Here is a 288,358-nt window from a genome sequence, read left to right as displayed (position 1 = left end):
AATAAAATGGGATTCCTGTGAAACACCACTGGTCACAGGCTTCCAGACCCAAAAAAACCACTCTTGGTCTCCTACTCTCAAACCAATTTAATATCCAATCCTATGTGATCTATCTTTACTAATCGATCTCCAGGCAGAACCTTGTCAAAGGCTTTATCAAAGACCATGTAGACAATATCTATTGTTCTGCTCTCTATCTTTTTAGTTACGTTCTCAAAAAACTCGATCAACTTTGTAAGATACATTTCCCATGCCCAAAGCCATACTGACTATCCCTAATCAGTACTTGCCTTTCCAAATAGATGTAAATCCTATCTCTCAGAATCCCCTCCAATAACTTACCCACCACTGATGTCAAATTCACAAGTCTATAGTTCCCAGCTTCTCCTTATAGCCTTTCTTACATATAGGCACATTAGTCACCCTCCAGTCCACTGGCACCTCACCCATGGCTGTAGATGATACAAATATTTCTGCTAGGGGCTCCCCAATTTCTTCCCTAACTTCCCACAACATCCTGTGATAAATCTTCAGGACATGATCCAGTGTATCAACTTTTTTAAGACCTCCAGCATTTCTTCACCCGTAATGTGGACTGTTTACAAGATATTAATATTTATTTCCCCAAGTTCCCTAGCCTCCACTTTTTTCTCCAGAGTAAAAACTGATGCAAAATATTTGTTTAATACCTTCCCCATCTCCTGTGGTTCCACATATAGACTACCTTGTTAATATTGAAGTGACTCTTTAATTCTCACCCTGGTTGCTTTTGTGCTCTTACTGTATTTGTAGAATCTCTTTTTGGATTTTCCTTATCTGACGAGGCTCTCACATTTTTGTCCTCCTGATTTCTCTTAAGAATGTCCCAACAGCACTTGTATTCTTCAAGAGATTAACTTGAACCCAGTTGTCTTTACCAAATATATGCCTCCTTCTTATTCTTGACCAGAGCCTCAATATCTTTATTCATTCATTGTTCCAATCTTACCTGACTTACCCTTCATTCTAATAGGAACGTAATGCCTCTGAACTCTGGCTATCTCACTTTTGAAAGCCTCCCACTTGTCAGTCTTCCCTTTACCTGTGAATAGTCTACTCCAATCAACTCTTGAAAATTCCTGTCTCATTTGGCTTACACCATTTAAGAATATTAACAACTTAAAGAAGGCCTATCCTTTTCCATAACATGAATTTTGAGAAGCTTTGTAGCTCTGGTTGAGGTTCTGGATGTAGGTTTGCTCACTGAGCTGAAAGTTCATTTCCAGACAGTTCGTCACACCACTAGGTAACATCTTCACTGGGCCTCCAGGCACTGATGATTCCTGCTGTCTATTTATTTGTATGGGTTTCTTTGGGTTGGTGACGTCATTTTCTGTTGTGATGTCATTTCCTGTTCTTTTTCTCATGGTGTGGTAGAGGGGATCTAACTCTATGTGTTTGTTGCTAGAGTCCAGTTGGATAATTGTTTTAAAACTAATGGTTACTATGATCACTAGTCCCACTACAATTTCAGTAATGTGCCCTGCCTTATTACCCAAGAGAAGGTCAAGTTTTGCTCCTTCTTTATTGATAAAGAACACCTATATACTGATAAAGAAAATGTTCTTGAATGCATTGAACAAAATGCCTCACCATCCAGCTATGGCAGTCTATTTTGGAAAGTTACAATTCCCTACTATTAGAATTGTATTTTTCTTACATATATCTGAGATCTCTGTACTCATTTGCTCCTCAGTTTCCCTTTGACTCTTCTGGGGCCTATAGTACAATCCCATCTAGGTGATCATCCCATTCTTATTTCTGAGTACCACCCATGTAGCTTTATTGGATGACCCCTTAGGAATATCTATGTACAACGTAATATTTTACTTAATCGACTTTCATTACTCTGTACTTAAGATTGTTCTGTACTCAGCAAAGGTTATCCCTCTGCGTCCCCACCTTAATGAATTTTGGGCACAAAATAACATTGAACTTGCCACCACCTTCCCCCCCGTGGCAATTTCTTTGGAGAAGTGTCATCTCCTTGTCCCACAGAAACCTTCACGACTGCTAACATTCTCCTTTCACCTGAATCCTCTCTCTGACCTTTTACCTGCACTCAACCTCTTCATCAAGAATTGTCCATGTGACCACAATGGTCACGAACCTTATTTCATCTGGTAATGTCCCCTCCACTACCTACAAGCTGATAGCCCCTGAACCCCTCACAGCTTGCTTCTACCACCTTCCCAAAATTCACAAACAGGACTGTCCAGGCAAACCCATTGTTTCCGCCTGCTCCTGCCCCACAGAACTCATCTCTTGCTAACTTGACTGTGTTTTTCTTGCCTTGTCAAGTTCCTTCTCACCTACATTTGCGATTTCTCTGATGCTTTACACAGTTTCAGAATTTCCATTTAACGGGCTCCAGACACCTTTTCTTTATCATGGAGGTGCAATTCCTTTACATGTTAACCCTCATCAGGATGGTCTAAGGAGTCTCCGCTTCTTCCTGGAAAAAAGTCTGAACAATCTCCATTTGCCCCCTCCCTCCTCTGCTTGGCAAACTTTGTCCTCAGGCTGAATAACTTGCTTTTTAACTCCTCACACTTTCTTCAAGTCAAAGGGGTGACCATGGGTAACTTTATGGGCCTCAGTTATGCCTGTCTCTTTGTGGGATACATGAAACATTCTTTCTTCCATTCCTACTCAAGCCCCCACCCACAAATCTTAGTCCAATATATCAATGACATCATCAGTGCTGTTTCCCTCTTTTTTTTTCTGGCATTGGAAAAGTTTATGTATTTTCCTACCAATTTCTACCCTATTCTCACTTTCGCCTGGTCCACCTTTACCTTCTCCTTTCCCTTCCTCGCTATTTGTTTCCATTTTTGAGGACAGGTTGGCCATCATTATCCCTACTAACCCACTGACTCTCATAGTTACCTTGATGATACATCCTCATACCCTATTTCCCACAAAGACTCCATTTCATTATCCCAGTTCTTCTATCTCCCTCGCAACTGTTCTGACGATGCCAACTTCATCCAAAATGTTCACCATCTTCCTCAAACTAAGATTCTCCTAGTTGACAGGGCCCTCAGCTGGATCTGACCCATCTCCCGCATTTTGTCCCCCACCACCCTCTCATCCCTCCTCCAACAGCAACAGAGTCCATTTCATTCTCACATGCCACCCCACCAGTATCCACATCTAGAGGATCATTAACTGCCATTTCCACCACCTCCAGTGCGATGTCACTACTAGACACGTATTCCCCTTCCTTGATAGCCTTCTTAAAGGACCGGTCCTTCAGAGACACGCTGGTCCACTCCTCCTTCATTCCCAACATATCCCTTCGGCACCTTCCCCACAACTGCAGAAGATGTAACACCTACACCTCACTCAGTCTAGTCTACTACAGTTGCTGCTCACAATGCAATCTCCTCTACATTGGGGAAACAAAGCACAGACTGGGTGACCGCTTCACAGAAACGCTTCACCGCTTCCTGTCCACAAAAAAAACCCAGAGCTTCCTGTTGCCTGCCATTTCAAAAGATGAGAGTGTTCCCTGGTCAACATCCCTCTCGCTCTCTCAGGCTTGCAGCAGTGCTCTAGTGAAGCTCAGTGTAAGTTGGAAGAACAGCACCTCATTTTCTACTTGGGAACACTACAGCCTTCTTTAGGGCTTGAACACCTTTGCCCTGCTTTCCCAAACCCTCACATACCAGGCCTTGTCATCACATAGGCTGCTAACCCACACCACTCATTGTCAGCCACCAATTACCCCATTAGCAGCTATTCAGTCACCCAGAATGACCTTTAACAACACTCTTCTGTGTTACTAACTTTCTTTCTCTTTGGGCTCTATCCCAACCTATCATTTACTGTCCTCGCATGCCATCTTCTGCATAAAACACATTCTTTTCTTGCTACATAAATAAAAACCGAAAGATTTGCAGATGCTGGAATTCAGAAACAAAAACAGAAATTGCTGAAAAGTCACAGCCTGTCTGGGAGCATCTGTGGAGAGAAATCAGAGTTAACAGTTCAGGGCAGGTGGCTCAGCGAGTCAACGGAGAGTACTGCTGCCTCACAACAGCAGGGAGCTGGGTTCGATTCCCGTCTCGGGCGACTATCTGTGTGGGTTTCCTCCAGGTGCTCCGGTTTCCTCCCCCCAATCCAAAGATGTGCGGGTCAGGTGAATTGGCCATGCTAAATTATCCATTGTGTTAGGTGCATTAGTCAGGGGTAAATGTAGGGTAGGGGAATGGGTCTGGGTGGTTTACTCTTCGGTGGGTCTGTGTGGACCTGCTGGGCCAGTTTCCATACTGTAGGGAATCTAATCTAATGGAATCTCGTACCAGTGACCCTTCCTCAGAAGTGGTCCTAGATACCATCAGCCCTGAAAAAGGACAGTGCTAGCCCCAGTGTCTCTGAAGGACCGGTCCTTCTAGAAGGCTCTCAAGGAAGGGGAATATGTGTCTGGTAGTGACATCTCACTGGAGGTTGCAGAAATGGCAGTTAATGATCCTCTGGATGTGGATGCTGGTGGGGTGGCATGTGAGAATGAAAGGGACTCTGTTGCTGTTGTAAGAGGGATGAGAGGGTGGTGGGGGGCAAAGTGCGGGAGACGGGTCAGATCCAGCTGAAGGCCCTGTCAACCAGGGTGCTGGGGAATCTTAGTTTGAGGAAGATGGTGAACATTTTGGAGGCCCCTTTGATGAAGTTGGTATCATCAGAACAGTTGCGAGGGAGATAGAAGAACTGGGATAATGGAATGGAGTCTTTGCAGGAGGTAGGGTGTGAGGATGTATCATCAAGGTAACTATGAAAGTCAGTGGGTTAGTAGGGATAATGATGGACCAGGTGAAAGTGAGAATAGGGTAGAAATTGGTAGCAAAATACATAAACTTTTCCAATCTCAGAAAAAAAGGAGAAAAAAAGCACTGATGATGTCACTGATATATTGGACAAAGATTTGTGGGTGGGGGCTGGAGTAGGAATGGAAGAAAGGATGTGTCATGTATCCCACAGAGACAGGCATAACTGGGGCCCATATGGGTACACATGGTCACCCCATTGACTTGAAGAATGTGAAAGGAGTTAAAAAAGCAAGTTATTCAGCCTGAGGACAAGGTTTGCCGGGCAGAGGAGGGAGGGGGCTGATGGAGATGGTTCAGACTTGAAACAAAGCACAGACTGGGTGACCGCTTCACAGAACCGCTTCACCGCTTCCTGTCCACAAAAAAAAACCCTGAGCTTCCTGTTGCCTGCCATTTCAAAAGATGAGAGTGTTCCCTGGTCAACATCTCTCTCTCTCTCTCAGCCTTGCAGCAGTGCTCTAGTGAAGCTCAGTGTAAGTTGGAAGAACAGCACCTCATTTTCTACTTGGGAACACTACAGCCTTCTTTAGGGCTTGAGCACCTTTGCCCTGCTTTCCCAAACCCTCACATACCAGGCCTTGTCATCACATAGGCTGCTAACCCACACCACTCATTGTCAGCCACCAATTACCGCATTAGCAGCTATTCAGTCACCCAGAATGACCTTTAACAACACTCTTCTGTGTTACTAACTTTCTTTCTCTTTGGGCTCTATCCCAACCTATCATTTACTATCCTCGCATGCCATCTTCTGCATAAAACACATTCTTTTCTCGCTACATAAATAAAAACCGAAAGATTTGCAGATGCTGGAATTCAGAAACAAAAACAGAAATTGCTGAAAAATCACAGCCTGTCTGGGAGCATCTGCGGAGAGAAGTCAGAGTTTACAGTTCAGGGCAGGTGGCTCAGTGAGTCAACGGAGAGTACTGCTGCCTCACAACAGCAGGGAGCTGGGTTCGATTCCCGTCTTGGGCGACTATCTGTGTGGGTTTCCTCCAGGTGCTCCGGTTTCCTCCCACAATTCTCGGAGGGTTGGTGTGGACCTGCTGGGCCAAAGGGCCTGTTTCCAAACTGTAGGGAATCTAATCTAATGGAATCTTGTACCAGTGACCCTTCCTCAGAAGTGCTCCTAGATACCAGCAGCCCTGAAAAATGACAGTGTTAGCCCTGCCCCAGCCCGATAATGACAGGCAGTGCTACGCTCACTCCCTCCGGCTAATTGACAAGATGTATTAGCCACACCCCCAACCCACTGTGTGACAAACCGTAATTAGCCATGCCCCTCCACGCCCTACCCCTACCCTGATAAAAGTGTTAATTCTGCCCACTCCTGCTAATTGGCAAAGAATTTTAGCCCTGCCTCCTCTCACAAATTGACAGGGCATGTTAAGCCAATAGGTGCAGGAGTAGGCCATTCTGCCCTTCGAGCCTGCACCACCATTCAATATGATCATGGCTGATCATCCCTGATCAGTATCCTGTTCCTGCATTATCCCCATAACCCTTGATTCCAATATCCTTAAGAGCTCTATCCAACTCTTTCCTGAATAAATCGGGAACTGGCCGTGTGTACTAGCTCCGTCCATTCCTGTTAATGGACTTTTGGCCGGAACATCGATTTTCCTGCTGCCCTTTTCCAGCACCACTCTAACCTGGGCCCTTCTCGCTCCTTGGCGGTTTGTGTTAGCCCGGCCCTCTGCCCGATAATTGACATCGATTAGCCCCACCCTCAGCCCGCTGATTGACGGGAGTGTTAGTCCCGCCTATAGCCGGTTAATTGACGGGTGATTGCTAGCCCCGCCCCCAGACCGATGATTGACTATTTGCCGCAGCCTTCGCCCGCTTTTTGACGGGGAGTGTTAGCGCCTGCGTACGGGTGTTTGCTAGCCCCGCCCCCAGACCGATGATTGACTATTTGCCGCAGCCTTCGCCCGCTTTTTGACGGGGAGTGTTAGCGCCTGCGTACGGGTGATTGCTAGCTCTAACCCCCCGCCCCCCGGTAGTGAGTTGACGAGCAGCGTGGGTTAACCTGGTCCCCGTCCTGGGAGGTTTGGTCGGCGTTTGAGGGTGAGGGAGTGGTAGGCCGGTGTAGGCCGGGCAAGTCTGGGAGGGTTAGAGTGGCAGCTTCCGGTGAATCGTGCTATTTCTGGGAGAGGACCATGTCAAGAAAGGAGCCGCTTCTCGGCGCCTTGAAGGGTGAGTGCAGTATTGATGGAGTTTGGGGCAACAAGGGGCTAGCAGGAGGGGTTGGGGACCTGGGGAGGGACTGAAGGGTCTGAGATAGTGGATGGTACCAGGAATTGGGGAAGAGGAAAACTGGTCTGGGCTGAATTGTTGTGCCAGGATCGGGGAATAGGTAAAGGGGAGGGACTAGGAACCAGATGCGATGCTATAGAGCCTAGGGAGGAGGGTAAGATCTGGGGTGGATGGAGGGTGCCCTTGGAAAGGGGAAGAAATGTCTGGTATAGACATTGCAAGAGGGACTAGGGGCCTGGTGTATGCTTGGTAGGGTAATGCGATTTGGGTGTTTTAAGTCTGGTAGTGAGTAGGTCCTTTACAAATCACTTTTTTTTGGGGGGGTATCTGTGCCCACCTTAGGGCATTTATATTTGCAGTATGATGCCTGAATTGGGAGAGAATAACTATATAATTACTGTTGCTGGCAAAAGGGAACAGTGAGATGATGGGTAATTTTAGGATTGGGTAAAAAATGAGGTCTGCAGATGCTGGAGATCACAGCTGAAAATGTGTTGCTGGTCAAAGCACAGCAGGCCAGGCAGCATCCTCCAGCAGATATTTATATATACTGTATACCAGCTGTAAGGGAGATTTAGGGAAGATGGTTGAAAGGAGGAAAAAGATTGAATTGCATTTGTATTGTGCTCTCTGTAATTGCTAAACTCCTTGAATGTAATGTTGGAAACAGACAGTTTGAGCTCAGCACACTCTCTCAAAAAGCAACATGATATTATGATGTTGATTCAAGGATAAATGTTAGCCAGGACACTTGAGGATATCTACCCTGATTTTGTTTGAAATAGTGCTATGGGATGTTTTATATCTGCCAGAACAGGAAGATGGGACTTCCTTTTCATGTCTTGCTGTCTTTCAAGCTCAGTAGTTGTGGAAAGCATTATATTGTACTGAGGGAGTGCTATACTGTATGTCCACACTTGAATCATAAACACTTTCCTTATTTGTAGTGGGCGGCACGGTGGCACAGTGGTTAGCACTGCTGCCTCACAGCGCCTGAGACCCGGGTTCAATTCCCAACTCAGGCGACTGACTGACTGTGTGGAGTTTGCACGTTCTCCCCGTGTCTGCGTGGGTTTCCTCTGGGTGCTCCGGTTTCCTCCCACAATCACAAAGATGATGTGCGGGTCAGGTGAATTGGCCATGCTAAATTGCCCGTAGTGTTGGGTAAGGGGTAAATGTAGGGGTATGGGTGGGTTGCGCTTCGGGTCGGTGTGGACTTGTTGGGCCGAAGGGCCTGTTTCCACACTGTAAGTAATCTAATCTAAAATTTGTATCTTAGTTTTAAAGTTCATTGTGAGATGTGTGCATCTCTGGTTAAGCTAGCAATTATTGTCCATCCTTAATTACCTTGGAGAAAATAGCCTTAACTGCTGCAGTCCCCACAGTACAAGGACAGTCAGTGCTACAATGCTGTTCAAAGAAAATCCTAATTAGCTCTTGTTTCATTGTTACCCAAAAAACTTTTAAAATAATATAAAATATAGCTTTTTGGATATTAGGAGATTCAGCATGTAACTTTAATATATCAAGATGCTTCTGTGAGAAAATATAAAGCTAGAGCAATAGACTGTACAGTGTTTGGAATATCCTGTGAATGATACTGAATGGGTGTCAATGGTTAGGTTAGTATTTGTTGCCCAGGGGGCAATTAAGAGTCAAAATATTGCTGTCTAGTGTGTGAATGTAGGCCAGTCTAGGTAAAGACATTAGTGAACCAGATGGGTTTTTCTGGCACCACCCAGAAATGACTCCCTCTAGTGGGAGAATCTAGAATAGGGTAGCATAGTGTTGGTGTTAGTCTCCTTGGGTTTGAAGTCAGGAAGCACTTTCTCAGTAATGCATAGTGAAAATCTAGAACTTTGTCTTCTGTGTGGTATGGATATTGGTGAATAATTGTGATTTCTAAATTTGAAAATGGTGGATTTTTGTTGAATGAGGGTGCCAAGGGGCATAGACAAAACAGGAAAATATTTGGAGGGACATAGTATTGCTGAAGCAGGGAGGCTGAGATCCACCAGAATATTTGATACACTGGTGAAATAGGTTAAAGGGATTAAACAACCTTTTTCCAGACCAGTCTTAATTGGCTGTAACTATTGAATAAAGACCAAGCATTGCTACTAGACAAACAAACTAAAGGAAGCAATTACAAATAAAGTTCTGTTTTTTAACAACCTGATAGTTCAGTCAAAATCAAGAAGGGTGGGGTTACCAGAACAGTCAGTGTTTTAAACAAACAGTGTGCATACATTTAGGAGGGGTGGACTGGGAAGTCTCAGAATTATCCCTGCAGCATGCTGACAGTGCAGAGGCAGGGATGGGAGATGTTTGGTGGTGATCTGCTGGAGGTGGTGTAAATACTGGGAGATGATCCTTTTGAATTAAGAAAGTACTGGGGTGGGGGGGGGGATGAATAAAGAGAAAAGAAGTTTAAAGGAGAAATTGTTCTAAGTGCAAAATAGCACATCAGGCTGGAGATGGATTGCAATTCTGTGGTAGAGGTGGCTGGGGTCACAACTGAAAATTATGGAACTGATGTAAAGTTTAAGAAGAATCATGAATATAATTGGCAAAAGACTGAACAACGGGAACAATAGTCAAGACAGCAACTATAATTCTATTAGTATTAAAATAGTGATGGAAAAGGATAGTTGAAGTTCTAAATTGGAGGAAGGCTAATTTTGACAGTATTAGGCAAGAACTTTCAAAAGCTGATTGGGCATAGATGTTTGACTGCTGGAAAATGGAAAACCTTCAGAAATGAGGTAATGAGTCCAGAGACAGTATATTCCTGTTAGGGTGAAAGGAAAGGCTGGTAGGTGTAGGGAATGCTGGATGACTGAAGAAATTAAGGTTTTGGTTAAGAAAAAGAAGGAAGCATATGTCAGGTATAGACAGGATGCATTGAGGGAATCCGTATAAAGGCAGTACTTAAGAGAAATCAGGAGGGTAAAAAGGGGACATGAGAGAGCTTTGGCAAATAGAGTTAAGGAGAATCCAAAGGGTTTTGACAAATACATTAAGGACAAAATGGTAACTGGAGAGAATAGGGCCCCTCAAAGATCAGCAAGGCGACCTTAGTGTGGAGCCGCAGAAGATGGGGAGACACGAAACAAATATTTTGCATCTGTTTACTGTGGAAAAGGACATAGAAAATATAGAATGTAGGGAAATGGATGGCGACGTCTTGAAAAATGTCCATATTACAAAGGAGGAAATGCTGGATGTCTTGAAACACAAAAGTGGATAAATCCCCAGCACCTGATCAGGTGTACCCTAGAGCTCTGTGGGAAGCTAGGGAAGTGATTGCTGGGTCCCTGCTGAGATATTTGTCATTGATAATCACGGGTGAGGTATCAGAAGACTGAAGGCTGGCTAATGTGTTACCACTATATTTTAAGAAAGGTGGTAAGGACAAGGCAGTGAACTGTAGACTGGTGTGCCTGATGTCGATGGTGGGCAAGTTGTTGAAGGGAATCCTGAGGGACAGGACGTACATCTATTTAGAAAGGCAAGGACTGGTTAGGGCTAGTCAATATGGCTTTGTGTGGGAAATCATGTCTCTCAAACTTGATTGAGTTTTTTTGAAGAAGGATTGGGGGCAGAACGGTGGACATGGTCTATATGGACTTCAGTCAGACATTTGACATGGTACCCCAGCAAGGTTGGATCTCATGGAATACAGGGAGAACGAGCCATTTGGATACAGAACTGGCTCATAGGTAGAAGACAAAGGGTGGTGGTGGAGGGTTGTTATTCAGACTGGAGGCCTGTGACCAGTGGAGTGCCACAAGGATCAGTGCTGGGGCCACTACTTTTCATTTTTATATAAATGATTTGGATGTAAGCATGAGGTATAGGTAGTAAGTTTGCAGATGACCCCAAAATTGGAGGTGGAGTGGACAGCGAAGAGCTACCTCATTATAATGGGATCTTGATCAGATGGGCCAATGGGCTGAGAAGTGGCAGATAGAGTTTAATTTAGACAAATGCGAGGTGCTGTATTTTGGGAAAGCAAATCTTAGCAGGACTTACACATTTAATGGTAAGGTCCTAGAGAGTGTTGCTGAACAAAGATCTTGGAGTGCGGGTTCATAGCTCCTTGAAAGTGGAATCATAGATAATTAGGATAGTGAAGAAGGTGTTTGATATGCATTGGTCATAGCATTGAGTACAGGAGTTCAGAGATCACGTTGCAGCTGGGCAGGACATTGGTTCAGCCACTGTTGGAATATTGAATGAGCTGCCAGAGGAAGTGGTGGAGGCTTTTGGATGGGTATATGAATAGGAAGGGTTTGGTGGGATATGGGCCACGTGCTGGCAGATGGGACTAGATTGGGTTGAGATACCTGGTCAGCATGGATGGGTTGGACCGTACATCTCTATGACTAAGTTCAGCCTTAATTTGGAATGAGTGGGTATCACATTTTTATGGCTCAACTAGATATGATGTGAAATTTCACATTTACTATGGCTTTTTAAAAATCCTGACGTTGACACTGATGTCACAATATTAACAGTTAATGTTGCTTGCATAAAATACAGTACATATGCTGAGTACTCAAAGAATAGTCTGATTTATTTAATAATAGTGGTGTTGGTCAGTTCTAAATTATGAACATTTGATGAACAGTTATAATGGAAACAGTGCTGTGGGTGCGTGTGCTATAGTGCTGGTCACTCTGTCAAATGTGTGTGGCTCAATCACTGGTGCACAAGCAGCCTGGGTGCCGTCGGTGTAGCCCTGAATAGTTATTGGTGAGTCATTTTTATCTGTTACATTAGCTCTGGAACACCTTAATAAATTATTTGCCTTGTCCATAGACTACTTAACATTTGGCACTGCACCTTTAGTCACATCAACATCATACACCTTCTCATTAAATATATGCTCATTAGTACTCCATTTTCTCATTGTACTGTAGTTAACCCTGTCTAGTGTTCCATTATCTCTGGCATTCTTCTTTCTCACTTGTTCATCTTTCATGTCATTTCTAGCATATTCACTATTGATGTAACTCACTACTGAATGCCATTTCTGATTGATCAAATTGACTTTTTTCCTGGTTATCCATTATTCAACCCTGTCCACTTGTGTTGGATCTTCCAATCTACTCTCCTTCAGATCCTGCCCATCTAAAATGCTGATAATCTATAGTCTGAGAGGAGCGCAATGAATATAATTCAGTAAGATTGGGAGGCAAGGCTAAGTGGAGTTGAATTTCCTGATTTGAAAATACAGAAATTCAAATTTTCAAGATTATGAAGAAAAATTGAACTTCTAGTCAAAATACACTCAGCATCAAGATGGAACACATACATTAGAAATGTTGTGACAGAATATCTTTGTAACAGGAGCAAATCAGACAGCAATGTCTTTACTGTGTTTGGTTGATGCCAAACTAATCAGTATGAGTTTACACCATCAGTGATATGGCAGAGACCCTGCCTGATCGGCCATTAGAATGCCATGGCTGAGCAAATTTCTTAATAGATTGTCACAAAATAAACTCACTCCTAAATGGTTCAATGACATGTACAATGTACAGTAGGCACCTCAGTGGTGGAGCTGATAATATGTTGCTGGAAAATCGACGTTTCGGGCATGAGCCCTTCTTCAGGAATGAGGAAAGTGTGTCCAGCAGGCTAAGATAAAAGGTAGGGAGGAGGGACTTGGGGGAGGGGCATTGGAAATGCGACAGGTGAAAGGAAGTGAAGGTGATAGGCCGGAGTGAGGGTGGGGGCAGAGAGGTTAGGAAGGAGGTACTGAGTTCGAGGGATTTGACTGAGACAAGGTTGGGGTGAGGGGAAATGTGGAAACTGGAGAAATCTGAGTTCATCCCTTGTGATTGGAGGGTTCCTAGGCAGACGATGAGGCGCTCTTCCTCCAACTGTCGTGTTGCTATGGAGGCGATGGAGGAGTCCAAGGGCCTGCATGTGGGAGTGGGAGGGGGAGTTGAAGTGTTGAGCCACGGGGTGGTTGGGTTGGTTGTTCCTGGTGTCCCAGAGGTGTTCCCTGAAACATTCCGCAACTAGGTGGCCTGTCTCCCCAATATAGAGGAGGCCACATCAGGTGCAGCGGATGCAGTAAATGGTGTGTGGAGGTGCAGGTGAATTTGTGGCGGATATGGAAGGATCCCTTGGGGCCTTGGAGGGAAGTAAGGGGGGAGGTGTGGGTGCAAGTTTTGTATTTCTTGCGGTTGCAGGGGAAGGTACCGGGAGTGGAGGTTGGGTTGGTGGGGGGTGTGGACCTGACAAGGGAGTCACAGAGGGAGTGGTCTTTTCAGAACGCTGATAGGGGAGGGAAATATACCTCTGGTGGGGTCTATTTGGAGGTGGCGGAAATGATGATGGATGACACGATGTATGTGGAGGTTAGTGGGGTGATGGGTGAGGACCAGTGGGGTTCTGTCCTGGTGGTGATTGGAGGGGCAGGGCTCAAGGGCGGAGGAGCGGGAAGTGGAGGAGATGCGGTGGAGGGCATTGTCAATCACGTCTGGGGGGAAATTGCAGTCTTTGAAGGAGGCCATTTGGGTTGTACAGTATTGGAACTGGTCCTCTGGGAGCAAATGTGGCAGTGCCAAAGGAATTGGGAGTATGGGATGGCGTTTTTACAGGGGGCAGGGTGGGAGAAGGTGTAGTCTAGGCAGCTGTGGGAGACTGTCGGTTTGTAGTAAATGTCCGTGTTGATTCGATCGCCCGAGATAGAAATGGAAAAGTCTAGGAAGGAGAGGGAGGAGTCTGAGATGGTCCAGGTAGATTTGAGGTCAGGGTAGAAGGTGTTGGTAAAGTGGATGAACTGTTCAACCTCCTCATGGAAGCACCAGGCAGTGCCAATACAGTCATCGATGTAGCGGAGGAAAAGGTGGGGGGTGGTGCCAGTGTAGCTGCAGAAGATGGACTGTTTCACGTATCTTACGGTGGCACAGTGGTTAGCACTGCTGCCTCAGCGCCAGAGACCCGGGTTCAATTCCCGCCTCAGGCGACTGACTGACTGTGGAGTTTGCACATTCTCCCCGTGTCTGCGTGGGTTTCCTCCGGGTGCTCCGGTTTCCTCCCACAGTCCAGAGATGTGTGGGTCAAGTGAATTGGCCATGCTAAATTGCCCATAGTGTTCGGTAAGGGGTAAATGTAGGGATATGGTGGGTTGTGCTTCGGCGGGTCGGTGTGGACTTGTTGGGCCGAAGGGCCTGTTTCCACACTGTAAGTAATCTTAAAAAAAAAAGAGGCAGGCGTAGCTGGGGCCCATGCGGGTGCCCATGGCTACTCCTTTTGGTTTGGAGGAAGTGGGGGGATTGGAAAGAGAAGTTGTTCAGGGTGAGGGCCAGTTCAGTCAGTCGAAGGAAGGTGTCAGTGAAAGGGTACTGGTTGGTATGGCGGGAAAAGAAGAAGCGGAGGGCTTTGAGTCCTTCATGATGGGGGATGGAGGTGTACAGGGACTGGATGTCCATGGTGAAGTTAAGGCGTTAGGGACCGGGGAAGCGAAAATCATAGAGGAGGTGGAGGGCGTGGGTGGTGTACTGAACGTAGGTGGGGAGTTCTTGGACTAAGGGGGACAGGACCGTGTCGAGGTATGCAGAGATGAGTTCTGTGGGGCAGGAGCAGGCTGAGACAATGGGTCGGCCGGGGCAGGCAGGTTTGTGGATTTTGGACAGGAGGTAGAAACGGGCGGTGCGGGGTAGTGGGACTGAGGTTGGAGGCCACAGAACTCACCTCCAAACAGACCCCACCATCAGATATATTTATTTCCCTCCCCTATCAGCGTTCCGAAAAGATGACTCCATCACCAGACCACAGCAACATGACAGCTGGAGGAAGAGCACTTCATCTTCCGCGTAGGAACTCTTCAACCACAAGGGATGAACTCCGATTTCCCCAGTTTCCTCATTTTCCCCCCCCCCACCCTCCTTGTCTCAGTCAAATCCCTCGAACTCAGCACCACCTTCCTAACCTGCAATCTTCTTCCTGACCTCTCCGCCCCCACCCCCACCCCGGCCTATCACCCTCACCTTGACCTCCTTCCACCTATCGCATTTCCAACACCTCTCCCTGAAGTCCCTCCTCCCTACCTTTTTTATCTTAGCCTGCTGGACACACTTTCCTCATTCCTGAAGAAGGGCTCATACCTGAAACGTCAATTCTCCTGCTGTTTGGACGCTGCCTGACCTGCTGTGCTTTTCCAGCAACACATTTTCAGCTCTGATCTCCAGCATCTGCAGTCCTCACTTTCACCTCAGTGATGGAGACTTCCTAAGCAAAATTCTGCTAATGGCATGCCCATGTCATTTGGCTCAGGCCAACATCTTTTGCATCAAAGCTAACATTTGCTCTGTTAGCTACTCCATATCATTTGTGTCTGGCAAAACTCCAAGTCAAGTGCTTTACTTGGAGCTTTGGTAAGGGAAGTGGTCCTCCAGGAGGAGAAGGGAAGTAATACTTTCAGGACAATCTACATTTCCTTAAATGTACAATGTTTGCATTGACACCGGGGAAACTCTGACACAAGACTGTGCCTAAAGTAGAGGCAAAACATGTGTACGCTTAGAATCTCATCAGAGCTAAAGTCGTGCATGGCAATCCAGGCATCGCATTCTCCCATTTTCTCCAACCACCAACTGCTTCTCCTGTGACAGAGATACAATGGACTCCTTAGTCATTGAGAACTCATTTCGACTGACATCAAGTCACCCTTGAGTTTGATTTATTTTCCCTTCTTCTTTAGCAGTCTCAAAGTTGAAACAAATCAGAACATCAAAAACTAAGTACAAAAATCTTTTATTTACCCACCTCCATAACCGCCACTCCTCAAACATTCCAGAAGAGACCCTGGCCTCTGGAACTGCTCGGATGCCACTAGTTATGCAGCTGGTGCAGCTGCCATCCCAGCGCTGATTGATGTCACTTCTGCCTCATCATGGCAACTCCTGCAACCACTTCCGCCCCTCACAATTCCTCCTGCATTGCACATGACATCACTTCTGCCCCTCATATCATTGCTGATGTCACATGCTCAATGACTTCCACCACCCTGACTGTCTGCCAACGCCATTCACCTGCATTCTGCAGATGAGACCCCTACAGACCCCACTGTCATCATTCCCGGCCCCCAGAACCCTGAGGGGAACACCTCCCCTGCTCATGGCTCCACACCCATTCCCCCCTACCATCACACCTACTCCAGTTACTGGCTCTACCCCCATTCCCAGCTCCACACCCACGCCAGCTCCCAGCCCTGCAGAGTTTTCACCATCCCTCCAGACCTTCCCCTCACTGAGGACGAACGATCAGTCCTCAGCAAAGGACTCCCCTTCATCCCCCTCCATCCACCCATCAAATAATACACACTTCGAAGAAGTGACGTCGAACACTTCTTCCACCTCTGACCTTACTTTCACAATTGGGAGTCCTGCCCACCTCGAACACACTGCATCCACCTGGACATCCTGCGCTGGCCTATTACCCGCCCTCGACCTCTTCATTTCCAACTGCCGCCGGGACATTAACCGCCTCAACCTGTCTACCTCCCCACTCCAATCTCTCGCCCTCTCAACGTGCAGCCCTCCAATCCCAACCTCACCAAGCCAGCAGCTAAAGGGGGTGCAGTGGTAGTCTGGCGCACTGACCTCTACACCGCTGAAGCCAAATGCCAACTCGAGGACACCTCTTCCCACTGCCCTCTCAACCATGACCCCATCCCCCATCACCAAACCATCATCTCCCAGACCATACAGAACCTCATCACCTCAGGAGATCTCCCACCCACAGCTTCCAACCTCATAGTCTGGGAACCCCGCACTGCCCGGTTCTACCTCCTTCCCAAGATCCACAATCCTGACCACCCTGGCCGACCCATGTCTCAGCATGCTCCTGCCCCACAGAACTCCTCTCTACCTACCTCGACACTGTCCTATTCCCCCCCCCCCCCCCCCCCCGCACTCCAGGAACTCCCCATAAACGTTCAATACACCACCCACGCCCTCTACCTCCTCCAAGACTTCCGTTTCCCCGGCCCCCAACGCCTCATCTTCACCATGGCTATCCAATCCCTCTATGCCTCCATCTGCCATGACCAGGGCCTCCAAGCCCTCCATTTGTTTCCTCTCCAGACGTCCCCAATAGTACCCTTCCACCCAAACACTCATTCGTTTGGCCGAACTGGTCCTCACCCTTAACAATTTCTCATTTGAATCCTCCCGCTTCCTCCAGACCAAAGAAGTAGCCATGGGCACATGTTTGGGCCCCAGCTATGCCTGTCTCTTTGGTTGCATAGAACAGTTGATCTTCCTTAATTACAATGGCACCACTCCCCACCTCTTCCTCCGCCACAATGATGACTGCATTGGTGCCACCTTGTGCTCCCGCAAGGAGGTTAAGCAATTCATCAACTTCACCAACACATTCCACCCTGACCTTAAATTTACCTGGACCTTCTCTGACACCTCCCTTCCCTTCCTGGACCTCTCCATCTCCATTAATGATGACCGACTTGACGCTGATATTTTTTACAAACCCACCGACTCCCACAGCTACCTGGATTACACCTCTTCCTACCCTACCTCTTGCAAAAATGCCATCCTGTATTCCCAATTCCTCCATCTCTGCCGTATATGCTCCCAGGAGGACCAGTTCCACTACAGAACACACCAGATGGCTCCTTTTAGAGACTGCAATTTCCCTTCCCACGTGGTTAAAGATGCCCTCCAATGCATCTCGTCCAAATCCTGCAACTCCGCCCTCAGACTCCACCCCTCCAACTGTAACAAGGACAATGCCCCTGGTGGGCACCTTCCACCCTGCCAACCTTTGCATAAACCAAATCATTCGCCAACATTTCTGCCACCTCCAAACGGACCCCACCACCAGGGAAATATTTCCCTCCCACCCCTTTCTGCCTTCCGCAAAGACTACCTGGTCAGGTCCACGCCCACCCTCCCACCCTGGCACCTTCCCCTGCCACCGCAGGAACTGTAAAACCTGCACCCACATCACCTCCCTTGTCTCCATCCAAGGCCCTAAAGGAGCCTTCCACATCCATCAAAGTTTTACCTGCACATCCACTAATCTCAATTATTGTGTCCGTTGCTTCCGATGCGGTCACCTCTACATTGGGGAGACTGGACGCCTCCTAGCAGAGCGCTTTAGGGAGCATCTCTGGGACACCCGCACCAATCAACCACACCGCCCTGTGGCCCAACATTTCAACTCCCCCTCCCACTCTGCTGAGGACATGGAGGTCCTGGGCCTCCTTCACTGCCACTCCCTCACCACCAGATGCCTGGAGGAAGAACGCTTCATCTTCTGCCTCGGAACACTTCAACACTTTCCTCATTTCCCCTTCCCCTACCTCACCCTAGTTCCAAACTTCCAGCTCAGCACTGTCCCCATGACTTGTCCTACCTGCCTATCTTCTTTTCCACTTATCCACTCCACCCTCCCCCTGCCCCCAACCTATCGCCTTCATCCCCTCCCCCACTCACCCATTGTACTCTATTTTCTCCCCATTCCCACCCTCCTCTAGCTTATCTCTCCACGCTTCAGGTTCTCTGCCTTTATTCCTGATGAAGGGTTTTTGTCCAAAACGTTGATTTTTACGGCTCCTCGGATGCTGCCTGAACTGCTGTGCTCTTCCAGCACCACTGATCCAGAAAACAATCAGAATCCGTTTGTCTTATTGTTGATTTACCAAAATAAAAACAAGAAATACTGGAAATACATAGCAGGTTTGGCAGGAAGGTGTTGCCTTGTTATCAGTTCTATTTTGTTTTGCTTTTGTGTTCATTCTCTGAAGTTTGGATTCAAACCACATTCTCCTTGTAAGAGTTGGATCCCCAAGTTCTCCTTTGTAACTGCCTCGAACAGGGTCAATATTTGCTCATCAGGGTCTAAAATTTGCAACCTGCACTAAGTCTTGTTCTCCCATCACCACTGATTCAGATCTGGCCACACTGCCAGAGAATCCCTACAGTGTGGAAACAGGCCACTTAGGCCAATGGGTTGAAACTGAAGCCTGCGCTATGCTTGTCACCATGCATTTCCCATGGCCAGTCCATCTAGTCTGTACATCCCTGGACACTATGGGGCAATTTAGCATAGCTAGTCTACCTAACCTGCAGATATTTAGACTGTGGGAGGAAACGCTAGCACCTGGAGGAAACCCATGCAGACAGTGGGAGAATGTGGAAACTCCACACAGACAGTCACCTGAGGCTGGAATCAAACCTGGGTCACTGGCACTGAGTGCTAACCACTGAGCCATCGTGCTTTCAAGTCTCTTAATTAACATTCAAATCCCTTCATAGTCTTTCCCCTTGCTGTCTCTAAAAAATTGGTCTCAGCTCCACAACCCCTCTGGGAACTCTGCATTCGTTCAGCATCTTGTGCATCTGTAATTTCCATTGCTCCACCATTGGTGTCCATGTCTTAAGCTGGTTAAGCTCATAACCTTAGAATTGTCTTCATAAACATCTTGTATATCTGAAAATAGTTAATAAAATCTTTTTTGGCCTTTCAGCAAATGTCAGGATAAAATTTCTTTGGGAGCTGACTAGAAAGCAGTTTTGGATGAAGGAATTTGAGAATTTTTATCTTTGAAAGTCAGAATCTGTCCCTTCTGTTGAAGTTACAATTCCCAACTCTGTCACTTTGAAGAATTGAGCTACTCATGGATTGACTTTCACACCTTCCTGAGCTAATTCATCTAATGGAAATAAATGTTCATTCACAGTTTTGGGTTTCCAAAATGATTGAGTTGTGATATTATGAAGCATTCAAGTCCAGAAAGTTTCTCAATGGCTGCCATTCATTTGTGAAGTATCATAACATAGAATCCTTGTAGCCAGCACATTCTAGTGTATCTTTGATTTTCAAATGGAAAGCAAATTGATGCTAATCTGCTTCTGGGAATGGTCCAAAATTCATTAGCCATACTTACGGTGGAAGAATGCTCGGAAGCAGTTGGGATTTTTTGACAGAAGAGTGGGTGTTTCATCAACATTTGCTTTTAGAGGATGCCCTTTTTCTCTTGTATTTGTTGCAATACTGTGAAAATATATTCACTCATGCTTTCATGAGATTTTATTTCCCAGAGAGTTATTACACCAGTTACTAGTTTCTGTACATCTATTGTATAGGATGTTGTTTTCTTTTCCTTTATGGACTTTATTGGCTGGCCAGCATTTTATTGTCCATCTCTAGTTGCCCTAGGGAGCTGCTTCTTTGAACCCAATTGTTGTGGGTTGACTCACAATGCACCTGGAGCAGGAATTCTAGGTTTTGACCCAGCGACAGTGAAGGACTGATGATACACTTCCAAGACAGAATGCTGAATGGTTTTGAGGGGAACTTGCAGGTGGTAGTGTACACACATCTGCCCTTGTCCTTCTAGATGGTAGTGATTGTGGCTGTCTAAGGATTTTTGGTGAATTTCTGCAGTGCATCCACACACTGGTGCTACTGAGCATCAGAGGTGGAGGGAGTGGATGCTTGTGAATGTGGTGCCAATCAAGTGGGCTCATTCTCCTGGATGGTGTCCAGCTTCTTGTGATGTTGAAGCTGCAGCTATCCAGGCAAGTGGGGGTTATTTCACTGCACTCCTGACTTGTGCCGGGCTTTGGGAAGTCAAGGAGGTGAATTATTTGCTGCAGTATTCCTAATTAATAATCACTTTGTGATGAGTCTGCTTGAGTTTCTGGTCAGTGGTAACCCCACGGATGTTGATAGTGAGGAATAGAGTGATGGTAACGCCATTGAATTTCAAGGAGTGATGATGAGATTGTCTCTTATTGGAGATAGTCATTGTCTGGCACAAATGTTAATTGCCACTTGTCAGCCCAAGCTTGATACTGTTCAAATCTTGTTGCATTTGAACATGGATTGCTTTAGTATATGAGGAATTGCAAATGGTGCTGAACATTGTGCAATCATTGGTGAACATCCCCACTTCTGATCTTATGGAAGGAAGAAGCAGCTGAAGATGTTTGGGCCTCTGATTCCGAGGAACTTGTGCAGAGATGGCCGAGAGTTGAGATGATTGACACCTAGCCACCACAACAATCTTTCGATGTGCAAAGTATAACTCCAAGCAACAGAAAATTTGCCTCCTGATTCTCATTGATTCCAGTTTTGCTATGACTCCTTATTACAACACTTGTTTGAATAAGGCTTTGATGAGGGCTGTCATTCTCTTCTCGCTAATGTCACTTTGCATTTTTGATGGAATCTGAGATCTTCTGATACCACCCAAACCAGTGTTTCACCTGCATATGACTTTCAAGTTAATGGATAAACTTTTCCACTGAAAGATAAAAATATGAAACTAGCTGTATTAATATATTAGAAGGATTGACACTTTTAATGTTTTCATGTTTGGATTGACTAAGTGACTTAAACGTCAGTAAGCACATCGCAAGATTTTATTTTTAAGATGTTTTTAGGGCAATTAAAACATCTTGTATTGATCACAAGTAATTCATCATGATAGTCAACTTCAATATGTGAAATCCAATTTGAGTGATGATCCAGTTCACCTGACTATAAAGCTTCACAATGTTCTGTCTCTTTAAATATAAAACCATCTTCCTGTGGGAACATGGTATAGTTATCTAGGATGGAAATATTCTCCTAATAAGATTATTGATTTAAAGTTACTGCAGATTTACTTTGCTTTTACCCAAATCAATATATTTAAAAGCCCCTCAAAGGAAACTCCCAATTTTAAATTCTATTTTAATTTCAGTAGTAGAGAGGTCAATATATATTATAAAAGTAGAGTCATAGAGATGTACAGCACAGAAGCAGACCCTTCAGTCTAAGTCATCCATGCTGACCAGATATCCTAACCTAATCTAGTCCCGTTTGCACTCCTTGGCCCACATCCTTCCAAACCCTTCCTATTCATATACCCATCCAGATGCCTTTTAAATGCTGTAATTGTACCAGCCTCCACTGCTTTCTCTGGCAGCTCATTCCATACGCACATCACCCTCTGTGAACAAGTTGCCCCTTGGGTCCCTTTTTAAATGTTTCCCTTCTCACCATCTTATACGTTCTACTTTTATTCTACCAGTAAAACATTTCAATGTAATTTTAAATTGACACTACCACTTGGCAGGACAAAGGCAGCAGACACACGGGAGCACCATTGCTTGCAAGTTCTCTGCCAAGTCACGCACCACCTTCCTTACTTGCAACTGTATAGCCATTTCTTTATTGTCACAGGAGCTCCCTCCCTAACAATAGTGTGTGTGTGCCTATATCACACTGACTGACTGGTGGTTCAAGAAGATAGCTCATGAGGGCAACTAGAAATGGGCACCTAATACTGGTCTAGCCAGACATGCTGACATTCCATGAAAGAATAAATAATGGGTGTTTGTTTTATTTCTTTCTTCGGTGGCTTTAGAAATGCAACAGTTTTTGAAATGTTTCTCCCTGATCTACACTGTCTTGACTAATGTATCCAAAAAAAAGACTTTCACGATTACTTTTCCACTCTGAAGTTGACACCAGTATCTTTAATGCCTTATACTTTTCAAAATCCTGAACAAGCCTTGCTTTAGCTTAAAAGTCCCAGATGGAAGTACTTTTTCTGTCTGAAGCTACCTTTTGTAACAATGTTGGTTATTTCAGAATAAACTCTCTTCAACAATTCATTTTTGTTTTGTCTTTTTCATTAGTTTAACCTCAAATTTATCAATTGGTAGCTGGCAAAACTTCATGAGGGGAATTCAGTTTCTTTTTCTGTTTCATTATCTAATCTATTCCAGCTACAGCCTCTGTCTGCAGTCTTCTGTTAGTTGGGATGAGTACTGAGAGAGCACCCTTTCTTGCTCAATAGGAGGGCCTTTGCCTAGTATATGATTGTTTTCTGAAATAAGTTATTGCGGGCCCACTTCATGGATTGTGCTGCCTTTCTCAACTCTTTCACCTCCTGCCAATCCATGAGCTCCTTTCTTGGCCATTGTCCTGTAAAACAGTGATTGCCAAACTGAGTCATGAATCCCATTCGCGCTCAACCCAATGGTTTGGGTCACGAGCTCCAAGCAAAGGCTATCATGGTGATCTGACTAACTTTTGACTTCTCCCTTTTTTGAATAGCAAGCATGAATTAATTAGCTGCTCTTTGAAGCCTGATTCCTTTTATGAAAAGCTCGCCGGAGCAATACGCTGTTTTTACTTTAAAACTCTACAGCCCAAATAGACAATGCCCACTCTCAAAGATATCTTCCCTTTTGCTGAATTTCTCTCCTGCCAGTTTCTGGCTCTCTTTGATCTCTAAGCTTCCTTTACTGTCTCCCAGGCCTCTTCCTCGTAACGTCATAGTTCTGAGCCTTTGGCAAATTTGAAGCATCAAAATGGTAATACAATGCAAAAGAAAATTGGGTAGTACAGCTGTCAAAATTCAATCAAAATTGAAATACATGTCCCATATTTATTGTATCCCTTAATTGTTAGAATATGTATGACAGATGGCCAGTGGTTATGCATATGCATTATCATTGCTCAATACCACAATCCATTCATTGGTCTACTGTGTTATGTTCCTCAGGACCTTCATGACAAAATACTATGAGCAACTGCCTTGTTTCCTTATCTCAGAATCTGAGATTTTAAGCAATTTCAATTAATCATCAGGCATAAATCCAAACAGTTTACCATGCTAATTTTTTAAACAATCATGACCTATTTATTGCCTTTGTCTTTCCATTGCCTTTCACGAATTTATAAAATGCTAAATCACCTGAATTAATTTCAGTCTCAGCTAGTTGTATACAATGCCTCAAAGTCTTCCACTGTTTTCTTTGCAGGATCTTAACTATAATTGAAGCCCATCTCCCTAAATGTAAATAATTCTGGACCAGGAGGTGCAAGATCAAGTCCCACCTACTCCAGAGACACGTAATAACATCTCTGAACAGGTTGATTAGAAAATATTTACAAAGTGTTAAAAATGGAAATACATAGTACTTCCTAGAGCAGGAAGTCTATCATACAGCAAGTACAGTAAGTTGGGATTTTAGAGTCATACAGCATGGATGGACTGATCCCTGAGGAACACGACTGGTCACAGGTCTTCAGTCCAACCAGTCCACGCTGACCATAATTCCAAACTAAACAAGTCCCACCTGCCTGTGCTTAGCCCATACCCCTTCAGACATTTCTTATTCATGTATTTATCCAAATGTCTTTTAAACATTGTAACTGGACCCACATCCATCACTTCCTCTGGAAATTCATTTCTCGCACAAACCACTGTTTTTATTTCCATGTCGTCTTTAATCCTACTCCTTAAAAATATGTTCCCTAGTCTTGAAATCCCTCACGGTAGAGAAAAGACAACTGCCATTCACACTATCTGTACACCTCATGATCTTATAAACCTCTATAAGGTCACCCCTCAACCTCCTGCTACAGTGAAAAAAGTTCCAGCCTCTACTTAAAGCGCAAACTTTCCTGATAAACTTGTTCTGAACACTGTGGTTTAATTTCCTTCCTGTAACAGGACAGCCAGGACTGGAACCAGCACTCTGGAAGAGGCCTCACCAAAGCCTTCTGCAACCGCAATGTAACATTCTATACTCAAAGATCTGAGTAATGAAGGCAAATGTGATGAATGTCTTCTTAACCATCCTGTTTATATGTGATGCAAGTTTCATAGAATTATGTTCCTCTGTTCTACAACATACCCAAGGCCCAATGTAAGTTCTGGCCTTATTTATTTACTAAAATGTGGTGTCTGACATTTATCCATTTGCCAGTCCTCCGCCCAATTGATCAAGATTTCTTTGTAATCTTAAATAACCTTCTTCCCTTTCCACTATGCCACCAATTTTGGTGTCATCTACAAACTTGCTAAAGATGCTTTCTATATTCTATCTAAATAGTTTATATAAATGACAAACAAAGGTAGACCCAGCACCAGCAATGGTCACAGGCCTGCAGTCCAAAAAAAAACCCTTTGCCATCACTCTGGCTTAATGGTAGAAGACCATTTTGTATCTAATGGCAAGCTCACCCTGAATCCCATGTGATCTAACTTTAGTAATCAGTCTACTCTGCGGAACCTTGTCAAAAGGTTCACTAAAGTCCAAGTAATGTCTACTGCTCTTCCCTGATCAATCTTCTTGGTTATTTCCTCATAAAACTCAATCAAGTTTGTGAGACATGATCTCCCTTTCCCCAAAACCACGCTGACTATTCCTAATCATTCATTTTTGGCGCTAATTGATTAAGCACTTTATTATTGAAACATCTTGCATGAAATGTCCATCTTTGAGTGACTATCAGTTTATAATCTATCTGACCTGAAATTTATGCAGCACTTCATCAATCACCACACAGTTGCTTTCACAGTTCACTGAAAAGCCTTTTGGTTGTGCTGTTCACGACTATGATGTTCACACATGTTTTCACGTAACTTTGAAATTGCCCTTTAAAATACATGGGGTAGGATGGAGTGTTCAGGAGAAGGTAATGTAGGCTTACAAACCAAAAGGATATAACAGCTTTTCAGGGCAGCTCTTTCTGTAATGATACCTGTAGTGGGATAGGGCGGCTACAGACTCCACTAGCATAGAAAAATAATACCAAATATCAAAGGGGGAAAATTTGTAAAATGGCAAAACTAATGGGTCTTTTCTTAAATGCACTTGGCACTCAGAATAAAATAAATAGATTAACAGTGCTAATAGAAGTTAATGAGTAAGATATTCTAGCCATAACATAGATGTATTTACAAGTCCATCAAAGTTGGGAACTAAATGTTCAGGAGTATGAGGGTGTTTGTGAGGATACGATGAAATAAGTGTGATAACAATAAATGATCTTCAATTGGAAGACATAGAATCCAAATAGGTGCAGGTAAGAAATGACAAGTGAGGAAGACACTGATGGGATAGTCTATGGGTCCCTTAATTGTCTATCTTACAGCATAGTAACAATCAAGAGCTAATGAAAGCATGTTAAAAAATGTATGTTAATCAAGCATGACTTTAGTCTTCATATAAATTGGGAAGAAGAATTCGTAGAATGAGTTTAGGAGAGTTTCCTGGAACAATTTGTGGATGCAACCACTGATGGGCTGTTATGGCACTAGTAACCCGATATGAAGATGGTTTAATAAATGATCTTGGAGTCAAAGATCCCTTCTTGATCAGTGACTATAATATGGTAGAATTTAGTATTCAGTTTGGGAGGAAGAAACTTAGGTCGGAAAAAAACTATGTCCTATCTAAATAAGGGTATGTACAAAAGTATGAGAACAGATTTAGCTGGAGTGGACAGAGGAAGGAGTTTAGCAGAAGAATTGGTTGCTGAGAAAAGCAGATATTTTAGAAAATAGTTCACAACACACAAGAAAGAAATACCTCCGCGAGGAGAAAGGATTCCACTAATAGAATAAACTGACTGTGGTTAACTGAGGAAGTTAGTGATCAAATTGAAAACAATAAACAAACATACAATATGATAATATTAGGGATAAGCCAGATGCTTGGGAAAATTTTTAAAACCAAGAAAAGATGACCGAAAATAAAAGAGGGAAAAATAAACTTTGCAGGTGAACTAGCGAGTACTATAAATAAGGATAGTTAGAGCTTCTTTAAAAATATAAGGAAGGAAGGAGAAGCCAAAGTGAACACAGGTCCCTCAGGAAATGAGGCTGGGGAAATAAGGAATGGGAGGTAGGAAATGGCAGAGGAGTTAAATAGTACTTTGCATCAGTCTCTGCAATAGAAGACACAAACAACATTCAAAAGATACTAAATAATCAAGGGGCAGAAGTGGAGATGCAAAAATGTAATAACTATCACAAGAGAAGTAGTACTAGGGAAATTAATGGGGCTAAAGGCCAGTGAGACCCAAGATCTAATTAGCTGCATCCTAGGCTGGTGAAGGAATGACCAGTGAGTGCACTTTGTTCTGTTTCCAAACATAATCTCAAACTAAACTAAACTAGTCCTGCGTGCCTGCTCCTGGCCCTCCATATTCAAGTTCAGCAGGTAATAGTGAAGGCAAATGGAATATTGACTTATTTCAACAGAAATGGATTTTAAATAAGGAAAGATTTGTTAGAAATATGCAAGGCACTAGTCAGACAATATCTGCAATACCATGAATAGTTTGGTCCCTTTTGAGTTTAGAAGAATGAGAGATGTTATTGAAACTTTATAAGATTCTTAGAGGCTTGACAAGGTAGATGTTGTCAAGTTGTTTCCCTTGTGGGAGAAGTAGGTGATTTTCTGTCTGTTTAAAACAGATTAGGAGGAATTTCTCCTTTGAAAGGGTAATGGATCTACAGAATACTTTGCCTCAGAGGCTGGGTCATTAGGTATAATCAGGCTGATGTAGACAAATTTTAATCAGCACAGGAATCGAGGGTTATGGGGAAAAGGCAGGATAGTGAATTTGAGGATGATCAAATTAGCCATGGTCTCATTGAATGGCAGAGAATACTCAATGAGCCAAATGGCTTATTTCTGCTAGTGCATGTTATGGTCATTGACAGGTTTCTTTCCATTATCTCATACCTTTTAGGTTGATAACAATAGTATCTGATTAAAGTCATGTGCCAATAGAGGGCCTACAATTGATATGGTGGTACTTTAGCAGAATTTTTAACTTGCCAAATCAGATGAGCAAATTGACTATGTAATGAACAAGACAACTTGCCTTTCTCCCCTCTGATTTTTATATCCTGATGCCATTAATGTTTGTCTACATTCTGATTTTCTTAAGGAGATAATAGAGGAATACAAGAAATAGGAACAGGAGTTGACCATTCAGCTAGTTGAGCCAGCTGCACCATTAATATAATTGTGGCTGATCTTAGGTTTCAACTCCACTTTTCTGCGCACTCTACCTTTCCCTTGATTCTCTGAAAATCAAAAATCTGTTTCTCTCAGCCATTAGCATATTCATGATGGAACATTCTTAACCCTCTGGGATAGAGAAATTCACAGACTTACAACCTTTTGAGTGATCAATCCCTCAGCTCAAAACTTGCCATTTGTGTTTTAGATTCTCCGACCTGGGAAAGCAGTCTGTCAAAGAAACAATGTGTTAAATAGGATTTCCCCCGAGTAAAACCATGTTGATTTGTTCTAATCATGTTTTGATATTCCAAGTGCATTGTTAAGGCTTCCTTAATAACAGATTTTGCAATTTTCCTGACAGTGGTGTTGGGTTAATTGGCCTGTTTTTTTCTCCTATCTTGAAAAGCAGTCTAATATTTAGTAATTTCTAATCTGTCCTTGACTCTGAGAAATTTTGTGAAATCATAGCTGGTATCTCTACTATTCCTGATGAAGGGCTTATGCCCAAGACGTTGACTCTCCTGTTCCTCAGATGCTGCCTGATCTGCTGTGCTTTTCCAGCATCACACTCATTGACTCTGATCTCCAGCATCTGCAGTCCTCGCTTTCTGTACTATTTCTGCCACTTTTAGAATTCTTGTCAGAGCGCCAGGGACCTGGGTTCAATTCCCGCCTCAGGCGACTGACTGTGTGGAGTTTGCACGTTCTCCCCGTGTCTGCGTGGGTTTCTTCCGGGTGCTCCGGTTTCCTCCCACAGTCCAAAGATGTGCGGGTCAGGTGAATTGGCCATGCTAAATTGCCCGTAGTGTTAGGTAAGGGGTATATGTACGGTGGGTTGCGCTTCGGCGGGTCGGTGTGGACTTGTTGGGCCGAAGGGCCTGTTTCCACACTGTAAATAATCTAATCTAATCTCAGTCTCCTAAGTTTTCTCTGATATTAGTTTTCTTAATTATACTTATAAAAATCTTATCAGTTTCATATTTCTGCCTAGCTCAGTCTCATTTTATTTTTCCTTCATAGACCTTTGCTGGTTTCTAAATTACTGTCAGCATTCATACCTGTTATTCTTTGCAATATTCTAAGCTTCATCTTTAAATCTAATGCTACATTCCTGAGTAAACCAGGGCTGGATCAACATTACTACTATTAGGGACCTATAAACTACGCTCACCAGCTCTTCTTCTTTACTACCCACGGGAGTTTAAAACATGATTTTCTAAGACTAGATCCTTTCTCACTGATATCATTTTATCATCCTTTACTATCCACACTACTTCTCTTCCTTTTCCATTCTGTCTGTCTTTCCAAAATATTATGTATCCTTGATTTATCTTCCAGCATTGATCACTTTATGAACATATGTCTGTAATGCCAAATAGATTTGAATAGTTTATCTCTATTTGTGCTATTAGTTAATCTGTCCTATTACAGATGCTTTATCCATTTAAGTAAAGAATCTTTAGTTTATCTTTAAAATTTTTTAATCACTGCAATGACTTTGTACCTTAGTTACGCTTCTAAAAGGTGATGTATGGTTTTTGTTACATTCTCTGTGCTGTGGATCCTATTCTGTTTAACCTTGTCCACCGCTGTACACTGTTCCAGTGCCTCAACCTTTTTATTTAGATTCCTGAATCTCTCTTCACCTGAACACTGCTCCATCCCTTCACACCTGTTAGTTTGAAGTCCAACCTTATATGAATTGGCCAGGACACTTATAGCCTGATTGAGATGGAATCCATCTTGATAGAATAGATTATTTTCCCTCGCATGTTATTGCATCATGAACCAAAACCCTTTTTTTATACATCACTCTTTATGCCATGCATTTAATTCTGTTTTTTCCATTTCCGATTGGTGTATGATTTGATGTTCTGCATCTTAATGTGGACTTCAAATCCTAACATTTTGTTAGCAGATCATCATTCTTGGTTCTTCCTCTATTGTTGGTTCCCATGTGATTCATGGCTTCTTGTTATCCCACTTCAAGTTCCTGTCCAGTTGCGAGGAGATGTCCTTAACTCTGCACCTGGCAGGCAAAACAACCTTGGCAACTCCTGGTCGTGACTGAGTAAGACGTTTTTTACTCCTGACTCTACTTTCTCCTATCACTACACATTCCGTTTTACTCACTCCATTAATGGCATCCTACATCATGGTGCCTTGGTCTATTCACTCCTCCATCTTGCAATCCTTTTCATCTATACAAGTAACAAACACCTTGGAGGTATTAGACAGTGTCATGGCTGAGGTTCCTCCATCACTCAATGCTCATTCCTCTGCATCAGTTGGACTGTCAGGTAAACTCCTGACCCCAACTATTGACATTTTAAAAAGATTCTGCTCATCAAAGGGGTATGAGTGCCTCCTGAATTAAAGTTTTCAGCAAAGCATTTGATAAAGTGCCTTTCATAAAGTCAGGAAGTATGGGATTCAGGGAGGTTTGGCTACCTGGATTCAGAATTGGCTGGCTTACAGAAGGCAGAGAGTGGTTGTAGATGGAAAGTATTCTGTTGAGTGGGCTCCTACAGGGCTCTGTTCTTGAGCCTCTGCTCCTTGTAGTTTTTATAAATGACTTGGATGAGGAGGTCGAGGGTGAATTAGTAAATTTGCAGATGACACAAAGGTTGGAGGTGTCGTCGATAGTATAGAGGGCTACTGCAGGCTGCAATACAACCTAGACAGAATGCAGAGCTGGGCTGAGAAATGGCAGATAGAGTTCAACCTGGATAAATGCAAAGTGATTCATTTTGTAAGGTCAAACTCGAATGCTGAATACAAGAGTAAAGACAGGACTCTTGATAGTGTGGAGGAACAGAGGATCTGGGTGTGGAAGTACATAGATTCTTCAAAATTGCCACTGAGTAGATTGGGTTATTAAGAAAGCATATGGTGTTTTGGCTTTCACTAACAGGGGGATCGAGTTTAAAAGCTGTGAGTTTTGCTACAGCTCTATAAGTCCCTGGTGAGACCACACTTGGAATGTTGTGTCCTGTTCTTGTCGCCCTACTATAAGAAAGATAGAGGCTTTGGAGAGGGTGCAAAGAAGGTTTACCAGGATGCTGCCTGGACTGGAGGGCTTGCATTATGAAGAACGGTTGAAAAAGTCCGGACTTTCTTCTCTGGAGAGAAGGAGGAAGAGAGGAGACCTGATTGAGGTATACAAGATAATGAGAGGAATAGATAGTCAATAGCCAGAGACTTTTCCCCAGGGCAGGATTGACGAGTACGAGGGGTCATAGTTTTAAGATATTAAGGGAAAGGTATAGAGGAGATGTCAGAAGTTGGATCTTTACGCAGAGAGTTGTGAATGCATGGAATGCGTTGCCAGCGGTGGTGGTGGAAGCAGAGTCATTAGGGATATTTAAGCTATTGCTGGACAGGCACATGGAGAGCAGTGAGTTGAGGGGTGCGTAGGTTAAGTTATTATTTTTTACATTAGGATTAAACCTCGGCACAACATCGTGGGCCAAAGGTCCTGTTCTGTGCTGTACTTTTCTATGTTCTATAACTTTGACACTCACTGATGTGCCAGAGAGTCTGCAGTTCAGCCTTGAGTTGTGTCTGAGCCAAGCACCTCAAACCTCCTATGTTTAATACAGATTTTTTTGTTTTTCCTTACACTAATGTTCAGAAGTTTCTATATTCTGCAGTTGTAGCCCATCATCTGCCCTGCAATCTTTATTATGTGATGGTTAATTTTTAAAAAATTATAATTAATTTATAATAAATTTATAATTAATCAATCATACTAATCGTAATTAATGTAATGATTGCTAGAAACCTTACAATTACTAATGTTATCTGAATTTTGAAAAGTAAAGGAGCATGATAATCACCAACCTACCATTTACATGCTTTCCTGTAAAGTCAAATTTAGATTTTTTTTCAGAATGTGGTCAGTCCACAAACTTGGGAATCTACCCTTTTAAATTGGGCCCTGCTTTTCTCACCTTATAAACTGGTTTTTGCTTCCTCCACCTTTTAAACTGATCCTCGGCTCTCCATGCCTTTTAAACAGGCCGCAGCTCTCTATGCCTTTTAAACAGGCCGCAGCTCTCTATGCCTTTTAAACTTGTCCCCCTCCTCCACATCCTTTAAATTGGCCCCATACTCCGTTAAGCTGATGGTGAAGTGATAATGTCAATGGGTTAGTAATTCGGAGCCTATTTAATACTATGTGAGCAATGGGTTCAAATTGCAGTAAGGGAATTGATAATACAGTACTTAAGTTCAAGTAATAGAGCAGCCTGGTGGCTCAGTGGTTAGCGCATAGCGCCACATAGTGCCAGGGACCCAGGTTCAATTCCAGCCTCGGGCAACTGTCTGTCTGGAGTTTGCACGTACTCCACGTATCTGTGTGGGTTTCCTCCGGCGCTGCAGTTTCCTTCCACAATCCAAAGATGTGCAGATTAGGTGAATAAGCCCATAGTGTTCAGTGATGTGTAGGTTAGGTGTAAATGTAGAGTAATAGGGTAGGGGATTGGATCTGGGTGGGCTACTGTTCAGAGGGTCAGTGTGGACTTGTTGGGCCAATTAGCCTGTTTTCACACTGTAGGGATTCTATGATTCTATAATAAATCTGGAATTGAAGACTTGTCCAATTGTTGCTTTAAACAACCATCTGATTCATCAGTATCATATCGGGAAGGAAATCTGTCATCCTCACCTGATTTGGTCAAAATGTGACTCCAAACCCACAACAATGTAGTTAACCCTTTAGTGCCTTCTGAAATAACCCAGCAAGAACTGGGCTAGCCATGTCAATGCTGGAAACAAAAGCAAGTCTAAGGCAATGAATCTTCAATGGAACAACTCACCTCCTTACTTCCGAGAGGTACAAGTCAGGAATGTGATGAAATACTCCCATCGTGCCTGGATGGATGCAGTTCCAACAACACTCAAGAAGCTTGAAAACATCCAGTATAGAGCTTGATTGGTACCAATCCGTAAGCATTCATTCCCTCCACCACTGATGCTCGGTAGCAGCAGTATGAAATATACAGGGATATACGAGATGCAGTGTTAAGCTCTTTTCAGAGAAGTGGATTTACAGGAATGCTGCCATTTGCAAGTTCAGTAAGAAAGGGCTGAAAATGTGTTGCTGGAAAAGCGCAGCAGGTCAGGCAGCATCCAAGGAGCAAGAGAAACTTTCCTCATTCCTGAAGAAGGGCTCATGCCCAAAACGTCGATTCTCCTGCTGCCTGACCTGTTGTGCTTTTCCAGCAACACATTTTCAGCTCTGATCTCCACCATCTGCAGTCCTCACTTTCTTCCAGTAAGAAAGGGCCTTCATTTTAAAGTGAAAGGCAGGAGATTCAGAGGGCATTTGAGGAAACCATTTTTCACCCAGAGGGTAATAGGGGTTTGGAATGCACTGCCTGAGGTAGGAAAACTCATAGTACTTTTTAAAGACTTGGATGAGCACTTGAAGTGTCATAACTTTCGAGGCTATGGATCTAGTGGTCAAAAAGGCATATGACATGCTTTCCTTCATTTAGACCAGGCATTGAGTACAGGATTTGGCAGTCATGTTACATTTGTATAGGACTTTGGTTCGGCCACATTCGGAATACTGCCTTCAGTTCTGGTCGCCACATTACCAAAAAGATGTGGATGTTTTGAGAGGGTGCAGTGGAGGTTCGCTGGGATGTTGCCTGGTATGGAGGATGCTAGCTATGGAGAGAGGTTGAGTAGATTAGGAATATTTTTATTAGAAAGGTGGAGGTTGAGAGGGGACCTGATTTGAGGTCGACAAAATCATGAGACGTATAGGCAGGGTGGATAGCAAGAAACCTTGTCCTAGATTAGGGGACTCAATTACCAGGGGTCACAAGTTCAAAGTGAGAGGGGAAAAGTTTAAGGGAGGTATGTGTGGAAAGTTCTATATGCAGAGGGTGGTGGGTTCTTGTAATGTGTTGTCAGTAGAGGCAGGCACGATAGTGTCATTTAAGATGAATCTGGACAGATACATGAATGGGCAGGGAGCAGAGGCATACAGATCCTAAATAGGCGACAGGTTTAGATAGAGGAACTGGATCGAAACAGGCTTGGAGGGTCAAAGGACCTGTTTTTGTGCTGTAATTTTCTTTGTTCTTTGTTTTTGTTCTATTGTGGGAGTATGGGAAAGTGGGCCATTGTAGACAGTAGTATATTCTTAGTGGTACAGACTTGATGAGCCAGAGGGCCTCTTCTGGACTGTATCATTTTATGATTCCCTTCCAAGCCATTCATCCAGAGTTCAAACTTTTTCACTATTACTTTGGTTATAGAGGTAATTATCATGAAAACAGACCTTTGTGGTGCAACTCAACCATGTTGACCAGATATCCCATTTTCCTGCATTTAGCCCATATCCCTCAACCTTCCTATTCATATACCCATCCAGATGTTTTTTAAATGTTGCAATTGTACCAGCCTCCACCTCTTCTTCTGGCAGCTCATTCTATACATGTACCACCCTCTGGGTGAAAACATTGCCCCTTAGGTCCCTTTTAAATCTTTCCCTTCTCATCTTACACCTATGCCGTCTAGTTTTGGACTCTCCCTCTCTGGGGAAAAAACCTTGTCTATTTACCCTATCCCTGCCCCACATGATTTTAACTTCTATATGGTCACCCCTCAGCCTCCAATGCTTCAGGGAAAATAGCCCCAGTTTGTTCAGTCTTCCCCTATAGCTCAAACCCTCCAACCCTGGCAACATCCTCATAAATCTTTTCTGAACCCTTTCAAGTTTCACAGCATCCTCCCTGTAGGAAGGCGACCAGAATTGCACACAATACTCTAAGTACACAATGTCCTGTACAGCCACAACGTGACCTCCCTACTCCTATACTCAATGCACTTGCCAATAAAGGCAAGCATACCAAACACTTTCTTCACTATCCTATCCAACTGCGACTTCCACTTCCAAGGAACTATGAACCTACACTCCAGGGTATAGTTGTTCAGCAACATTCCCCAGGACCTTTCCATTAAATGTATAAGTCCTGCCCTGATTTGCCTTTCCATAATGCAGCACCTCACATATATCTAAATTAAATTCCATCTGCCACTCCTCAGCCATTGGCCCATCTGATCAAGATCCCATTGTACTCTGAGGTAACCCTCTTTGCTGTCCACTACACCGAAACTTTGTGTCATCTGCAAACTTATTAACCATACCTGCTGTGTTCATATTCAAATCATTTATATAAAATGACAAAACGTAGTGGACCCAGCACCGATGCTTGCAGCACACTACTGGTCACAGGCCTCCAGTCTGAAAAGCAACCCTCCACCACCACCCTGTGTCTTCTACTTTCGAGCTAGTTATGTATCAAAATAGTTAGTTCTCCCTGTATTCTGTGTGATCTAACCTTGCTAACCAGTCTATCATGAGGAACCTTGTTGAACGCCTTACTGAAGTCCATATATATCACATCCACCTCTCTCTTTGGTACTTCTCAATCAAAATCCTTGAATCCCTTTCCTCACTGCATTGTCGATGTCCCTAGGCCAAATGGGCTGCTGCAGTCAAGACGACAGCTGCCAACCACCTCCTCCAAAGACAACTAGGGTTGAGAAATAAACCACATTCACATCCCATTAACGAACAAAAAAAAGCTCAGTTCAAAATCAATTAGGGCAACACCCACATCCCATGAAAGAAAGTTATCCAGGAACTCTGGTGAAAAGTCTGAATCTTCTTCATTATACTGCTAACAGCTTTCATCTGACAAAGTGCTTCAGTATTGATTTTACTTCTTGCAGAGAGTAACAAATCCATATCTTGTTTCTTTTTTGGAGGGAGCTTACCCATGACCACGTATTCATTTCATTCTTTTACTAGTCATATGCTTCATACTTAAAACACATTGGAGCATATTCATACCCCAACAGTTTACAATGCTTTGTGTCATTTTTCACAATGGCCAGTGAGAGTATAGTTTTTGATCTGGAATTGTTTGTTCTTATTTTCTGATCAACATCTTGAGGCAGTTTCCTCCAACACCATGCTATATTCCAGAAAGCCAGTTGATGAAGCATAAACTAGACACAATTATACTCATAGAAGCATTTATTTATATATTAACTAGCAACTGGAATTTCAGTCTCTTTATTTATGGGGGCAGAACTGAATTCTCAATATATTAATTACCTGCACATAAATTAATGAAAAATCTAAAATTCACAGCCTACGGTGAAGAAATGGAGATTGAGGTATACAAGAGGCCAGAATTGGTGGATCGCCAATCCTAAAAATTTCGAGGAGGATGTTCCAAAGTCATACAGGGAGTTGGAAACAAGGTTTAAAAATTGAGCATTGCTGTGACAGTGAACAAAGTATCCCAATAGACATAGGGGTGATGGTGCAAGTTAGCAGGGGATAGTAGAGTTTCAGATAGATGTTCCAGTTTATAACCAGCTACCTTGGAGATACAGTAATTCCCTAACTCATCTCTGACTGGCAGCCACACTCGGAACCATTTATGTGGTGCATTTTGCCCTCAGGCCGAGGTTGATTTTTTTATCCACTGTAACCATCTCTGCTAATGTAATAGGAATCATTCTGTTCATTTAACAGCATGTATCCTAAGCCTCCAAGCAGACAAGGATCCCATCACAGATCGTAATGTTCATCTCACCTCCTTGTGTGATATTCTGGAGATTATCCTACGAAAGGGAATCAGGCGTGAGTAACAGTCAACAAACTCTAACATTGCATTTTGCATTTCAGAATGCTTCATTTCTTCGCCAGACTTGACTTTTAATGTTCTCAACGGGTTAGTTGAATAATGTAAAAAGAAAAAGATGCTTTCACTTTTGTAGTGACTTTCATAACCTTAAGATGACCTAAAATTCTTTGCATCAAATGAAATATTATTAAAATATAATCATGGTTGTTGATTTAATGAAACTTGACAGCCACATAGCAAGCTTCCACAAACGGCAGTATGCTAAGTAGTCAAATGATAATATTTTTAGTGATATGGTTGAGGACATATAAGCCAACACAGTAGTGACAACTCCTTATTCTTTTTGAGTAGTGCCATGACATTGTGTATTCAGCTGAGAGGTCAGTCACGGTTTGATGTCCATGCAAAGGGCACCACCTCCAACTGACAATCAGGAGATCCTGTGGTGATCACAGATCTGTGCTGGATTAGCTCATTTCATGAGTGTAGAGCTGCTATAATTGCAGCATCCTCCCATCCCTCATCATCCCAGACCCCAACCCCCATCCATCCTATGCTACCTTATTTCTGGTCCCAATTGCTTTGCAGTAGTCAAAGTACTGATCCATGTGATCAGTGGATATGAATTAGATTGGGCTATGTCATGATTCTTCTGCAGTTGAATGGCACATTGAAGTCTTCCTGGGTTGTGCTGTCTGAGACTTTTCAAGCCTCTGGAACTGGACCCTAGTGGCAGTCAGCACTAGACGATGAAGAACCAAGGGTAAAATCCAAGTGTGTTGAAGGCACCCATCAGTTCAAGGGAAAGCTATTAGTGGTATACCTCTGTGTGGGGCTTATTCTAATTTAATGAAAATATTCATATTTATGATGTATGCCATTTTTGGACCATCCCAAATTGCTTTTAAAGACAGCAACATTAATGAAGTATACTCATCATTACTGTGTAGGTAAACAAATGTTGAAGACCCATTTTATTACATGCTATTGTGTTTTTTTTTAACTGCTATGTTGGACTCCAGTTTCTGCACCTCTGTTCATGTGACCATGAAAGTGGTGAATGAGTGGCTTTTGTGTTTTGTGCAAATATTTTACCTCTAAGCAAATTTAACCTTTTCTGAGGTCTGAGATGCACACAGCAAGCTAGGAGATAGCATGTCAGTGGTGAGAAATAGGCCTTTAGTGTTCAGGAGTAATGAGCATGGACAATTGTCAGATATGACAGCATTAACGAGGGCTTTTGAGTTTCTGGAGCATGGATTAGTTCTCTAATTTGGAGTACAGAGTGCAGGGGTAGAGTGCGATATTTGTTTATGTGAACATTCTTGGGTTTGAGAGTATTTCAAGATAATCCTCAGACATAATTGTACTGCAGAGCTGGGCTCTAGGTTCAATCAGCATAAGGCATAAATATCGCCTGTCTCTGTACTAGTAGGTAGAAAGTCACAGGGAGTAGCAACATATAGGAAATAGGGAAATCCCAGCCTGTTAAAATGTATGCTCGGGACTGCGGAGGTAAGAATGTGTTGGCAATAGGTGGAGAGGATGCAGAAATGCTAGGCTTGGTAAAATTAAAATGTCTGCAATTGTCCAGAAGAATTGGAATCCTTTGCAGGAAGCGATGAATGAAATGGCTGCAGAAACATGTTTTACTGTGGGAAAGGGGTGCAATAGGAGAATGGCAGGATCAGAATGAAAGTTCCCAGCTTTCATTCAGTAAAGCTGCTGTCACTCTTACCTGCCTACAGTCAGTTTGTCTAGTGAGCATGTACTTCTGAAGCAGTCAGTATGTACAGTGTCAGCATGCACAGTTAGCTTGCAGCATAGATTGTCATTTTAGAGTTTACATGTCATCAGTGTTCAGTCAGCATACAGACCTGTATATGTTGTTCTGCCAGAACCCTCAAGAATGTCTTGGGTAGTTTCTATCCATTCATCCTTCTTTTTGATTTTTGTCAATGCTACTGATACCATGTGGGGAAGGATGGCCATATGACATCTTAGACAGAAGATAGGTTCAATCTTAATGAACAGTTAGTAGGTTTATTACACAGTACTTAACTAATTATATTAAACTGAGATAAATGGTCCTGTGAGACATCAGGCTCAACTCCAGAGTAAGAACAAATTACTTTCAACTACATTGTTTTAACACTGAGAAGAGTCAGTGACGCACAGGTCAGCTCTTTCCCTTGATGAGTGGAACTTATGTTGTGGTATCAGTTATTCCTTTCAGATGCAAATACCTTACATGACAGCATCCAGTCAAGACATGGTTAATATGTACAGTCAGCATACGCATTATTTCCATATTAAAAGCATGTTCTAGGTCAGGTTTTGAGCAGACTACATTGGACCCCATTTGGACAGGGTGGAACCTAATAGGCGGGGCTCGGGAGGGAGGCCATTGCGAAGGACCAACAACCGGGATTTTGTGAGAGGAAGGTCTGTTAACTGACTGACTTGTGCTCTGTCTTTCTTATTCTTTCTGTCTCGACCTCGGTCTTTTGCTCTCTTTCTCAATTGCTTGTGCTCGTTCTCTCTCTTTCTCTCTTCCTCACTCTCCAAGCCACCCCCTCTCCCGTCTCTATCTTTCTCTTCTTTCCTATTCTCTCACACATTCAAACAATGTTCCCTCTGAGTTGTGTGCCTTCACAACATTTAATTCATCATTCAGGCTGCAAGCAAGTTAATCCTTTAGGTTATCACTTGTGTGCACTTCCATGATAAAAAGTATAAGGGCTGGGCACACAAATAAATATTAGAGGGAACATTGCACTCAGATATTCTCTGTTACTATATCTCTTTCAACTAGAACTATACATGTATGTTTTTTTTTCTTACTGTTTGACTGTGTGTTTCTCATTTCTCTCAAAGAGGTTGCAGAGATTGGTTGGAATGAGGTCGTGGAGTGAATTGAAGATGATGAGGAAGATTTTGAACTAAATATACCAAGGGACAGGTAACCAATGTAGGGTATAAGACATAGATGACTAGGATAGGAACTGTAGTTCTGGAACAGTTAAATATTATGTAAGGTGGAGCTGAAGTAAAGGAGAGGGAGAGAGAGAAAAAACAAAAGTAAATTCAACTTCTGTTTCTGATGGTGCTGTGGTCTTGTTACAGAGCCAGTCATAGGCCTGAGAAGGAGAGACTACTGGCACTGGTTGGAGCAACTTCCACAGCTGGATCCCTGTAGCGGGTAATACATGGTTTATTTTCATGGAGTTTTACTGTACAGCAGGAGACCATTCAGCCAATATGTCTCTGCCAGTTCTTAGGAAGAGTCCAATTAATCTCTTTCGCCTACTCTTTTCCCTTATCCAATTCCCTTTTGCAGCTGTTTTTGAATCTTCTTTCTGGTACATATGCATTAGTTCACATGGAATACAAGCTTGCGCAGTACATTCTGTGCTACTACATGTTGCAGTCAGGAACGTGGTGAGGAATGTTGGATGTAGCTCGTGGTTTGTCAGATCATCCAGTAACATAAGCCGCATGGTAACAGCCTTGAATAAAGTTGGAAAGAAGCAGAGAATGGCCAAATAGGACATGAGCTGCTTGTAAGTGATATTAGTCAAACCAGTTACAAACTTAAAAGAAAAGAGTGGTAATGCTGCTTTGGTTGTACATTTTAATGGAAGATTGGTGAATTGACTGTCTGTGATTTTGGTTAGCCCATGCCTGCAGAAAATAAGTAAACGACTCCCATTTTTATGACCTCAGCATGTTACAGTGTTAATATAGCCAGTTGATTACTTTTGTTGTTATTGGGCCATATCTGGCTGTGGCAGGACATTGAATGTTATCTGCTGCATATTAGATTCTCCCTTAAACGCATTTTTAAAAGTCCGAGCTAGGAAACAGAACAATAAGACTGAAGTGAAAAAAGCAAGTAACCTATCAATCAGATTGAAGGGTTATAAAGCAACAGCAAAAAATGGAGGAAGGTTAGATTGAAAGAGAGAAGAAAGGCAAAGTCTTATTTTTTTAAAAGCTGCATTTACAATTTGAAAATCTCCAAAAAGACTTTGCAATATTAATTTTGCTAAAGAGACTGACAAGCTATAGAATCATAGAGCTATACAGCACGGAAAGACCCTTCGGTGCAACTCATCCATACTGACCAGATATCTTAAATTAATCTGATCCCGTTTGCCAGCACTTGGCCCACAACCCTCTCATTTATCATGTAGATAGACTAAACTAATAAACCTCAAGTTTCTATGTTATGTTTGGTTTAATATCTGCAAAGCAAGTGCAATAAATTTATGCCATTCAGAGAATTTTAGTCTTAAAGCAGGTAGCAACATACTATTTCTGCAAAGCATTACTGTGGAGCAACATAACATGGACAGCAATTTTTGGATATTTGAGTTTAGTCACATACCTGCCTTTGCCTGTAGTTGCTGTAGTTAATATAAGTGTGTACTCTTTCTATTCTGTCAGGTTGATTCAGATATCAACGGCCTTGGAGAAAACTATTGCCTGCAAAAAGCTGCTGACAGCACAAGGCCGGGGGAGGCATTTCATCCGACTAGCCCTGAATCAAAAGATCCTGGCAGTTATAATACAGCATCTTCGCCACACACCAAGATTAATAGAGGTAACTGTGCCCATTCACTCTTTACTGCGTGCCGCCTTGCACATCTCTCCACGAAATCTGTGTAAACCCCTCCTCACAAATGTTTAGTGCTTTCTTCAGGTATTGTTCCATTGCTTCCACATATATCTTTTTATTCTGCCTTCACAAATGCCCTCTAACCCCAGTCCACCAGTGTTAAATATCACTCAGTTCTGACCCAGAGAGTTCAAGGTCTAATCCAAGAGTTAGGCACATAAATCAAAGGTAATGCTTCTGTGCTGTACTCAGGGTGTATTTTCCTGTCAGAGGTGCCATCTTTCAGCTGGGAGAACTTTATCATTGTGGTCATGTTAGTGGATATTTTTCTCCAGAGGACACCACTGATCCTCTGAAGGCATGGGTTCAAACCTCACCATGGCAGCCTGGGGATATTTAAATTTAATTAATGAATCCAAAATTATTTATTGAAACATCATGCCAGTTATCATAATCATGAAATTATCAGAATGTTGTAACAACCTGTTGGATTTCCACTAATATTCACTAGGGAAACAACTGTTTGTTTAAACCAACTGATTCATCAGCCTACCCTACCTTCAGCTCAGTGAGCAAACCTACATCCAGAACCTCAACCTGTGCAAAACTTGAAAGGATTCAGAAAAGATTTACGAGGATGCTGCCAGGGTTGGAGGATTTGAGCTATATGGAGAGGTTGAATTGGATGGAGCTGTTTTCCCTGGAGCAGCAGAAGCTGAGGGGTGACCTTATAGAGGTTTATAAAATCATGAGGGGCATGGATAGGATAAGTGAACAGTCTTTTCCCTGGGATTGGGGAGTGCAGAAGTAGAGGACATAGGTTTAGTGTGTGAGGGGAAAGATGCAAAAGAGACCTAAGGGGTAGTTTTTCACGCAGAGGATGGTACATATATGGAATGAGCTGCCTGAGGAAGTGGTGGAGGCCGACCCAATTGCAGCATTTAAAAAGCATCTAGATGAGTATTTGAATAGGAAGTGTTTGGAGGGATATGGGCCAGGTGCTAGCAGGTGATGCTAGGTTGGATTGGGATATTTGGTCGGCATGTGCAAGTTGGACCGAAGGGTATGTTTCAATGTTGTACATCTCTATGACTCTAAGTCTGCCACTGCTACCCTGTCTGTCATGACTCATACCCACGTGGTATACTTGACACTTAACTGCTTTCTGAAATGGCCGAGCAAGGCTCTCGATTGTACTAAAAGCAATGAGAGAGCCAAAGAAGAATTAAATATGATGGACTATTTTGATCTAGGCAGCAGAAACGATAAAGATACAACCTATTCAGTTGTCTCCTTGCTAACATGTGGGATCCAGTGCCAAAATGGAGAAATCAGTCCAACAAATGAGTCAATCAACAGCCGAATTATATTCAACCCACAATCTGCAACCTCATAGTACCTCACAATACAATCCAACTCTAAACATTGCCATCAAGTCAGGAGAGCAACCCTAGTTCAACAAAGCAACTTTGGTTCAATGGAAGTCTAAGGCAGGATGCCAGGAACAACACTGGGCAGACCCAAAAAAACTTAGGTAAAATTTGGACTTGCGCTACAATCAATTTGAACAGTGGAAGACATAGACAAAAATAAATAATATCTTAATCAACAGATCAGATCAAAACTCTGCCATCCTGCCTCATCCAGTCATGAATGGTAGTGGACAATTGAAAACCTAAGAGGAAGAGGCTTCATGTACATCTTCATCCTTAGTGATGGAGGAATCTCACAGGTCAGATTCAGCCAGTAGTGACAATTGGATGATTCATCTTAGCCTCACTCTGGCCCCAGCATCTCAAAAACTAGTTTGATTCACTTCACATGTTGAGGGTATTTGAGACATTGTAAAGTATGATGTAGTAAATATAACTATGTCTGGCTGTTCCCTGAATAGTCTATGAGACACTGTCCTGTTTTACTGTTCTTTGATTTTTCTGTAGTAGTTTAATACAATTGAGTGTGTTGCTAGACCATTTCAAGGGCAGTTGCCTTCGGCCTGGAGACCAGGTAAGGTCGTGGGCACCATCCTTGAAACTAGCTTTTTATTCCAGATTCATTGAATTTAAGTTCCCCCCAACTGCTCTGATGAGATTTGAACTTGTGTCTACAGAGCACTACTCTAGACTTCTGGATTACTAGTTCAGTAGCATTACTGCGATTCTCATAGTACTGAGAGAAACTGTATCAAAAAAAAGCAAGATTTTGATGGCTGCATTTAAGTGTTTATGGGGGAAGTCTCGAGATCTTGAGTTTGCAAATGAAAGAGCAGCTAGTAATCCTTTAGAAATTCACTTGGCCTGGGGTGAATTGATCTGAGGGCGATTGTTCATTCGAACTATGAGTATGAGTAGACACTTCAGCCCCTTGAACCTACTCCACCATTTAATGTGGTTATGGCTGACCTCACTCAGCCTTAACTCCACTTTACTGCCTTATCCACAAAGCCCTTTAACCTGTTGGTCATTAAAAATCTATCTCCTCCTCAGGTTTATGCAGTGTTGGCATTCACTGCTCTCAAGGTAATGAATTCCTTTGAGAGAAGTAATTCCCCTTCTCATCTCTGTTTTAAATCTAACACCCTTTAACATAAAACTGTGATTCTAGTTTTAGATTGCCCACAAGGATAAAAATTCACTCAAAGCTGTTCTGTGCCTAATCCCTCCCTTTTCTTGTTCCAGTGGTATGACCCTGAGAGTTCTATCCTTGCTATTGAATGCTTTGCAGGTAAGTCATCTAGCTGTCTGGAATTCTTTGGAAGCAGGATTTTCTGGGGTTAGGAGAAGGGTGATTAATAGATGGAGTGAGATGTTTATGGGAGGCAGTGAAGGGTTTGAGGAATGGATGATGAGAGGAATTTATGGGACAAGGTGATCATGGGTTGATGGTAAAACATGCCTTGAAAGAACAGTCATTACTTTTATTTTCCTTCAAAGGCAATGAAAGTCCAAGGAACTTTTAAGGAGAGGTTAATTAAATAATTTAAATAATTAAGATTATTAAAAAGCTGCCCTCCAGAATATTGATTCTTGGTTTGTGTGAAACATAGATGATATGAGCTGCTGCTTGTTGAATCTGTGCTGTCACTGATTGATTGGAGAAATTTATGAACATCCCTGTATGTAATGATTGCAAAAGCCTATCCTACGAATTATACATTCCTTACTCAAGAATTTTAATTGTAATCTTCCTACTAGGGAAGTTTATCTAATATTAAATGCCTCCAGTTCTGAGTCAAAGACTCCAGTACTAGGTCTGATCCAGTACAGTTTAATTTCCACTTTTTTTCCTGTTTTTTTTTCCTCACAGAGCCATTCCTTTCACTGCTGCTGGTCTTGTCACAGATGAACTTCACCCTTGACTTGCAGGTTAGTATCTATTTTCCACTTCTTCTTGAGTTCACTGTTCAAAGGCAAATCTGACCCACAGTACCATGACCTCCATCAGAGGTAGGACAAGGAGCTGGGTCTCCTTAACAGAAGACAGAAGTAGAGTAGTTGTTTAATTGCTCTGCCATTTCCTTTCTCCATATTTATCAATTTTCCCATTTCAGACAGTAAGGAACCTACATTTGCACTCTTTTTTTACTTACAGAAGTATTACAGTCTGCTGTTACGTTATCCACAAGTTTACTGTCTCATTCTATTTTTCCCCTTTTAATCAATCTGCTGGTCTTCCTTTGCTGAACACTAAGCCACTATCAGTTCTCAACCTTGCTACTTTTTCTAGCAACTTCCCTTTGGATCTAATACCACCCTTATTTTATTATTAGCCACAATTGAACAGTTTTCCTGTTGTGTTCTTTCACCCAAAAGAAATATATAATTGATGTATTAGTTCCTTAAACATAGCTACAATCATGTACTTTAATGAAGTTAGTGAGTCCATTGCAGCCAACTGACTCTCATGCCTTCGTTGTTTCCTTCACTTTCTACTCCATTGAAGAATTCATCGTGTTATGATTACTTTTCCTAACTTATCTCTTGCAACAGGGTTATTAATTAACGCCATTGTTAAAAATCTTATATACTCCAAGAATTCATTCACCACAGTATTATTGCTTGCGCAGTCTACATGTAGACTAAACTCACCCATGATAACTGTGGCAGCCTTGTTGCATTCACTTCTAATTTCCTGTTTAATGCCACCTCCTACCTCTCTGCTATTGTTCAGAGGTCTATACAGGCAGTCTCTGGTTACAAGTGGGTTCCATTCCAGAGTATGTTTGCAAGTCTATTTATATACCAGTTGGAACATAACACAGCAAAATGTAAAATTGTCATTTGTAAGTACAAGTGACTATTTGTATGTTGGATTCTGAAAGTTGTTATTAATATGGGAACTTGTTTGTGAGTACAAGCATCCAAAAATTGCACGATCTCCCCGTGTCTGCGTGGGTTTCCTCCGGGTGCTCCGGTTTCCTCCCACAGTCCAAAGATGTGCGGGTCAGGTGAATTGGCCATGCTAAATTGCCCGTAGTGTTAGGTAAGAGGTAAAATGTAGGGGTATGGGTGGGTTGCGCTTCAGCGGGTCGGTGTGGACTTGTTGGGCCGAAGGGCCTGTTTCCACACTGTAAGTAATCTAATCTAATCTAAAAAAAAATTGGGGACAGTGTGTAGTTAACTCTCACAAATGTTTCTGGTCCTTATTGCTTCTTGGCTCCACCCTGACTGATTCCAGCATTGACATCCTTGCTCACTACTGCATTGATTTAGTCTTTCACAAACAATGCCACCAAACCACCATTACCTTTTTGCCTCTTCTGTGCTCACCATAGAGGATAAGAAAACATGTTAGCTATAACTTTATGACTCTAAATCAGGATGTGGAATGAAGAGGGGAACTTGGTGAAATAACAATCACCAGGGAAATGAGAGTAAGGAAACTTATGATTCCGTGAACCAGGACCCAGATACAGACGGACTTTGAGTCGTAGAGATCTACAGCACAGAAAAAGGCCCTTTGGCTCTTCGCATTCCCGTCAGTTAAAATGGAATTCTAATCCCAGTTCCCAGCACTTGGCCCATAGTCCTGTATGGCTTAACATCTTTCATGTGCATCTAAATATATCTTAAATATAGTGAGAGTTTCTTAAAGGCAATGAGCTCCATATTTTCACCACCCTCTGGGTGAAAATATTTTTGCTCATAATTTTGTACACCTGAAACATCTCCCTTCTTAATCTCCTCTGCTCTAAGTAAAACAAACTCAGTCTGTCCAAATCTGACTTAATAACACAATCTCCCCAGACCAAGTAGCATTTTGATAAATCTCCTCTGCATCCTCTCCAGTGCTATCATTTCCCTCCTGTAATATGGATTCCAGAACTGCACACAATACTGTAAGCATGGCCTAACCAATGTTTTCTACAGTTCCAGCATAACATCCCTACTCTTAAACTCTATGCCTTGGCTAATAAAGGGAAGCATTCCATATACCACCTTGACCACTTTATCATCCTGTTCTGATACTTTAAAGTAAGAGTGGACATGTGCACCAAAGTCCCTTTGATTGTTGGTGCTTCCCATGGACCTACTGTTCATCATGTATTCCCTTGGCTTGTTTGTCCTGCCCACGTGCATCACATTTGTCCTTGAGTTTTAAAAGAGATTGCTAATGAGGTAGTAGCAGAGTTGGTATTAACATAGAACATAGAAAAATACAGCACAGTACAGGCCCTTCGGACCTCGATGTTGCGCCAATCCAAGCCACCTAACCTACACTAGCCCACTTTCCTCCATATGCCTATCCAATGCCTGTTTAAATGCCCATAAAGAGGGAGAGTCCACCACTGCTACTGGCAGGGCATTCTATGAACTCACGACTCGCTGAGTAAAGAATTTACCCCTAACATCTGTCCTATACCTACCTCCCCTTAATTTAAAGCTATGCACCCTCATAATAGCTGACTCCATACGTGGAAAACGTTTCTCATTGTCAACCCTATCTAAACCCCTAATCATCTTGTACACCTCTATCAAGTCACCCCTAAACCTTCTTTTCTCAATGAAAACAACTCCAAGTGCCTCAGCCTTTCCTCATACGATCTTCCTACCATACCAGGCAACATCCTGGTAAACTTCCTCTGCACCCGTTCCAGTGCCTCCACATCCTTCCTATAGTATGGTGACCAAAACTGCACACAATACTCCAGATGCGGCCGCACCAGAGTCTTATACAACTGCAACATGACCTCAGGACTGCGGAACTCAATTCCTCTACCAATAAAAGCCAGTACACCATATGCCTTCTTCACAGCACTATTTACCTGGGTGGCAAGTTTCAGAGATCTGTGTACATGGACACCAAGATCCCTCTGCTCATCCACACTACCAAGTATCCGACCATTAGCCCAGTACTCCATCTTCTTGTTACTCTTACCAAAGTGAATCACTTCACACTTAGCTACATTGAACTCCATTTGCCACTTTTCTGCCCAGCTCTGCAGCTTATCTATATCCCGCTGTAACCTGCCACATCCTTCCTCACTGTCAACAACTCCACCCCGACTTTCGTATCATCTGCAAACTTGCTCACCCAACCTTCTAGATTGCTGCAAATGCTTCAGCCTCATCTTTTGCACTGATATGCTTGGCTTTTCCATCATTGAGTATGAGGATATTTGTGGAGCCACCTCCTCCAGTGAGTTGTTTAATTGTCCACTACCATTCACAACTGGATGTTGCAGGACTGCAGAGTTAAATCTGGTCCATTGGTCTTGGGATCACTTAGTTCTGTCTATCACTTGCTCTTTTGCACACACGTAGTCCTATTTGCTAGCTTCACCAGGTTGACACCTCATTTTTAGGTATGTCTGGTGCTGTCCCTGACATGCCCTCCTGCACTGTCCAATGAACCAGGGTTGATACCCTGGCTTGATGGTAATGGCTGAGTGGGGGTTTGCTGGGCATGAGGTTACACGTTGTCAATTTTGCCCCCAGCATGCCTCATGAATGACTCTTCAGTTGCTGGGTCTGTTTTAAGTCTTGTCCCATTTAGCGCAGTGATAGTGCCAAACAACATGATGGAGGGTATTTGCAAAGTGAAGGTGGGACTTCGTCTCCAGACAGGATATGCGGTGGACAATCTTACTGATACTGTCATGAACAGATGCATCTGCAGCAGGCAGTTTGGTGAGGATGAGACCAAGTATGTTTCTCTCTCTTGTTGGTTCCCTTACCATCTTTAGGACCTAACCAGCTCGATCAGTAGGGCTGCTGCAAAGGACATCAAAATCCTCCGCCCAGAATATATTTTATGCTCTTGCCACTGTCAGTGCTTTCATCAAGTGTTGTTCAACATTGAGGAGTATTGATTCATCAGCTGAGAGAGGACAGTACATGGTAGTTAGCAGAAAGTTTACTTGCTCCCATGTTTAGCCTGAAGCCATGAGATCCAGAGTCAAAGCTGAGGGCTCCCAGGGCAACTCCATCCTGACCATTTCTGTTGGGTGTGTCCTGCCAGTGGGATGATGTCTGGTACATTGTCTGTCAGCTATATGAGTATTCCATGAGTATGACTATGTCAGTCTGTTGCTTGACAAATTTGCATTTATAAGACAGCAAAGAGATTGCATGGGGAGTGTAGCTGAGGCACTGGGAACACGAAGGCATGAGTTTTTATTCAAATAGGCTGAAGCCACTTAAAGCAAAAATTTTGCCTTCAGCGTTTCATTCAGGTGATTTTCCAACAGAAGCTTCCTGCATTGGTGGTGAAAATGTGCTCCCTCAATATTCAGCATAAAACACTCCTGGGTCAGATATGACTCCGTATAGATCTAAGTCAGTTTGTTCTACCTCCACTAACATTTGTCAGTCTCCAAATTGCCCTTTTCCAACCTCTGCAGTGGTTTCATTTTCTAAGTGAGCTCTCAAGCTTGGTGCTACTTGGTGCCAACTAGGCCTGTCAGACTTATTTTAATTTAAATGCCTAATGCTTAAAGCATATTTGCTTCAGTGCATGTAGAGGGTTCGTCACACTGTTATATTTCTGCTTGGGTTCTTTTTCAGAACAGCAGTTTCTTGGATGAGAGCTGGCTGCTTCCAGTAAGTGTTTTTTTTCTTTTAATATGAAATTGGAGGGAGTGGCAGTAACCTGATACTTTCTTGCTGGAAGGAGATTATTTACATAGAATCTATGTTGAATGTATGGAACACAAACAGGCCATTCAGCCTAACAGGCCTATAATAACGTTTATGCTGTGTACATGTTTCTTTCAAATTCAGTTAACAAATCCATTTTTTTTATTATCGTGTGTTTATCTAGCTTAACTGGAAATTAACCTGTGCTTTTCATCTCAAACTTATACTCTCTGGTTAGTTTTTCTCCTAAATTTTCCACTAGTGACTATCTTCTATTCATTTGCTCTGCTTTAACCTGCGGTGGCAATGTGTATTTTACATCTACCCTATCAAACCTGTTCAAATATTTGAAAAGCTGATCATTCTGCCATAACATGTGTTTCATCAACGTGAATTGTCTATAACATGATTGATGAATTGTGGATATTGTTTGGATAATGTGAACTTTCTACTGAACAGGTATAACGATTTTCTATTCGCGATCTTCACCAGCATGATTTTCTGGAGTGGTTTTCCATAGCACAATTTTCAAAAGCGTGAGATTGTTGGGGAACACAATTGTCGCGTTATAGCAGAATGACCTGCACCTCTATCAGGTCACCCTTCTCTCCTGGGGAAGAAGTCCCAGTCTGCTCACCCTCCTGCTATTGATAAAATCTGAGCTCTGGTATCATCATTGTAATTTTTTTTAAGTTATGGTGACCAGAACTGTTCTTCATATCCTGATGCAGTAGTTTTGCAGTTCCAAATATTCTCTTTCCTGCATCCTGGGTTTTCAAGACCACAATCACCAGTGCAGTCCAGGTTGCTTCTGTGCACCTGGAAGCTGAGACAGTGAAAGCAGCGGCCTGTTCAACCATAGAGGTTAACTAGGCCTAGCCTGACCCTGTCTAAAAGCAGTATTCAAACATTTGCACTTTCTAGCAACAACTGATAGAATTGATAACCCTGGCTGATTGACCTAGAGCCCAAAGTCAATTGTGACACCACAAAAAAGATCAACTAATTGTACTGAGCAGGATTTAAACTGATACTTCTATGTTACGGATGTATAGTGACTCTATTACTTTAAAGACAGTACAAGCTCCATTGTTCAGTTATGCATTAACTCGAGTGTTAGGAGATCAAGCATAATTCATGGCTCCCTGGGTTGATCATTTTTCTAGGCTTCATGCTTATGCACTGAATAAGGAATTTGATTCTTATAAAGGACTGTAACACCTATGGTGCTTCACAGATTTTACACTGAATCCGTAAATGCAAATGATTGGTCAATAATATAGGTTTTAAGAAGTGTCTTTAAAAAAGATTAAACAGTCCTCACTTTCTCCTAAGCATGTTTAGGGCCTACATTAAAGTAAAGAACTGCAGATGCTGGAGATCTTGTCCAAATAGCTAAAAATACATCCAATAGGAGTGGCACCAGGCTACTATGGGTCTAGAATGGGAGTGTAGATACCTCTGGGTTGTGGAGCTGGAGAAAATGACTGATATGTTGGGTGACAAAGCCAATGGAATAAAAAGGATGATAATTTTAAAATTTAAGGCATTGTTTAAGCAGGAGCCAATGTAGATCAGCAAAATCAGGGTGATAGGTGAATGAAACTTGGTGTGAGCTAAGAAATTGGCTGTAGAATTTTGAATGGCCTTATGTTACTTGTGAGAAATGTGGGAAGCCAACTTCACATTGATCAAGTCTCGAGATAACACAATTAGAAATAAAGCTTTCAGCAAAAAACACAAAGTTGGAGAAACTCCACAAGTCTAGTAGGATCTGTGGAGAGATGAACGGAGTTAAGTTTTTGAGTCCAGGATAACTACTTATGAACTTTCAGCAGTAGCTGAGCTGAGGCTGAGGCAGAGTCTAATTATGTTAGGGAGGAATAAAAAATAGTCAAAATCAGCTTTGCAATGGAAAATTAATCCCACCTCCAATGGATCAAGTAGGTAATTGGAATAGAAGTTTAATTAAAAATCTAACGTTTAAAATGTTTAAGTTCTGCTCTATCTGCTGTGCATTTCTCTTTCAATTCTCTCTATCCTATCTGTTTAATTATACTTTATTTTAATGTTACTGATCAGACAGTATAGAAGGCAATTAGATAAAGGGATTCAAAGTCAGGGTGAGCTGAGAGGACATTTGTTGGACATAGTACTTCATTTCCCATTACTTCAGATATTTATATCATTGTCTTTTCTATAACTTTATGTTCAGGTGTCTTTCTTATTTGTTCACTTAAATGGTTCTGAATGCACAATAACTTTCAAAGCTCAGTCATGGTGTCATAGAGATATACAACATGGAAACATATCCAACTCGTCCATGCCGACCAGATATCCCAACCCAACCTAGTTGGCACTTGGCTCATATCCCTCTAAACCCTTCCTATTCCTATACCTATCCAAACGGCTTTTAAATGCTGTGATTGTACCAGCCTCCACCACTTCCTGTGGCAGCTCATTCCATATGTGCACCAACGTCTGCATGAAAATGTTGCCCCTTAGGTCTCTCTTATTATCTTTACCCTCTCACCCTGAACCTATGCCCTCTAGTTCTGGGCTTCCCACCCCAGGGAAAAGACACCTCACACTGTGGTAGCTCTTTCTGACCCAGTGAGGGTCCTGTTCTCACAGTGAGACAATAAATGCTTCTTTTAACCCAGGTGTGTGAGACATATGACACAGTGCCCTGCCGGGAGCTGGGAATGGTGCTCAGGTAAGATCCAATTGCCTCATGTTAGAAACAACTGGTGCAAGTGTAAAGTGCTTGGCTTGGATATTTTCTAAAGAACTATCTGAAGTGTGAATCCCTGCAGCCATCACAACAAGGTCAATGGTCGAAAGGCCCAAATAGAAGTAAATGATTATTGCCGAAACATGGCTGTAGGGTGATCAGGGCTGGGAACACAAATTGCAAGGATATTCAATATTTGAGAAGGCAGACAAGAAAGAAAACTAGTAAGATGAGAGAGGATCAGTACATTAGTAAAGACAGATCTCAGATCAGAAGAACAATGTATCAAATTGTTTTGGTGAAATTAAGAAAGAGCAAGGGTCAGCAGACATTGGCTGGAGTTATTGATAGCCACCAAAAACTAGTGGTAGTGTGCGACATGGAGATCAGAGAATCAAGAGATAAAAGAATATGGGCAGGTTGGGTGACTTCATCTGCGTATAGGTTGGTAAACCAACTGAACACTCAAGCTATGGAGGGCAGGTTTCTGGAATGTCTTAGTGATGGCTTTCTAGGGCAGTATGTTGAAGAATCAATTAGAGGACAGGCAGTTTTGGATCTAATAATATGAAATAGAAAGGGCTGCTTAGTAATCTTGCTGTAAAAGAACCTTTAGGGATGCGTAAGCAGAATATGAAAGAGTTTTACATTATATTTGAAAGTGGATGCAGTTCAGTCTGAAGCAAGGGTGATAAACTTGAAAAAGGGAAATTATGAAAATGTGAGATGCAAGTTGGCTGAGCTGGTTTGGCAAAGTACATTAAAACATATGGCTGTACATAGGCAAGGGACAGTCTTTAAAGAACACGGTGGTTCAGTCATTAGAACTGCTCTCAGCTCCAGAGACCCGGGTTTGGTTCCAACCTCGGGCAATGGCTGTGTGGAATTTTCACATTCCCCCCCCACAAACCCATTCTGCTTGGGTTTCCGCTGGTGCTCTGGTTTCTTCTCTCAGTCCAAAGATATGTAGGATTGGTGGATTGGCCATGCTAAATTGCCATAGTGTCCAGGCTAGGTACAATTACAGCAGAGTAGGTGGATTCGTAATGGGAAATGCAGGGATAGGAAGGGGGTTGGGTCTGGGTGAGATGCTCTTTGGAGTGTCAGTGTGGACCAAATGGCCTGCTTCCGCCCTGTAGGGATTCTATGATGAACTGTTACATGGCTCACAGCAACAATACATTCTTTCAAGATGCAAACGGTCAGTCAACTGTGGCTGACGAAAAAAGTTAAGCATTGTATAAGATTAAAACATTTAAAGTAGTCAGAAATAGTAATAAATCTGAGGATGGGAAGATTTTAGAATTTAACAAAGAAAGACCAAGAAATTAAAAATGACAGGAAGTAAAGAACATAAATGCAATCTAGTTTAAAAAAAATGCTTCTGTATGTACTTAAGAAATGTTTGGCTTAAATGTATGTAGGTCCATTCAGCAGAATGAGGAGAATTAATAATGAGAAATAGAGACATTACAGAAACTAAGTGATCACTTTGTATCCCACTCCACCCTACCCCAATCCCTACCAATGAACCCAACCCAACTCCCTGTCGTTACCAGAATCCCTGACATCATGTTTACCCAGATCCGAATTCTACCCATGCCAACCTACTCTCAACACTGCATCAACTTACCATACATCCTGGCACCTTCTTCCTTTCCCACTTGTTGTTTGACTCACCTGCTACCCCAACTTACCTGGTCCTATACCCCCTACTGCGTCATCAATTGCATCAATATTCAGCTGACTCTCTAGCAAGGCCCCACCCCTTCCCAGATAGCATCCTACCCACATGGTACCCTACATTATCAGGCAGCCTAACCCCTCTTCCTATCTGACATCCTACCTTCCCAGTACACAAAACCTCAAACCCCTTCACAATAACCAGTGGCGTGAGATTTCAAACACTGTATGGTTAAAAAATATTGAAGGGTTTGATCAGCCATGATTGTATTAAATGGCAGAGTAGGCTCAGTGGTTTGAATGGCCTATTCCAGTTTCTGTATTAATGTGTCAGTGTATCAATGCTTGCTTCCATTTCTCCTGCAGGTGCCAATTTTTCTCTTTTGTTGGGATATCTTTCCACAGGCTGTGTCAGTGTTTGAAACCTCCCGCCACTAGTTATTGTGAAGGGGTTTGAGGGTTTGTTCTCCCTGAGAATACTTTGCCTGTCTACAGAATGCTCCATACTCTGTACAGCGCCTTTCCTAGAAATGGGATTCTGTAGTACTGAGAATTGACAGCACCAACAAAGACCATTCAGCCTCATTAGCCTATGTCAGTGTTTAGGCTGCACACAATCCTTCTCTCACTCCTCTTCATCTAATCATTTCAGTGTAACCTATTCTTTTCATCCTCATGTATTTATTTACTTTTCCCTTAAATATAGCAATGCTATTTAACTCACTCACTAAATATTCTACCCACACCCTGCATAAAGTTTCTTTGAATTTGTTACTGGATTTATTAGTGACTGTCTTCATTCACTTTTGCACTCCCTTACAAATGGAAACTTTTTTTTACATCTTCACAATTAAGATTTCTATGCAGTCGCTCCACTGCCTTCACCTTTCTCGAGAAAAGAGCCACAGCTTGCCAGAGTTTTTGATGGCAGAAATTTACGTTTCCTTTCACATTCAACAGAAATTTACCTGTACCTCCACAAATGTCACCTACTGTATCCATTGCACCCGATGTGGTCTCCTCTACATTGGGGAGAAGGACATCACCTTGTGGATCATTTCAGAGAACATCTCTGGGTCATTTGCACCAACCAACCCCACTGCCTCGTGACTGAACACTTCAACTTCCCCTCTCACTCCACCAAGGACATAGAGTCATAGAGTTATTTGCAAGTCCTGGTCCGCCTCTACCACCAAGCCCTAACCACCCAACGCCTTCTGTGGGGAAGAACGCCTCATCTTCTACCTTGAGACCCTGCAACCACATGGGATTAATGTGGATTTCACCGGTTTCCTCATTTCCCCTCCACCCATATTATCCCAGTTCCAAGCCTCCAACTCGGCACTGCCCTCTTGACCTGTCCATCGCCTTTCCCATCTATCTGCTGCACCCTCCTCTCTGACCTAGCACCTTCTCCCCCACCTTCATCTACCTATTCCACTCCCAGCTACCTTCAATGCCTTCAGAATTCCTAATATATAGTTGGAGGAAATGTCTGCTCCTCCAAGCAATAAACTCTGTAGTGATATGGATATTTCCAAAGGGATCTATGATTGGACATCAGGCTTCAAATTACAGGCTTACTGACAGAGAACCGTATGACCCAGAGATGTTCCCTTTTCTTTCAGATACACTGACAGGCGTGTTTTTGTATCAGAGGTGATTGCGGGAAGTCAAGCTGAAGCAGATGAATGTGTCTATGTTGGGGACATTATTGATGGAATCAATGGGATTTCATTGCGAAATGCTCAGAGAGGAGAGGTAAAATACCGGTGTACTCACTGGCAATACATAGTCAGACCTTGAGTCTACCACAGCCTTTACTTATTATCATAGAATCCCCACAGTGTGGAAACAGGCCATTTGGCCCAATAAGTCTACGCTGACCACCTAAGAGTATCCCACTCAGCTATGTAAGGTCGGACCATTGGACTTAGCAGGAGTAGGCCATTCAGCCTTTCAGCCTGCTGTGCCAGCCAGTAAGGACATTGGTCTGATTGTAACCTCAACCCTCACTGTTCCTTGACTCCCTTTCCTAATAGGAGTATATTTAATTCTCCCTTGAATAATTATAAGAGCCCAGCCTCCACTATTTTCTAGAGAAGAGAATTCCATAAACTAACATTCCACAGAGAGAGAAAATTGCTCCTTCTGTCTTAAAAGGGAGACTTTTTGTTCTTAAACCATGCCTCCAATTCCAGTCTCCCATACAAGAGGAAACATCTTCCCAGATTCACTCTATCCTGTGCACTCCGAATTTTTGTTTAAGTATAATCACCTTTTATTCTTCTAAGATCCAAAGGCATAGAATCATAGAATCCCTCCAGAATGGAAGCAGGCCATTCGGCCCATCAAGTCCACAGCGAACCTCTGAAGAGTGTCCCACCTAGACCCACTCCCATGTCCTAACCCTGTTACCCTGCATTTCCCATGGCTAATCCACCTAGGCAGCATATCCTTGGCACTGTGGGCAATTTAGAATGGCCATTCCACTTAATCTGAGGAAACTGGAGCACCCAGAGGAAACCCACATAGACACCCGCAGAATATGCAAACTCCACACAGTCACCTGAGGCTGGAATCTAACCTGGGTCTCTGGTGATGTGAGGTAGCAATGCTCATCACTGAGTCACTATGCCAACCTATGGGCCTAACCTGTTCAACATTTCTTTATAGGATAACCTCCTCATCCCAGGAATAAAGTCGAGTGAATCTTCCCTTTGAATGCATCTGTATCCTCTTTTATAAGAAAGATCCAAAATGTATATGATACTTCAGATGTGGTCTAACCAGAGTTTCAGTAAAATTTCCCTATTTTGATATTCCATTACCTTTGCAATAATGCCAACATACTATTTGTCTCACCATAATGTGCTGTACCTGCATGTAGCTTTTTGCTGATTCATGTACCAACATGCCCAGATACTTTGCACCTCATTTGTGTAATCTCTCTCCTTTTTTTAAATTAAGTTCTGTTTTTCTACTCTTCCTGCCAAAGTGAACAAGTTACATTTTCCCACATTGCACTCAATCTATCTATATCTCTTTGCAAACTCTTTAGCTCCTCTTGACAATTTACCTTCTAACTTGTCGTCATCAGTAAATTTAGCTGTCACACATTTAGATGTCCATTCATGTCACTGATATAGTTTATAAATTGTTAAGGTTTCAACTAGTTAACAGCTTGGCTAACTTAAAAAACATCCAAAATAGAAATTGCTGCAGAAACTCCACAGGGCTGGCAGCATCTGTGGAAAGGAAAGAGTTAACATTTGACATTGGTGACCCTTCTTCAAGTTCAGTTGATCGTTCAGTGAAATGTGAGTGAAAAGTGTCCTCGTTTTCTCACCACAGACTTCTCACCTCCTGTTCTGTGTTTGGCTCCAGGCACAAACAGTTTTACAGAAACTTCGAGGAAAGCCTTTAAGTTTCGAGATGATTCGCTGGAAGTGGCACGATGGTACAGTGTATGGACCCATGCTGCCTCATCTGCAACTGATGCAAAAAGAGATCCCTAACTTCCAGCTCCAATGCGATAACAAATCAAACAAAGTAATGAAAGAAGATGGTTTGCGGGAAGACAGGTGAGAACATTACAGACTCTCACCCCAGCCTTCATGTCAGCCACGATGTGAGTCACTGGTTGCAAGCTGTGTCATACCTGGGTTTGCATGCAGCCTGATTAACCATCCTCTAATCCCACTACATCTGATTTGAACATCTGAATTAACATGTATTATTAAGGTATTATTGTTCCCCTCTTTCATCCTGACGGCCATCTTTGTGTGTAGCTGCATCAAGCTTTGTGTGTGGATCCTTAGCTTTGGTCATATTGCCATGGAATGCTTCTGTTTTCTCATGCGATCTTCTCAAGGCTCTGTGGGAAGAGAAGATGGTAGATCCTGTCAGGTGGTTCCCTGAACAAAGTATCAAAGTCGTTTGGTAGAATGCCTCATGACCAGCACCAAGAGGTTTCCAGGCTGATGGTGGGAAGGCGACTCCCTGTCAGATTGTTTACGCTTGGCCAGATTCTGTGCGTCACCATGCGCTGCCCTCAAGACAGCTGAGGTGGTGAAGAGACCGTTGCACACCTCCCTTGGAATGTGTCTTTATAGAGAAGGTCTGGAGGTAAATGCAGTGGTAGGAGGTCATTCTGAGGAACTTGATGACTGCGTGCTCTATAGGCTGTTCCCAGGGACACTCAGCAAGGCAAGCATCCACTGTACCTGGAGGACCATCGACTCAATGAAACACACTCTTTGGTCTCTCCGAAACCTGCTGGTTTTCTAGTGAAATGAGTTGTCCGTGACGGACGCACTCCAATGTTCAGAACAATGTGCTGAGGATTGCACCAGAGTTTGGAGCAGCCAGTGTAAAAGTTCATTGGAGAAAGGTCACTGTCTAAGATCTTTCAGTCATGGTAAACCAAGGGCTTGGTATCTTATTGGACTGGTATCGTCTTGCGCTGTATGCCTGTCACTGAATGTATATTGTTAATGTCACATTTATAACAATTGAATTAAGGCAGCTCAGAGTGTAACATGCTCAATAGAGGAGTTTTATTTTGCTGCATTTTAGATAATGTACAATTTGAAATGTTTTGGAGTGTAATTTTAAATATTTTACAAGTAACTATCTTTTTGCAAAGAAAACATGATCGCCTTTCCCTGTCCAGTACCACCTCCTGTTCCAGAGTCATCCTGGAGAGCAAGGAAAAGGCTAGCTCCTTTGCTTAGCAGAATGCCAGCCCCATCTTCTCTAACTGTGAGCAACTTACATCATCCCCCCATGACATTGAAATCATCCACTCACTTTCTGTCTACCTCAAACTAGCCCATGACCCTCTGTACAGATTCCCTCTAAATAATTAGGATAAGCACTGGCCTGAATATAAATGCAAAACAAATCAGGTTACAGTAATTAGAAAGAAGCATGACTCTCTGTTTGCTAGCTTGAATATGTTTATTAGTTTTAGTTGCTGAATAATGAGAGTGATCAGCAATTACCAGAAACAAAATTGTAAACATTCACATGACTAAACACAATTAAATAGTTTTAAGTTTGATGCTACAACCATAAATATCTCTCTTGTCCAACAGGCTGCTGTATTCACTCCGATTCTTGGGCAAGGTGAACATCGGAATGGTAAACATAGTTTTCCTGATTCCACCCTGGTAATGTTGTGAATGTGATACTGAGCGAAGGAGAGCAAATGCATGTTCAAACTTACATTTGTTCGTTTTCTTTGATCCACACATTTAGGGCAACACTGAGAGTTTTCGCTTGGCTTTATGAACCAAATAAATGAAGATTATCTCAACAAATCTGAGCTGCATCAAGAAATGGCAGGATAGTAGAAGGAGCTTTTCCAAACTGCCCTCAAACTTCAGTACCTCATCCCTGCAACCATTCCTGCAAACCTCTTCTGCACTCTATCCAATGTGTTCACATTCTTTCTAAATGTGTCACCCAGAACTGTACACAGTACACTAAATGAGGTCTAACAGGTGTCCTATATAAGTTCATCCTAATTTCAAGGACTTAACTTGTTAAAAGTTTTATTTAAGGGCACCATGCCCTAATTTACCTGCCTTTCAGACCAAGGTTGCCAGAAAGCAGGAATCAGGTTTCTGCACAAAACACAAATGATCATTTATTGTTCGTAATTAGACTGTAGCTCCAGTTAAAGAGATATAAACCATTGGCATTTAACACTACTAACTAAAAGTTGTAACTATGTTATAAACACCCCCCTCCCACCCCCCCACCACACCCATCCAAGTCAATTCAAAGACCTTTGCTTCTCAATTCTGATATTAAGTTGATCCATCTTCAGCTAGCCAAGCCCTTAGTGTTCAGTTAACTTTTTTTTTAGATTAGATTACTTACAGTGAGGAAACAGGCCCTTCGGCCCAACGAGTCCACACCGACCCGCCGAAGCGCAACCCACCTATACCCCTACATATACCCCTTACCTAACACTACGGGCAATTTAGCATGGCCAATTCACCTGACCCGCACATCTTTGTGACTGTGGGAGGAAACTGGAGCACCCAGAGGAAACCCACGCAGACACGGGGAGAACGTGCAAACTCCACACAGTCAGTCGCCTGAGGCGGGAATTGAACCCAGGTCCCTGACGCTGTGAGGCAGAAATGCTAACCACTGTGCCACCGTGCCGTCCCGTAATGTAACTTTATGTAGAAGCTGCTGGTTTGTTAAAAGTACAAAGTGACTGATTCCCTTGGCAAGTGTCTCTGATTTATCAATTCAAAAGTCAGCTCATGGCAATTGCTGCAGGAAAGGTATACTTTTCTTCCAGGTGTACTGCAGAGAACAGGCAGCTTCTGCTGGGGAGGGTGACTGCAAATACTTCAGTGTCTTTCTCTCTCTCTGTGTCTGTGTCTCTGCAACTTGTTTCCAGTTCCAACCATCTCAGTTATCTGAGAACTAATTAGCTTCTCTTGTGAATAAATCCTACGCCCCCAACAATCTCCATTTTGCAGGAACCATACTCTCAAAAACAGACTTCACAGTAGGTTTACAGTCAATTTCCTTGCTGTGAAATTATACAGCCATCCCTGGGAAATCCCAGTTTTTTACCAACATTTTTTTCTTCTTGCAGTCCATAGTTTTTAAAGATACAAAAACAAAAACACCCATTTCTTACAACTGATTAAGGTGCAAAATCATAGGCAGCAATTTAACACAAAGCATGAAGCAATTTGTTCAGATCAGGCACACAGGAAATTAGCTCTTCAGCCATGTCCTGAAACAGACTCGCTACCACAGCCACATTTATTTCCTCATTTCCCCTTCCCCCACCTCACCCCAGGTCCAGCCTTCCAGCTCAGCACCGTCCCCATGACCTGTCCTACCTGCCTATCTTCCTTTCCACCTATCCACTCCACCTTCCTCTCTTACCTATCACCTTCATCCCCACCCCCATTCACCCATTGTACTCTTTGCTACCTTCCCCCACCCTTCTCTCTGACCTATCACTCCATTCCCACCCCCATTCACTATTATACTCTCTCCCCACCCCTCATTTATCTCTCCACTCTGCAGGCACCCTGCCTCTATTCCTGATGAAGGGCTTTTGCCCGAAATGTCGATTATCCTGCTCCTTAGATGCTGCCTGACCTGCTGTGTTTTTCCAGCACCACTCTAATCTACACACAGGAAATTAGGCCCACATGGTCTCAGTATTACTATAAGAATATTAAATACTATGAAGGCTATGCATGTTATTCTATATTTAAGTTTTGTTTAGGTTAACTATGTACCCCACTATAATGCATGAAAAGTGTTGTATAATGGTAGTGTAGATGGCTCTCTGAAGTTTGATAAATTAAAACAAAACATCAGTACTTCAATGCTAGACATCTGAAACTCATAAAAACAGAAATTGCTGGAGAGACGCAGTTCTGAAGAAGGGTCGCTGGATTCAAAGCATCAACTTTATTTTGTCTCCACAGATGCTGCAAGATCTGCTGAATTTCTCCAGCAGTTTGTTTGTCTTAGATGTTTAACATTATTAATCTAACTTCACCTTAACTGATCTCTGTTTTCAAAAAACGGGGTGTAATGACTCCAAATGCTGTTTTTGTTTTGTCTGTATAAAAGAGATTGAGGGTTGAGGGACAGAGTGCAGAAATAACTGACTAATTTGTTTTTGCAGTATGGTGGAAAGGAAGTGCTGGATGTGGGCATTGAGAGAGTCCTGCAGCAAAATCTGCCACCACAGGTGAGGTTACACAGGGGTTCATGCTTCCATCATACAAGGTACAGGATTGGTAGCACACCCATCCTCTGCCAGACTCAACAGTATAACATTTTAGCGGATTTGAAGCATAAAGGTAGCAAGTGCATGGAAACATCTTCACCACATCATTTCCTACCAATTTGCACAATCGTGGCTTGGAAATGTAACATTACTCCTTCCATGTTGCTACATTAAAATGCTGGAGCTCCCTCCCAAGCCCTGTGAATGTTCCCTACATTATGTGGTTTGTAGTGATTCCAGAACAATCACCACCACTTTCTCAAGAGCAACCAAGAATGCTGATGCCCATATTATGTGCAAGATGCAATTTTTTAAATGGCCACGGTGCTTCACAGCACGGGGGATAAAGTGAAGGGTGTCAGTAGATTGTGAGTAGCTGTAGAGGAGGTGTGGGAGGTAACTGAAGGTGGGGGCAAAGTGGATTTGGAAAAGGATGCCAGGAGTGATGTCAGCAGAGGGCTGAAATGGTTCTGCTGCTATTTAGAGGATTGGATGGTCAGAATTGTGCAGCTGGCCAGAGACAGCAGTGGTTTGTAGAGTGATAGCTATGGAATTAGGGTAGGGCGATTCATTTAAGAAGTTTTAAGTTAGGACAGACACAAGAGAAACCTATGGAGAACAGTAGAAAGATGGAACAGCTGGATTTTTGGACATGGTTGGAATTTGTGTTGTGGAACTTGGTATGCTCACTGCAGAGTCACATAATATTAATGTCACATCAGTGTCAGATAATGACCATCCTAAACAAGGGCAAAAGCGAGTAATCTCTGCTGACCTCACTGCCAACATCACTAGGCTCCTCACTATCACATTGCTGGGTATCACCATGACTAAAAGTGAAGGCAGTGGCATCTACCTGACAATGTGTGGTATTGGTCAGCTATATCCAGACTGCGGGACAAATCCAGTCCAGTTAATTGCACTGTGTTATTCTCATCTTACTTGTCAGTAATGGAAAAGATTGGCACTTGCTTAGCAATAACTTAATCACTGATACTCAGCTTGGGTTCTTCAAGGGCCACGCAGCTCCAAATATCACTGGAGCTTTCGTTCAAATGTGGAAATTAGCTGAATTCCAGAGCCAAAATGAGAATGACTGCCCTTGCCACCAGATTGCATTTGACCATAGATTTAGGAGCCCCCACAAACTGGAATAAATGGAAATCAGGAGGACAGCTCCCCTGTGGTCGGTGTCATTTCTGGAATACAAGAAGATGGTTGTGGAATTTGGAGGGCAATTATCTCAGCTCCAGGACATCTCTGCGGGAATTCCTCAGGGTAGTGTCCTAGATCCAATCCTCTTCAGCTGCTTCATCAGTGACCTTCCTTCTGTCATAAGGTCAGATGGGTATGTTCAGCACAAAGAAAATCTAATCATATTGTGGGTGTACCTACACCAAGTGGACTTTAGCATTTCAAGAAGGCAGCTGTCCACCACCTTCTCAAGGGCAGCTAGGGAGAAATGTTGGCTTAGCCAGCAATGCCTACATTTCATGAACAAATATAAAGACAAAATCCCCTTGACATTCAAATTTGTTGAATCCCCCACAATCAACCTCCTGGGAATTATAGAAAGTGACAGAATTCCCCGTCAAGCTACAAATCATCCTGACCTGGTACTAAAATTAACATTTTTTTTTCTCTGTTGCTGGGTCAAAATCCTGGAAGTCCCTCCCACTGTTGGTGTTCTTACATATGGACTGCAGTAGTTTGAAAAGGCAGCTCACTAACACCAGGACAATTAGCAATAGGCACAAAGTTCTAGCTTAGCCACCAATACTCACATCTGGTGAATGAATATTTTTAGAAGACCCATTCCTCTCTTAATTGTCAATCATTGGAATCCTTTCCCTACAGTACCATGGAATGAAAAGCTTAAACGTAAGGAACATTTGAGGACCTTGGGTTTATAATTGATGGAGTTCAGAAGCATGAGGGGGGTATCTAATTGCAACATATAGAATACTGAATGGCCTGGACAGAGTAAATGTAGGGAAGATGTTTCCATTGGTGGGACATATGAGGATCCAGGAGAAACTTCTTAAGCTAGAGAGTGGTGAATCTATGGAATTCATTGTCACAGAAGGCTGTAGAGACCAGGTCATTGAGTATACTTAAGACTGAGATAGATAGTTCTTGAGTATTAAGGGTTACAGGGAGAATGGGGTTGAAAAACATATTAGCTATAATTGAATGGCAGAGCAAACTCGATGGGCTGAATGGCCTAATTTCTGCTCCTATGTCTGATGTAAGCACGCCCAGGACAATGCTCCAAAGAAATGGCTTTACATTGCTCTTTCAGGGCAACTTGTGATGGATAGCAAAGGATGTCTTGACAAAGTTGGCCATAAATTTTATAAATTGCATCGTTTGAAGAGCTAGGTGAATTCAATAAACTTCCCAAACCAGATGTGTTCAGCATGTGTAAGATTGTTTAATTGAGGGAGTCTGTTGTTGTAGTGGTCGCGTCCTTTGTTCAGAAGGTGCAGGTTCAGGTTCCACATCAAGAAATGATGGCCAGGGAAATGTGTCATCGGTTGATTAAAACGTTTATGCATTACCATGGTGGGATGCTTGTGTGTAGATCAGCTTTTTGAAGCATATCCAGCCAAACAAAACAACTCAATTAGAACCTATTTCCACACATTAAACCTATCCTGACCCAGCCCAAACCTACCTTTCGCAAACCAACCTGACCTCACTGTCTGCAGTTCAGCTCAACCCAACTCATTCAGCAGCATGATGGCTCAGTGGTTAGCACTGCTGCCTCACAGCACCAGGGACCCAAGTTCAATTCCAGCCTCAGGCGACTGTCTGTGTGGAGTTTGCACATTCTCTCCGATTCTGTATGGGTTTCCTTCCACAGTTCAAAGATGCGCAGGTTAGGTGAATTGCTAAATTGCCCATAGTATTCAGGGATGTGTAGGTTAGGCGCATTTGTCAGAGGAAATGTAGAGTAATAGGAGTTGGGGAATGCATCTGAGGGTCGGTGAGGACCTGTTGGGCCAAATGGCCTGTTTCCATTCTGTAGGCATACTATGAACTTGATCCAGAACATTGAACTTGGTCCAACTCAATTCAACTAAACTTATTCCAATTCAACACGGTCCGTTCTAATCTAAACTGTTCATTTAAGACAACCCTCTTTGACAGGTTGAATGGACAGTGTTCTTTTTATTATTTAACAACAAAATGGCAAAGTTTCAGTTACCTTTAGATATTAAAACCACAATGAATTAGACTTTTCCACACAGATAAGTGTACTCTCAGCAATGATATGCCATTCTTACAGAAGACAATGGAACAACCGTTTAAACAAAAACCAGAAACTTTAAATTTTTATTTAAATAAATCTTGAAAATGTTAAAAACTTCTGAATACACTTTATCCTACTGTAGCAGGTTATATTAATACTGAATTAGTTCAACTTTGTCCATCCCATTTGCCTTTGTTAGGAGGTGTTGTTCGATGTCAAAGAAACCGAAGTGATCTGCTTAAAATACAACTCGACACAGGTAATTGCTGCACTATCAAAATGTTGTTGTTTAAGATAAAATGTCAATTAGGCGCACAATAGGGTGAGGAAAGTTATAATAGTGAGCATCACATATTCCTAGTACAGGTAAAACAAAGGTTATGACTATCCCTCTGCAATGTCCCATTAAACATTGAGTGAGCTACAGCACAGGTTAAATACTTTCCCAGACAGGCACACTCTTTCTTTCTCTTACACACTCTCTCCTTTAGTCACTTTCTCTCTTTTTCTCTTTCACACACAGACAGACCCTCCTCTCTCTCACTGTCACATTTGCACATACTCTTGTACACTAGCTCTCATATATACACACACTGTCTCACACAAACTCCCCTCTATCTCACTCATATGTACACACTCTTCGCTTGCAAATATATACCCTTTCTCAAAATAATGCACAAACGTTCATTCAGAATCTGCTGCTGAAGGTTGTATTCCACCGATTACAGAAATTTCATGTCACTTTGAGCCAGCTGTACAAATGCAGACAATGTTTGTCTATTGCTTTGTTTATTTCCAGTAAGACAATTACAACAATCTCAACAAACTTGGTGATGATATTGTTTCTTTTACAGGTCCTTTTTCATCATCACTTCCCTGAGATCTCTTCAGTGGGACACCGGTTAAACAGGAGGACCCTCTTTGCTTACTGTGTGGCGTAAGTAGAACAAATTGCACCAATACATGGCCAAAGGTAGACTTGATCCTTGGCCTGGCCATTGAGACTATTATAGTGTTGGCAGGCAGTTGCTTTCTGTACTATGAAGTGTGAGGTCTGCACCTCACCTGAAGAATGCAAGGGGTGAGGGGGTTGGTGATGGAATCTGGACACAAACTTTCACTCAGATTATTACCATCCCCGGTTAGCAGGTCGTTACGCTCCCCCGGTTAGCAGGTCGTTACGCTCCCCCGGTTAGCAGGTCGTTACGCTCCCCCGGTTAGCCACTGTTCTGTAAAGTGGCCGTCATGGCTATGCACAACATGGTTCACATTTGAAACAGGATGAAGCAGGGAAAGTTCTTTTTAAAAAAAGACAATGGTATTCCTTCTTCCTACATTACTGTCACTGCCCCGGAATTGGGTACATAGCAAAGAATAGGCCTCCTCTGGTAGCTGTGGCTCAGTGGGTGTTAACACTTTGACATGTGGATTAAAACCTCATACCTTAAGTCTTAAGCACATAATTCATGCTCAGAATCTGGCAGTAAATCTTGAATAACTTAAATATAGTTTGATTATTCCAGGAAGTAATAGCAAAGTATTAAGTATTAGACCACCTCCAGTGGTCTCCAGCAACACAAATTCCTGTCTTTAGCCAATTCGATTCATTCCACATGATATCAAGAAACATTTGGCAGCACTGGATACTGCAAAGTCTGTGGGCCATGACAACATTCTGGCAATAATCCTAAAGAATTTTGCTTCAGAGCTTGCCACTTCTGCAGCCAAGATGTTCTAGTTCAGCTAACATACTTGCATTTACCTGACAATATGGAAGATTGCCGAGGTATTCCCTGTACACAAAATGCAGGATAAATCCAATCCATCCAACTGACACCCCAAAAGTCTACTCTCGATCATCAGTAAAGTGATGGAAGGTATTAGCAGCAGTGTATCAGGCAGCACCTGTTTAGCAACAATTCTGGGTAATGTGGAACTTTGGAGGAAAAAAGGTTAAAACACCAGTTTTAAAAAGGAAGAGGTCCAGAGAAAGAAAGTACATGGTGAGGTCAGAGCAGGACAGAAAGAAAGAAACTGACAGGAGGGTGGGGGGACCCAGGGAGATAGTGAGGAAAGAGATCGATCTGAGACTGGTACAGTTGAGAACAGAAGCGAGTCAGGGCAGGCAGGGTCAAGGTAGGACTAATAAATTAAACTGCATTTATTTCAATACAAGAGGCCTAACAGGGAAGGCAGATGAACTCAGGTGCAAATGTGTTGCTGGTCAAAGCACAGCAGGTTAGGCAGCATCTCAGGAATAGAGAATTCGACGTTTCGAGCATAAGCCCTTCATCAGGAAGGGCTTATGCTCGAAACGTCGAATTCTCTATTCCTGAGATGCTGCCTAACCTGCTGTGCTTTGACCAGCAACACATTTGCAGCTGTGATCTCCAGCATCTGCAGACCTCATTTTTTACTCGAAGATGAACTCAGGGCATGGTTAGGAACATGGGACTGGGATATCATAGCAATTACAGAAACATGGCTCAGGGATGGGCAGGACTGGCAGCTTAATGTTCCAGGATACAAATGCTACAGGAAGGATAGAAAGGGAGGCAAGAGAGGAGGGGGAGTGATGTTTTTGATAAGGGATAGAATGTCCTCCCTGTGCTGAGGGAGGATATTCCTCTGGGAAGTTATTTGGGTGGAACTGAGAAATATGAAAGGGATGATCACCTTATTGGGATTGTCACATAAATGCCAGGTAATAACCATGTTCAACAAGCTACAATCTAGCCATCATCCCTCAACATTCAACAGCATTACCATCACTGAACTCCCCCACTTCCAATGTCCTGAGCATTACCATTAACCAGTAATTGAACTAGACCAGCCATATAAGCACAGAGGCTATAAGAGCAGGTCAGAGGCGAGGAATAATCCAGTGAGTAACTTGCCTCTTGACTCCCCAGAACCTGTTCACCATCTACAAGGCACAAGTCAGTAGTATGGTGAAATACTCCCCAAATGGATGGATGCAGCATCAACAACACTCAAGAAGCTTGACACCATCCAGGACAAATGGAACCAGTTCAGTTTAGGAAATTGTTTGATATGGATGAGTTGAGTCGAGAAGCCTGTTTCTGTGCTTTATGATTCTGTCAAATTAGCCCACTTGACTGGCCTCCACAAGCATTCATTCCCTCCACCATCAACACTCCATAGCATAAGTGTGTTCCATCCACAAGATGCACTGCAGAAATGCACCAAAGCTTAGACAGCACCCTCCAAACCTACAATCATTTCTATCTAGAAGGATGAAGGCAGAAGATATGAGCCGCTCACCATCCTGACTTGGAAATGTATTGTTGTTCCTTTAGTGTTACTGGGTCAAAGTTTTGTATCTCCCTCAGAGGTTCAAGAAAGCAGCTCACCATCACTTTCTCAAGGGCAACTAGGAACAGTCAGCGAACGCTGGTTCAGTCAATGTAAATAAAAAAAAACACATGGAACCCGGGAACATTTCTTAATCTCAAATAATGTTAAACATGATTCAATGTTGTACTTCAACTCACTGTAGTATTTGAAATCCTTGTGAGAGCTTCTTATGTTAAGAGGGGATTGCTTCATTTCAGGAACTCCCCAGAAACACCTCAGACAACATCTTTCGACTGTTTGGTGTATGAGTCCAACTTTGTTGAGGAGGCCAATGAAATTATTCTGAGGATAGGTAAGTGTTTTGAGGATATGTGCCCATACAGTAGAAAGAAATCATCTTCATTCTTCACAGATGGAGCAAACAACATTTGATCTTAGTAAAACCAGTTGCCCAGAATGTTGGTGAAGAGTGTATGCTTACAGAATGCTGAAGTTGGGAATTTGGTTGAAGTGGGAATTCACTTCGAATATTTGTAGTAGATGCTTGAGGCAGTCAGTACATGACATGTTTGTGTTTCCTGCTGCAAGTTGAGTTGTTGCAAAAGAAAAGAAAACAAAGTAAAACTTGTAAAGATCATTAATTAGACTGAGAGCAGGTCATAAGAGTTTTTGACAGGAAAACTGTCCTGAGCAAAGTCGGTGTTTCCATCTGGAATTTCATTGGCTCAGAAGTCTTTGACTGGAGTGTGAGATGAAGACAGTCAGACACATAAGATGTGGGGAAGACCGCCTGGAACGTTTGCTGCAGACTTCAGTCCATCTTGTGGTTCCAAATGATGGAATCACGATAGTGTACAGGGTAAGGTGAACCCAGAAGAAATGGGGAATGAGGAAACTAATCCTCATCTGGCAAATACAATGTGCTTGCTATCAATCAGAATAAAATGTTAATCTATCAGAAGGACAGTCAGAAATTGGTTCAAAGCTCTTTGGAGCAGGATGCAGGAAGCTGTCCAAAATAGAGAGATGGAATAGGAGGAGGAAAACAGAAGCACAAGCACAATGTGGTAATTGTATAAAAACAAAATTAAGAGTGTGGTTAGTATGTTTTCTTTGCAAGAGTCCCAAACATTTTGTATGCTACCTGATGTCAGAGTGAAACATTTGTCAAACCGTTTGCAAGATGATTGGAGAGGGGAGAGGGAGATTCACTCATTGTGAGATCAGTAAATAGGCAAGAGCAGACAATGGATCTTATTCAGATAGTACATTAACTCTGAGCTATATGACAGAACAGGGATTCTAATTCTGGATCATTTAACCAAGCCTTGTGCAAATCAGTACAGGGATAATCCGAGTAGGGGAGAGGGTTGAAGTGAAAGAGAGAGTCCATTTCAAGGAAAATGACACCATCATACAAACAAGGAAGTTTACCACTGTGATGGTCTCCATGAGGGATCTGGGTCCTGGCAGAATGAATCATTCTGGTGGTTCTTTCCTGGAACAGGTTTCTGAGCTGTCACAGAACAGGGTGTTTATAAGGAATCTGAATAGTAAGTGGTGAAGATGATTGTGTGGGGAAAGAACTCAACTGGAAAAAATAGTTTAGATGATTGTTTCAGAAAACATAGATACACAGAAAAATAGAGCAGGAGGCTGCCATTTGGACCATTTGAGCCTGCTCCACCATTCATTATGATCATGGCTGATGATCCAATTCAGTAGCCCGTTCCTGTTTTCCCTCCACATCCTTTGATCCCTTTAGCACCTTTAGATATAGTAATGAGCCAGATTTAGCTAACAGCACATAAACACCTGTTTAATAGTGGTCATAATATGATTGAGTTCAATGTTGTGTTTGAAAGACGGAAGTGCAGCACACTTATGAAGATTTTAAATTTAAATAAGGCAATCTTAATTGGAACAAGACACAGACAGTAAACTGGGCAACTCTTAATGGGTAATCAGAGGAAAGTGTTCAGAAAGGCATTTGCCATCACATGGAACCATTGATACCCCAAAAGACAAGGATTCTACTGACCCAAAAGTACAGCCAGGGACAGTTAAGATGTAAGAGACAACATAGGACTAAAAATAACATGCAAAAATACAAAAACAGGAAAGGGAGTATCAAAGAATCTTGCAAACGTATCAGAATCAACAAAATTATTACAAAATAATGTAATAATAGGAACAAATGATGAGAAGCAAGTGTGCCCTTGAAAATTGATAATGGTGAAATTGTCAGTGATCAAGAAATGGCAGTCATGATGAATAAATACTTTGTGTCATATTTACAGGATAGTTGATAGTTAACACTCACTGTGCCAGTCATACCAAGGAAACGAATGTTGAATCAAATTCACAAAGTTAGGCAGGAATGCAAGTTGTGCAGGGGACACCAAGAGTCTGCAAAGGGATGTAGTCAGGTAAAGTGAGTGGGCAAATACAGGTACACAATCCTTTATCTGAAATGCTCAGGACCAGCTGGTTTTCAGAATTCAGAGTTTTTTTCGAATTTTGGAAGAAGTGACAGTTCCATGATGAAATTTTTAAAAAGCCTTACCGAGCAGCAGACTCACTGTGAGTACCACGCTCTGAGACAGAGAATTACGGCCTGCCAGTGCTGGGCCACCCCCCCCACATCACATCTGAGGGACAGGCATCGAGTGGATGTGGAGTTGGTTTATCTGTTTGCACACCAAGCAGCCTTGTTAATGCAATAAAAACTTCACAAAAAACTTTTTGGGATTTTGGAACTTTTCGGATTTTGGTATTTCGGATAAAGGGTTGTCTACCTGTACTTGGCAGATGTAGTATATTGGAAGTATAAGCTTGACCTCTTAGGGAGGAAGAATAGGAAAACAGTATATTTTCAGTAAGAGACGGCAGACATCTGTAGTGCTGAAGGATCTGAGTATAGTATGCATGAATAAATCAAGTTTTTACAAAGGTATAGTATGTGATTTGGAAGGCAAATGTCTTGTTGATTTTTATTGCAAGGAGAATGAAGTACTAAAATAAGGAATTGTTTCAAGTCTACAAAGTCTTAATGAGATTGCAACTGATGTATTGTGTACAGTTCTGATTTCCATATTTATAGAAGGATGTAACGGCATTATAAACAGTTTGGAGAAGGTTCACGGGACTGATGCCTGTGTTAAGGATGTAATTTTGTGAGAAAAGCTTAAGCCATTGGACTTAAAGTTATAGGAGCTTAGAGGAATGGGATGAATCTTACTGGAAACTGGGGGAATGTGACTGGGTGAACATTGAGAGGATGTTTCCCTATAAGGACATAGTTTAAAAGAAAATGTCTCCCATATAAGATGGAGATGCGTAGAATTTTTTTTTCTGTCAGATTATTTAGTTTTCAGGATTTGCTTCTCCAGAGAGGAGCGGAGGCTGAGTCTATGAATATATTCAAGCCTGAGTTAGACAACTTATTGATCTTCAAGGGAGTTGAGAATCATGAGGGCAGGAAGGAAAGTCGGAGTTGAAGCTATAATTGGATTGGCCATGATCTTTTGGAATACCGAGCAGGCTTGAAAGGCAGTATGGTCTATTCCCGCTCCTGATTTGAATGACCTTGTGAAACAAAATGAACAGAAGCTTGGTATTGCTACTGGAGTAGTTACTGGCACTAAACAGCAGTGCATCCCCAGATAGTTTCTATCCATGAATAACACAACCACTAAGCTGCTGTCTGGAGCAGTAAGATGTGGAGGTGGAGGGGGCAAAAATTCTGCTGCCTTTTTGAGAAAATTGGTCCTGAAAACCTGCCTTTTAAACAAATCATTGCATAAATCATCGTCATCACAAACAAAAGGAAAGCAGCTTCCACTGAAATGAGGCATCGCCACGTTGTTTCACCACATCCAGTGAAGCGTGCCAAATTAAAGTATCCTTAGACCCGAAAGAGAAAAAGCTAGGACACCAATTGGCTGGGATTTTGGAGTGCTGTGAAGTGATATGCGGGGTTTGAATTTCGTTAATAAATTGAGCATGAGCAGCCAATGTTAGCCTGAGTTTGATGGGGACAAGCATGGAGTTTTGGTCATTTCTGATTGAGTCAGTGATTTGTTTTTCAGGTTAAAAGGCTCACATAAGCCTCCAGTGTTACAGTCAATAACGGAAATAAACATAACTACATCTGAATAAAATTTATTATGGTTAGGGTAAGCAATATCAAACACTTAATGTGTACACTGATATAACTCGTGGTGATAGTGACCACAGTTCAACATCGTTCACCAACGTTGTGTAGGTGCTAGACTACACCTTACCAGTACAAGCAGTGTGTTGTTCATTGTAAACATTTTGTTTCTGTGGGTGGTTCCCTGGTAAGATTTGACATCGCAATATCTATCATTTCAATTTTATTCAAATGTAATGAATAATTTGAACATTTTTCATCATTTTAAAGTAAATATTATTTTGCTTCTAATTATGTTTATTATTTGTAAATGGGACGTGGGTATTGCTTTCTGGGCCAGCATTTACTGCCCTTACCTAACCACCCCATTCTCCATTGCTTTGTCCTGCCTGATGGAAGTGACTCTAGACTTACACTGCCTGTTTGAAAAGTTAAGCAAAGGAATTATGGAACAGTTAGCCTATTGTATTGCCTGAAATTGTTGTTGCTCTATCATTAGAGACAGAGTAGCTGATCACCTTGACTTTCAGCTGGTGAGAGAAAATCAGCATGAATTTGTAAAGGAGAGGTCATGCCTGATAAATCTGATTGAATTCATTTGAAGAGGTAATTAAAATACCAGACAGAGGGATATTTTTGGTTTGCTGAAGAGATTTAATAGAGTTCCTCATAACAGATCGTTTGCTAAAGTTAAACCTCTTGGAATTAAATGGTAATTATTGACCTGGTTTAGACTCGAACTGAATAACAGAAACCAGAGATTACAGATAATAGGCACATTTCCTAATTGGCAGGATGTGATATGGTGTCCCACAAGGATTCGTGTTGTAACCTCAACTATTCACTGCATTTACTAACAGTTTAGATGATGGGTTAGAAAATTACATGACCAAATTTGTTGGTGTCAGCATAAAATTACAAAGTTATCAATAAATAGGCAAAAATGGAGATCAATGTAAGCAATTGTGAGATGATCACTTTGGACCGAAAACTAGAAAGCAAGGGTCGCTTGAAACAGTCACCTGATCTGTGTCTGGTCTCCCCAGTGTAGAGAAGACCACATTGTACTCATTGTTCACAATGCAATCTCCTCTACATTGAGGAGATCAAATGCAGATTGGGCAAGTCCTCCATGTCAGGCCCACGCTCCCTAACAAGCCACCCTCCCCTTCTGGCACCTTCCCCTGCCACAGCATTTGCAAAACCTGTGCCCAGACCTCCCCTCTCACCTCCGTACAAGGCCCCAAAGGAGTCTTCCACATCCGTCAGAGTTTTGCCTGCACTCCCACGCGTCATTTACTGTATCTGTTGCTCCCGATGCGGTCTCCTTTATATCTGGGAGACTGGACGCCTTCTCGCAGAGCACTTCAGAGAACATCTCCGGGACACCCATACCAAGCAACCCCACTGCCCCGTGGCCAAACATTTCAACCCCCCACCACTCTGCCTGGGCCTCCTTATTGCCACCCCGATGCGTGGAGGAAGAACAATCTTTTGCCTCTGAACCCTTCAACCCCAAAGCATCAATGTGGACTTCACCAATTTCCTCATTTCCTCTCCCCTCCACCTTACCCCAACCTTCCAACTCAGCACCATCCTCATGACCCATGTCTTCTGTCAATCTTCCTTCCCACCTATTCACTCCATCCTCCCATCTGACCTATCACTTTACTCCCACCTCCATCCATCTATTTCACTCTCAGCTATCTTCCCCCTCCGCCTCCCCACTTTCCCTATCATTTTTCCTATCATTTAATTTTTGTCTTGTATTGACGTTGATACCTCTGTCCTTGGTCTCCTGCATTGTTCCAGTCAATATCATGCAGTAGCAGCTCATCTTTCAGTCGAGTATTTTACAGCCTTCCACACTCAACTTGGAGTTTAACGATTCCAGATCATAAACTTTGACCCCAAAATTGTTGGCTTTTTTCCCTTGTATTTTTTTTTTATTTTTCTTGCAGCTCAATAGACACACCTTTTGTTTCTAGCCTATCTCCATTCCCTTTGAATAAAAACACAGCCCAGTGACCCTCCTTTGGACCTTACTCCGAAGGAGGTTTCTGGGAAGAAGTTAATTGCATATCAATAGACTTGGTCTTTCCTTGATTAAACTCCTGTCCTTCTGACCTTTCAGCTGCAGGATTCCGACATACTGAGTGGTTCGTGTGACACCATAATGGAAGTTGTCAGCTGACTTTGTCACCTTGTTGTATAGTTAACTCGTCTGATTGGGTATATATGCTGCAAAGACTGTCCGGAAATGCTGTGGTAAGACAGACTCCTCAAAATCAACACCGAACATCACCAACAAAGGCTGCATCTGACACGGAGGACCCACTAATGTGCAGCAAGTGTGAATATGATAGAGAGAAGGGTAGGACTCAGGAGGGTCTCTACGTGTTTCTAAGTACAATGGAGCCATTACTGCTGATGTGACGGGATCCTCTGAGTAAGGAGAAATAGCTGCAGATTTGAAACACAAAGTAGAAGGTTATTAAAACTGTTTCTTGCAGCCAGTGGAGTACATGCATTGAAATTACTGGGACACTGTTCTCTTTCTCTACCTCAGGATAGTGGCTGGGAAATGAATTTGCACTATTCCCACCTCCATTCTTACTGCCAAGATCACCTATTCTATTTGCACTGTCATGTGATGTTCTTAATCTGTCTCCTCATTGGACCAATAACACATGTAGCTGCCAGTAGTGCCTCCAATTGTAACACAATATGGTCTGCCATCTGATGCCCCTTGTGGCAGAGTCGGTGGTATTTGGTTTTTAGTCACATTTTACTTGGGCAGAGTATAAAAACTTCACATACCGACTGGAACAAGCTGCACAATGATTGACATTTACAGGTAGGGTGTGGGGCCTAGTTCTGATGTTTCACTGTTTGGGTGGGGGTTAGTTATAATGTTTTATTGTTTTTGGGCGGGGACTTTGAAGGGTATTTAGAATGTTTCACCATTTCTTTTGGAGGGTAGGGGTGTTACATAAAACAATGTTTGGGGGAAGCGTGGGGATTATAAGGAAAGGTAGTGTTTCACGCCCCTGTATCGAAACCCGAGTGGGCCTCTCCAAAGTGAAGAGAATGTGGCAATGATGCACAAAAAGAGCCTGTATTCCCTGCATCTTTCTTCAGCGCATAGGGACAATGGCAACAGCTGAACCCATGAAACAAATTAACATAGAAAGTAATCAAGGTGTAGTGGTGGAGCCTTACCCCTGGATTAGGATAAAGTCAGAAGTCAATAAACCTGTTGGGTTTATTCCAACAGGTTTATTTGAAACCACACAAGCTTTCAGAATGCTGCAGCAAGAGGCAGCTAACAAAGTGGCTGCATTCTGAAAGCTTGTGTGATTTCAAATAAACCTGTTGGACTATAATCTGGTGTCGTGTGACTTCTGACGTGTTTCACCCCAGTCCAACACTGGCACTTTCACACCCTGGAATAGGAGGTCTGGGTTCAAGTCCCACATGCTCCACAGGTGTGTGATGGCAGTTGAGTAGGAAACTACATTATATTTTTAAAATGTATTCAAGGGGCTCTCTTGTGGTACAGCTGGGCATAGGGATTCCTGATGAAGGGCTTTTGCCTGAAACGTCAAGTTTCCTGCTTCTCGGATGATGCCTGAACTGCTGTGCTTTTCCAGCAACACTATAATCTCATCAGGATAGCTTGCTTGAGTGTAGGAGGTCACAGGATGTGATCTAATTGAAATGTCTAAGATGATTAAAGAATTTTATATGGTAGCTTTAAAAACTACTCCTGATGGTGAAGGAATTCAAAATAAGGAACTTAATCTAAACTCAGAGCCAGGTCATTTAGAGCTGATATCAAGAAGCACTTATTGATACAAAGGGAAATCTGGAACACACCTTTTTTTTTTAAAATAACGCTACTGAGACTGAGGATCAATTTAAAATGTCAGAAATAAAATGGATAGATCTTGTTGGGCAATGTGTTACAGAAACAAAGGCAGATAAATGGATTTGGACACATTTGAGGTTCCTGGCTGAGAGAGAGGTTCTTGGGATTTAGAAACAGCTACAGACAAACAATTGACTGTTTTTATTTACAAATACTTTTTTTCTGCTTCTTATTGCACTATCACCTACAGCTACAAGTGAACAACAATAAACTGCTATTTCAAAAGGCTGTGTTTGTGACCAATGTCACCACTAGGTGGAACACTACATACACAGTGTCACATCCCCCAGTGCTGCTGTGGCTGGTGTAGAAGGCTGCTGCAAGAAGTGCCTCATTTGGAATATTCTCAATGATCTCACTTGCTTTAATGGAGTGTCTAGATTGAAAACTTGGCGCACACTGGGAATATTGAAATAAATAATTGATTTTTAGTTTGAGTAAGACATAATAAATGTCAAATGTAACCAAATCTTATGGCACCAGCTGTAAAATGTACCATACAATATCAGAAAAGGCCACCTTTGATTGTTGTAACTTGTATGTTAGTATTTGTGGTGTCTCTGGTACACTTAAAGAAGCAGGATTTAATCTGTCACCGAGGTTGCTTGTGCATGCTCATGAAACGGCACAGGCACAGATGGGCGATCTCAAGTGGGAAAACACACTCCAATTCCAAAGTAACATTCTCCCATGTCTGCATGGATTTCGTCTGGGTGCTGCAGTGTCCTCCCACAGTCCAAAGATGTGCAGACTAGGTGGATTAGCCACAGGAAATGCAGGTTTGCAGGGAAAGATTAGGAGGTAGGTCTGGATGGTTCAGAGGGTCTGTGTGGACTCGATGGCTCAAATGGCCATACTGTAGGGATTCTATAATTCAATTATTCTCTATTATTCAATGATTCTAATACTACAGGACAGATCCTGTCATGATCTGATTGAATGATGGATAGGGACAAAGGGCTGATATTCTGTTCTTGATTAGGCTTTGTGCATGATGATAAAAGGATCCTGCTCAGCTGTGATGCATTATGTGGTTAAATAATAAGTCTTCTGTACATTTCTGTTTGTAACACAGGCTTGGGTGTAATTGCAGACTGCAGTCATTGACTGTGAAACTGTCTTCTGCTATGTGTTTGCACATGGTGTGAAGGGGAGAAAATTGGCACTGAGCATCCATGCCAGCTTGCAATGCAGTTCTTTTGAATGTCAATGAACAAATTTCCCTTCTGTCTGTAAAGGCTGAGGAGGTGGTGCGGCAAAGATCATTTTGTGTAATAAATATGTTTATTTATGTGCTTCTCTGGGTAAGGGAAAATAAGAGAGAATTCAAAAGAAAATTAAGTATTTAACAGAAGAGCAAAAAACTTTGAAAGTTTACAAGGAAAGGTGGGGAAGTAGGACTAGGTGAGTTGGTGTTAGAAAGAGGTAACACACACGAGACAAGCTGAATGAGGTTATTTGTTGTTACAGTTCTATGATTCTAAGTATGAAGACTTTGGGTATTGCATTATGTACAGTTATGTATTGTAATTGTAGGCAACCAGCCAGCCTTCAATAAATGATGGAGAAAGGAAAAAATGTGTTGTATTTAATAATATCTTGTATTCATGATCCCACACACAACCTCAGCAGCAATGCATTATGCAGCTATTGATATACTTTTAAAGAGTCATCATTGTCATAGTGCGTTCAAGACAAGAAAGTGTGTCACAGCAATGCTCCCACAGGCAACAAGAAGATAATGTGCTTTAGTGATGTTAGTCATGGGATAAATATAGGCCAAGACACCACAATAACACACTGATCTTTGAAACTATATCACGGAACCTTTTGCATCAATCTGGGAGGGTAGACAGGGCTTAATTTAACACTGGCTTGTCCAGCTACTGCATGGAATCAGAATCTGGCCCACCCTGGATGTTTATCCATGTTGTGAACTCACTGTTAAAAGGCGTGTCACCAAAAAGTGACTGACAAATCCAGAGGGCACTGTTTCTCCAATCATAGGCTGTTTCTCTCCCTGTTTGATGCTGATAGGCTTGCTAATAGCAGCAGCAAAAACAGAAACTGTTTGCTTAATGTCTATCAATTGGGAAATGTTGGAGTACATTAAAAAGGATGTAAATTGACATTTAGAAATACATAACATATTTGTGGGCGGCACGGTGGCACAGTGGTTAGCACTGCTGCCTCACAGTGCCAGAGACCCGGGTTCAATTCCCGCCTCAGGCGACTGTGTGGAGTTTGCACATTCTCCCCGTGTCTGCGTGAGTTTCCTCCGGGTGCTCCGGTTTCCTCCCACAGTCCAAAAATATGCAGGTAGGTGAATTGGCCATGCTAAATTGCCTGTAGTGTTAGGTACAGGGGTAAATGTATGGGAATGGGTCTGGATGGGTGCGCTTCAGCGGGTCGGTGTAGATTTGTTGGGCCGAAGGGCCTGTTTCCACACTGTAAGTAATCTAAACATAACATGACCTTTCATGAAGGGGGAATTGCTTCGAGTTCTTAAAGGAAGTAAACAATCAGGATAAATAAAGGGGAAACAGCAGATGTAATATATTTGAATTTCCATAAAACAATAAGGTAATGCACATAAGATAACCCATGGTATTGAAGGTAGTCAATCTGTGCATTAGCACAGATAGAAGATTGACTAATTAAAGACAGTTTGAATAAAGGGAACATGTTCAGAATGGCAATTTGTAACAAGTGGAGTGCCACAGGAATCAGTGCTGGGGCCACAATTATTATAAAATGTATTTTATGATTTGGACGAGAAAATGTGGTATAGCGAAGTTTATGGATCACACAAAATAAAGTGGGAAGGTAAATGGTGAAGATGACAAAAATAGTCTGCAGAGGGATATAGCGGATAAATGAGTGAGCAAAACCTTGGTGCATGGGATATAATGTGGGAAAACGATGTGGGTAAAGTCTTTTAGCAGAAAATGAGCTGAATATCATTTAAATTGGGAGAGCTCGCAGAAAACTTGGAGGTCCTTGTGCATGAAACACACATGTTCAGCATATCCAAGTTCAGCAGTAATGTGAAAGATGCTGAAGAGTCATTTAGAGTCAAACATTGGCTTGCTCTCTCTCCACCAATGTGCATGACCTGCTGTGATTTCCAGCATTTATTTTTGTTCTTAGTTCAAATCCTTCTCCACAGCTTTACTCAATCTCCTGCAATAGATTGTAGACAGTACTATTGAGACACAGCAAATTTGAATGAGTTCCTCATGCCTCAGAATTGGTCTCACTCTCTCACTAACATGAAGTGATACTCCTGCACCATTTCATCAGCCAGACATTACCTTTTTAATCCTCCTATTCCTATATTCACTAGAATGTGGCACTAAGACTAAATATAGTCACTGTTAACTTGCCTTCCCTGCTCTGGTTACTTAAATTCCTGACTGCAGGAACATAAACCCTTTCTCCTTCCTGTTTTATTAGTACTTGGGAGGTGCATAGCTTCTGACTATTCCTTCTTCAAAAGCCATATACCTTGGATACTTGTTCCCACAATACAAAACACCTGGAGATGTAAGATAATGTGGTAGTATTGACATCAACACTATTAATGTTCACTGTTGTGAAACTGACCGCCTTTTCTGGAGTCTACAGCGCAGTGCAGAAATCCAAAGGATGCTACTGAAGGATCCTATACTTGCCCATACTTCTCTGTTTATAATCCACAAAAACATTGCGCTGACAAGAATTTTCCATTTTAATGCTGCAATATTATGTCTATAACGTGTGACTATTTCAGGCATTTTTGATGTGTAAGTACGTTTATGACAGTGTCCTGTATTTTGATGACTGATGCAGGCTCTTTGACTCCGGAATTTTATTTTGTGTGAAATATCAAATGTTCCCATTATGACAAAAAGAATCCAATTTTTGAAAAATGTAACAAAACAATTGCCATGATACTTGTTCAAATAGATTTTCTATGAAGAGTTTGAAATGGCAATCATCATTATTACAGGAAAGCTCAAGCAGGTATGACAAACACTCGATGGCTGGATATGGTGGATCATGTATTTAACCAGCCAACTCTGCAGTACCATGACTGATTATAATTCAGACTTGTATATTCCACTGAGAGTAATGGATAACTGCTGCTGTCCTGGAAGAAAGCTGTCTAACATTCTCTGTCATGGATTTCCTCTTCTCTAATGTTAATTTGAATCTGAAGCAAAATCAAGAGATCTCCAGGCATCCTGCGGCTGTGATGTGATTTAAGCTGTGATGGTAAACAGCCAAGCCAATTGAAGAATCTCACATGGCAAAACCAGAAAGTAAATATCCTATATTTTTCAAAAATTCAACTGAGTAGGTAAAGATGATGCTGTTGTGTAATTTTTTTAAAAACTGCATATTCAGTTTCTCCTGCAAAGAATAAGTGTTAGGTGCATTTGATTGTTTTGATTCATAACCTCCACCATATTCTGTATGCCTCGTTCAGGAGTAAGTTCTCAAGATTTCATTTTGTTTAGCATTAACAGCTTTTGAACATTTAGTTGCCTCCTTTATCCAAAGACAGACCTGGTTCTTCAGCCAGAGAGTGGTGGGCCTGTGGAATTCATTGCCACAGAGTGCAGTGGAGGCCGGGACACTAAATGTCTTCAAGGCAGAGATTGATAGATTCTTGTTGTCTCGAGGAATTAAGGGCTGCGGGGAGAATGTGGGTAAGTGGAGTTGAAATGCCCATCAGCCATGATTGAATGGCGGACTGGATTCGATGGGCCGAATGGCCTTACTTCCATTCCTATGTCTTATGGTCTTAACCTTTCAGAATCTCTCCCCACCCCCAGCCACCGCCAACCATCCCAATGTAATTTAGTGTAATACATTACCTACCACACCGAATTGACAGAAGACAGCTAAACTCACCCCAGTTTGAGCTCAACTATCATTACAGGGTTCACAGCTTTCAAGAAATTACTGGTCTGAAACAGGATCTTGGCATGTTGGCTCAGAACAGAAAGTTTAGCAATAAGTCAAAGTGTTGGTGGAATAATTCATTAGTCACCTACCAGTCAAATCATTGACCAAGAAAAGATTTGCAGTTTGCAGCAAAGTGACTAATAATTGTGTAGGTTTTAAAAATATTTGTTTTAACTAATCAATCCAATTAGCAAAGATGGTTTTGAAGAATGTTTTTGTGAGACCTTCCTGGAAAAATACATTGCGCAAGCAGTTAGGCATAAAACCAATTTAGATCTCGAATTGCACAAGGGTGCATTGCAAATCTGTAATCGTAAAGTAAAAGATAATCAGGGGACAGGGGATCTTAATGCAATGAAGTTCAAAAACAACATATTCCAGGCCACAAGATGTTAAAATTAAACAATGTCAGAAGAGCATGTGAAAAGAGGATGCAGTCAGCATCAAATAAAAAGTGAGGTCTGCAGATGCTGGAGATCAGAGCTGAAAATGTGTTGCTGGTTAAAGCGCAGCAGGTCAGGCAGCATCCAAGGAACAGGAAATTTGACGTTTCGGGCATAAGCCCTTCATCAGGAATGGGCTTATGCCCGAAACGTTGAATTTCCTGTTCCTTGGATGCTGCCTGACCTGCTGCGCTTTAACCAGCAACACATTTTCAGCTGCAGTCAGCATCAGTCAGGCAAGTGGATGAAAGGGTGATGCAGAGGCAGTTCATGCCTGATAGGAGACTGGGAGAAAGGAGGACAATAAGCAATTGCAAATACCTAAATTAATTAAGCATCTATGTTAATTATTTTGTAATATTGTTAATTAACTCATTAAATTGGTTAGTGAATATCACTGCTTAGCGATTATGTTAAACTCCTGGGAGTTTCAAAAGACAAAGTAACTGTAATACATTGTGAAAAGTGAGCAGTTACTGTGTCTTGTGATTTGCAAAAATAGGTAGTCAGTATTGGCAAGGTTTGTTGGTCATAAGGACTATGGTTTTGGAAAAGCTTTGTTGGCAGAGGTAACATTAGAAGCAGTAAGTTTAATTAGTCATAAGAAGGTTATTAATTATAAATGGAAAAGTCAGGTTGTTCCAACCTTGGGCGTTCATATCCTATCTGAGCGCCCGAGATGTCCATTTGTGCAGAAAATGTCAGTTGCAGCAGCTTGACCTCATTTTCAAAACCTGAGCAGCAGTTGGTGCCACAGTGGTGCATCAATGACACTGACAGCTACGGATCTAACATTTTTATTGAAGCTGCTACCTCTGTAAATGTCGAGAGAGAGGGAATGGGTGCCCAGTATAGAATTCATGGTGTGGAAGTAGGCCATTTGGCCCATCAAGTCCACACTAACCCTCCGAAGAACATCCCACACAGACCCACCCATCCCTGCATTTTCCATTTGAAATCACCTAACCTACACATCCCTAGTCAGTATGGACAATTTAGCATGGCTAGTCCATCTAATCATCATACCTTTCAACTGTGGGAGGGAACTGGAGCACCCGGAGGAAACCCCCTCCATTCACTGAGAGTGCAGACAGAGCCAATCCTTTGGAATTGCCGGTCAATATTTGGACTCTCATAGCTTTAGAGGATCTCACAACAAAGGCTAGAAAAGCCATAGATAGGATATTCACTAGTTAGGGAACTAGATGTTTTTGTTGCTACAAACTTGAATCAAAGGTGGTGTTTTGCCTCCCTGGAGACCAGGTCAAGGATGTCGCTGAGGGGCTGCAGAGTTTCCAAGTTGAGAGAATGAAACTGTCATTTTCATACAAAAGATGGAGCGGTATGGTCCAGCAGGTTGGGTAGGGACTTAACATGAAATTACATTCTTGATGAAGGGCTTGGTTGATTCTCCTCCTCGGATGCTGCCTGATCTGTGCATTTCCTGCGCCATGTTTTTCATCTCTTGACTCTCCAGCATCTGCAGGCCTCACTTTCTCCCAATTAACATGATCAGCCTCCGGATTAGTCATCACTAGAAAACTCAAAGGAAAATCAGGTTTGGTTAGCTTAACTAATCTTTTGGAATTCTATGAAGACATTGCAAGCAAGGTGGACAGCGGCAAACCAGTGGATGTGGTGTACCCAGATTTCCAAAAGGCCTTTGACGCGGTGCCGCATAACAGGCTGCTGCATAAGATATAGATGCGTAACGTTACAAAGAAAGTATTAGCATAGATAGAAGATCGGATGACTAATAGGAAGCAAAGAGTGGGGCATAATGATGTGCCTCAGGAATCAGTGTTGGGACCACAATTATTCACAATTTATAGAGATGACTTGGAGTTGGGGACCGTGTGTCAAAGTTTGCAGATGACACTAAGATGAGTAGCAGAGCAAAGCACGCAGAGGACTGTGAAACTTTGCAGAGGAATTTTTGTTCAAGGAGGGTTGAGGAGGGTTTTCTGACACAGTATGTAGACAGTCCAACAAGAGGTGATGCCATGTTGGATTTGGTACTGGGGAATCAATCCAGCCAGGTATTAGATTTGGAGGTAGGAGAGCACTTTGGTGATAGTGACCATAATTCTGCTTTGTTTACAATAGCAGTGGGCAGGGATCAGTATATACCACAGGGAAAGAGGTATAACTGGAGGAAAGGCAATTATGATGCAATTAAGCAAGATTTAGGATGCATAGAATGGGGAAGGAAACTGCAGGGGATGGACACACTTGAAATGTGGAGCTTATTCAAGGAACAGCTACTGTGGGTCCTTGGTAAGTATATACCTATCAGGCAGGGAGGTAACTGTCGAGAGAGGGAACCATGGCGCCATGGTTTAGTAAAGACGTTGAAGTTCTTGTCAAGAGGAAGAAGAAGGCTTATGTGAGGATGAGGCGTGAAGGCTCAGTTAGGGAGAAAAGATCTAAAGAGAGAGCTAAGAAGAGTCAGGAGGGGACGTGCGAAGCTCTTGGTGGATGGGGTCAAGGGAAAACCCTTAGACCTTCTAAAGGTATATCAGGAATAGAAGAATGACTGGAGTAAGATTAGGGCCAATCAAAGATAGTAAGGGAAAATTGTGTGTGGAATCTGAGGATATAGGGGAAGCGCTTAATGAAAACTTTTCATCAGTATTCACATTGGAAAAGGGCAATGTTAGTGAGAATACGAAGATACAGGCTACGGGATGAGATGGGATTGAAGTTGACAAAGAGAAGGTTTTAGCAATTTTGGAAGATCTGAAAATAGATAAGACCCTGGGGCCGGATGGGATTTATCTTGGATTCTCTGGGAAGCCAGAGAGGAGAATTAAGAGCCTTTGGCTTTGATCTTTGTCATTGTCGACAGTAGTGCCAAAAAACTGGAGGATAGCAAATGCTGTTCCCTTGTTTAAGAAAGGGAGTTGGGACAACTCTGGTAATTATAGGTCAGTGGACCTTACTTTGGTTGTGGTAAGGTGTCAGAAAAGGTTATAAAAGATAGGATTTTTAATCATCTGGAAAGGAATCATTTGATTTGGGATAGTCAACACAGTTTTGTGAAGGGTGACAAAAACAAGTGAATGAAGGTAAAACAGTTGATGTGGTGTATATGGACTTTAATAAGGTGTTTGATAAGGTTCTACACGGTAGGCTATTGCACAAAATATGTAATTTTGGCATTGAAGGTGATTTAACGGTTTGGATCAGAAATTGGCTAGCTGAATGAAGACAGAGATTGGTGGTTGATGGGAAATGTTCATCCTGGAGCTCACTTACCAATGGTGTGCCGCAAGGATCTGTTTTGGGACTGCTGGCGTTTGTCATTTTTATCAATGATCTGGAGGTGGGCGTAGACGGATGGGTTAGTAAATTTGCAGCTGACACTAAAGTAGGCAGAGTTGTGGCTAGTGCTGAATGATGCTGTGGGTTACATTGGGACACAGATAAGACGCAGAGCTGGGCTGAGAAGTGGAAATGGAGTTTAATGCAGAAAAGTGTAAGGTAGTTCACTTTGAAAGAAATATCAGGAATGCAGAGTGTTGGGCCAATGGTAAAATTCTTGGCAGTGTAAATGTTACATAAATCCCTGAAAGTTGCCACGCAGATTGATGGAGTTTTATAAAGGCATTATATTAATTGCAATTTAGCATGGGAGGGGGGTGCGGGCGGAAATCTTATAGAAACATAAAAAATTATGAAGGGAAAAGATGTGTTGGCATTTATTGATAAGGGGATTGGGTTTCGGAGCTACGGGGTCATGTTTCAGCTGTACAAGACACTGGTAAGGCCACACCTGGAGTATTGCATGCAGTTCTGGTCATTGCATTATAGGAAGGATTGAAAGCTTTGGAAAGGGTTCAGAGGAGATTTACTAGGATATTGCCTGGTATGGAAGGAAGGTCTTACGAGGAAAGGCTGAGGGAACTGAGGCTATTTTCTGTTGGAGAGAAGAAGGTTGAGAGGTGGCTTAATCAGAGGGTTAGATAGGATGGACAGTGAGAGCCTTTTTCCTCAGATGATGAAGGCTAACATGACTGGACATAGCATTAAGTTGAGGTGTAATAAATTTAGGACAGTTATTAAGGGTAATTTCTTCACTCAGAGTAGTAGGGGCATGGAACGGCCTGCCTGCAACAGTAGTTGACTCGCAATGGACATACATGTGGATAATAACGGAATGGTGTAGGTTAGATGGGCATCAGATTATTTTCACAGGTCAGCGCAACATCGAGGGCTGAAGGGCCTGTACTGTGCTGTAATATTCCATGTTCTATGGATATCGATACTTCAAGTGAGCAGGCAAACGTCTAGCAGATGGAAAACAATGTTAATAAATGTGAAGTCATCCAGTTTGGTAGGAGTAACAGTAAAAAGGATTATTACTTCAATGGTAAAAAGTTGCAGAATGCTGCTAAGCAGAGGGATCTGGGTGCCCTTGTGCATGACTCTTAGAGGGTTGGTCTGCAGGTACAACAGGTAATTAGGAGGGCAGATATAATTTTGTCCTTCATTGCTAAAAGGATTGCGTTTAAAAGCAGGGAGGTTATGTTGCAGCTGTACAAAGTACGGGTGAGACCACAGCTGGAGTATTGCGTTTTGGTCTCAAGAAAAGGTTGTACTGGCATGAGAGGGTGTGCAGAGGAAGTTCACTCGGTTGATTACAGAGTTGAGAGAGTTGGCATGTGAGGAAAGACTGAGTAAATTGGGATTATGTTTATTGCAATTTAGAAAAATGAGGGGCAATTTTATAGAAACATAAAAAATTATGAAGGGAATAGAGAGGATGTTGCCACTGGCAGGTGAAAGACAAGAGGGCATAGTCTCAAAATTAGAGGGAGCAGATTTAGGAATGAATTGGAGGAGAAAGTGCGGACTGCAGATGCTGGAGATCAGAATGGTGAGTGTGGTGCTAGAAAAGCATAGCAGTCAGGCAGCATCCAAGGAGCAGGAGAATCGATGTTTCAGGCATAGGTTCTTTATCAGGAATGAGGCTTGTGGGCTGGGAGGCTGAGAGATAAATGGGAGGGGGTTGAGTTGGGGGGAGTTGGTTGAGAAAGCAATACATGGATGAAGGTGAGGGAGAAGGTGATAGGTTAGAGGGGCAGTGACGGAAGGGTCTGGAGGGCAGTGCCGAGTTGGAGACTTGGGACTGGGATAACGTGGGGGAAGGGGAAATGAGGCTGTTAAAATCCACATTTATCCCGTGTGGCTGCAGGGTCCCAAGACAGAATGAGGCATTCCTCGTCCAAGCGTTGGGTGGTAACAGTTTGACAGTGGAGGCAGCCCAGGACCAGCATTTCGTTGACGAAGTGGAAGGGGTCGGTGGGTGCAGGTGTCCCAGAGATGTTCTCTGAAATGATCTGCAAGAAGGCGTTCTGTCTCGCAGATGTAGAGGGGACCACACCAGGTGTAACAGAGGCAGTAGATGACATTGGCAGAGGTGCAGGTGAATTTCTGATGGATGCGGAAGGATTCCTTGGGGCCTTGGACAGAGGTGAGGGGAATGGAGTGGGCGCAAGTTTTGCATTTCCTGCAGTGGCAGGGAAAGGTGCCAGGAGTTGGGTGTGGGCTGGTGGGGGGCGTGGACCTGATGAATAGTCATTTTGGAATGTTGATAGGGGTGGGGAGGGAAATGTATCTCTGGTAGTGGGGTCCGTTTGAAGATGGCAGAAGTGGTGGAGGACGAAGTGTTGTATGCGGAGATTGGTGGAGTGGAAGGTGAGGACTGGGGGTTCTGTCCTTGTTGTGTTGGGAGGGATGGGGTTCAAGGGCAGTGGTGCGTGAAGTGGAGGAGATGCACTGGACAGCATTCATCAACTACGTAGGAAGGGAAGTTGCAATCGTGGAGGAAGGCTACCTGGGACTTTCTGAGGTGGAATTGGTCATCCTGGGAACAGAAATGGTGGAGGTGGAGGAATTGGGAATAAGGGATGGCATTTTTACAGGAGATAGGGTGGGAAGAGGTGTAGTTTAGGTAGCTGTGGGAGTCATTGGGCTTGTAGTAGATGTCTGTGGTTAGTTAGTTGCCAGAGATGGTGATGGAGAAGTCCAGGAAGGGGAGGGAAGTTGCTGAGATGGTCCAGGTGAATTTGAGGTCGGGGTGGAAGGTGTTGGTAAAATTGATTAACTGTTCAACCTCCTCATGGGAGAACGAGGTAGCGCTGATGTCATTGATGTAGCGGAGGAACAGGTGGGGAGTGGTGACAGTGTAACTGTGGAAAATGGACTGTTCCACATATCTGACAAACAGGCAGGCATAGCTGGGTTCCATGGCTATCCCTTTGGTTTGGAGGAAATGGGAGGTTTGGAAGGAGATGTTGCCGAGGTTGAGGACCAATTCAGCCAGGCGGATGGGGGTGTCAGTGGAAGGGTACTGGATGGGATGGCGTGAGAGGAAGAAACAGAGGGCTTGGAGACCTTCGTCATGGCACATCGATGTGTACAGCGACTGGATGTCCATGGTGAAGGTGAGGCACTGGGGGCTGTGGAAATGAAAATATTGGAGGAGGTGAAGGGCATGGAGGTGGTGTCAAGAACGTGGGTGGGGAGTTCCTGGACTAGGGAACTGGACTATGTCGATGCAGGAAGAGATGAGTTCAGTGGGACAGGCACAGGCAAAGACAATGGGTCGACAGGGGCAGTCAGGTTTGTGAATATTAGGAAGGAAGTAGAATCAGCCAGTGCTGGGTTCACGGATAATTAGACTGGAGGCTATAGATGGGAGATCCCCAGTGGTGTTGATGTTGTGGAATATGAGGTGTTCCTCCTCCAGGTGTCAGGTGCTAATGGTTTGTCTGTGGAGGAGGCCCATGACTTGCATGTCCTTGACGGAGTGGGACAGGGAATTGAAATGTTCATCCACGGGCCGGTGGGGTTGGTGGATGCGGGTGTCCCAGATATGTTCTCTGAAACAATCTGCAAGAAGACATCCTGTCTCCCCGATGTAGAGGAGACTACACCGGGTGCAACGGATGCAGTAGGTAACTTCTTCACTCAAGAGGATTGTCAATCTATGGAATTCCCTGCCCAGTGAAGTAGTTGACACTACTTCAGTAAATGTTTTTAAAGCTAAGATAGACTTTTTTTAACAATAAAGGAGTTAAGGGATACAGTGAGAGCGTGACTAAGTAGAGCTGAGTCCACAAAAAGATCAGCCATAATCTTATTGAATGGTGGAGCAGGCTCAAAGGGTCCAAACAGCCTATTCCTGTTCCGAGTTCTAATGTTGACTAACTTGGGAGATGTTTGAAAAGGTAATGGGGGTTGGTCAGGGCAATAATGCTCATAAAGTATACAGGGGCCTCCAAAAGGCAATTGCTACTACATAACAGACTTACAAAGGTAAAGCTTATGGAATAAAAGTAGCATGGCTGCCAAATTTTGCTGTGACAGGAAATAATAAAAGGGTTTCTTTCCAGCTGAGTACCAATTTGGTAGTTACTGAGGATTATCAGTGAGATCCTTATTTTTCCCCATAAATTAGAGCTATAGATCTTGGTGTACAGAGTGCAATTTTAAAAAATGTAGAGGCTACAAAACATAGAAGTACTGTAAACTGAGCATGGTGTCGCAATTAAAAGGATAGGTATGTTGACTGGCTGGTTGGATAGCAGGCACAATGTGTGAGGGAAGAACAGAAGACAGCAAAAAGGGTATAACTAATGTGAGGGGAATAAGGCTTCATAGGATTTGACAACGAAGGCTAGAAAAGCCATAGTTAGGAGATTCAACAGCTCTTAAAGCAGTGTAGGAGCAGTCAGCTCTGCGTGTCTTGTGTAAAAGGACAAGGTGCAGAGGTTGAGAGGAGTCATTAAGACCATAAGAAATAGGAACACTAGGGTAAATCAACCCATCAAGCCTGATCCATCATTCAATAGAATAATGGTTGATTTGGTATTCATGCCAACTTTGCTGTCCTTTCCCCTGAACCCTATCTCACGACAAGGTCTTCACTCTGTCGTGAGGAGTTTCAAAGACTCTCAATCCTCATTGCATCAATCAGACTACCTTCGCATTTGTTTTCCCTGGTTTTATCTATTTAATAAATCATTGTCTTGTTTCAGATACAAAACTGGTGTTGAGAAATTAATTATTCACAAAATCCATTCATTATTGGTCATCCAAAAGTCTGGTTAGGAACTACTTGGAGGTTGGACTCTGACTAATTTTCCTGTGTTGCAAGTACAGAGGGAGAAAGGTTGATCTTGTTTGGCTGTCTTCCTTTTGAGTCCCAGAGTTGAGTGTGATGCTGGAAAAGCACAAGTCAGGCAGCATCTTGTGGACTTCTGATTCCTGATGAAGGGCTTATACCCAAAATGTAATTCATACTGTGTAGATTTGAATTTATAAAGCTCAGTTCCCTCATCTTGACTGTCCTGGAATGGGAAATGTCTCATGACCCTTACAGGCTAGGAGAACACAAGCTGAGAGTGGCATAGTAAGGAAATTCCATGAGAGAGAAAACTCTCTGTAAATTACATTCAATGACTGAAGGGTTCAAGGGTCACAGCACAAGAGACAGACATGACAAAAGCTGGTGGGAAGTTTAACTAATTATGGTCTGACCTGAGTGAACACTGGCTTGTCATAGATTGAATGCTGTTCCCTGGAGCTCAAGATCTGGTAATGTTACAAATTTAATTTGCATTCTGGGATTTTAAAAGAGAAAGCTGTTTTGGAGGATGATACTGGACATGTTTGCTGAGCAAGGTTGAACCTCATGGCCTTTTCCAGATAAGTTTGGGGCCTGGCTGGATCAAGGGTGTCCCATTTTGATGTGCATGTGGCTTTATTAGTCAAGCGTACACAGACCTGTCAATGCGTTTTTCTTCCTCTGCAAACTTTTGCCATTTTATTACAGCTTACCTGATTAAGGACACGTGGGGCTTTTGTAATTTCAATATAAAAAATAGCTTGTTTGCAATAAGGGGCGTGGCCTGTGAGAACTCTTAGGGGTAAGAGCTGATGCCAATATTCAGCTAATGGTTTTAGAACCTTAGCTCAAGCCTGGCTTGTAGGTATCTATGTTATAGTGTAACATTCATGCCGTTGGTAAAGGAAATAAGGTAAGCTAAACTGTAAAAGTTTTACATTCCAGACTGCCACAGAGATTGTACTCCAGGGCAAACCAGGTAGAGTCCATGAGGGATTCCCTGAGCCGCCTAGAACAAGTACTTTAACAAGCTGTCGTTTTCAAACACCACACTCTCAACTCTGATCTCCAGCCCTCACTTTCTCCTTTTGAATCCCAACCTGTTTAACCTTTGCTCATAAGAAAACTCTCTACATACTAACAATCATCCTAGTGAACCTTCTCTAAACTGCCTCCAATATCTCCTTAAAGGGAACAAAACTGCTCACAGGACTCACCAGCATCTTGTACAGTTGCAATAAGGCATCCCTGCTCTTATACTCCATCCCCTTTGAAATAAAGGCCAACATCCCATTAGTGTTCCTGATTGCTTGCTTCACCTGTGTTCAGTTTGTTTGTTACACAATTTTCTGTAAGCTCCTTTGAATTGCAGTTTTTCTCTACTTGATAAATTCTTTTGTACTTCACACATTTTCCCATCTTGAGGGAATGGAAAAGCTCAGCTTCTAGAGATGAGGAATTTCAGTTATGAAGATATACTGAAAGAGGTGGGACAATTCCACAAGTTGGCAAAGAGATACCAGTATTCAAAATCAAGGGATGCCCAGTAGGAGACTGCGGAGAAGGCAGGTTCAACTGAAAGGTAATGAGATGGATGTTGAGAAGGAATGATATGGAAAAAATATCATGAGCTACTCATCTGGAGTTAGCACAGGCACATTGGACTGCACATTACTGACAGCTTTTTCTTATAAAGATCAAAGGTATTCATTGTACATAAACAATGTACAATAAAGGTTCCAGACACCATTCACACTATCAATTGGTAACAAGACCCCAACAAATCAACTCAATCTTAGAAATCAGATTGTGATGATTCCATAGTCAGTGTACATCTGATCTATCAGTACAAGATACTGTGCATCTGGATCCTGGATGTTGCCAAAACTGAACAGCCACTGAGCTATGTTTTCTTTATACAGTTTTCAGTTTTGGTCATTTATTGCATTTAAAATACAGTACATTTTTACTAATAATAACAGTACAGCATTACAGCAAGTCAATAGGTTGTGGTTTTCATGTACTTTAATGTAATTTTACAATTTTACACCAGCTCCTGTATTGAGTGTAGAACAGCATGTGATCCTTTTACCACAGTGGGCCCTTTTGGACTTCCTAATGTCATTAACAAGACACCCAATGCCGTGCAAGGAGACATCCTCCAATAGCAGAATGCTGACAGCCATCACAAATGCTGCGACAGAATGAACTTACCCATTCCTATCAAACTAATGAATTCCCCATATCAAAACAAATGGAACAGACTATTCCTTGTTCTGTGGAAACTGTGATAACTGCACCAATGCTTCCTTTTACTAATAAGTAGACAAGAGCATCAAATGCCATGGGCAGCAGACGATCCATTTGTTCATCCCAGCACAATACATATAGATCATAAATTCTCCAGAGCACGCTAGATATCCAGAACACCTTCTCCGTCAAAGTGCTCTGGGTGAGCCAATGATCCATTAGGAACCAATGTAGCACCGTTATTTTTACTTGGATGAGACTACTCGCGAAAATATGTGACACGGGAATATATATCCCTGTCACACGAACTGTCTTCGTACCGATGCTTGCCAAAGATCTACACTGGGTGGCCCAATCCCAAATCTTAAATGATCAAGCTAATGGGAACCCCAATTCAGCCTCCTTGGGTAAGGTAAACAGCACTGCTGCTGTGGTTGCAACGTCAGGAGGACAGAACAGCATAAACCTAGATTTGCTGAACTTAATCCTTTGGAACTAGTCTGGGTAAAGCTATTGCCTTTATCTGCTCAAATCTAATAGTAAATGCTCATTGTTGCTACCTGGCTACCAAGATGCCTTCTATCAAACAGCATTGTCAGCAACACCAAGGACAGTTAAATATACCTTTGGACACCTAAACAATACTACTGCAATACACCTGGAAATGAGTCTGTGGCAGGAAAACAGACAGGCAACTGCACTGTTGCAATCAAAGCAAGGCCCATGGGATATCACCAAGAACTTCATAACTCCCATATGTACAATCAGCCTCCAAGTCTAGGCAGGAAAACATCACAAAGGAGCAGCACTCCACTGTCTCGAACAATGAATGCCATTCAGCAAACTAACAGCTAAACATTCAGTTATGAGAACTGCACAGACTATTTCAATCCAGAATTCAACCTAGCCCCTATCTGCATTACCCCAATGTAAAACCACTTGTTTGCATGAGAACAAAAAGCAACGAGTTCATAAACAATTTCATAAAAGATGAATCAATAACTTCCCCCCTCCCCAAAAAACAGATCAATAATGTGAAAAACAATGCATAAATAGGTACATAGCTGCCAAGCTGTATACTCCAGCTTGATGTACAAAAGATCAATGCAATTTACTCGATGTAAGACTGCATCAATTCCTCCTGAGTTACCAACGGAATGACACAATATTTAGGAAGCATTTTTCCCAGTACATTCCTTTCAGTTGACTAGTACAAAATGCTCTAGGAAAGTCTGATAGAAAACCCAAGTATAATACAAAACAAAAACTTAAGTGCTTGAGGAGCAATGGGTATCTTCCACTTGCACCTCATGCGAATAACAAGTGGAAACGCATCTGTTCCAATTTAGCTACGATGTATTTATTTGAAGATAACAGTAAGGGCTCCCCTCCCAATTTTAACCACCCACCCTATTAAACTTTAGAAAATTGAATAAAAACAGTGAATACCACATATTCCATTTGCACATTTTCACTCCTTAAAAGTCCGTATCCTGACAATATCTGTAAAATCTGCAATATTAAAAAAGGTCCCGCTGTCCATTGTTGATGGAACGAGCATGCTCCAATTAAGCTCTTTCGCCACGTATCCTGCGAGCTAGTTGAATATCCTTTGGCATGATGGTTACTCGCTTGGCATGGATGGCGCACAGGTTCGTGTCTTCAAACAGACCAACCAGATATGCTTCACTTGCCTCCTGTTGAACAAAGGTGTGAAGTTTAAAAGAGAGTAAATGCTTTCACCTCAATATGACTATGTTACACAAACTACTTTTTCACAAGTAATCATTAACTTCTGTCACCGACATAGCATTGTAATTTGAACTTATGCTTTCCATCCGAACCCTAACCTTGAACTCTAACCTTGTCTTATTACGCCATGTCAATTTCCATATAAAATTATGCAAAGGATGAACACCCCAATTTGGGACAAACAGACTGATACTTTATATTTAAATGCATGTGGCAAGCACTACATCTCGTGCAAAAGGCAATTTCTGCCTCAGATCTCTGTCAATAAACAAAAAACACTTGTGTTGCATTGGATCTCTAGGACAGAAATTCTCGACTACTGTAGGTCAACTACCAGGAGCAATTTTAACAAAGGCCACAGAAAACTTGAGACACCGTGACACTCATTAATCCAAGATTTCCTGTATATCACCCGAACGTACATTCCCACCGCTCACTGTTGTAATGGTAATATTAACTGCACACACCTGCAGGGCACCAATCGCAGCACTCTGAAATCTCAGATCAGTCTTGAAATCCTGTGCTATCTCACGCACCAGACGCTGGAAGGGCAGTTTGCGAATCAGCAACTCTGTTGATTTCTGGTATCGTCGAATTTCTCTTAGAGCAACAGTACCAGGTCTGAAACAAGATAGATTACAAAATCAGACAATGAATCAATGACCCTAAATATCCTTAATATAATTCCCCAAATCAAAGACAGATCACTGAAATCTCAAGCCTCAACTGTTTGAAGGGACTACATTTCAAATCAAGACTGAAATGGTAACAACACATGCTACTCTACCCCAGGTATTCCCTTTGTCGATGATGCACAACAACTGAGTGTTAACTAATTCATCTCAATTCAAAAAAGTTGATCTCAAACCCATCTTTATCTATAGCTCGAAACTAAATTAGGCATACATGTAAAATGTCCGAGTCATTTGTTACTGCGTTTTGACTCGCACTCCCGTCAACAGCCTTACACAGCTGTAGGGCTAAAATGGCATGTATCAACATAACCAAGGCTCTGAAAGCACAATCAAATGACTTGTCAGGAGAAACTACAATATTACGTGAATCCCAGTGATCAAAAGTCAACCTCAAAAAAAGATGAGAAACATTTTCAGTGGATTAACCGCTGACTTAAATTACACACATCTCAATACCTGTAGCGATGGGGTTTCTTCACACCGCCAGTAGATGGTGCGCTCTTTCTTGCTGCTTTAGTTGCCAGCTGTTTCCTGGGCGCTTTGCCTCCTGTGGACTTACGGGCTGTCTGTTTTGTTCGAGCCATCTTGTGTTAAGCTGGGACTAAGACAGTAAGAAGCGCATTAAAATAGTGCACCTTCTGCAGCTCTCAAGCAAATCATCACAGCAAAACAGTAGTAAATATGTAGCAGAGGAAACGGTGGGGTGGAGGGAATATAGTGACGTGGACTAGAAAGAGCAGAAGGGGGAGGAAGCAATAGGATCAGGGATGGGGGGAGACAAACGTGAAATTTGAGAGCCGGAGCAGAAAAAGGAAACAGAGCGGCGGGGTGAAGAAACAAGGAAATGGAAGAAAAGGCAGTGCAGAGGGGATGCGGGGGAGAGGGAATCAGGGGAAGGGGTCAAGGTAGAGGGGAAAACAAGAGAGAAGCGTAAATGGGAGTGGGGAAGAAGCTAGGGAGGAATCAGTGGGAGAATAAGGAAATGGGGCGGAAAGAAGAAAGGAAGAGGGAGAAAGAGGGAATCAGGGGCCAATGGGGGGGGGGAAACATAGGCCAACAAAGGTGGGGCGGGGGGAAGAGAGAGAACGGGGGGGCCAATGTTGGGGGGAGAAGGGGAGAGAACAAGGGCCATTGTGGGGGGGGGGGGGGAACGCAATGTGGGGAGTGGAGAGAACATGGGTCAATGGGGGGGGGGGGAAGAATGGGGGGGGGGGAAGAACGGGGGCCAATGTTGGGGGCGGGGGAGAGAGAGAACGGGGGCCAATGTTTGGGGGGGGGGAGAGAACGGGGGGGGCATTGTTGGGGTGTGGGAGAACGGGGGCCAATGTTTGGGGGGGGAGAGAGAGAACGGGGGCCAATGTTTGGGGGGGGAGAGAACGGGGGGGGCATTGTTGGGGTGTGGGAGAACGGGGGCCAATGTTTGGGGGGGGAGAGAGAGAACGGGGGCCAATGTTTGGGGGGGGGGAGAGAACGGGGGGGGCATTGTTGGGGTGTGGGAGAACGGGGGCCAATGTTTGGGGGGGGGGGGGAGAAAGGGACAAGAAGCGAGGAAACGGAGGGGCGAGGGAGGAAGAAATGGGACGCGGAGAACTGGGGAAACAGGAGACAGATAAACGGAGGAGAGAACAGAACGGGGGCGATGGAAGGGAGGAACGTTGTGGCCAGAAAGGGTAATGGGTTGTTGGTGGGAAAGGAAGAAGGTCTGTTACTCCGTGTTGCCGTTACCTTTGTCCCGAGCGCGTTCGGACAAAGGCTGTCAGTCTCCACACCTCCCCCCCATCCCCCCCCCCACACCCGCCGCCATTTTGTGGCAGCCACACTACAGCTGGCCTGGCCGAAAACCCCGGCCCCAATCCACACATCAACCCGACAACCGAAACCACCCCATCCCAATCCAGCCAAATTCCCCCAACCCGACCGAATACCAACGACGGGAAACACATAAAAGTGGACAAGTGGATGTCTCACTCCTGGGCAGCCTGCCAGCCCAGGCCTTTCTCAAATAAAACTCACCCTCTTTCCTGATGCACTCCCTTTCCCTGACACTCGCTATAGTTCGCGAGCGGCCGCCCACACTGCTATTTATATCACCACGTGTCGACGCGTTGACGTCACCTACCCTCTCCCCTTGGGGAAATCACTCAGCTCTGATTGGTCACAATATCCGACGCTGATTGGCCTTTAAATTCGCCATCCTATAGGCTCATTCTCTCAGAGCGAACCAATCAATTGTAAGAGCAATGGTGAGTGTCTATTGGTTTATTTCAGGCGAATTTCGATCCTCCGGCTGGCATCAAGGTCGGGCACACAGAGCGCGGGAAGACATACTTTGCCCAAGCCTGGCACATATTGGAAGTGAGCATAATTTACTTAGGTTTATCAACAGAGCTTCGGATTTGCATTTAGTCAGCATTTTAACTGAGCGATGGAACTTCATATTCACTCCTCCAGCCCTATAAACCACTATGTTTCTCCTCCTATTTCAGTTTAATCCCATCATCCCTCATATCCCAGTATAAACCTCATTCCTTCCTCTTATCCCGATTTAATCTCATTGTTCCTTCAAATTCCAATATAATCCCCATTCCTCCTTCAAACTAAGGATAAACCTACTGACCCCTTTAGCCAGTATAATGTCACTGCACCTTAAATCTCAGTATTTAATTAGATTAGATTCCCTATAGTGTGGAAACAGGCCATTTGGCCCAACAAGTCCACACCGACCCTCCGAAGAGTAACCCATCCACACCCATTCCCTGACCCTATATTTCCCTCTGTCTAATGCACCTAACATTATGGGCAATTTAGCATACAGGGAGCATGTGCAAACTCCACACAGTCACCTGAGGCTGAAATTAAACTTGGGTACCTGGCTCTGTGAGGTAGCAGTGCTAATCACTGAGCCACAAGTGCTGCTCTATGATATGTTATACTCTTATTCAAAAAGGGAGGCAGACAAAATAAAAGATTTAACATGTGTCATTGGGAATATTTAGCATCCATAGGATTTAATAGTAGATCATTTGGAAATACATGGTATTATCAAGTAGATGCAAACTGGCTTCATGAATGGGAAAACATGCCTAACAAACTTATTAAAATTCTTTTCAGCAGGTAATAAGCAGGATACAAGGGAACCTGTAGATGCAATATTTCCAACAAACAATATTTCCAAATTAGGCAACCAAATAAGAAAACAGCCCATGGCATGAGGGTAGCATATTAGCATGGATGGAGGATTGGCTAACATTGATGACAGATGGTCAGGAATAAGGGAGCATTTTCAGGATGTCTACCTGTAACTAGCAGAGTGCCACAGGGATCAGTGCTGAAACCATAATTATATAAAATATATTAATGACATGGATGATGGAAGTGTTTGTGCCAACATTGCAGGTAACACCAAAAAGGTGAGATGTAGAAAGGATGACACGAAGAGTCTATAAGGTAAAAACAATGACTGCAGATGCTGGAAAGCAGATTCTGGATCAGTGGTGCTGGAAGAGCACAGCAGTTCAGGCAGCATCCAACGAGCAGCGAAATCGACATTTCGGGCAAAAGCCCTTCATCAGGAAGAGTCTATAGATAAATATAAACAGATTAAGTGAGTAGGGAAAAACTAAGCAGATAATGCGAGGTAATGCAGTTTGACAGGAAGAATAGAAGGGCTGAACATTATTTAAATTGTAAAGACTGCAGGATTCATAAAGGCTTGCCTTAAAGTTCAGCAAGGGATGGTAAATAGACTGTTGGTCTTTATTTCAAAACAAATGGAGCATAAAAATAGGGAAATCTTGCCAAAACTCGACAAGACACTAGCCAGAGCACGTCTGTGAACAGTTTTGGTTCACTTCTTCTAAGGAAACATAAAATGGAATAGATTGATCCAAGGTAAGGAGGGATTTTCTGATGAGGAGTTGTCCAGTACATTGTGTTTGTACTCATTGGTGTTCAAAAGAATGAGAGATGACCTTATTGAATTATTGACCAAGAAGTGCACCCATCTCCAGCTCCTCCAAACCCGTGTTAGGGAACTGGAGCTGGAGTTGGATGAACTGCGGATCATTCGGGAGGCAGAGGAGGTCATAGATCGGAGCTTTAGGCAAGTAGTTACTCCGAAAGTTCAAGATAGATGGGTGACAGTGAGGGGGAGTGGGAGGAGGAAGCCAGTGCAGGGACCCCCTGCGGTCATTCCCCTCAAGAACAAGTATACCGTTTTGGATACTTGTGGAGGGGATGACTTACCAGGGGCAAGCAACGAGGTTCAGGCCTCTGGCACGGAGCCTGGCCCCGTTGCTCAGAAGGGTAGGGTGGAGAAAGGTAGAGCAATTGTTCTTGGGGACTCAATAGTGAGGGGTACAGACAGACGGTTTTGTGGGGGCGACAGGGACTCACGTTTGGTATGTTGCCTCCCAGGTGCAAGGGTACGTGATGTCGCTGATCGTGTTTTCCGGGTCCTTAAGGGGGAGGGGGAGCAGCCCCAGATCGTGGTCCACGTTGGCACCAACGATATAGGTAGGAAGAAGGGTGAGGATGTCAGACAGGCTTTCAGGGAGCTAGGTTGGAAGCTCCGAGTTAGAACAAACAGAGTTGTAGTCTCTGGTTTGTTACCCGTGCCACGTGATAGAGAGTCGAGGAATAGGGAGAGAGAGCAGTTAAATGCGTGGCTACAGGGATGGTGCAGGAGGGAGGGATTCCGGTTTCTGGACAACTGGGGTCCTTTCTGGGGAAGGTGGGACCTCTATAAAAAGGATGGGCTACACCTGAACCTGAGGGGCACCAGTATCCTTGGGGGGAGGTTTGCTAGTGCTCTTTGGGAGGGTTTAAACTAACTCCGCGGGGGCATGGGAACCAGGACTGTAGCTTTAGGGTACAGGACCTTGAGTGTAGGGAGGTTAGGAATAATGCAGCGATCTCTAAGGAGGGTGCCTGTAACCAGAAAGGTGGATTGAAGTGTGTATACTTCAATGCCAGAAGTATAAGGAATAAGGTAGGTGAACTTGCAGCGTGGGTTGGTACCTGGGACTTCGATGTTGTGGCCATTACAGAGACGTGGGTAGAACAGGGACAAGAATGGCTGTTGCACGTTCCAGGGTTCAAATGTTATAGTAGGATCAGACATGGGGGTAAAAAAGGGGGAGGCGTGGCATTACTTGTCAAAGACAGTATCACAGCAGTGGAATGGACGATGGAAGAGGACTTGCCATCTGAGGTAGTTTGGGCTGAGGTTAGAAATAGGAAAGGTGAGGTCACCCTGTTAGGTGTTTTCTACAGGCCTCCTAATAGTCCTAGAGAAGTAGAGGATAATATTGCGAGGATGATTCAGGAAAAGAGTGAAGGTAGCAGGGTGGTTGTTATGGGGGACTTTAACTTCCCAGATATTGACTGGGAGAGCTATAGCTCGAGTTCATTAGATGGGTCGGTGTTTGTACAATGTGTGCAGGAGGGTTTCCTGACACAATATGTCGACAGGCCAACAAGAGGGGAGGCTATATTGGATTTGGTTCTAGGTAATGAACCAGGCCAGGTGTTAGACTTGGAGGTAGGTGAGCACTTCGGGGACAGTGACCACAACTCGGTGACTTTTACTTTAGTGATGGAGAGGGATAATCGTGCGCCGCAGGGCAAGAGCTATAGCTGGGGGCAGGGAAATTATGATGCAGTGAGGCATGACTTAGGATGTGTGGATTGGAAAAACAGGCTTCAAGAGAAAAACACTAATGAGATGTGGGGATTGTTCAAGGAGCAGCTACTGCGTGTCCTCGATAGGTATGTACCAGTCAGGCATGGTGTAAAGGGCCTTGTGAGGCAGCCGTGGTTTAGTAAGGAATTGGAGTCCCTTGTGAAAGGGAAGAAGGCGGCATATGTAAAGATGAGGCGTGAAGGTTCAGTTGGGGCGATTGAGAGTTATAAGGTAGCCAGGAAGGAGCTAAAGAGGGAGCTAAGAGAAGCGAGAAGGGGACATGAAAAGTCTTTAGCTGGTAGGATTAGGGAAAACCCAAAGGCTTTCTATAGGTATGTCAAGAATAAAAGGATGACTAGGGTAGGTATTGGTCCAGTCAAGGATAGTAGTGGGAAGTTGTGTGTGGAGGCGGAGGAGATTGGAGAGACATTAAATCAGTACTTTTCATCAGTATTCACTCAGGAACAGGACACTGTTGCTGATGTGAATATGGAATCACAAATAATTAGAATGGATGCCCTGGAAATATGCAGGGAGGAGGTTTTGGGAATATTGGAAAGGATGAATATAGATAAGTCTCCTGGGCCTGATGGCATTTACCCCAGGATCCTATGGGAAGCTAGGGAGGAGATAGCAGAGCCATTGGCCTGGATTTTTATGTCGTCATTGTCTACGGGAATAGTACCAGAGGACTGGAGGATAGCGAATGTGGTCCCATTGTTCAAGAAAGGGAGTAGGGATAGCCCTAGTAACTATAGGCCAGTGAGTCTGACTTCAGTGGTGGGCAAAGTCTTAGAGAGAATGGTAAGGGATAAGATTTATGAACATCTGTGTAGGAACAACGTGATCAGGGATAGCCAGCATGGTTTTGTGAAGGGCAGGTCGTGCCTCACAAACCTTATTGAGTTCTTTGAGAAGGTGACTAAGGAAGTGGATGAGGGTAAAGCAGTAGATGTTGTGTATATGGATTTTAGTAAGGCGTTCGATAAGGTTCCCCATGGTAGGCTAATGCTAAAACTTCGGAGGTATGGCATTGAGGATACATTAGAGGTTTGGATTAGGAATTGGCTGGCTGGAAGGAGACAGAGGGTAGTAGTTGATGGATTATGTTCATTTTGGAGCGCAGTTACTAGCGGTGTACCACAAGGATCTGTTTTGGGACCATTGCTTTTTGTTATCTTTATAAATGATCTAGAGGAAGGACTTGAAAGCTGGGTGAGCAAGTTTGCGGATGACACAAAAGTCGGTGGAGTTGTGGATAGTGAGGAAGGAAGTGGTAGGTTACAGCGGGATATAGATAAGTTGCAGAGCTGGGCGGAAATGTGGCAAATGGAATTCAATGTAGCTAAGTGCGAAGTCGTTCACTTTGGTAGGAATAACAAGATGATGGATTACTGGGCTAATGGTAGGCTACTTGGTAGTGTGGATGAGCAGAGGGATCTTGGTGTCTATGTACACAGATCTCTGAAAGTTGCCACCCAGGTAAATAGTGCTGTGAGGAAGGCATATGGTGTACTGGGCTTTATTGGCAGAGGAATTGAGTTCCGGAGTCCTGAGGTCATGTTGCAGTTGTATAGGACTCTGGTGAGGCCTCATCTGGAGTATTGTGTGCAGTTTTGGTCGCCATACTATAGGAAGGATGTGGAAGCTTTAGAACGAGTGCAGAGGAGGTTTACCAGGATGTTGCCTGGAATGGTAGGAAAATCTTATGAGGAAAGGCTGAGGCACTTGGGGCTGTTCTCATTGGAGAAGAGAAGGTTTAGGGGAGATCTGATAGAAGTGTATAAGATGATTAGGGGTTTAGATAGGGTAGATACTAAGAACCTTTTACCGCTAATGGAGTCAGGTGTTACTAGGGGACATAGCTTTAAATTAAGGGGTGGTAGGTATAGGACAGATGTTAGGGGTAGATTCTTCACACAGCGGGTTGTGAGTTCATGGAATGCCCTGCCTGTATCAGTGGTGAACTCTCCTTCTTTATGGTCATTTAAGCGGGCATTGGATAGGCATTTGGAAGTTATTGGGCTAGTATAGGTTAGGTAGGATTCGGTCGGCGCAACATCGAGGGCCGAAGGGCCTGTACTGCGCTGTATCCTTCTATGTTCTATGTTCTATAGAAGATTCTTAGCAGGTTTGAGAGGCTGCATACTGGTAGGTTGCTTTGCCGTGTGAGAAAGTCTAGGACTAAAGACTAGGGCTATGTATAGGGTTTTAAACTAAATAGAGGGTAGGGCTTGGGGTTCAGTTGCATGGAATATTATGGGAAAGGTTAAAGGAGTGCCCAGCAGAGGTTATTAAAGCTTCCAGAACAAGTAATAGGACAGTGAGTATGGAAAGTCACAGGAATCTAACTTCAGGCACAGCAGATAAAGGGACAACTATGAGAAGAAGTAATCATCATGTTCAATACCATTCATGACTCCTCAGATACCAAAGCAGTCCATGTTCAAATCCAACAAGGTCTGGACAATATCCAGGCTTGGACTGGCAGGTAACATTTTCGTCACACAAATGCTAGGCAATGACCATCTCCAAGAAGGGACAATCTAACCACCTTGGAGGATAGTCACCCGAAGGTCTGAAGCCGAATGTCCCACACCACTGAAGTGTTCGCAGACTAGGAGGGAACACCCTTGTCTGGTGATCGTTGTGCAGTGTCCATTCATCCATTGTCATATCGTCTGCTCGGTCTCACCAATGTACCATGCCTCAGGGCATTCTTGCCTGCAGCTTATGAGATATATAACATTGGCCGATTCACATGAGTAACCCTCACCAGGCAAGAGTGTTCCCTCCCAGTCAGTGGTCCCAGCCTCAATGGGTGACCATCTTCCAAGGTGGACTTAGGGACAAGCAACAACTTAAAGTGGCCGAGCAGAGGCTGATAGCCAAGTTTGGTACCCATGAGGATGGCCTCAACCAGGACCTTGGATTCATGTTACACTACAGGTGATCCACTGCACTATACACTCTCTCTCACACATGCATACTCCTACATACTCACACATTGACACAGACCCTCTCTCATACACAAGCTCTCTCTCTCGTACGCACACACATACACACCCCACCCCCTCACAAGCGTATACCCCATCACACACATACACACACTTTACCAAGCTTACACATACACTCTATTCTCCTGCACACACACACACACACACACATATAAGTTTATGGGGTGAATGTGTATTGCAGAATTATATTTTAGTTTGCTCAAAAATGCATAACCTACAGTCAATCCCTGTAAAATTCTGTAAATCCCACTTTAGAAATAGAACCAGTCTGACTGGTCTCCCTCCTATAAGAAGGATGTTTTGAAACTTGAAAAGGTTCAGAAAAGATTTACAGGGATGTTGTTAGGGTTGGAGGGCTTGGGCTATAGGGAGAGGTTGAATAGGCTGGGGCTATTTTTCTTGGGGTGTCAGAGGCTGAGGGGTGACCTTATAGAGGTTTATGAACTCATGAGGGGCTTGGATAGGGTAAATAGACAAAGTCTTTTACCTGAGGTGGGGGAGTCTAGGAATAGATGGCGTAGGTTTAGGGTGAGAGGGGAAAGATTTGAATGGGACCTAAGGGGCAACATTTTCAGGTAGAGGGTGGTGTGTGTATGGAATGAGCTGCCAGAGGAAGTGGTGGAGGCTGGTACAATTATAACATTTAAAAGGTATCTGGATGGTAGTGAGTAGGAAGGGTTTAGAGGGATACGGGCCAAGTGCTGGTAAATGGGACTAGATTAATTTAGGATATCTGGTCGGCATGGACAAGTTAGACCGAAAGGTCTGTTTCCGTGCTGTACATGTCCATGATTCTATAACTCTATAAGATTTGGATGCAGACAGACTTTAACCTCACATCTTTAATGCATTGTCTGAGCTGAGATAACAGATTTTGTTAGAAAACCTGAAGTTATCTTGAGAATGTGACTTAAAAGAAGTTCTGGGATTTACATATTAACAAACCAAAAATTGGAAAACCATTCTAAAAGATGGAAGAGTTAATCTAAATTTGTTTAATATTTTTCAGCTGCATGACACTGTAACCTTTTACTATAAATTCGATGTCTTATGATCCTGCTCCACAACCAGCTGCTGAAGAAGCAGCACTTTGAAAGCTAGTGCTTACAAGTAAAACTGCTGGCCTGTAACCATTGTTGTGTGATTTTTAATTTTGTCCATCCCAGTCCAACACCAATGTACTTAAGACAGAGATAGATAAGTTTTTGATGAATAAGGGGATTAAGGATAATAGAGAGAAGGCAGGAGAATGGAGTTGAGAAACCTATCAGCCAATGGTGGCAGACTACTTGGCCCAAATGGCCTAATTCTGCCCCTGTATCTTATGGTCCTATAGTGATAGCAGATATAGAGCAGAAGGGGGCTGCCCCTAAAGAAATACAATATTGGCAAATATGGGAACTAGGAGGGGAAGGTGGGTGCTCAGCAGTATAGTAGTTATAGGGTCAAGGGACCAGGAAGTAGATCTGATCGAAAAGATCAATGTACAAAAGAGAGGATAAGAGACAAACCATCAAAGATGCACTTCCGGCCAGAGTGGGTGCTTTACAAGGAGCTTGCTCAGATGGGTTCATGGAAAAGGAACAGGAAGAGGCTCTATCAATTGGGTGGTTTCAATATCCTGATCTCACTTTAACTTTTGGAGAGGGCAGTGGAGAGGAGGCAGATTGATGGATTTAAGAAGATGGTTTGCAGTAGAGAAAAGCTAGGAGTTATCTTTAAATTCCAGATTATCCCAGAACAGTAAACAATTTTTGCAGGTGAGAGCAGAATAGAAGTCCAACTACAGATGGTGGTGAATGAATCAACCAGTTAGCCTAATACCTTTGTCATTTGGTTCCCATCATCCAGCATCTTGCAAATATTTGTTTAACATACAGATCAATGACAGAAAGATAGATTGCTTAAACTCTACCAAATGATAATCAGGAATTAGTCTAGAAGGTTTTCTCTGCATTGAAGGAGACTAATTTCATCACCATCTTTAAAAAGGTTTACAGTTTGGATCTAGGTAATTATAGGTACTATAAATTTGACATCAGTCATCAGAAAAATGCTTCAGAGAAGCATTAAGGATTTAAACAAGGAGGGAATCCAAGTTGGCGACGATCGGAGTAGATCTGCCTTTCTGAGCTCCACACCCCAGCCCAGCAGTAGTGACATTTTTACCCCCCCCCACCTTACCTTTTCTCAGAGAAAATTGATGTTAAACGGTTGTGAAATGGTTTAAATCGATTTGCAGTGAAGCTTCGATTGCTTGAGCAAGACGTGCGGGGAGTTCGGGTGGCCGGAAACAAGTGGTAATCTATGAGTGCCAGTTGTCCAAGTGTCTCTCAATCATCTGACAATTCTCCTTTTGATTATCCGGCAAAGCAGGCCATAATGCCATGTAACTGATAACTGAATGCTGGGTTGCCTGGTGCTGTTTTCTCAGGGCCTTGGGATCTTGTTCGGATGATCCAGGATTTGGATGGTTAATGTTCGGATAGTTAAGGTTCTACTGTAAATCCTTTTTGAGTGAGAGAGGATGACGAGAGGAAAGCATACAGCCAAACTCCAACACACAGGGCACTCGCCGAAGGCATTGGGCATGCCCGTGACTGTGACTGTGGATGCAGCTGCAGCTCCCTCGGCAGCTGAGAAAGAGGCACCTGTGCAGCAGAATGATGCTGCGCAATTCGTGGCGATCCGAGGGATGATCAAGGAGTTGATGGAAGACAATTGTACTCTGTTGGAGCCGATTTCAGTCATGCTACAAAAGCAAGAGACGGAGTTGGAAGGGCTCAGGAAGCGAATCAAAGAGGCCGAGCGGCAGACCGCGGCATCGGAGACCGAGGTCGAGTCCTCGGCGGGGGTGGATCCAGGCCTTTGATAAACAGATCCAGGTCTTGACTGAACAGGTTGATGAGCTGGAAAATCGAGGTAGGAGGAAAAACATCTGGGTCATTGAGCTGCCAGAGGGAGTGGAAGGTGGGCAGCTAGCAAGTTTTTTCGAAGACTGGCTGCCACAGTTTCTTGGCTGGGATGCCAAGGCAGACCAGGTGAAAACTGACAGAGCTCACCGGGTTGCGGTGCGCAGATCTGGTCTGGAGTGGCATCCCCGCCCGGTCCTGGTATGATTTCAAAGCTACAGGGACAAGCAGAGAGTCCTGGACTCAGCTAGAAGGATGGGGAAAGGTTCACAGACCCTGACATATCAGGGAATTAAGATAATGATTTTCCAGGAGATTTCTGCAGCGGTGATCTGTAAAAGGAAATCATTTGATGAGGTCAAGAGAAAATTAAGGGACCTTGGAATTCAAATTGGATGAGATACCCAGCGGTGCTTCACATTACTCACAATGAGATGGTGCGGTCATTTGATTCCTTGGAACAAGTGAAAAATTTCTTGGACACTTGAAAATAATTCGGATGGATTTATATCCTGAACAATAATGTTCGGTTTATTTTCTTGGTATGTTTCTTGTAATGTTGCCCTTTTCTTAAAGAAGCTGCTGTTGGTGTGTGGTTTTTTTTGTCTGATTAGGATTGGTGTTGGTATATAGTTGGGTGTGGACAGAGTGCTCATTATTTCGTCTATTTCCTTCTATTGCTGGGTCTGGAGTGCAGCACGAGCTTGACGGGGAAATAGGCATGTGTGTGGGAGGTGTAGGTGCCCTCTATGGGCAGGCGATGGAGTCCCCTATTAAGTGCCTTTGTGGTTTGTAGGTAGTTTAATGTTTTGGTGAGTCTTCTTTTGAATATGCCCAACATGCTGTATGTCGAAATCTTTCTCTCGGCAGGTAAAGGATCATGGCTAGCAGTGTTCTTAAATGGTACTCCTGGAATATTAGAGAGATCCATTCGCCAATTTAAAATGAAAAAGCCTTAGAAAGGAGGGGGTTGATGTTGCCCTGTTGCAGGAGACTCACCTTAATGATAAGGAACATGTGAAGTTGCAGCAGGGCAGGTTTGATCAGGTGTTTTTCTTGTCCTTTAACATTAAGAACAGGGGGATGGCCATACGTGTCTGGAAGAACCTTCATTTAATTTACTAGATTGTGTTAAAGATGAATATAGTCGGTTTGTTATCCTTAAGGCCCTAACATGTGGCGAGGAATATGGTATTTTGAATGTCTATTGTCCTCTGGCCCAACTCCTTAAATGTTTGACTGATGCACTATCTAAGTTGATGGCCTTTGTGTCATGGCATATTATTATGGAGGGGATCTTTAATTGCTTTATGGATTCTGTACTGGATAGAATGTCCAAAGGCCCCCCCAAAGCTTTCTCCACAACCTAAACAGTTGGGTGATCTGTGTGTGGAACTGTGGTTGGTAGATGTTTGGAAACATCTCCACCCTATGGGCAGGGACTTTATGTTCTTTTCCAAACCTCATAAGTGCCATACAAGCATTGATTTTTCCTAACTCCCATGGCTCTTCTCGATTCGGTGGTATCCTGTTCAATTGGGAATATTGTCATCTCCGATCACGCAGCAGTATATTTAATGGTTGAGATTAAGGATAATGCAATGAGTTCACAGTCCTGGTGAATAGAACCCTTCATCTTCAAGGACAGTAAGTTCGTTGAGTATTTTTCTAGGGAATTTGCAGTATTTTTGGCCACCAACTCAGGTACAGCTAGTAACCTGTCCATTCTTTGGGAGACTGCTAAGGCCTATGCTAGAGGGATGATTATCTCATACTTGGCCAGTCAGAAGCAATGGAAGGGAGAGCAGTAGCATCTGCTCGAGGCATGATTGAAGGTAGGTGAGATAGCATATTACGGTAAACCATCAGTGACTGAGCTGCAGCAGATCACAGTCCTTCGATCTGCCTTAAACTCCATGCTCACGCATACAGCCAGGAAGGAACTTGCCTTTGCAAAGCAAAGGTTGTTTGAGCATGTGATAGGCCGGGTAAATATTTGGCATATCTGGTTAGGAAGAAGAATGCCTCCCAATCTATTGCTTCTATTAGGGAAGGGAATCTTACTTGTAATGCTAAAAAAATCAATGCGGCATTTTGGAGGTTCTGTTCTGAACTGGTGGGACCGAAGATGCATACGGTTACACTATATGCAGATGATGTTCTTATTTTACTTTTGACCCCGGCAGTCTCGCTGCCCTGTTTGATACGGTGTATTAATTCATTTGGTTCTTTCTCAATTTACAGGATCAATTTTTCAAAGTCAGAGGCTCTGCCTATGGGGGGGTCTGAGGGGATACCTGACGTGAAAGCTAAGTTCCCCTTTAAGTGGGCACAGGGAGGTTTTCTTTACTTGGGCTTCTCTGTTATCCCTAGTTTTGATTAGTTATTCAAGGCTAATTTTGTTCATTTGTTTAACAAGATTAAACAAGACCTTCAAAGATGGGGGCCCTTCTAATATCAGGGTTGAGTCAAGTCGCTCTCATAAAAATGAACAAATTGAGTGGCTGCTTTAGTTCTTTCATTTGGCACTACAAATGACCCATTATTAAGCTTGCGAAACTGCAACTGCCCCAGGCTTTGGGGGGACTGGACCTCTTGGACATTAGAAGATATCAACTGAGCTCCTCCTATCTTTTGTAAGTGACTGGGTCTGTTGGGATTCAGCATCCACATGGTCAGTCATTGAGGCCTCCCAGACGAAATATCCTCTTATCAACCTGTTGTTTTTCAACAAAATGAGGACAGTTGTCTAACATTTCTGTAATCCAGTAGTTTCTAACACGGTCAAAGCATGGAGGGCAATGAGGTAGATAGAAGGTAATATGTATAAAACATCTTGCTCCTATAGTTGGAATGCCGGATTTCCAGTCAGGGACATTGGATCCGAGTTGGTAATTTGGGCAGATAGGGGAGTCTCTTGTTTGGGTAATCTATTTGGGTGATCTGTTTGAGAGTGAAACGTTGATGTCATTTGATCAATTAACTCAGAAAATGGATTATAGAGAAGGGACCTCTTTTGTTTCTTTCAGATTAGAGATTTTATCTGAAAGGAGACCACGCTCTGAGTGTTATAGATCTGATACGGAAAAGAGAGTGCTTCAGTGAGTATTCTCTATCATTTGTTGGGGAGAGGTTCCTCGGATGACATTGAGCACCTAAGTGAGGTCTGGGAAAGAGCATTAGGAGTTGAGATCACTTCGGAAACTTGGATATTTGTTAGAATGCGAGGAGGGTTTTGATATGTAATAGGACCCATGCTATGCAGTTAAAGATTCTTCGTAGGGCTCATTTGGCCCCAGATTGTCTTGTGAAATTTCAGCAGGGAACATCTTCAATGTGCTCCAAATGTAAAATAAATACAGGTGCCCTCACTCATTGTCTGTATTCCTGCCACAGGCTCCATGCATATTGGAACGCTGTGGCAGGACTAACAGAGAGGGTCTAGGGGACCAAAATCAAGGTGGACCTGGCCTCATTGCTCCTGGGTTTGTTAATTTACTTCCCTTAGACGTACATGGGAAAAAGCTTTTTAGCATCCTCACTTTTTGTGCAAGGAAGAACATTCATTTGTGCTGGGTGTCTGAGAACCCCATGGGTCTGTCAGGGTGGCATAAGTTAATCATGGAACACATTCCTTTAGACTTCCTTGCAAACATGATGCACCAGAAAACTGACAACTTTTACAAGACATGGCAGCCCTTTTTGAATTATTTGGAAGCAGATCTGTCCACCATTTTGATTAGGACTTTTGTCTAGCCATGATGGTTTGGTCTAATAAACCTAATGCCATGACAGAAAGAATTTCAAACAAATGTGGCTTTAATAATTGATGCTCTCAAAGGTTGAGAGCTATGGCATTATTGCACTGAGCGGTATTATTTATTTATTTGTAATAAGTGTAATTTTAAATTCTTTCATAGAGTAGTATAATAGTTGGTTTATTGGTGTTTTTGATGTTATGATACTATATTTTCATATTTTTGTAACTTCTTAATTTTGTAAAGAAAGATTTTTCAATAAAAATATTTTTAAAAAAGGATGTAGACAGGGCTTTGAAAGTTTAACTATGTGAGGAACACATCCATGCCTACCAGATTTTCTAAACTGAACTAGTTCCATCTGCTTGCATTTAGCCCACATCCCTCTAAACTTTTCCTATCCATGTACCTGTCCAAATGTGTTTTAAATGTTGTAACTATACCTGCCTCTACCACGTCTTCTGACAGCTGATTCTGCATACGCGCCATGCTCCTTGTGAAAAGGTTCGCCTTCAGATCAATTTTAAATCTTTCCTATCCTGGGGAAAAGATGTTAGCTACTCATCTTGTCAATGCCCCTCATGATTTTATAAATCTCTTTAAAGGTCACCCCTCAGCCTCCTACATTCCAGGGAAAAAGTCCCAGCCTATCCAGCCTCTCCTTACAATTCAAACCTTCCAGTCTCAGTAACATTCTTGTAAATTGTTTTTTGTACCCTTTCAAAATTTAATAACATCCTTCCTATAGCAGGGCAACTAGAATTGCACGCAGTGCTCCAAATGTGACCTATTTCCATGCTTTATGACTCCAATTAAGAATTGGGCACAGGATTCCAAGTGAGTCTTATAATCAGTTATCCTGTGAATGCACCTTCTACTCTGCATGAACGAGAACAGTCTGTAACTTCAGCATTTGTCCTGACCCCACACAAAAATGCATACTGCAAATTAAACATTATCAGTTGCCAGTCAGAGATCAATTAAGCATATTAAGATCAGTTTGAAACACTCCAGCTTCGTACAAAATGTTAACACTCACACAGATCTTTGTATCATCTGTAAGTTTGCAGATTCTGGCACCAACACATATCTCTACATCATTATTAAAGCAACAGTCCCAACACTGATCCCTCAGTGACACCACTGATGATCCATCATGGTCTGAATCCCCCACTATCACCACTATCCATCTATCACCACTGTGTCTTCACAGTCAGTTCCCAATCCAGATCTATGTGCAATCAAATTTGTAATTCTTGACTTTTTCTTATGATGCATACCAGTATTTGGTATCCCTAACCAGGCAATCACTTGTTACATCTGTAATGATTCTCTCAAGCATTTTTTCTGATAACTGATAGCAACCTAATATTGTCACCCAGGTCCAGATTGTCACCTTTAAGATATTAGCCCCCTTTCAGTGATTGGGAACCAGTCCTGTGGGCAGTCATAAAGAAAAGGGCTAAGAGTTGGAATAGGGTGTATTCAATTTCCCAGAGAGCTGTTAGATGGATATTATTATTTCAGTAACACTCAAGTATAACTTGAGCCTATATCCTTTTGATTCAGGGACAATACTGCTGAGCCACAGCAGCTGGTATGAGAACAAATACACCGGAAAGCACAGAGATAAAGGAGGTGCAAAGATTTACTTGCTAAAAATTCCAATTTACTCAATGTTTGTAATTGGCACAAGAGACATTTTAACTGAGGTATGTGTCTTATTTGAGAAATAAAATCTGTCTTGTGAACAGTGATATTAATTCATTCCTAATGCATTTGACACACAGAGTGTCCAGGCCTATCCATTATCAGATGGCTTTAGAAGGCCATTTTGGAGAACCTAGAGTCCCACCATGGAGCCTTACCCACTAACAGTTTCTGTGTAGAAATCACAATGTATTCCCCACAATATCTTGTGTACCGGATGAGCACAGGTTACTCAGGAAGCACACATTCATAAAGTCAATCCTAATGCATAAATAGAACTTCTACAATATGGTACATTCAGAAAACCTTCCCGCCCCTTTCAGAATTGTCTCATACAATTTTGCACACAGAAGGGTCCAACAAATAGCAATGAAATACAGACAGAATTGCATTTATATAAAACCTTTCATGATCCAGAATGTCTCAAAGAGATTTACAGTCACTGAACTACTTTTGAAATATAGTCACTGTTGCAAAATTGGACAGGCAACAGCTAGGATGCATACAAGATCCTACAAAACAGCAAAATGAGCAGATAATCTGTTTTCAGGTATTGGTCCAGGGATAAATATCATCCAGGAAATCAGAGAGAACTCTTGGTCAGAACTCATGGGAATTTTCACATTTTGTATAAAGTGTAACACTGCCAGTAATGGAGCACTTTCTGAGCATTACTGAAATTCAGCCTGAAGTTAGATGCTCAAGGAGGACAGATTCCACTCAAGGCCAAGCTTTTATAAAGTCTGATACAGGTAGCTGTGGCAAACAAAAGCTGGAGGCAAACACAAATCTTGCATTAAAGAAAATGACAAAAACACAAACTAAACACAAACGCACATTTGGCTGAAGACACTGGTAATCTGTTGAGTTCCAAAATGGCACCACTGATATCAAATCAGTGAAAGATAACATCTTGATTGATCTCATGATCTCTGCTGGCTCTGCAAACATACAGCTGACATTCACTCTGCACACAAATGCCCTCACCAGTATAGAGTCCAGTACAAGGATCTGTGAATGCACACTTCAGGTGCCATTTCACAGATGACAACACAAAAGCAAGCGCAGACAATCCCAATTTTCACTCCATGAGTCTGAGAAGTCAAAAGGAATAGCTCAAGACAAAAAGAAATCAAGGTCTTTTCAGTAAAGAAAGCAATAGAATGAAGCCCCAAAAATCTCACAGCAGGAGCTGACTTCACTAACACAGCAAGACTGGTGGGGAGACAGGCTAACTTGATCTGCAGACCCTCATACACACACAATGGTAAATATCTCATACTTCTCACAATTTACCATTAAAGCCTAATGCTAAGTGTTAGTCAGTCTCAAGCATTTGTGCATCAATGTTACAGAGCCAAAGAGATGAGGTGCCTGAAAGTCCAGTGTTTGGGATTCCTTCCAGTGTTGGCATGCAAGGTCGCAGCAACTTTTATCTTTCCTTTGACTTCCTTTCTCGTTGTCTTCGTATTTTGACAAATGCCTGAGCATCTTTATCTCCTTTTCGTGCCTCTAATAACTTCAATATGTTGTCTTCTGCCAAGAAAATAAAGCCAGACACACATCTCACAGTTACAAGGTGGCTAAAAGTCTTAATAAATGTAGTGTGTATAATTTTCTCCTCCAAGTTTCATTCCACGTTCCCTAAAACCACTTTGTGCGACAGTGTTCCCTCAAGCTCACATCATTGTTCATGTGTCACCCTCAACATATAGAGGTGCTGGGTGTGTTTGATGGAGAAAGCATAGCGGAAGCTTTAATTTCAGTTTAAAGGAGTAGACCAAGCTTCATTTTTGGTTTGGAGGAATGTAGGGAGTTTTTGATTTTAGTTTATAAGAGGAGAGGAAGCTTTAAAACAGTAAGAATAACTTCATTCATTTTGAAAAAAAAAGGGGGCCCAGTCTAAACCACTCTTGAATTTGTCTTGAGATGGGGTTTGATGGGGTTGGTATGCAGGATGCTTTACTTTCAGTTTAAATGAGTAGATGGAGCTTTATTTTCATTTTAAAAGATTAGAGGGAGCTTTATTCTGCATTTAACCGTGTGCTGTACAGTCCTGGTTTGATAAGGCAATGCAAAGGTTGCTTTACTTTCAGTTTAAAAGAATTAGGGAGGCTTTATTTTCAGGTTAAAGAATAGATAGAGCTTTACTTTCAATTTAAAAGAGCAGCAAAAACATTACACTATATCTGACCCCGTGGTGTCCCTATCCTGGGAGTGTTTAATAAAGCTTTACCTTCAGCTTAAAAGAGTAGAGGTAGCTTCAGTTTGTCTCTAGCCCCATGCTGTACATATTCTGATAGTGATTGAGGCTTGTTAAAATATTTGAGTGCACAAGACTGTTCTCAGATTGGTTCTGTTGTTTACAGAACTCTCTCAAAATTGAAAGAAGTGGAGGATAGACTGCCTTGATGGAGCAGGGCAACAAAGAAAATGCGACCATCTGCAAATTCCCTCAAACTCTCAAATTATGCTAACTGAAAATATATCACCAATCCTTCACTGTATAAAGTCCTAGAAGTACCTTCCTAAATGTATCCACATCACATGACTGCAGCAGTTTCAGAAGGCAGATCACTACCCTCTTGATTAGGGCACTTGGGGATGGGTATTAATATTGAAATAGCATTGACACCCATATTGATGAAAAGAACTCAACAAATGTCTGGTAAATATAAAAAAAAGTGATGTCTTACCATTTGGTTTTGGATGGCTCAGAGCCAATCGGCTCTGAGGAACTTTGCTAATGTTGAGAGGTTCCTCAGTGCTGTACAGTCCTGGGATGTCTTGCAGAGAGAAGTAAGCTTCCCCTTCTAGATCGTCACTGACCAATGTATCATGATCAAATACAGTAATAAGTAGGCAGGCCCCCTCTCTCTGACACTGCTCTGAAGTAACATTGCTGAAAACAAAAAAAGCAGTTATTACCCCCTACTCAGGCTTCTTATAAACTATATTTGACATTTTTGCCTGTAAACTTTGTACATATAGGATTCTGTAAATGTTCTAATTCAGAACAAAAGCTTAAAGGTGACACCAAAATTGGGGGTGTAGTTGAGAGCAAAGGAGGTTACCTCAGAGTACAACAGGATCTTGATCAGATGGGCCGATGGGCTGAGGAGTGGCAGATGGACATTAATTTGAGATGCTGCATTTTGGAAAGGCAAATCAGGTCAGGACTTACACACTTAATGGTAAGATCCTGGTGAATGTTGTTGAACAGAGATGTTGGAGTGCAGGTTCATAATTCCTTGAAAATGAAGTCCCAGGTAGACAGGATGGCGAAGGTGGTGTTTGGTATGTTTGCCTTTATTGGTCAGTGCATTGAGTAGAGGAATTGGGAGGTCATGTACAGGACATTGGTTAGGCCACTTTTTGAATACCGCATGCAGTTCTGGTCTCCTTGCTATCAGAAGGATGTTGTGAAACCTGAAAGGGTTCAGAAAAGATCTACAAGGCTGTTGCCTGATTCGGAGGGTTTGAGCTATAGAAGCTGAATAGGCTGGGGCTATTGTCCTTGGAGCATTGGAGGCTGAGGGGTGACTTTGTAGAGGTTTATAGAATCATGAGGGGCATGAATAGGGTAAATAGACAAGGTCTTTCCCCAGGATGGGGGAAACTAGAGGGCATAGGTTCAAGGTAGAGGGGAAAGATTTAAAAGGGACCTAAGGTGCAATGTTTTAACACAAAGGGTGCTGCATGTGTGGAATGAGATGCCAGAGGAACTGGTATAATTACAATTTTAAAAGGCATCTGGATTGGTATATGATTAAGAAGGGTTTAGAGGGATATGGGTAAAATGCTGGGAAATTTAGATTTATTTAGGATATCTAGATTTATTTAGGATATCTGGTTGGCAAAGACCAGTTGGACTATGTTTGGATGAGTCTGTTTCCATGCTGTATACCTCTATGACTCATTGACTCTAATAGCCTGTAATGTATCAAGCCATCCAAGTGTGTGTGTGTGAGAGAGAGAGAGAGAGAGCAGGAGTATGTGTATGTGCAGTCAAAGGCTATGCTTCTGGACTGACAGTCCAAGTTGTCAACCATGCCGTCGGTACTTTGCACCTTTCGTGCAGCCCATAATCAAATACATGCTTGACTTAGTCCTCACAATGAAGCTACTGATGGTTAATTTTGGCTGTGCAACAATGGAGGATGAGTGATAATGAATAATCTCAAATCTCTCCTGATCTCTACTCTCAAGGTTGAAGTATACAGGCCACGAAAGCCACAAGCTTAGTGCTATCCAGTACTGTACGCCCATCACAATTTTCCTTTTCATCCTTGGGTTAGAAAGTAGGCATTCAACCAGCATAACTGCCCCTGATCATCAGTCAATATAGTCTATTGGAGATGCATATAAATGGACATCATTCAAAGAACAGATCAGCTTGGCTTTCATAGAATCCCTACAGTGTGGAAACAGACCATTCAGCCAATCAACACTGAGCTTCTGGACAGCATCCCACCCAGACCCACCTATTCCATTAATTTTGCATTTCCCATTGCTAATACACCTAGCCTGTACACACCTGGACACTAAGGGCAATTTAGTAATTTAACCTGCACAATTTTGGACTGTGGTAAAAAAAAACAGAAGTGGAATCAAACCCAGGTTCCTGGTGCTGTGAGGCAGCAGTGCTAACCACTGAACCACAGTGACTCAGTGGTTAGCACTGTTGCCTCACAGCGCCAGGGACCCAGGTTCGATTCCAACCTTGGGCGACTGTGCGGAGTTGCACATTCTCCCCGTGTCTGCGTGGGTTTCCTCCGGGTGCTCCGGTTTCCTCCCACAGTCCAAAGATATGCAGGTCAGGTGAATTGGCCATGCTAAATTGCCATAGTATTAGGTCCATTAGTCAAAGGGAAACTGGTCTGGGTGGGTTACTCTTCGGAGGGTCTGTATGGGCTTGTTGGGCCGAAGGCCTGTTTCCACACTGTAGGGAATCTAATCTAATCAATCACCATGCTGCCCTGTGATACACTGTGGTCAAACAGCCCATCATGAAACTGGGTGATTGACAAAAAGGATACTATGGAACCATATCCTGGCAGAATAAAGTTATGAAACAATAACAACAATTTATATGGTGCTTTTAATGTAATAAAATAGCTGCAGCTATTTTAGGAAGGTTTTTGGGTTAAATAGGTTAACCAAAACTTAAGTAGGGTGACCTTATAGAGGTTTTTACTTAGATTAGATTACGTACAGTGTGGAAACAGGCCCAACAAGTCCACACCGACCCACCGAAGCGCAACCCACCCATACCCCTACATTTACCTCTTACCTAATACTACAGGCAATTTAGCATGGCCAATTCACCTGACCCGCACATCTTTGGACTGTGGGAGGAAACCGGAGCACCTGGAGGAAACCCACGCAGACATGGGGAAAAAGTGAAAACGTTACACAGTCAGTCACCTGAGGCGGGAATTGAACCCAGGTCTCGGGCGCTGTGAGGCAGCAGTGCTAACCACTGTGCCACCATGCCGCTCATAAGTTTTATAAAATAATGATGGGTTTTGGATAGGAGAATTAGACAAGGTCTTTTCCCTGGAGTGGGGGAGTCCAGCACTAGACAGCATAGGTTCAGGGTGAGGGGAAAAGATATAAAAGGGACCTAAGGAGCAACTTTTTCACGCAGAGGGTGGGCTGTGTATGGAATGAGCTGCTAGAGGAAGTGATGGAGGCTGGTACAATTACAGTATTTAAAAGGCATCTGGATGGGTATATGAATAGGAAGGGTTTGGAAGGATGTGGGCCAGGTGCTGGAAGGTGGGATTAGATTAGGTTATGATATCTGGTCAGCATGGACACGTTGGACCGAAGGATCTGTTTCTGTGCTGTGCATTTCTATGACTCTAAGTACTGTCTGTGAGGAAGACAGAGAGGTTTAGGGAGACAACCCAATGCTCTTAGCCAAGGCAGCTGATGGCATGGCTGCCTATGATGGAGCAAATTAATCAGTATACACCGGAGGTGGAGACATCTCAAAGGACTTTGGTTGGAGAATATTACAAAGATAGGGGTAAAGTCATGGGCATGTTTGAAAACATGGATCAGAATTTTGAAAAGCAAGATGACAGCAAGTGGAAGGGTAGCACACTTACAGATCTTAGTTGGTACAAGTGGGATTGGCCAAGATGCAGGTCAAGTGTTAGAGCCTGGAGATAACAAAGGCATAGACAAGGAACAAGCAGTGATAGAACTTATTATATTTAATTACATGAGAGCCAATTACAATGTGGGTGAGAATAGACTTGATCCAGTTAAATTAGAATCTTTGAATCCCCTGAGATATAGTGGTAGTGCCTGAGAACTGGAATGTTGTAAACATTACATGCTTGTTCAAAAAAAGGATGCAGAGGATAGTCCAGCAACTACAGGCCAGTAAGATTAATGCTGGTGATGGGAAAGCCTTTCAAAACAATGACCTGAAACACATTCACCAGTTACTTCAACAAATGTGGATTCATGAAGGAAATCCAGCGCTGTTGAGGGCAATGTGGTTAATGTGGTGTATGTACTACATAATAGATATAGTGGCCTCTTCACAGGCCTCAGCAAAGTTGAATAAAAGGATCAGCTGCAGTTATGGCTGAGTGGTAGAAGACAGAATACTGGTGGACAGTAACTGTTTGGAAGAGAGGATAATGCATAGTAGTGTTCCCCAGGGAATCAGGATGAATGTTAGGGCCAGTTTTTCTCTTTACGTATTACAGTAATTCTGTAGATTTGGATGAAAAGGGCACAATTTCAAAAAGTGCAAGAGGCACAGAAGTTGAAAGTATTTGTGAGGATGACAATGATAGAGAATGTGGGAAGATTAGTGGAATGGATAGACACCTGGCAGATGGAAAATAATGCAGAGAAGTCTGAAGTGATTTATTTTGGAAGCAAGAACAAGAGAAGACGATATGACATTTTTTTTTAGATTAGAAACATTGTCAAAACAGGCCCTTTGGCCCAACCAGTCCACACCGACCCTCCAAAGAGTAACCCACCCAGACCCATTTCCCTCTGACTAATACACCTAACACTATAGCAATTTAGCATGGCCAATTCACCTGACCCGCACATTTTTGGATTGTGGGAGGAAACCCACACAGACACAGGGAGAATGTGCAAACTCCACACAGACAGTCGCCCAAGGCTAGAATCGAACCTGGGTCCTTGGTGTTGTGAGGCAGCAGTGCTAACCACTGAACCACCGTACCACCCCAAATAAACACCACAATTCTAAAAAAAAGGGGTGCAAGCACAGAGGGGTCTGGGTGTATATTGTGCTTAAATCATTGAAAGTGGCTGAGAAAACAGCTACTAAGGCCAGTAAAAATCCTTTGCTTTATAGAGAGGCGAGGAGTAAAGAAAACAAGGAAGTTATAGGGATGAGTCCTCCGATTCACAGTATAGTGTGATGGCAAGTGCGTTTCCTGGTGTCTGGTCCACTGTAGCCCGGGACAAATTTTTTCAAACAATCTTTTCACATCATTAATTAAGCAACCAAGCTGTTGGGTGCATTTCTCAAGGAATCATGCAGCCAGACAGGTATCAGTGCCAGAACTTTCTGGCTTCCATTTCTCTGGAGTCATGTTTAAAACCCAGCTGCACATCACTTTAGATCATGCAAGCCAGGAGTTGATACTCACACTGCAATTCTCAACTCTTCAAATATTGTAGACAAAATATAAGCTGGCTCCCGACTGCATGGATAGGGATCTGGAGGGGTTAGTGGATGGGATGGTGAAGAGGAGGGGAGATCTTTTGCAAATTGATCAAAGGAGTCCATGCAAACAAACTGAGCCAACCGGGATTGAGATTGCAGCACAGGCAGTGGGGCATCCTGCAGTTAAAAGGAACCCACAACAGTGCCATATGAAGGTCAATGATCTCCTATATTTCTCTACGGTAAGTGTCACCATCATCTCTCAGCTCCCTTACACCCACGAGGTCGCACTCACTCTGACTCTGCCACTTGCTAAGGCTGGTGGACTACAATCCTCAGTATTGCACATATCATGTTCACTCAATGGCCCTCAATCACCTTATTTTCGCAAACGACTAAACCTTCCTTGCCTTGCACAAATTAGTCACTCACTGGAACACTTCATCCTTTCATCTGTTCAAGCATTACAAATACATTAAGGACAAAAGGGTAACCAGGGAGAGAATAGGGCCCCTCAAAGATCAGTAAGGTGGCCTTTACTGTGGAAAAGGATATGGAAGATATAGACTGTAGGGAAATAGATGGTGACATCTTGCAAAATGTCCATATCACATTTATTTAAATTAAAATCCATCTGCCATTCCTCAGTTTACTAACCCAATTAAAAAAAAGACACTTTTTGTTCTCATTCTGGACTTTACACTCTGTATTCCGCTCCAACAACTTACCCAATGCTAACGTCAGGCTCACCAGTCTGTAGTTCTCTGGCTTTTCCGTGTAGCCTTTCTTAAATAATGGCACAACATTAGCCACCCTCCAGTCTTCCAGCACCTCATCCATGCCTGTCGATGATTCAGATATCACTGCTGGGGCCCTACAATTTCTTCCCCAGCTTCCCACAACATTCTGGGGTACACTTGATCAAATCCTGGGAAGTTATCTATCTTTATGCATTTTAATACTTATAGCATCTCTTCTTCTACAATATGGACTATTTTCAGGACATCACAATTTATTTCCCAAAGTTCCCTCACTTCCATGTCTTTCTCCACATTAAAGGTGATGCGAAATATTTGTTTAGGATCTCAACCACCTCCTGTGATTTCACACATAGTTGACTTCATTGATCTTTAAGGGGCCCTATTCTCTCCCTAGTTACTCTTTTGTCCTTAATATACTTGTAGAATCTCTTTGGATTCTCCTTAACCTCATCTGCCAAAACTATCTCATATCCCCTTTCTGCCCTTCTGATTTTCCTCTTAAGTCCTCTTAAGTGTGCAGCACAGTGGCTCAGTGGTTAGCACTGCTGCCTCACAGCGCCAGGAACCTGGGTTCAATTCCAGCCTCAGGCGACTGTCTGTGTGGAGTTTGTACATTCTCCCAGTGTCTGCGTGAGTTTCCTCTGGGTGCTCCGGTTTCCTCCCACAATCTAAAGATGTGCTGGTTAGGTGAATTGATCACAATGATCAGGGATGTGTAGGTTAGGTGCATTAGTCTGGGGTAAATGTAAAGTAATAGCGTAGGGAAATGTGTTTGGATGGGGTACTCTTCGGAGGGTTGGCTTGGACTTGTTGAGCCGAAGGGCCTGTTTCCACACTGTAGGGATTCTATTCTAATAAGTCTACTTCTACACTCCCTATGCTCTTCAATGGATTCACTTTATCCTAGCTGTCTATACCTGACATATGCCTAATCCTTTCTCTTGACAGAGCCTCCATATCTCTGATCATCCAGTGTTTCCTACTCCTGCGGGCCTTGTTTTTCAAATGAACAAGAACTACCCAAGAACATTTGGTTGTGATCAGGAACTGGGACCTGGAATGTCCTTTTCTGGATCAACATTTAGTTTTGAAAGAGTCTCTGCCCATCAGGTACAAGGTTTTTGTTCCTGGTGTGGACTGTAGGGTGTCTGATCTGGTCCAGAATGCCATTCTCAAGAGAAATGTGACAGTAATTAGAGATAGCCTTATTAAGAGAATAGATACGGTTCTCTGCAGCAAAGGTAGAGTGTCTCAAAGGCTGTGTTGCCTACCTGGTGTCAAGGTTCAGGACATCTCTTCTGGGCTCGAGATGAATTTGGACCGGAAGGAGAAAGATCTAGTTGTTGTGGTCCACATAGGTACCAATGACATATGTAAGACTAGGAAAGAGGTTCTACTGAGAGATTATGAGCAGCTCCGGGTTAAATTAAAAAGCAGAATCACAAAGTAATAATTTCCTGATTATTACCTGAGCCACATGCAAATTGTCACAGGGTAAATAAGATTAGAGAGGTAAATGCATGGCTAAAAGATTGGTGTGGGAGAAATAAGCTCTGACTCATGGGCACTGGCACCAGTCTGGGGAGTGAGCTGTTCCACTGGGGCAGCCTTCGTTTGAACCACAGTAGGACCAGTATCCTGGTGGATCATATAATAAGGGTTGTAGACAGGGCTCCAAACTAATTAGTGGGTTGGACATGGGGGTTGGTTAAGGCTGCTCAACTGGAGGGAAGTTTAAACAATGATAGAGCAGAAGTGCAGGATGTTGATGGGGTGACTGATAAAGTGTGACAAAAAGGATGGGCAAGTATATAGAACAAAGAAAAAACAAAGAACAAAGAAAATTTATAGCCCAGGAACAGGCCCTTCGACCCTCCAAGCCTGAGCCGATCCAAATGTACTGTCTAAACCTGTCGCCCAATTCCTCAGCATTTGTATCCCTCTGCTCCCCACCTACTCATGCATCTGTCCAGACACATCTTAAATGAATCTACCGTGCCTGCCTCTACCACCTCTGCTGGCAACGTTCCAAACGCCCACCACCCTCTGTGTGAAATACTTGCTGTGTGTATCCGCCTTAAACTTTCCACCTCTAACCTTGAAAGAGTGACCTCTCGTTACTGAATCCTGGGGAAAAAGCTGGTCTCTATCCACCCTGTCTATACCCTTCATGATTTTGTAAACCTCAATCAGGTCCCCCCTCAGTCTCCTTTTTTCTAATGAAAATAAACCTAACCTACTCAACCCCACTTCATAGCTAGCACCTTCCATACCAGGCAACATCCTCGTAAACCTTCTCTGCACCCTCTCCAAAGCGTCCACATCCTTTTGGTAATGTGGCGACCAGAACTGTACACAGTATTCTAAATGCGGCCGAACCAATGTCTTGTACAATTTTAATATGACCTGCCAACTCTTATACTCAATACCATATGCCTTCTTGATCACTCTATCCACCTGTGGAGCAATCTTCAGGGTACAATGGACCTGCACTCCCAGATCTCTCTGCCCATCAACTTTTCCCAAGGCTCTTCCGTTCATTGTATAATTCGCTCTAGAATTAGTCTTGCCTAAATGCATCACCTCACATTTGTCTGGATTGAACTCCATCTGCCACTTTTCTGCCCAACTCTCCAGTCGATCTATATCCTCCTGTATTCTCTGACAGTCCCCTATGCTTTCTGCTACTCCACCAATCTTCATGTCATCTGCAAACTTGCTGATCATACCAACAGTGCCCTCTTCCAGATCATTTATGTATATTACAAACAACAGTGGCCCCAACACTGACCCCTGTGGAACACCACTGGTCACCTTTCTCCACTTCAAGAAACTCCCTTCAACTACTACTCTCTGTCTCCTGTTGCTCAACCAGTTCTTTATCCACCAAGCTAGAACACCCTGCACACCATGTGACTTCACTTTCTCCATTAGTCCACCATGGGGAACCTTGTCAAACACCTTACTAAAGTCCATGTATAGGACATTAACAGCCCTTCCCTCATCTATCAACTTGGTCACTTCCTCAAAGAACTCTATTAAGTTGATAAGGCACGATCTCCCTCACACAAAACCATGTTGCCTATCACTGATAAGCCCATTCTTTTCTAAATATAAATAGATCCTATCCCTCAGTACCGTCTCCAGCAACTTTCTCACCACCGACGTCAGGCTCACTGGTCTGTAGTTACCTGGAATATCCCTACTACCCTTCTTGTACAGGGGTACATGAGCAAGCCTCCAGTTCTACAAAGATATCTATCAGGGCCCCAGCTATTTCCTCTCTCGCCCCTCTCAGCAATCTGGGATAGATCCCATTCAGTCCTGGGGATTTGTCTAAAGATTACCTCTAGCATACCCAACACATCTTCCCTACTTATGCCAACGTGATCCAGACTAATCAAACTTTTATCTCTAATCTCAACATTCATCATGTTCCTCTCCTCAGTGAACACTGATGCAAAGTAATCATTCAGAATCTCACCCATTCTCTCAGGTTCGACACACAGCCTTCCTTAGTTATCCTTTAGTGGACCAATCCTTTCTCTAGTTACCCACTTGCTTCTTATATAAGAATGAAATGCTTTGGGATTCTCCTTAATTCTGCTCGCTAAAACTATTTCATGATCCCTTTTAGCCCACTTGATTCCTTGTTTAAGATTTGTCCTACTCTTCCAATATTCCTCCAGGGCGTGTTCTGTTCTTAGCTGCCTAGACCTTATGTACGCTTCCCTTTTCCTCTTGGCTAGTTGTACAATTTCTCCTGTCATCCACAGTTCACGAATCTTGCCTTTCCTATCCTTTGCTTTCAATGGGACATGCCTATCCTGCACTATCTTTAACCTGTCTTTGAAAGCCTCCCACATCTCAAATGTTGACTTCTCTTCAAATAACTGTGTCCAATCCAATATGTGCAGGAGTATAGCAGGACTTAGAACCAGAATAAGGTATAACAGTAAAACGTTAAAGCTTAAGGTTCTTTATCTGAAAGGATGCAGTGTATGTAACAAGGTAGAGGAGTTGACAACACAAATAGACCTAAGTGAATATAGGAACAGGAGTAGGCCATTCAGCCCCTTGAACCTGTTCCACATTCAATGAGATCATGGTATGAGATGTGGCTGAAATCCATCTACTGCCTTTGGCTGACATACCTTTGTTTAAAAATTATCGATTTCAGATTTAACATTAGCAACTGATCCAGCATCCTCTGCCATTTGTGAAAAAGAGAGTTCCAAACATTGACACCGTGTGTGTGTGGAATTGCTTCCTAAAATCTCTCCTGAACGATCTCGCTCTAATTCTCAGACTATGCCTCATAGTTTCAGGATCTCCAACCACTGGAAATAGTTTATTTTTATCTACTTTGTCTTTTCCTATTAAAATGTAGAGGTGCCAGTGTTGGACTGGGTTGGACAAGGTCAAAAATTACAAGACACGAGGTTATAATCCGACGGATTTATTTGAAAACACTAGCTTTTGGAGCGCTGCTCCTTCATCAGGTGTTAGTGAAAGAGGAAAACCTTAGACACAAAATTTATATGGAAAAGATCAAAGGGTCATACAACTCATGCACTGAATTGCTCTGATCAGCTGAAAATTTTCAAGATGTTCAGTTATCCCATTCTTGATTATAGACTGAAGAATTTCCCCACCAGAGTGGTTTGTAATTCATCTGAAGCACATGCCTTGTGTTTGCTACCTAGGCTGCTCATACATATTAGAGCTCTGACACTGATGTAGCCTGATGTTGTACAGTGGCATATCGAACCTGTATCTGACTGATCACTGCTGCCCACCTCTCCCATTCTAAAAAGCAAACTAAACCGCAGAGACTGGCCACCTGTAATTCAGTGTTAAAGTCAGCAAGTATTAAGAAAGAATGCTAAGAGCTATAGGATGGGTATGTCATGTCTAAAACATCCTGCGCTGATCAATGAAATGTACAGCTACATAGGTGTCTGTCAGCTCCACAAGGCCTGAGTTAGGTGTCAGAGTTAGTCTGAGAGCAGGCATGATGTTGTGGTGAGGCTGGTAGCATGTTGATGTAGAGTTGCGTAGTTAAAGGGTCAAGCAGGATGGTGGCCATGGAGCATGCATGGGTGCTGTCCAGAAATTTGGGAAATTAGAGATAATTTTGTTCATAATGTTGAGAATGTGATTTTTTTTCATTCTTGCTTATTTTGTCACCATACTCACCATGGCTTGGACCACTAACAGGTTTTGGGTGGGGGAATTCGCTCACTGCTAAATTTTATAAAACTGTGCTTTGGCCTCAGCTGGAGCAATGGGACTAATTCTGGGGCACTGCACAAAAGAAGATGTTACTCATCCCCAGAACTTTCAGATGCAAAGATGGGCAGGAGAGTCCAGAGACAAGAAGGTTGCAAGATGTGCAAGTAGCAAAATCATAAGGGGTCTGTGAAGCAGATGGAGATGGACTGTTACCATTGTCGAAGATTCAAGAACCAGATGACAGGGATTTAAAGCGCTTGACAAATGAACCAGAGGTGCCAAGAGAAAAAAACCTTTAGGTAGTGAATTGTTAAGAACTGGAATTCCGTGCCTGAGAGTATGATGGGGACAGATTCTGTAACCTGAAGAGAAATGGTAGAATGGATTAGAATATCCTTTATTAGGTTATATCACGTGGTATCCAGGAAGAACTAGCCAACTGGATACAAAATTGGCTTAACAACAGCAGACAGATAGTAGTTGTGGAGGGTTACTCAGACCGGAGGCCTATGACCAGCCTGATACCATAAGGATCGGCGTTGGGTCCACTGTTGTTCATCATTTATATCAATGCTTTGGATGAGAATATAGCAGGCATGATTAGTAAGTTTGCAGGTGCCGCCGAAATTGGTAGTATAGTGGACAGTGAAGGTTATCTCAGAGCACAACAGGATTTTGATCAACTGGACCAGTGGGCTGAGAAATGGCAGGTAGAGTTTAATTTTAAAAAAATGTGAGGTGTTGCATTTTGGTAAGACAAAACAGGGCAGGACTTACACATTTAATGGTAGGGCCCTGGGGATGATTGTCAAACAAGAGAACTGGAATGATAGTTCCTTCAAAGTGACATCACAGATAGACATGGTGGTAAAGAAGGCATTTGACATGTTTACCTTCATCGGCCAGAGCACTGAGTACAGGAGTTGGGATGTCATGTTATGGCTCTACAAATGATGGTAAGGCCACATTTGGAGTAATGCATACAATTATGGTTACTCTGCTATAGGAAAGATATCATTACACTGAAAAGGGCGCAAAAATGATTTACAAGGATGTTACTGAGACTGGAAAGTTTAAGTTATAAGGAGAGGTTGGAGAGACTGGGACTTTATTTTCCCTGGAGTGTAAGACATTGAGGAGTGACCTTATAGAGGCTTATAAAATCAGAAGGAGCATAGATAAGGTGAATAGTCAAGGATTTTCCCCAGGGTAGGAGAGTCCAGTACTAAAGAACATAGGTTACTTCTCAGATCCTTTTACAATCTTTCCCCTTGCACCTTCAACCTTTTTCATACAGAGGTTGTGTGTATATGGAATGAACTGCCAGAGGAAGTGATAAAGGAAAGTACAATTACAACATTTAAAAAAAACATTTGGACAAGATACATGGATAGGAAAGGTTGAGGGGGATATGGATCAAATGCAAGGATATGGGACTCATTCAGATTAGAAAACCTGGTATCCATGGACGAATTGGGTCAAAGGGCCTGAATTCAGGCTGTACGACTCTGTGGATTTGTTGTTGTCTGGGCGGCGATCGCAGAGGTTGCAAGGTCGGTGGGGGCGGAAGTGACGTCATGGTTTGCGGCTGCGGTTGCTGCCGCGGGCGCTGCGTTGTCTGGGCAGTGATCACGGAGGCTGTATGACTCTGTGGCTTGCAGAATAAGAGGGAAAAGGTTGGGCAACGGGACAAGCTGAGTTGTTATCACAGAGAGATGCCATGGACAAAATTGTTAGAACGGCCTCATTCAGTGCTATAAATGTACCTGAACTTGAAAGCCTCATCAAAGAGCGGGTTGAGGTCATTATCTATGCGTCTAGTTGTTTTGTTCTCTACCAGTGGAAAGATGTGTTTGGGTTCCAGCGTCAGTTCCACAAAAGGATCACTGGTACCTGCACAAGGAGAGATAGGATGGGAATGAGGAAGAGATTCAGAAAGTGTAATGAGACAAAAACACATCTCCTCAGCCAGAAACACCACTTTCTTTCTTACCATTGGAATCCAATGGCATGAGATTAACAGCATTTAGGATTTCCACATGGAGCCTTTTCCCTTCAGTGTCGTAGCAGACTTTTATAGTCACGGCACCATACTTGGAATAGTCATCAGCAGTCTTAAACAAAAAAGTGGAGGTGTCATTAGGGAGAAATGCATATTTAATTCTTTTTGTTATTCAATGGAAGGAACAATAAAGAAGGGAAAAAAAGCTTTTATATAGCAGCATTCAGGTTCTTAGGATTTTAAAAATTCATTTATGGGATGTGGGCATCACTGGCCAGGCCACCATTTATTTCCCATCTCTAATTGCTCAGAGGGCAGTTAAGAGTCAAACAAATTGCTGTGGGTCTAGAGTCACATGTAGACTAGATAGGGATGGTAATTTCCTTCCCAAAAGGAAATAAGTTAACCAGATGAGTTTTTCCAACAACTGATAATGGACTCATGGTCATGATTAGACACTTAATTTCAGATTTTTATTGAATTCAAATTCCACCATTTGCCATGCTGGGACTTGAACCTGCGTCCACAGAACATTTCCTGGATTACCAGTCCAGACATAAAAACCACTAGGCCATTCCCTCCCCATAATGTCCCAAAGTGCTTCACAGAAAATTAATTATGTTTGAATAAGGAAGTGGGGCAGCCAATTTATGCACAGTGAGTACTCACCAACTGCAATCAAGGATAGATAAGTGTTAACCACAATATCAGGAATACTTCCTTCATTTTTCAATGAGGTATACTTTATAATGACAGATCAAATGGATCTCAGTTTAGTAGTACACCAGAATGTCAATCTGGAAAATGTTCCATGTACCTGGAGTGAGATTTGAACGTGGAAGTTTCAGAGGAAATTCAGTTCTACATCAAACAGCCCCAGAACATCTGCTATCCCTTGAGTTCATTCAATTTCACAGAGCATTAAAGGTTTACAACACAGAAAAGAGCCCTTAGGCCCATTGGGAGTGCACCAGTCAAAAACAACCACCTAACTATTCTAATATTTCCACCACTTGGCCCTTAGCCTTGTGTACTTTGGCATCACAAGTGCACATCTAAATACTTGTTAATGTTGTGAGGGTTTCTGCCTGTGCCACACTTACAGGCAGTGATTACAGATTCCAACCTCCCTCTGGGTGAAAACGTTTTCCTCATTTCGTCTCAACCTTCTGCCACTTACTTTAAATCTGTGCCCTCCCTGGTCAATTCTTCTCTATCAAGGCAAAATGTTGCTTCCTATCCAACCTCTGCATGCTCCTCAATTTTATACATCTCAATCATGTCCCCTCTCAATCTCCTCTATTCTAAAGCAAACAATCTGGTCTGTCCAATATAACTTCATAACAAACTCTCTAGCCCAGGAAACGTGTTGGTAAGTCTCCTCTGCATCTTGTCCAGGGCTAACCACATTGCACCTAAAGTGTGGATTCCAGAACAACACACAATACTCTTGCTGTGGCCTAACCAACATTTTATACAGCTCCAACATAACCTCCCTGCTCTTAAACCCATGCACATGAAAGTCCCTCTGATCCTTGGTAATCCCCAGGGTCCTATGATTCATCATGTATTCCCTTGCCTTGTTTGTCCTGTCCAGGTGCATCACCTCATTCTTGTCCAGACTGAATTCCATTTGCCACTGATCAGTCCATCTGACCAGCTCGTCTATATCTTCCTATAATCTAAGGCTATCTTCCTAACTATTCACTACCCGTCAATTTTTGTATCATCTGTGAACTTTCTAATCAACCCCCTATATTCAAGTCTAAATCATTTATAAACAACACTGATCCTTGTGGGTCTTGACTGGACACAGACTTCCAATTGGAAAAAAAACCCTTCAACTGTCACCCTTTGCTTCCTCTCATTAAGCCAAATGTGGATTAAATTTACCAAGTCTCCTTGAATCACATGGGCTCTTACTTTTGCTATTAGTCTCCAATACGGGACCTTATTAAAGCCTTACTGAAGTCCATGTAGATTACAACAAAAGCATTGTCCTCATCTCACGGTGGCACAGTGGTTAGCACTGCTGCCTCACAGCGCCTGAGACCCGGGTTCAATTCCCGACTCAGGCGACTGGCTGTGTGGAGTTTGCACGTTCTCCCCGTGTCAGCGTGGGTTTTCTCCGGGTGCTCCGGTTTCCTCCCACAGTCCAAAGATGTGCGGGTCAGGTGAATTGGCCATGCTAAATTGCCCGTAGTGTTAGGTAAGGGGTAAATGTAGGGGTACGGGTGGGTTTCGCTTCGGCGGGTCGGTGTGGACTTGTTGGGCCGAAGGGCCTGTTTCCACACTGTAAATCTAATCTAATCTAATCTCAAGAAGGGGAGTAGAGACAACCCTGGAAATTATAGACCTGTGAGCCTTCCTTCGGTTGTAGGGAAAGTGATGGAAAGGGTCATAAGAGATAGGATTTATAATCATCAAGAGAGGAATAAGTTGATTAGGGGTAGTCAACACAGTTTTGCGAAGGGTAGGTCGTGCCTCGCAAACCTTATTGAGTTCTTTGAGAAGGTGACCAAACAGGTGAATGAGGTTAAAGCCATTGATGTGGTGTACATGGATTTCAGTAAGGTGTTTGATAAAGATCCCCACAGTTGGCTATTGCACAAAATACGGAGTCATGGGATTGAGGGTGATTTAGTGGTTGGATCAGAAATTGGCTAGTTGAAAGATGGTGGTTGATGGGAAATATTCATCCTGGAGTTCAGTTACTAATGGGGTACCACGAGGATATGTTTTGGGTCCACTGTTGTTTGTCATTTATACGAATGACCTGGATGACAGCATAGAAGGATGGGTTAGTAAATTTGTAGATAATACTAAGGTTGGTAGAGTTGTGGATAGTGATGAAGGTTATAGGTCGCAAAGAGACACAGATAAGCTGCAGAGCTGGGCCGAGAGTTGACAAATGGAGTTTAATGCAATGAGTAACAGGAATGCAGAGTACTGGGCTAATGGTAAGATTCTTGGTAGTATAGAGAGATCTCGGTGTCCAAATACATAGATCCTTGAAAGTTGCCACCTAAGTTGATAGGTTTGTTAAGAAGGCATACGGTGTGTTAGCTTTTATTGGTAAAGGGACTGAGTTTCGGAACCATGAGATCAAGATGCAGATGTACAAAACTCTGGTGTTAGAGTATTGCGTACAGTTCTGGTCACCACATTATAGGAAGGATGTGGAAGTTTTGAAAAGGATTTAGAGGAGATTTACTAGGATGTTGCCTGGTATGGAGGGAAGGCCTTATGAGGAAAGGCTAAGGGACTTGAGGCTGTTTTCGTTAGAAAGAGGAAGTTGAGAGGCGACTTAATTGAGACATATAGGATAAGCAGAGGGTTAGATGGGTTGGACAGTGAAAGCCTTTTTCCTCATATGGCAATGGCTAGTGCAAAGGGACATAGCTTTAAATTGCGGGGTGATAAATAAAGGACAGATGCCAGAGGTAGTTTCTTTACTCAGAATAGTAGGGGCATGGAGTGCACTGCCTGCAACAGTAGTAGACTCGGCAACTTTAAGAGCATTTATGGTTATGATATTGACCATTTAGAGAATTACAACACAGCAGCACCTCGCCCATATCCCCCCAATGCTTCCTATTCATATATTCTTTTAAATGTGGATAGGTATATGAACAAGTGTAGGTTTGATGGGCTTCAGATTGGTTCCACAGGTTGGTGCAACATCGAGGGCCGAAGGGTCTGTTCTGCGCTGTAATGTTCTATGCTCTGTGTACATATCTGACCCAATAAAGTCGGTCAGACATGACTTTCCCTTAACAAAACTATGCTGACTGTTTTGGATTAATCCCTGCCTCTCCAAATGCAGATTGATTCTTCCCAAAACACAAGAAAAATTATTTACAACTAGATTAATTTAATACATCAAACAATGTCAGGGAAGATTCCTGCCTACCATCCTGTCATTGTATCTCAGCTGCATTATCAGAAATGTGTCCACTCACATTTATCCTGAAACAGATTCCCAGTTGTTGCCAAATGTTTCCATGTGGATTTCTCTCCATGAGGAGTTGAGTTGTGACTACCCAAACTAACTTTATTCTATCTTGCCAACAGGTAAGAGGATCCAAACCCACCATGTAAAAGAAGACAGTGTGTGATATGGCACAGGGGAGGGCCATTTAGCTTATCATGCCGATGCTAGCTCTTTGAAAGAGCTCTCCAATCAGTTTCACTCCCCTCTCCTTTTTCCACAGTACGTACAAACTCTTTCTTTGCAAGAATTTATCCGATTGCAATATGAAAGTTACCACCTGCACACCACTTCTATCAAAATGAGCATCTTCCCATCAAACCAATACAAATAATTTTTAAAATTGAAAATCTACTGAAAGGATTATTGGCATGCTAAATTTAAATTTCACATCAAAATAGAATGGATAGAGCTACTTCAGGAAAATCATTCACTGTGGTAAAAAAGGTCAGACATTAAAACCAAAATAATCCAGATTGAGTGACATGATCATTTTCCCAGAACATTAAAAGGGTATGAACACTGCAAATGAAATCAAAAGTCAACTGAATTGACTTAGATTATCAAGAAAGAGACATGGCAGATAGGGACAGGGGAATATGGCAGGAAACTTTTGTGGGATATGATGGGAAGGTATTGAAGGGACAGTTGATTAATTTCTACATCCTTGTGTTTGAGTCCCTCCATGCACTAGCACCTCCCTTCTATATAGCCTCTTCAAGCTTGACAACATTCCCTGAAACCTTCATTCCTCTGCTGCACCCACTATTTGCCTCGACATTGGCAGCCACATGTTGCACCCGCTTGGCTCCTTATGCTAGAATTCCTGCCCTAACCCTCTCCACCTCAACATCTCCCACCTCATTATAAGTCACTTCCATGACCAAATCTGAGGTTCCTTTCCTTTTGCCTGCTTTTGATTAGTATCCATTTTCCTTCTGCTCCTATCTCTGTGAAGTATATTCAAACATTAATGTTGTGAAGTCAATGTAAATTGTTGCCTGATTGTAATTAATGACAGTCAATGTAATGATATATAAATATATATATAATACCAGAGAGTGCATCAACAGAACCTATTCTCAGAGCTTACATAGTCCCTGCTGTATATCAATAATATTATTGATATACAGCAGGGACTACGTAAGCTCTGAGAATGGTCAGGATTCACTGAGATTAACAGGACCAACAACACATGCCAGATTCTTAATCTCATTCCAGGGGCTGGCCAGTTTTATTAAAGAGAGTGACTCCCTCCACTCTCAAAGGAACCATCGAATCAGGCTTAGTAGCAGCACCATTTATGACACTGAAGGAGTTAGAATTCAATGTTCCTGTCATCTTTCAGTTTCCCGACAACATGGAACAGTCCTCAGAAAATATTAAGGGATTTTCTGCTCAACCACCAGCCCCATTCCCCCAACTACCTTATCCTAAGTTCCAATCTTCCATTTCCAATCCCTGTCTCGCCTCCATCCCCACCCATCCCAATGGGGAGACCTGAATATTTCTGCTACTTTTAAAATCATGCTTAAAAAGACTGATAAGAGTGCACCTCCATGTTAGCTGGCTGATCCTTTCAGACTGAAGGCCACTGATTTTCCTTTAGCACCTATAATTGGATAGGGATGTTTTTTCATGTCAATTGATGGGGTACTTCCATGAAAAGGAGAAAGTGAGGACTGCAGATGCTGGAGATCAAAGTTGAAAAATGTGTTGCTGGAAAAGTGCAGCAGGTCAGGCAGCATCAAAGGAGCAGGAGAATCTACGTTTTAGGCATAAGCCCTTCTTCAGGAATGGCCTGAAGATTCCTGAAGAAGGGCTTTTGCCCGAAACGTCGATTCTCCTGCTCCTTTGATGCTGCCTGACCTGCTGCGCTTTTCCAGCAATTACTTCCATGAAAATCCCATCAATAACTGTTCTTCCTGTGGGCAGGTTCAGAATCTCGAAGTTGTCCTGCTCCTGCTTCCCAGTCCCGATAAACAAAAACTCATCTCATCGTGTTTGATTACTGATCTTTAATGTCCTTTAAATCTATCTAGGCTTTCCTAGAGTTTGTGATGCCTCTGCTCCATCAGTCAGACTTTCACACCTCAAATAGTACTGCATTAGAAGGCAGTCTATGCTGCAGACCTGTTGCTGGATTTTCTTTGCGTAAAACTTCTGGACTAGCTCGTGAGTGCTTGCTGCATTCAGAGACAGGTGAGCCTTCAGATCCTGAAATAAATTAAAGTAAGTTTACAGCAAAGTGTAGCAGCACATGAAAGGAACTACATTAATATGGTAAGCAAAACCACAAATCAAAAATGAGAAGTGGAAAGAATTGCAAGTAATGAAAATTTGAAATTAATATTAAAATTAAACATGAAACAGAAAACAAGTGGTTAAAATACACAGCATGTTTAGTAGAATGTGCAGAATTAACTTTTAAGGCCCACAGAAATAGCTGGAAAAACTCAGCAGGCCTGGCAGCATCTGTGCAAAGAAAACAGATTTAACATTTTGGGTCCAGTAACCCTTCTTCAGAACATTTTTCAAATTCAGCTAGGAAATAGATGATACTTTGGAAAAGACCAAAAGGAAATTGGTTTCCAAAGTGTTCAGTAGTTACTTCTCCTCTCCCCACACCCCACCTTCCAAGAGAAAGGAGACATTGTCTACACTAATACAGGGATAATCATTCTATATCAAGAGGACTGTGAATGCTTAATCATGCAAAATTGAGATTGATAGACTTCTTGACGCTGAAGAAATTAAAGGTTTTGGGGACATGCAGGAAGTTGGACTTGAGGTGTATACTGGCTAGGGAGGCACTGCATTCATTAATCGATTAACAATCTCACGTTTCTGGTGCCAGTTGGAGACTTGGCTGAAACAAGGTAGGACCAATTGATTATCCTGTACCCTGTTTGGGCGCAGGTCTCCACTGGGAACATAGGAATAGAATGAAATTAATAGGGGGCTAATGGAACTAAAGTTTATACATAAGCAGTGGCACATCTCTGGCTAAAATGTTGTGTGCAAATTCAGCACCAAGTGACCAAGAAGCTCCAAAACAATTTTACGGTCCTTGGTGATTCATTGATTTGAAGCTACACCTACATTTGGGAACAAGTCCTACCTTCAAGAGGCTATCGACAAAATAAATAGATATTAGTCCTCTCATCCCTGCAGCACCCGCAGGAGCTGAGGTCATTGATCCGACTATATTCCTGCAAAATATCAACAATGGAGTTACATGAGAAGGTATGTTGGCAGGTTTCTGCTGAGGCTAGCCTAGCAGGTCTTGGTAAAGGCAGGTGGAGAACTGGTGGTGAATACTGATGCCCACGGTGTTAGTGAGTCTAGATCACCATGACATTGTGCTGCAGCATAGATGTCTATGGGTTCTGAGTGGTACATTGGTGAATATGCTGGCAATGCCAAATAAGAACACGGACACTGGTGATATCCAACTCCTGTAGGATCTTTGCAAATGTGAAGGAATCCTTCCCTGGCTAAGTGGAAAGTCTGCTGAAGACACGTTGTGGCAATCTATTATTGTTCCAGGTATGTTGTGCCAGACCAGACATAGATAAGGCCTTAACAGACATTTCTTCTGGGTCTTGGGTGAGCTGTGAAGACGAATCAAATCATAATTAGCTCCCAGCCGCTCACTGCTCTTACGCAAGTTCTGTAAATGCTTGTTTAACTTACTTTTGAGGAAGGTTGGCTGGTCATGCTGACCGCCATGTCTAATGGGTACTCATTTGGCCCTGTTGTTAAGAACGACCTGCATTCTTTGCTACAGTCGCACCTGTTCAAGATGAATATGCCAGTCCCTATGGTTGGCTTGACTGATGTGTGTCCAATTTGGCATTGAGGCCTCATGATGCTACCAAATATTCCCACTGATGTGGAAATAGGATAACTTATGCAGATTTCTACAATATGTATGTGCTAAATCAGCTCAGCACATCTTCTGTCGTCAGCGTATTTTGGTTCATGATGAGGTAGCTGCAAATAGAGGACTTCAAACTCACAAGTATCTTTTCAGAAATATGGGATGAAGACAGCAAATTTAAACCATATGTGAGAACAAATTTGTCATTCTTGTGAATTGTCCTGATAACTGCAAGATGTAAAGCTTTGCCAAAAAGTGCATTATATCTATGTTTCAATTACAAGTTTTGCAATTCTGAGAACTCACCTTGAAATTGGTAGTCTGTAGTTCATTAAGTGACAAACCATTTCCCTCGGCATGGAAACAGTTCAGCAGATTCTGAAAGGGAAGGAAATCAGACAGTATCAATAACAAAGTAAGGGTCTCTGACCTTAGCTGATATCAAAGTAGTCAAATGTTATTTCCAAAGTCCAATTGACCTCCAAGTAATAGTCTCCAAACTTTGGAAGATATAGTTAGACTGAAAGTTTGTTAATGAAGGAAAGCGAGCATAGATTTGTCAAGGGCAAAGTGTTTAATTAACTCAGTTGAGTTTCTTAATGAGATAACAGAGATGGCCAATGTGGTGCTCATGTACATTCAAAAGGCATTAAATTTAAAGCCTTTACATGATGGATTTGTCTGCCAAGTTAAAGCTCAAGGAATAAAACAGATAGCTCGAGAATGGCTACAAATTTAGTTCAGTGACAGAAAACAATGTCAGGGAAAATGCTTGTTTTTAAGATTAAAAACTGGTTTATACTGAACGTTGAAATATTTGAGCTGGTTCATCATGCACTGAGGAAAGGCCGTAAGCAGAAATCACCAGCTTTCCTTTCAGATGAAAGGAAATACCAATATTGACAATAATAGGAGAATTTTAAAAGTTGAACCAGGTAAATTATTCACTAGGATGGGGCGAATACTTAAAATAAAAAACTGTCTGGGGAAGGGGGAATTGGTGGAATTTTGTCAGCAAAAAGAATAACAACAGGTTGATCAGCTTCAGAAACAGGCAAGGACGGAGACAAACAAAAACACAACATGCTGGGGAAATTCCACATTTCTGGCTGCATCTTAGAGAGAGGAACAGAGGTAATGTTTTGAGTCTAATGAGTCTTCTTCAGAACTAAAGAGAGAGGTGGAAAGGTAAGGGCTTTATGCTGTAGAGACAGCTGGGAGGAGCAAGAGGAACAGAAGGGAGGGGCAGGGGCTGGATTAGAGAGGGAGGGAGATTAGAGATACAGGTGTCACAGTACAAAAGGCTTGGAAAATGGTTCTGGGAACAGATTTAGGTCCAGAGTCAGTGGTAATGGAAGAATATTGGTCTACTCTGCTGTAAGAAAACAGAAGGCAGCCAGACATTGGGGCGAAATTGGGAAAAACAAACTGAAGGAAAGAGTTCATGGTCTAAAGTTGAACTCAATGTTGAATCCAGAAGGCTAGAAAGTGCTCAAACAGAAAATGAGGTGATGTTCCTCCAGTTTGCACTGGATTTCACTGGAGCACTGCAGCAGGCCCAAGATAGTAATGTGAGCATGTGAACAGGATGTTGTATTAAAAATGGTAGATGACCACATGGTCAGGTCATGCTTGCAGACTGAGTAGAAGTGTTTTGCAAAGCTGTTACACAGTCTGTACTTGGTCTCTGCCCCATAGTGGGAACTGCAGATCTCTGGAGGGAATGGGGAGGAACCTTTTAAAACAATAAGGAATAATACTACAAATTGTCATTCCCAACATAGCATTACCAACCAGGAACAGATGATTTTAATTTGAATTGATTTATTATTGAGAAATATTGATCTGTGCACTAACCAGATAAATCACACCTTACATTAGTACATCAGGGTAATAGAATAGAATGCAAAATATAGTGTTACTGCTACAGAGGAAGTGCAGAGGAAGATCAACTCTAATATACAAGGGGTCTGTTCATAAATCTGATATTAGTAGGAAAGAAGCTGTTCTTAAATCTGTTGAATGTGTTTTCAAACTTTTGTATCTTCTGTCCGAAGGAAGAGGGTGGAAGAGAGTATAACCAGGGTGAGAGCGTCTTTGATTATGTTTACTGTTTTCCCAGAGTCAATGGATGGAAGGCTGGTTTTTGTGACAGACTGGGCAGCATTTACAACTTACTAATTTCTTGAATATTGGGCAGAGAGTTGCCATACCAACCCGTGATGTATTTGGATACAATGCTTGTTATGGTGCATCTATCAAAAGTGGTAAGAGTCATTGTGAACATCTGAATTTCCTTAGCCTTATGAGGAAATAGAAGTGTTGGTTTCTTAACTGTAGTGTCAATATAGATGAACCAGGACGGATTGTTCATGATATTTACTTGTAGAACTTGAAGCTCTTGACCATCTCCACCTCAGCACCATTGATGCAGATAGGGGTGTGTCCTCCACTCCCCCTTGAAGTCAATGACAAACTCCTATGTTTTGCTAACATTAAGGGAGAGATTGTTGTCTTTACAACATTGTGTATCTCTTTCCTGAAGTCTATCTTGCTATTTGATAATGGAGATGTAGCTGAGCAGCATCAGGCTTTCATTTTAGGACAGTGGAGCTGGTGAAGTGGTAAAAACACTGGACTAATAATCCAGAGATCCAGGATATGGGCTCAAATACCACCACTGTAGCTGGTGGAATTTAATGGGAGGAAAGTAGGAACACAGCTTTGAGACAGAGGATCAGACATGATCATACTAAATGGAGCAGCAAGCTTGAATGGTGTACTCTTACTTTCTGTGCTTGAATTCCAGCACCACTCCCTCAGCAAGTTTTTATCAGCATTATGGACAGATTCCTGCATGTATTCCAAAAGAACAGTCCTCCCTATTATGAGCATAATTTTGTAAAATTACTTTCTTCAGTCCTTTAACTCATGGGTTTGGGGAGAGGGGAAATGGTGGAGGCAGTGGTGGAAGGGTGTAGAGCCTCCAAGTCAGTTAGACAGCAGCTCTATATTGGGACCGAATTTACAGTTTTAGGCACCAGGTATCACATCACATCTACTTCAAATTTGCCAAGTTATCTCACCTCCAAAGTATGGTTCAGCTTCAAATAAAACCTCTGAGAAACACCACCTTGATGTGACATTGAGCAGATGATGTCAAGTATATCTGTCCAAAGGTAACCTAGAAGGCTGTGAAAATAGTCAGAAAGTCAGAGAATGGCTAATATATTGAACTGCCATATATAACAAAAAACAGAAGTTTCTGGAAAAGCTCAGCAGGGGGAAGGATCACCGGATCCAAAGTGTGAACTTTGATTTCTCTTCACAGATGCTGCCAGACCTGCTGAATATTTCCAGCAAGTTTTTGTTTTTGTTTCTGATTTACAGCATCCACAGTGCTTTCGGTTTTTATGTACTGCCATTTATATGCCTCTCAAAGTAAAAACAAGGACTGCAGATGCTGGAAACCAGATTCTAGATTAGAGTGGTGCTGGAAAAGCACAGCAGTTCAGGCAGCAGCCTCTCAAATTTAGGATCTGGTTTGGGATCCAACCTGCAATATTGAATAACCGAATCTGAGGAGCTGGATATTTGGAACACTTTCCCTAAATAAAAAACTGACCAGCTAGATTAATTGAAAATTTCAAAATGAACATTAATTTTTCAGGTATGTTAAGGGTGATGGAACCAAATTATCAGTGATTTAAATGAATAGCAGAACAGGCTGAGATTGCTGAATGGCCTTTTGCTTCTGTCAGGTCTGGCAAGCCTTATCCATAGAGGTGACTGTTGTGGTGACTGAAGGAACATAACTTATACTGGTGTGGATAGAAGGTCTTCCTCTACATGGGAGGTAAGGAATCACCTTGGAGCAGACTAAGTTATATTAACATTGTGAGGAAAAGATCAAAACATCTTGTTCAGTGTTCAGATCAATATTTCTGTTGAGAAAGGAGTTCTCTCTGACCTGCAGCGTGCAGCAAAGCCTTGGCCCAGACAGAGGACAATACCAAATGGTTCAGGATCCTTTTTACTCTCCCCAACCTTCACAAATTAAAGCCCCTCCAACAAAGGAGGGTGAAATTAGACAACATCATATCACTGCCAGCAACAACATTCAGCATTAATACAGAAACATAGAAAATAGGAAGAGTACGCCATTTGACTCCACCAATCAACATAATCATGCTGATCATCCAACTCAGCCCCCCTACTTTTGCCATATGCCCTTTGTTCCTTTCGGCCTCAAGATTATATATATCTGTCGTATATGATCTTTAGTGCAGTAAAATGTAGTGTGTCAATTCACTGACACACAGGGAAGTCAGATGAAAAGATATAGGGAGAGATGACCGAAAGCTTCATAAAAAGGGAGATTTTTAAAGGAGGAGAAGAGTAGGAGAAAGGCTGGGAGTTGTAGGAAGGGAATTCCAGAGCACTGGACCTTGGCATGTTTGAACAAGGTCAAAGAGGGGTAACCTGAGGCCAGAATGGAACAAAAAGTGACAATAGTTTGGGGTTGTAGGATGGAGATTACAGAAAAAGGAAGATGGTGAAGCCTCAGGAGGATTTGGAAAAGCGCAGCAGGTCAGGCAGCATCCAAGGAACAGGAGTTTCGACGTTTCGGGCATAAGCCCTTCTTCAGGAATGAAGAAGGACTTATGCCCGAAACATCGAATCTCCTGTCCCTTGGATGCTGCCTGACCTGCTGCGCTTTTCCAGTAACACATTTTCAGCTCTGATCTCCAGCATCTGCAGACCTCACTTTCTCCTCAGGAGGATTTTCAAAGCAAGGATAACCTGACCCAAATACTACCAGCTGGACTAACTGTGAATCCAACATTAACTAGATGGAGTTGAAATTGGAGCTAGATAATAAGCTGTCATCAAATCAATACCCATACAGTCATACAGCCCAGAACCAAACCCTTTGGTTCACTTTGTCTGTGCTGACCAGACATCCTAGTCTGATTTAGTCCCATGTGCCAGCATTTGGCCCATATCCCTCTAATTATGTCCTATTGATATACTCCATTAAAACCAAATGAGCAGTATACTGTATACCCTCATCCACAATCACAGCAAGAACAGAATATTACTATGGTTTCCCAAAATAGTCAACTGAATGAGATAGTCAACTGGATGCTATTTTGATACTAGCTCTCAGCTTTCCACAAGTTTTGTATTCACAGCACATCACTCTAGGAGCATGGACCCCTGTCCTGAAGCCCCATTATATTTAAGGCAAGCTATTTAGACTGCATCTTTTCACCAGAACTAAACACCGATATGATTTTTCTCTCTGCAGCCTTAAAACCTGAACATCTCTTTCCACATCTTTACCCATGCCCAACTCACAGGCCAGGTCATGAAATGGGTTGCTTTCAGCAAAGCTAACCATTTTCACCCACTCATTGTCCCCTTTATCAGATTTTCTCCCCTGGCTTACTATCCACCATGCTTTTGACTACCTAACTTTCTTTCTCACTCGCCTGTCATTCGCACACATACCACTTTTTCCGAGACAGTATCAACTCTGAAGAAGGGTCACTGGACTCGAAATGTTAACTCTCCTTTCTCAGATGCTGCCAGATCTGCTGAGTTTCTCCAGCAGTTTCTATTTTTGTTTATGGTCTTTCATTCTGTAGTTCTACTTTAGTTACACACCAAATTGAGCAAGTCAGAGAGTCATAGAGATGTACAGCATGAAAACAGACCCTTCGGTCCAACTTGTCCGTGCCGACCAGATAGCCCAACCCAATCTAGTCCCACCTGCCAGCACCCGGCCCATATCCCTCCAAATGGTGGCACAGTGGTTAGCACTGCTGCCTCACAGCGCCGGAGACCCGGGTTCAATTCCCGACTCAGGTGACTGACTGTGTGGAGTTTGCACATTCTCCCCGTGTCTGCGTGGGTTTCCTCCGGATGCTCCGGTTTCCTCCCACAGTCCAAAGATGTGCGGGTCAGGTGAATTGGCCATGCTAAATTGCCCGTAGTATTAGGTAAGGGGTAAATCTAGGGGTATGGGTGGGTTGCGCTTCGGCGGGTCGGTGTGGACTTGTTGGGCCGAAGGGCCTGTTTCCACACTGTAAGTAATCTAATCTAATCAAACCCTTCCTATCCATATACCCATCCAAATGCCTTTTAAATGTTGTAATTGTACCAGCCTCCACCACATCCTCTGGCAGCTCATTCCATACACGCACCACCTCTGCGTGAAAAGGTTGCCCCTTAGGTCTCTTTTATATCTTTCCCCTCTCACCCTAAATCTATGTCCTTTAGTCCTAGACTCCCCCACCCCAGGGAAGTGACTTTGTCTATTTATTGTATCCATGCCCCTCATATTTTTATAAACCTCTATAAGTTCACCCCTCAGCTTCTGATGCTCCAGGGAAAACAGCCCTAGCTTATTCAACCTCTCCCTATAGCTCAAATCCTCTAACCCTGGCAACATCCTTGTAAATCTTTTCTGAACCCTTTCATGTTTCACAACATCTTTCCAATAGGAAGGAGACCAGAATTGCAATGCAACATTCCAACAGTGGCCTAACCAATGTCCTGTACAGCCGCAACATGACCTCCCAACTCCTGTACTCAATACTCTGACCAGTAAAGGAAAGCATACCAAATGCCTTCTTTACTATTCTATCTACCTGCGTCTCTACTTTCAAGGAGCTATGAACCTGCGCTCCAAGGTCTCTTTGTTCAGCAACATTCCCTAGGACCTTACCATTAAGTGTATAATTGCTGCTAAGATTTGCTTTCTCAAAATGCAACACCTCACATTTATCTAAATTATATTCCATCTGCCACTTCTCAGCCCATTGGCCCATCTGATCAAGATCCTGTTGTAATCTGAAGTAACCTTCTTCGCTGTCCACTATACCTCCAATTTTGGTGTAATCTGCAACCTTACCAACTATACCTCTCATGTTCACATCCAAATCAGTTATATAAATGAAGAAAAGAAGTGGACCCAACACTGATCCTTGTGGCACTCCACTGGTCACAGGCCTCCAGTTTGAAAAACAACCCTCCACCACCATCCTCTGTCTTTTTTGAGCCAGTTCTGTATCCAAATGGCTAGTCCTCCCTGTATTCCATGAGATCTAACCTTGCTAACCAGTCTCCCATTGGGAACCTTGTCAAATACCTGACTGAAGTCCAAATAGATCACATCACCGTTCTGCCCTCATCAATCATCTTTGTCACTTCTTCAAAAAACTCAATCAAGTTTGTGAGACATGATTTCCCATGCACAAAACCATGTTGACTGTCCCTAATCAGTCCTTGCCTCTCCATATACATGTACATCCTGTCCCTTAGATTCCCTCCAACAACTTGCCGACCACCAACGTCAGGCACACTGGTCTATAGTTCCTTGGCTTGTTCTTACCATCCTTCTTAAACAGTGGCAACATGTTAACCAACTTCCAGTCTTCCAGCACCTCACCTGTGACTATCGATGATGCAAATAACTCAGCAAGAGGCCCCACAATCGCCTCCCAAAGCTTCCCACAGAAGTGTAGGGTATATCTGATCAGATCCTGGGGATTTATCCACTTTTGTGTGTTTCAAGACATCCAGCACTTCCTCCTCTGTAATATGGACATTTCCCAAGACATCACCATCTATTTCCCTACATTCTTTGTCTTCTTTGTTCTTTTTCACTGTAAATACTGATGCATAATACTAGTATAGTAAATCCCTCATTTTCTGCAGCTCTACACAAAGGCTGCCTTGCTGATCTGTGAGGGGCCCCATTCTCCCCTTTAATGCCCTTTTGTCCTTAATGTATTTGAACCTTTTGGATTCTCCTTAACTCTATTTACCAAAGCTATCTCATGTCCCCTTTTTGCCCTCCTGATTTCCCTCTTAAGGACTCACTCAATCTATCCTGTCTATACCTTACATATGCTTCCTTCTTTTTCTTAACCAAACCCTCAATTTCTTCAGTCATCCAGCATTCCCTATACCTACCAGCCTTTCCTTTCACCCTGACAGGAATATACTTTCTCTGGATTCTCGTTATCTCATTTCTGAAGGCTTCCCATTTTCCAGCCTTCCCTTTACATTTGCCCTAATCAGCTTTTGAAAATTCTTGCCTCATGCCATCAAAATTGGCCTTTCTTCAGTTTAGAACTTCAACTTTTAGATCTGCTCTGTCCTTTTCCATAATCTAATAGAATTATGGTCGCTGGCCCCAAAGTGCTCCCCCACTGACACCTCAGTCACCTGCCCTGCCTTATTTCCCAAGAGTAGGTCAAGTTTTGCACCTTCTCTAGTAGGTATATCCACATACTGAATCAGAAAATTGTCTTGTATGCATTTAACAAATTCCTCTCCATCTAAACCCTTAACACTATGGCAGTCCCAGTCGATGTTTAGAAAGTTAAAATCCCCTACCATAACCACCCTATTATTCTTACAGATAACTGAGACCTCCTTTCAAGTTTGTTTCTTAATTTCCCTCTGACTATTAGGGGGTCTATAATACAATCCCAATAAGGTGATCGTCCCTTTCTTACTTCTCAGTTCCACCCAAATAACTTCCCTGGAAGTATTTCAGAGAATATCCTCCCTCAATCCAGCTGTAATGCTATCCCTTGTCAAAAATGCCACTCTCCCTCCTCTTTTGCCTCCCTTTCTTTTCTCCTTCCAAATACAGTGCATGCTGTTGGGTATTTCCAACATTTCCAGTGTTCATTTCAGATTTTAAATGATTTTCTTTCTACCGTATAGTTTATTAAATTACTGACCTCTGAAAATTTTCTTGCACTAGGTTGGTGTCCATGTATGCAAACTCATTTTCCAGGAAGCTCATTAAAGGAACAATCATCTAAAGTTGTATAAACAAATTTGTGTAAGTTAGTATAGCACATCTAAGATGACAAAGGTTTACATTTTAAAGCAAAATTACCCTTAAACATGCTAGGAATTGGGCGCACAGAGTTGGGAGAAATGCCAGCTATGTGAACCCAACTTCTAAAAATGGCTGCTCCTGGACACCAGACGTTCAGTCTTGGGTGTGCAAACAACATTAGACGTCAGGGTCAGTGACCTCAGAATTATTGAGGAGGACACTGCATTAAAGACAAGCTGGCCAGAAGCCCTACCTCAGGGGTCCAGAACTGTGTTCAATTTTTTTAAAAGTAATAATATAAACAATATCCCCCACCTCCCTATATCCACCCATCACAACTCCCACATCCTCCAATTCCAAAGTACATCCCTGTGGCCACCTCCACAATCCCTCATTTCCAAAACATGACCCTGTACACACACCCATGACACTTTATAGCCTACATGCCAATTTAGTGTGCCAACTTGGTGTTAACTCATGGCAACCCATGAATTCCACCCATCGCTGGTTTCTCTTCATTCTATGCTAACTCACCCAGTATCAATCATGGTTTAGATCAGAGTGGAATTGGAAAAACACAGCAGGTCAGGTAGCATCTGAGGAGCAGAAAAATCGATGTTTCGGGCAAAAGCCTTTCATCAGGAATAGGTCAAGGTCAGGAATAATGCAGAGGGCCGACACGTTCCTATAAAGATGCAGGGTGGTGCCAACAAGACCACAGACCACTGCGTGTCAAGGGCTGTATATGTTTGGGGATAAGGAAGAAAAAGTAAGATTTTGGCAGATTCCAAGAGCCCAGACAGATGAAGTCCAAGAGAAGCATAGAAACTCCAGGATGTTACTTAAAAAATAAATTAGGAGAGTGGTGGGGAGGAGGAGAAAACACTGGTGGGTAAAATAAAGGAAAGCTCAAAACGTATTTTATAAATATATTTGGCGCAACAGAATTAGCACCATTAGGGACAAAATTAGCAATGGGTGTGGTGCCCCAAGATGTAAGCGAGGTTTTAAATGTGGACTCTGTAATCATTATAGAGAAAGACAATGTAGGACAAATCTCCAAGCCCACATGAAATGTATTCAAAGCTGCTGTGGGAGGCAAGAGAGGAGCTCTAACAATCTTTATTTTAGAATTATTAGAATCCCTACAGCATGGAAACAGCCCCTTTAGCCCAAGAAGTCCACACCAACCTTCCAAAGAGTAACCACCCAGACCGTTTCCCTGTCCTATCATCCTATATTTACCCCTGACTAATGCCCCTAACCTACATGTCCCTGAACACAATGGGCTCTTTACCATGGCCAATTCACCTAACCTGCACATCTTTGGATGTGGGAAGAAACTTGAGCACCTGGAAGAAACCCACACAGACACAGGAGAATGTGCAAACTCCACACAGACTCCACCCAAGGCTGGAATCAAACCCAGGTCCATGGTGCTTTGAGGCAGCAGTGCTAACCACTGAGCCACCATATTATTACATCCTCTATGGGCACAGGGCTGAAGGACAGCTAATGTGGTACCATTATTCAAGAAGGGCACTAATAAAAACCAAAAAACTACAAGCCATGAGTCTAACATCAGAAGTATGGGAACTACTGGAAAAGATAAAGGGACAGCTTTCATTGAGGATAGTCAGCGTATCTTTGACTAAAAAAAATTGAATTTTTCAAGGCAGTTAGTTGTATAGATTAGGGTAGTGCAGTTGACATGCTCTTCATAAGGACTCACATGGGAGACTGGTCAAGAAGGTAAGAGCCTTTGGGATCCAGGTCATTCTGGCAAATTGAATCCTAAAATCAGCTTAGTGGCTGAAAACAGAGGGTTTGGTTAAGGGTGCTATTGTGGCTGAAAGTCTGTGCCCAGGGTTCAGTGCTGGGTCCTTTGCTATTTGTAGTGAATATTAATACTTTAGACATGAATGGAGCAGGTATGATCAGTAAGTTCACAAAGAAAACAAAAAATGATGATATGGTAAACAGCAGGGAGGAAAGCTTTAGACAGAAAATATAGATAGCTGGACAGATGGGCAAAACAGACAAATGGAATTTAATTCTAAAAAGTGCAAGGTGATGCATTTTGGGAGGACTGACAATGCAAAGAGTACACAATGAACAGTAGGACCCTAGGAAGTACAGGGAATCAGAGGGACCTCTGAGTGCATGTTCAACAGGACAGGTAGATAAGATGATTAAAAAGGCAAATGGGACGCTTCTGAAAATGAAAAATGCTGGAGAACACAGCAGGTCAGGCAGGTATCCACAGAGATAAAACAAGCTAACTTTTTGAGTTTAGACAACACTTCATCAGAGTGGACATGATACTTTATTAGTCAAGGCACTGAATACAAAAGCAGGGAAGTCATGATATAGCTTTATATAATGCTAAATAGGCCACAACTGGAGTACCGTGGTTATCACACAGTTGGGATTGTACAAAAGAGGGTGTAGAGAGATTCACTAGGATGTTGCCTAGGCTGGAGCGATTCAGCTATAAGGAAAGGTTGGGCAGACTAGGTTGCTTTCCTTAAAGCTGAGAAGGTTGAGGGGGATCTGACTGAGATGCATAAAGTTGAGGGGCGGTGATAGGGTAAATGGGAAGAAACATTTCCTCATATATAGTCAGACATGTCTGTAGCATAGAAAAATGCCCTTCAGCTCATTGCATCTATGCCAGTCAAAAACAGCCCATTAACTATTCCAATCTCATTTTCCAACACCTAGCTCATAGCCTTTTATACATTGGCTTCACAAGTGCACATCCAAATATTTCTTAAATATTATGAGGGTTTCTGTCTGTACAACCCTTACAGATTATGTGTCAGATTCCAATCTCCCTCTGGACGAAAAATATTTTCCTCACATCTCCTCTAAACCTTCCGTCTCTTACCTTTAATCTATGCCCTGGTCAATGATCCTTTATAAAGAAGAAATATTTCTTCCTGTCTAGCCTATCCCTCATAATTTTATACATCTCAGTAATGTCCCCTCTCATTTGACAAAGGGTCAGTTAGACTCAAAATGTCAGCTCTTTTCTCTCCTTACAGATGCTGCCAGATCTGCTGAGATTTTCCAGCACTCTCTTTTGGTCCCCTCTCATTCTCCCCTGCTCTAAGCAAAACAACCTCAGTCTCTCCAATCTGTCTTCATAACTGGAACTCTCCAGCCTAGACAGCATCCTGGTAATCTCCTCTACACCCTCTCCAGTGTTATCACGTCCCCCCCCCCCCCCCCCCCCACAGAAATTGGATTCCTAAACTATATACACTAGCTGTGACCCAACCAATACAGTTTAATCATGACCCCACTGCTCTTAAACTCTATGCCTGACTAATAAAGATGAGTATACCATATGCTGCCTTAACCATTTTATACATCTGTTCTGATACCTTAATGGACCAGTGTACATGCACACCAAGGTTCCTCTGATTTGGTGCTTCCCAGGGTCATGCCTGTACCATGTATTCCCTCACCTTGTCTGTCCTGCCCAAATGATCGAATTCTATTTGCCACTGATCAGCCCATCTAGATCTTCAATGTTCTAAGGGTTTCTGAACCAACCTTCCTACAGTCAAGTCTAAATCATTTCTACAAACCTCAGACAGCAAGGGTCCCAATGCCTGGGACTCCTGTGGAACCCCACCCTCACTGGGCAGACTTCCAATTGGAAAATTACCCCTCAAACATTCCCTCTGCTTCCTGACACTCAGCCAACTGTGGATCCAATTTGTCATTGGTTGTAAGCTCCCATGGGCGCTTACATTTGCCATCATTCTCCCATGGAAGACTGTATCTATAAAATCTTCAAAAGCCTTGTTGAAGTCCAAGTAGACTATACACCAAGTCACCTCTTCAAAAATCTTCAATCAAATTGGTCAGACACACCCTCCCCTCAATAAAACCATGCTGTCCCCTTCCAACTCTATTTTGATTTAATCCCTGCCCTCCATTTCACTGTTTGATCACATAGCATTGCCCTTTGATGTGAAGGGCACTGCTTGTCATTGGTCACTTGGTGTTTCTTTGCTTACTAGTGGTGGAAATTTGAATAAAGATTCGTGCACCTTGTGTCTTTCACAAAAAAAAACAGGAGATTACAAAAAAATAAAACCATGCTGACTGTTCTTGACAATCCTTAACTCTCCAAATGGACATTAATTCTGTCCGTCAGAATTACTTCCAATTGTTTCCCTACCACTGACTGGTCTGTATCTCTGCTCCATTCTTCAAAAATCACACAAACACCAGGTTATAATCCAAAAGGTTTATTTAAAATCACAAGCTTTCGGAGCATAGCCCTTCATCAGATGAAGTGAGAGGGACGATCACAGAATTTATGGGCAGAGATCGTACAAATTGTGAGTGGAGTGCAGGTAACCAAGGGTGTTAGACAGTGTGTGTAAAGTGTCAATAGCTAAACCACCACCAAAGGGATGACCTTTAAATTCAAATAAATGAGGCAGGGCGATAATTACAAAAAACCAAAAATGGTACTAGAGGTAAACCAAATGACTGAATAAATGGAACAAAAACAGGAGTTGCTGGAAAATCCCAGTATCATGTGAAGAAAAAGCAGAGGAAGGGTCACCAAATCCAAAACGTCAACTCTAATTTTCCTTCACAGATGCTACCAGATCTGCTGAGCACCCACAGCAACCCTTGCCCTTGCTTCTGATTAACAGCATCCACAGTTCTTTTGATTTTTATTTGACTAGAATAACATGATAGGTGTTAGAGTTGCATGCCGAGAGTCCAACCCAAAGTAATAATTAAGTTGTACAGTTTTGGATTATTTAAGGTAGAGAGGTCATAACAATTTACTAAGATTATGGTGTCAAAACAGGACAGTAAGGAAGATTTTATAGATACAGAACAGTGTGGTGGGGTTACATGTAGTGCGACACAAACCCAAGATCATGGTTGTGGCAGCCTTCATGGGTATGGAACTTGGCTGACAGCTTCTGCTCGGCAATTCTGTGTTGTTGCTTTTCTTGAAGGACGCTTACCCAAAAATTGGAAGCTGATTGTCCTTGACTGCTGAAGTGTTCCCAACTTGGGGTACCATTCCTACTGGCAATTATTGTGCAGTGTCCATTTGTTGTAGCATCTGCATGGTCTCACCAACATACCATGTCTCAGGACATCCTTGGCTGCAGCGTAAGAGATAGGCAACATTGGCTAACTCATGAGTATCTGTCATGTACATGGTGGGTGGTGTTCCCACGTGTGACGGTAGTATCCATGTTGATAATTTGACATGTCTTGCTGAAATTGCCACAGCAGGGTTATGTGGTTGATGTTGCCCTGAAAGCTGGGTAGTTTGCTGTGAATGATGGTCTGGTTAAGATTTGGCAGTTGTTTGAAGGAAAGAAGAAGTGGAGATGTTGGGATAACCTTGGCAGGATGCTAGTCATCATTGATGACATGTTGAAGGCTGCGAAGAACATGGCTTGGTCTCTCCAATCCAGGTGGGTCTGTCTTCTGAGGTGGTCATTGGAACAGGCGATCGATGAGCTGAGCACCATATCGCATTCTTATTAGGGCATCCTTCAAAATCTTCAGGTGTCCATTGCATTCCTCCTCATCTGACCAGATCCTATCTATGCATAGGGCTTGTCCATCTGGGATGGCTTCTTTAATGTTGAGGGCAAAGTAGTGCAACTTCATGACGTTATCTGTGGGCTTGTGGTAGATTGAGGTAGTGAGGTGTCTGTCCTTAATGTAGATGCGTGTATCCGAGAATGATACGGATTCTGAAGAGTAGTCCATGGTCATGTGCTCCATTTTTGATTAACAGTACTACATTCCTTTCATGTCCCATTTCAGCTCTTCTAATCTCCCTTCTAAGTTCCCTCTTGCTTATGCTGACCACCTCTAGGATTTCTGCTGCGTTAAGGCTTTGATATCTGCCAAAAATCTTTCTCTTAATCCAATGTTGTATATTCTTTGATATCCAGGAATGACAGGATCTGATGGTTGCATCCTTTTTCTTTATTGGAACACGTTAAAGCATCACAGAGTCATACAACATGGAAACAGACCCTCTAGTCCAACTCACCCCTGCCAACCAAGTTTCCCCAAACTAAACTAGTCCCACCTGCCTACACATGGCCCCTATCTCTCTAAACATTTCATATTCACGTACCTGTATAAATGTCTTTTAAAATATTGCAATTGGACCAGCATTTACCACTTCCTCTAGCAGTTTATTCCACATACAAACTACTACGTGTGGAAAAAAAAATGGTTCCTCAGATCACTTTTAAATATTTCCCTTACTTCTGAAGTTCCCCGCGCGAGGGAGAAGACCCTTGCTATTCACTTTATCTAGATTCCTCGTGATTTTATATACTTCTATAAAAGGTTGCTCCTCAACTCCCTAGTCTCCAGTGAAATTCCCAGTTAATCCAGCCTCTCAAAGCTTAGGCCTTCTAGTCCTGGCAACATCCTTGTAAATCCTTTTTGAACCTTCTCCAATTTAAATAATATCCTTCTTATCACAGGATGACTAGAACTGTACACAGTACTCCAAAAGTTGGCAGTATCTCCATAGTTCTTTCTTGAAAGCATCTTCCAGATCAGACACAGATTTACCTGAAAGTATCTGCTCCTGGTCCACTCTGGTCAAATCACATCTGATTCAATTAAAATCAACCTACCCCAATTGAGACCGTTCCTTGCTCTTTTCCATAGCAGAGGGGCCAATAAATAGGTCCATAGATTTATGATAAGGGGTATGAGGTTTAGAGGGGATTGAAGGGGAAATAAAACCACCCAGAGGGTGGGGAGCATCTGATTCTCACTGCCTGACAAGGTGGCAAGGATGGGAACCTCATAACATTTTAGGATTTAGAAATTAATTGCTGGGCCTCTTGCTGAGATATTTGTATCATTGATAGTCACAGGTGAGGTGCAGGAAGACTGGAGGTTGGCTAACATGGTGCCACTGTTTAAGAAGGGCGGTAAGAACAAGCCAGGGAACTATAGACCAGTGTGCCTGACCTCGGTGGTGGGCAAGTTGTTAGAGGGAATCCTGAGGGACAGGATGTTCTTGTATTTGGAAAGGCAAAGACTGATTAGGGGTAGTCAACATGGTTTTGTGCGTGGGAAATCATGTCCCACAAACTTGATTGAGTTTTTTGAGGAAGTAACAAAAAGGATTGATGAGGGCAGAGTGGTAGATGTGATCTATATGGACTTCAGCAAGGCATTCAACATGGGAGACTGATTACCAAGGTTAGATCTCACGGAATACAGGGAGAACTAGCCATTTGGATACAGAACTGGTTCAAAAGGTAGAAGACAGAGGGTGGTGGTGGAGGGCTGTTTTTCAGACTGGAGGCCTGTGACCAGTGGAGTGCTACAAGGATCAGTGCTGGGTCCTCTACTTTTTGTCATTTACATAAATGATTTGGATGTGAGCATAAGAGGTATAGTTAGTAAGTTTGCAGATGGCACCAAAATTGGAGGTGTATTGGACAGTAAAGGAAGTTATCTCCGATTACAACAGGATCTTGATCCGATGGGCCAATGGGCTGAGAAGTGGGAGATGGAGTTTAATTCAGATAAATTCAAGGTCCTGCATTTCAGGAAAGCAATACATGTATACATCCTGATAAGTTATGGTAAGGTCCTAGGGAGTGTTGCTGAACAAAAAGTGGAGTGCAGGTTCATAGCTCCATGAAAGTGGAGTTACCAGTAGATCAGATAGTGAAGGCAGCGTTTGGTTTCCTTTATTGGTCAGAGTATTGAGTACAGGAGTTGGGAGGTCATGTTGGTTAGGCCACTGTTGTCCAAAGAGATTCTACAAAACACTAAGGGCAAAAGAGTAACAAGGCAGAGAATAGGGACCCTCAAAAGATCAACAAGGCTGTCTGTGGAACCACAGAAGGTGGGAGAGATACTATCCGAGGATTTCATGTCAGCATTTACTAAGAGGATATGGAAACTAGAGAGTTTGGAGAAGTAAAAATAATGAGAACTTGACAACTGTCCATATTCCAGAGGAGCTTGTACTGGGTGTCTTATACATAAAGCTGAATAAATGTGTGAGACATGATCAAGTGTATCCCAGATCTTTATGGGAAGTTAAGGAAGCGATTGCTGGACCCCTCGCTGAGGTATTTGTATCATCAATAGCCACAGGTGAGATGCTGCAAGACAGGCGCCATTATTTGAGAAAGGTGATCAGGAAAGGCCAGGGAACAATACACTGGTGAGCCTGAAGTTAGTGGCAGGCAAGGTGTTGGAAGGCATTCTAAAGGACAGGATTTATATGGAATTAGAAAGGCAAGACGTGATTAGGGATAGTCAGCATGGCTTTGTACATAAATCACTAACTTGTACTCCAGAAAGATGTTCAAAAAGGTTCCACATAACAGACTGGTTAGCAAGTTAGACACCATGGGATACAGAGAGAACCACCTATTTGGATACTAAATTGGCTGGAAGGTTGGAGAAAAGGTAATGCTTTTCAGACTGGAGGCCTGTGATGAGCAATAATGGTGTAAGGATCGGTGCTCGGTCCACTGCACTTCTTCATTTATATCAATGATTTCTATGTGAATATATATGAGATACAAGTTAGTAGGTTTACCATAGACATCAAAATTGGAGGCGCACTGGACAGTGAAGAAGGTTACCTCAGCGTACAATAGGACTTCAATCAAATGGGCGGAGGATTGGCAGATCGAGTTTATTTCAGATAAATGTGAGGTGCTCCATTTTGGAAAAGCAAATGAGGGCAGGAATTATACACTTAATGGGAAGTTCCTGAACAAAGATACCTTGGAGTGCAGGTTCATAGTTCCTTGAAAGTGGAATCATAGATAGGTAGGGTAGTGAAGGTGTTTAGTGTACTTGTCTTTACTGATCAGTGCATTGAGTAATGGAGTTGGGGCATCATTTTGCAGCTGCACAGCACATTGATTCAGTCACTTCTGGAATTCTGCTTTTAGTCCTGGTCTCCCCGCTATCGGAATGATATTGTGAAACTTGAAAAGGTTCAGAAAAGATGCGCAATGATGTTGCCAGGGTTGAGGGTTTGAGCTATACAGGGAGAGACCAAATAGGCTGGGGCTGTTTTCCCTGGAGCATCGGATGCTGGGTGGTCACCTTAGTGGTTGATACAATCATGACGGGCATGGATAGGGTGAAATCCCAGAGTCTTATACACAGGATAGATGAATCCAAAGCTTGGGGGCACAGGCTTCAGGTGTGAGGGAAAAGATTTAAAAGGAATCTAAGGGGTAATGTTTTCCAGCTGAACATGGTAAGTGTATGGAATGAGCTGCCAGAGGAAGTATGGAGGCTGATACAACATTTCAAAGGCATAATTGGGTAATTGTATGTGATTAGCAAAAGGTTTAGAAGGATATAGGCCAAGTGCTGGCATATGGGAAGAGATTAATTTAGGATATCTGGTCGGCATGGACAAGTTGGACTGAAAAGTCTGTTTCCATGCTGTACATCACTATGGCACATTTGAGCTATTGGCAGAGGCTGAACAGGCTGGGGCTGTTTTTCCTGGAGCATTAGAAACTGAGGGGTGACATTATGGAGGTTTACAAAATTATGAGGGACATAGATAGGATAAAGTAGACAAAGTCTTTTACCTGGGGTGGGGGAGTCCAGAACTAGAGGGGATAGGTTTAGGTTGGAGGGGAAAGATAAAGAAGAGACCAAAGGGGCAACCTTTTCACAGAGGGTGAGCTGCCAGAGGAAGCTGTGGCAGCTAGTACAATTGCAACATTGAAAAAGGCATTTGGATGGGTACATGAATAGGAAGGGTTTGGAGGGATATGGGCCAGGTGCTAGCAGATGGGGCTAGATTGGGTTGGGATATCTGGTCGGCATGGACGGGTTGGACAGAAGGTTCTGTTTCCCTACTGTACATCTCTATGACTGAGAACAGACTGAACTTCTCCAGTCTAAATAACTGAAGTTCCCCATCCCTGGATCCATTCCTGTAAACCTTCTGTACTCTCTCCAATGCTTTCATTCTTCCTATAGTGTGGCTCCTAGACTGTACATTTCAGCTGAACTCTAAATAGTATTCTTAATAAATTCACCTTATTCTCCTTTTTTTGGTCTTCCACCGTGGGCGGCACGGTGGCACAGTGGTTAGCACTGCTGCCTCACAGTGCCTGAGACCCGGGTTCAATTCCCGACTGACTGTGTGGAGTTTGCACGTTCTCCCTGTGTCTGCGTGGGTTTCCTCCCACAATCCAAAAGATGTGCGGGTCAGGTGAATTGGCCATGCTAAATTGCCCGTGGTGTTAGGTAAGGGGTAAATGTAGGGGTATGGGTGGGTTGCGCTTCAGCGGGTCGGCGTGGACTTGTTGGGCCGAAGGGCCTGTTTCCACACTAAGTAATCTAATACTGATGACGTTTTAATTAAAATGTACATCAGCACCCCTTTCTGTTCCTACAGAATAGTACCCTCTAATTTATGCCGTCTCCCAAGTTCTTTCTACCAAAGTGTATCACCTTTCACACAGCTTCATCTGCCTCCTATCCACCCAACTTGTCAACATGTTTTGAAGTTCAACACCATTCTTTTCAGTTTATAACTCTTCAATGTTTTGTGCTGTCACAAATTATGAAACTGTCCCCTGCACACCAAGATCTAGATCATTAATAAGTATGCTGTTTTGGAAAATATAGGGGGTGATGGATTCTCAGGGGAACGTAGCACAAAACAGCCAAGTTTCTGGTATTGAGACTGGCTCTAATGCAATGAGGGGTACATCAGGTTCAAAGAGATCAATTGTGTTTGGGGATTCTCTAGTCAGAGGTACAGACAGATGTTTCTGTGGCCAGGAGCAAAAAAAAAATCAGAATAGTGTGCTGCTTCCCTGGTGCCAGGATCAAGGATGTCTCAGAGGATGCAGAATGTTCTCAAGGGGGAGAGGGGCCAGCAAGAGGTCATTGTCCACATTGGAATGAATGACATAGGAAGCAAAAAAAGGTTGAAATTCTGAAGGGAGATTACAGAGACTTAGGCAGGAATTTAAAAAAGGTGGTCCTCGAGAGTAGTAATATCTGGATTACTCCCGGTGCTACGAGCTAGCGAGGGCAGGAATAGGAGGATAGAGCAAATGAATGCATGGCTGAGGAGCTGGTTTATGGAGAAGGATTCACATTTTTGGATCATTGGAATCTCTTTTGGGGTAGAAGTGACCTGTACAAGAAGGATGGATTGCACCTGTCCTTGGAAGGGGACTAATCCACTGACAGGGAGATTTGCTAGAGCTGCTCAGGAGAATTTAAATTAGTTAGGTGTGGGGATGTGGGATCCAGAGAGATAGTGAGGAAAGAGATCAATTTGGAGAGAACAGAGTCAAACAAACAGTCAGGGCAGGCAGCAACAAGGTAGGACTAATAAATTAAACTGCATTTATTTCAACGCAAAGGGACTAACAGGGAAGGCAGATGAACTCAGGGCATGGTTAGGAACATGGGACTGGGATATCATAGCAATTACAGAAATATGGCTCAGGGATGAGCAGGACTGGCAACTTAAATGTTCCAGGATACAAATGCTACAGGAGAGGAAAGAGAGGGGGAGTGGCATTTTTGATAAGGGATAGCATTACAGCTGTCCTGAGGAAGGATATTCTCAGAAATACATCCAGGGAAGTTATTTGGGTGCAACTGAGAAATAAGAAAGGGATGATTAACTTATTGGGATTGTATTATAGACCCCCTAATCATCAGAGGGAAATTGAGAAACATATTTGTAAGGAGATCTCAGGTATCTGTCAGAATAATAGGGTGGTTATGGTAGGGGATTTTAACTTTCCAAACAGACTGGGACTGCCATAGTGTTAAGGGTTTAGATGGAGAGGAATTTGTTAAGTGTGTACAAGACAATTTTCTGATTCTTCCAGCACCTCACCTGTGACTATTGATACAAATATCTCAGCAAGAGGCCCAGCAATCACTTCTCTAGCTTCCCACAGAGTTCTAGGGCACAGCTGATCAGGTCCTGGGGATTTATTCACCTTTATGCATTTCAAGACATCTAGCACTTCCTCCTCTGTAATATGGACATTTTGTAAGGCGTCATCATCTATTTTTGTACATTCTATATCTTCCATATCCTTTTCTGCAGTAAATACTGATGCAAAATATTCATATAGTATCTCCCCCATTTTCTGCAGCTCCACACAAAGGCTGCCTTGCTGATCTTGGAGGGTCCCTATTCTCTCCCTAGTTACCTTTTTGTCCTTAATATTTGGATTCTCCTCAACTCTCTTTGCCAAAGCTATCTCATGTCCCCTTTTGCCCTCCTGATTTCCCTCTTAAGTATACTTCCATTGCCTCTATACTCTAAGGATTCACTCGATCTATCCTGTCTATACCTGATATACACTTCCTTCTTTTTCTTAACCAAACCCTCAATTTCTTTAGTCATCCAGCATTCCCTATACCTACCAGCCTTTCCTTTCACTCAAACAGGAATATACTTCCTCTGGATTCTCATTCTCATTTTTGAAGGCTTCCCATTTTCCAGCCGTCCCTTTACCTGTGAACAGAGAGTAGTACATCTATGGAATGAGCTGGCGGAGGACGTGGAGGAGGCTGGTACAATTGCAACATTTAAAAAGGCATTTGGATGGGTATATGAATAGGAAGGGTCGAGGGTATGGGCCAGGTGCTGGCAGGTGGGACTAGATTGGGTTGGGATCTCTGGTCGGCATGGATGGGTTGGACCAAAGGGTCTGTTTCCATGCTGTACATATCTATGACACTATATATCAGGAAAAGCAAGACTTCCAATATTGAAAAAAACCAAACATTCCATTAACTATAACCTGCTTCCTCTCTGGACATTTTTACATTCATATTGCTCCTGCTGTCCCTTTTATTCCATAAACTGTAACCTTTCTCAAGTCTATTTATTTGCACTGTATTGAATACCTTCCGGAAGTCTATATAAACCACATCTACAGCCTTGCCCTCAGCAACCCTCTGTCATCACTTAAAAATTGCCAGCAAGCTAGTTATCAATCATGTGACTTTGTTAAATTATGCTTTATAACAGTACTATTCAACGATTGGTGTGTTTTACTGGAATGAAGGCACCATGTCAATGCAGTTTGCTGTTAGCTCCCTTCATTTTCCCATTAGTCCTTCCTTGCTCGCTTTTCCTTCCATCCTCTCTACCCTTCACACTTCCTTCTTCCAAATTGCACAAGCTTACAGAGTGTCATGTAGCTTGGAAACAGGCCCTTCAGTCCAACTTATCCACACCAATTCCAATCCAATCTAGTCCCATTTACCAGCATTTGCTCAATTTCCTATTAAACCCTTTCCATTAATGTAACCATCCAGATGCCTTTTAAATGCTTAATCATACCAGTCTCCACCACTTCCTCTGACAACTCAATCCATACACCCTCAGCTCCCTTTTAAAATCTTTCCCATTTCACCTTAAACATATTACCCTCTAGTTTAGACCCCAGGCACCCTCACCATCTGTTCCCCTTGTGCTTACTCCCCCACTGTCTACAGTAATAATAAGAATTTTTACAAACACAGCATTTTCCACCCCTTTTCAGTTCTGAAAAAAAAAGTTAGATCAGACTCTAGACATTAACTATTTTTCTCTCCCCACAACTTTCTGATCCGCTCATTTCTTCCAACAGACATTGGATGGTCATTACTCACGCTGCCTTTCGGGCCCTGCACCTGCCCAGTGATGGCCGCAGCTTGGCGTTGGACAGAGGGTGTGGTCTGCAGGGCCTGATGGGAGCTGTAGTTCAGATGGTGGCCAACAACCTAGAGTTTGAGAGCACGTGTGAGCCCCCAAGCTGAGGTCACATGGTGCGGAGTGCTCCTGTAAATACCAGGTCCTAGGGGAGAGGCGGAATTCATAGACCCACCAGTCCCCAGCCTCCATCCACTGACATCCTCCCTGCATAAACTCCCCTGCTCTTCTCCATCAACCCCTTTTACTGAAGGGTGTCTCCACAGTCAATTGTGGTCATTAATCCTCATCCCCACTGTAAAGTTACAGCAATAGTGGCTGAAAAACTTCTGGATAACAACTATTCACTCAGATTCCCAGTTGAGAACTGGACCATCCCAGCTGTTCACACCCAGTTAGCGTAACCTCCCACTGCAGTCCTGCAAATAGGCAGGGAGGGACAGATTGTCAATTGGCAAGTAGCACTCACCTCCAATTCATCACCATCCCCAAAACTAGGGAAATAAGAGAACATGGTGTGAAACAAGAATTATTTTACATATTACAGGGAACATTGGGTACTGCAAGAATAAAGAATTTAAAGATATTGGCATAAATGAAGACAAAGTAAAACAAAATACTGTTGATGATAGAGATCTAAATTAAAAATAAAGTGCTGGTGAAGTTGAGCTGGCCTGGCAGCATCTGTACACAGACCGGTTTAGAATTCCACAAGGAGCTAGCTCAATTCTCTGGCAACAGGGTTTTGAATCTCAGTAGGTTTTATGATGGAATGGGAGTGTAACTTTCTCAAATTAAATGATGAAAAAAAGCTAGTTCTAGTAATGATGACTATGAAACAGTTGAGAGACATAAAAACTAACAGGTTCATTCATATCCTTTAAGGAGGGAAATTTGCCATCCTCACCTGGTTTGGCCTACATGTGACTCCAGCCACCCAGTTATGTGATCAACTCTTTAGAATAAAATGAACAAACATTTTTCTTCTGTCTTCATGATAGAGGGAACAAAAAAAAAAATCTAGAAACAACTCTAAACCAGGAGAATGTTGTACTTTTCTGAGGGGAAGAACAAGAGATGTTCAGACATGTCATCTTTTCGTGATATCTTGGGGAGAGTCCATATCATATTCGAGGTGGTGTTGGAGGTATTAGAATGTATGAAAATAGATAAACCGCCTGGTCCTGACCAGACGTATCCAAGAATACTACAAGAGGCTAGAGAAGAAATTGCAGGGGCCCTGGCTGATATTTTTGCATCATCGTTAGCCACAGGTAAGGTCCCAGAAGACTAGAGAATAGCGAATGTTGCGCCATTATTCAGTAAGGGCAGCAAAGAAAAGCTTGGGAACTATAGATCAGTACGCTTAACATCTGTGGTAGGTAAGTTACTGGAGAAGATTCGGAGATAAAATATATGTACATTTGAAAAGACAGTTGATTACGAATAATCAGCATGACTCTGCATGGGAGATCATGCCTCACAAATTTATTAGAGTCCTTTGATGAAGTGACCAGCAAGGTTGATGAGGGCAGGGTGGTAGACATAGACTATAAGGATTTCAGTAAGGCCTTTGATAAGGTTCCACATGGTAGGCTGCTCTGGAAGGTTAGATCGGATGGAATCCAGGGGAAGCTGGCAAATTGGATACACAATTGGCTTGATGGTAAGAGGCAGAGGGTAAGAGTGGAAGGATGCTGTCAGACTGGAGGTCTGTGACTAGTGGAGTGCCTCAGGGGTCAGTGCTGGGCCCACTGTTGTTTGTTATCTACATCAATGATTTGAATGAGAATGTAAAAGGCATGATTAGTAAGTTTAATGATGACACTAAAATAGCCGGTATCATGGATAAATGAGGAAGGTTATCAGAAATTGCAGCAGGACCTTGATCAGCTGGGGAAATGGGTCAAGAAATGGCAGATAGATGGATATAGATACATGTGAGGTCTTCCATTTTGGAAAGTCAAATCAAGGTAGGAGTTTCATGATGAATGGTAGGGCCTTAAGGGGTGTGGTGGAACAGAGGGGCCTTGGAGTTCAGCTTCACAGTTCTCTAAAAATGGATTCACAGGCACACAGGGTAGTGAAGATGGCTTTTGGCACACTGGCCTTAAGTAAAGGGATTGAGTATAGAAATTGGGAAGTTATGTTGCAGTTGTAAAGGATGTTGGTGAGGCCTTACTTGAAGTTTTGTCACCTTGTTATAGGAAGGATGTTACTAAACTGGAAAGAGTGCAGAAGACATTTTTCAAGGATGTTGCCTGGACTCAATAGTCTGAGTTCTAGGGAGAGACTGGACAACCTAGGACCTTTTTCTTTTGAGTGTAGGAGACGGAGGGTGTAACTTAAGGTGTACAAGATAGTGAGGAGCACAGATTGTGTATTCACTCAGTCTTTTCCCCAGGGTTGAAGACTTAGGGGCATCAGTTTAAGTTTAGAGGTGAAAGAATAAAACAGAACCTGAAGGACAATTCTTTTTAAAAAAACAGAAGGCTGTATACATATGGAATGAGCTGCCAGTAGAAATGGTTGAGGCGGATACATGAAAATGTTTAAAAGGTATCTGGACAAATACATGGACAGGAAAGGTTTGGAAGGATATGGGCCAAGTGCAGGGAAATGGGGTTAGCGTGGATGGATGTTTTGGTCGGTATGCACCAGTTTGGAACAAAGCCTGTCTCTGTGCTGTAAGACTCTATAACTCTTACTGTTCACTTGCAAGAAGTGGGTGTCACTGGCTGGGACAGCACTTTCTTGCCTGTCCTTAGTTGCATTCGGGAAAGGGAGGAACTGCTGCAGTTCAACTTCTGTAGGTAGACAAGTCCAGGATATTGAGTCAATACCACTGAAGGAATGGCAATATATTTCCAAGTCAGGATGGTGAGTGGCTTGGAGGCCCCCATGGATGTGCTGCCATTATCTTTCTAGATGGAAGTGGTTGTCAGTTTGAAAGGCACTATCTGAGCAGCTTGGCAAATTTCACACAGTGCATCTTATAGATAATACAGTGCTACTACTGAGCGCTGGTTGTGGACTGACTGCATGTTTCAGTATGTAGTGCCAATCAAGCAGGCTGCTTTGACCTGGATTGTGTTGGAGGGGCTGCATTCATCAAGGCAAGTGGGGAATATTCCAACATTCTTCTGAATTGTGCATTATGTGGTGGACAGGTATTGGGGATTGGCAATTTATGCGATTCAGGATTCCTAACCTCTGACCTACTCTTGCAGCCATTGTACTTATATGGCTAATCCAGTTCAATTTCTGGTCAATGATAACCACAGGATATTGATAGTAACATATCAAGTGATGGGAAAAATGATATTGGTTAAACTGTCTCTTATTGGAGCTGATCATTACCTGGCATCTGTGGCACAAATGTTACTTGCCACTTTTCAGCACAAATTTACTCTCCTGTAAATTGTCCGGGTCTTGTTGCATTTGACATGGACTGCTTCAGTATGTGAGAAATTACTAATGTTGCTGAATATTGTGTAATCAGTGAACTTCTCATGGATGAACGCATTGTTTGGGCCTAGGGCAGTAACATGGGGAACTAGGTTCTTGTGATGCAGTGGTAACATCTCCACCTCTGAGCTAGAAGATTTGTGTAAAAGTCCCATCTGCAGCAAGGTGCATCATTTCTGAAGATGTTGATTAAAACACTTCCCTGTAGGAGCTCCTACAGGGATGTCCCAGAGCTGAGATGACTGACCTCCAACAGCCACAACCAACTTCCTATGTACATTGTCCAACTGTAATTAACTGATACATCAATCTGATGACAATTAACCATTTGGGCAACTGCTAATGTACATAGACCAGTAAAGCACAGGAACAGGCCTGTCAGCCCACCATGTCTGTGCTGACCATGGTGCCATTCTAAATTAATCCCATTTCATGTACATGGACTGTCTCCCTCTGTTCCCTGCTCATTTATGTTTCTGTCTGAAAACCTCAAACTTAAATGGTCAATATTCCATGTGGTGGCCTTGACATTTCAAGGATTCACTTTAGCCCCTAATGTTGTAACCCCTTCCCTCTTATTATTTCTCCTTTGTTTTTAAAAGCACACATTGGACACCTTCTGATAACTGATTTAAGGCAGCCTTTTTAGGTTAGTCTTGACAAAAAAAAACACCAGACCATTCAACTGTGTTGCTGTGTAATTTACTTTCCAGCAGGTTTCACCACAAATCAGAACCCTTAACTGATCTTTTTCCTTACAAAATGGGGAATGAAAGTTTATTACAACATTCAAATATATTGTACCTTCCTAGACTTCAGGATGTCTCAGTAATTATAATATAGTCTCTGGCATGTTGTGGAAAATGCCACAGATAATTTGCAAGAAACCAGCTTCCACAAACAGTAGTAAGATAGTGGCTGGATAACCTATTTAATGGTTTGGTTGAGGCCAATATATAGGTATTGACCAGGATGCTGGCAGTACATCACTGCTTTTCTTTAAAAAAGTACTGCAGAATCTTTTGCCTCCAGAGGTAATAGATAAGGTTAATATTTCATCTGAAAAAAATGACACCTCCAATCGTGCAGCATTTACAGAGTACTACAGTGGGAATATTTCACTCTAGATTTTGCATTCACCTGTGGGACTTGAACTCTCAATCTTCTGATGTGCAGGAGCAATAAGTGCTACAACTAAGCCACAGTTGACACTTGAACTACAGCTCACTATAGACCAAGATCATACCATATGTCCAGGATCTTTAAGTTTGCAGCTCCATTTAAAAAAGCAAGCAACAGGGGAGTTTACTTTTAATAGCAGTCAGTGTGTGTCCTGGCAAAACAACTTAACCTTCTGTTTTCAGTAACTGACTTTGGGTGGTGTTATTGACGTATTACTTACATCATCCAATGGAACGGTATCACTGGATGCTGACAGGTTGTAGATGTGAATCTTTATGTCAGCTTGCAGCTGAGAAAAGTCAAGATAAGGATAGACTTAGACTTGATAAGTTCTTAATCATGTAATTGTATTAATTAGACATCATACATTTCAACCTGCAAATCGCAGAGTAATATGGCGATAGAAAAGAATGCGCTATAACACAGTAACAGGTGAATAAATCATAATTGCATCAACTGGACATAAGGAATTGAACCCAAGCTACAGGGGAAACCAAGAACTGCCATCTCTCTATTCCCAAAAATATCTGTAGAACTGACTACAGTTAGTCATTCATGAAACCAAATGTCGTGTTCTTGGATTTTATGGCTCAGCCAGCCACGACTGAGAAGGTTAATTTGCTCTTTAACTTGATACCATCTCAAGGGTTATCTTACATTGGTCTCTCCCATTACTATTCCAGTTGAAGTAATGTTAAGAATGGCCATTTTGCAGCAGCTTCTGCTAGTCTTCAACAAAAGCAAGTGAGGAAAGAACTGTGCAGAAACTATGTATGGATGATTAGCCATCACTTAGCAATTGAACAGTGACAGAGATCAACCATAGCATTTAGTTTTGCTACAATCCCTCCTCTGATCAGGTCATACCTATACATCTCCACAACAAAAGTAAGTAGGGCTCAGTTTGAAGAATGAAGAAAATGTCCTCATTGTTTGGAAAAGGTTCTTTCAGAGAAAACAATCTCAGCACCTTTCCTCTTGGCTATTGTTGGAAATTTAAAAATAGTGCTGATACATTGCTGGTGGGGAGTTTAACCTCACTTGAGCTTAGTCAAACAGCATATGTTGAACTTTCATGAGAGGGCATAACCAGAACATAGGCACAAACACCACTGGATTTTTATAAAAACCTAAACTGATTCAGCAATGGACTTACACAGAAGGGAATTTGTCATCTCCATCTGATCTAGTCTACACTTGACACTGCATAAAACTGATGCTGCACACGCTTCTGCCACTTTCCCCTGTTTGGGTTCAAGAAAATTTGTCTCTCAAGAACCCCTGTCTCTAGATAACTAGGCAAGACTTAAAAAGGAAATGATCTGTTTTTATACAGTGAAATATTTGCTCTCAGTCAACGAGCTATTTTTGCTTAACTCTGTCTCGAGTCATTGATTATCCAGTAGTGAGAATATTTTCTGCATGACAGGCTGCCTAAGGCCAGAGGGCAGAGTTTAACTTGATGAATCAATGGCTTAGAGGGGATCTGAAGAAAATGTTTTTCACTCAGGATAGTAGAAATTTGGGATTTGTTGGTCGTCATAGACATGGATGGGCCAAAGATCCTGTTTCTATCTGACTATGATAATTTGGAGGATGTAGCTACCTGCTCGACAACTAGAAACAGACGAAGAACTCAAACTGTAACTCTGAACCTCCAAGTCAGACCATCATCCACATTTTAACAAAAAGTGTGATCTTGCACCTGCTCTGGTGTTGGAGGATTTTCTTGTAATTTTCCCGTTTTCTTAGAGCAAAAGCAAACTAATTCAAAAAAAAGGTTATTGGAACTTCTTTAGTCCAATTGAAAAAAGGTGAGGATGGAGAGATTGCTTTATATGGAGTTTGTGGGAGAAGCCTATCCACATGTTTGTTGAGGTGTCAATGGCTCTAGAGAGGTTTTTGTTTTAGTGTGCATCGATCTTGGAAGATTGACCTTTTCAACTTAATTGAGAGTTTGTTAGTAACAGTTTAAATAACGATGGAGGGGCAGGATTCTTGGATCTGTTATTTTTGTAAGACTGAATCCAGCAGGTGGAGGGAATCGACATACCTTTATTCAGAACTGGAGTTGGAGGATGTAAGGAGGTGGTTTTCAGTTGCTGGGAGTTTAAACTAAGTCCTTGATTTTAAGAATTTAACTTGTTTTTTTCCCCTTCTGTATGCTTAATATTAAAAACTGAGTAATAAAATGGAGTTTTTTTTAAGAAAGGTCATACTTAGGAGCTTCTTTTAGACCTTTATAGAATATAGGCAGCATAGTGAGTCAGCAGCAGTCTACAAACACTTGATTTGAGAAAAGTGTGAATCTTCTTAGGCACGTCCATGTTAGCAAATGTTTAAGGGGCAATCATGGTCATCAATGAGTGGCATACTCCTCCTGCTGGAGTTGGGAGATTAGGGAGCAGTTTACTATCCCTGGAGACTATGACTGCAGGTGGTGTGCTTGGATCTGTCTAATGTCAGACCACTTGGATTGGCTGGAGATACTGTGGAGCATACAGGTGGCAGAGTCATGGTTAGTAGCTTTCAAGGGTTTCAGTCATATAAATGGGTCACTGTCCAGAAGGGTTAGGAAGATAGCCACAAGAGCCTCCTGCACTATTCTTCTTTCAAACACCATTTTGGGTATTGTTTGGGGCTGCAGGGGGCAGGGGCAGGAGGAGCAAAGATAGCCAGAGCCCAAAATAAGAGATATTAACAGGGATAGGCGAGATGATGATCCGGGGGAAAAAAAAAACACCATCTTCTTTAAAGATTAGGAGTTCCCCTACATCAGCTAGAGAGAAGAACAAAAAAAGAGCTGTGATGAAAGACTACCTTCAAAGACTGTATGACATCAGGGACAAATACTCCACCACTTCGAAACCACCACCCCATCTTTCACTGAGTGGAGAAGCATTCTTATCTGTCATGAGCCATATATTTCCTTTCTAAAATTATAATATTGTCTCATTAACAGCATATCGTATCTAAACTGCTGCTTTTTAAACAAACGTTATAGCTTCCCGAACATTGCTTACAAATGGTCAACTGGGTAACTGAACACTTCCCCCAAATTCAACAGTACCGCGAGATGCCTTTATTGTGGACATTCTGGTTACATTGAATGAACTTCCATACCTTCTGTGCAAGGGTTTGGAGCACACCTTTGATCTTGTTGTTGATTGAACTATTGAATGTTTCCAGTTGAGTGTGGAGTGTGCTTTGGATCTGGTCCTCTGGAATCAGATCGGCGGTGTCTTCCTTCAGGCCTTGCCAGTCTAGTTCTTCTGGAAGCTTGGAGATAACCTCCCATAGCTGCTTCATATTATTGAGAACGACACATAATTGTAGTGACCTCACTCCATGGATGTCTGACTGGAATTGAAGGTATTGAACATTTGCATCGATGAAAAGTTCTTTGCCATTCCTTCAGCCTCCACTAACACTCCAAATTGAGAAATTACCATAGTGGACCAAGATCAACACAATTGATAAGAGTAAAGATACGACATGTTGCTTGATATGATTTTCAACCTCTCCCCTCCCCACCATATCCAAAACCCCTCAATCCACATTTCCAGCAAGAGGTCAGTGAGACTCAGATCTCTGGGGCTGGTCACATACCGTGACATGGACAAATGATCACTGTCCCTGCCTCATTGCTCCTGAAATTCCCACAGCTGCTGTCATTGTGAAAGTTCCATCACCACTGAGCCCACAGCAGGTCTGGAAGGATATGTACCACTTTGAAGCCAATTTGAGTATGTGCAATAAATCTTGGCATTGCCAGTGGTGGCCAAATCTGGGAATTAATATGGTTTTAACTGACTAGCACATCCAATTGTTTCTATCAACAGCTATCTGCAAAGTATCATTTTGTTCATGTGAATGCTTAATAAAATGCTGATCAATGTCGACGACTGATGATACATTGCCTTGATGAGATGCAGATGTTGAAGTTTTGACGACGCGTTTAATCAGGTGGGGATCCCGATGTGTTAGCTGAAAACATGTTGCTGGTTAAAGCGCAGCAGCATCCAAGGAACAGGAAATTCAACGTTTCTGGCATAAGCCCTTCATCAGGAATGAGGAAAGTGTGTCCAGCAGGCTAAGATAAAAAGGTAGGGGCAATGGAGATGTGATAGGTGGAAGGAGGTCAAGATTAGATTACTTACAGTGTGGAAACAGGCCCTTCGGCCCAACAAGTCCACACCGACCCGCCGAAGCGCAACCCACCCATACCCCTACATTTACCCCTTACCTAACACTACAGGCAATTTACAGGACCACACCCCCCCACCAACCCAACCTCCACTCCCGGCACCTTCCCCTGCAACCGCAGGAAATGCAAAACTTGCGCCCTCACCTCATCCCTTACCTCTCTCCAAGGCCTGAAGGGATCCTTTCATATCCACCACACATTCACCTGCACCTCCACACACACCATCTATTGCATCTGCTGCACCCAATGTGGCCTCCTCTATATTGGGGAGACGGGCCGCCTACTTGCGGAACACTTCAGGGAACACCTCTGGGACGCCCGGACCAACCAATCCAACCACCCCGTGGCTCAACACTAACTCTCCCTGCCACCCCACCAATGACATGCAGGTCTTTGGACTCCTCCATCGCCAGAACATAACAACACGACGGTCGGAGGAAGAGCGCCTCATTTTCTGCCTGGGAACCCTCCAGCCACAAGGGATGAACTCAGATTTCTCCAGTTTCCTCATTTCCCCTCCCCCCACCTTGTCTCAGTCGATTCCCTCGAACTCAGCACCGCCCTCCTAACCTACAATCTTCTTCCTGACCTCTCCGCCCCATCACCCTCACCTTGACCTCCTTCCACCTATCACATCTCCATCACCCCTCCCCCAAGTCCCTCCTCCCTACCTTTTATCTTAGCCTGCTGGACACACTTTCCTCATTGCTGATGAAGGGCTTATGCCCGAAACGTCGAATTTCCTGCTCCTTGGATGCTGCCTAACCTGCTGCGCCTTAACCAGCAACACATTTTCAGCTGATCTCCAGCATCTGCAGACCTCTTTTTCCATCCCGATGTGTTACACTCACATCACGTGTGTTTACTTGATAGTGCTTGACTGATAGTTCTTCTGCCCTCTCTTCAATCAGCCGACAGTACATCAATGCAATCTTGCACATGTCCTACAGTGTAAAGAATGCATGAAGATTGTTAACTTTACAGATGTGTGTGCAGTCAAACCAAACAGGCAGAGCTTCAAAGTTATTAGAGCAATTCTTATACTGATCAGATTCCCTCTACAAACAGGTGAATTTTCGCCGGTCACTGATATTCAATGAAGTTTGAAGATTTGACACAGGATTATGATTATACTGAAACCGATATTCTACAGGTGAGTAATGGCACAGTGGAGAGTGAAATCAGATTCATTCTCAACATTCTATGTTAACTACAGTTGTGCTTTTATCTTACAAGAAAAAAAATCAAAAATTCTTGATATTTGTTAAAATCTTGTGCCTTTGAAACTCATGAGGACCGGTTTGAGGGAGAGTTCAACATTATATGAGCCCCTACTAATGACCCCAAGCTATCCAATTCTAAATTGTACTAAAACACTGAAGGCACCTCTCTGAGGGTTCTGTGGTGAAAATACCTACATCAGGGTTGAGAGTTGGGAGACTATCAAAAATCCCTCAGTCCTCTTTGTAAGTAGTCAATTATAGAGTATTAATTGGACCTTCTGTGTCTTCAGATGACTCGAACCCAGGCCTGCTGGCAACCACTTTCCATGCTCAGCACAGCTCTTTTCACCATGTGCAGCACAACCAAAGTTACTCCAGGTTACTTGTAATGGTGAAAAAATGGGGGACAAGCCTGGAAGTGACATGGCCCACCACTGAACATGGCACTGCCCATTTTCACAAGGGAGGAGGCTGACCATTTATATCACCAACAGCCTTCGTTCAAATTGGATTATGGTAGTTCAGGATTGAGAAACCCAAAATGCAAAGCATAGACCCAGTCAGAGCAGGACTGAACTTTTCTCCTTTCTTTAGATAGCCAGGGTTGAGAGAGTTAAGGTCCCCTTGGATATTGCTGTAGAACATATTGGGGAGAGGAAGGTACCCTTTGGAAATACTAAAAGCAGGCATGAATGTGTGTAAAAAGTTAAAAAAAAATTAACAGTCAAGCTCATTTAATCTGTCAACAGACCTGAAAAACTCAGTTGTTAAAACTAAAAACTGTCAAGTGAATATTATGAAAAAAAGTGTCTAGATGAGCTGTCAGAGGAACGTCAAAATTTAAAGATGACATTTGAAAAGCAACTGTCGAAGGGAGTTGTCAAGGGATTTAAAAGTCCTCTCTATTATATCCTTAAATGTTGCCGGATAGGTTTCTTTTCAAAAAAAAGATTGTTATTTCTGTCATACCTTTCTAATAATGGATTGCAGCCACTTGACTGATATCGTAATCGTCCATTATTAAATCAAGGTACCTGCCATTTCAGTTTGATCGATAGTTATAAATGGCTATAGACACTTTGGAATTAATTAGAATTCCACTTTAAGTGCATACAACCTTATAACTGAAAGCATTAAAAGATTTGTTATTATTAGGCTTTATTAGTTGAAAGAACAAATTTTAATAAATGGGTTTTAATGATCTAGTTTTTTTTTTAAAATACAGCAAATTCTGGAAGACAATTTTCCCCTGGAGTTGTTGGTTGGTTCACTCAGCTGGTTGACTTTTTTCTTAAACATTTTGTTCCCTTTCTGGGTGCCATCTTCAGTGCTGTGGAGCCACCAGATGAAGCGCTGTTGCTGTGATCTTCCCAGTGTACACAGTTTTGTCTGTCATGACTATTTCCGATTGTGAGCTGTAGTGGTCTTTAGATGGGGCCGAATTTCAGTAAGTTTGTTTATGGCACCAGTGGATGAATACTAGGCCTCCAGGAATTCCCAAGCTTGCCTTTGTTTTGCTTGTCCCAGTATCGTAACATTGTCCCAGGTGAATTGATGTCAATATGCGCCGACAATGAAGGACATGAGGGAGAACTGATGATGTCGTTTTGTTGCAAGCTGATGTTCACGTATTCTGGTGGTGAATTTTCTGCCTCTTTGTCTGACAATGTTTCTCAGTTGCTGCTTGATATTTTGTAGGTGCAAGTAGTCGGTATGGGGACTTTTGTCTTGGATAGTAGCTGGTGAAATATGGCTATTGGTTTGTGTGCTGTCATTATTCTCAGAGGACATTGGAATCTTGTAGTCCGTTCTGAGAGGTTTCTAATATAAAAGGTAAGGTGGTAAGTGTTTTGGGACACAGTATCTTATATTTTGTACGCTAGGCATTGGTGAATGATAGAGGGGTAAGGAAGTGTTTTGTATTTTGGCATTTTAATATGATTTATTCTCACATGCAGTTAAGTACAGTGAAAAGCTTTGTGAGCAGTACAGACAGCTCATAGTAAGCAGGGACAAACAGATCATAGGGTGAAAAAAAACTTGGATAGAGTGAGGCAAACAGGTTACACCGCACAAGCCGGGCACGAGGCAAGATCAAATAATGACGTTATTCATCTTGAAGATATTTGAGGCACTAAAAAGGACAAAACAGCAAAAGAAGAAAAAAAAAAGACTCCTCTCCTTCCCGATCCAAACAAATTACCCGAGCCACCAATTTCAAAAGTCATGGAGCAAGGAATTCTCATGACTATTTGCACTTGACTCATGATGAAAGTCTAGGCCAAAGTGCCAAAACAAAATTCTGTTGGGTAGAGGAGTAATAGAGGGAACCTTACCATCATGGTAAGCCCAATGATGTGAATAAAGTTTACTTAATATCATAGTCCTGCTGCTTCAGAAGGTTCAAACTCACCTCTGTTAGCTTGACCATGACGACAAAAGCTTCTTCAGGTTCTGGCCAACTCAGCTCTGTCCAAGTGTGTTTGATCTTGGCAAAGCAGGTTCCAATATCCACAACAGAGGTACTGTGTTTATTCTTATCCCCCAGAGACTCCAGCTATAGAAATAATACTGACAGTTAGAATCTCCTCAGGGCTACTAAATGTGACTGATATGTTTCATCCTCTCTATGAATGATTGTCATAGAATCCCTGTAGTGTGGAAGCAGGCCATTCAGTCCACCTTCATACCGAAGATGGCACCACATGTGGCAACATTGTACACTTTTCACTGTACTCCTGTACTTGAAAGTATGTGACAAAGCTTAAATCAAAATTTAAAAAGTCCACACTGAACCTCTGAAAAGCATCCCACCCAGACCTAGCCCCCTCCTCTTTAACCCTGCATTTCTCACAACTAATCCACCTAGCCCACACCCCTAGACATTGTCAATTTACCATGTCAACCCAAATAACTTGCACGTCTTTGGACTGTGGGAGGAAACCAGAGCACCCGAAGGAAACCCACGCAGACATGGGAAGAATGTGCAAACTCCACTCAGGCAGTGCCACAAGCTGAAATCAAACTTGAGTCCCTGGTGCTGTGAGGCAGCAGTGTTAACCATTGACATGGCATGGCGGCACAATTAGATCTTGGAATGTGCTGATGGTATGATATTTGAGAATCTTATGAGGAATAACAATTAAAACTAGGAATTCGGGTGACAATGTTGTAAAAAAAAAGGTGCAATTACAATTCTGTCAAACTGAAAGCTATAACCATAAGACATAGGAGCAGAAATAGGCCAATCGGCCCATCAATTGTGCTCCGCCATTCACTGACATCATGTCAGATCTGATAATCCTCAACCCCACTTTTCTGCCAAAGTGTATAACTTCACATTTTCCAACAATATATTCCATCGGCAAAACTTATGCTCACTTGTTTAACCTGTCTATATCTTCTGCAGATTCTATGTGCCATCCTTAAGTTGCCTTCCCACCTATTTATATATACCACTTTGATCTGTAATTAGTGGAGGGCCACAGGGATCACAATCCTGAAAATGCCCTCCTTATCCCAACCATTCATCTTCCAGTTGTTAGGGGAGAAAGTGAGGACTGCAGATCAGAGCTGATAATGTGTTGCTGGAAAAGCGCAGCAGGTCAGGCAGCATCCAAAGAGCAGGAGAATCGATGTTTTGGGCATAAGCCCTTCTTCAGGAATGAAGAAAGGGTGCCCAGCAGGCTAAGATAAAAGGTAGGGAGGAGGGTCTTGGGAGAGGGGGGTTGGAGATGCGATAGGTGGAAGGAGGTCAAGGTGAGGGTGATGGGCCGGAGTGGGGTGGGGGCGGAGAGGTCAGGAAGATGATGCTGAGTTTGAGGGATTTGACTGAGACAAGGTGGGGGGAGGGGAAAGGAGAAAACTGGAGAAATCTGAGTTCATCCCTTGTGGTTGGAGGGTTCCCAGGCAGAAGATGGGGTGCTCTTCCTCCAATGGTCATGTTGCTATGGTCTGGCGATGGAGTCGTCCAAGGACCTGCATGTCCTTGGTGGAGTGGGAAGGGGAGTTGAAGTGTTGAACTACGGGGTGGTTGGGTTGGTTGGTCCGGGTGTCCCAGAGGTGTTCTGAAACGTTCTGCAAGTAGGCGGCCTGTCTCCCCAATGTAGAGGAGGCCACATCGGGTGCAGCGGATGCAGTAAATGGTGTGTGGAGGTGCAGGTGAATTTGTGGTGGATATGGAAGGATCCCTTGGGGCCTTGAAGGGAAGTAAGGGGGAGGGCGGGGAGGGGAAAAAGGGAGGTGTGGGCGCAAGATTTGTACTTCTTGCGGTTGCAGGGGAAGGTGCCAGGAGTGGAGGTTGGGTTGGTGGGGGATGTGGACCTAACAAAAGGGAGTCACGGAGGGAGTGGTCTTTTCGGAACACTGATAGGGGAGGGAAATATATCCCTGGTGTTGGGGTTCGTTTAGAGGTGGCGGAAATGATGGCAGATGATACGATGTATATGGAGGTTGGTGGGGTGATAGGTGAGGACCAGTGGGGTTCTGTCCTGGTGGCGGTTGGAGGAGTGGGACTCAAGGGCGGAGGAGATGCGATGGAGGGCATTGTCGATCACGTCTGGGGAAAATTGCGTCTTTGAAGAAGGAGGCCATCTGGGTTGTACGGTATTGGAACTGGTCCTCTTGGGAGCAGATGCGGTGGAGATGAAGGAATTGGGATTATGGGATGGCGTTTTTACAGGGGGCATGGTGGGAGGAGGTGTCGTCTAGGTAGCTGTGGGAGTCAGTTGGTTTATAATAAATGTCCGTGTTGATTTGGTCACTCGAGATAGAAATGGAAAGGTCTAGGAAGGGGAGGGAGGAGTCTGAGATGGTCCAGGTGAATTTGAGGTCAGGGTGGAAAGGTGTTGGTAAAGCGGATGAACTGTTCAACCTCCTCGTGGGAGCACGAGGCAGTGCCGATACAGTCATTGATATAGCGGAGGAAAGGTGGGGGTTGGTGCCAGTGTAGCTGTGGAAGATGGACTGTTCCAATACCGTACAACCCAGATGGCCTCTTTCTTCAAAGACCGCAATTTCCCCCCCAGACGTGATCGACAATGCCCTCCACCACATCTCCTCCACTTCCCGCTCCTCCGACCGCCACCAGGACAGAACCCCACTGGTCCTCACCTACCACCCCACCAACCTCCACATACATCGTATCATCTGTCGTCATTTCCGCCACCTCCAAACAGACCCCACCACCAGGGATACATTTCCCTCCCCTCCCCTATCAGTGTTCCGAAAAGACCACTCCCTTGTCAGGTCCACACCCCCCACCAACCCAACCTCCACTCCCGGCACCTTCCCCTGCAACTGCAAGAAATGCAAAACTTGCGCCCACAACTCCCCCCTCACTTCCCTCCAAGGCCCCAAGGGATCCTTCCATATCTGCCACAAATTCATCTGCACCTCCACACATCATTTATTGCTGCACCCGATATGGCTGCCTCTATATTGGGGAGACAGGCCGCCTACTTGCGGAACGTTTCAGAGAACACCTCTGGGACACCCAGACCAACCAACCCAACCACCCCGTGGCTCAACACTTCAACTCCCCACACTCCACCAAGGACATGCAGGTCCTTGGACTCCTCCATCTCCATAGCAACACGATGGTTGGAGGAAGTGTGCCTTATCTTCCACCTGGGAACCCTCCAACCACAAGGGATGAACTCCGATTTCTCCAGTTTCCTCATTTCCCCTCCCCCCACCTTGTCTCAGCCAAATCCCTCGAACTCAGAACCACCTTCCTAACCTACAATCTTCTTCCTGACCTCTCCGCCCACAACTCACTCCGGCCTATCACCCTCACCTTGACCTCCTTCCACCTATCGCATCTCCAACCGCCCTCCCCCAAGTCCCTCCTCCCTACCTTTTATCTTAGCCTGCTGGACACTTTCTTCATTCCTGATGAAGGGCTTATGCTCGAAATGTCGATTCTCCTGCTCTTTGGATGCTGCCTGACCTGCTGCACTTTTCCAGCAACACATTTTCAGCTCTTCCAGTAGTTAGCCAATCCATGCTCAGAAGTCACAACACCAGATTTATTTGAAATCACAAGCTTTCAGAGTATTGCTCCTTTATCAGGTGAAGATTCCTGATGAAGGAACGGAGCTTCAGATGTTTGTGATTTCAAATAAACCTGTTGGACTGTAACCTGGTGTTATGTGACTGCTGCCTTTATCCATTCCTGTCCAATACTGGCTTCTAACCATGCTAATATACCTCCAACACCACAGGCTCCTCTTTCCTGCTCTCACATTCAAAGACAATGAGTTGTAGACCTAAGGAGAAAGCCAGTTAATTATGCTGCTCCTGTCAAAATCCGTGATGAAGGCATTAAAATTGTTAATAACTACAACTATCTTAGTGTCAAGAAATGTTGAATTGAAGGAATCAATGCACAGATGTATGCATTAAATACTTGGTTATATTCAGGAATTTAACAAGTTTTTGATTAGTCCTGCAATCATGAAACTCTTTATGCAGTATGCTAGTAGTTGAGCATGTTTTGCTTTGGAATGCCTTGGCTTGGTATGCCTGTCTTGAGAACTCAAACCCTTTCAGGATAAAGAGCTTTTTGAACCAGGTAGGAAGGGGATGTGATGAGCTCATCTTCCTTGATGAAATCTGCTCGAGAGAATTGTGATGAAAGGCTGTCCCGAGCAACAGAATCACCTCTTTCCTAAGGATGACTGTTACATACATTAGAGAAAGGGGCTACAATCCTGCCAATGGAGGACAAGTTGGCCCCTAAGTTCATTGCGTCCTTTATTCATTCGGATAACTAAAAGGAGCTGATGTAGGAATGAGAATGTGGACTCACTGACTGATTACACTGGAATAGTTTTCATACATAATTTAGTTAAATTCAGATATCTGGTGTAGAGGATCTTTTTGCTTTATTGTTATTATTTGGTTATTTTTTGACTGAATAACATTCCCAAAATGAATTTCATACAGAATTTTCTGATGACAATAAAGTGAAGGTGAAGTGAAACGTAATATTGCCTCAAAAACCTATACACTGTGATAGACAAGGTTGACTTGACTCAGCCCTCATTTCATAGGCTGGCTTGTGCTTACAGGACCCCAATTGGGCTGAATGGTCTATTTCTGTGGCAGATTAAGTTCAGCAAATCCCATAGGCAGGCACCCACAAGACATTCAGTATCAATCTCCCGCCAGCCAGTCAGCAAACAAACAGTCTTTACCTTCCCATTTATGGAGCAGTTAAATCAAGTTCTCAAAGTAGAAAACCCATCAATCTATCCTGTCCCCTTCCTCTTGTTGCTTTTCTGAAGTAGACAACAGAGGAATGCTAACCACATAGTCCTGACTGGCACACATCACATACACAAAGCAATTAGCTCATGGGTTATTCATTTCAGAGCGGTGATACCTGGTCTTTCCACACAGCCCGCTGAACCATCTCCACCGAATTCTCATATACCATCTGCAACCACTTGGGTAAAGATTCACTGAACCATTTGTGGAAGCCATCCAATGGAAGAGGGATGTCACTGAAAAACACAGGGAACCAATCTTCAGACTGTTTGAGACACACACAGTGGCTAAAGCACAGAAACAAAAAGATTTGGTCACAAATCAGGAGGTTTGAGAGATTTAGCAGGTTCGCACTGGTAGTGAAGGTGGTGGCAGTCCAAGCATTATTGTTCATGTTTCCAAAACTAGGGGAAATACTTCGCAGGTCTAGCTACAGCTGTGCATTGGCAAACTTAACACTGCAGGTTGATAATCTTGCATCAGAATTGGGAAAAGCAGGAGATGCAACAGATTTTGAGTATAGAGACAGGACAAAGGAAGGGCAAAAAAACAAAATGGAAGAGCTGTGAAGACAGAAGTTGAATGAAATAAAGGATGACTGTGCAATCAAAGTAGAAGGCAAGGATAATGAAGATGTGAAGAAACAGAAGCTAAGTCTAGAGAAGGTGCAGCAGAATCATTGTCAACAACTGTCAAGTAGAAGATGAAAGGCTGGATTTATGATCTAAAAATCTTAAACTGCATGTTTAGGCTGCAAGACTGAAGTGCCTAATCTTGGTGGTTCCTTAGGCCTATACTGAGCTTTATGGAAACAGTGTAGGAAGCCAAGGAAAATTAAATTTAATTGGGATTGTGTTGGAAAATTAAAATGACTTGCTTGGGAAGCTCAGGATCATGCTTGCAGACTGGAAAAGGCGTTCTGCAAAATAGTTGTGCATTGATCTCCTGGTGAACAGCACTCAATACAATAAACGGAATTGAAAGAAGCACAGAAAGAACTATTTGGGAACTTGAACAGGTAAGGAAAGGGTTCATGCATAGTACACCTCCTATAATGGCATGGGGTAGACTATCCTACAGCACATTTCCATTGCCAGAGGTGTAATGTAATTTATTTTATCTCTTCACTCCCCACTATCTACAGCCCAGCATACCATTTGTATTTCTTTCATTTAGTTACTGCATTTACTGCTCACATTGTGGTTGGCATGATTGGGGTGACCACTTTGTGCTCCACAAGCAAGTTTCTGGTTATCTGTCATTTTAATTCTCAACTTCACTCCCACTGTGACATTCTGTCTTCAGAATCTGTTCCAGTGAAGCTCAAAGAAACAATGCCTCATCTTTTGATTGGACAAGTTATAGCCATCTGGATTTGACACAGAGTTCATAACCAATGCACCAAATTTTCTCCCTACAGCAGCTAGTCATAATTCTACTGTAGTAACCTGTAGTTACCAGCTCAGAATCATCTTCTGTTTTCTTCTCCCATTGCCCTCTCTTTCCATCCTGCACTAAAATCTTTATTTTTTTAAGCTCTCCTGTCTTCCACCCTTTCACAGGCTTTCCCTTTTGCGCATTGGCTTCAAACTTGTTATATTGATAACTTGCCTCCTACTAGTACCAGCAAGTTTCCAGATTTTTAAACGAGTTGGTGGAATGTGGACTTTTGTCCTCTGGATTATGATTCCAGGAACAAAATCTTTAGAGTACTATAAAGGACATCTACAATACATCTACAAGAATATCCTTGAACAGAGTACCTGAGTGTTAACTGCAATTTATGTGAATACATATCAGATATACACAGTAAGAAAATGTTAGCAATGAACTATTTTAGCATATGATATAGTGGTATAGTAAATATATGTTGAACATGTACTGTGTGAGCACCTGAGCATTTTGTGTACCGTCAGAAACTATTGTATTGCTGGCATGCATTGTGTGACCAGAGATGTATTGGAGGTACATTACATAGTGTTATACATGACAGTGGTTGACTGTGTGAGTACATGTGAATTGGTACACTAAATAAATCAGGACTGTTGGTACATGAGTTTCTTGTATCCACTATGATATACATACATTCAGGGGTGAATTTTGGTACTTACTTTGGTACTAAGTAAATTTTTTGATGCTGTAGCTGTTTGAGCTTCTGGAAGAGTTGGAATAGACCCTCAACAGTTACCTTGGACTTGCCAGCTCCAATATTTATCACTTGCTCCTGCAGATCCTGAGCAACCTAGCAACAAACAGATGACACGAGGTAAGGTACACTTACTGGTCTGGATGACTGGATGATTTGGGACAATATGAAGCAATGGTTTTTGGTCTTAGAAGCCAGGCCAATCATTCAGCTCCTCAAATCTGTGGCACCATTCAACTAAGTCACAGCTGAAAAATATCACAACTTTACATGCCTGAATGGAAGAGGGATGCTGTGAGGAAATGAAGAGACACCATTTTATGCAAATAGAAAGAGGGTGCTGATTGGCTGGACAATGATTAGTCTGGAGATACACCAAGAACAATTAATTGTTGATCTTAATTCTCAGACCAGGCAGTTACACTCTGATTGGTCAATGCACTGCCATATGAAAAGTTGTTATAGGGTCTTTTTTTTTGCCATGTCTGTTTCTCACATTCTTGTTTCCATAAATGCAAGATGAAAAGTTTTAACATCTAATTTTTTTTTAGCAATGTTTAAGCAATGTTTAAGTTCTGTCCTACCAAAACTTCAGCAGGCAACTAGGTTCAGCTAGATTCCTAATTGTTATGTGGAATCGTGATCAGTCGTGGATGACTAAAAGTCATTAGCCTGATGATAACTCTGATTAGTTCTTTGATTTGACAACTCTGTTATTGACCAGCTTATGAAGTCTTTTGGAGATCTGGAAAGGGAAGAAGTACCACCCACTCTAGTGAAAAAAACCTGAAGCTAAAGAAAGCCGGTTGTTTTTCACCTATCAGTTGCTGTCAGCTGTTGCTTCTAATCCATAAGGCAGACACTTTATCATTTGCGAACAAGTCGCTTTGTGCCTCATGTGAAGTAGTGGATCGTGCTGGGTCCACTACTTTTTGTGACTTACTGTATATAAATGATTTGGATGTGAGCATACGAGGTATTGTTAGTAAGTTTGCAGATGACACCAAAATTGGAGGTGTAGTGGACAGCGAAGAAGGTTACCTTAGATTACAACAGGATCTTGATCAGATGGGCCAATGGGCTGATGAGTGGCAGATGGAATTTAATTTAGATAAATGCAAAGTGCTGTATTTTGGGAAAGCAAATCTTGGGAAAGTACACTCACAGGTAGATAGGATAGTGAAGAAGGCATTTAGTATGTTTTCATTTATTGGTCAAAGTATGGAGTACACGAGTTGGGAGGTCATGTTGTGGCTGTACAGGACACTGGTTAGGCCACTGTTGGAATACTGTATGCAATTCAGAAGGATGTTGTGAAACTTGAAAGGGTTCAGAAAAGATTTACAAGGATGTAGCCAGGGTTGGAGGATTTGAACTATAGAGAGAGGTTGAATAGGCTGGGGCTGTTTTCCTGGAGCATCAGATGCTGTGAGGTGACCTTATTAAAATTTATAAAATAATGAGGGGATTGGATAGGATAAAGAGACAAAGTCACTTCCCTGGAATGGGGGAGTCTAGAACTAGAGGGCATGGGTTTAGGGTGAGAGGGGAAAACTATTAAAGGAACCTAAGGGGCAACCTTTTCACGCAGAGGGTGGTATGTGTATGGAATGAGTTGCCAGAGGAAGTGATGATTGCAACTGGATGGGTATATGAGTAGGAAGGTTTGGAGGGATATGGGCCAGGTGCTGGTAGGTGGGACTAGATTAGGTTGGGATATCTGGTTGGCATGGACAGATTGGACCAAAGGGTCTGTTTCCGTGTTGTACATCTTTATGACTTTATGAACTTGGGCCTGTTGCCTTCTGTCAATTTAACTCAGTGGTGTCTAGGAAGTTAATCCTTTCTTTACGGTGTATCTTGAAGCTTAATGGAGGGTTAATCATTCTTGAGAACATCAATGAATTTTTCTTATTTCATTTCTGTGAGATTCCAAATAATCTATAATCAACACAAACACTACGCATTTTACTACATGGGCCAATGGGCTGAGGAGTGGCAGATGGAGTTTTAGAATAAATGTAAGGTGTGCATTTTCAAAAGGCAAATCAGGGCAGGGCATATACACTTTATGGGAAAGCCCTGGGGCATGTTGCTGAACAAAGACCTTGGATTGCAAATTCATAGTTCCTTGAAAGTGGAGTCGCAGGTAGATAAGATAGTGAAGAAGGCATTTGGCATGCTTGTCTTTATTGGTCAGTGCACTGGTTATAGGAGTTGGGAGGTCATGTTGCAGCTATACAGGATATCAATTAGGCCACTTTTGGAATACTATGTACAATTCTGGTCTCCCTGCTAAGGAAAGGAGTTATGAAACTTGAAAGGGTTCAGAAAAGGTTCACAAGGATGTTGCCAGGGTTGGAGGGTTTGTGCTATAGGGATGACATTATTGAGGTGTATAAAATCATGAGGGGCATAATAGGATGAATAGCGAAGATCTTTTCTCTGGGTCAGGAAGTCCAAAATTTGACGGCATAGGTATACGGTGAGAGGAGGAAGATTCACAAAAGAACAACAGAGAAATACAGTACCAGAACAGGTCCTTTGGCCCTCCCAGCCCATGCTGATCATCATGTCCTAACTAAACTATAAAAAAACAAACTTTCTGCTCGTATTTGGTCCATTATCCCTCTGTTCCGTCCCTCTTCATGTAACCATCCAGATGCATCTTAAATGTCACCAATGTGCCTGCTTCCACCACCTCTTCTAACAGTGCATTCCAGGCTGCTACCACTCTCGGCATGAAAATGTTCCCTCACATGTCTCCCTTAACCCCACCCCTAACCCTGAACCTGTAATTGAAAAATCCTCTGACTATCCACCCTACGTACGCCTCTCAAAATGTTTAAATCTCTGTCAGGTCTCCTCTCAGCCACTGCCTTTACAGTGAAAACCATCCTTGTCATTTTAACCTTTTCTCATAGCCAATATCCTCGAGCCCAAGCAACTTCCTGGTGAACCTTTTCTGCACTCTCTCCATAGCTTCCACATCCTTCTGATAGTGTGGGAACCAAAGCTGCACACAATACTCCAAATGTGGCCTAACAAGGGTTTGATGGAGCTGCAATATGGTTTACCAACCCTTGTACTCCAAGCCTCAGCCAATGAAAGCAAGCATTCCATTTGCCTTCTTAAACACCTTGGCCACCTGTCTTGCTCCTTAGTATCTTTTCCAAGAGCTTCCCCACCACAGACATCAGGCTCACCAGCCTATAATTTCCTGGATTATCCCGACTTATTTTCTTAAACAAGAGAACAACACTCTGTGGCAATGAATTCCACAGGCCCACCACTCTCTGGATGAAGAAATGTCTCTGCATTTCTGTTCTGAATTGACCCCCTCTAATTTTAAGGCTGTATCCACGGGTCCTAGTCTCCTCGCCTAACGGAAACAATTTCCTAGCGTCCACCCTTTCCAAGCCATGTATTATCTTGTACGTTTCTTGTAAGCCTTGTGATGAGTTGAATTTGTGGCTGTATTGAAAAGTGAAACATTTCTGTGATTGAAATTGGAGTTTACTGAATTGCCCAAGTGGGCCAAGGAGTGGGGGATATCTTTGGATACTCTTTATTTGTCAAAGAGATTCCATTAGTACATTAGGGGCAAAAGAATAACTAGGGAGAGAATAGGGCTCCTTAAAGATCAACAAGGCTGTCTATAATGTGGAACCAAAGGATTCTAAACAGATATTTCAGATCAGTTTTAATGTGGAGAAGGACATGAAAGCTAGCAATCTAGGGGAAATAAGTTGTGATATCATCAAAAGTCTCCGTATTACAGAAGAGGAGATGCCACATGTCTTAAAATAGGTAAAGATGGATAAATCCTCAGGACCTAATCAGCTAAAGCCCAGAATTTTGTGGGAAGTGAGGGAAGGGATTGCAGGGCCTCTTGCTGCGATATTACTATAGTGATAATCACAGGTGAAACTCCAGAACACTGCAGGGTGGTTAATGTGGTGCCATTATTTAAGAAAGGTGGTAAGGAAAAGGCAGGGAACTACAGATCGGTGAGCCTGACATCAGTGGTGGGTAAATTGTTCGAGACAATTCTGAGGAACAGGATTTATATGCATTTGGAAAGGCAAGGACTAATTAGAGAGAATCAACATGGCTTTGAGTGTGAAAAATCGTGTTTCACTCACTTAATTGAGTTTTGTTTTGCAGAAGTGACAAAGAAGATTGAAGGCAGACATTGTCTCTATGACTTCAGCAAGGTGTTCAACAAGGTTCCACACAGTCAACTCGTTACCAAGGTTAGATCACATGGAATCCAGGAGGAGCAAAACTGGATACAAAATTGGCTTGATGGTAGCAGACAGAGGGTGGTTTTCAGGGTTGTTTTTCAGACCAGAGGCCTGTGAGCAGTGCTGTACTGCAAAGATCGGTGCTGGGTCTACTGTTTGTTGTCATTTATACAAATGATTTGGATGTGAATATAGGAGGTACAGTTTGCAGGCAACTCCAAAATTGGAGGTGTAATTGATAGTGCAGAAAATTATCTCAGCGTACAATAGGATCTTGATCAGATCAACCGATAGGTGAAGGAGTGGCAGGTGGAGTTTAATTTAGATAAATGTGAGGTGCTGCATTTTTGTAAGGTAAACAATAAGGTCACCCCTCAGCCTCCGACGCTCCAGGGAAAATAGCCCCAGCCCATTCAGCCTCTCCCTGTAGCTCAAACTCTCCAGCTCTGGCAACATCCTTGTAAATCTTTTCTGAACCCTTTTAAGTTTCACAACATCCTTCCTGTAGCAGGGAGACCAGAATTACACACAGTATTCCAAAAGTGGCTTAACCAATGTCCTACACAGCTGCAACGTGACCTCCCAACTCCTACTCAATGTACTGACTAATAAAGGAAAGCGTACCAAATGCCTTCTTCACTACCCTCTGAACCTGTGCTATCTAGACAGAAATTTAATCTCCACAGTATACTAAACTATATGATTTCAGCTGGAGCTCCTTCAAGCAATAAGTTGGATGAGGAAAGAATCATAGAATCCATACAATGTGGAAACAGGCCATTTGGCCCATCAAGTCCACACTGACCCTCCAAACAGCATCCAACCCAGAGCCAGATCCCCCACCCCATCCCTGTAACCCTGCATTTCCCATAGTTAACCCACCTCGCCTGCACATCCCTGAACACAATGGACAGTTTAACATGGCCAATGTGGGAGGAAATGGGAGCATCTGGAGGAAACCCACGCACATCTGGGGAGACTGTGCAAACTTCACACAGACAGTCGCATGGGAGTGGAATTAAGTGAAAGAGTCAATAGGGATAAACACAGTTTCCAAAGTCTTAACACCCAGTAACCAGAGGATTCGGATTAGAGATAATTGGTTAAAGAAAGCAAGGAGTAAAAAGTGAGGTCTGCAGATGCTGGAGATCAGAGCTGAAAATGTGTTGCTGGTTAAAGCACAGCAGGTCAGGCAGCATCCAAGGAACAGGAAATTCGATGTTTCGGGCCAGAGCCCTTCATCAGGAATGAGGAGAGGGTGCCAGGCAGGCTAAGATAAAAGGTAGGGAGGAGGGACTTGGGGGAGGGGCGATGGAGAGAACGTGGCTGAAGAGCTTCTGTGCAGAGGAGATGACCTGGGGGGTGCAGTGAGAGAGAGACTCACTGAAATCCTTGTAGAGGGAGGAAGAGAACTTCTTCAAGGAAGGTATCCTTGCAAGAGGATTCGCAGTAGGTTAAAATCTTCGAGTAAAAAGTGAGGTCTGCAGATGCTGGAGATCAGAGCTCCAAGTCCCTCCTCCCAACTTTTATCTTAGCCTGCCTGGCACCCTCTCCTCATTCCTGATGAAGGGCTCTGGCCCAAAACGTCAAATTTCCTGTTCCTTGGATGCTGCCTAACCTGCTGTGCTTTAACCAGCAACACATTTTCAGCTCTGATCTCCAGCATCTGCAGACCTCACTTTTTACTCGAAGATTTTAACCTACTGCGAATCCTCTTGCAAGGATGCCTTCCTTGAAGAAGTTCTCTTCCTCCCTCTACAAGGATTTCAGTGAGTCTCTCTCTCACTGCACCCCCCAGGTCATCTCCTCTGCACAGAAGCTCTTCAGCCACGTTCTCTCCATCGCCCCTCCCCCAAGTCCCTCCTCCCTACCTTTTATCTTAGCCTGCCTGGCACCCTCTCCTCATTCCTGATGAAGGGCTCTGGCCCAAAACATCGAATTTCCTGTTCCTTGGATGCTGCCTAACCTGCTGTGCTTCAACCAGCAACACATTTTCAGCTAAAGAAAGCAAGGAGAAGCATCACAGAATTGTTCCAGCATCGCAGTCATCATAAACGATTTTGCACCTTAACACTATCTACTTGTGATCCCAGTTGGAATGCAAATGGAGACTAGTTGATTGTAATGGGTATGGGGCAGTTTGGTCAAGCCCAGACCCACCCCGATGCCCACTCAGAGGGTATGACAGGAACCCACCAGAATGCAAAGCCTCTGAACTCAAAGCCTCTGCACAAGCAAGAGACTCGAATGTGTACCGAAAATGTAGCTCTGCTCACCCACGCCTGAAGCCACTATGAGAAGAAGACTCCGATCCCAAGCCAGACACCCGCCCACACGTGAATCCACCAAAAAACATTCCCGGAGTCTGCAAAACTGGTTCAATGCAGGCTCTCTGTAAGAACAATTCAACTAGTCCCACTCATGAATCTTTTCATGAGAATGAAGAGTCACCAGACTCGAAATGTTAACACTGCTCTCTTGCTACAGATTCTGCCAGACCTGTTCAGCAATTTCTGTCTTTGTTTCTGACTCTCCCTAGTTTGAATGCATTATTAAAGGATTAGTCTTCATCATTTCAGCTGTGCTCTAGCAATGGGCAAGCTCACCAATTACGAATGCTGACTCTACAAGACGAAAAATAAGACATTTTCATTTCAAGGGGCTGGCAGCTGGAGGTGATGCAGTCCTGTGGAACCTTGTTGAAATTCGCACAACAGATTAGAGTCCAACAGATTTATTTGGAAGCACTAGCTTTCTGAGTGCTGCTCCTTCATCAGGATGCACTAGTTTTCGGAGCGCTTCATCAGCAGAGCTGATGCTGATGCTAGTGCTTTGAAATAAACTATTTGGAGTATAACCTGGTGTTGTGTGATTTTTAACTTGATCCACTCCAGTCCAACACTCCTCCACATTGTGGAACCTGGAGAATTTATAAAAAGCAGGAAAGTTAACATCGTATGGCAAACATGAGGAAAGTAAATGTCATTGGGTTTTGCCTCATTTAATTTGTGATTAAATGTCTCAAAGTAGTCTGCAACAGGCTAATTGTTCCCAATCCTAACCAGAAATTTCCAATTGCTCTGATCATCACCACAACATAGTACTTGGGAAATAAATTGCTAGATAATCAAACACATCTCCTGGGATATATTCCTGAATTTGATGGCATTATATGAACTCAGTAGCATTAATGCTGTGCATAATTAGTATGTGAGAGTGCTACTGCTGTTATAATTATGTGGTTTATAAGGTTATTACGTTTTGAGACTATATCTTTAAATTTGGGATAAATGAAGATTATGTGGCCTGTTTTAAAATCTCAATGCAAGGCAGTTTAATGATAAGATTAAAAAACACCAAGATTTTTTATTGAGAAGAGGATACAAGTTATTTACATTTGCAAACAATGGTTGCAGTTCTGAGTTCACAAGGAGTGAATTTGGAGTCTCCAAAATCCCAGAGAAGTGTGAAAGGAATCAGGTATTTACATCCTATCTCCTCTGGTGTCCTGTCTTTCTAGATTTCCTAAGTACTGTCTGTGTGAATGCAGTAGCAAAGCAATTTCCTTGTGCTTTGGAAGGTTTATTAACATCATGTATCTTTGATTTTATCTTGAAGATATTTGCTGTGGGCTCATTTCAAAACTGGAATCTAAAAGCTATGGTTTGGAGACACCTTTCGGCCTACCTCAGTAAGGGAAAGAAGTAAATCAACAATATCTCACTGTTCCAGGCTTAAGTGTGGAAAGGCAAATGTAATTTCACCCTTTGTCCATGACAGTTGGCTTCACAAATAGTGTTTCTCAATATTGCTCTTAGTTTGCTTGTCATAATAAAAGTCTTAAAACATGAAATCTTCTGTCACTCTTTCAGCTATGAACTGAAAGGTGAAATCTATTTTTATAAAGCACTTGTCTCAATGGTGATTATGAAAATTTGGATTTTCAAAACACATTTAACAGATTATTTGGAAGTTAGAAGCTCATATCATCAAAAGGCATAGCGGGAACTTGGATACACAGTCAGCTCAGTACAATGTTGATTGTGTTCCTTGTGATGTGCAAATGACATGGACTTGAGTGTACAAAGTAGACACTTCGCAAATTGTGTAAATAGTTCAGAGAATAGTATGTTGGCTTTCATTAGCAGAGGGATTGAATTTAAGAGCTGCAAGGTTACGCTACAGTTCTATAAAGCCCTGGTTAGATCACATTTGGAATACTGTGTTCAGTCCTGGTCGCCTCATATAGGAAGGATGTGAAAGCTTTAGAGACAGTGCAGAGGAGATTTACCAGGATGCTGCCTGGACTGGAGGGCATATCAATGAAGAAAACTTGAGGGAGCTAGGGCTTTTCTCATTGGAACAAAGAAGGATGAGAGATGATTTGATAAAGGCTTAGACAGAGCGGATAGCAAGAGACTTTTTTCCGAGGGGCAGAAATGGCTATCATGGGGGGGCATAATTTTAAGATGAATAGAGGAAGGTTTAAGGCAGATAGTAGTCTTTATACACAGAAGTAGATGCATGGAATGCACTGCCAGCAGTAGTGTTAGAGTCAGATACATAAGGGACATTTAAGTGAGTCTTGGATAGGCACATGGATGATAGTAAAATGTAGGGTGTGTGGGTTAGTTTGATCTTAGAGTAGGATTAAAATTTATTGACATAAGTATGTTCACTTAACCAGATTTGGGTATAATTTTTTTCTGTATGACAATTGGTTTGTAATTACATAATGGTCCTTGATGTCTAAGAGGTTAAGGATTCATCAAACCTCAGTGAATCATGTTCCTGTCAGGGTGTTGATGCCAGTGAACCATGTTCCTTCAGGGTATTCCAGTGAATGATGTTCCTACTGGAGTGTTGATCCCAGAGAGTCATGCTCCGGAGAGGGTATTGATCCCAGGGAATCGTGTTTTAATATAATTCCACAGCATGAAAATGGGCCATTCAACTCAACAAGTTCACACCAACTCTCTAAAGATAATCCCACCCAGACCCATCTGCCTACCTTATCCATGAAGCCATACATTTCCCATGGCTAACGCAACTAACCTACAAACCAGTGAACACTATAGGCAATTTAACAAGGCTTTTCCATCTATCTTGCACATCTTTGGACTATAGGAGGAAACTGGAGTACCTGGCCAAAACCCACACAGACATGGGGAGAATATGCAAATTCCCCACAGACAGCCATTGAAGGCTGGAATCGAACAGGAGTCCCTGCTGCTGTGAGGCAGCAGTGCTAACCACATGTTCCTGTCAGGGGTGTTGATCCCAGTATTCTTACATTCACCTATGGTCTCTGAAAAGAGTGTTGTCAGAGATGATCACAGTTTAATTGACAACCTGGATTGGTGTAACTGAATTGATACTTACCAATTCCTGGAACTGCAAGTAGGTGATATTGAACAGATTCACTTTGATAGTGCTATGAAAAGAGAAATAAAACAGTCAGTCCAATTTTGGCGAAACTGAGTCAGGACATGGTCTGAAGACAAGTCCAATTAATTTCTATTTAGTATTCTAACTTTCTCAGTTTTGATTTTGTCATAGTCAGCTCCGATGGCTCAACTACACAACAGCACTAAGGGCATATACAATCTAATTTACTAGAGCACAGAGAGAGAGATAACAAGGTTCTTTTGATAATAGATAACTATTGGAAAGCACTAAGAGAAATAACAGATTAATTATTCATGAGCACCAAGAATGATAATGGATTAATTACACATGAGTATAGAGATTGTTGTCAGGTTATTTACATGAGACAACACTAAGAGCATTAACGGGTTAGCTACACAAGGGAACTGCGGCACTAAAGGGTTAATTACACAAGTCAGAGCTGGAGCTCTCTTGCCCCAATTCATTAGCCAGCAGCTGAGACCAGCGAATTTCCATATCAGAAAGCGGGCCTAACATTCACAGGCTTTGGAGGACAACTGGAGTTAGACAATGACATGCCAGTGTGATTTTGAATGCAAAGAGTTTACAGGGTCCTACCCCATGAAAATCTTCATCCGTTTTTTCCGGTCGTTCAATAGGTCATTATTTAGGTGGTCTATGAACGTCACAAGCGATTTCACAATTTCTTCCTCAGTCTGTGAAGATGGTAAATGATGAAGGTCAAAACCGAAAATGATCATTCATACCACACTTGAATAAAAGTAGTCTGAGATCCAAAGGACGGATATGATCTTTTTAATCACTGTAGACATGCTGATAAAGGTGGAATGTGAATGGGCCACAGAACAATAAATCAACTCTATGTTGATTGACTCATCACAACTGGGATGATGGTAGACACAAACATTTCTCCTGAGTTGATGAAAATGGAAAGCAGTAAGTAATTTCCACTAGAAAGTGTAAGGTATCGGTATCAGTGATGAGCAGAAATTTCTTCACTCAAGGATTGTAAATCCTTGGAATCCCTACCCTACACGAACGCAGAAACTATAATATTATTAAGGTTTACTCTATATCTAACCTGTGCTGTACCTGCCTTGTCAGTTAGATGGGAAACTGTTCAATCTCCATTTGCCTATGCTTGTTCACTACAAATTCCAATTCTTCATGGTATATTTTACCATCACATTACTGCACACATGCTTACAGAACAAAACAAAGCCTTCCCATCCTTCACTGAGTAAGAAATACTGCATATGAACAAACAACAGGAGTAGGCCACTCAGCCCTTCGAGCCTGCTGCAACATTCAACAAGATCATGGCTGATCAGATTTTAACATCCCTGCATAACTGTGATAATCTTATACCCCCTTGGTAATCAAGTATCTATCTACCTATGACTTAAGAATATTCAAAGATTCTGTACCCACTGCCTTTTGAGGAAGGGAATTCCAAATTTCCACCCTCTGAGAGAAAAAAAATGTCCTCGAGTCTGTTTTAAATGGATCACCTTTATTTTTAAATTATGGCGCCTAGTTCTAGATTCTCCCACAAGAGGAAACATCCTTTGAAAATCTTCCTAGTCAAGTCCCCTCAGGATCTTCTATGCTTCAATTTAGTCACCTCAGATTCTTCTAAACTGCACATGTCTAGCCTTTCTAGTCTTTTCCCATAAGCAATCTGCTCGTTTGTGCATTTGTAATAAGGTGGATGAATTAACTGCACAAAGTTATTAATGGATGTGATGTAATTGTGATCACAGAGACCTGGCTCCAGGGCGACCAAATATGGGAACTCAATGTCCAGGGTTATTCAATTTTCAGGAAAGAGAGACAGAAAGGAAAGGAAGGTGGGTCACTGTTGCTAACAAAGGAGGAGATATACAGAATAGTAAGGGAGGACATTAGCCTGGATGATGTGGAATCTGTATGGGTGGAGCTGCGGAACACCAAAAGGAAAAAGACATTAGTAGAAGTTGTGTACAGACCAACAAACAGGTTGGGGATGGCATCTGACAGGAATTTTGAAATGCATGCAGTAAGGGTACAGCAGTTATTATGGTGACTTCAATCTCCATTTTGATTAGACTAACCAAATTGGTAGCAATGCAATGGAGGAGGATTTCCTGGAATATATGAGGGATGGTTTCCTCAACCAATATGTTGAGAAACAACTAGAGAGCAAGCCATCCTAGACTGGGTATTATGTAATGAGACAGGATTAATTAGCAAAATTGTGGTGTGAGACCCTTTGGAGAAGAGTGACCATTATATGTTAGAATTCTCCATTAAGGGAGTGACACAGTTAATCTGAGACCAGGGTCCTGAACTTAAAGACAGCTAACTTTGATGGTATGGGCTGGTCAAGGCTATATAAAGGTTTGATGGTGAATAAATAATGGCAGACATTTAAAGAACACATGAATGAACTTCAACAATTGTACATCTCAGACTCAGCACCACCTTCCTAACCTGCAATCTTCTTCCCGACCTCTCCGCCCCCACCCCCACTCCGGCCTATCACCCTCACCTTAACCTCCTTCCACCTATTGCATTCCCAACGCCCCTCCCCTGAGTCCTTCCTCCCTACCTTTTATCTTAGCCTGCTTGGCACATGCTCCTCATTCCTGAAGAAGGGCTTATGCCCGAAACGTCGATTCTCCTGCTCCTTTGATGCTGCCTAACCTGCTGCGTTTTTCCAGCAACACATTTTTAAGCTCTGATGCCCAGCATCTGCAGTCCTCACTTTCTCCCATCTCTATCTGGCTAAGAGTAAAACCAGGAAGGTGGCTCAACCATGGCTAACAACCATGGAAATCAGGGGTAGTGTTAAAGCCAAAGAGAAGGCATATAAAATTGTCAGAAAAAGCAGCAAACCTGAGGACGAGGTGAAATTTAAAATTCAGCAGAGGAGGACAAATGGTTTAATTCGGAAGGCACTGCTACTTCACAGTGCCAGTGACCTGGGTTCAATTCCAGCCTCAGGCGACTGTCTATGTGGAGTTTGCAAATTCTTCCCAATACTCCCAGCGTGGGTTTCCTCCGGGTGCTCCATTTTTCACCCACAGCCCAAAGATGTACAGGTTAGATGAATTGGCCATGCTAAATTGCCCATAATGTTCAGGGATGTGTCGGCTAGGTGCATTAGTCAGGGGTAAACGCAGAGTAATAGGGCATTGGGTCTGAGTGGGATATTCTTCAGAGGGTTGGTATGGACTTGTTGGGCCAATTGGCCTGTTTCTACACTGTAGGATTCTACGAAGGCAGGAAAAGGGATGAGGATTTAAGGCAGAAATTCAAGGAGCTAGGGTGGAAGCTTAATGCTAGAACAAACAGAGTTGTTATCTCTGCTTTGTTGCCTGTGCCACGTGCTAGTGAGGTGACGAATAGGCAGAGAGAGCAGTTGAACACGTGGCTATAGTGATGGTGCAGGCGGGAGGGTTTCGGATACCTGGATAATTGAGGCTCATTCAGGGTAAATGGGACCTCTACAAATGGGATGGTCTACACCTGAACCAATGGGGTACCAATATCCTGGGGAGTGGATAGCTACTAATGCTCTAGTGGTTAGCACTGCTGCCTCACAGCGCCTGTAGACCCGGGTTCAATTCCCGACTCAGGCGACTGACTGTGTGGAGTTTGCACGTTCTCCCCGTGTCTGCGTGGGTTTCCTCCGGGTGCTCCGGTTTCCTCCCACAGTCACAAAGATGTGCGGGTCAGGTGAATTGGCCAAGCTAAATTGCCCATAGTGTTAGGTAAGGGGTAAATGTAGGGGTATGGGTGGGTTGCGCTTCGGCGGGTCGGTGTGGACTTGTTGGGCCGAAGGGCCTGTTTCCACACTGTAAGTCTAAAAAAAAAGAGAGTTTAAACTAATTCCGTAGGGAGATAGGAATCTAAATTGTAGTTCTAGTGTCCAGGAGGTTGAGAGTAGGAAGGTCAGAATTGCGGTTTCAAGGTCGCAAGAGTTCATTGGCAAGCAGGAAGGTGGTTTGAAGTGTGTCTACTTCAATGCCAGGGGCATCCAGAATAAGGTGGGTGAACTTTCAGCATGGGTTGGTACTTGGGACTTCAATGTTGTGACCATTTTGGAGACATGGATAGAGCAGAGACAGGAATGGTTGTTGCAGGTTCTGGGAATTAGATGTTTCAGTAAGAATGGAGAAAATGGTAGAAGAGGAGGAGGTATGGCATTGTTAGTTAAGGACAATATTACGGTGGCAGAAAGGACATTTGAGGATTCGTCTACTGAGGCAGTATGGACTGAGGCTAGAAACCGGAAAGGAAACATCACCCTGTTGGGAGTTTTCTATCGGTCTTTAAAGAGCTCAAGGGATGTAGAGGATAGGATAGCAAAGATAATTCTGGATAAGAGCAAGGGTGGTTGTTAGAGGGACTTTAACTATCCAAATATTAACTGGAAATATTATAGTTCGAGTACTTTTGATGGGTCAGGGCTTGTCCAATGCATTAGGATGGTTTCCTGACACAGTATATAGACAAGCCAACAAGGGAGATTTGGTACTGGGTAATGAACCTGGCCGGGTGTTAGATTTGTAGGAAGGTGAGCATTTTGGTGATAGTGACCACAATTCCGTTATGTTTACTATAGCAATGGAAAGGAATAGGCATATAATGCAGGGCAAGAGTTATTGCTGTGGGAAAGGCAATTATGCAATTAGGCAAAATTTAGGATGCATAGGATGGGGAAAGAAATTGCAGGGGATGGGCACAATTAAACTGCGTGTCCTTGATAAGCATGTACCTGTCAGCCAGGGAGGAAGTGGTCAAGCAAGGGAGCTGTGGTTTACTAAAGAAGTTGAATCACTTGTCAAGAGGAAGAGGAAGGCTTATGTTAAGATTAGATGTGAAGGCTCAGTTAGATTAGATTACTTACAGTATGGAAACAGACCCTTCGGCCCAACAAGTCCACACCGACCCGCCGAAGCGCAACCCATTTACCCCTTACCTAACACTATGGGCAATTTAGCATGGCCAATTCACCTGATCCGCACATCTTTGGACTGTGGCAGGAAACCGGAGCACCCGGAGGAAACCCACGCAGACACGGGGAGAACATGCAAACTCCACATAGTCTGTCGCCTGAGTCGGGAAATGAACCCAGGTCTCAGGCGCTGTGAGGCAGCAGTGCTAACCACTGTGCCACCGTGCCGCCCATAGAGATACAAGTTAGCCAGGAAAGACCTAAAGAGAGAGCAAGAAGAGCCAGGAGGAGACACGAGAGGTCATTGGCAGACTGAAGAAGGTTGAGAGGTGACTTAATTGAGACATATAAGAGAATCAGGGGGTTAGATCGGGTGGACAATGAGAGCCCTTTTCCTCGGATGGTGATCGCTAGCACGAGGGGACATATCTTTAAATTGAGAGGTGATAGATATAGGACAGATGTCAGAGGGAGTTTCTTTACTCAGAGAGTAGTAGGGGGGTGGAATGCACTGCGGTTCAACAGTAGGAGACCTGCCAACTTTAAGGGCACTTAAATGGTCTTTCGATAGGCATATGGATGAAAATGGAATAGAGTGGGATAAATAGCTTCATTTGGTTCCACAGGTCGGCACAACATCAAGGTCCTGTATTGTGCTGTAATGTTCTACGCTCTATGAAATGAGCTTGTGGAAAACATAAAAACTGACTGCAAAAGCTTGCAGAGGCATGTGAAGAGAAAAAGATTGGTGAAGACAAATATAGGTCCCTTGCAGTTAGAATAGGGTGAATTCATAATGGCTGAAAATGTGTTGCTGGAAAAGCGCAGCAGGTCAGGCAGCATCCAAAGAGCAGGAGAGTCGACGTTTCGGACATGAGCACTTCTTCAGGAATTCATAATGGACAACCAAAAGATGGCAGACCAATTGAACAAATACTTTGGATCTGTCTGCACCAAGACACCTTCCGGAAATGCTTGGTGATGAGGGTCAAGCGTGTAGGAGGAATGGAAGGAAATCCTTATTGGTTGGGAGATGGTATTGGGGAAATTGACAGGATTAAAACCTGATAAGTCCCCAAGACCTGATATCTGTATCCCAAAGTACTTAAGGAAGTGACCCTTGAAATAGCAGACACATTGGTGATTATTTTCTAGCATTCTGTAGACTCTGGAAGATTTCCAATGGATTGGAGGATAGCTAAGGTAACTCCACTTTTTAAAAAAGGAGAGAGAGAAAACACGGAGAATTGGAGGCCGCTTCGCCTGTCATCAGTGGTGCAGAAAATGCTGGAGTCAATTATTAAGGATGTGATAACTATGCATTTGGAAAGTGATGACAGAATTGGTTGAAGTCAGCATTGATTCACTAAAGGGAAATAATGCTTGACAAAACTTCTGGAGTTATTTGAGGATGTGACCAGTAGTGTGGATAAGGGAGCATCAGAAGGTGTTGTTTATCTCGACTCTCAAAAAGCTTTTGACAAGATTCTATATGTGATTAGTAAGGAAAATTAAAGCTCATGGTATCGGAGGTAATGTATTGGTGTGTTTAGAATACTGGTTGGCAGAGAATTTGGACAATTTGGATGAAGGAACTGAAGGCAATATCTCTAAATTTGCAGAGGACACTAAGCTGAGTTGTTGTGTGTCCTGTGAGGAAAGCTAATGGCATACTGGCCTTCATAGCGAGAGGATTTAAGTGTAGAAGAAGTCTTGCTGCAGTTATACAGGGCCTTGGTGAGGTCAAACCTTGAGTATTGTGTGCAGTTTAGTCCTCCTAATCTGAAGAATGACATTCTTTCCATTGAGTGAGTCCAGCGAAGGACCACGAGACTGATTCCCAGGTTCGCAGGACTGACATGAAAGACAAACTAGATCAACTAGATTGTACTCGCTGGAGTTTAGAAGAATGCAGGGGGATCTTAGAAACATATAAAATCTTGATGGGACTGGAAAGGTTGGATGCAGGAAGAATGTTCCCAATGTTGGGGGAAGTCCAGAACTAGGGGTGACAGTCTAAGATGAAGAGGTAAGCCACTCAGGACTGAGATGAGGAGGAATATCTTCACTCAGAGTTGTGAACCAGTGGAATTTTATCCCACAGAAAGCTGTTGGGGCTCATTTGTTTGAGATAGTCAAGAGGCAGCTGGACATGACCCTTGATGCTAAAGGGATTAAGGGGTATGGAGAGAAAGTGGGAATGGGATAATGAAACTGCATGATCAGACATGATCAAACTGAATGATGGTGTGGACTCGGAGTCGAATGGCCTACTCCTATTTTCTATATTATTCCAGGTATTAGTCTAGGGAGCTGAAAATGTGTTGCTGGAAAAGCGCAGCAGGTCAGGCAGCATCCAAGGAACAGGAAATTCAACGTTTCGGGCATAAGCCCTTCATCAGGAATGAGGAAAGTGTGTCCAGCAGGCTAAGATAAAAGGTAGGGAGGAGGAACTTGGGGGAGGGGCGATGGGGATGTGATAGGTGGAAGGAGGTCAAGGTGAGGGTGATAGGCCGGAGTGGGGTGAGGGCGGAGAGGTCAGGAAGAAGATTGCAGGTTAGGAAGGCGGTGCTGAGTTCGAGGGATTCGACTGAGACAAGGTGACACACTTTCCTCATTCCTGATGAAGGGCTTATGCCCAAAACGTCAAATTTCCTGTTCCTTGGATGCTGCCTGACCTGCTGCGCTTTTCCAGCAACACATTTTCAGCTCTGATCTCCAGCATATGCAGTCCTCACTTTCTCCTCGAAGATTAGTCTAGGGATCCAGGATTACTAGGCACGTTGGATCTAACTATTGGCTTAGTGCTAGGGACAGAGGGTGGTGGTAAAAGGCTGTTTGTGTGACTGGAGCTCAGTGTGCAGTGGCATACCACGAGGATGAACGTTGGGTCCTTTATTGCTTGAGAATCATAAATGATGCAGACGAGAAGGTGGGAGGGATGATAATTCAGTTTGCAGATGACAAAGATTGGTCAGGTGGTTGACATTGAAGAAGAAGGTGTTAGGTTACAGGAGGATGTAAATGGATTAGTCAGATGGGAAGATTGCTGCAGATGGAACTTAATCCTGATAAATGTAATGTGATTCATTTTGGTAGAAGAAACAAGATATCTAAGTACAGAACAACCTCGGTTATCCAAAATCAGTTATCTGAATTTCGGATTACAAGATCTCAAGGTCACGTAAATGCTTCTTTTGTTTATGATCAGATCAGTTATCCGAACAATTGGTTATCTAAACAAAATACTCCCCGCCGTCTTGTTCAGATGATCGAGGTTGTTCTGTATTCAATAAATGGCAGGACACTAGGACGTTCAGAGGATCCTGGGGTACTGTTCACAGGTTCCTGGGGTACTGTTCACAGGTTCCTGGGGTACTGTTCACAGGATCCTGGGGTACTGTTCACAGGTTCCTGGGGTACTGTTCACAGGTTCCTGGGGTACTGTTCACAGGATCCTGGGGTACTGTTCACAGGTTCCTGGGGTACTGTTCACAGATTCCTGAAGGTGACAGGACAAGTTAAGAGGGTAGATGAAAAATAATACAGGAAACTTGCCTTTATCAGTTCTGGCATTTTGGAGCGTTAGTCCTTCGGGTGACTTCACCTGATGAAGGAGAAGTGCTCTGAAAGCCTGTGCTTTCAAATAAAGCTAGTGCGTATGTGCCTTCTGAGTCTATGGCACAGATTATGAGAGCAGGAAATTACATTGGAGCTGCACAGGACTTTTGTTAGGCCTTACCTACAGTAGTTCTGGTCCCACACTATAGGAAGGATGTGGCTGCACTGGACAGGATGGGGATTTGATTCACCAGGAGGTAAATTGCTCCATCCCAGGTAATCTATGAACAGAAGCTGGATAAACTTGGGTTGCTTTTCTTAGAGCAGAGAAAGCTGAGAAAGTGTATAAAATTCTGATGGGAATGGACAGTGTGGATAGGAAGCAGCCAATCCCCTTAGTTAAAGAGTCAATACAAGGGGACATAATTTTGAGGTAAAAAGTCAGGAGGTTTAGAGGGGATTTGAGGAAAATCACCTAGATGATGGGTGGGAATCTGGAATGCACAGGGAGGGTTGTTGAGATGGGAAATCTCAAAGTCTGTGAAAAGTACATGAACATGGTAGCTCAGTGGTTAGCACTGCTACCTCACAGCACCATGGACCTGGGTTCAATTCTAGCCTCGGGTGACTGTGTGGAGTTTACACAATCTCCCTGTGTCTGCATGGGGTTTCCTCTCGCAGTTCAAAGATGTGCAGATTAGGTGAATTGACCATGGTAAATTGTCCATAGTGTTCAGGGTTGTTTGGGTTAGGTGCAATAGTCAGGGGAAATGTAAAGTAATTAGGTAGGGGAATGGGTCTGGGTGGGATACTCTTCAAAGGGTCTGTGTGGACTTGTTGGGCCAATTGGCCTGTTTCCACATTATAGGCATTCTATGATACAGTGAATAAACACTTGAAGTGTCGTAATTTTCAAAGCTATAGCCTAAGTGGTAGATAATGGTTCAAATATAGATTTAGAGTAATTTAGAGCCCCAATGGGCTGAAGGACCTCTTCTGTGCTGTATGATTCTACAAATTCCCTAAACTGTTTCCAACACCACAACATCCTACTGTAAGCACAGTGACCAGAACTTGACACAGTACTCTAGATGTGGTGTCACCAATGCTTTCTGTAACTGAGCATAACATCCCCACACTTGCAGTAAAATGTAACAGTAGCTCTCCTGATTATTTGCTGTACCTGCACACTAACCTGCTATGATTCATGCATGTGGACACCCAGATCTCTCTGCATCTGAGCTCTGCAATGTCTCACCATTTAGATAATCTGCTTCATTTTTATTCTTTCTGCCAAAATTGACAAATTCCTATTCTCCCACTTGGTATTCCATTTGTCAGATCTTTGCCCACTCACTTAACCTGTCTAGCTCATTTTGTAGGCTCTTTATATCTTCTTCACAACTCACTTTACCTCTCTTTGTGCCATTATGATAGCAAATTTAGCTATCATACCTTTGATCTCTTCATCCAAATCATTTCTGTAAATTGTAAAGAGTTGAGGCCCCAATACCAACTCCTGTGGCACACAACTTATGACATCTTGCCAGCCTGAAAAAAAGACCCATTTATTCCTTTCTCTGCTTCTCTGTTAGCCAGCCAACCTTCTATCCATGATAATCTGTTACCCACTAAACTATGAGCATTTAACTTCTGCAATATCCTATTGATGTGCCACCTTATAAAATGCCTTCTAGAAATCTAAACACAATATACCCACTGGTTTCTCTTTATCCACAGGACACATGACATCTTCAGAGAACTCCGATAAAGCAGTTTAAATGATTTCCTTTTGACAGAATCACATTGGATATCTTGAATTTTTATATAAGTGCCCTGCTATAATATCATTAATAATCGCTTCTAACATCTTCCGTACAATAGATGTTAAGCTAACTTACCTGTAGTTTCCTGCTTTCTGTCTCTCTCCCTTTTTGAATAAAGGAATTTAGATATTTTTCAATCTAAAGCAACTTTCCCCAAGTCTAATGAGTTTTGGAAAATTAAAACCAATCAATTAACTATCTCGCTGGCTATTTCTTTTAAGTCCTTAGGGTGAAATCCATCAGGACTTGGGGCAGCACAGTGGCTCAGCAGTTAGCATTGCTGCCTCATTGCTCCAGGAACCAAGTATGATTCCATCTTCGGGTGACTGCCTGTGTGGAGTTTGTATATTCTCCCCGGGCCTCTGTGGGCGTCCTCTGGTTCCTTCCCACAATTCAAGGTTAGGTGGATTGGCAATGTTAAATTGTCCATAGTGGATAGGAATGTGTAGGCTGGGTGGATTAGCCATGGTAAATGCAGAGTTACAGGGATAGGGTAGAGGGTGGATCTGGGTGAGAGGTTCCTCAGAGGATTGCTGAGGAAGCAATGAGCCAAATGGCCTACTTCCACACTGTCGGGATTCTATGATTCTAGGACCTGGGGACTTACCAACTTGCAGTTCCAACAATTTACTTAGTACCACTTGCAACTTGTAATTTTTCCTGAGTTCCTCCTTCCCTTTCACAATTCCTCATTTAGTTTCTTATGGGATGCTACTTGTATCATCTCAAGTGAAAACTGACAAAATATCTGTTCAATTAATCTCCAATCCCTTTATCTTCCACTACCTAATTCCCCAGACTCATTTTCTACAGGACCAATATATATTTTTAAAATATATCTGAAGAAACTTTTCCTATTTGTTTTTATATTTTTGGTTATCTTTCTCTTGTACTCCAATTTTTCCCTCCTCGTTAATCTTGTTGTAATTCTTTGGTTTTTTAAAAATGTTTTGTCCAATTTTTTGACCTGCCATCCATTTTTGCGCAATTGTACTTCTCTGAAGTTTGACGTTTTTTAGATAATAACAGATGGCAGGTCCATCCCTTAAAATTTATATTATTTGTTGGAATGTATCTATTCTGTGCTGTCTAAAATGTCCCCTTAAATGTTTGCCGCAGCATCTCTATTGAACTACCTTTTAACCTAAATTGCCAGTTCACTTTTACTAGCTCTGCATTTAAGCCTTCCTAATTGCTCCTGTTTAAATGTAAAAGTAGTAGTCTTGGACCCACTTCTCTCCCTTTAAGCTGTATGTAAAATTCAAAAGTATTACAGTTGCTGCACCTCGGTACTTTCATTATAGGGTGAGAAATTAAACTCGTATCATTGTTCAAACAAGTTCTAACATAGCCTGCTTGATGGTTAGTACCATAACATTCTGGTCTAAGAAATTATCCCAAAAACATTCAATGAATCCATTATCTACACTATTCTTTTCTCATCTTATTTTTTTACACTAGATGTGTGGGCTTGAAATCACAATGATAATTACCAAACCTGTTACCTGTTTATTTCTTCCTTGTCCTCTGTAGTTACTGTTGGGATTCCTGAAGAAGGGCTCATGCCTGAAACGTCGATTCTCCTGCTCCTTAGATGCTGCCTGACCTGCTGCGCTTTTCCAACAACACATTTTCAGTTACTGTTGGGAGGCTTGTACACAACTCTAACAAATATCCTCTTGCCTTTATCATTCCTCATCTCTACTCACACTGCTTCTGATCCTGATTTCCTGAATTTAGGTCATTCCTTCCTACTGTGCCAATGTAATTTTCAATGAACAGATTCTTTATAATTCAGTAACTATTGTACCTTTATCATGGGTTCCAGTAATTGTTTATGGACTTGATACCAGTCCCTGGTGCCACTCTGTAGTGGAGAAAAAAAGGGATATTCATAACAGAATGTTCAAAACATACAATCCAATCTCACAGTCTAATTTCACATTCGTGATACATTCCTGAGCCAATATACAGTGCAACCTCCCGGTCATGACACCAGCCCTCCAGCGTATCTCCTCCACTTCATGCACCACTGCCCTTGAACTCCATCCCTCCCAACGCAACAAGGACAGAACCCCACTGATCCTCACCTTCCACCTCACCAAACTCCACATACAACACATCATCCTCCACCACTCCCACCTCCAAACGGACCCTACCACCAGAGATATATTTCCCTCCCCACACCTATCAGCATTTCAAAAAGACCATTCCCTCTGCAACTCTCTTATTAGGTCCATACCCCCTACCAGCCCACTTTTGGCACCTTTCCCTGCTACCACAGGAAGTGCAAAACCTGCGCCCACACCACTCCCCTCACCTCAGTCCAAGGCCCCAAGGGATCCTTCCACATCTGTCAGAAATTCACCTGTACCTCTACAAATGTCATCTACTGCATCCGTTTTGGCTCCTCTACATCGGGGAGACAGAACACCTTCTTGCGGATCATTTCAGAGAACATCTCTGGGACACCCACACCCCACACTAACCCCACCGTCCTGTGGCTGAACACTTCAACTTCCCCTCCCACTCCATCAAAGACATGCAGGTCCTGGGCCTCCTCTATCGCCAAACCGTTACCACTCAATGCCTGGAGGAGGAACGCCTTGGGACCCTGCAACCACATGGGATAAATGTGGATTTCAACAGCTTCCTCATTTCCCCTTCCCTCCACATTATCTCAGTTCCCAAGTCTTCAACTCGGCTCTGCCCTCCAGACCCTCCATCACTGCCTCCTCTGATCTATCACCTTCTCCCTCACCTTCATCCACCTATCGTTTTCCCAGTTATCTCCCCCCAACCCCACTCCCCTCCCATTTATCTCTCAGCCCTGACCCACAAGCCTTAGGGCTTATGCCCGAAACGTCGATTCTCCTGCTCCTTGGATGCTGTCTGACCTGCTGTGCTTTTCCAGCACCACACTCTGATCTCCAGCAATCTGCAGTCCTCATTTTCTCCTAGTCATGATAGCAACCAATTTCCCATTAACTACACAATCAAAACTCTGATTCATTGAACAATTCACACTCCCATCATAATTTAACCTCCCAACAATCTAATCTCCCGTTCACAACACAATCCAATTGCCCAATCACAATATATTCAATCCTGCAATCACTGCACAATCTCCCCGTCACATTACAATCTTGTCGCTCAAATACCAAACAATTCTGTCTCATTCAATACACAATCCAATTTCCCAGTCACAGTACAATCTAATCTCACAATTCAATCTTTCATTCAATAGACAATCCAATCTCTGATTCATGAATGATTCAATCTCACAATTACTATACAATCCAAACTCCCAGTCAATCCAATTTATCATTTACATTACAATCCAGTCTCCCAGGCACTCCACAATCCAACCTCATATTCGTAACCGAATCAAACTTCCCTTCACCACACAATGTAATTGCCAAGAATACTTATAAAGACGTAGTCATACGCCCAGGAGCAGCTTTTAGGATTACTGTGAATCAAGTACTGTTTTTGCACAAAATCATGTCTATTATTAAAAGTTACAGTTATTGTTTTGGGGTGAACTGTACCTTAATCGCTTCCACAACTCTGTCATGGAGATCTGGAACTGAAGGGCAGAGTTTCAGAAAAGCCTTCATCTTGCAGATCTGCACCAGGACCCTGTGATGGAAGGACAGATTTTGTGAAAGAAACTCAGAAGTATATATCTCATGAACAAGAATATTAGACAATGCAGATTGTCTATTCCTATCATTCACCATGGTAATTTGGGACTACATGAATGTTCTTTCACTGTTGCTGGATTAAAATTCTGGAACTCTATTCCTAATAACATTGTGAGTGTGTCTTCATCACAAAGACTGCAGTAGTTGAAGAAAGTATCTCACCAGGTCATTAGGTTGGCCAACACATCCAGTCATACACCATAGAAACAGACCCTTCGGTCCAACTAGTCCATGTTGAACATAATCCCAGCCCATCTGCCTGAATATACCGGAACTGCCATTGTTGCAGATATCCCAGTTACCATGATCACTACTTTGCTCCATTAACCTTTTAATCAAAACACCTCTAATCTGTTCTTCAATGTAGGCCCAATTTCAACCTCAATCATTAGCCTTGGAATAATGTTTCTCCTGCTCTCTGTTCTAACCCTTACTTTGAATCTTGAATCTATGATAACTCCTAATAAAAAATAAATAGAAACAGATTGCTTCTAGCCACACTAGCCAAGCCTTTCTTCATTTTAAACATTCTTAACATAATGCCCTGTTACAGTAAGTCCTCACTTAAAGTTGTAGTTGCATTTCTGAAAGTTGTGACTCAATGCAAAATGATTTTGAGCGAATCATGGGTTCCCAGGAATCAATGCTAAAGCTAAAGTTAGATTCCTTCAGACATTCCTCACTCAGAAAAATATACATTGAAATACTGTACCACAGATGTGCAGCATTGTGCATTTTTAGCAGAAATGACTTGCAAATTAAAATATATTACCAAATATAAAATTAATACTTAAATAATAATTACAACACTACTGAAAATGGATTATCAATACTCACATGTCATTTTTGATTTTAATACCTGAGATTTCCATGTACACTGTTGACTTAAAATGACTGCTGTGATATCCTGACATACCCAAAAATAATACATGAAGCCAGCTGCTTCAGAATGATCAGTTTATCCAAGAGGCACTGAAACTCAATGAGGCATCAAGAAATTTGCATCTCTTGTTTCATTCGGACATGGATGCATATATTGAGGGATGTAAAGTTACCTACAACCTTCCAGCTTGGAATGAAACAATGACACAGATGCCAGTATCCATAAAGGAATGGTTATCAACAGCAGCCTTTGAGTAAGAGAGGCCTGAGATAACAACATGGATTGATAACAGCTGACAATCTTTCACTCCCTCTTGCTTTCAACCTCTTTCAAAAAGCAACAAATTGCAGGCTTCGCCACTCCCGAGGAAGGATGACAACAGTGAAACTGTTGGGACTCAGCGTTCACTCTTAAAAATTTTAATCTGCAACTGCCCTGTCTGCATAGACAACCTCCTTCCCCCCCCCCATCTACTTTTTAATTTTATTACTTGTGTTGTGTGCATGTGTTACAGTAAGCAAACTCTGCTGTCTGTCACTTAAGGAAGCATTGGAATTGGCTCTCCTACATTTTTGACTTGAATTAACTAGGTTTATTCAAGTCCAATATACCGGCCACCGCAACGGACAGCTGGAACTGACAACCGGAAGCGGCAGATTCAAACCACTACAAATGCCGGAGGAAAGATCACAGAAGCACTTCACAGGAGGCTCCCAAGCACTGAGGATGTCACCTAGACAGGGGATGAAACATCTGCAACACAAATTCCCAGCTCGGCGAACAGATCCACAACAATAGGACATACACTCACCACACTCCACTGTATGTTTACCCTGACCAGGCTCTGCCTAGTGGCAGATGTTGGTCAGTGCAACTAATAGCTGGGATGACCAACATGCTGCAGCTTCTGCCATTAGATGGAGTGCAGGATAATAGAATGAGTTCGGGTGTGAAGCAAAAACCAGAAGAACTCCAGGACTCAAGAGAGCAATGCCTGAGGGAGAGGCAAAGCCAGAGAATGAAAAACATGAAAGAACATTCACCAGGATGATGTTAGGTAAAGACATTCTTGAAATAGCTCCACACGGGCTGGTATCCCGTCACCAAGTTACCCTTTACTTACACATGGAAAATCCTTGACACTGAACCAGCTTCCACAACATTTGAATCTTTCTTTGCACTTATGTTTCCTCCTAATGGACAGCATCCTACTGAGGTCGTGCTGTCCTCTCTCTCTTAGCTTAATATCTTCCTGTTGTGTGAGACTCAAAACTGCATTGTGGTCTCAATGAGGTTTTCTTTTGGCTTCTTACTACCTTTTGGTTCTCATATTCTACACTTTCTGATAAAGCTGAGAATTCCATCATCTATTTTATAGCCTTTCATGTTCTCTGAACTATTACCTACAAATTCTGCTACTCTTCACAGTAACACACCCTTGTTCCACTCAGAATATAATTACTGCTTTAGGCATTGACATGAATCTTCTCCATAACCTATATGTGCTTCACCCTGCTGTAGGTTTCCAGTCCATTAGGTTTGCTTGCACTACCTCCATACAAATGAACATGTTATAAATGCTGCCAAGTTTGATGTCCTGAGATTACCGGCAGATATACACAGTGATCCGCATAATTTTGTTTCCAGAACTTCAGAGCGGTTACCTGCGTCCCCAGTACATCTCCACTAAACATTGTGGTCATTGTTAAAGTGAAGAGATTTGGGAATGGTCAGTGTGACAGCGTGTGGGGCTTGGGAATGGTCAGTGATACAGCATGTGGGGTCTGGGAATGGACGTGCTCTCCTGTGACAGGGGACCACAGTGCAGAACAACAGTTGGAAATAACTAACCTGAGCAGAGATTGTTGGCGTTCTGTAGACTTGTTGTCAAACATTGGAAAGACATCCCTGTACTTCTGGATAAGAGAAATTCCATAATCCAGGAATGACTTGAAAGACTCAGCTAGTTCATCTTGCTGTTAGGAAATTGGAATTCAGCATTTAATTTACTGGTCACCACAACATTTGTTAAACAACAGTCAAACACACAACACCATTCATGATATTCGATTGACTGTAATCTACCACCTTCAATCATGTTTAGGAGATAACTGTCAAATCTGCAGGAAAGTTACTTTTTCTTCATTATTTTTAACACTCATGGTCAGTCACTTTAACACAGAAGTATCATGCAAATCAATATTTCAAAAATCAGTGTCAGTAACAACAGGACAGCTACAGCACAGGGTTAGGTACAGAGTGAAGCTCCCTCTACACTGTCCCCATCAATACTCCCAGGATAGGGACAGCACGCATTTGATACAGTGTAAGCTCTCTCTAATCTTTTAAATTGAAAGTAAAGCTTCTTTGCTATTTAAAATTGCAATTAAAGATACCTCAACAACGTATCCATCAAACAACCCCAGGACAGGGACAGCATATTGGATACTGAGTAAAGCAACCTCTACTCATTTAAACTGAAATTAAAACTCCCTCCACACTGGGCCCCTCAATCACTCCAAGGTCAGAAATAACACAGGGTTGGACACTAGTAGGAGTCTCACAACCCTTTTAAATTGAAAGATATGCTTCCTCTACTCTTTTAAACTGAGAGTAAAGTTCCTCTCTATTAGGACAGGGACAGCATTGGGGCACATACAGAGTAAAGCTCTCTCTACTTTTTTCAGCTTCATCTATTCTTTTTTGAACTGAAATTAAACTCCCACCACATTGACCCAATCAAAACAGTCCCAGGACTGGATCTTCACAGTATTAAAGCAAACTCTTGCAAACCAAAAGTAAAGATTCCCACAGAACTGTCCCCATCAACTCTTACTAGGACTGGTAACGCATGGGGTTAGATACAGAGTAAAACTTGCTCTAATCTTTTAACTATAATTACAACAGCCTCCACACTACTCTCACTAAACACTAACAGGATTGACAGCTTGGGGTTATATACAAAATAACTCTCCTTCTACATTGTCCTCATAAAACACATTCAGCACATGTGCAGGATGGGGGTAAAAATGGAATAGAGCATTCTCTACTCTCTTAAACACCCTTCACATGAACACCCTTCATATCCTCATGATACAATCCGAGGACAGAGACAGCACGGGGTTAGATAGAATAAAGTTTCCTTAAATCCAGAGGGCCTCTAATATTTTCACCTGCAAATAAAGCTGCCTCTACACCACCCATAAGAAAATCCCAGTGCAAGGGCAGCATGTGGGTCGACACAGAGTGAAGCTCTCTCTAGACTGACCTCACCAAACACTTGCAGGACAAGCACAGCATGGGCTTAGATACAGAATAAAGGTCCCTCTACTCTTTTAAACTGAAAATAAAGCTTCCTTTATTCTTTTAAACTGAAAGCAAAATTCTCTCAACCCTTCACACATTACCAAGTCTGAGACAGCACAGGATTAAATACAGAATAAAACTCCCTCTACTCTTTTAAATTGAAAGCAATGCTCTCTCAACACTATCTCCATCAAACTCTCCCAGGACAGGTACAACATGGATTTAGATTTAGATACAGAGTGAAGTCTCTGAACATTCTCACAACCAAGTGCTATAGTTTCTACGGTTTCTGACTTCTCATGCGTGACTCTTAAGGTTAGAATCTCGCGCTCAGGTTTTCCAACTCTAGTTAATGCAGAAAGGATAGTCTAGATTCATAGATCATTTCAACTACAGAAGATGGCCTTTTGGCCCATGCAGCCTATCCAAAGATGTGCACGTTAAGTGAATTGGCTATGCCAAATTGCCCATAGTGTTCAGGGGTGTGTAGGTTAGGGGTAAATATAGAGTAATAGGGTAGGGAAATAGGTCTGGATGGGAAACTCTTTGGAGGGTCGGTGTGGACTTGTTGGGCCAAAGGGCCTGTTTCCACACTGTACAGATTCTCTGATTATTTGATAATTCTATGTCAGGTTTCTGTAGCGCAATCCAGTGAGTGCCATCTCCCCATTGTCACTCTGTAGCCCTGCAACTTTATCCATCATGTGTCTTTTCAGATAATCATGTTAGTGCTTTCATCACTCTCTACAGTTCCAGATTATTACCAAGTACTGCATAACAATGTTTATCCTTATATTCCCCCTATATATTTTGCCAAATCTTAAATCTTGACTCCACCCTTCTTGACCTTGCACCAACAGCTTATGACAACAACTTTTCTTCATCTACCTTAGCTAAACCTGATGTAATCCTGTATCCCTCAATCTTCTTGGCTGTAAGGAGAAGCCCAGTTTCTCTACCCTAACCTGTGGTTAAAGTCCCTTTTCGGTAGAAATATTCCAGAACACCACACCTGCACGCTCTCAGGGACGCATCTTTCCTAATGAATAATGATCTCCCCATTAACAGTTTTTGTATGTTCCTTGTTCACATTCTTGGACTGTACAACCCCACCCCCATCCCCCTCCAAACGTCTGATTTATACTCTCAGTGGGTCCTCCCAGTTCACATTTCCAGATGTGTCCCCAATTTGCAGTCTCTGTGTGTCTCCTGGTTCACACTCTCCGACTGTATCCTTTGATTTATAGCCTCTGTGTGTACAACCGCTACCCCCACCCCATCCAGTTCACAATCTTGGTCTGTATCCCTGATTTACAGTCTCTGTGTGTCCCCCTTGAAGACCCCACAGCTTGCAGTTCATACATACGGCCTCTTGCTGCAGTGTGACCTGTGCCAATCCCCACTGGTATTCAATGCTGGTGAGATGTTGGAGCAAGGAGATGAAGCTGACTTCCACATGGCGGTACAGTTTGCTATAGGCCAACCACTTCCTGTAATGAACAAGCCAATACACTAGGGTCAGGGTACAAAAGGAAATCCAAAAGGTCATAACCGAGGGCTGATAGAAGGAAGCTTAGCGTGCCTTGGAGGCATACTAGATAAACGCTTAGGATAAATGTCCCTATCTGTACAATATAGAAGAAAGACATATATTTAACTGCTACTTTTGTCACCTCTGGAAATCCCATAGCTCTTCATAACCAACGAAATGCTTGTTGAAATGCAGTGACAAGTTCTTTCTGTCAGCAGTAGGTAACATTTCAGTATTTTAAAGTTGTAATATGTTTTAATTTTTTACTCTGTTTTAGTGATTGTTAATTGTAAGGTAGGTTTTGAGTCAGGATGCTGGAAGCACTCTCTGATCTTTCAGTAGACTCTTTTTGCGAGGGCCCTCAGCTAAAGTTTGATCCAAACAAGAGCACTTTGTGTCTCATGAGTGCTACCCCTTGTGTTATGTCCCATAGTAAATATATTAGTGCAATTTTCAGAGAAATTCTGTAAAGACTATGGATATTTTGTTAGGAATATAAACTTAAAATTGGAAGTTTAGACAGTGATGTGTTACTCAGGACAAACTAGTTGCTCCATCTTTTCCGTAGTAATCGCAATCAGATACTCACGCCAGATCTTGGTGGAAGGGTGAGAGGTCATTCTGTGTAGCATGAAGTGACAAGATGGTGATGGCTGATGTACTGAGTTCCATTTCCCCTTGGATAACCTCAGCCTACAAAGTAAACAGTGAACAGTCACATCAAGCCAATCGCTGATGGAAATTCAATTTTTCAGAACTGGGATGAATTTTGTAATACATTTCATTTCTATACTCCTAATAGGGCCCTCTTTCCAATTTGGCCTCTAGTGTTGACCCTGAGTAACCCCAGGTAGCCTTCCAAATAGAACAGCAAATGTCCCAATCTGCCTTTCATTTCTCACCCTCAGGATGGAACCATCACCTCAAGCGTCCATTCTGAGACAGGATGAAGATTTGCATTTTCCCACAACAGCCCTGTCTGTGTGAACTGGGTATTGTCTCTTTTACCCGATTTTCTTCTCTAGATCTATACCCATTTAGCAGTAGGCTATTCTCCTCCAGGAATGGTATGGGTATGGGGTCAGGATGTTCATATGAATAAGGATAAGCTGGACTCTGCATAGAAAGAATATTCAGGGATATCTGTGAAGATTAGTAGTGTGCTGATGTGTCTTTACACAGAGTGACAAATCTTCATCTACACAACCTGAATTAAAAGCGCAATTGTTCACTTTGGCAAAAGGATTAAATTTAATCTAAAAATCAGAAAAATGGAAGAATTGCGGCAGAAATTCTGTTTATGATGTGTGTCAATCTCACGAAAGATTTTTCCATTATGTTTATCAGTGTTAATATTCTGCAGGTGAATTTAGACTCCGTGGGCTAACTTTTGAATTAATTTATGGGTTGGAATGGGCTGGAGACTGAGTAGTTGGAAAATTGGGAAGAAGGGTTAAAAGAGGATTTGGGGCTGGACTGCCCCACTGACATGACATTCTGGCCACTCTGGGAATGGAGTGAAACTGTGCCTGAAGACCTATTCCTTTCAATGCTGGCTTTTTACTAGCAGTGGACAGGCTCCACATCGTGGGGAGGATGCCTTGTGAATCCTGGCAGCCTCCCTGCAAACTCAGAGTTGAGATGGGTTGTCAGAGGGCTGTATTCAGGTATTATGTGGTCTCGAAAGTGTTCCCATGTAGCAGCGGCCACATCTTTGGGAACCTTCTCAACACCATACTAACCAACCATGCACATCACCACTGTGACCTTGTTGATTGGTACCAGAAACCCCTGACTCCACTTTCCATGCTGCCTGTTCTGGTTGGTGCAGTCCCAGCAGTGACCACCCCTCTCGGGGGCACTGCTGAGCATAAAGGGCTGTTGATCCTCTGATCAATTGGCAGACCTTGCTCGTCAGACTTAGTCCCATAAAGGAATGAGTGCCCAACAGCAGCTTGGGATAGAGACTGTTTGGGGCTTCTCAGGAGGATTAATCAGGTTCATCAGCTGGCCTGAAAAAATCCAGCCCCTTTTGTATGTTTAATGAGGTAAAAACCACCAGGTTCACAGGATTATGTCTCATGCCCTAGCAGCATTAGACAGATGCCCAATGTCAGGTAATCATATATAATTGTTCAAGGCAGATGCCTGATAAATGTTTCAATCCATTCAGTAATGGATCCAACATCTGTTTCACATCAGTGGTCCACATTTTACCAGGCAGCTGTGCCAGGCGTGTTCCATTCAGCTTTTAGTTTTGTCTTTTCCTGCTCTTTGCACACACCATTCCAGTACACACACACTAACGTTATATATTTTCTATATGTTAGGCCACATAGCATATACCACAGAAATTTAGGTCTTCTTGAGACAGATAACTGAAAGTTTATTCACGACTAACTATGTTGACTAATATGACTTGCGTTGGTAGTCTGGGTTATGTGCTTACTTAGGTCTTACTTACATGAGATATTTAGTTAACTGACTGCCTAGCTGGTTGGCCAGCTGCTCACTGGCTTCTAATAGACTAGTTGATTGTCCAGAGAGTAAAATGGAGACCCTTTGTTCAAAATCATCACAAGTGATGATGCTATCTAACTGCTTTAAAGATATCATGCCATTCTGAGATCTGAGCAATAATACAATACCAGCTGCTAGGCCAACTCTACAATGACCCCCATTCAACTCTCTCTCCGAAATTACCCACATGCTCACTCCTACTTGTTCCATTGCCAGCCATGCACCATCTCACCCTTCATCACAAATATGTGTACCTGCTTCTGCAGTCGATCATACTGTACAAATTGTTGCAGCAGATTGCGATGGATGCGGAACACTGGCTCTTGTTTGCTCAGTGAGGTATCCCTCTGTGAACAGAAACATTGTGTATAAATCCTCCTTCTGTTAGATTCTTCAGTAAATTACACATAGTGTGAGAATCAGCCTCCACTAAATTCACTTCACGAAAACAACAGAGGATGAGAACCTCTTGTAGCATTTAGTTTAATGCTCTCTTTTACTCAATAGCATACTGCGTTTGTATATGGCATGATCTATACTATCTCTACCTCTTCATGGATAAGTTTTAGCTGGAGATGGCATTTCCCACGATCAGGATATGTCTCAGTACAAGGTCCTAGAGAATACCATTTATCTTCAGGAGTATATGGCAGATCCTGTCAAATACAACAGTAAAACATAAGAGAGAACAAACAAAACATTGAATCCATAACTGTCACACAAACTATACATCTTATTCAATCCTCTCCTGTCAGTTCTGGTGTTTGGGCTGAGACATTCAATCCTCAAAAAACAGCATCAATAAACAATAACTGATTAATTTAGACTCAGCTGATGAAACAAGACATTTGAATATATTTCAAGAAGGAATTAGACAGCTTCTTACTAACAAATGAGATGCAAAACTGCGGATTGAGTGGTCAAATAGACTGAAAGTCTCTCGTCTGAAAATATCACTATCAAAATAATACCTGTTGGAAATCATCTTTTCATCAGTACATCTGCATTTCATTGGCTTTAGAGCACTTTAAGTTATCCAGTGGTCATGAAAGGTGTGATAGAAACCACTCTGCACTGGTTTGTATAATTCTCTGCAGTGTTAAAAGGCTGCACTCTGTGTCTAGACCAGAGGGTTCTGGGGTTTTGTTATCAGTGTTTACTGTGTTTCCTGAAACACTCTGATTGGATCTAGTAGGTCTGATTCAGCATGTGCTGGTATGGACACAGGACAATCAGGTCAGGCATCAGCCACTTGGTATAAACATCTGATGAAGACTCATGTGTGAAGCGCCTTGATCCTACTGAATAGTGGAGCAGGTTCAAGGGGCTGGGTCCACTCTCAGTTAAAGTCCACCCATACTGTCTCACCTGTAATTTAATGATCACATTTCCCAGAAAATCGTCCTGTTCATGCTTTCGAGCAGCCTTCTTCACATCTTTGAAAATCCTGTACCATGAATCACAATTGGTATTAGGCACCAAGAATCCATCAGACAGTAAGTTACAGACCCATCTAGCAGCCAAATCACAGACACCAGAATCATCATTGAGTTTCAGGCTGAATAGTCAAGGCAGATACAATTGACCTGTGGTGGGATAGTGGGAGGTCCTTCATGTATAGAGTAAATGGAGAGGGTATCAGGTTGGAGACTGCTTAGAGAAGGGAATATGGATTGGCACTGAAAGAATGATGGACTGGTGATGAGATTGGGGTGTGTAGGTTAACGGTTAGGGGAAAGTAACATTGTTGGATTGGCATAGATTATTCAGTGAAATGTGGCATCTACAGAAGTTAGGGAGTATTGGATTGGGGAATCTGGGATATGAAGGTAGTTGTGAACTGTAGATGGGGATGATGGGGAATACTGAGCTGGAGACAAGTGTTTCACTAATGCGTGTACCCTAGAACTTTGTGGGAAGCTAGGAAAGTGATTGCTGGGCCTCTTACTGAGATATATGTATCATTGATAGTTGCAGGTGAGGTGCCAGAAGACTGGAGGTTGGCAAACGCGGTGCCACTATTTAAGAAAGGTGGTAAGGACAAGCTAGGGAACTATAGACCAGTGAGCCTGATGTCGGTAGTGGGCAGATTGTTGGAGGGAATCCTGAGGGACAGGATGAATATGTATTTGGAAAGGCAAGGATTGATTAGGGATAGTCAACATGGCTTTGCGCATGGGAAATCATGTCTCACAAACTTGATTGAGTTTTTTGAAGAAGTAACAAAGAAGATTGATGAGGGCAGAGCGGTAGACGTGATCTATCTGGACTTCAGTAAGGCGTTCGACAAGGTTCCCCATGGGAGACTGATGAGCAAAATTAGATCTCATGGAATACAGGGAAAACTCGCCATTTGCATACAGAGTTGACTCAAAGGTAGAAGATAGAGGGTAGTGGTGGAGGGTTGTTTTTCAGACTGGAGGCCTGTGACCAGTGGAGTACCACAAGGATTAGTGCTGGGGCCTCTACTTTTCATCATTTATATAAATGATTTGGATGTGAGCATATGACACCAAAATCGGAGGTGCAGTGGACAGCAAAGAAGGTTACCTCAGATTACAACAGGATCTTGGTCAGATGGGCCAATGGGCTGAAAAGTGGCAGATGGAGTTTAATTCAGATAAATGTGAGGTGCTGCATTTTGGGAAAGCAGATCTTAGCAGGACTTATACACTTAATGGTAAGGACCGAGGCATTGTTGCTGAACAAAGAGACCAGGTTCATAGCTCCTTGAAAATGAAGATGCAGGTAGATAGGATAGTGAAGAAGGCGTTTGGTACACTTTCTTTTATTGGTCAGAGTATTGAGTACAGGAGTTGGGAAGTCATGTTGTGGCTGTACAGGACATTGGTTAGGCCACCGTTGGAATATTGCGTGCAATTCTGGTCTCCTTCCTATCAGAAGGATGTTGTGAAACATGAAAGGGTTCAGAAAAGATTTACAAGGATGTTGCCAGTGATGGAGGATTTGAGCTATAGGGAGAGGTTGAATAGTCTAGGGCTGTTTTCCCTGGAGCATTGGAGGCTGAGGGGGTGACCTAATAGATGTTTATAAAATCATGAGGGACATGGATAGGATAAATAGACAAAGTCTTTTCACTGGGGTCGGGGAGTCCAGAACTAGAGGGCATAGGTTTAGGGTGAGAGGGGAAAGATATAAAAGAGACCTAAGGGGCAACTTTTTCACTCAGAGAGTGGTACATGTATGGAATGAACTGCCAGAGGAAGTGGTGAAGCTAGTACAATTTAAGAGGCATTTGGATGGGTATATGAATAGGAAGGATTTGAAGGGATATGGGCCGGGTGCTGGCAGGTGGGACTAGATTGGGTTGGGATATCTGGTCAGCCTGGAAGGGTGTGTTTCCATACTGTACATCACTATGACTTATGCAATTTAGAATTATCCATTTTGAGTACATTGAAATTAATTCTGTACGATAATTAAACTTTGTGAAGTAATAATTAACATTTTCCACTCATCAAACTCTGTCACTGTGGCACTGTTTGCGATTCAGTTTTGTCAATATAGACACTTCCACGAACCAACGTTTTGCAATCCTGATCTCACTAACAATCCATGAATTAGGCATTTAAAATGGAGAATGACCACAGTCAAGACTGTGGCGGCACGGTGGCACAGTGGTTAGCACTGCTGCCTCACAGCGCCAGGGACCTGGGTTCAATTCCCGCCTCAGGCGGCCAACTGTGTGGAGTTTGCACGTTCTCCCCGTTTCTGCGTGGGTTTCCTCCGGGTGCTCCGGTTTCCTCCCACAGTCCAAAGACGTGTGGGTCAGGTGAATTGGCCATGCTAAATTGCCCCTAGTGTTAGGTAAGGGGTATATGTAGGGATATGGGTGGGTTGCGCTTCGGCGGGTCGGTGTGGACTTGTTGGGCCGAAGGGCCTGTTTCCACGCTGTAAGTAATCTAATCTAAAAAAAAGACATAACCAAGAGATAATCTAGTGTGCACATGGTGAAGTCACCGTAGTGACACGTAACATAGTAACTGAAAATTTACGATTTATTTGGGCAGATTCAATATGGTTTTACAAAAGTAAAATTGTATTTAACCAATCTATTCAGGATTTTTATGAAGGTGTAACCAGTGGAGATCAGGGGGAACCAGTGATGTCGTTTATTTTGATCTGAGAAGGTAATAGGGACAGGAACTTCTGCTCCCCTGCCAGATATGAAGCTACAGGTGATGGGGGGGGGGGGGTTGGCATATAGAATCCTATTGACGGTCTTTCCACCTAACCATCAGTACCAACCACTGTGTATGATTTAAATAGGCAGGAGATCTTCAGGCAGCCTGCTTGTCTTTAGGCCTGATGAGGCCCTTAAAGGGTCAAATACTGAGGGCCTTATCCTGCTGCCACTAATATTTTACATAAGGGAAGGCCTGCACAGGCTGCCATCAGACAAGATACCGGTACTTCCCTCTGGATTTCTTGGGCCAGTGGAGGCACCCCATCTACCAGAACCCCCGACCCCCACCCCCACCATTCATCAAGATTTCTGACTCCATGTGCGGTGGAACTGCCTGCAGTTGCAGCAATGGCCTTTACTCCAAGCTGGCACTAATTGGCTGGCAGCTCTTTAAGGTGAGAATTCTTACTGACAAAGGCAAGGAAATCTTGCCTTAAAGAAACAAATGACAACAAGGCAGATGCTGGGGTTGTGGGCAGGCTTACCTCACCAATTTTCTAGTTGGAAGGAAGCATGATAGCAGCATCTCCAATGAGCCCCAGCCTGAAGTTGCTATACCAGATTAAGAGTCATCAAATTGGGAGTATGGTATCAACATGGATTGAGGATCGATTAAATGACTGAAAGATGTGATTAGTGAAGAGCTGTAAGATGCAGATATTCACAAACTATGTTTAGATACCCACACATTTAGATAAAAGAATGAGTTGGAAAAAAATCCATGTTTGCTGACAATACAAAGCTAAATTGAAATGCCATAATGAGGTTATTTTACACATGTTATGAATTGAAAAATTGGAAGCAGGTCGAATATAACGTAGACAAATGAATGAAAAAGTAGAGTATGTTTTGAAGGGTGGAGTTGTTATGAGGAGAGATTATACAAACCAGACCTATTTTCAGTAGAATTTAGAAGATGGTATGATTGAAGTCTTCAAGATATTAACAGGAAAACATGGGTATATAAAGATAAACTGTTTTCACTAGTTGGGGGATTCTAGAATTAGATAGAACATAGAAAAGTACAGCACATAACAGGCCTTTGGGCCCACAATGTTATGCCGAGGATTAATCCTAATGTAAAATAAAATAACTTAACCTACGCACCCCTCAATTCACTTTAATCCATGTGCATGTCCAGCAGTTGCTTCAATGTCCCTAATGACTCTACTTCCACCACCACTGTTGGCAACGCATTCACAACTCTCTGCATAAAGAACCTACCTCTGATGTTCCCTCTATACCTTTCTCCTCATGCCAGTCAATCCTGCTGTGGGGAAAAGTCTCTGGCTATTGACTCTGTCTATGTCTCTCTTTACCTTGTATACCTTGATCAGGTCACCTTTCTTCTGCCTTCTCTCCAGAGAGAAACATTCGAGCTTAGTCAACTTCTCTTCATAAGGCAAGCCCTCCAGTCCAGGCAGCATCCTGGTAAACCTTCTTTGCACTCTCTTCAAAGCCTCTGTATCTTTCCTATAATAGGGTGACCAGAACTGGACACAATATTCCAAGTGTGGTCTCACCAGGGATTTATAAAGCTGTAGCAAAACCTCGCAGCTCTTAAACTCGATCCCTCAGTTAATGAAAGCCAAAATACCATATGCTTTCTTAACAACCCTATCCACTTGGCTGGCAACTTTGAGGGACTTGACACATGTATTTGAATTAGGGTCATAATCTGACAATTAGGGTCAGACCATTCAGGAGAGATGTCAGGGGTGGGTTCTTTACCCAGAGAGTGGTGGGGGCATGGAATGTGCTGCCCGTGGGAGTGGTAGAGTCAGAATCATTGGCGACCTTTAAGCGGCAATTGGATAGGTACATGGATGGGTGCTTAATCTAGGATAGATGTTCGGCACAACATCGTGGGCCGAAGGGCCTGTTCTGTGCTGTATTGTTCTATGTTCTATGTTCTAGATGTTAGAAAGCACCTCTACCCACAAAGGGTGGTAGCTGTTGAGAACTCTCTTCCATAATTGGCTGATCAGTTTATTTTAAATCTGGGATAAATACATTTTTGTTAAGCCAAGGTATTAAGGGACACGTGGCAAGTATGTAGAGTTAGGCCAGAGATCAGCCACGGTCTCCCTCAATGGTAGAACAAGCTCAAAGGAGCTGAATGACTTATTCCTGGTCCAATGAAAGACAGTTAAAACATGTATCTGACATGCAGGTATAGAAGTATTTAGGAAGACAATAGTTTATTAAATTCTCTTGCAAAGCGTTTGGAAGAGAACAGTAAGAAAGTATTGCTATAAAAAACCAGTGGGATCACACCTGGTGCGTTGAGTATTGTTTTGATTTCTCTACTGAAGGAAGGATACAGTTGTCTTAAAGGGAAACAACAAAGGTTCATTAGAATGATACCTGGGATGATACCACTATCTTTTGAAGTTAAAAATCACACAACACCAGATTTTGGTGTCTCCAAATCATTGTCTTTTGAGGAGAGATAGATAAAGGGGGCCCATATTTTTTGGAGCTTAGAAGAATGAGAGGTAATCTCATTGAAACTCATTTTAAAAAAATGAGAAAGATTGACAGGGTAGATACTGGGAGGTTATTGCCCTTGGCTGAAAGACTAAATACACTGTCTCAGGAGAAGGAATTGGATATTTAAAACCTGAGATGAGGAGAAATGTCTTCATTTTAAAAAAAAATTAATTTGTGGGACATTGGTGTCGCTGGCATTGTCCATCCTTAATTGCCCCAGCAATTAAGAGTCAAGTACATTGCTGTGGGTCTTGAGTCTAATGTAGGCCAGACCAGGTTAGGATGGTAGATTTCCTTCCTCAAAGGACCTGAGAGAACCAGATGGGCTTTTACAACAATTAATAATGATTACATAGTCACTGTTGGGCAAGCCTTTTTATTACAGAATTGAAATTTCACTACCTGCAATGGTGCGACTTGAACTCATGCCCAGAATATTAGCTTGGATTTTGGATTAGAAGTCCAAGATATTTATTTCACACACATACTGTACAGACATTGAGATTAAGAGGTTTCTCAACACAAAAGAAATCAAAATGGAGAGGGTGGGCAGGTGATTGAGGTCAGAGTTCATGAGAAGCAGAGCAGGATCGAGGGCCTTTGTGACCTACTCCTGGCACTACACTTGATCTTCAATAATAGGGGTTTTGAAGTGGCCCTTTGGGTATAGAACTCCTGTTTTCACACACACAGGTGAACAGGCCCTTCACCTTCCAATACCTGGCCACAGCCTCCTAACCATTACCTCCACCAACTCCTTGTGCACTTCTAGAGATGGAAGACTGTGTTCAGAGGAAAAACTGACCAAAGCAACCATTAGTAATTCATCAGCAAATCGCGAGGGAGGGTGAGCAGTTGTGTGGCGAGAGCAATAAACAGAGAGACCAAAATGGAAGGTCTGCAATTAGGTGGAGAGCTGAAGTGGTTAACGACAAAAGTGATTATGAAAAAAGTATTAGTAATAGGACAAGTAAAGCTACAAAAAGATGTCTCCAGGGGAGGTGTAAGTTGTTGAATCGGAACCACTACCAGTACCTGCTGTCGAAGAATAAGGGTAGGGGACCCCATCCTAAATGGTCATCATCTAAAAATCAATGTACAGCTAAAATAACAGGAATTTCAGGCATTGTATATTCTGTGATGGATCCATCAGTATCTGTCACCATCGCAAGGCAATCAGATCTCACAAATCAGACAGCAGTGAGTCACTCACTCACCTCTTCAGTCCAACAATGCCTTGGATCTCTCCCAGTCGGTGTTTCACAGACTCATCATTATCCAGGTCCCTGAAAACAAACAACCTCTTAACCAAGAGAAAAGTATTCAACATCAAACTTACAAAAACTTACATTAACATAGCATCTGCAGTGTAGAAAATTATCCTAAGGCCCCTCATAGAAATGTACATGAAGGATGAAGAGTGTTTTTCTATGCTGTAGGTCATTATGATTCTGAGCCAAATGTGGAGATATTAGGAAGTGATACAAAAGCTTGGTCAAGGGAGTATGATTGAATTTATATCTTAAATGAGAAAGGCAGAATGGTTTAGGGAGGGAATTCCAGAAGTCAGTCAGCTGAAGGCAAGCTGCCAATGGAGGGGCAGAAAAATTCAAGGGCACCCATGAAGCCACAGATGGAGGATGCAGGTTATTCAGAAGATCAAGAGCCTGAGAATGTTAAAGAGACAAAGAAGATTGAGACCACATACAGATTTGAGTGTAAGGTTGTGAATCTTTTAAGTTGACGAGTTCACAGGTGAGGGTAAACAGGAACTGATATCCAGAGTAAGATATTGGATGATTTCTTGCTGGTTGATAGGCTGTGTGAACTGCAGAATCTAGAGTAATCTGTGTGTGAGACATAGTGTTTGACTCCTCTTCTGACTTCTTTAACGGGGTAACTATGACCTCTCTGAAGTTAGACAGTATGTGTCATATATTTAATGTATAAAAGTCTCTGGAGAATGTACTCTAGCCTGTTTGGTATTTCTTCGGTCTTAGGATTTTTGTCTATAATGTATCTTTGATCACCCATATGCTCATTGACCTAGACTAATGCCTTGTCTTAATTTTAAGATTCTTATCCTAGTTTTCAAATTTCCTTTTGCCCTCATTCTTCCCTATCTCTGTAATCTTCACAATCCTCTGAGATATCTGCACTCCATTAGTTCTGGTCTATTGTTCATTCTGATTTTAGTTCAGTTGCCTAAGCCCCAAGTTCTGGAATTCCCTCTCTGAACCTCTTCCTCTCTAGCTGTCTTTCCTCCTTTTAAGATGCTCCCTAAAACCACTCTCTCCTTGACAAAGACTTTGGACACATAATCTAAAACCTCCTATCTGGCTCAATATTTGTGAAACTCCTTGGGACATTAGGACAAAGATGTTACATAAATGTAAACTTGTTGTTGTAGTATAGTTTTACACGGAGGAGGACTGTATATGATTTCCAGGGTGACACAATCCTGGTGTGGCAATGTTTTCCCCAGCTGCCTCTCATGGCTCTGTTTAAACCTAGATTGTCGAAGAGTGTAGTTCTGGAAAAGCACAGCCGGTCAGGCAGCATCCAAGGAGCAGGACAGTCGATGTTTTGAACATGAACTCTTCATCAGGAATGAGGGGGTGACCCAAGGGGGCTGAGATATGGAGGGAGGAAGTAGCTGGGAAGACGATAGGTAGATGAAGGTGAGGGGATGATGGTGATAGTCGGAGCGCAAGGTGGAGCAAATAGGTGGGAAGAAAGATGGATAGGTAGGACAGTTCAAGAGGGCAGTGCCGAGTTGGAAGGTTGGATCTAGGATAATACACGGAGAAGGGAAGTGAGAGGAAATCTAGAGTATATGTAAGTACAGAACTATGGAGAGACAACAGGGCAGTGAAATTAGTTTAGGATTGCTCACATGCAATGGATTAAATTACCTACTCCTCTATTGGTTCAATGTCATTTCAGATATATTCCGAAAAGCTGCCATGTCCTAGTGTACCCTCAACACCCTCCCAGCAAAATAACACCAAGTGGGATCACTCACCACATGTCCATGTGCAATTCAGTATGTTGGACATCCTTGACTTGACTGCAACAAAAGAGACAGTAATTATTAACAGAGATTTTTGGAATGAGGACAGTGATAATAGATTCCAGTCAATTCATTTGAATGAATGATATGGGCAATATAGTTAGTATAATGGCTTATGCTGCAGGGTTACAGCAAGTCTCTAGTGTCATGGACGTCGATCTTTTGTCTTTTTGTAACAGAGCTGACCCCGTCCTCTGTCTGTGCCTCAATTAGCCAAAATCCGGAAGGAATCTCCTGCCATTTGCTGAATCCTTCACACTGCCTCCCTAGCTGATCCTGATAGTTTTGTGTCTGTCCCCAGATAGAGCAAAAGATCATACAGGTTTAACACTATTCAGATCTGACCTAAGCCAGGTCAGTGCTGAATTAGCTGATGTTGGGGTTTAGGATGGAGAGGCAAAAGAAGGCTTCCTTGAGGAGTTCCAAGAAAAAAAAGTGGAGGACAGGAGAATATCGTGGCTATGAGAGATACTCTTGGTGTTAAGGTTTTTTCAGCACTTATCTGGATTTACTCATTTCCTTGGGATAGTCATTACAGTTTTTATAAGTTTTGCATTATTTTTTGAACTTTTAAATAAATCAAAATCAAAGAAACAGTACTTTAAAAGGAGAAAGGAGAGAGAGTTTCAGGACAGAAACCATGTTGCAAGGTCTAAAACTGAGGAATTGCATAAGACTCTGAGATCAGCTCCTTATGAAGAAGCTAACAAGTGTTGTTTCATAGCTGTCAGAGAAATTGCAACAGCTCTGGAGCTCGGGTCTCACTGAAACAACAAACCAGTAGTGCAGTTTCATAGCTGACATGGGAGGTCTAATGTCCAGCTTCACATGTAGCTGCACAGGTATCTGATTTGTTTTGTTAAAAACCACTGCTTGAAATTACAGGAGAAGAGGACGACCTTTGGATTTTCAGCTTGATCAATTAAGTGTTTGATTTTTAAGACTTATAAAACTTGTGGAGTTGAAATGCCCATCAGCCATGACTGAATGGCAGAGTGGACTGGATGGGCCAAATGGCCTTACTTCCACTCCTATGTCTTATGCTCTTAAACTTCTAGGTCAATCTGTTTTCTTTTTGTAACTGTAACAGTGAGTAAGGTGAGGGCAATGTTTTTAAGATTCTGTGTGTCCTGAGATCTGTCTCTTGATTCACTTTCAATTTTAACGCGGGACTGGTAGCTCAGTGGTTAGCACTGCTGCTTCACAGCACCAGGGACTGCTGTTCAATTCCAGCCTTGGGCGACTGTCAGTGTGGAGTTTGCACATTTTACCCATGTCTGTGTAGGTTTGCTCTAGTTAGTCCAAAGGTGTACAAGTTAAATGGATCAGCCATGCTCAACTGTCTATAGTGTCCAGGGATGTGCAGGCTAGGTGGATTAGCCAGAGTCAAAAAGTGTAGTGCTGGAAAAGCACAGCCGGTCAGGCAGCATCTGAGGAGTAGGAGAGTCGACGTTTCGAGCATAGGCTCTTCATCAGGAATATGTTGCATCATCGGGAATGTAGTGGATTAACCATGGGAAATGCAAGATTACAGGGTTGGGTAGCAGTTGGGTCTGGGTGGGATGCTCTTTGGTGGGTTGGAGTGAACCCGATGGGCTGAGTGAACTGCTTCTATACTGTAGGATTCAATGGTCAAAGATTGGTATTATTTTGCCAGATCGGTGTTTTTGAGTAGTAAGACTGTGCTAAACTGTATTTTTGCACAAAGTATGTTGTGTTTATTTTTAGATAATTTCTGTAGATTGTTAAGGGGGCAGAAATGGTTTTTAGTCGGGTTATAGAGTCAGAGATGCACAGCATGGAAACAGACCCTTTGTTCCAACTCGTCTATGCTCCTAATCTAGTCCCATTTGCCATCAGTTGGCCCATATCCCTCTAAGGCCTTCCTATTCTTGTACATATCCAGATGGCTTTTAAATGCTATAACTGTACCAGCCCCCACCATTTCCTCTGGCAGCTCATTCCATACATGCACCACCCTTTGCGTAAAAAGGCTACCTTTTAGGTTGCTTTTATATCTTACCCCTCTCACCCTAAACTTCACTATCCACCCCAACCTTAAGTTCACCTGGACCATCTCGGACACCTCCTTCCCCTTCCTGGACCTCTCCATCTCCACTAATGGTGACTGACTCAATGTGGACATCTACTACAAACCCACTAACTCCCACTCTGCCTCCTGTAAAAATGCTATCCCTTATTCCCAATTCCTCTGCCTCCGCCACATGTGCTCCCAGGAAGACCAGTTCCACCACAGAACATACCAGATTACCTCCTTCATCAAAGACTGCAATTTCCCCTCCCAGATGGTCGAAGATGCCCTCCAGCACATCTCATCCACTTCCCATATCGTGCCTTCTAACCCCACCCCTCCAACCTCAACAAGGACAGAATCCCCGGTCCTCACCTTCCACCCCACCCAACGTCCAGATACACCAAATCATCCTCCGCCATTTCTGCCACCTACAACCAGGGATATATTTCCCTCCCTACCCCTATCCATGTTCTGTAAAGACCATTCCTTCCATGACTTTCTTGTCAGGTCCATGCCAGCCACCACCCCACCCTCCTCTCCCGGCACCTTCCCTACTACTACAAAAATTGCAAAACCTGCACCCACACTTTCCCCCTTATCTCCGTCCAAGGCCCGAAAGGAGCCTTCCACATCCGTCAGAGATTTACTTGCACTTCCATGCATGTCATTTACTGTCCATTGCTCCAGATGTGGTCCCCTTTAAAGTGGGGAGTCAGGATGCCTATTTGCGGAATGCTTCAGAGAACATACGAAAAATTCCTCTCTGCCCTGTGGCTGAACACTTTAACACCCCCTCCCACTTCCTAAGGACTTGCATACCCTGGGCCTCCTCCATCACCAAACCCTTACCACCTGACATCTGGAGGAAGAACGCCTCATCTTCCGCCTTGGGACCCTCCAACCCCACGGCATCAACCTCGATTTCACCAGTTTTCTCATTTCTCCTCCTCTTACCTGATCTCAGATCCAATCATCCAACTTGGCACTGCCCTTTTCACCTGTCCTACCTGTCCATTTTCCTTCCCATCTATCCACTCCACCCCCCTCTTGCCTTCATCTACCTATCTTCACCCCCACCCTCATCTACCTATCGCATTCTCATCTACTTCCCCCCCCACCCCACTGCCCACCCCATTTATCTCTCAGCCCTCCAGCCCACAAGCCTCATTTCAGATGAAGAGCATAGATTCTCCTGTTCCATGGATACTGCCTGACTAGCTGTGCTTTTCCAGCACCACACTCTCGACACTGATCTCCAGCATCTGCAGTCCTTACTTTCTCCCTTAAACTTATGCCCTCGAGTTCTGGATGTCCCCACCCTAGAGAAAAGAGCTTGTCTACTTATCATATCCATGGCCCAACTCTTATACTCAATACTGTGACCAATAAAGGAAAGCATACCAAACGCCTTCTTCACTATCCTATTTAACTTTCAAGGAGTCCACTTTTAAGGAACTGTGAACCTGCCCTCTTTATTCAGCAACACTCCCCACGACCTTACCATTAAGTGTATAAGTCCTGCCCTGATTTGCTTTTCCAAAATGCAGCACCTCACATTTATCTAGATTAAACTCCATCTGCCACTCCTCAGCCCATTGGCCCATTTGATCAAGATCCCATTGTAATCTGAGGTAACCTTCTTCGCTGTCCACTACACCTCCAATTTTGGTGTCCTCTGCAAACTTACTAACTATTCCTTCTTTGTTCACATCCAAAACATTTATATAAATGACAAAATATATTGGACCCAGCACCGGTCCTTGTGGCACTCCATTGGTCACAGGACTCCAGTCTGAAAAACAACCCTCCATCACCACCCTCTGTCTTCTACCTTTGAGCCAGTTCTGTATCCAAATGGCTAGTTCTCCCTGTATTCCATGAGATCTAACCTTGCTAACCAGTCTCCCATGAAAATCTTGTTGAACACCTTACTGAAGTCCAGATAGATCATGTCTACCACTCTGCCCTCGTCAATCATAGAACATAGAACATTAAAGCGCAGTACAGGTCCTTCGTCCCTCGATGTTGCGCCACCCTGTCATACTAACCTGAAGCCCATCCCTCCTACACTATTCCATGTATGTCCATACATGTGCCTTTACAATCCTCTTTGTTACTTCTTCAATGATTTCCCATGCATAAAGCCATGCTGACTATCCAAATACATGTAAAGTCTGTCCCTCAGGATTCCCTCCAACAACTTGCCCACCACTGAGGTCAGGCTCACCAGTCTATGGTTCCCTGGTTTTTCCTTACCACTTTTCTTAAACAGTGGCACTGCGTTGGCCAACCTCCAGTCTTCCAGCACCTTGCCTGTGACGGTCAATGATACAAATATCTCATCAAGTGGCCCAGCAATCACTTCCCTCGCTTCCCACACAGAGTTATTGGGTACACCTGTTCAGGTCCTGGAAATTTATCCACTTTTATGCATTTCAAGACATCCAGCACCATTTCCTCTGTAATATGGACATTTTTCAAGATGTCACCATTTATTTCCCCACATTCTATATCTTCCATGTCCTTCTCTGCAGTAAACATTGATGCAAAATATTCGTTTTGTATCTCCACCATCTCCTATGGCTCCAAACAAAGACCGCCTTGCTGCTTTTTGAGGGGCCCTATTCTCTCGCTGGTTATACTTTTGTCCTTAATGTATTTGTAGAATCCCTTTGGATTCTCCTTAACCCTATTTGCCGAAGCTATCTCATGTTCCCTTTTCGCCCTCCTGATTTCCCTCTTAAGTAAAATCCTACTGCCTTTACACTTTTCTAAGGATTCACTTGAATATGCTTCCTCCTTTTTCTGAACCTAAACCTCAGTTTCTTTAGTCATCCAGCATTCCCTACACCTACCAGCTTTTCCTTTCGCCTAACAGGAATATACAGTCTCTGGACTCGTTATCTCATTTCTGAAGGCTTCCCATTTTCCAACTATCCCTTTTTCCTCCAAACATCTACCCCCAAACATCTTTTGAAAGTTTGTAGGCTGAGGTGGCTACTGCAGATGCTGGAGATTAGAGTCAAGATGGTAGTGTTGGAAAAGCACAGCAGGTCAGGCAGCATCTGAGGAGCAGGAAAATCGACATTTCGGGCAAAAGCCCTTCATCAGGAATGATGCCGATAACCATCAAAATTAGCCTTCCTCCAATTTAGAACTTCAACTTTTAGATCCAATCTATCCCGTTCCATTGCTGTTTTAAAACTAATTGAATTATGGTCGCTGGCCCCAAAGTGTTCCCCCGCTGACACCTCAGTCACCCGCCCTGCCGTATTCCCCAAGGTCACATTTTGCACCTTCTCCACACACTGAATCCATGTGTGTGGAACATCCACACACTGAATCGGAAAATTTTCTTGCACACATCTAAACCCTTGACACTATGGCAGTCCCAGTCAATATTTGGAAAGTTAAAACCCCATAACATAACCACCCTATTATTCTTATAGATAACTGCAATCTTCCTACAAATTTGTTCTCAATTTTCCACTGACTATTAGGGGGTCTCTAATAGAATCCCAATAAGGTGATCATCCCTTTTTTATTTCTTAGCTCCACCCAAATAACTTCCCTGGATGTATTCCCAGGAATATTCTCCCTCAGGACAGCTGTAATGCTATCCCTTATCAAAAATGCCACTCCCCCTCCTCTCTTTCCTCCCTTCCTGTAGCATTTGTATCCTGGAACATTAAGCTGCCAGTCCTGTCCATCTCTGAGCCACTTTTCTATAATTGCTGTTATATCCCAGTTCTAACCATGCCCTGAGTTCATCTGCTTTCCCTGTCAGGCCTCTTGCACTGAAATAAATGCAGTTTAATTGATCAGTCCTACCTTGTTCTCTGCTTTGTCCCTGCCTGCCCTGACTGACTCGCTTCTTTTCTCAACTGTACCAGTCTCAGATTGATTTCTTTCTTCACTATCTCCCAAGCTCCCTCCCCCACCTTAATAGTTTAAATCCTCCCAAGCAGCTCGAACAAATCTCCCTGTCAGTATATCAGTCCCCTTAATACAGGTGCAATCCATCCTTCTTGTACAGATCACTTCTACCCCAAAAAAGATTCCAATGGTCCAAAAATGTGAACCCTTCTGCCATGTACCAGCTCCTCAGCCACGCATTCATCTGCTCTATCCTCCTATTCCTACCCTCAGTAGCTTGTAGCACCAGGAGTAATCCAGATATTACTACCCCCGAGGACTTCCTTTTTAAAATCCTGCCTAACTTTCTATATTCTCCCTTCAGAATATCATCCTTTTCCCTTCCTATGTCATTGGTTCCAATGTGTACAATGATCTCCTATTGGTCCCTCTCCCCTTTGAGAACATTCTGCACCCTCTGTTGGAGAAGAGGTAGAATTGAATGTTCCTGGATACTATGTCTGCAGAAGTGTTTGGTTGCAAATCCTAATGAACTGCATGGATCGATTGGAGTGTAATTGAAGGAATAAGGAGTTTACAGGAGCTAGGAGTCTGGTGGATGGCAATTTCAGGAAGGTGTAGACACTGTAGATACATTCAGGTGGATGGTTGACTGCTCGGAATGGTAGAAGAGGTAGTCAGGTAATGAGGAGTTTCCCCTGGCTATCCTCATCTCAAACAGGTATGTCATTTTAAATACTATAAGTGGGGAATGACCACTCAAGGAAGTATAGCACTAACAGCCATGTTTCTGGTACCATGACTGGTACCACGAGGGGTATATCAGGTTCCAAGCGATTGGTTATTATAGGGGACTGTCTAGTCTGGGGCACGGACAAACATTTCAGCAGCCATCAGTGACACATCAGATGGTGTGTTGCCTCCCTGGTGCCAGAGTCAAGGATGTGTCAGAGAGGATGCAGAATATTCTGAAAGGGAGAATGACCAGGTCATTATGGACATTGATACCAACGACATAGATAGGGAAAGGGATGCAGTTGTGAAGAGACAATGTAGGAACCTAGGTAGGAAGTTAAAAAGTAGGTCCTCAAATTTGTAATATCTGGACTACTATCAATGCTACCTGCTAGTGAGTGTAGGAATAAGAGGATAGAACAGATGAACGTGAGGCTGAGGAGCTGGGAAAGGATTCATATTTTTGGACTATTGGGACCTCTCTTGGGGTAGAAATGACCTGTATAACAGGGACGGGTTCCATCTGATTTGGGAGGCTTTAAACCAATAAGGTGGGTGGGGCAGGGGGGTACCACAGCAATAGTGAGAAAAGGCTGAGCCTGGTACAGTAGACAAGGGCAGCAAGTCAAATAGTCATGGCAGACAAGAGCTCAGCAGAGACCAAGGTAAGACTGATAAATTTAACTACATTTACTTAAATGGAAGAGGTCTGATAAGAAAGGGAGGTGAACTTAGAGCATCGTTGGGAAATGGGACTGGGGCATCAAAGCTATTACAGAGATGTAGCTCAGGCATGGACAGAACTGGCAGTTTAATGTTCTGGGGTATAGGTGCGATAGGAAGGATAGAAAGGGGAGCAAGAGAGGAAGGGCAAGTGGCATTTTTGTTGAGGGATAACATTACGGCTGTACTTAGGATATTCTTGAGAGATCATCTAGTGAAGTTATGAGTGGAACTGAGAAATAAGAAAGGATGATCACTTTGTTGGGATTGTATTCTAGGCTCCACAATAGTCAGTGGGAAATTGAGAAGCAAATATGTGAGGAGATCTCAATTAACTATAAAAACAATAGGGTTGAAATGGTAGGGGATTTTAACTTTTCAAACAGACTGGAACTGTCATAGTGCTTAGGCTTAGGGTTTGGATGGAGACAAATTTGTATGTGTACAAAACAATTTTCTTATTCCATATGTAGATATATCTGCTAGAGAAGGAGCAATATTTGACCTTCTCTTGGGAAATAAGGCAGGGCAAGTGACTGAGGTGTCAGTGAGGGAGTACTTTGCAGTAAGTGATCCTAATTCTATTAATTTTAAAATAGTTATGGAAAAAATTAGAACTGATCAAAAAGTGAAAGTTCTAAATTGGATTAAGGCCAATTTTGACATATTAGACAGGGACTTTCAAAAGTTGATTGGGGGAGGCCATTTGTAGATAGAGAGATGGTTGGGAAGTGGGAAGCTTTTAAAAATGAGATAATGAGAGTTCAGGGACAGTATGTTCCTGTTAATATGAAGGACAAGGCTGGTAGGTGTAAGGAAATGAAGAAATTGAGGCTTTGGTCAAGAAAAACATATATCAGGTGTAGATAGCTGGGTTTGAGTGTTAGGGTATAAGAGCAGTAGGAGTATACTTTAGAGGGAAATCAGGAGGGCAAAAAGGGAACACGAGATAGCCTTGGAAAATGGAGTTAATGCAAAGAGATTCCATACATAAAGAGGAAATGAGTAACTATGGACAGATTATAGACCCTTAAAGATAAACATGGCCATCTTTGTGTGGAATCACAGGAGACTGGTGAGATACTAAATGAATATTTCACATCAGTATTTACTGTGCAGAAGGACATGAAAGCTAGGGAACTTGGGAAAATAAATGGTGATGTCTTGAAAGAGTTCATATTGCAGAACGAGAGATGCTGGAGGTCTTAAAGGTAGATAAATCTCCGGGACCCGATTAGGTGTATCTCAGAACTTTGTGAAAAGCAAGGAACAAATTGCTGGACCCCTTGCTGAGATATTTGTGTTATCGACAGCTACAGGTTAGATGCCAAAAGACTGGCGGTTGGCTAATGTAATGCCATTATTTAAGAAAGGCTATAAGGAAAAGCCAGGGAAGTATAGACCAGTGAGTTGTTGGAGGAGATTCTGAGGGAGAGGATGTAAATGCCTTTGGAAAGATAAGGACTGATTAGGGATAGCCAACATGGTTTTCTGCAAGGGAAGTTATGTTTCATTAACTTGATTGATTTTTTTGAAGAGGTGACAGAGAAGATTGATGAAGGCAGAGTGTAGATGTTGATGAAGTTCCACATGGTAGGCTGGTGAATAAGGTTATATTACGGGTTTAAACAATGACTACAGATGCTGGAAACCAAGATTCTGGATTGGTGGTGCTGGAAAAGCACAACAGTTCAGGCAGCATCCGAGGAAAAGTGACTAGGGTAAGAATAGGTCCAGTCAAGGATAGTTGTGGGAAGTTGTGCGTGGAGGCTGGAGAGATTGGAGAGACACTGAATGAATACTTTTCGTCAGTATTCACTCAGGAACAGGACATTGTTGCCGATGTGAATATTGAGTCACAATTAATTAGGATGGATGGCTTTGAGGTATGTAGGGAAGAGATGTTGAAAATTCTGGAATTTTCTGGGAGTGAAAACTCCCCCTTCCGCTCTGCCGAGGACATGGAGGTCCTGGGCCTCCTTCACCGCTGCTCCCTCACCACCCGACGCCTGGAGGGAGAACGCCTCATCTTCCGCCTCGGAACACTTCAACCCCAGGGCATCAATGTGGACTTCACCAGTTTCCTCATTTCCCCTTCCCCCACCTCAGCCCAGCTCCAAACTTCCAGCTCAGCACTGTCCCCATGACTTGTCCTACCTGCCTATCTTCTTTTCCACCTATCCACTCCACCCTCTCCTCCCTGACCTATCACCTTCATCCCCTCCCCCACTCACCTATTGTTCTCTATACTACTTTCTCCCCACCCCCACCCTCCTCTCATTTATCTCTCCACCCTTCAGGCACTCTGCCTGTATTCCTGATGAAGGACCTTTGCCCGAAACATCGATTTTACTGCTCCTCGGATGCTGCCTGAACTGCTGTGCTTTTCCAGCACCACTGATCCAGAATAAGGTTATATTACGGGTTTCACGGAGTAAGCCAATTAGATACAAAATTGGCTTGAAGGTAGGAGACAGAGGGTGGTAACGGTTTGTTTTTCAGACTGGAGACCTGTCACCATTGGTGTGCCACAAGCGTCAGTGCTGGGTCCACTTCTTTTTGTCACTTTTATGGATGGGAATACAGGAGGCATGGTTACTAAGTTTGCAGATGACACCAAAGTAGGTGATGTAGTGGACAGTGAGGAAGATTATCTCAGAGTACAACAGACCCTTGGTTAGATGGGCCAGCGAGTGGAGAGTGAAATTTGATTTAGATGAATGTGAGGTGTTGCATTTTGATAAGGCAAACTAGGGCATCTGAACTGGAAGGGGACCAATGTCCTGGGTGGAAGGTTTGCTCGAGTAATTCAAGAGGGTTTAAACTAGTACGGCAGGGGGTGGGAACCTGAGCTGTATGCTGGAGGTGAGAGTTGATGCAGATGAGGCAATAGCGAGAGGTAGAACAGCTAGTGGGAAGGACTTTCCTGGGAAGGAACCAAGGGATCAGTTAAAGTGTGTTTGCTTTAATGCAAGGAGTATCAGGAATAAAAGTGACGAACTTAGAGCATGGATCAGTACCTGGTGCTATAATGTTGTGGCCATAACAGAGACATGGGTTTCTCAGGGGCAGGAATGGTTGCTGGATGTTCCAGGGTTTAGAGCATTTAAAAAGAATAGGGAGGGGGAGGGGAAATGAGAGGAGGGGGTGGAGCACTGCTAATCAGAGAGGGTATCACAGCTACAGAAGCTTCCATTGTCGAGGAAGATCTGCCTACCGAGTCAGTATGGGTGGAAATTAGGAACAGTAAGGGAGCAGTCACCTCATTAGGGTTTACTATAGGCCCCCCCAATAGCAGCAGGGAGATGGAAGAAAGCATAGGTCGGCAGATTTTGGAAACGTGTGGACGTTGTAGGGTTGTCGTAATGCGTCACTTTAACTTTCCCAATATTGATTGGAACCTCCTTCGAGGTTTGTCTCTGCCGCTTCCGGTTGTCAGTTGCTGTCCGCTGCAGTGGCCGGTGTATTGGGTCCAGGTCAATGTGCTTATTGATTGAACCCGTGGATGAGTGCCATGCCTCTAGGAATTCCCTGGCTGTTCTCTGTTTGGCCTGCCCTATAATAGTAGTGTTGTCCAAGTCGAATTCATGTTACTTGTCATCTGAGTGTATGGCTACTTAGGATAGCTGGTCATGTCGTTTTGTGGCTAGTTGGTGTTCATGGATGCGGACCGTTGGCTGTCTTCCTGTTTGTCCTATGTTGTGTTTTGTGCGGTCCTTGTACACTACATTGGTTTTGCTCATGCTGGGTATCGGGTCCTTCGTCCTGGTGAGTTGTTGTCTGAGAGTGGCTGTTGGTTTGTGTGCTGTTATGAGTCCTAGTGGTCGCAGTAGTCTGGCTGTCAGTTCAGAAATGTTTTTGATGTATGGTCGTGTGGCTAGTCTTTGGGTTGTGGCATGTCCTCGTTCCGTTGTCTTTCCCTTAGGCATCTGTTGATGAAATTGCGCAGGTATCCGTCTTTGGCGAATACATTGTATAGGTGTTCTTCTTCCTCTTTTTGCAGTTCAGGTGTACTACAGTGTGTTGTGGCCCTTTTGAATAGTGTCCTGATGCAACTTCTTTTGTGTGTGTTGGGGTGGTTGCTTTCATAGTTCAGGACTTGGTCTGTGTGTGTGGCTTTCCTGTATACCTTTGTGCTGAATCCTCCGTTCTGTGTTCTCTGTACCATCACGTTCAGGAATGGGAGTTGGTTGTCCTTTTCTTCCTCTCTAGTCAATCAGATTTCTGTGAGTGTGGCGTGTGTTCTCTATTTCTGTGTTTTTAATGATTACAAAGGTGTCATCAACATATCTGACCCAGAGTTTGGGTTGAATTTGCGGTAAGACTGTTTGTTCTAACCTTTGCATTACCGTTTCTGCTAAGAGTCCAGAGATCAGTGAGCCCATGGGTGTGCCGTTGATTTGTTCATATATCTGGTTGTTGAATGTGAAGTGTGTTGTGAGGCACAGGTCCAGTAGTTTAAGTGTGCTGTCTTTGTTAATAGGTTCAACGTCCTGTTGTCTGTTGTCTATGACCAGCAGGTTGGATATTGTTTCTCTGGCTAGGGTTTTGTCAATAGAAGTGACAGTGCCGTTACATCGAATGAGACCATGGTTTCTTCCTTGTCTATGTGTATATTTCTGATGATGTCCAAGAATTCCTGTGTTGACTGTATAGAGAGTCTGGATCCGCAGATCAGGTGTTCCAGTTTCTGCTGTAGTTCTTTAGCCAGTTTGTGTGATGGTGTTCCTGGTAGTGATACTATGGGTCTGAGTGGGATGACTGGTTTGTGTACTTTACGTAGTCCATAGAATCTGGGGGTGTTGTTGCTTTCCGGTTTCATTCTTTGTAGGTCAGACCAGGTTATCTGTCCATTTTTGTGGAGGTTCCTCAGTGTGTTGTTTATCCTACTGGTGAGCTGCGGGGTGGGGTCAGACTCCTTCTTTTGGTAGGTGTTGGTATCTGCAAGTAGTTGTTGTGCTTTTTGGATGTACTCTGCTTTGTCCAGGATGACCGTCATTCTGCTTTTGCTGGTAGTATGATTATGTTCTTATCGTTTCTTAGTGATTTTAGTGCTTCCCTCTCCTTGGTGTTGAGGTTATGTGTTTGTCTTTTCCTTGTTATCAGGGGTACGCTACTTTGTCTCGCTGTTTGTTGTGTCTCTTCTGTCAATCCATTGTTCCTGAGTGTGCATTCTAGTGCTGCTAGGAAGTCTGCTGTCTTGGCGTCCCTGTGGTTGTAGTTAAGTCCCTTGGCCAGTATTGTTCTTTCCGTGTCTGTGAGCTGTCTGAGGGAGAGGTTTCTAACCCAGGAGTGTGTTGTGGTGTCCTCTCTATTGTGTGTTAGTTTGGCCTTTTTTTTCAGTGCCCTTTTTTTGCGGTGTTTGGTCCTGTTCTGTACTATGGTGATGGCCTGTTCTATGTTCTGGGTCCATTCCTGATTGGTGGTTTTTGAATTTAACGATTTTGGTGTTTTGTCTTTCATTAACAGGGGGATTGAGTTTAAGAGTCGTGAGATCTTGTTGCAGCTTTATAAAACTTTGGTTAGACCACACTTGGAATACTGCGTCCAGTTCTGGTCGCCCTATTATAGGAAAGATGTGGATGCTTTGGAGAGGGTTCAGAGGAGGTTTACCAGGATGCTGCCTGGACTGGAGAGTTTATCTTATGCAGAGAGGTTGACTGAGCTCAGACTTTTTCATTGGAGGAAAGGAGGAGGAGAGGGGACCTAATTGAGGTATACAAGATAATGAGAGGCATAGATAGAGTCGATAGCCAGAGACTATTTCCCAGGGCAGAAATGCGAATACAAGGGGTCATAGTTTTAAGTTGGTTGGAGGAAAGTATAGAGGAGATGTCAGAGGTGGGTTCTTTACATAGAGAGTTGTGAAAGCATGGAATGCGTTGTCAGTAGCAGTTGTGGAAGCGAGGTCATTGGGGATATTTAAGAAACTGCTGGACATGCATATGGTCACAGAAATTTGAGGGTTCATACATGGGGATCAGTGTTCGGCACAACATCGTGGGCTGAAGGGCCTGTTCTGTGCGATACTGTTCTATGTTCTATGTTTTGGGCAGGGCTTATACACTTAATGGTAAGGTCCTGGGGAGTGTTGCTGAACAAAGCGACTTAGGGGCACAGATGCAGTTTCTAGAAAATGGAGTCGCAGGTAGACAGGGTGGTGAAGAAGGCACTTGGAACACTTGCCTTCATTGGTCAGAATACTGAGATAGGAGTTGGGGTGTCATGTTGCAGCTGTACAAGATATTGGTGAGGCCAGTTTTAGAGTACTGCATACAATTCTGGTCGCCTTTCTATAGGAAGGATGTTGTTAAACTTGACAGTGTGCAGAAAAGATTTACAAGGACTTTGCTGGGATTGGAGGGTTTGAGTTATAGAGATAGACTGAAAAGGCTGGGGGGTTTTTCCCTGCAGCATCGAAGGCTGCGGGGTGACCTTACAGAGGTTTAAAAAATCATGAAGGGCATGGATTAGGTGAATAGTCAAGGTCTTTTTCCTAGAATGGAGGAGTCCAAAACTAGACAGCATAGATTTAAGGTAAAAGGGGAAAGATTTAAAAAGGACCTGAGGGGTAACTTTGTCACATAGAGGGAGGTGTGTGTATGGAATAAGCTACCAGAGGAATTGGTGGAGTTGGTATAATTACAACATTTAAATGGCACGTGGATATGTACATGAATAGGAAGAATTTAGAGCAATATGTACCAAATGCTGGCAAATGGGACTAAGTTGGATAAGGATGTCTGGTCAGTGCGGATGTGTTAGACTGAAGGGTCTGTTTCGATGCTGTATGACTGTGTCTATCAGGCAGGGTTGCAGATTCCCTGGATTTGTAATGAGCCAGCAAGTCTTAAGGCAGGGAGTAAGATCAGGACTAAATGCAGCAGTCAAAAAAGCCACTGACAAAGAAAAGGGTGGCCTTTGAAATATTGACACAGACCACCAGCCAAAAGAAATGAAGAAATAAACAGAAAAGCAGAGAGGGAAGAAGGAGAAAAAAATATAGAGAGAGAAGTGGAAGTAATGAGAAAGAAGAACAAGAGGAGAGAGTAAACCAGCAATGAAATGACATTGGATAGGGGAGACAGCGAGTATAATCTCTGACCTCCCACTTAAAACACCATGGAAGACTGACAAGGGCACTGTGCACTGACTTGATGTGGTCATTAAGGATGAAATTATGAAGTGTTTGGAAGCCGGAGGTAAAATAGGGCTAAGTAAGCATTACTTCGTCAAGGGGAGGTCAAGCCTATCAAATCTGTTAAGAGATTTTTGAGGAGGTAATGAACAAGTTAGACAAAGGAGAGGCAGTGGAAGTGATCTTTTTGGATTTCCAGAAGGCCTTTCACAAGGTGCTGCATAGGACGCTGCTAAATAAGATGAACCCATGGTGTTAGCGGCAAGGTACTAGTATGGATAGAGGCTTAGCTGATTGGCAGAAGGAAGAGAGCGGGGCTAAAGGGGGTCTTTGTCATGTTGGCAGCCAGTGACGTGGAATTCCGCAGACCAGAACTATTCGTGTTATATATTAATGATCTAGAGGAAGGAATTGAGGGCATTGCTGCTAAGTTTGCAAATGACACAAAGATAGACTGAGGAAGCAGGAGGCTGAACAAGGAATTGGACAGACAAGCAGAATTGGCAAAGAAGAGGCAGATGGAATACAGTGTGGGGAAAATGTGAGGCTATGTACTTCATATGAAGAATAGAGGTGTAGACAATTATCTAACAGGGAAGAGTTTTGGAAATCTGAAGCACAAAGGGTGTTAGGAGTCCTAGTTCAGGATTTTCTTAAAGTTAACATGCAGGAAGACAAATGCAATATTAGCATTCATTTTCAAGAGGCTGTAAATACAACAACAGGGATATACTCCTGAGGCTGTATAAAGCTCTAGTCAAAAGGCATTTAGAATATTGTGAACTCTTTTGGGCCATGTATCTAAGGAAGGATATACTAGCATTGAAGGGGGGGGGGGGGGGTCACAAGAATGATCCTGGGGATGAAGAGCTTGTCATATGAGGAGCAGTTAAGGAATCCATGGAACTTAGAAGGGAGCAATCTCATTTGAAACTTAGAGATAGCTGAGAGGCCTGGATAGGATGGTGTAAAGAAAATGTTTCCACTAGTAAGACAGACAAGGACCAGAGGGCACAGCCTTGTGAAGGGATGATCCTTTTAAACTGAGATGAGGATGAATTCTTTCAGCTAGAAGGCAGTTAAGCTGTGGAAATCAAGATATTGACTGTATTTAAGACAGAGGTAGATAGGTTTCTGATTTGTAAAGGGATCAAGGTTTATGGGGAGAAGGCAGGAGAATGAGGTTGAGAAACATGTCAGTATTAATTGAATTTAGAGCAGACTCGATGGACTGAGTGGCCTAATTCTGCTCCTATATCTGTGGTCATATTGACACTCACAGGAGAAATGTTTCATTCCAAATGGGATTCAGGGTCTGCTTCTTGACTTCTGTTCTCTGAATTTGATCCTGAGGAATTGAATCTTTTACAATAGCTTTCTGTCGTCTCCTGGGCAGGGGACTATCTGCTTTGCTGGCCTCTTCATCTTGGTGCTCTTCAGGTACCATCACCCCCAACAAACAATAAGGATCACTGTAGCCTAGAGAAGAGATTGAATGAGAACACTTTTAGAAGGGGTCCAGTACAAATTTATCAATTGTTAACTTGACAATCCCAGTGGAAAGACTGACTGCACTCCAGAATCTCCTATAATCCCATACGCATACTTCTCACATGTACAAGGTAGCTGAAAAGGCTTCTCATTTAGCATGAATGGTCAACATTTACCTTTATCACCTGGTGGCACTCTGGCAGAGGGAACTGGATTCCTATAGCTTACTGCCTAGTTAGTGGATATAACAATTCTCTCCCTTCACTGTCTTTCCCTCAGTCACCTTATATCATCAATCCTCTAAAAACCCTCTTTATTTGTCTAAAGACAACACCCTGCAATGATTCTCTGACTAACATCTCATTCAGTTGAAATCAAGGGCATAATTTTACCTTTTGGGTGTTCATGAACAATATTGGACTGGTTACCTATTACACAGCTCCCCAGTTCTTCCTTCCATTTGGAGACCTGACAGGAGGTTAGGGAGATGTTATGTGACTTGAATCAGGCTTCATAGTTCAAGGGTATACTTCTGGGCAACATGTCAACAACTCCTGTGTTACAGTGTATGCCATTTGAAGCTGAGGCTAATTTGCACAAATAACAGATAACCGTAAGAACAAGGCAACCCTCATGTTATTTGTGGCACGCAGCTATTGTTATATACTCATAGTGCTGCTCACAGGGGTTTTTATGGACAAAACAAGGTCCTGAAAAAGATAATGTTGAAGTTTTATTAGACTCCACCCAAATTGATGATGCCACATTTTTTTGATTTGTGGTGAAGCTTTCAATATGTACAAGTGTGTCAAACAGCAAACCAAACTGAGAGTATAGTTGTTCACATCTTCACGGGGGAAGGGTGATTAGCACTGCCAGCTCACAGTGCTAGGGACCTGGGTTCGATTCCAGCCTCAGGCGACTGTTTGTGTGGAGTTTGCACGTTCTCCCAGCATCTGCGTGGGTTTCCCCTGGTGCTCTAGTTTCCTCCCACAATCCAAAGATGTGCAAGTTAGGTGAATTAGCCATGCTAAATTGCCCGTAGTCTTCAGGATGTGTAGGCTAGGTGCATTCTTCAGGGGAAATGTAGGGGAATGGGACTGGGTGGAATACTCTTCGGATGGTCATTGTGGACTTGTTGGGCCAAATGGCCTGTTTCCACACTGTCGGGACTCTGTGATTCTAGAAAATCTTCAATAGTGGACTCACACCTAATGTTGGATACTCTGCTGTGTGTTTTGCAGATGCAGGCTGGTGTACATGGCCAGTACCATTCCTGCGGTGCACAGGCAAAGGAATGTATTGAATGGCATTTACTTTCGGTCCGGAAAAGTACCCGCTCTACTTCGGTTTATCCTGGAAGGGTAAGATATCGCAAATGTTTGAGCAAATGTTTCAGGCTGCTATTATGCAGTAGCAGCATGAGAGGTATTTGCCACTTTCAGATGCAGTTATAAGGCCAAATAGACATTCTGCACATTGCATCAATGAGTAATGTGGCATATGAATTTCAATGCCAATGTGATGCCAGATATATACTCCATATGTCCCAAAGACTGGTCGATCACATTGACATGTCAATCAATTAACAAGGAAGAAAGCTGAAGCAAAAACACCAAAGCAATTTTTCAGCTTAGAAGCAATCAAGAAAGAAATTAATTAAGTAGCTATCACTAAGTCTTACACATTTCCCCAACTCCCAAATGGAAGAGTGAGAATATTTCACATAGACAAATCACTACAGTGATTATTACAGTCCTGTAAATAAACTCAGATATTACAATTGCTATCATTTCCTGCTATGTTATATATTATAACCTTGCCCTGCTTCCTCTCCCCATACTCCCTTATTATTTCCCAACCTAATCTTCCCTTCTTTCCGCTCTTCACCCTACTTCCCACAAATCCCCCTCTCAACCTCTTCCCCCTTCTCCCTATTACCATCTCCTGTCTCCTGTTCCTCTCCTCCATCTCTTCAAATGCCCCTCTCTCCTCCCTTCCTCTCTCTCTATTTCTCCTTCCAAACTTCCATCTTTCTCTTCTTCTTCTCCCTCTCCTCCCATCCATCTCTCTAAGACACTTTCTCATTTCCACCACCCCCCCCCCAACCACTTGCCAGTACACTCTCTACCACTCTCTCTCTCGTCGCTTTCTCTTCCCCCTCTTTTCATTAAAACTCCTCTCTCACCCTCTCATTGGAGGAGTGTGCACAGAATCATGCTGGCAGAGTAGGCACAGAGGTGCCAAGCAGTGATCAAGTAGGAAGGGGAAGATGCGAGTTGAAATGGAAGGTTTGAAGGAAGTTTGTGAATATATCATAACTGGTAGGATGCTGTATTTAATGTCACGTGTCTTCTTTCACCAAATTAACAAGCTGTGATCGTATTTAAACATTTGACTCCTTAACCATTATACTAATTGAGCACTTAATCAAAATTTGTTTGAAATCACACCATTTGATTTCAAATGATGCACTAAAACAACTGGAGAGTGCTAAATTGATGACACACTTTTCTGTTAGGGATATAACTTTTGCTATAACTATAACTATTATGATATAAATATAACTATTGCTCTCATGTAATAACTCACATTTTGTTGTTACAATCAGCGCATCTTCTCATTAAGATGGTGGTGTTCAACAGTGGTTTATCCTCTATGATTGCTAATTATACAAACTCTTGCACTTAGCCTGGATGGGAGGAGTGAGGCACTTATGGTATAGTGGTTATAGTGATTGTAATGAGGTCAGTCATGTGGACCTCATTGAATATGAGTTCCCTGATTGAGGCTGTTAATCTGGTCTAATTAAGAACTCCTTGCTGACAGATTTAAACAGTTAGAGGTACTGTTCACTCTGAGAGCTGGCTCTAAGGGAGCTGGATCAGTGTCAAGGACTCTCCACATGAAAATAAAGGGTGACTTAGTGACAGGATACCAGCCTCTGTGGCATTATTTCAGTGGTAGTGTCACCTGGTTACAAGTCCCACCTGTTCCAGAGGTGTTTGGTAACGTCACTGAAAAGATTGACTACAAAATATCCAGGAAAGGACAATTGATGGCAGCACTCTACTTCAACCATAAGCTGCCACATAGACAAGGACAATAGAAACCACTACATGCAACAGTGTTGTACTCTTGGGTGCCTTCAATATTCTCAAGGAATAGGCCCAGGCCACCATGAGGGAGAGATTCTGAATTCATAAAGACTGTCCACACATCCAGTTCTAAAGAGGCCAATGAGCATCATGTTGAGACATATCATTTGTTTCTGAGTAGCATCTGAAGGACTATCCTGCCAATGTCAGTTCTGTGCCTTCACATTCTTGCACCGTGACAGAAGGTACCACTTCTGAAAGTATCATTTCCTCTTCAAACAGGGGAGCGACCTTAAGATGGGCGCATGGATGGCACACAAAGGGTAAGAGCAGAAGCATATGTTGTGGAGCTGGAGTTTTAGCTGGTTTGTGTTTTTTTTAGGTGACAGCGAATGGCGTAATTTGAAATGAAAATTATTTCTATTGCAAATCAAGTTTTCTGTGATCTTTTGTGTTAGTTTCATGAAAACAGCACTAACAACAAATCCTCCCACAAAACCGGCCACCCCATCAAGATGGATTCATTGCCACTGGATGTTTCTGGCAGTTTGAGTTTTTTTGCAGAGCTTGGAGAAAGCTCATCAAGTGAAAGGAATGACTCACTAAATAGGTAACAATAGAAAAGTTTCATATAATTCTTTAAACAACATTTATTGAGTATCTAATTACTGTACACTAATACAACTGGAAAAGAATTCAGTATATTTTCTCAAATATATTCTTAGTAATTTAAAATCATGATTTGACACTGTAATTTAAAATGTGTTTTTTTGTGTGGTTTCACCATTTCAATTGTATTATTGAAACTTTACTGACTTCTCACTCTTTGAATACATCAAGGAATATTGAAGTGATTTTCAAAAATATTTTTGTTTTAAAGTGTTTTCTGACAGTGCTGGACGATGGCTATAGGCAAATAAGTTTGACCTGAAACTCCATGTTAGTGGGAGCGGCCAAACATACACTTTTCAAAAGGACAGTATTTTGGCACCAATTTCACTCAAATCAGAGATTCCATCCATTGAGGGTGATCTTGAGACCTTTATTTCAGTGACATATCTAGCCCATACTATGTATTAATCAGTTCCATAACAATGACTCATGTTATTGTTCCAAACATGTTAATAACCTGTGTAACATGATGTTCATCAAATACCAACAGGTCAGTCCTTCAAATCTTCTTCAGAGACTTACATTGGAGGATGACACATTATCTAACTGATTCTTTTTAGCCTGAAGATTATCACAGAACTCTTGCTGCCTATTGCAGATCACCCAAAGCAATAATATATACTCACCAGTTGCATCTTTGGCCAAGATTCCCTGGGCTTCCTTCACTATTAACTTCAGGAAGACAGTGGGTGGCTGTGGAAGTGACAATAGAAAGCAAGAGAAGTCTCAGCAATACTGCCACAGCCAAATTACCTTTGAATTACAACAGGCAATTCCCAATATTGTTTCTCACACAGTGTTACAATCTGGAATGCCCCAAATCTCTTATCATGATTGCATCTTCAAAAGCCCAAGTCTAAACACACCAACAATCTCACACTCCTCAGGATAAACCCACTGACATACTCTACATCTCTGACTCACTCAACCTGATGCAGCTTGCATGTCTCACCATATCCTCCCACATTTCCCACATTGTAGAAACAAAACTTTCTGGGTGCCCTTTTTGGGAAATCATAATACATGTTACAACAAACACCCCTGAAATTGTACTCCTTTCCATAAACAAAGTATTTGAGACTACTCAGCTCACCTTTAGCTGCTTGATCTGCTCCAGAATACCTCTGTGTTCTTCTTCGTCCATCTGGAAAGCCTAGAAATCGAAAGAAGCAAGAAATAGTCAAGCAGGTCATTGTGGGACCATATGCTCATATGTTAATAGAACATAAAACAATATGGCACAGGAACTGGCCTTTTGGCCCATAATGTTGTGCCAAACATGATGCCATATTAAACTAATCTCTTCAGCCTGCCCTTGGTCCATATCCCACCATTCCTTGCATACTCATGTGCTTCTCTGAAAATCTTTTAAACAGCCCTATCATACCTGCCTCTGCCACTCACAGCACTCCCTGGGTAAAAAACTTGCCCCTCATATCTCCTTTGAACTTTCCCCCTCTCATCTTAAATGCATGGCCCCTAGTATTAGACGTCTCAACTCTGGGGAAAAAGATTCTGACTGTCAACTATCTATGCATCTCAATTTAATAAACTTCTGTCAAGTCTCCCCCCAAACTTAACCACTCAAGAGAAAACAACCTGAGTTTTTCTACCATCTCCTTTATAGCTCATACCCTCTAACCCAGGCTGCATGTTGGTAATTTTTTTCTGCTCCCTCTCCAAAACCTCCACATCCTTCCTGTAATGTGGTAACTAGAATTGAATGCAATATCTAAGTGTGGCCTAATCAAAGTCTTGTGGAGGTGCAACCTGACATCTTGACTCTTGTACTCTATTCCCTGACCAATAAAGGCAAGCATGCCGTATACTTTCTTTACCACAGTTCAAGAACTAGGGCAATACACCAGAAATCTGTTGCCTAATGATATTAAGAAACAGGGTTTCCATTATGAGAAAGATGTAATTTGAATATACATTCAGTCATAGAGTCATAGAGATGTACAGCATGGAAACAGACTCTTTGGCCCAACCTTATGTCTTCTGTTATGACAAGGGACAGACAGCCATATCAAACTTGTCTCCCTCTCGTATTTCATAACACTCTAAAATTAAAAAACTCAACGACCATCAAAGATGACCCCAATGGTTCCTAAACCGACTTTTTGAATAACCAGTATCAGACTTTGTAAATAACTGATATGAGGCATCAAGTTTATAGTTGAAACTAAAGAATCTTAGAGCAAAGTTAAACATGGAAATCTTATTAAGTCTATGATTTAAACCCAATCCTCTTTAATTCTAGGTCCCACTTTAACATACAGACAGGCAGACAGACACAATTGAGGGATAAATGAAAAGGAAAAGAATAAATAAAATGTAACTTGACAGTTACAAAGTCATATTCATAAAGATGTTCTAGGAGAAAGTGAGGACTGCAGATGCTGGAGATCAGAGCTGAAAACATGTTGCTGGAAAAGCGCAGCAGGTCAGGCAGCATCCAAGGGGCAGGGGAATTGACGTTTCGGGCATGAGCCCTTCTGCAGGAATGAGGAAAGTGTGTCCAGCAGGCTAAGATAAAAGGTAGGGAGGAGGGACTTGGGGAGGGGCATTGGAAATGCGATAGGTGGAAGGAGGTTAAGGTGAGGGTGATAGGCCAGAGCGGGGGTGGGACGGAGAGGTCAGGAAGAAGATTGCAAGTTAGGAAGGTGGTGCTGAGTTCAAGGGTTGGGACCGAGACAAAGTGGGGGAAGGGAAATGAGGAAACTGGAGAAATCTGAGTTCATCCCTTGTGGTTGGAGGGTTCCTAGGCGGAAGTTCCTTGGCGCTCCTCCTCCAGCCGTCATGTTGCTATGGTCTGGCGATGGAGGAGTCCAAGGACCTGCATGTCCTTGGTGGAGTGGGAGGGAGAGTTGAAGTGTTGAGCCACGGGGTGGTTGGGTTGGTTGGTCTGAAGAGATTGAGGGCGGGTAAGAGGCCAGCATGGGGTGTCCAGGTGGATGGGGTGTGTTGGAGACAGGAGAAGGGGTCGTCAGAGGGTGGGCGAGAATCCTGGTTGAAGAAGTAGGTGCGGAGGCGTAGTCATAAAGATGTACAGTACAGAAACAGACTCTTTGATCTAACTCATCCATGCTGACTCGATAGCTTAAATTAATCTAGTCCCATTTACTGGTATAAGCACCATACCCTCTCAACCCTTCCTATACATATACCCATCAAGCTGCCTTTTAAACATAATTGTAACAGCCTCCACCACCTCCTCTGGTATCTCTTGCAATACATGCACCACCCTCTACATGAAGAAGTTGCCCCTTCAGTATCTTTTAAATCTTTCTCCTCTCACCTTACACTTATGCCCTCCAGTTCTGGACTACCCCATCCCAGGGAAAAGACTTTGTCTACTTATCCTATCCATGCCCCTCATGATTTTATAAACCTCTATAAGGTCACACCTCAGCCTCTGATGTTCCAGGGAAAATTGCCCCAGCCTATTCAGCTTCTCCCTATAGCTCAAACCTCTAATCCTGGCAACATGCTTGCAAATCTTTTCTGAACCCTTGCAAGTTTCCCAATATCTTTCTGATAGCAAGGAGACCAGATGGATTATTCCAAAAGTGGCCGAACCAATGTCCTGTACAGCCGCAACATGACCTCCCAAACCCCTATACTCAAATGCACTAACCAATAAAGGCAAGCATACCAAACACCTTCTTCACGAACCTGCCTACTTGCAATTTCACTTTCAAGGAAGTATGAAGATTAGATTAGATTCCCCAACAGTGTGGAAACGGGCCCTTTGGCCCAAACAGTCCACACTGACCTTCCGAAGTGCAACCCACCCAGACCCACTTCCCTCTGACTAAAGCACCTAACACTACGAGAAAGTGAGGACTGCAGATGCTGGACATCAGAGCTGAAAATGTGTTGCTGGAAAAGCGCAGCAGGTCAGGCAGCATTCAAGGAGCAGGAGAGTCGACCTTTCGGACATGAGCCCTTCTTCAGGAATGAGGAAAGTGTGTCCAGCAGGCTAAGATAAAAGGTAGGGAGGAGAGACTTGGGGGAAGGGCGTTGGAAATGCGATAGGTGGAAGGAGGTCAAGGTGAGGGTGATAGGCCAGAGTGGGGGTGGGGGCGGAGAGGTCAGGAAGAAGATTGCAGGTTAGGAAGACGGTGCTGAGGTCGAGGGATTAGACTGAGGCAAGGTGGGGGGAGGGGAAATGAGGAAACTGGAGAAATCTGAGTTCATCCTTTGTAGTTGGAGGGTTCCTAGGCGGAAGATGAGGCACTCTTCCTCCAGCCGTCGTGTTGCTATGGTCTGGCGATGGAGGAGTCCAAGGACCTGCATGTCCTTGGTGGAGTGGGAGGGGGAGTTGAAGTGTTGAACCATGGGGTAGTTGGGTTGGTTGGTCCAGGTGTCCCAGAGGTGTTCTCTGAAACATTCCGCAAGTAGGCGGCCTGTCTCCCCAATATAGATGAGGCCACATCAGGTGCAGCGGATGCAGTATATGATGTGTGTGGAGGTGTAGGTGAATTTGTGGTGGATATGGAAGGATCCCTTGGGGCCTTGGAGGGAAGTAAGGGGGGAAGAATCCTTCCATATCCACCACAAATTCACCTGCACCTCCACACACATCATATACTGCATCCGCTGCACCCAATTTGGCCTCCTCTATATTGGGGAGACAGGCCACCTACTTGCGGAACATTTCAGAGAACACTGCTGGGACACCCGGACCAACCAACCCAACCACTCTGTGGCTCAACACTACAACTCACCCCCACTCCTCCAAGGACATGCAGATCCTTGGACTCCTTCATCGCCAGACCATAGCAACACAACAGCTGGAGGAAGAGCGCCTCATCTTCTGCCTAGGAACCCTCCAACCACAAGGGATAAACTCAGATTTCTCCAGTTTCCTCATTTCCCCTCCCCCCACCTTGTCTCAGTCTAACCCCTCGAATTCAGCACCGCCTTCCTAACCTGCAATCTTCTTCCTGACCCCTCTGCCCCCCACCCCCACTCCAGCCTATCACCTTCACCCTGACCTCCTTCCACCTATCGCATTTCCAATGCCCCTCCCCCAAGTCCCTCCTCCCTAGCTTTTATCTTAGCCTGCTAGACACACTTTCCTCATTCCTGATGAAGGGCTCATGCCCAAAACGTCGACTCCCCTGCTCCTCGGATGCTGCCTGACCTGCTGCGCTTTTCCAGCAACACATTTTAACCTAACACTACAGGCAATTTAGCATGGCCAATTCACCTGACCTGAACATCTTTGGACTGTGGGAGGAAACTGGAGCACCAGAGGAAACCCACGCAGATACAGGGCAAATATGCAAACTCCAACAGACAGTCATCTGAGGCCAGAATCAAACCTGGGACCCTGGTGCTGTGAGGCAGCAGTGCTAACCACTGAGCCACCGGCCCACCTAATGGATGAACATGCATGAACGCACACCTCAAGTCTCTTTGTTCAGCAACATTCCCCAGGACCCTACCATTCAGTGGATAGGTCCTGCTCTGATTTGCCCTATCAAAATGCAGCATCTCACATTTATCTGAATATGATTCTAAACCTCATCTGCTACTTGTCGACCCAGCTGATCAAGGTCCCATTGTACTCTGAGGCAACCTTCTTCGCTGTTTCCTACACCACCAGTTTTGGTGTCACCTGCAAACTTACTAACCATATCTCCTATGTTCACATCCAAATTACTTATATAAATGACTAAAGTTCATTTCAGCTGTCTCCGCAATCAGTAACACAGGCACATGGGATTATATCTTGCTTGATTTTTGAAGGCACTGATGAATGCAAATATTTTCCTGTAGCCACCCAGTAATACTCACTTAATTCTTGTAACTGAGAGGAAAACCAGGAAACAATCAAACCCCTGTCCTGTCACTTTCACAGAGACAATCCTTCCGACTAAACACTTTTCCAAAGAACCAGTTCAAACTTTAACCTTTCTGCTCAAGTTAAAAATCACACAACACCAGGTTATAGTCCAATAACTCTGCGTTGCTGCATATCCCAAAGCCTGCTGGAGAATGGTCACCTGAAGATCCGAGACTGAATGTCCCTGACCGCTGAAGTGTTCCCTGACTGGGAGGGAACATCCCTGTCTGGCGATTGTTGCGCGGTGTCATTCATCTGTTGTCGTAGCGTCTGCTTGGTCTCGGCAATATATCATGCCTTGACTGGGTCACATGAGTATCTGCCGCATGTGGTTCAATACATACATGTCCACTTTGGTCCTTGAGGGTGTCCTATTCTCTCTCTAGTTATTCTTTTACCTTTAATTTACTTAAAGAACCTCTTTACATGTTGATGTTTCCTCAGACAAGGCCAATGAATCTGTATTGTATCCTCTCTAAAGTTTTTATGTTCTTCCTATGGTGTGGAGCCCAATGCAGCATACAATGCTGACCTCTTCAGCATGTACATAGATGACTGGCCCTGGTAGCTTTCCATTAGATCTGCCAAACAACCCATTTAGTTTATGTTGCCCACTTCTGATCAAAGCAAACATTTCTGGTGAATCTGATAAGCTGGCAGCTGAGTTATAACCAAGTTGTTGGCACATGTATGTATAGTGTTGATTCAACAGGTGTGGCTCAGTAGCTTCTCTGTGGGTAGCCCTCTCATGGAATCACTGAAGTGGTGCAAAACTGTATGAGAGGTCATCTTTCAGATGAGGTATTGATTAAGGCCTGGTCTATCCTCTCTAGTGGATGTGCGTTCTCTCAGTGCTTGGCTAATATTTATTTCTCACAAAAGAACCAGCCATTTATTTCATTGCTGTTCATGGATTGCTGCTGTGTGCCATGTTTCCTAGAACAGTGATGAACCTCCAGTTAGTTCTCAAGTGCATGAGACATCCTGAAGTTCATGAACAGCAAAATATGAATGCAATTCTTTCTCTTTTCACCCATTGAATCTGCAGGAAACCATGTTAATGTATTTCAGTATCATTCTGCTGAGAAGGTAAAATATATTGAGTTAGCTTACTCACATTCTGCAGGTAATGAAGGAGCTCTTTCTCGTCTGCATTGTGGGATGCTGAAGCTTTACCATTGCGATGAATAAAGGTATACAAGGCTTCTTCGTATAACAAATGTAACTGAATGGAACGAAAAGAAAATTACTGTCAGCTTCTGAAGAACAATCAAGCAGCAGTATTGCAAAATATCCAGTGTCCAGTGTTCTCGTGTACAGTATTGTCATGTTCAATGTTCTCGTGCTGTGTTCTCCTGTTCAGTGTCCCCATGCTCAGTGTTCAGTATTTTCATGTTAAGTATTCTTGTGATCAGTGTTTTTTGTGATCGAGGTTCAATATTCTTATGCTGAGTGTTGTGTTCCTTGCACAGTGTCTTTGTGCTCAGTGCTCCACGTTCAGTGGATTTTTCAGATCTTCAAACAAGCTCAGGCCAGAACTCTTGGTTACTGTTAAGCAATGTTTATGAACGCACTGTATATGATGGTAAGGGTACAGAACAGCACACTTTGAAGTGTACAGGCTACAACCTTTTAGCAGAGTACCAGCACAGTACAGGGGTCACAGTTACATACAACTTACCTCAGAGGGTCACACCATATTTATTAAACCCATCTCTAAACATTTAGTTGGAGAGCAGGGCAAATTCTGCAATTGACGTATTAGAAAATCCTGGGCAAATCCTGTTCCTTTTCATCATTTAGTGGCTCTGTTGGAAGGTGATTGGGTGAATGCTTTGTTTCATCAGGCCAGAAATACAACTATTACTGTTACAACTGATACAGGGAGAGTGCGGGTAAGTGGCGTTGAAATGCCCATCAGCCATGATTGAATGGTGGGGTGGATTTAATGGGCCAATTGGCCTTACTTCCATTCCTATGTCTTATGGTTTTATGGTTATTGAAAATAAGCAGCAAGGATGTGGCAAGGTGGGTGGAATGCAGGTAAGGAATGGATGGGAGAAGATGATGGAATGTGAGACTTTGAGGGGACAGTAGGGATTTCCTATTCCTTCCTCCCAAAAAGCTGAAGTATAGAGGTGAGCTGAGACAGTGACTGCCTTTGACCAAGTGTGGCATCAAAATCCCTAGCAAAACTGGTATCAATGGGAATCAGGGACAAGCTTTCCGCTGTTTAGAGTCATACCTCGCAAATAGGAAGATGGTTGTGATTGCTGGACATCAATGACCTCAGTCGAAAAAGCTGGAAAAGCACAGTAGTGCTGGTGATTCCTGATGAAGGGCTTATGCCTGAAACATCAATTCTCCTGCTCCTTGGATGCTGTTGACCTGCTGTGCTTTTCCAGCACCACAGACTTGACTCTGATCTCCAGCATCTGCAGTCCTCACTTTCTAATACGTCAATGATCTCAGCTCCAGGACATCATTAAAAGACATTAACATACAATTAGCCCAACCATCTTCAGCTGCTTCATCAGTGATATTCCCATGATAAGGTCAGAGGTGCAAAAGTTCACTGATGGATGTTCAGCATCATTAGTGACTCTTCAGCTACTCTTCACAAGCAGTCTGTGTCTATATGCCAGGCTTGAGCTGTAGAGTGGCAAGTAACAATCACACCACTTAAATGTCAGGCAATGACCATCTCCAATCAGAGACAATCTAATCACTACCCTTGACATTCAACAGCATTAGCATCAGTGAATCCCCCACTATCAACATCCTGGGGGTCAACATTGACCAGAAATGAATCTAGATCAATGATGCAAATAATATGGATACAGGAGGAGCTTGCAATGAGTAAATCACCTCCTGATTGCCTAATGTCTGCCCTCTACCTACAAAACACAAGTGAGCGGATTTGGTGATACTCTGGTTATGGTGATACTCTGGTTATGGTGATACTCTGGTTTAGTCACTAGATTAGGTCTAACAGTCTGGGAGAGTGTGCTTGAATCATGGCAAATCTTGAAAATAGATTTCAATTTCAGAAAAAATCTAGAATTAAAAGCTACCCAGTGGTAACCATTGTTGTAAAATCCCATATTGTGTGCTAATGTCTCTTAGGGAATAAAATGGCTGTTTTTACTTGGTCTGACCTACAAGTGATTGCCCTCTGAAATGGCCCTAGTCAGCCACTCAGTTCAAGGGTGAATAGGGATGGGTGTCAAATGCTGGCCCAGACAGAAATGTGCACATCCCATGAGAACATTTTTAAAACATCAGCAGTGTGATGGAATACACTCCACTTGCCTGGATGAGTGCAGCTCCAACACCACTCAAGAAGCACGACATCATCCAGGTCATGTATCACAAAATATTAGTACAGTAAGTAATTAGGAAGGCAAAAGGAATAGTATCACTTTGTGAGGGGAATTCAATACAAAGGAAGGACAATTTGATATGGCTTGTCCAGTTCTATTTCTGGTGATTGGTAAGCCCCAGGATGTTGCCAGTATAGGTTCAATGATGGCAATGCCATTGAATGTCAAGGAGTGACAGTTTGATTCTCTTGTTGGAAATTATCATTGCCTGACATTTGTGTGGCATGAATACTCCTTGCCACTTCTCAGCCCAAACCTGGACATGCCCACTTCTGACCTTATGAAGGTGAAGCAGCTGAAGCTGGTTGGCCTAGGATACTCCACTGAAGAACTCCTGCAGAGACAGAACGTAGAACAGTACAAGCCCTTCAGCCCTCAATGTTGTGCCAACCTTCTATCCTACTCTAAGATCAAACTAATCTACATACCCTTAATTTTATTATCATCCATGTGCCTATCCAAGAGTTGCTTAAATGTCCCTAATGTATCTGACTCTGCTACCACTGCTGACAGTACACTCTACGCACCCACCACACCTCTATCAAGTCATCTCTCACCCTTCTTCACTCCAATGAGAAAAGCCCTAGCTCCCTCAACCTTTCTTCATAAGACATGCCCTCCAGTTCAGGCAGCATCCTGGTAAATCTCCTCTGCCCACATCCTTCCTATAATGAGGTGACCAGAACTGAACACAATATTTAAAGTCTGGTTGAAGATTTGTAGCTCGGGTGTCCGTTTTTGTGGTTCTGTTCGCCGAGCTGGAAGTTTTTGCTGCAAACGTTTCGTTCCCTGGCTAGGGAACATCATCAGTGCTATTGGAGCCTCCTGTGAAGCCTCAGTGCTATTGGAGCCTCCTGTGAAGCTTCACAGGAGGCTCCAATAGCACTGATGATGTTCCCTAGCCAGGGAACGAAACGTTTGCAGCAAAAACTTCCAGCTCAGCGAACAGAACCACAACAATGAACACAATATGCCAAGTATGGTCTGACCAGGGCTGTATAGAGCTGCAGCATAACCTCTTGGCTCTTAAACTCAATCCCGCTGCTAATGAAGGCCAACACACTATATGCCTTCTTAACAAACCTGTCAACTTAGGTGGCAACTTTGAGGGATCTATTGAGGGACATGGACCCCAAGATCGCTCTGTTTCTCCACACTGCCAAGAATCCTGCCTTTAACCCTATAATCTGCAATTAAATTGCACCTTCCAAAATGAATCACACTTTTCCAAGTTGAATTCCATCTGCCACTTTTCAGCCCAGCTCTGCATCCTGTCAATGTCCCATTGCAACCTACAACAGCCCTCCACACCATCCAAAACTCCACCAACCTTCATGTTATCAGCAAACTTACTAATCCACTCTTTCACATCCTCACCCAAGTCATTTAGAAAAATCACAAGAGCAGAGGTCCCAGAACAGAGGAACACCACTGGTCACCGAGCACCAGGCTGAATACTTTCCATCTCGTACCACCCTCTATGTTCTATGGATGTCTTGGAGCTGAGATGATTGACCTCCAAGAGTCACAATCATCTTCCTTTTTGTGAGATAAATCTCCAACCAGCAGAGAGTTTTGTCCTTGATCCACCACCCATTTCCCTGACAGTTTTTAACATTTTCCTGAAAGCTTTCCCAGCCTTGCTAATGAACTGATTGGCCTATAACTGACGTATCTGTCCTTCTTCCCTTTTGATCAAGGATGTAACACTTGCAATTCTCCAGTCTTCCAGCAGCACCCCTGAATCTAATTCAAATTCATTGTTCATAAATAGTAATAAATTCATTCATTCATCAAGATAATACACAACCAACATTTGATAGTATTGTGCTGAGGAGACATCAATAAACAATTAAATAGTCACTTGAGAATCAAAGAAAAGAGAGTGCCTGCAGGTTCTTAGGAAAAAGCTGGATGGTGTGTATTAAGCTGGTTGTTTTTTTTTATCCAATTTCAGAAAGTAGATTGTAAAGAAGGTCTGATTGCTGAGCTGGAACAACATGTGACCAATGTCACTTCTGGTTAAAAACTGAGGCATTGGAGATGTGAAAAGATAGATGGAAATACAGAAGTTGTTGGTGTCAGAATGCAAGCATCAGTTTAACAAAATATTTCACACCCAAAAGCACTCCTGTGGAGACTGTTATTGCAGCCAGTCAGTAACCAGTCTTCACCCTACAATTGTGCATTATCAAAGCTAGTTGTCGCTTGACTCTGAGACAAAATTGTTGCTTTGACCATTGCAAAATTGAGTCAAATAATTCATTGTGGACAGACAAAATGAGAAAGCTCAATGGAAAATGTCTTGGTGCCCTATACAGTTGAGCTCCTATAATCATCTGAAAGACACTTTCTGTAGCCACTAACCCCTCAACTCAGGGTAAGATGGACTCCCAATACCCACAAACGAGCTGCATCAGGACATTATTTAAATGAGCCTTAACACACTGCATCACCCAGGAACTACAAGAAGCTGAGGTAAAACACCTATATAACGTATTCAGGAACAGCGGGTACCCAATAAGCGCAGTTCGCTAATTCCTAAACAACAGACCTAAACAAGAAAACACTACACACCCAGAGATTCTAGCTGCCTGCCATATATTAAAGACATCTTGGAGACCTTGACCAGACTACTCCGGCCCTTAGGCATCATGGTAGCCCACAAACCTACCACCACACTGAAACAGCTCCTGATGAATTTAAAGGAATCCATACCCACAGCCAGAAGAACAAACATCATATACAAAATACCCTGCAAGGACTGCAACAAACATTACACTGGACAGACAGGCAGGAAACTAGCCACCAGGATACATGAGCACCAACTATCCACTAGAAGACATGACCAACTGTCACTAGTATCCATATACTAGTTTGAGTATATGGACACCAGTTCGACTGGGACAAGACATTTATCCTGGGACAGGCTAAACAAAGACATGCACGGGATTTCCTAGAGGCCTAGCATTCAAACCAGAACTCCATTAATAAATGTATCGATTAGGACCTCATTTACCAACCTCTCAAAAAAAGAACCGGACGTGATATCACCCTCAACCTCAGAGCATAAATAGCAAGTGGGACAGTACGCCAGCTTCATCGCAGGCTCACTGATGATGTTACTGAGCATGGTGAAAAAACATCTGAAAGCAAATTACCAGCTCAGTGAGCAAACTTACAACCTGAAGGAAAAACAGTTGGTGATACAATACATCCCCACATCTACTGGTGTAAGGTTTGCATCTGTTTTCTGTGGAAAATTATACAGAACAGACAACACAGATTTAGGCCATTCAGCTCATATTATTGTTAATATTCCGAACAATCTTCACCCACATCCTATATTTCAGCATATCAACATATTCCATGCCAACATTGGAAACCTCAATATCCTTTTATGACCGATGAAAAATCAGCTGATTGTATGAAAATCTTTCCATATTTTACCATTACAAACATTGTGACTTAACTTGCTGTAAGGAAAATACAGTTGTCATACAGAGCATAATGCAAGGCTGCATGCAGGTCCACAATGGCCACGGACCATAAGACCATAACAGATACGAGTACAGTTAGGTAATTTGGCCCATCAAGTCTACTCTACCATTCAATCATGTTTCTCCACCCCATTCTCCTGCATTTTCCCCATAACTAGGGTGGTACGGTGGCTCAGTGGTTAGCACTGCTGCCTCACAGCACCAGGGACCCAGGTTCGATTCCAGCCTTGGGCAACTATCTGTGTGGAATTTGCAAATTCTCCCCGTGTCTGTGTGGGTTTCCTCCGGGTGCTCCAGTTTCCTCCCACAATCCAAAGGTATGCAGATTAGGTGAACTGGGCATGCTAAATTGCCCAAAGTGTTCAGGGATGTGTAGACTAGGTGCATTAGTCAGGAGTAAAAAGAGGTTGGGGATGGGTCATTCTTCGGAGGGTCGGTGTGGACTTGTTGAGCCAAAGGACCTGTTTCCACATTGTAGGGATTCGAAAATAACCCTTGATCCCCTTACCAACTAAGAACCTATCTCTATCTTAAATACTCTCAATGACTTGGTCTCCACAGCCCTCCATGTCCATGAGTTCCACAGATTAATCACTTCTGGCTGAAGAAATCTGTTCTCATCTCAGTTCTTAAGGGTCATCCCTTCACTTGACGCTGTGCCGTTAGGCCTTAGTCTTGCCTACTAGTGGAAAGATCTTCTCCACATCCAATCTACCCAGTTCTCTCAGTATTCTATAGGTTTTAATGAGATTTCCACCATCCATCCTTCTAAACTCCATCGAGTATAGACCCAGAGTCCTCAACTGTGACTTATATGACAAGCCCTTCAACTCCAGAAGCATTCTTGTAAACCTTTTCTACACCTCCTCCCAAACCAGCACATCCTTTCTTAGATACAGGACCCAAACCTGCTCACAAAAGTCCAAAACCAAGCTGACCACAGCCTTATACAGCCTCAGCAGTACATCTCTGCTCTTGTATTCTAGCCCTCTTGAAATGAATGCAAACATTGCATTTACCTTCCTAACTGCCAACTAAACCTCCATGTTAATCCTGAGACAGGTCTCTCAAGTCCCTTTGTGCTTCAGATTTCTTAAGTCTTTGCCCATTTAGAAAATAGTCTTTACCTTGATTCTTCCTACAAAAGTGCATAATCTCACATTTTTCCATATTGTATTCCATCTGCCACTTCTTTGCCCACATTTCTAGCCTGTCCAGGTTCTTCTGCCACTTCCTCACTTCCTCAATACTACCTGTCCCTCCCCCTACCTTTGTATCATCTGCAAACTCAGCAACATTGCCTTCATCCAGATTGTCAATGTAGAACGTGAATATTCTTCCCTGTGTCTGTGTGGGTTTCCTCCAGGTGCTCCAGTTTCCTTCCACAATCCAAAGATGTGCAAGTTAGGAGAATTGCCATATTAAATTGCCCCTAGTGTTCAAGGATGTGAGGTTAAGTGCATTAGTCAGGAGTAAATGTAGAGAAATAGGATATGGGAATGGGTCTGGAACTGTTCGGAGGGCCGTGTGGACTTGTTGGGCCTAATGGCCTGTTTCCACACCATAGGGATTTTATGATTCTATGAATAGTTGTGGTCCCAACATGGATCCCTGTGGAACTCCACTAATCACTTGTTGCCATCCTAAAAAAAAACCCTTTATTCATATCATTTGCCTTCCGCCAGTCAGCCAATCCTTTTTCTATCCCAGTACCTTGTCCCTAATACCATGTGCTCTCATCTTATTTAGCAGTCTCCTGTGTGGCATCAAAGGCCTTCTAGGAATCCAAATAGATCATGTCCACTGGCTCTCCTTTATCTAACTTGTTTGTTGCCTCAAGGAATTTTAACAAAGTTGTTAGGCGCGACCTCCCCTTGACAAAGCTGTACTGACTCCTTCCTATCTTATCACGCACTTCCAAGTATTCCACAATCTCATTCTTAATAATGGACTCTAAAATCTGACCAATTTTAGTCTGATTACTGAAATCAGGCTAACTAATCTCCTGTCTTATGCCTTTCTCCTTCCTAAACAGGAGTATTGCATTACCTATTTTACAATCCTCTGGGACCCTCCCTGGCTCCAGTGATTCTTGAAAGATCACCATCAATACCTCTATAATTTCTTCAGCTCTCCCCTCCAGAGCACTGGGGCATATTCCATTTGATCCAGGTGATTTATCCACCTTCAGCCCTTTCAGTTACCCCAGTACCTTCAACTTAGTGATGGCCACCACACTCACTTCTGCCCCCTGACAGTCTTAAAGTTCTGGTGTATTCCACCTTGAAAACTGATGAAAAATATCTATTCAATTCTTCCGGTATTTCTTTGTCCCCATTACTACTTTTCCAGTCATCCAATATTTACTCTTGCCTCTCTCTTAATTTTTAGATGTCTAAATAAAAACTGTTGCAATTTCTTTTATATTACTAGCTAGCTTAATCTTGTATTTCATCCTCTCTCTGTCTCTCCTTATTCCTTTTCAGTTATCCTCTTTTTAAAGGCTTCCCAATCCTCTGGCATCCCACCAATCGTCATCTTATTTTTTGTTTTTGTGCTGTCCCTGACTTCTGTCATCAACCACAGTGGCCTCATCCTCCCCTTAGTATGTTCTTTCTTCCTTTGGATGAATTTCTGCTGTGCCTCCCGAATTACCTCCAGCAACTCCTGCCATTGCTGCTCCACTGTCTTCCCTGCTACACTCCCCTTTCCAATCCAATCTGGCCACTTGGTCTCTCATGTCTTTTTACCTACCTTTACTCAATTGTAATAGTATTATATTTGATTGCAGCTTATCCCTCTCAAACTGCAGGGTAAATTCTATCAGATCATGATTACTGCTCCTAGGTGTTCCTTCGCCTTAAGCTCTCAAATAAAGTCTGCCACATTACACATCACCACCAAATCTGGAAATGCCTGTTCCCTACTGGGCTCTCCAACAATCTGCTCCAAAAAACCATCTTGTAGACATTTTAAAAATTATTTTTCTTGAGATCTGCTATCAATCAAATTTTCCCAGTCCACCTGCGTATTGAAGACTCCTGTAAGTATTGTAATATTTATATGTCTTTTCTCTTTCCCGATTTATCTTCCTCCCCACATCCTGGCTACTGCTCGGAGGACTGCCGTGCAGAGCATGTTGCAGCCCTGCACGAAGGTTCACAACAGCCATGCACAGCATAATGCAGCCCTGCAGCCAGGTCATACAAACGTCACACACAGCATAATGCAGTCCTGCATGCAGATCTGATTGAGGAAGGTTTGAGATTTAGAATCTATTTGGAAATCTTGTTAAGAAGGACAAAACTTGAAACTCCAGGAATGTTTTCAGTCAGATGAGGAGATATGCAATGACCTGTGCAGCCCAGTGAGCTGTCCATCGCCCCATTCATTCCTGGCAGTTAATGACCACAGCTGAAAATCGTGTTGCTGGAAAAGTGCAGCAGGTCAGGCAGCATCCAAGAAGCAGGAGAATCGACGTTTCAGGCATGAGCCCTTCTTCAGGAATAAGGAAAGTGTGCCAAGCAGGCTAAGATAAAAGGGAGGGACTTGGGGGAGGGGCATTGGAAATGCGATAGGTGGAAGGAGGTTAAGGTGAGGGTGATAAGTTGAAGGTGATAGGCCGGAGTGGGGTGGGGGTGGAGAGGTCAGGAAGAAGATTGAAGGTCCACCTCAAACAAGATAGAATTGAACCATCTCCGCTTCACATTCAACAGCATCACCATCATTGAATCGCTCACTATCAAAATCCTTTTTTTTTAATTCATTCAGAGACATATGTGCTTTGCTTGAGGAGGTAGCATTTATTTCCCTTTCCTAATTACTCCTGAGAAGGAGGTGGTGAGCTGCCTTCCTGAACCATTGTGGTCAATGTCCTGTAGGTAGACTCATAATGGGTTTATAAACAGAGTTCTGGGATTTTGACCCAGAAGGAATGACAATATATTTTCAAGTCAGGATAATAAGTGACTTGGAAGGGAACTTGCAGTGGTGGTGTTCCTATGTATCTGCTGATCTTGCCTTTCTTGCTGGTGTGTGATCATGGATTTGGAAAATGCTGAGTAAGCAGATTTGGAGAAAGGGGGAGTGATTAGATGTCTGTGAATGTAGCATCAATCAACTGGGCTGCTTTGTCTTGGATGGTGTCACGCATGCTGAATGTTGTTTGAGTTGCATTCAACCAGGCAATAGGGGAGGACAGGCTTTGGAGAGTTAGATGAGTTACTCACTACAGGATTCCTCACCTCTGGCCTAGGAACTTTCCATTGACTGTAAGAAGAGGTCAGAGGCCGGGAATTCTGCAGCAAGTAGCTGACTCCCATCTCCCCTATGGCTGGATGTCACCCACAAGGCACAGTAAAGGTGTGATGGATGGCTGCAGCTCCAACAGCACTTAAGAAGCTCAACATCATTCAGGGTAAAGTAATCTGCTTGATTGGTATCCCATCCACTCTTTAAACAATCAGTTTCTATACCATCAAGATCCATTGAGTAGGTGAACTGCAGTAATTTGCTATTGTTCCTTCAAAAGCACTTTCCAAATATGCAAAGTCCAACAATGTGAATTCCAGAAAGTCAAGGGCAGCAGAAAACATCACCCCCTGCATGATCCCCTTCACACACAGCCATTGCTGGGAAATATATCTCTGTCTCTCCACTATTTCTGGGTCAAAATCATTCCTTCCACCTCATCGGATGCAGTGCTTCAAGAAACCAAACCATGACTACCTTCTCAAATGCAACATTCACATCAATTGACCAATAAAAAATACATCCAGAGACTTTATAAGTACTGGAAACCATGCAAGTGTCCTTCATTTTATATTCTTTGAGTGTTTGTATAATGATCTCCAAAGAGATTCACAGCCAAGGAGGTAAATTTTCAGTGCAGTCACTATTGTAATCCAGTGAAATATGACAGGTAGATTGTCCAGATCATCTGTTTTGGTGAGGTCAGTTGATAAATCAATATTGGCCAAGACACTGGGATGCAGTCCCTCTGCTATGTTTCAAAATTACATCATGGGATGGTTTATGCCCACCCATGAAGGCAAATAGTTGCCTCTGCTTAATATCTCATCTAACAGCTGGTGGTGCCACCATTGCTGAACTTCCTTGGACCTGTGTCAGGAATATCAGCCACATTATGTGCTCAGGTCTTTGGAGTCAGACTCTGGCCAATGATTCAGAGATGGTAGTACTTATTTTAAGCCTTGGCTGACTTATTAGTGTCATTTGCATCTTGCAGAACTTAGTGAATGTTCTTCACAAGTAACAGAACATGATCCAATTCCGGTCACCGACTTCCCTGATGGTCTAATGGTTAGGATTAGGTGCTCTCACTATCATGGCCAGGCTTTCTCCATCAGAGATTGGCACTTTTGTTTAATAAAGAGGTGATGGTGTCATTGTGTTGTCAATGGATTATTAATTCAGAGACCCAAGTAATGTTCTGAGGACCTGCATTTGAATCCCCCCCTTCACCCCCACCATCGTTGTAGTAAATGGTGTAATTTCAATTTAATAAATCCTGGAATAAAAGCCTAATAATGACAACGAAACATTTGCCATAAAACCCCACCTGGCACATCAAGAAATCTGCCATCTTCACCTGTCTGCCCTACATGTAACTCCAGACCCACAGCAATGTGGTTGAGTCTTAACTAGTTCTGAAATGACCTAGCAAATCACTCAGTTGTATCAAACAATAGAAAGTCTCAAAAAAAGGAATGAAACTTGAAACAACAACAGTAGAAACAACCCTGTCAACACCTCAACATCTTCCATACTACATCTGGGGGCCAGTCCCAAAATTGGGACAGCTGTCTTACAAACTAGTCAAGCAACATAATCATACTCATGGAATCATACCTAGCAAACAGTGTCTCAAATACCACCATCACCATCCCCATTCCACCAGCAGGACAAACCCAGCAGAGGTGGCACCACAGTGGCATATATCTGGGAGAGAATTGCCCAAGCAATCCTCAAAATTGTCTCCGGATTCCATGAAGTCTCATAGTATCAGGTCAAACACGGGCAAGGAACCCTCTTGCTGATTACCGCATACCACTAATGTCCATCACCAAGAGTGGCTCAGCAGCAACATTTACTGATTGAGTTGGTCAGGTCCTAAAGGATGTAGCTGCTAGACCCCATCTGTAGCAGATGGTGAGGAAGCCAACAAGATGGTAAAACAGACTTGACTTCATCCTTACCAATCTGCCGGCTGCTGAGCTGTCTGTTTGTGGCAGCATTGGTAAAAGTGATCACCTCACAGTCCTTGTGGAAACAAAGTCCCTTCTGCACAAAACTGAAGAAGAGTCAGACCAAACTACAAATGTTAACTCTCTTTCTCTCTTCATAGATGCTGCCAGCCCTACTTTCCAGCATTTTCTGTGTTTGTTCCAACTAATACATGGCTCTCCTATCAGGCTTGCATATACCATACACATATCAACACATGTCCACACATACAGTCACCATAACTTACAAACAGGTGTAGATTCACACTCTTGAACATGTTTTTACCTCTTCCTTTGTGAACTGAGCAAGTTTGGTTTTTCCTTTCAGGGCCTGTGGCTCCATCTGTGGAATAATATTAACAACACACTTAGATCATTATTTAATCAATACCTGATTGATCACAAGAATATATGAGCCAATATAGAATTATATTACAGATAATAGAAGACAGAAAGAAGCATTAGTAAAATCATTTGCATGCTGGTCTAAGCACTTAATTAGTTTTGGGCCTCAGCTTAAACACTTACCTGACCTGGGCTTTTAAATACTGCCAATTAATTGCAGGATTATAACAGAATGTCTGAATTCTATACTTTATATTCAGGTAACTTTTGTGTGGAGCCACAGGAGATGGGGGAGATACTAAATGAGTATTTTGCATCAGTGTTTACTGAAGAAGAAATGGAAGACAGAAAATGTGGGGAAATAGATGGTGATGAAAAATGTCCATATTACAGAGGAGGATGTCTTGAAACTGGAGGTTGGCTAATGTCGTCCCATTATTTAAGAAAGGTGGTAAGGACAAACCAGGGAACTATAGATTGGTGAGCCTGACGTCGGTGGTGGGCATGTTGTTGGAGGGAATCTTGAGGGACAGGATTTACACATATTTGGAAAGGCAAGGACTGATTAGGGATAGTCAGCATGGCTTTGTGCGTGGGAAATCATGTCTCACGAACTTGGTTGAGTTTTTTGAAAAAATAACAAAGAAGATTGATGAGGGCAGAGTGGTAGATGTGATCCATATGGACTTCAGTAAGGCATTCGACTAGGTTCCCCATGGGACACTGGTTAGCAAGGTTAGATCTCATGGAATACAGGGAGAACTAGCCATTTGGATACAGAACTGGCTCAAAGGTAGAAGACAGAGGATGCTGGTGGAGGGTTTGTTTACAGACTGGAGGCCTGTGACCAGTGGAGTGCCACAAGGATCGGTGCTGGGATCCTTTTGATCCCACTACTTTTCATCATTTATATAAATGATTTGGATGTGAATGTAGGAGGTAAAGTTAGTAAGTTTGCAGGAGGTGTAATGGACAGCGAAGAAGGTTCCTCAATGGGATCTTGATCAGATGGGCCAATGGGCTGAGTAGTGGCAGATGGAGTTTAATTCAGATAAATGCGAGATGCTGCATTTTGAGGAAGCAAATGTTAGCAGGACTTATACACTTAATGGTAAGGTCCTGGGGAGTGTTGCTGAACAAAGAGACCTTGGAGTGCAGGTTCGTAACTCCCTGAAAGTAGAGTCACAGGTAGACAAGATAGAGAAGAAGGTATTTGGTATGGTTTTCTTTATTGGTCAGAATATTGAGTACAGGAGTTGGGAGTCATGCTGCAGCTGTACAGGACATTGGTTCAGCCACTTTTGGAATATTGTGTGCAATTCTGGTTAGCTTCCTATTGGAAGGAACTTGAGAGGGTTCAGAAAAGATTTACAAGGATGTTGCCAGGGTTGGAGGATTTGAGCTATAGAGAGAGGCTGAATAGGCTGGGTGCTTTTTCTCTGGAGTGTTAGAGGCTGAGGGGTGACCTCATAGAGGTTTATAAAATCATGAGAGGTATGGATAGATAAATAGACAAAGTCTTTTCCCTGGGGTGGAGGAGTCCAGAACTAGAGGGCCATAGGTTTAGGGTGAGAGGGGAAAGATATAAAAGGGACCTAAGGAGCACCTTTTTCACACAGAGGTTGGTATGTGTATGGAATGAGCCGCCAGAGGAAGTGGTGGCGGCTCGTACAATTGCAACATTTAAAAGGCATTTGGATGGGTATATGGATAGGAAGGGCTAGTGGGATATGGGCCAAGTGCTGGCAAATGGGACTAGATTAGACTGGGATATCTAGTCAGCATGGCAAAATTGGAACAAAGGGTCTGTTTCCGTGCTGGACATCTCTATGACTCTATGACTCTTAAATTTTGGAATGGTCGAAATCATTTGATCACATTTCTATCTTGTTCAATCTCAAACAGCTGAGACCAATCTTGTAAGATAGTGACAGGCTGAAAAGAACAGGAAAGGCAGTGGTGCATATCAGGAAGTAATAATATGCTGACACTAAGTTTGGACAGGGTTTAAACTAACTTAATTTAATTGTGTGAATGAAGAGGTAATAACAGAGAGGTGAACTGGGAGCTGGAAGAGACAGGTAGTACCAAAGTAACAAATAGTGTAATAATTAGGTGCATTCAGTATAAGGCTGGCGTAGAATGAAGTCTAAATTAGGGTATGTGAATGTGTAGAGTGTGGTAAAAAGGATTGGTCAGTTTCAGGCCCAGATAACTGTGAAAATATGTGATGATAATGGAGACCTTGCTCAAAGAAGTGGGTTATAAATACAGAAAATAAAGTGGATACTATTTAAATCGCAGAACTCTGGAGTACAGAAGGATCTGGATGCTGTGGATCATGAATCACACAACAGTGGTATGCAAGTACAGCAAATGATGAGAAAGAAATTACACACAGACATTTATTGCAAGGGAAGGGAACATAAAAGCAGGGAAATTTTATTGCAGCTGTACAGAGCTTTGGTGAGACGACATCTGGAATAGTGCATACAGTTATGGAGTACTCATTTCATAGAGTGCAGAAAAGACTCTTCAGCCCATCAAGTCTGCACCAGTATAACCACTATTAGAAGTGCACTAATCCCAATTCCCTACACTTGTCCCATATCCTTGAATGCTATGATATTTGAAGAGCTCATCCAAATTTTTTTAAAGGTTGTAAGGTTTCTGGCCTTCACGACCTTCCCAGGCACTGCATTCCAGATTCCCACCGCTTGCTGAGTGAAAACGTTTTCTCCCAAATCCCTTATGAATTTCCCATTTTCTCTTTTGGAGAGAAATATATAGGGGTCCCCAATTTGCAAATATCTGGCTTACCAATGCCCATGTTTACAAACTTGATCCTGTATGGGGATGCAATTTTAAACATCCTACGTATAATTGTTTCCTGTAGTTGTGATTTACAATCCTACATTGTGTTCTGAATCAACTTGCAAACAGACACAGGAATGGAACCCATTCACAACCTGGAGACTGCTTTGATTTGAAAATTGCTTTGACAACCATTCAGAGAAGGTTCATTTGAATAATTTCTGGCACAAAGGGGTTTATCTTGAAGAAAGGTTGAACAGGCTAGGCCCGATTCATTTGGAGTTCAAAATATAAGCAGTGATCTTATTGAAATGTACAAGATCCTGAGGAGACTTGACAGTTGAATACTGGATGTTTCCTCTTGTGAGGAAGGCTAGAATTAGGGCACACATAGAACATAAAACATAGAACAATACAGCACAGAACAGGCCCTTTGGCCCACGATGTTGTGCCGAACATTTGTTCTAGCTTAAGCACCCTATCCGTGTACCTATCCAATTGCCGCTTAAATGATTCTGACTCTGCCACTCCCACAGGCAGCGCATTCCATGCCCCCACCACTCTCTGGGTAAAGAACCTATTCCTGACACCCCCCCCATACCTTCCACCCTTCACCTTAAATTTATGTCCCCTTGTAACACTCTGTTGTACCCCGGGAAAAAGTCTCTGACTGTCTACTCTATCTATTCCCCGATCATCTTATAAACCTCTTATCAAGTCACCCCTCATCCTTCGCCGTTCCAATGAGAAAAGGCCTAGCACTCTCAACCTATCCTCGTACGACTTATTCTCCATTCCAGGCAACATCCTGGTAAATCTTCTCTGCACCCTCTCCAAAGCTTCCACATCTTTCCTAAAGTGAGGCAACCAGAACTGCACACAGTACTCCAAATGAGGCCGTCCCAAGGTCCTGTACAGCTGCAACATCACTTCACGACTCTTGAATTCAATCCCTCTGCTAATGAATGCTAATACACCATAGGCCTTCTTACAAGCTCTATCCACCTGAATGGCAACTTTCAAAGAGCTATGAGCATAGACCCCAAGATCCCTCTGCTCCTCCACCTGACTAAGAACCCTACCGTTAACCCTGTATTCCGCATTCTTATTTGTCCTTCCAAAATGGACAACCTCACACTTGACAGGGTTGAACTCCATCTGCCACTCCTCAGCCCGGCTCTGCATCATATCTAAGTCCCTTTGCAGCCGACAACAGCCCTCCTCACTATCCACAACTCCACCAATCTTTGTATCGTCTGCAAATTTAATGACCCACCCTTCGACTCCCTCATCCAAGTCATTAATAAACATTACAAACAGCAGAGGACCTAGAACTGATCCCTGTGGAACTCCACTTGTAACTGGGCTCCAGGCTGAATAGTTACCATCTACCACCACTCTCTAACTTCGACCGGTTAGCCAAATTTCCCACTATCCCATGCCTCCTGACTTTCCGCATAAGCCTACCATGGGGAACCTTATCAAATGCCTTACTAAAATCCATGTACACTACATCCACTGCTCTACCCTCATCCACATGCTTGGTCACCTCCTCAAAGAATTCAATAAGACTTGTAAGGCAAGACCTACCCCCCACAAATCCGTGCTGGCTGTCCCTAATCAAGCAGTGTCTTTCCAGATACTCATAAATCCTATCCCTCAGAACCCTTTCTATTACTTTGCCTACCACTAAAGTAAGACTAACTAGCCTATAATTCCTGGAGTTATCCCGATTCCCTTTTTTGAACAGGGGCACAACATTCGCCACTCTCCAGTCCCCTGGTACCACCCCCGTTGACAGTGAAGACGAAAAGATCATTGCCAATGGCTCCCCAATTTCCCCTCTTGTTTCCCACATAATCCTAGGATTTTTCCTGCCAGGCCCGGGGGACTTGTCTATCCTCAAGTTTTTCAAAATGCCCAACACGTCTTCCTTCCTAACAAGTATCTCTTCTAGCTTACCAGTCCATTTCATACTCTCCTCTTCAACAATACGGTCCCTCTCATTTGTAAATACTGAAGAAAAGTACTCATTCAAGACCTCTCCTATCTCTTCCGACTCAATACACAGTCTCCCACTACTGTCCTTGATCGCACCTACCCTCGTTCTCGTCATTCTCATGTTTCTCACATACGCATAAAAGGCCTTGGGGTTATCCTTGATCCTTCCCGCCAAAGATTTTTCATGCCTCTCTTAGCTCTCCTAATCCCTTTCTTCAGCTCCCTCCTGGCTATCCTGTATCCCTCCAACGCTCTGTCTGAACCTTGTTTCCTCAACCTTATGTAAGCCTCCTTCTTCCTCTTTAGCAGAATTCAACCTCCCTCGTCAACCAAGGTTCCTTCACACGACCATCTCTTTCCTGCCTGACAGGTATATACATATCAAGGACACATCACATCGGTTCCTTGAAAAAGTTCCACATTTCAATGACATCCTTCCCTGACAACTTATGCTCCTCAGATCCTGTCTTGCAGCATCGTATTTACCCTTCCCCCAATTGTAAAACCTACCCTGTTGCACGCACCTATCTCTCTCCATAACCAAGGTGAAAGTCACAGAATTGTGGTCACCATCACCAAAATGCTCGCCTATTAACAAGCCCATCACTTGTCCCGGTTTGTTACCGAGTACCAAATCCAATATGGCCTCCCCTCTGGTCAGACAATTTACATACTGCATTAGAAAAGCTTCCTGGACACACTGCACAAACACCGCCCCATCCAATCTACTTGGTCTAAAGAGCTTCCAATCAATATTTGGAAAGTTGAAATCGCCCATGACTACTACCCTGTGGCTTCTGCACCTTTCCAAAATCTGTTTCCCAATCTGTTTCTCCACATCTCTGCTGCTATTGGGGGCCTATAATAAACACCCAACAAGATGACTACTCCCTTCCTATTTCTGACTTCAGCCCATACTACCTCCAAAGGCAGATCCCCCTCGAACTGCCTTTCTGCAGCCATTATACCATTTCTAATTAGCAACGCCACACCCCCTCCTTTTTTACCACCCTCCCTAATCTTACTGAAACATCTGTAACCAGGAACCTCCAACAACCATTCCTGTCCCTCATCTATCCACGTTTCCGTGATGGCCACAACATCGTAGTCCCCCATATATTTATCGGCACAGAAATATTTATAGACTATGAGAAACTGGAGGAACTGAAACTATGAAGGACTATTTGGATATTCTTTGGTTGAAGGAGGTGTTTCATGTGATTTCTTTGAAGGTCAAAAGATTAAAAGAGGACTGTTGATTATCTGCAAGACGTTTTGGGAGAATAGTCCGGTAAAGCTTTTAAGTGGCAGAGGTAGGTTTAATGGCCCTTAATTGCTGGACGAACAGATTTGGAAATGCCTTATGAACTGTGCTAAGTGAAAGTGAGGACTGTAGATGCTGGAGATTAGATTCGAGAGTGAGGCGATGGATAAGCACAGCAGGTCAAGCAGCATCCGAGGAGCAGGAAAATCGACATTTCGGACAAAAGTCCTTCATCAGGAATACTAACTGTGCTGTTCATTATCCAGCAACAACTGGATTGAAGTTTGCGTGTGTTTTCACAGACCTAGGTGTGGGCAGTTGGAGAAGATTACAGGGAAGAGCTCTCTAGCTCTGGCTTGCTCTCTCTGTCTCTTAGTAAGAATCAAAGTGAAACCAACTGAAAGAATGTTCAGTGAATTATTTGTGAAACCTGTATTGGGCAAGAGATTTTCACACATTAAAGCAACAGTTTGTGAACTAAGTTACCCAAGCCCCAGCCATTGTCTTGTGCTGGCCAGAACCAGTTCGAGCCAGGTCAGCTCTGAAGAATGACAGTGGGCATAAATTTTATTTGGTGGAAGAGTAATGAGGCAATGTTATCAGTGTCCTTGGGCCAGAACCAATAACAAAACGACACAGGTTCGCCAGAACAACTAGAACCAATGAGGAAAAGACACCACATGCAGGAAGAAAAGGAAATGGATAAAAGTGGAGGATTTTGGACATTCCAGCAGAGAAAACTCAGGAGATCACCCTTTACTGAAGTTAAGGACTCTATACTTGGAAGTATAAAGACTATATCATGACCTTGAGAAATCACCTGGCCAGCATGAACTCTTTTCTCGGGAATTAGTCTTTAAATTCCTTACTGTTCAGGGAACGTCAGAGAAACATGGTGGCTGCGTAGATAGATTATAGTCTTGTATGAATTGCATGCCTGCTTTTAACCTTGTCTTAACCAAACCTTATGAATAGCATGTCTGTTTTAACAAAAAAAAAGTTGGTGGTTAGGTGAGACAGATTTGACTTTCTTTCTCTTTGTGCCAAGCCAATAACTGTTGCCAAGGGTGGTAACCGGGCAACACCCGATATAATTTCAAATATCAGAGTTCATAGATCTGAAATCTAGTCAGAGGATTTTCCATCATTCTGTGATTGTCAACAATTTGATCTCATTGAAGAAACTGTGAAAAGTTAACCTATTCTATCTTCTGCATTCATACTTTTGATATGTTTTCTGAATAGTGTTGTGTATTTTGAGATTGAGGGAATATTGTTTAATTCTGCATAGTAGCTCAGTTAGCCAATTTGCCATATTTTAAAGGATATATTTGATCATAACAAAAAAGGTATTTTATTCAAGGTTGAGTTTGATAGAATTTTGATTGACAAGGGAGACAAGAGTTATGGGGAGCACACAGGAAAAATGAAACTCAGGCCACAACCAGAGATAAGCCATGATCTTATTAAATGATGAAGTAAATCTAAATGCCAAATGGATTAAACCTATTCCCAAATTCTATGTTCCCTCAGTGAAAATATCCTACCACACTGAAAATGTTTTACAACAGTGAGACTACAACAACACAGTACTGATACTCCCTCACACTCAGATGGGCACAGGTAATCAATCTCCACTATTCTATGAACTGTACCAATTCAACAGCACAATATGTTAATGGTGTAAATACTTCAAAACAGTGTTAGTACTCCAACACAATGCTCTACCACCACAAAATTCTACAACGTGGTGAAATGTCAACACAATTATAGCATTCTATTACAGGGAAATTATGCCAATAGCATTAATATTCTACAATGTTATGTACTTTATTACAGTGAGAATAGGACTACATGATGTTGATATTCTAACAAATCACTAATATTCCACCATTTATTCGACTGGGACAACACAACGATCACAAGACAAGCTATACAGAGGATAGCCAGAGAATTTCTAGCAGCATGGCGCTCATCCATGGACTTCATCAATAAACACATTGACCTAGATTCAATTTACCGGCCACTACAAAACTGGCAACCGAAAGTGGCAGGAACAGAACCAAGTAAATTCCAGAAAACCCAGTATAGCAGCGCTTCAGAGGAGACGCCACAGTACTGAAGATGTCACCTAGACAGGGGACAAACCGTCTGCAAATCAACTTCCCAGCTTGGCGAACATACCTACAATTACGACAACCAGTATTCAAGTTACACATTTTTACGGAAACCTTGAACACCAGTTAGAACACTCAAGTACAGTTATCCTAGAGCAACATCATGACATTATGACAACTCTGTCATAATACACTGATTATGTAACGTGTACATAATTACACCAGGACAACACATTCAATTATAAGACAGCAATATTGTGGCAACACAGTAGAACGTGATAATTCTTCAACAAACACATAAAACAATGTATCATTACAGCATACACCACAGTATAATTTAATATATGGCACAGACAAGGTTGACAATGAAACAAATAGACTTTTACAAAAATAAAATCAAATTTCAGTCATAATAGCAAATGTAACACCAATACAAGTAATAATACAAGAATAAAACACAAGGGCTAAAAAAATCTACCTGTGCCATCAACATCTAGTGCATCTATCCATGTCAGTTTTGGTAGGAGAGACAAGGTTCCACTTTCACAGTGAAAATATCCTCTATCACATTACATGGCATGATCACTGTGCTAAATGGGACAGATTTGAATAGATCTAGCAACTCAAGACTGGGCATCCATGAGGCACTGTTAGCCATCAGCAGCAAAATTACATTCAATCACATGAACCTCATTGCTTGGCACATACTCACTCCATCAATACCACCAAGCCAGGTGATTAATCCTGGTTCCACTGGCTAGAAACTAAAAATCAGATGCTGAACTAGAATGATGCTGCCACACAGGACTACATGCATACCATATAGTGGAAGCAGCAGGTGAGCTGAGTAATGCAACATCGATGGATCAGCTCTATACTCTGCAGTCCTGCAACATCCATGATTCAACCCATCCTGTGACATTTGGAAATCACAAACACTTAAGCAATCCCATGTACAGGAAATGTCACTGCTTGCAAAAGTCTGGTTTTGGAGCTGGAACAGCAGTTTGGGTTATGGGGTGCATTCACAAAGCAGCCTACTCTGTGGACTGTATGTTCAGAGATTGACACTATGCAGATTTGGGGAAAGCAGTCAGAAAGGATTTGGGAGGCCACCAAGCAGTCTCTAAAAGAAACAGCAGCAGGTCAGGAATCCCCAGAGGTCCTGCTCACAAACTGATTTTCCATTCTGGGTATGTAAGGAGATAGATCCTTGAAGCAAGGCTGTCCTCTCCTGTATAGTAAAAACCAGCCCATATTGCCATGGGAGGCCAAGCTATAATGGAGAGGAGGGGAGAAAGAAAAGCAAAAATACAATATTGAAAAGCAATTCATTAGCTACAGGACAGGCAGGCATTTCTGCAGCCATCAATATGACTCCAGAATAATACCCTAACACCACCTCCCTGGTGTTCGGGTCAAGGATGTCACAGAGCGGCTACAGAATATTCTTCTGGGGAGGGTGAATGGTCATGGTCCACATTAGTTCTAATGACACAGATAGGAAAAGGGATGTGATCTTACAATCAGAACTCAGGGAGTAGGTAAAAAATTAACAAGAAGTAAAGTAGAAATCCCAGAATGTTAGATTCATTGATAGGACTAGTAAGAAGGTTCTGGTAAAAGATTTTTAACAGTCAGAACTAAATTAAAAAGAACCTCCAGAATGATAATCAGCTGAGTGGGCTGGATGCCTGCTTTGTGATGCTAACTGTGGGTTCAATTAGCATATTGGATGAGGTTACCATGAAGGTCTCACCTTCTTGACCTTGCCACTTGCCTGAGTCACATTGATCCTCAGATCAAATCACTACCAATTATCTCTCTCGAAGGAGATAGAGCACTCCTTTGGTCTGCTAGAACTATGACAAATATTATTACTAATCTCCAGATTACTCCTAGTACCAAGTTCAAGTGAGTTCCGAAATAGGAGGATAAGGCAGATGTGGCAATCATCGTTCAACCTTACCTAGATTCTGGGATGATGTTGAAGGATTGGATAATTACAAACATTATGCCCTTATTCAAAAAAAGTAATAAAGGTAGATCTAGTGATTACAGACCAGTCACTTTCACTACAGTGGTAGGGAAACTTTGAGAAACAATTAATCAGGGTGATTTTAATATTCACGTGGAAAATGGTGGGTTAATTCATAAGAGTCAGCATAGATTTGCTAAGGGACAATCATGTCCAACTAACTTGCTGAAAGAAAGGACGTTGCATGAATTTATATAAGACACCGGTTAGACCTCAGCTAGAGTGCTATGTAAAGTTCCGGATGCCACACATTATTTTATTCATTTGTGGGATGTAGGCATTGCTGCTGGCCAACATTTATAGACCATCCCTAGTTGTCCTTCACAAAGTGTTGGTGAGCTGCCTTCTTTAATCGTTGCAGTTCACCTGTTATAGGTTGACTCACAATGCCATTAGGGCAGGAATTTCAGGATTTTGACTCATCAACAGTGAAGGAATGGCAATATATTTCCAAGTCAGGAAGATGTGTGGTTTGGGGGTGAATTTGCAGGTGGTGGTGTTCCCTTGTATCCCCTGCCCTTGTCCTCTGAGTTGGAAATGGTCGTGGATATGAAAGGTCCTATCTAAGAATCTGTGGTGAATTTCTGCAGTGCATCTTGTATAGATAGTATACACTGCAGCTGCTGAGCATCAGTGGTAGAGGGAATGGATACATGTGGATGTGATGCCAATCAAGTGGGCTTCTTTGTCCTCAATAAAGTCAAGTTTTGTTGAAGCTGCATCTTTCCAGGTACGTGGGGAGTATTCCATCACACTCCTGACTTATGCCTCATAGATGATGGACAGGTTTGGGAGTCAGGAGGTGAGTTACTCAGCGCAGTATTCCTAGTCTCTGACTTCTTTTGTAGCCACTGTATTTATGTGGTAAGTTCAGTTGAATTTCTGATCAACAGTAACCTCCAGGATGTTGATAGTGAAGGATTCAGTGATGGTAATACCATTGAATGTCAAGGGCAGTGCTTAGATGGTCATAGCTGAAAATGTGTTGCTGGTTAAAGCACAGCAGGTTAGGCAGCATCCAAGGAACAGGAAATTCGACGTTTCGGGCCAGAGCCCTTCATCGAAACGTCGAATTTCCTGTTCCTTGGATGCTGCCTAACCTGCTGTGCTTTAACCAGCAACACATTTTCAGCTCTGATCTCCAGCATCTGCAGACCTCACTTTTTACTCTTAGATGGTCATAGCCTGACAATTGTGTGGCACAAATGTTACTTAACACTTGTCAGCCCAAGCCTGGATATTGTCCAGATATTGTTGCATTTGAATATGAACTGCTTCATATGAGTTGCATATGTGCTTAACATTGTGCAATCATCGGTGAACTTTACCCACTTCTGATCTTAGGATGGAGAGAAAGTCATTGATGAAGCAGCTGGAGATGTTTGGACCTAGGACACTATCCTGAGAGACTCCTGCAGAGGTCTCCTGGAGCTGAGATGACTGACGTCCAACAATCACAATCATCTTTCTAAGGGTCAGGTATGACTCCAACCAAGAGAGATTTTGCACTTGATACCAGTTTTGTTATGGCTCCTTGAGGCCACACGTGGTCGGATTCAGCCTTGGTGTCAAGGGCTGTTACTCTCCCCTCCCCTCTGGAATTCAGTTCTTTTGACCATGTTTGAACTAAGGCTGTAGTGATGTCAGAGGCTGAGTGGTCCTGGTGGAACCCAAACTGGGTGTCCCTGAGCAGATTATTGCTGAGCAGATGCTGCTTGATAGCCCTGTTAATGACACCTTCAATCATTTTACTGATGACCAACAGCACACTGATGGGGTAGTAATGAGCCAGCCTGTATTTGTCCTGCTTTTTGTATACATGATGGACCTGGACCATTTTCCATATTGCCAGATAGTTGACAGTGTTGTAGCCAAAAGACCAGAAACATAGTAGCAGAATTAAGCTATGCAGCCCATCTAGTCTGCTCCACCATTCGATAGCTGATCCGATAATCCTCAACTCCACTTTCCTGTCTTTAATCATCATCCTTGATCCAGTTACTGATTAAAACCCTGAAAATACTTAATGACCTAGCCCCAACAGTCTCTGCGGTAAAGTATTCCTCAAGCTACTCAATCTTTCCTCATAAGACAGTCCCTCCATACCTAATATCAGTCTAGTTGAACCTTCTCTGAACTGTCTCCAATGCCAGTATATCTTCCCTTAGGTAAGGACCCAAATGGTTCACAGTACTGATCAGTACCTGGATAGTTTTAGCAAGAACATCCTTCTTTTACATTCCAATCCCTTTCAAATAAAGCCAACATTCCATTTGTCTTCCCTAGTATCCACTAAACATCTCTTCCATTTCCTGGTTCCCCATTATTATTTCCTAGGAGAAAGTGAGGACTGCAAATGCTGGAAATCAGAGCTGAGAATGTGTTGCTGGAAAAGCACAGCAGGTCAGGCAGCATCCAAGGAGCAGGAGAATCGACGTTTCGGGCATAAACCCTTCTTCAGGAATGAGGAAGGTGTGCCAAGCAGGCTAAGATAAAAGGTAGGGAGGAGGAACTTGAGGGAGAGGCGTTGGGAATGCAATAGGTGGATGGAGGTTAAGGTGAGGGTGATAGGCCGGAGTGGGGTGGGGGCGGAGAGGTCAGGAAGAAGATTGCAGGTCAAGGAGACGGTGCTGAGTCAGAGGGTTGGGACTGAGATAAGGTGGGGGGAGGGGAAATGAGGAAGCTGGAGAAATCTGCATTCATTCTTTGTGGTTGGAGGATTCCTAGACGGAAGATGAGGTACTTTTCCTCCAGCCGTCGTGTTGCTATGGTCTGGCGATGGAGGAAGCCAAGGACCTGCATATCCTTAGCGGAATGGGAGGGGGATTTAAAGTGTTCAGCCACAGGGTGGTTGGGTTGGTTGGTGTGGGTGTCCCAGAGGTGTTCTCTGAAACGTTCTGCAAGTAGGCGGCCTGTCTCCCCAATGTAGAGGGGGCCACATCGGGTGCAGCGGCTGCAGTAAATGATGTGTGTGCAGGTGCAGGTGAATTTGTGACGGATATGGAAGGATCCCTTGGGGCCTTGGAGGGAAGTGAGGGGGGATGTGTGGGCACACGTTTTGCATTTCTTGCGGTTGAAGGGGAAGGTGCCAGTAGTGGAAGTTGGGTCGGTGGAGGGTGTGGACCTGATGAGGGAGTCGCAGAGGGAGTGGTCTTTCCGGAACGCTGATTGAGGATGGAAGGGAAATATATCCCTGGTGGTGGGGTCTGTTTGGAGGTGAACAAGCTGCCAGAGTAAGTGGTAGAGGTGGGTACAATTATAATATTTATATAATTATAATATTTCGTCTTCCACATACCGACGAAGAGGCAGGCATAGCTGGGGCCCATGCGGGTGCCCATGGCTACTCCTTTGGTTTGGAGGAAGTGGGAGGATTGGAAAGAGAAGTTGTTTAGAGTGAGGACCAGTTCAGTCAGTCGGAGGGTGTCAGTGGAAGGGTACTGGTTGGGTCGGCGGGAAAGGAAGAAGCGGAGGGCTTTGAGGCCTTCATGATGGGGGATGGAGGTGTATAGGGACTGGATGTCCATGGTGAAGTTAAGGCGTTGGGGGCCGGGGAAGCGAAAATCATGGAGGAGATGGAGGGCATGGGTGGTGTCTCGAACGTAGATGGGGAGTTCTTGGACTAAGATTTCTCCAGCTTCCTCATTTCCCCTCCCCCCACCTTATCTCAGTCCCAACCCTCGGACTCAGCACTGCCTTATTGACCTGCAATCTTCTTCCCAACCTCTCCGCCTCCACCCTCTCTCCAGCCTATCACCCTCACCTTAACCTCCATCCACCTATCACAATCCCAATGCCCCTCCCCCAAGTCCCTCCTCCCTACTTTTTATCTTAGCCTGCTTGGCAACCTTCCTCATTCCTGAAGAAGGGCTTATGCCCGAAACGTCGATTCTCCTGCTTCTTGGATGCTGCCTGACCTGCTGTGCTTTTCCAGCAACACATTTTTCAGCATTATTATTTCCTAACCTCATTCTTGAAGAGGCCTATGTTCACTTTGGTATCTCTCTTTCTTTTCATATATTTAAAGAAGCTCTTGCTGTACATCTTGACATTACTTGCAAGTTTACTCTCAAAACTTATTTTCACCCACTTCATTATTTTTGGTCATATTTTAATGGTTTTTAGAACTTTCTCAATCTTCTAATCTTTATCACACTGTATATTTACTTTTAATGCTCTCCTTAACTTGCCTGGTTAACCATGGTTGACTTATCTCTTTCCTAGAATCCTTCTTCTTCACTCGAATATATCTTTATTGTAATGTATGCACTATTTTCTTAAACATCTACCATTGTTCCTCAACTGTATAAACTCCTTCCTCAGTCCACTCCAGCTAGCACTGCACTGATTGCTTTGTAACCATCCTGATTTAAGCTTAGAATGATTTAATGTGACCAAAATTACTGTCTCTCAATTGAATGCAAAATTTTGCCTTCTTATGGTAACTGTTACCTGGGGAGACAGTCGTACCACACAGAAACAGACCCTTTCATCCACCTTACCCATGTCGACCAGATTTCCTAAACTGAACTAGTCCCATTTGAGTGTATTTGTACTATTCCCTCTAAACATTTCCCATCCATGTATCAGTCTAAATGTCTGTTAAATATCATAATTATACCCACCTCTACCACTTACTCTGGCAGCTTGTTCAATTAACGGACCACTTTCTGTGTGAAAAAGTTATCCCTCAGGTTCCTTTTAAATCTTTCCCCTCTCACCTTAAATCTATGCCCTATAATTTTGGACTCCCCTAACCTGGGAAAAAGGCCTTGGCTATTCACTGTATCTATGCCCCTCTTGATTTTATAAACTTCTATAAGGTCTCTTCTTGGCCTCCTCCTGAGTAAAAAATCCCAAGCTACCATTATAAATTAAGCCTTCCAGTTTCGATAACATCCTTGTAATTTTTTAGTACCCTTTCCAGTTTAATAACATTCTTCCTGTAGCAGTGCAATCAGAATTGTGCACAGTACTCCAAATATGGCTTTACCAATGTTTTGTATAGCCAATAACATGATATCTCAACTTCTGCACTCAATGCTCCAATGATGAAGGCAAGCATGTCAAACGTCTTCACGACCCTGTCTACTTGTGACGCCACTTTCAAGGAGCTATGAACCTGCATCTGTTGTGTAAGTTGTGCCCTGCTCTGTCTTACCAAAATGTAACATTTACCTTTCCCTGGATTCCTTGTCATCTAACCTTATTAACCAGCCTACCATGCAGTAGCATGATGGCTCAGTGGTTAGCATTGTTGGGTCACAGTGCTAGGTTTGCCTTGGGCAACTGACTGTGTGGAGTTTGCACATTCTCCCCGTGCCTGCGTGGGTTTCCTCCAGATGCTCTGCCCTCCTCCCACAGTCCAAAGATGTGCGAGTTAGCTTTGCAAGAACGGTTTCAGGAATGAGAAATTTCTGTAATGGGGATAGATTGAAGAAGCTGGGACTGTTCTCCTCAGAAAGAAGAAGGCTGAGAGGCAATTTGATAAAGGTTTTCAAAATTATGACCACACCAGACAGAGTAGGGAGAAGCTCTTTCTGCTCATTAAAGGAAAAGCGAATGAGAGGGTGATGCACAAACAAAGCAAGTGGGTAATGAGAAAAAACTTTTTTTTGACACAGTGAGTGGTTAGAGTATGGAATGCACTGCCTGGAAATGTGACGAATACAGCTCCACTGAAGCATTCAAGAAGACATTGGATGAAAATTTGGATAGAAATGGTGTGCAAAGATAAGGAGATAAGACAGGAGTCTGGCATTAGAAAATAGACCCAATGCAGGCACAATGGGCTGAACAGCCTCCTTATATTACTCACCAGCTCACTCAAGTGAACCTGTCCCACTGGATCGTCTCCCTTCTACCCCAGTACTGGTGCCAGTGCCTTATGAACTGAAACCCATTCCACCCAAACCTATCTTTCAGTTATGCATTTAACTCCTTGATTTTATTTACTGGCTCAAGTGGTGAACAAAAAGGTAGAGGTATAGTCTCAAGAGTGAGACAGTGAGTGAGAGAAAGACTAGCCATCCAGAGTGTGGTGCTGGAAAAAGTACAGTAGGTCAGGCTACATCCAAAGAGCAGGAGAGTCAACATTTCAGGCAAGAACCCTAGGTTCCAGTGCATTCCAGACACCTACCACTCTGTGTGAAAACACTTGCTTCTTCCCTCCTTTGAACTTGCCCCCCTCACCCTAAGTGCATGCCCCCAGTACTAGACATTTCGACTCTGAGAAAAAGATTCTGCCTGTCAACCTTATCTATGCATCTGATAATTTTATAGATCTCTATCAAGTCTCCCCTCAGCCTCTGCCAATCCAGAAAAAAACAAACCTAATTTTTCTAACCTCTTAAAACTCAAGCCCGCTAGTCCAGGCAGCTTCCTGGTAAACCTCTTCTGCACCCTCTCCAAAGCCTCCACATCCTTCCTGTAATGTGACAACCAGAATTGAATGCAGTGCTCCAAGTGCAACCTAACCAAAGTCTTATAAAGCTGCAACTTGACATCCTGACTCTTCTACTCAATTCCCACCCAACAGAAGGCAAGCATGCCATACACCTTCTTTACCTCCTATGTACTTGCGTGGCCACTCTCAGGGAACTATGGACTTGAACTCCAAGATCCTTCTGTACATCAATGCTCTTTACAACTTCCCAGATTAAACTCCATCTGCCATTCTTCTGCCCATATCTGCAGCTGATCTATATCCCACTGTATCCTTTGACAACCTTTTATACAATCCACAATTCCACCGATTTTCATGTCTGCAAACTTACTAACAGTCTCATCTACATTTTCATCCAAGTCACTTAAGGCCCTAGGTACAGATCACCACTAGTCACGGACCTCCAGCCAGTATTTTTCTGCCACCACTACCTTCTGCCTTCTATGGGCAAGCCAATTTTGAATCCAAGCAGGTAAAAACAATAACTGCAGATGCTGGAAACCAGATTCTGGATTAGTGGTGCTGGAAGAGCACAGCAGTTCAGGCAACATCTGAGGAGCAGTAAAATTGACGTTTAGGGCAAAAGCCCTTCATCAGGAATAAAGGCAGTGAGCCTGAAGCGTGGAGAGATAAGCTAGAGGAGGGTGGGGTGGGGAGAAAGTAGCATAGAGTACAATAGGTGAGTGGGGGAGGGGATAAAGGTGATAGGTCAGGGAGGAGAGGATGGAGTGGATAGGTGGAAAAGGAGATAGGCAGGTAGGACAAGTCATGGGGACAGTGCTGAGGAAATGACCTGGGAGTTGCAGTGGGAGAGGGACTCCCTGAGATTCTTGTAGAGAGAGGAGGAAAACTTCTTCAAGGCAGGCATCCTTGCAAGAGGATTTGCAGTAGGGTTAAAATCCTTGACCTATCACCTTCATCCCCTCCCCCACTCACCTATGCTACTTTCTCCCCACCCCCACCCTCCTCTAGCTTATCTCTCCACCCTTCAGGCTCTCTGCCTTTATTCCTGATGAAGGGCTTTTGCCTGAAACGTCGATTTTACTGCTCCTCGGATGCTGCCTGAACGGCTGTGCTCTTCCAGCACCACTGATCCAGAATCTGAATCCAAGCAGCCAAGTCACCGTGGATTGCATGCATCTTAATCTTCTGGATCAGCCTGCCATGAAGAAACGTAGTGAAAGCCTTACTAAAATCCATGTAGGCAACATCCATTGCTCTATCATCATCAATCACCTTTGTCACCTCCTCAAAAATTTCAATCAAGTTAGTATGACATGACCTACCCTGCACAAAGCCATGCTGACTGTCCCTAATTAGGCCACTTTTCCAAATCCACTTAAATCCTATTCCAAAGAATTCTCTCCAATAGCTTCCCAACCACCAACATGAGGCTCACTGGTCTATAGTTTCTTGTGGAACTTTTAAGTCAGACAACAATCACTTTTGTCTTGATGTTTATACCATTCACTTCAACTTATTGTAATTTTGTTTTTCTTTTAATCTTTTGTGTTCTATTTTGATCTGTTACTTGTTATATTTGACCATTCTATTCTGATCCTGAATAACTTTTATTATCTTTAAAGCTATTGATAATCTGGGGTTTCATGTTGTTTCTTTTCCGTATAGAGTCATGCAGCATAGAAACAGACCCTTTGGTTCAACTCGTCCATGCTAACCATGTTCCCAAACAAAATTAATCTCACTTGCCTATGTTTCCCCCATATTCCTCAAATCTTGCCTATTCATGTACTTATCCAAATGTCTTTTGAATGTTGTAACGACATCTGCATCCACCACTTTCTCATTCCACACACTGACCATGCTGTAAAAATGTTGTCTTTCATGTTCTTTTTCAATCTTTCTCCTCTCACCTTAAAAATATGCCCCCTAGTTTTGAGCTCCCTCACTTTAGGGAAAGGACTTTGCTATTCACCTTATCTGTGCTCTTCTTGGTTTTCTTGTATGCCCCAGTGAAAAAAGTTCCAGCCTATCCAGCCTATTTTTACAACTTAAACCCTCCATTCCCAGCAACATCTTGGTAAATATTTTCTGATATTTTGGTGTCATCCACTAACTTACTAACTTAAATTCTCATTCAAACAGTTTATATCAATGACAAGTTAAAGTGGACCCAGTACTCATCCCTGTGGATCACCGCTGGTCACAGGCCTCCAGTCCAAAAAACAAATCCTCCCCCACCTCCCTTTGTCACCTATCGTCAAGCCAATTTTGTATCCAATCAGCAAGCTCACCCTGAATCCCATGTGATCTAACTTGACCAGTTAGTCTGCCATGCAAAACCTAATCAAAAGCTTTACTAAAGTCCAAGTACACAATGTCTACCACTCTTCCTTCAATCTCTTTGGTTACTTCCTCCAAGAAGCTCAATTAAGTTTGAGAGACATGAATTCCTTCGCACTAAACCATGCTGACTAATCATTGTTTGCCTCTCCAAATGGATGTAAATCCTATCTTTCATAATCACCTCCAACAACTTACCCACCACCGATGTCAGACTCACAGGTCTATAGCCCCCAGGCTTCTTCTCATAGTCTTTCTTAAAGAAAGGCACATCATCAGCCATCCTCCAGTCCTCTGGCACCTTGCCCATGGCTATAGATGATACAAATATTTCTGCAAGGCACCCCACAATTTTCTCCCTAACTTCCCACAACATCTTGGGATACACTTGATCAGATCCTGGAGATTTATCCACCTTTATGTTTTTGAAGACCTCCAGCACTTTCTCTTTTGTAATTTGAACTTTTACAAAACATCAATATTTATTTCCATGAGCTCTCTAGCTTCCATTTTTTTCTTCACAGTAAAAGCTGACACAAAACATTCATTTAATATTGCTCCCATCTCCTGAGGTTCAACACAAAGATAACCTCGTTGATCTTTAAGAGGTTGTATTCTGTCTAGTTGCTCTTTTGCTCTTAATGTACTTATAGATTCTCTTTGGATTATCCTGTACCTTTACTGTCAAGGCTATCTCATAGTCCCCTCTTTGCCTTCCAGATTTCCCTCTTAAGAATGCCCCTACATTACATTCTTTGAGAGTTTCATTTGATCCCAGTTGTCTACATCTAATATATGATTCCTTTATAATATTGTCTGGAACCTCTATCCTTATTTATCCATTGTTCCCTAATTTTACCAGTCTTACCTTTCACTGTAATAGGAACATAATACCTCTGAACTTTTGAAAGCCTTTTACTTCTCAGTTGTCCCTTTACCTGCAAACAGTCCCTTCAAGTTTCCAGTTCCAGTAATACAGGTCCTTCAAGCCTCAGTACTCTTGCCAATGTCAATAAAAAACGTAAACCCTCTTTCTCACATCACTCATTGTAGGAAAGTTGAATGTTTTGCAACTTATAAGAGGCAGCAAACAGACTTTGGCTGCTGTAGGTAAGCCTGTTTATCAAGACTAAGCACTACAGAAATGCTACAGAAGGGCTTTGTTCTATGGGTCAGAGACTTCAGAAACTCTCTCAATGTCAAGTTGAACCCAGTGCTTTTTAGCTGCCTTTCCTTTGTTGAGAGGATATAGAATGGATTTACACTTTATATATTGTTGAAGCTCTGAGTTAAGGTTTGTCCTCAAGGATGAGTTTGATAGGTTCTCAATGGCAGGATATGCTTCCCTGACGGCCTCTCAATGAGACTGATGTTCCTTAATATAACCTTGACATATCAATCAACCTTGTGTTATTATTACCTCAATTACTAAAATCCTTGACGAATATTAAACATTTAAATGAGACTTAGTAATTGTCTCATAGGCAGACATTGGCCTCTAGATGAGATACCATGCCCTGAGTAATGGTGTTACTTTTATATCTTTAGCTCCTGTATTTCTAGCAATGCCGCATTACAATCAGAATACATTAGGAAGCAAGGGGCTCTCCTAGTGTAGTGGTAGCGCCCCGACCAGAAGGCTAGGGTTCAAGTCCTACCTGTCCCAGAGATGTGCAATAACAGATTGATTAAATATATCTAAATTTGAAAGCACAATCCTTCTTGTGGGTGGAGTAATTCTGAACAATATTTGATTTGGGGCCCAAACCCATCACTTGTGAGATCAAAAACTGCTCCTTTTCAGAACTCCCTCAGGTGAGATTTCAGAGAACACCCCAGCTTACCCTGCACTCAATGCATGTCTTGTAGTACTGTATATTCTCCACTAGCCCCACACTCTTTCACAGCTTTGTAAAGTTTAACGATCAAGATCATTCTCTTTGCAGATGAAAACACTCCTCCTGAATCACAGGTATCATTTGATTTGTAACTGTTTATTCTGTGATAGAGTGTTTAATTCTATCACAAAACTCATTATTACTCCTTCACCATTTGAAATCCCTAGCTTACCCTCTCCTAAAGCCAGCACTGCTGCCCATACTCTCTGATATTTTGATAGCAATCTCTTTAGAAAATCAGGAACTGGAGATATTCAACAGGTCTGGCAGTATATGTGTCAGGGAAACAGAGTTTTAATCTTTAAGCTCCAATATGATTCATCTTCAGAATTTAAAGGAGCTGGAAAATGATACTGACAGAGGAAGTGGTTTTTATTATACTGACAGAGGAAGAGGAATGAGTGAGTGGAACAGGTTGTGAGGGTGCCTGGAGCAAAAGACAAAGGGAATGTGAATGATAGTAAAGGCATGATAGAGATTTAAAATAGGTGTAAATATGAGGTAAGAAAAGGAGGAAAAGGTCCATTCTGCTGACAGCAAAGTCAGCAAGACACACAAGACATGGCTGGAGCATACAATAAAAATATCATACTCTGAAGTTGTGAAATTGAATATCAAATCCTAGAGGCTGTAAGGGCCTATGTAGAAAATGTGATGCTATTCCTCCAGCTTGGGTTGAGTTTCATTGGAACATCTCAACAGGCCTAAGACAGAAACTTCTCATGGGAGCAATATGGTTGATTAAAATGGCAAGCTACTGGAAGGTTGGTGCCACACATTATCCCAATAAAACTTCACTGAAGCTGGAGCAACATGATCTAATTTTCTGTTTAGACACTTTATAGACTCTAGAGCTCAATATTGAGTTTCACAACTCCAGGCTCTATCCTCCATTTTGACCCCCTCTCCCAAAAGAACTGCACTGACCATGGTTTTGTTTGCATCATGTTGACTTTGCTTTCTGCAGAGTGGACCCATTTTCTCATTTTCATATCTATTATTTATGACTATTTTACATCTCTATCGCTCCTTTACCATTATTCGCACTCCCTTTGTCTTTTACTCTGGGCACTCTCACTCCTCTGTCAACAGCATGAAAACCACCATTTTCCAGTCCCTTGCAAGTTCTGAGGTATCAGATTCAAAACATTAACCCTTGCCTTTTCCACAGATACTGTCAGAACTAACGACTTCTCCAGCTCTTTCTGTCTTTATTTCAGATATCTGCCATGGTCAGTATTTTGCTTTTATAAGAACTGGAGGCCATTCAGCACCTCAGGTCTGTTCTGTCGTTCAATTACTTAACTGAACTTCAGACTCGTTTAATTGCCTTAGCTCTGAATTCAGTGATACTCTTACCTAAAGGTCTATTCACCTTATATTTAAAAGTATTCCTCACAACTTTTTATGGACAAGAAACACAATGGTTCACGGTCAGCCATTGCACTGAGTGATATCAACTTGTGGCACGAGTACAGAGAATATTACACCCTGCAAATGTGTTGCTGGTCAAAGCACAGCAGGCCAGGCAGCATCTCAGGAATAGACCCTTACCTGTTTCTCCCAGGTCAAGACGTACTACCAGAATGAGAGAGAAAGAGACATAGCAATTTGCTTCATTCACTTCATAACCTGGAAATTACAACAGCTCAGACACAAAGATCTAACACGTACTGAAATAAGCAACAGTCCCGAGAAACAGTGTTCAATCTAAAAACCAATCAGCTCGCTTATTACAGTGAGTGCAACGGAAGATTGTCAGTAACTTGTGACTTACTATGAGGAGATTGCGTTCTTAGAAGAGTTCTCAGAATCCACTCAATAGCCAAGCCAGATAGTCAAACTGATACCTTGGCTGATCCAGCATTGTGGGATTATTTACCGGGGTAGAAAACATGATTCATTTTCTCAATGACGAATGGCTCCCTTGTAGTTCTGAGCTGCAATCAGCTAGTTGAGCTCTCCAGCTTGCGACATACTTTCCAACGTCAGAGGAAACCACAAACTTATCTTTGCTTAACCATTCAACAGCACAGGAAATGTTCGCTGTCCTACTCTCCTGGCCCAGCAATACAGCTAACACATCACACATTAGGCCCCAATGATGCTGGGAGAACAAATATTATTTCCTGATAATTATAAAACTTAGAGGAGAATACCCTTATTTACTATTCCTTTCTGCTCCAATCCCCATGTATTCCCTAACTCAGGCTGCCTTGGTGCCTGCTAGGGTAAAGGTCGCTGGGTATTACCTCTTGCCTTCATATGGGAAGATAAATCATGAATATCATGAGGTAGTTCTTCCACAATCAACATCAAGGCAGCTGGTTAATCAAAAATTGTTAGCATCACCACTTGCCTTCACCCAATATCACCCAGGAATCATTTGATTGTGATCAGGAACTTGGAACATCTTTTTCTGGATCAAAATTTAGCTTTGAAAGAGCCTTAGTGTTCAATAGGTACAAGGTTCTTAAGACCATAAGACCATAAGACATAGGAGTGGAAGTAAGGCATTCGGCCCATCGAGTCCACTCCGCCATTCAATCATGGCTGATGGGCATTTCAACTCCACTTACCAGCGTTCTCCACGTAGCCCTTAATTCCTCGAGACAACAAGAATCTATCAATCTCGGCCTTGAAGACATTTAGCGTCCCGGCCTCCACTGCACTCCGTGGCAATGAATTCCACAGGCCCACCACTCTCTGGCTGAAGAAATGTCTCCGCATTTCTGTTCTGAATTGACCCCCTCTAATTCTAAGGCTGTGTCCACGGGTCCTAGTCTCCTCGCCTAATGGAAACAATTTCCTAGCATTCACCCTTTCCAAGCAATGTATTATCTTGTATGTCTCTATTAAGTCTCCCCGCAATCTTCTAAACTCCAATGAATACAATCCCAGTATCCTCAGCCGTTCTTCATATGTTAGACCTGCCATTCCAGGGATCATCCGTGTGAATCTCCGCTGGACACGTTCCAGTGCCAGTATGTCCTTCCTGAGGTGTGGGGACCAAAACTTGACACAGTACTCCAAATGGGGCCTAACCAGAGCTTTATAAAGACTCAGTAGCACATCTCTGCTTTTATATTCCAACCCTCTTGAGATAAGTGACAACATTGCATTCGCTTTCTTAATCACGGACTCAACCTACATGTTTACCTTTAGAGAATCCTCGACTAGCACTCCCAGATCCCTTTGTACTTTGTCTTTACTAATTTTCTCACCATTTAGAAAGTAGTCTATGCTTTTATTCTTTTTGCCAAAGTGCAAGACCTCACACTTGCTCACGTTAAATTCCATCAGCCATTTCCTGGACCACTCTCCCAACCTGTCTAGATCCTTCTGTAGCCTCCCCACTTCCTCAGTACTACCTGCCTGTCCACCTAACTTCGTAACATCGGCAAACTTCGCTAGAATGCCCCCAGTCCCCTCATCCAAATCATTAATATATAATGCAAATAGCTGTGGCCCCAACACCGAACCCTGCGGGACACCGCTCGTCACCAGCTGCCATTTTGAAAAATAACCTTTTATCCCAACTCTCTGCCTTCTGTTAGACAGCCAATCCTCAATCCATCCCAGCAGCTCACCTCGAACACCATGGGCCCTCACCTTGCTCAGCAGCCTCCCTTGTGGCACCTTATCAAAGGCCTTTTGAAAGTCTAGATAGACCACATCCACTGGGTTTCCCTGGTCTAACCTACTTGTTACCTCTTCAAAAAATTCCAACAGTTTCTTATTCCTGGTGTGGGCAAGAGAAAAGATTGCAGGGAGGGTGAGCAAATTGACCATACCACAATGGTCCAGAGTGCCATTCAAGTTGGGGGACAGAAGAGAAATACAGTGGTAATTGGAGATAGTATTACTAAAGGAATAGGTACAATTCTCTGCAGCAAGGACAGAATGCTAAAGGCACGATATTGCTTACCTGGTCCAAGGTTCAGGACATCTCTTCTGGGCTGGAGACAAACTTAGACTGGAAGGAGAAAGATCTAGTTGTTAGGTACCAATAGCATATGTAAGACTAGCAAAGAGGTTCTTCTGAGAGATTATGAGCAGCTCGGGGCTAAATTAAAAAAGCAGAATCACAAAGGGAATAATTTCCAGACAACTATCTGAGATATATGCAAATTGTCATAGGGTAAATAAGATTAGAGAGGTAAACGTGTGGCTCAAAGATTGGTGTGGGAGAAATCGGCTCTGACTGATGGGCATTGGCACCAGTCTAGGCAAAGAGTAAGCTGTTCCTTTGGGACGGGCTTCATTTAGACCATGGTAGGACCAGTGTCTTGGTGGATCATGTTATGTGGGTTGTAGACAGAGCTTTAAACTAATCGGTTCAATGTGGTGGTGGTGGTGGTACAGCTCAATTATATGGAAATTTAAATGATCAGAGAGAAATGAGATAGCAGGGGTACAGGGTACTAATGAAATGACTGATAACATGTGACAGCAAGAGTAGAAATTATATGCACAAGTGTGCAGCAGGAATTAGAACCAGAACAAGTTATAATATTTAAAAGTCAAAGTTTAAGGCTCTTTATCTGAATGCATGCATATATGTAACAAGGTAGAGGAGTTCACAGCCAAATTAGACCTAAATGAGTATAGGAACACAAGTAGGCCATCCAGCCCTTTGAGTCTATCCCACCTTTCAATTAAATCACAGCTGATCTGTTGCCTAACTCCATGTACTTTAGCCCATATCCTTTCATACCTTCACTTAACAAGAAGTGACTATGTCAGGTTTAAAATTAACAACTGATCCAGCATCCTCTGCTATTTGTGGAAGAAAGTTCCAAACATTTGTGTAAAAAGACTTCCTAAAATGAATGGTCTAGCCCTAATTCTCAGACTATGCCTCATAGTTCTAGATCTCCAACCAGTAGAAATAATTTATCTTTATCTACCTTACTTTTTCCTGCTAAAATCTTGAAGACTTCAATCAGATCAGCCCTTAATCTTTTAAATTCTTTTAAAATCTTTTAAAGAGAAATAAGTCCAATTTCTATAATTCCTCCTCATAATTTACCTGAAGTTCAAGTCTCATTCTTATGAATTGTACTCCCTCCAAAGGTCAATATATTGTAGTCCTGCTTCAATTTCTTATTTCACGTTTCCTCTTCCTTTGCATAAAAGTACTGAGACCAGTTATAGCACCATCACTAAGGATCAGCTGAGAGCAGCTAATTTAACACCCACTGAGAATGGGACCTGACGGGTCGGTCACCCATTCAGCCCTGATTGGAACCCTGTCATTAATCCCTGCAATAGAATTTCCTTCTTTGTAGTTGTCTTAGAACCAATGTCCAGTGTACGAGTGACTGATGTACAAAAACCCAGTGCATGACCTCAATGCCAGGTTTATAATTTTAATACTGTGTACATATCCCAATATCCAGTGCATAATCCCAGCAGCCAATTTGCAATTCCAATACCTTGTGTATAGACCAGATACATTGCGTGTAATCGCAATATCATAATCAGAAAGGTTGGTCCACCTAGTCTTAATACACTAATGCAAAATAATGGTGTGTCAGTACAGTCGCTCATACATGCCTTCTAAAATCAGATAAGGTTGGCAAAAAGTCAGTTGAGGTAGCTAGGAAAGAAACCATTACTATTCTGTTAAGATAAAGATAGCTGAGAAAGTCAAATATTGCATATAATAAGCTTGAAGTATTCTTGTTTTCTAAATGAACCTAGAGAGTTTAGTTTTGTTTCGGACAGCACTGTAAACTGTGTCAGGATCAAAGGTATCACCAAGGCCTGGACTAGTAGTGTAGGAAATTGGTTTGGATAGCAGAATTCTTTTGAGCTAGAGCAGCCAGATCCAGCATTGTATGCTCCTCTTTCACCGTACAGGAAGTATCACTTTTTCAGAAAAATTAAGGATTATTTTGATCGTTGTGGCAGTTTAATTTCCTTGGTCACTGAATGGCTATCAGTCTCATGTCCCACATAGAGAATACCCTTAAGATATTCCATGGACTGGATTTACAAGATATTGGAGGGAGCATACTCCAGGTCAGAAAGACTGCCCCACAATGATTCAATGTTAATAAGCTGGAGATGGGACTCCCAGTTGTCAGGGGCAGGACATCCTGGCACAGAAAACACTTCAGTGCCGCAGGCCACTTGAATGCTTGTAGCACCAGTTGATAGCAGTGGCCGCTGCTGGGATTACAAGGCAAAAACAATGACTGCAGATGCTGGAAACCAGATTCTGGATTAGTGGTGCTGGAAGAGCACAGCAGTTCAGGCAGAATCCAAGGAGCAGCAACGTTTCGGGCAAAAGCCCTTCATCAGGAATAAAGGCAGAGAGCCTGAAGCGTGGAGAGATAAGCTAGAGGAGGGTGGGGGTAGGGAGAGAGTAGCATAGAGTACAATAGGTGAGTGGGGGAGGGGATGAAGGTGATAGGTCAGGGAGGAGAGGATGAAGTGGATAGGTGGAAAAGGAGATAGGCAGGTAGGACAAGTCCGGATAAGTCATGGGGACAGTGCTGAGCTGGAAGTTTGGAACTAGGGTGAGGTGGGGGAAGGGGAAATGAGGAAACTGTTGAAGTCCACATTGATGCCCTGGGGTTGAAGTGTTCCGAGGCGGAGGATGAGGCATTCTTCCTCAAGGCGTCTGGTGGTGAGGGAGCGGCGGTGAAGGAGGCCCAGGACCTCCATGTCCTCAGCAGAGTGGGAGGGGGAGTTGAAATGTTGGGCCAAGGGGCGGTGTGGTTGATTGGTGCGGGTGTCTCGGAGATGTTCCCTAAAGCACCCTGCTAGGAGGCGCCCAGTCTCCCCAATGTAGAGGAGACCGCATCGGGAGCAACAGATACAATAAATGATATTAATGGATGTGCAGGTAAAACTTTGATGGATGTGGAAGAGTCCTTTAGGGCCTTGGATAGAGATGAGGGAGGAGGTGTGGGCGCAGATTTTACAGTTCCTGCGGTGGCAGGGGAAGGTGCCAGGATGGGAGGGTGGGTTGTGGGGGGGCGTGGGTCTGACCAGGCAGTCATGGAGGGAACGGTCTTTGCGGAAGGCGGAAAGGGCTGGGGAGGGAAATATATCCCTGGTGGTGGGGTCTTTTTGGAGGTGGCAGAAATATCGGCGGATGATTTGGTTTATGCAAAGTTTTGTAGGATGGAAGGTGAGCACCAGGGACGTTCTGTCCTTGTTACGGTTGGAGGGGTGGGGTCTGAGGGCGGGGGTGCGGGATGTGGACAAGATGCATTGGAGGGGATCTTTAACCACGTGTGAAGGGAAATTGCGGTCTCTAAAGAAGGAGGCCATCTGGTGTGTTCTGTGGTGGAACTGGTCCTCCTGGGAGCAGATACGGAATGGCATTTTTGCCAGAGATAGGGTGGGAAGAGGTGTAATCCAGGTAGCTGTGGGAGTCGGTGAGTTTGTAAAAAATGTCAGTGTCAAGTCGGTCGTCATTAATGGAGATGGAGAGGTCCTGGAAGGGGAGGGAGGTGTCAGAGATGGTCCAGGTAAATTTAAGGTCAGGGTGAAATGTGTTGGTGAAGTTGATGAATTGCTCAACCTCCTCGTGGGAGCACGAGGTGGCGCCAATGCAGTCATCAATGTAGCGGAGGAAGAGGTGGGGAGTGGTGCTGGTGTAATTACAGAAGATCAACTGTTCTACGTAGCCAACAAAGAGACAGGCATAGCTGGGGCCCATACGTGTGCCCATGGCTACCCCTTTGGTCTGGAGGAAGTGGGAGGATTCGAAAGAGAAATTGTTAAGGGTGAGGACCAGTTCGGCCAGATGAATGAGAGTGTCGGTGGAAGGGTACAGTTGGAGAGGAAAAAAACGGAGGACTTGGAGGCCCTGGTCATGGCGGATGGAGGTGTAGAGGGATTGGATATCCATGGTGAAGATGAGGCGTTGGGGCCCGGGGAAACGGAAGTCTTGGAGGAGGTGGAGGGCGTGGGTGGTGTCTCGAATGTATGTGGGGAGTTCCTGGTCTGGGGGGATAAGACAGTGTCGAGGTAGGTAGAGATGAGTTCAGTGGGGCAGGAGCATGCTGAGACAATGGGTCGGCCAGGGTGGTCAGGCTTGTGGATCTTGGGAAGGAGGTAGAACCGGGCAGTGCGGGGTTCCCGGACTATGAGGTTGGAAGCTGTGGGTGGGAGATCTCCTGAGGTGATGAGGTTCTGCATGGTCTGGGAGATGATGGTTTGGTGATGGGGGGGTGGGGTCATAGTCGAGGGTGTCCTCGAGTTGGCGTTTGGCTTCAGCGGTATAGAGGTCAGTGTGCCAGACTACCACTGCACCCCCTTTATCTGCTGGCTTAATGGTGAGGTTGGGATTGGAGCAGAGGGATTGGAGGGTTGCGTGTTGTGAGGGTGAGAGGTTGGAGTGGGGGTGGGGGGGTAGACAGGTTGAGGCAGTTAATGTCCCAGCGACAGTTGGAAATGAAGAGGTCGAGGGCAGGTGATAGGCCAGCGCGGGGTGTCCAGGTGGATGCAGTGTGTAGGAGGTGGGCGAAGGGGTCCTCGGAATGTGGGCGGGGATCCTGATTGTGAAAGTAAGCTCGGAGGTGAAGGCGACGGAAGAATTGTTCGACGTCACGGCGTGTATTAAATTCATTGATGCGTGGACGGAGGGGGATGAAGGTGAGTCCTTTGCTGAGGACTGATCTTTCGTTCTCAGTGAGGGGGAGGTCTGGAGGGATAGTGAAAACTTGGCAGGGCTGGGAGCTGGGATCTGGTGTGGGTGTGGAGCTGGGAGTGGGGGCGGAACCTGAAACTGGAGTGGGTATGATGGTGGGGGGAATGGAGGTGAAGTCATGAGCAGGGGTAGTGTTCCCCTCAGGGTTCTGGGGGGTGGGGATAGTGACAGTGGGGTCTGTGGGGGGCATGTCAGCAGAATGCAGGTGAGTGGCGCTGGTGGGGGCGGAAGTGGTGGTGACCACGGCAGTAGGGGTGGCGGAAGTCACGAGCATGTAGCATCAGCGATGATGTGAAGGGCAGAAATGATGTCACGTGTGATGCATGAGGAATTGTGAGGGGCGGAAGTGGTTGTGGGAGTGGCCATAATGGGGGTGGAAGTGACATCATCAATCAACGTGGGGGTGGCAGCTGCATCAGCCACATGGCTGATGGCGACTGAGTAGTTTCCAAGGCCAGGGGAATCTTCTGGAATGTTTGAGGAGCGCTGGTTATGGAGGTGGGTGGATAAAAGTTTGTTGTACTTACAGTTTTTGATGTTTGAGATGGAATTGAAATACTTTTGTTGAGGGTATGAATTGTCCTGAGGACGTAGTGAGCGCCTCCTAGCAGAGCGCTTTAGGGAACATCTCTGGGACACCCGCACCAATCAACCACACCGCCCTGTGGCCCAATGTTTCAACTCCCCCTCCCACTCTGCTGAGGACATGGAGGTCCTGGGCCTCTTTCACCGCCGCTCCCTCACCACCAGACGCATGGAGGAAGAACGCCACATCCTCCGCCTCGGAACACTTCAACCCCAGGGCATCAATGTGGACTTCAACAGTTTCCTCATTTCCCCTTCCCCCACCTCACCCTAGTTCCAAACTTCCAGTTCAACACTGTCCCCATGACTTG

The 288,358-nt window shown here is 43.0% G+C and overlaps 3 protein-coding genes across 8 annotated transcripts; 1 reads left to right on the top strand and 2 right to left on the bottom strand.

The window, feature by feature from the left end:
- The first annotated feature begins 6,811 nt into the window (after nucleotides 1-6,811).
- Nucleotides 6,812-77,735, top strand: si:ch211-250n8.1 (uncharacterized). Of its 3 annotated transcripts, XM_060844635.1 has the most exons (16): nucleotides 6,812-7,067; nucleotides 36,504-36,611; nucleotides 39,742-39,817; nucleotides 41,065-41,221; nucleotides 43,915-43,960; nucleotides 44,543-44,601; nucleotides 49,243-49,278; nucleotides 51,978-52,030; nucleotides 55,360-55,492; nucleotides 57,119-57,315; nucleotides 58,831-58,876; nucleotides 61,413-61,478; nucleotides 64,973-65,032; nucleotides 65,628-65,710; nucleotides 68,349-68,443; nucleotides 74,382-77,735. In XM_060844635.1, the coding sequence occupies exons 1-16, from the start codon at nucleotides 7,031-7,033 to the stop codon at nucleotides 74,414-74,416; spliced, it is 1,287 nt and encodes a 428-aa protein (XP_060700618.1). In that variant the 5' UTR covers nucleotides 6,812-7,030; the 3' UTR covers nucleotides 74,417-77,735. The 3 variants fall into 3 exon arrangements, with proteins under 3 accessions (XP_060700618.1, XP_060700619.1, XP_060700620.1); XM_060844636.1 differs by lacking the exons at nucleotides 51,978-52,030; nucleotides 55,360-55,492; XM_060844637.1 differs by lacking the exons at nucleotides 49,243-49,278; nucleotides 51,978-52,030; nucleotides 55,360-55,492.
- Nucleotides 77,736-91,715: 13,980 nt separating this feature from the next.
- Nucleotides 91,716-96,495, bottom strand: LOC132827699 (histone H3.3A). Its single transcript, XM_060844376.1, has 4 exons — nucleotides 96,419-96,495; nucleotides 94,862-95,006; nucleotides 94,178-94,331; nucleotides 91,716-93,655 (listed from the first exon to the last, which is right to left on the bottom strand). Exons 2-4 carry the CDS (start codon nucleotides 94,987-94,989, stop codon nucleotides 93,527-93,529), a joined length of 411 nt encoding a protein of 136 aa, XP_060700359.1. The 5' UTR covers nucleotides 94,990-95,006; nucleotides 96,419-96,495; the 3' UTR covers nucleotides 91,716-93,526.
- A 14,930-nt stretch (nucleotides 96,496-111,425) lies between these two features.
- unc13d (unc-13 homolog D (C. elegans)) lies at nucleotides 111,426-280,745 on the bottom strand. 4 transcript variants are annotated; one of them, XM_060844631.1, is made up of 32 exons: nucleotides 280,569-280,745; nucleotides 257,852-257,908; nucleotides 245,555-245,662; nucleotides 239,674-239,733; nucleotides 239,207-239,273; nucleotides 234,600-234,798; nucleotides 218,765-218,809; nucleotides 216,957-217,025; nucleotides 210,408-210,486; nucleotides 209,588-209,695; nucleotides 209,294-209,386; nucleotides 207,109-207,212; nucleotides 206,355-206,478; nucleotides 203,534-203,658; nucleotides 200,644-200,734; nucleotides 198,903-198,959; nucleotides 187,361-187,458; nucleotides 186,737-186,788; nucleotides 177,073-177,203; nucleotides 175,077-175,197; nucleotides 170,103-170,246; nucleotides 167,318-167,410; nucleotides 165,383-165,619; nucleotides 162,480-162,548; nucleotides 143,792-143,871; nucleotides 138,116-138,221; nucleotides 135,336-135,407; nucleotides 133,280-133,363; nucleotides 127,147-127,267; nucleotides 126,920-127,046; nucleotides 114,182-114,387; nucleotides 111,426-113,021 (listed from the first exon to the last, which is right to left on the bottom strand). In XM_060844631.1, exons 2-32 carry the CDS (start codon nucleotides 257,906-257,908, stop codon nucleotides 112,918-112,920), a joined length of 3,231 nt encoding a protein of 1,076 aa, XP_060700614.1. In that variant the 5' UTR covers nucleotides 280,569-280,745; the 3' UTR covers nucleotides 111,426-112,917. The 4 variants fall into 4 exon arrangements, with proteins under 4 accessions (XP_060700614.1, XP_060700616.1, XP_060700615.1 ...); XM_060844633.1 differs by having other exon boundaries at nucleotides 111,426-113,018; XM_060844632.1 differs by lacking the exon at nucleotides 280,569-280,745 and adding an exon at nucleotides 280,346-280,415.
- Between the last annotated feature and the right edge of the window lie 7,613 nt (nucleotides 280,746-288,358).

The sequence above is a fragment of the Hemiscyllium ocellatum genome, chromosome 25, assembly GCF_020745735.1.
Source record: "Hemiscyllium ocellatum isolate sHemOce1 chromosome 25, sHemOce1.pat.X.cur, whole genome shotgun sequence".
Classification (NCBI taxonomy): domain Eukaryota; kingdom Metazoa; phylum Chordata; class Chondrichthyes; order Orectolobiformes; family Hemiscylliidae; genus Hemiscyllium; species Hemiscyllium ocellatum.
This window is presented reverse-complemented; position numbering and strand designations above follow the sequence as displayed.

Coding starts and splice junctions, on each gene's coding strand:
- si:ch211-250n8.1 (XM_060844635.1), top strand. CDS start 7,031: ATGTCAAGAAAGGAGCCGCTTCTCGGCGCCTTGAAGG. Junction 58,877..61,412: donor GCAAGGTGAACATCGGAATG/GTAAACATAGTT, acceptor TTGTTTTTGCAG/TATGGTGGAAAGGAAGTGCT. Junction 65,033..65,627: donor TAAAATACAACTCGACACAG/GTAATTGCTGCA, acceptor TTTCTTTTACAG/GTCCTTTTTCATCATCACTT.
- LOC132827699 (XM_060844376.1), bottom strand. CDS start 94,989: ATGGCTCGAACAAAACAGACAGCCCGTAAGTCCACAGGAGGCAAAGCG. Junction 94,332..94,861: donor AAGAAACCCCATCGCTACAG/GTATTGAGATGT, acceptor ATCTTGTTTCAG/ACCTGGTACTGTTGCTCTAA. Junction 93,656..94,177: donor CTGCGATTGGTGCCCTGCAG/GTGTGTGCAGTT, acceptor TTTGTTCAACAG/GAGGCAAGTGAAGCATATCT.
- unc13d (XM_060844631.1), bottom strand. CDS start 257,908: ATGGAGCCACAGGCCCTGAAAGGAAAAACCAAACTTGCTCAGTTCACA. Junction 198,960..200,643: donor GAGTTGTGGAAGCGATTAAG/GTACAGTTCACC, acceptor TCTCCACTACAG/AGTGGCACCAGGGACTGGTA. Junction 162,549..165,382: donor TCCAAACCCTTGCACAGAAG/GTATGGAAGTTC, acceptor GACTTTTCTCAG/CTGCAAGCTGACATAAAGAT.